At 38.2% G+C, this 262,089-nt stretch overlaps 4 protein-coding genes, 2 long non-coding RNA genes and 1 pseudogene across 10 annotated transcripts; 3 read left to right on the forward strand and 4 right to left on the reverse strand.

Moving 5' to 3' along the window:
- Nucleotides 1–14,359: 14,359 nt before the first annotated feature.
- Nucleotides 14,360–165,047, forward strand: NT5DC1 (5'-nucleotidase domain containing 1). Of its 3 annotated transcripts, none has more exons than XM_033234358.1 (12): nt 14,360–14,732; nt 21,702–21,793; nt 23,538–23,609; nt 25,971–26,077; nt 29,717–29,796; nt 31,882–31,966; nt 134,231–134,405; nt 136,205–136,302; nt 150,736–150,854; nt 151,943–152,104; nt 152,699–152,867; nt 163,294–165,047. In XM_033234358.1, the coding sequence occupies exons 1-12, from the start codon at nt 14,640–14,642 to the stop codon at nt 163,407–163,409; spliced, it is 1,368 nt and encodes a 455-aa protein (XP_033090249.1). In that variant the 5' UTR covers nt 14,360–14,639; the 3' UTR covers nt 163,410–165,047. The 3 variants fall into 3 exon arrangements, with proteins under 3 accessions (XP_033090249.1, XP_033090250.1, XP_033090251.1); XM_033234359.1 differs by having other exon boundaries at nt 31,885–31,966; XM_033234360.1 differs by lacking the exon at nt 151,943–152,104.
- COL10A1 (collagen type X alpha 1 chain) lies at nt 33,777–39,470 on the reverse strand. Its single transcript, XM_033234361.1, has 2 exons — nt 39,309–39,470; nt 33,777–35,969 (listed from the first exon to the last, which is right to left on the reverse strand). Exons 1-2 carry the CDS (start codon nt 39,460–39,462, stop codon nt 34,081–34,083), a joined length of 2,043 nt encoding a protein of 680 aa, XP_033090252.1. The 5' UTR covers nt 39,463–39,470; the 3' UTR covers nt 33,777–34,080.
- LOC117098047 lies at nt 51,592–52,190 on the reverse strand (annotated as a pseudogene).
- On the forward strand, nt 101,298–107,012 carry LOC117096963. The gene is made up of 2 exons (XR_004442741.1): nt 101,298–105,395; nt 105,735–107,012. It is a non-coding gene; the product is annotated as an uncharacterized LOC117096963 (long non-coding RNA).
- Nucleotides 165,048–169,339: 4,292 nt separating the features above from the next.
- Nucleotides 169,340–173,413, reverse strand: TSPYL4 (TSPY like 4). Its single transcript, XM_033234357.1, has 2 exons — nt 171,319–173,413; nt 169,340–169,798 (listed from the first exon to the last, which is right to left on the reverse strand). The coding sequence occupies exon 1, from the start codon at nt 173,286–173,288 to the stop codon at nt 172,044–172,046; it is 1,245 nt and encodes a 414-aa protein (XP_033090248.1). The 5' UTR covers nt 173,289–173,413; the 3' UTR covers nt 169,340–169,798; nt 171,319–172,043.
- A 30-nt stretch (nt 173,414–173,443) lies between these two features.
- LOC117096962 lies at nt 173,444–177,757 on the forward strand. 3 transcript variants are annotated; one of them, XR_004442738.1, is made up of 4 exons: nt 173,444–173,573; nt 175,625–175,683; nt 176,497–176,618; nt 177,505–177,757. It is a non-coding gene; the product is annotated as an uncharacterized LOC117096962 (long non-coding RNA). The 3 variants fall into 3 exon arrangements; XR_004442739.1 differs by having other exon boundaries at nt 173,455–173,737; nt 174,114–175,683; XR_004442740.1 differs by having other exon boundaries at nt 173,455–173,737.
- A 14,660-nt stretch (nt 177,758–192,417) lies between these two features.
- TSPYL1 (TSPY like 1) lies at nt 192,418–196,009 on the reverse strand. The gene has a single exon (XM_033234368.1). The coding sequence runs from the start codon at nt 195,580–195,582 to the stop codon at nt 194,260–194,262; it is 1,323 nt and encodes a 440-aa protein (XP_033090259.1). The 5' UTR covers nt 195,583–196,009; the 3' UTR covers nt 192,418–194,259.
- Between the last annotated feature and the right edge of the window lie 66,080 nt (nt 196,010–262,089).

The raw sequence follows: 262,089 nt of genomic DNA on the forward strand, positions 1-262,089 counted from the left end.
GCCTCTGAGTAAAAGCTTCTTTGCAGCCATTGATAACTTCACAACTGAAAAGATGGAAATGAATAAATGGGAATTCATTCATTCATTCAATGGACATTATGCACCAGGTTGTGTGCTAGGCACTGAGACACAAAAATGAACAAGACAAAGTCTCCATCTGAAATAACTTAGAGCTGGAGGAGAAGACTGACATGAAAACAGGTTATAATACAACAAAAAGTTGTAAAGATAACTTCAGGTTCCTGCAGCTAGACAAAATACTTGATGTCATTTCTGAAGGTAATGTGGGAGATATCCTGCATGGGAATGAAAATCAGGAAATCAAGGGGGAAAAAATATTTTGAGCAGAGCGCACAGCATGAATGAAAGATGCCTTGCCAAACTAACCTCTCCTCTTTATTGTACATACAGTGTTTTATTTGAGTTATCAGATTATGTGTCATCTCTTTCTCTAAACTGCAGGCCCCTCTAGACAAGGCACTACTTTGTCTATATTTTTATGGTAGTTACTATAGTGCCTAGCACACAGTGCATTCTCAATAAACATTTGCTAAACTGCACTGAGAAGTAAGAAGCCAAGAGTTTACTAGTATTTAAAAAGAAAAAAATAGAAGTTGATTCAATAAAATATTTCAACCAATGTGCTCAACGCATACCAGGTTATATTTATGCTACGATATTGATCAGCCCTGCCCTCTGCACCCTAGAGTAAGCCCAAAGCCTAGGCTGCCCCACCTACCTGGACCAGCTTTTTCTGTGTGTTCCAGCATGCTAAATAAACTTTACCGTTTTCTAGGTGAGTCATGACATGAACATGTTTGGAAAGCACTAAACTATTTATGGTAATTTCCACTGAGTTGTATTACTTTTCCTTGGGGCAGAGAACACACAGAGTAGCCCACAGATGGAACAGAAAGAGAAGATACAGAAGGAACAGGGGGTTAGAGACAGACTGGCCAACAGATGGAGACACCATTCCCAGACTAATTCCTATAGATTGGAATAAATTTTGTGGACTATACTGAAGTGAATGAGCTTTTACAAGAATGGCCACTGTAGCAGATGACACTGGTACCCTGTTTCACATCCCCTTAGCCCACTTTTGATTTCAACCACAGCTCATACATACTCATTTTCATGTAAGTACAGACTTATGGCACACTAGCAATGACCCACCTCAACAGAGCTCTGCAAGATCTTTCTCCTTTGTGCCCAGTGGCCTTCCCTGAGGCCATAGGAGCCCAAGTGCAAGCATGGCCTGAACAAGTGGATAACCCTCAATCATGACAACAGGAGCCAGAGGGTAAACACTCAGCCTCTCCTCCTTCCAGTGGACAATTTCAGGAAGGATCCTCTGTGCTTCATGGGACATGCCAGCAGAATTGAACCACTGTTGCCTACAACAGTGATCTTGATGTTGCTTTTTGGTATTGTTACTGGCTCACTCTCCATTACTTTACTCTTTATTCCTGGGATCATCTCCTAATATACCACCTGCAGCTAAGTCCTTGTCACGGGCTCTGCTTTTAGGGCAACCCATCCATGAGAAAGAGGCAGTAAAGTAACTTTTGAGAAATTATAAATTTTCTGCAAATAGTAATAAAAAAACAGACATGAGAACTCAATACCTCAGTGCACAATGGTGTAGGACAAGAACTATAAAACAAGCTAACCCTGGAAGAAGAGAAAGCCAGACCTAAGAGCATTCTCTTACCACAAAAACCTTTCCTCTGATTTCTTAAGGGCAAGGAAGTTGAAAACAAATGTCACAATCTCACCAAATAACATTTCTATTTTGTTGCACATGTACACACAAATAATTGTTCACTACAGAGTATGTGATACATGCTATGTCACTTGCAGCTAAAATATTTAGTACCTTCTTAACATCCCCGGTTCAAGGTTTCTTCTTATGTATTATCGTAGTTCAATTTCTCAAGTCTAGCTAATATTGCAGATGTGATTCTGGTGCTCAGAGCAAGCAAAGCCAGGGACTATGTCTGACAAATTCTATAATAATTTATGAATGAATGATTGATTGGTCTTTTAATATGATTAGCTCTCCTTGGATGCTTTCAGTCAGTTAAGTCATGAAAGTAAACACTTTCTGAGTTAACTGACTGAAAGTTGCCCAAGAGGTCTGAAGACGAAGAAGTTATGCACTTAAGACTGAGCCATGGGGAGCTCCACATTGACTGGATCACAGTTTATAAGGGATTCCTGAAATATGTTCATATTTGGAATACCCTTAAAGAATGAAAAATTTAACTCACCTAGATATTTGAAAAATTGGAATCGATACATGAGGCAAAAGAGGAAAGGACAGACATGAGTGTAAGAACCATTCCAGTCTTCTTACATATTATTTATACCGCTATTACCATCAAAATGCCGACCACACTCCAAAACTATCTCACACATTTCCAATAATCCCTCAGAGACACCAATCCCTAGACAGGAAAGCTTGGCTTAAATGCTTCCATTATATCTTTGCTTGTAGATTTTGCCCATGCTGCATAACATTAAGATATTGACTGAGATATCTTTGCTTCAAATTTCCTCCCACTCAGAAAGCAGCAATAGTTTTCTGAGCCCAGCCCTTAAAGGAAGATCTTCTAGAGCAGAAAAGAGAGACAATTCTTGGTTTTGTTTCCAAAAATGAACTCTAGACTCTAATAGTAAAGAAATAGTCTTGAATGCTGTATTAGTTTGCTAGGGCTGCCATAACAAAATGCCACAGATTGGGTAGCTTGAACAAAGGACATGTATTTCTTACAGTTCTGGAGGCTGGAAGTCCAAGACCAAGGTATCAGCAGGCTTGGTTTCTTCTGAGGCCTTTTTTGTCTTGTAGATGGCTGCCTTCTCGCTGTGTCCTCACATACTCTTTGATTGTGCATCCCTGCTGTATGTTTACATGTCTAATTTTCTCTTCTTATAAGGACAACAGACAGATTGAATCTGGGCCCACCTTAAAGCCTCATGTTAACTTAATCACCTCTTCAAAGGCCGTATCACCAAGTATAATTACGTTCTGAAATATTGAGGGTTAGAGCTTTAAAATATGACTTTTGGATGGACATTTTTCAGCCTATAACAAACCCCAAGGCACATCTGATTTTCCCTCTCAAGGAAAAAAATACTAATTACAAAAAGGTTTTCAAGAAGTTTGTTTCAAAAGAATATAGAGTCTCTGTCTCACAATGCCAGATTTAGCAAATAAAAATATAGAATATCAATTTAAATTTGCATTTCAGATAAATTTGAATTTCAGATAAACAAATAATGTTTTAGTATTAGGAAGTTCCACAATATTTTGGGCACTGAAATTTAATTGGGCATTTTGTATTTTGTCTGTGAATGTTAGTCTCAGATAAACAGGATGAAGAGCATGATAATGAGCCTTGTCACCGGTCCTACACTCTGTCCCACTGCAAGGTTAAATCCCTTCCACGGGAAACAACAGCACCCCCAACATGAGCTTGGGGATCCAAAAGCAGAGAAAACTAGGTCCTGATTCGCATTTGGAATTCTGAGAGAAAACAGTTTTGCAGAGTGTCCTGTGATGATATGGGATAGTGATTAGCATAGGAACAGTAGGTCACATCTAGAGACAGAGTCGGAGGTAGTGACCTCACCTTCCCGCATCATAGTACATACATCTTCTTTTTCTGTGGTTCCAAACCCAAAGGTTTCCTGTGATTGCAAGATAAGTATAGAGGTTGCCTGAGTGTGGAGAGGCAGGTCTGAAATTGTCTCATGGTTTGAGTCAAAACTAAACATGTTTTGGACAACACTGTAACTGAAGCATTTTAGAATTTATGCAGCAGTGGTGGTTACAGACAATGAGTCCAGAGGCAACCCAAAATCACCAGGGATGGTCTAGTCCAGGAAAAGCCATGTATATGGATTCCATTAACCAAGGATCAGAATCCTCTCCCCAGACCTCTCAACAGTGTGTTAGCCCTTCTGCAATTTAGAAGCCCCACACCCCCAAAAGAACAGTCAAAGTCAAAGAGAGGTATTATAAAGTGACAGTCAAAGAGACATTAAGTTTAACCTGGAACTAGCTGAGCTTACCTTGAGTTTATCCATATTGTATTTCCAGCTCGGCTGCTGGCAAATCAACACTCCCTATCAAATATCATTAAAGTTGATTATTTGAACCTTAAAGCAAAACTTAACATTTAATTAAATTTCAATTCATTGCTCTACCATTTGAGTTTTTTAATTGTAATCCTGCCACTTAATATTTATCCAAGAGGAACTCATTTCATATTTTAAACTTTTTTTAAAATCTAGACACAACTTTATAAGAAGTTTCCTACAAAAGTGAGAGGTGAAGCCAGCTGGACTTCCTGGGTCAAGTGGGGACTTGGAGATTTTTTGTATATAGCTAAAGGATTGTAAATGTACCGATCAGTACTCTGTGTCTAACTAAAGGATTGTAAATGCACCTATCAGCACTCTGTAAAAACACACCAATCAGCACTCTGCATCTAGCTAAAGGATTGCAAATGCACCAATCAGCACTCTGTAAAAATGCACCAATCAGCGCTCTGTGTCTAGCTAAAGGATTGTAAATGCACTAATCAGCACTCTGTAAAATGGACCAATTAGCGCTCTGTAAAATCAACCAATCAGCAGGATATGGGCAAGGACAAATAAGGGAATAAAAGCTGGCCACCCTAGCCAGCAGTGGCAACCCACTTGGGTTCCCTTCCATGCTGTGGAAGCTTTGTTCTTTCACTCTTCACAATAAACCTTGCTTCTGCTCAATCTTTGGGTCTGTGCCACCTTTAAGAGCTGTTACACCACGAAGGTCTGTGGCTTCATTCTTGAAGTCAGTGAGACCAAGAACCCACTGGAAGGAATCAACTCCAGACACATTTTGGCAACCACAAAGGGACTATCACCTGTCGCCAAGCAGTGAGTACCATTGGATCCCTTTCATTTGCTATTCTGTCCTATTTTTCCTTAGAATTCAGGGGCTAAACACTAGGCAATTGTTGGCCAGTTAAAAGAGACTAGCGTGGCTGTCAAACTAAAGACACAGGTGTCAGGCTTTCTGGGAAAGGACTCTCTAGCAAACCCCAACTCTTTGGAGTTGGGAGTGTTGGTTTGCCTGGAACCAGCTTCCACTTTTCCTGTACTTCTGGGCTGAGCCAAGTGTCGACAGAGAGGAAAGCCATTCAGCTCCGGGGTCCGGACAAAAAGTTGGTTGACCCTGTAGCCATGTGCGAAACTCTCAAAGTCACATCACCCAAGTGAGACTCGCCCATCTATCCTATCTATCCTGACCCTCCCCTCCTGGGTCCTAACGCTTGTCAGACAAACTTTCTCTCACCTCTTGCCTCTCTTCTCTGAGGCTAGTCCCACTTCTAAAAACCACTCCCTGTCTCTGGTGCTTTTCTAGCTTCTCCCATCAAAATGATTTCTAGTATAAACTTCAGGACTCTGTTACCTTCTTTAGGCACCTGGGCTTACGAATCAGAGACATACTTTTTGCCCAAAGCCCTATCAACGGGGGCAGGAGGGCAGGACTATCTGGAATTTTAGGATCCCTCCTCAGACTAGGAGGCCTAATAAAAGCTATTCCTGAAGCTAGGATATGCGGAGCCTCAGAAATGATATCCTTCCTATCCAAATGATGAGAAGTGAGAACAAAAGGCATCACTCTTCCAACTGTGGAGATCCCTTCCCTCCCTCAGGGTATGGCCCTCCACTTCATTTTGGGGGCATAATATCTTTATAGGACAGTGGTAAGGTCCCAATACTAACAGGAGAATGCTTAGGACTCTAACAGGTTTTTGAGAATGTGTTGGTAAGGGCCACTAAATCCGATTTTTCTCGGTCCTCTTTGTGGTCTATGAGGACAGACAAGGGTGCAGGTTTTCGAGAATGCATCGGTAAGGGCCACTAAATCTGACCTTCCTCGATCCTCCTTGTGGTGCAGGAGGAAAACCAGTGTTTCTGCTGCTGCGTCGGTGAGTGCAACTATTCCAATCAGCAGCAGGGTCCAGGGACCACTGCAGGTTCTTGAGCAAGAGGGGTTTCTGCTGCTGCGCTGGTGAGCACAACTATTCTGATCAGCAGGGTCTGGGGACCATTGCGGGTTCTTTGGCAGTAGGTGGTGGGGGGGGGAACAAACAAACCAAAACTGTGGGCGGTTTTTTCTTTCAGACGGGAAACTCTCAGGCATCAATAGGCTCATCCTTGAAACGCATCCTAAGCCATTGGGACCAATTTGACCCACAAACCCTGAAAAAGAGGTGGCTCATTTTTTTCTGCACTATGGCCTGGCCCTAATATTCTCTCTCTGATGGGGAAAAATGGCCACCTGAGGGAGGTATAAATTACAATACTATCCTGCAGCTTGACCTTTTCTGTAATAGGGAAGGCAAATGGAGTGAAATACCTTATGTCCAAGTTTTCTTTTCATTGAAGGTGAATCCACAACTATGCAAAGCTTGCAATTTACATCCCACAGGAGGTCCTCTCAGCTTACCCCCATCCTAGCCTCCCTATAGCTCCCCTTCCTGTTAATGATAAGCCTCCTCTAATCTCCCCTGCCCAGAAGGAAACAAGCAAAGAAATCTCCAAGGGACCACAAAACCGCCCAGGCTATCGGTTATGTCCCCTTCAAGCTGTAGGGGGAGGGGAATTTGGCCCAACCTGGGCACATGTCCCTTTCTCCCTCTCTGATTTAAAGCAGATCAAGGTAGACCTGGGGAAGTTTTCAGATGATCCTGATAGGTACACAGATGTCCTACAGGGTCTAGGGCAAACCTTTGATCTCACTTGGAGAGATGTCATGTTATTGTTAAATCAAATGCTGGCCTTTAGTGAAAATAATGCGGCTTTAGCTGCAGCCTGAGAGTTTGGAAATACCTGGTATCTTAGTCAAGTAAATGATAGAATGACAGCCAAAAAAAGGGACAAATTCTCTACCAGTCAGCAAACCGTCTCCAGTGTAGATCCCCACTGGGACCTTGACTCAGATCATGGGGACTGGAGTTGCAAACATCTGTTGACCTGTGTTCTAGAAGGACTAAGGAGAATTAGGAAAAATGAATTATTCAGTGATGTCCACCATAACTCAGGGAAAGGAAGAAAATCCTTCTGCCTTCCTCAAGCGGCTACAGGAGGCCTTAAGAAAATATACTACCCTGTCACCTGACCCACTTGAGGTTCAATTGATCCTAAAAAATAAGTTTATTACCCAATCAGCCACAGATATCAATAGAAAGTTCCAAAAGTGAGCCCTGGGCTCTGAACAAAATGGAGGCATTATTAAACCTGGCAACCTCAGTGTTCTATAATAGGGACCAAGAAGAACAGGCCGAAAAGGAAAAGTGAGATACGAGAAAGGCTGCAGCCTTAGTCATGGCCCTCAGACAAACAAACCTTGGTGGTTCTGAGAGAACAGAAAATGGAGCAGGCCATCACCCAGTAGGGCTTGTTACCAGTGTGGTTTGCAAGGACACCTTAAAAATATTGTCCAACAAGAAACAAGCTGCCCCCTTGCCCATGTCCACTATGCCGAGGCAATCGCTGGAAGGTGCACAGCCCCAGAGGACAAAGGTTCTCTGGGCCAGAATCCCCCAACAAGATGATCCAACAACAGGACTGAGGGTGCCCGGAGCAAGCACCAGCTCATGTCATCACCCTCACTGAGCCCCGGGTACATTTAACCATTAAGGGCCAGGAAATTGACTTCCTCCTGGATACTGATGTGGCTTTCTCAGTGTTAATCTCCTGTAAGGTCTGTTACCAGTTGAGGAATCCTGGGACGGCCTGTAACCAGGTATTTCTCCCACCTCCTCAGTTGTAATTGGGAGACTTTGCTACAGATAGTAAGTATGCTTATCTAATCCTACGTGCTCATACTGCAATATGGAAAAAAGGGAGTTCCTAACCTTTGGGGAAACTCCCACTACATATCACAAGGAAACCACGGAGTTATTGCACGCAGTGCAAAAATCCAAAGAGGTGGCAGTCTTACACTGCCGAAGCCATCAAAAGGGGAAGGAAAGGGGAGAACAGCAGCATAAGCAGCTGGCAGAGTCAGGGAAAGACCAGCAGAAAGGAAAGAGAGAAAGAGACAGAAAGTCAGAGACAGAGAAGAAGAGAGAGGAAGAGACAGAGACAAAGAGGGAGTCAGAGAGACAGAGAGAGACAGAAAGTCAAAGAGAGAGAGGAAGAGACAAAGAGGGAATAAGAAAGAGAGAAAGAGAGAGACAAAGAAGAAGTCAAAGAGAAAGAAAGAGAGATGGAAGTAGTAAAGAAAAAACAGTGTACCCTATTCCTTTAAAAGCCAGGGTAAATTTAAAACCTATAATTGATAATTGAAGCTCTTCTCTGTAACCCTATAACACTCCAATACCACCTTGCTGTCAGTGTAAACAAGGTCATAGCCCGAAAATACTGAGGCCACTGACAACCCATGGTCTTCCTATCAAAAATCCTTAACCTACCAGGTTTCCTAACAGGGGATCTAAATCTTAATTAATTATCATACAAAGATCCGACCAGACCTAGGAGGAACTCCCTTCAGGACAGGATGATAGATGGTTCCTACTAGGCAAGTAAGGGACAAAGACACAATGGGTATTCAGTAAGTGATAAGGAACTCTTCTAGAAGCAGAGTTAGGAAAATTGCCCAATAATTGGTCTGCTCAAACTTGCAAGTTGTTTGCACACAGCCAAACCTTAAAGTACTTACAGAATCAGGAAGGAGCCATCTATACCAATTCTAAGTTAATATGGACTGAAAAAGGTTTTATTACTAGCAAAGAAAAATTAAAATCCCAAACTCGCAAGGTTTTCAACAAAAGTAAAGTATGCTAAAAGTTAACAGTGTAACATGTATTATCCTAACTTCTAATCTTACAGAAATCAGACCCTATCAGTGCCCCTCAAAGCTCAAGCCCATTAGTGCAGGGCCATACAACTAATACCCCTACTTATAGGGTTAGAAATGGACACTGCTACAGGAAGTGGAATAGCAGGTTTATCTACTTCATGATCCTACTACCACACACTCTCAAAGGATTTCTCAGACAGTTTGCAAGAAATAACAAAATATATCCAGTAAAGATAGTAACTACAATCCCAAACAGCCTCTTTGGCAGCAGAGACTCTCCAAAACCGCCAAGGCCTAGACCTCCTCACTACTGAGAAAGGAGGACTTTCCAGCTTCTCAGGGGAAGAGTGTTGTTTTTACACTAACCAGTCAGGGATAATACGAGATGCCGCCCAGAATTTACAGGAAAAGGCTTCTGAAATCAGACAACGCCTTTCAAACTCTTATACCAACCTCTGGAATTAGGTGACATGACTTCTCCCCTTTCTAGGTCCCGTGACAGCCATCTTGGTATTACTCGCCTTCGGGCCCTTTATTTCTAACCTCCTTGTCAAATTTGTTTCCTCTAGGATCAAGGCCATCAAGCTACAGATGGTCTTACAAATGGAACCGCAAATGAGCTCAACTAACAACTTCTACTGAGGACCCCTATACCAATCTGCTGGTCCTTTGACTGGCCTAAAAAGTTCCCCTCTGGAGGACACTACAACTGCAGGGCCCCTTCTTCGCTCCCATCCAGCAGGAAGTAGCTAGAACAGCCATCGTCCAATTCCCAACAGCAGTTGGAGTGTCCTGTTTAGAGGGGAGATTGAGATAAGGCTTATTTGATAAGGCTTATTTCCAGATAAGGATATTTCATTTTCCCTGCATATTAAACTTCTATCACATTTACTGATAAAATGCCACGCTCTTGTATTATCAACTACAAGTTCGTCTTCTACTCAGATACCAATTAATTTCTGTTTCTTTGAGTATCATGGACTGAATTTTGTCCCCCACTCATTCATGTGTTGCAGACCTAACCCACAATGTGTCTGTATTTGACATAGGGCCTTTAAGGAAGTAATTAATGTTAAATAAGGTCATAAGGGTGGAGCCCTAATCCAACAAGATTAACGTTCTTGTAAGAGGAGGAAGAGACACCAGCGTCTGCAGGCACAGAAGGCCATGTGAGGAGCCACAAAACCACGGCTGTCTGCCTGGCATCATGCCAAGGTAGGCAGAATGAAGCGTGGCTTCATTCTTGAAGCCAGCTGGACTTCCTGGGTCAAGTGGGGACTTGGAGATTTTTTTGTGTCTAGCTAAAGGATTGTAAATGTACCAATCAGCACTCTGTGTCTAACTAAAGGATTGTAAATGCACCAATCAGTCCTCTGTAAAAACACACCAATCAGTGCTCTGTGTCTAGCTAAAGGATTGTAAATGCACCAATCAGCACTCTGTGTCTAGCTAAAGGCTTATAAATGCACCAATGCGCACTCTGTAAAAACGCACCAATCAGCACTCTGTGTCTAGCTAAGGGATTGTAAATACAACAATCAGCACTCTATAAAATGGACCAATCAGCACTCTGTAAAATGGACCAATCAGCACTCTATAAAATGGACCAATCAGCACTCTGTAAAATGGACCAATCAGCAGGACACATGCGGGGACAAATAAAGCAATAAAAGCTGGCCAACCCAGCCAGCAGCAGCAACCCACTTGGGTGCCATTCCATTCTGTGGAAGCTTTGTTCTTTCACTCTTCACAATAAATCTTGCTTCTGCTCACTCTTTGGGTCAGTGCCAACTTTAAGAGCTGTAACACTTACCGCGAAGGTCCGTGGCTTCATTCTTGAAGTCAGTGAGACCAAGAACCCACTGGAAAGAACCAACTCCGGACATAAAAGGACTTTGTCCCATTACATCCTCCCTTTCTATCATCAAAAATAAATTCACACACACAAAAACACAGTGAAATTTCTAAGTAGGCTTCTTTTTCTTGTGGTAAGAGCAGAGTAGGAAATCAAGAGAGTAGAAAATGAAGTATGTTTTATCAAGAAATGTAAAGATTTTAAGATTACTAAAAAAATGAAAAATATTCCTCATGCAGAACTACTGCCATCTAAAGGCCTCAGCACAATATTACAAATAAGTATTTGGTTCTATGTAGCTAAATGGCTAATATTTAAGTGCCATAGAGTTTTATTTTTAGAAATTTATATTTTTCCTATTTTTTTCCAATTTAGTAAATGAATTTTTTTCTTACCCCTTAAAGAAACTATATGTGCCACAGAAGATATGTAGATTGGCTTAGGTTATACAAAAAGTTGAACATACAATATTTAATTAGAAATATTTAGAAAAGCATATTTTAAACCAATGAAAAAAGAAACAGGCCATTTCCCTCCTTCCCCAAAATGTTTGGCAAATCACATTTACAATATAGATGTTAAAATACAGTATTATAAATTCACAAAAGATCAGTTAGTGAGATATTAGGGAGTCTAAAGCTTAAGCTAGCTAATTACAAGTCACACCTAAGGTTAAAACTGCTAAATTATAGTACCACCTCAATTAAAAGCAGGTTCATTGTAATAACGAAATTCAATTCTAGAAAATCAGTTGTAACATAACTTCCTATTTCTGAATATTTCTTAATTATTACATGACTCACAAGTATAAGAAAAAACAGTACATGAAATACTGAAAACAAAAAAAAACTAAAACTTCACAGCATGGTATTAATGTTACACATAAGCAAAAGCACCCAACTTTAAGAAGTCAACAAATAACATAAACCCAAGTTCATGTCCTTTACAGATCTTTCAAATGGCAAATATTTCCTACATTTATCACAACACTGATTCAACTATCCTTATTAACTGCCTTAGTTGGCTCAGCCTGCCTTAACAGAATACTACACAATGGGTGGTTTAGACAACAAAAAATTATTCTCACAGTTCTGGAGGCTGAAAGTCCAAGATCAAGGTGCTGTGAGGGTTGGTTTCTGGTGAAGCCACTCTCCTTGGCTTCAGACAGTTTTTTTTTTAGACAGGTTCTCACTCTGTCACCCAGGCTGGAGTGCGAAGGCCTGATCCCAGCCCACTGCAACCTCCTCCTCCCAGGTTCGAGCGATCCTCCCACCCCAGACCCTAGAATAGCTGGGACTATAGGTGCCTGCCACCACACCCTGCTAATTTTTGTATTTTTTGTAGAGACGGGTCTCGCTATGTTGCCCAAGCTGGTCTTGAACTCCTTACCTCAAGCGCTCTGCCTACCTTGGCATGATGCCAGGCAGACAGCCGTGGTTTTGTGGCTCCTCACATGGCCTTCTGTGCCTGCAGACGCTGGCGTCTCTTCCTCCTCTTACAAGAACGTTAATCTTGTTGGATTAGGGCTCCACCCTTATGACCTTATTTAACATTAATTACTTCCTTAAAGGCCCTATGTCAAATACAGACACATTGTGGGTTAGGTCTGCAGCACATGAATGAGTGGGGGACAAAATTCAGTCCATGATACTCAAAGAAACAGAAATTAATTGGTATCTGAGTAGAAGACGAACTTGTAGTTGATAATACAAGAGCGTGGCATTTTATCAGTAAATGTGATAGAAGTTTAATATGCAGGGAAAATGAAATATCCTTATCTGGAAATAAGCCTTATCAAACCATTAAACTGTGTGTTTGTATTTAAACTCAGGGTTATATAGGGAATGGGAGAAGAGAAGGGAACCATCCCCTGTATCTCTGGAAGAGTCAGACTGAGGTTTGAGGTAGAAAGGAAAGGTGAGTGGGGCTCAAGAAAGAGTACAAGCCTCTAGGATTGGATCATTTGCAAAATTCTCCCACAAAGTTTAAATGATGTGGACTCTCTAGCACAAGAACTGTTTGTGTAAACATGCAGAATATATATAATTTGTTATTTAGCAAATACATAAGATTGTTGATGTGCATGTAAAGACCAGATTCAGTCCCAGGACCACTTGGCTATACACCCAGGGGTCTTTTCCTCTTTAAGAGTGCCCTGGTTCCCTCTCTCCCTTCACACCCAATTTCCTGTTCACAATTCAGCACACTCAAGAGGTTTTGTAAGGACAAGTTTTGGCTAAGTCAACAAAAAACAATCCTTTTCTATTATTCCCTCTTAAAATGAATGTACTATTACATTTGTATTACTAAGGGAAGTCCCTAAAGCGCCTACTCCCACATGAAACAAGATATTCCCCAAGGAAACGTGTGCCCTTCAACGTGGCATCTACCTGGACGTTTGACTTTGGTAGCGCTGTATTGCAAGGGGCAGAGAAGAATGCCAAGGTCAATGCTACAGGGCCAACAAGCTTTTTCCAGCTCCTCCAGCAATCCAGCCTTTTCTCTTTTGGTTCACAGACATTGAAGACATGGTTGTTGGACTCATCAGTGAACAGCTCAATCTTCTTGAAGATTCTTTACTTTCCCTATTCCAGAGAGATTTGTTTGGGGCTTTTAAGTATTATAATGGAACAAGTTATAAATTTTATTCAAGTGGGTCTACTAGGTATAATAAGTGTCCTCCTACTCAATTGCACTATTGCACTAAATTAATCCTCTGGTCTATTAGCCTCAAAAGGATTATTATTTGAAAGGGTTAAATGCAGTTCTTAATTATATTTTCATTATGTCACGACTATTGATTTGTTCCATTAGACACACTGTTCCTTTAAATTTAAAACTAAAGCAATATAAACATAATAGATTTGTATTTTCTTTTTAAAATGAGGCACTATGTAATAAAGATCTCAAAGTGCTAGTCCTTCACATCAGGAAATCCGGAAGAGAATTAAATGCCCTAAGGCATACATTGTATGTAATGGATTAACTTTCTCTGCATCTAAAATGGTAGTAGTTATACAGTTTTTGAGAGAATTAAGCAAATGTCACTCAAATCATTTTGTGCTCTATAAACCTTAAACCCGGTTTACAAAAGTTTGCTTTTTCTGTAGCATACTCTATATATTTCTGTGAAGTGTCTGATGTCCTTTCATAGAAAATTCTTCATTACAATAACAAAATAGGATGATCAAGTAATAACCAATATTGGTTTCCATAACCAGTATCATCTTGCAAAATGGTTCTTCACGATGTCTGATACATTTATTTTCTAACGCACTCCAGGGTATGAAACGGTGAAAGGTCTCTCTTTCATTTTACACTTAGGAAACCAAGGAATACAAAGTTTTTGGTTTAAACCACTATCAAAGATCACGTGGGCGAAAAGACCTTCCAAATTGCAGGCTAACTGGGTCAGAGGGATATTAGAGGATGAATTTTTTCCATGATCTTACACTATTTCGCACACAGGGGTAAAAGGTCAGGCCTAACCTCAGGATCTCCTGGTTTCCGAGGCGCCCTGAAGGCGATGGAGAGTCCGGTTAATTTTGTGGTAGGAAGGGCTAAGTGCCTACAGGTCTCAGCTGTGCAGCAGCGGCACCGCTCCTGGACCCCTATTGCCTTCTGGGTTCCCAGCTTGCGGGACAGATCGAGGTCGCCGGCGCTGGGGTATCAGGAGGACGCGAGCTGACTACCTGACTCCGGACGGCGGCGCAGGACGCCGGCCGCGCGAGGGGCGGGGGCTAAGCGTATCCAGGGGCGGTGCTGCAGGGCGCGGGAGGCGGGAGAGGCTGCCGCGCCGGTGCCCTGACAGCCGCAGCCCCGCCCCGCGGCGTCCGACCCGGTCCTGTCCCGCAGCGTCCCGCCCGCCAGCTCCTTGCACCCTCCCCGGCCGAGGGGCTCCTCGGTGCTCCCCGCGCAGCCATGGCTCAGCAGTTCTCCCTGGCCGCCTGCGACGTGGTCGGATTCGACCTGGACCACACTCTGTGTCGCTACAACCTGCCCGAGAGCGCCCCGGTGAGTGGCGCGGGCTCCCCGGGGCGCGCTGCGCGCAACCTCCATGGCGGCTGGGGCTTGAGTTTCCTCCAGGCTTGGGCAGCGGCGGGCGCTGTCGGGGGCCTGCGGCGGCCGAGTCTTTCCGCAGAGCGCGGCCTCCAGCGGCGAGACGGGGCGGAAGTGTGCAGCCTCCGCTCCGCGCTAGTGCCCTGGGGACCGGCACATTCAGCTTAGCCATTAGCTAATGTTGAGAAGGGTAGGGAAGAACGAAGGAGGGGCAAACTGCGCAAGATCGTGCTGGGGAATCGGTTTCTAGGACAGAGGAGGGGCGGGGTCAGGAGCACTGGGGCTGTCCTTGAAGATCCCATGTTGTGGAACTTCTCTGCATGTCTTTCTGGACACAAGCTGATTGTGGACACAGCCACTTGATTTGGGACTTGCATTTTTCTTGGCTGCATTTTTCAATTTGCACGATCAACCATCCATCAGTGTTTAAACTGCAATCTGGGAGAGATGCGTAGTATATAGCGTAGTGTATTGGACGGAACACTAGTTGAGAAGTCATTAAGATCTTAGCCCTCATTTTACCTCCTGTCAAGAGAAGAAAATAAATATTTATTGCGCATCGACTGCGTGCTCCCTGCACTTTGAATACATTCCAGGCCTACCAACAGCTTGCAAAGTTTAGGTCCTCACTGTGCCCAGAGGGAGGGGGACATGGAGTATGCTTGCTTCCAGACCTGTACTCTCAAATTAGTTGCCCTCCCTCCACTATTCCTTTGGTTTCCCAATTCCCAAGGAAACTAATTTTGAAAAGTTACCAGATTTTTTTTAGTCCAAGATCTAAGCATCCAGACAGAAAAAGAGCTGGTTATGAGTACAGTAGTGAAAGCGAGGACTCCTCAGCCAGACTGCCTAACATAGGACACCAGCTCCACTGTTACTAGCTCTGTGACTTTGAGCAAGTTACTTAACCTGTGCTGCTTCTCAGTTTCCCCACCTGTAAAATGGAGCTAATAATTGGATTTACCTCACAAGATAGTTGCAAGGATTAAATGAGTAAGAGATGTATAATGCTTAGAATAGCACCTTGGCAAAGACAAGTGTTTGCTTTTATGGTTACCACCCAAACCATTTGGAAACCATAAACCAGTTTATGGCTAGAACTCTAGATTACTGGTGCAGACATCCAGCCTGGGCTGTGCCCCTTTATGGTGATGTCCTTGCACCCGCTAGTTCAGGTACACGTTAAAGGTCAAAAAAGAGTGGCTGCCGGAATTTATTGTGTGTTTTCTATGCCCAGATGCTAATTTTTTTTTTTAATGTCCTTTTTCTGCTGTTACACTTTCCTGCTTTCTTACCTTCAAGGTCTGGTTTCCTTAGTCACAATGAGAATTAAGAAGGCTTTTTTACTGCTTGATTCTTTGGCCACTGCTTCCCCTAGGTCTTTGATACATGTGTTCCTTCCCTCTGTGCTTTTTAAATCCTTCCTGAATCACAGTTTTGTGTGTCTCCTCTTTAGTTACCTTCATTTGGAGGGAATATTTTTAAACCACTGTCATATTAGAGCTAGTGTTGTCCATAGGTGATCATAAAATTTCAGAATATAAGATTCTGAAAGACAAGAGTTTTTTTAGCTGCAAACCTGGAGAATAGTGATGTTTAAAGCTTGAAAACGGTAACCTATTGAGTTTTGGATCATGTTTGGTGTGGAAAATCTTTTTTTAAGTCCCACAGTGTGCTGAGCACCATGCTAGAGCTGAGGATACAGAGATCAACACGCAGGCCTCCAGGCAGCCTCACGCAGTAGGCAAAAATGCTGAAGAGTTAGTCTTGGTCCCCTGCAGTGAGTAGTATGACCTGGGTCTTGCTGCACACTGCCAGTGCCTGGAGGGCCTCTTTGCTCTGCACAAAAGCTCTTCATCCCACCAGGCCTCATCTGAAACATGGTTCCCCTTAGGAAGCCTTTTTGGCCCTCTAAAGTTTGCCCTTCCACTCTAAGCCCACCTTCAGTTTTCCACAAAACCCTTCCTTCCTCAGAGCACATACCACATGATGTTAACACTTCCTGTTTACTTGTTGGACTTCCCCTAGAGCTCCATCAGTATCTGTGACAGTTTCTTGTGTGTTCTATGTGCCGAGCTTAGTGCTGGGCACATACTGGGCTCAATAAATAGACTGAATAGATAATTGGTATTTTAATAACAGAATATGATACAGCCATAATTCTAATAAGCATGCTGCTTTTATGAATGGATTTAATCCTTACAACGTCCCTGTGAGGTAGGTATTATCACCACAGCCACTGTTAAGAGAGCATCGAGCAATGAGGCACAGAAAGAAAGTGTATCCAGGGCAACCGAGCAAGATAGTCTGGCTGTGGATTTCTGCATCTTCCCACCTTGCTGTCTGTATGGTGCCCTAAAACACAGAGGGAATGCCTGGAGCTGGCAGGTGAGGAGGTAGAGAGGAGTGCTTCACCCATAGGAGTTATAATAAAGGCCACGACCTCGAGGTGAGCAACAGCACCAGGAACTGCTTGGTGCAAGCAAAAGGTAGCAAGTTTCAGGAGAAGATGGTGGAGAAGTCAGTGGGGGCTGCATCATAGAGAGCTGCGAGTGCCTTTCCTTTCAATTTTGTAGGCATTCACATGAGGCCTCGGAAAGGCATTGTAGAAGAGAGGATGACACGTGGTTTCTCCTAAGGTTGCAGACTCAGAAGTCTGATGCCAGTCAGTTAATGTAAATGTGTGAGTGGGAGAGTAGGGTCCCAAATATTGCATAGGACATGCTTATACCAAAAAAAAGTATTTGTTGTTTATTTGAAAGTCACATTTACCTAGGCATTTTTAAATTTTATCTGGCAACCTTAAGTGGGAACCAAACATAATTTGTAGGCTGCATATGGACCACAGGGTACCAATTGGCAACTGCTGTAGAGTATGTATTATTATTCGTTCTGAGAGACTGTGAGGTGGTGACAGCTAAGGCTGGGAGAGGAATGTCTTAGAGAGCCCTGTGCCATGAAGGTTTCTAGAGAGACTCAGGACAAACTGCAAGAAGCCTTCTGCGTAGACCAGGGGTTTCAGAGTACAGATGCCCCTGCTTTTCTTCACACTGCTTTTCTCTGCTTCTCTCCTTGTCCATTGGCCCCCTTCTCTCCTGTTACATAAAAATCTCCTCCACAAGGTAAGGAACACACTGTGGCTGTCCCTGTTGGCATCTCTGATGGAAAGGGCTCCTTCGTTCCAGGAGATTTCGAGTGTTTTGGAATCACATGCCCATATCGTAGACTAATCACTTGGATAACTGGAGAAACTCAGAAGTGCCTCAACCAGAGGCAAATCTAAGGTGTACAATAGCTGACTCTTAGGGGCTTGTGAAAGCCAGTTGTTAACTATTCAGGAATTGTGCAAGCAGGAAAACTGCTGTTGGTGGCTTGAAACAGGCCATGGTGGGAATATTTACACCGTGGAGATGGGTGAGCGCCACATGTCAGGACATTGTTTTTGTTTTCTGTTTGTTTTGTTTTGTTTTGTTTTTAGCAACATATGACATAATAATAGCAAATACTTAAATTGGATTTGCTGGTGTGCCAGGCTCTGCTCTAAACACTTCACATCTTTTAGCCCTCCAGCACTGGTTTCTTATAAGCAGGATCATGATGTGGACTTTTTATTGTCCATAGTACTTTGTACCACAGAGTGACTCAGTGTATTTTTTATTGTTTTTTTCCTTTTAGTGAGTAAATGAAAATCTGTAAAACACATAGGTCAGTGGTTTTCAGTGTTCTCTGTGCTTCAGAGAGGGCCCTCTCTACCCTGTACACTTGGAAACTCTGGGTAGTTTTAAGAAGCGTCACCTATGGTTCTGAATGACCATCAGGGTTGAGAACTGTTGATATATAGTGTTAACATAATGTGGGTCGATTAACAGTTGACCTGGATAAGGTCACATTACACTGGATGAAGTACCTGTGTAGTGATTTTAATAGCTTTATGACAGGGAGCAACTCAATTTGACATTTGACAAGGAGCCTTTGCTTTCTTCATGCTCATATCCTGACACTCAGACCCTGATACCGCTACTCCAGCTGTGTGCAGGTCCCTCAGTTTCTGAACCTGAGTCACCCCCCATTCCCTCTGCATTCACCCAGCGAACTGCTACATCTAAGTATCAGTGTAAATCTCACCACCCAGGAGAGATTTCCCCCACTCCTCTGACTCCATCTTCTCCCTAACAGTATGACATGTTATCAAAACCTGTCATGGGTTAATATCTGTAGAAGAAGGGTCAGATTATTCAGTGTGTCCTTTTGGACACTGTGCAGGTTGACTCAGACCTCTGTTCTGCTCAGGCTCAAGTGTACCCGACACTGGCCAAAGAACACTTCGAGGTAGAACAAGGTTGGACCATCTACCTTTTGTACACTTTTTGTTTGGTATGTACAGTTCTTTTAAAGTTAGCCAGCACTTAAAAACCAGATATTTTACTCAAAAACCTAGCATTTTTTGTTGTTGAGAAATAAAATTTGTCAGCAATCAACAGAGTATTTATTTTTTTATTTTATTTTTATTTTTTATTTTTTATTTTTTTATTTTATTTTATTTTTTTTTTGAGGCGGAGTCTCGCTCTGTCGCCCGGGCTGGAGTGCAGTGGCCGGATCTCAGCTCACTGCAAGCTCCGCCTCCCGGGTTTACGCCATTCTCCTGCCTCAGCGTCCGGAGTAGCTGGGACTACAGGCGCCCGCCACCTCGCCCGGCTAGTTTTTGTATTTTTTTTTAGTAGAGACGAGGTTTCACCGTGTCAGCCAGGATGGTCTCGATCTCCTGACCTCGTGATCCACCCGTCTCGGCCTCCCAAAGTGCTGGGATTACAGGCTTGAGCCACCGCGCCTGGCCCAACAGAGTATTTATTATTGTAATTATTGTACTTGCTTCCAGAGGCTTTCTTTGTCCTTTTTCTTTAGGTTTTTTTTTTTTTTTTTTTTTAATGGTTTTTGTGTATGTGTGTGTGGAGAAACAAGAGTGATTTCCTACATCTGATAGAGGCATCATGACTCGTTTAGATCACCTGCCTGGTCCCCATATGTATCTCACTCTGAGATTTCCCTAACCTGGGGCTTTTCTGGCCAGAATGGACCAAGGATGGATGGATAGAGTGGTCCTCATATTTATTATCTTAGTGATGTATTAAATAAGTTTAAAAAGCTTTGTCAAGTCTTAAATTATGATCTCCAACCCAATAGAAATCAGGAGTAGGGTTAATAATAATTGTCTTTGGTTATATAATTGTATGCCGATGGTATAATTTTGAACGGGACAGCTACCTGGGGCATGCAGGGGTTGATAAATTGCTTGTGAAGGAGAATTAAACTGCAGAACTTCACAATTACAGATATTTCCTTCCTCCAACTTGCCCCCATCAGCAATTCCATTAGGGTTTTAGGTCTGTGACATTAAGAATGAGTAAAACCCTAGAAGAAAACCTAGGTAATACCATTCAGGACATAGGCATGGGCAAGGACTTCATGTCTAAAACACCAAAAGCAACGGCAACAAAAACCAAAATTGACAAATGGGATCTAATTAAACTAAAGAGCTTCTGCACAGCAAAAGAAACTACCATCAGAGTGAACAGGCAACCCACAGAATGGGAGAAAATTTTTGCAATCTACTCATCAGATAAAGGGCTAATATCCAGAACCTACAAAGAACTCAAACAAATTTACAAGAAAAAAACAACCCCATCAAAAAGTGGGCAAAGGGGCCGGGCACGGTGGCTCAAGCCTGTAATCCCAGCACTTTGGGAGGCCGAGACTGGTGGATCACGAGGTCAGGAGATCGAGACCATCCTGGCTGACACGGTGAAACCCCGTCTCTACTAAAAATACAAAAAACTAGCCAGGCGAGGTGGCGGGTGCCTGTAGTCCCAGCTACTCGGGAGGCTGAGGCAGGAGAATGGTGTAAACCCGGGAGGCGGAGCTTGTAGTGAGCTGAGATCCGGCCACTGCACTCCAGCCTGGGAGACAGAGCCAGACTCCGTCTCAAACAAACAAACAAACAAGCAAACAAAAAAGTGGGCAAAGGGTATGAACAGGCATTTCTCAAAAGAAGACATTCATACAGCCAACAAACACATGAAAAAATGCTTATCATCACTGGCCACCAGAGAAATGCAAATCAAAACCACAATGAGATACCATCTCACACCAGTTAGAATGGCAATCATTCAAAAGTCAGGAAACAACAGGTGCTGGAGAGGATGTGGAGAAATAGGAACACTTTTACACTGTTGGTGGGATTGTAAACTAGTTCAACCATTATGGAAAACAGTATGGTGATTCCTCAAAGATCTAGAACTAGATGTACCATATGACCCAGCCATCCCATTACTGGGTATATACCCAAAGGATTATAAATCATGCTGCTATAAAGACACATGCACACGTATGTTTATTGCGGTACTATTCACAATAGCAAAGACTTGGAATCAACCCAAATGTCCATCAGTGACAGACTGGATTAAGAAAATGTGGCACATATACACCATGAAATACTATGCAGCCGTAAAAAAGGATGAGTTTGAGTCCTTTGTAGGGACATGGATGCAGCTGGAAACCATCATTCTCAGCAAAGTATCACAAGAACAGAAAACCAAACACCGCATGTTCTCACTCATAGGTGGGAACTGAACAATGAGATCACTTGGACTCGGGAAGGGGAACATCACACACCGGGGCCTATCATGTGGTAGGCGGGGAGGGATTGCATTGGGAGTTATACCTGATGTAAATGACGAGTTGATGAGTGCTGATGAGTTGATGTGTGCAGCACACCAATATGGCACAAGTATACATATGTAACAAACTTGCACGTTATGCACATGTACCCTAGAACTTAAAGTATAATAATAATAAAATTAAATTAAAAAAAAAAAGAATGAGTAGTGGGTGTTATATTTCATCTGTTTTTCTTCCCTTTATTTGCAGCTCATTTATAATAGCTTTGCCCAGTTCCTAGTTAAGGAGAAAGGGTACGATAAGGAATTGCTCAGTGTGACCCCAGAGGATTGGGATTTCTGGTAAGTTCTTTTTTGTTGTTGTTTTTTTTTAAGTCTGTACATCTCCTGTGGTTCTAATTGTTACTGATAAAACTGGGATGCTTTCTCTTCTATGAAGATAGAATGTGAAATGTGAAATTGAGCCAAAGGACTCATGCCTTCTATTTTAAAAGTTTTGTATTTAATGAATTAAAGGGTTTTCTGCTTTAAACACTTTAAACACTAAAAAAATTAGACTTGCCTAATTAAATGTGAAAATAAGCTAAGAGCTTATGTGACTAATTTGGATATTTTCATATAGCTTAAGTTTGTCGTAATAGTTTCAGAGGTTAATAAGAACTGTTTCTAAAATTTACATCTTTAAGAAAAAGGTTTGACTTAACTATCCTTTAAGAACTATAAGAGAAAAGGAGGAATCATCACATTTTGAGTAAGTCTAAATTAAGACCATTGGTTTTCTGTCATTTAGATCGACATTCCTAAGACTCTTACTGCGAATTCCCTTCCTGGGTTAGGACTCCCAACTTCCAAAGCTTCCTTTGTCTTCCTCATGTAGATAACAAAACAAACAAATATCCTAAGCCACTTTAAATTGTTCAGTTTAAAATCAGACCAGGCAGGCGTGGTGGCACATCTGTAATCCCAGCACTTTGGGAGGCTGAGGTGGGCAGATTGCTTGAGTCTAGGAGTTGGAGACCAGTGTGGGCAACATGACAAAACCTCAACTCTGCAAAAAATAAAAAATAATTAACCAGGTGTGGTGGCACATGCCTGTATTCCCAGCTACTGGAGAGACTGAGGTAGGAGGATTGCCTGGACCCAGGAGGTCCAGGCTGCCGTGAGCTGTTGATCATGCCACTGCATTCCAACCTGGGGTACAGAGTGAGATCCTGTCTCCAAAAATAAATAAATAAATAAAATCAAATAACAATCCTAAACCACATGAAAAATACCTACATTATGTTGATCTAGTATACATTCTTTTGATATTTTGTTAGTCTTTTTTGATGTATCATTTTTGTAAAAGGAAGAAACAGTAACATGTTACTGTATTAAATTACTGACTCTGGAAATTTTACCCTGAACAAAAGTAAATAATCCTTCTAAAGTACCCTGTCATTTTTTGTTTAATTCCCTTGGTATTTGGTAGCCATTATACCACTTTGCTTTTGTTATTCATAATAATGAATCTGTACTCACCTTTCTCCCCAAATCCCACAAGTCTTCTACAGTAAAGGAGATAAAACTTAGTATTTGACTTTCTTTTAGTGGTTTTTAATAATATGCCTTGTCCAGAGAGCAAGTTCTTGTAACCTGACCTAAAATGAGACGAATTCTAGAGTGTAGGAAAGACTGGTGAAGTGCTTAACTTGTAGAGTATAAATGTGTGTGTGTGTGTATGTGTGTGTGTGTGTGTGTGTTTTATTTAGTGAAAAACGTGTACGTTTTAACAAAGTCATGGGATGATGTTCAGGTTCTTTTTTTCTCTTTTGAGTTTTAGATTTATCTTTTGAAAAGCCTAAAGATATTATAAACTAAATATGCTGTCCTTATTTGCCTACATAACAATTTTCATTTTATACTTGCTCAGTGATAGATATTTAATTTTACGGTTCTTAGATATTCTTAATTGTGTGATTAACATACCATTCCCCTGGGTGGGAGAATATCTTTTTAGCATTATGATGTTTGGAAAATATCGGTTGTCATTTCTTAGGTTAGCTAAATATATGAATCGATTGATAATCAGACTTTCCTATTTCAGTTGCAAAGGTTTGGCATTGGATCTAGAAGATGGGAACTTCCTTAAACTTGCAGATAATGGCACTGTTCTCAGGTAATAAAACTTAGTTGTGAAGTCAAAACTTTACCTTCTCTGAGACACTTCATTACTGAGTGTCATATGACCCTTACAGTATGGGTTAAATACAAATATTTTAATTAATGACAGATTGTCTGCCTGCATGTCTTTGTATGAATTGTTTGAGCCATTTAAATATGAGTTTGTGAGCATTAGATTTAAAGGTCTAGTTCCTTTAAGTTTACCTCATTAGAAATATTTGTAGGACATACAATAGAAAGTTTACAACTTGCTACATCTCATTGACCACTCCTTCTGGCAAAAGAGCCCAGGAATTACACTGTTTTAGCTGAGTATGTAGCTGCCTAAAATGAAATTGGGGTTATTTTTGTTAAGGAAGAAAGAATGGGTATTGGGTAGGGGTTGGTGGTCTGTACCCTCCACCCTCTCTTTCTCCATTTATCCAAATTTGGCCCTGTCATGCGGGGGTCATGTTGTGTCCTAGTTCCTTTTGGAAGTTTTTCTGGACTGAAGTCTCATCAACCTCTTCCTCCTCCCACACTCCAGGCTGACTTTCTTTACTTCTCTCCTCTGTGAGTGGGCCCAGCCTCTCAACTGTTGCTAAGGGTATCTTAGCTGCTGTCACTGCTCTGTCTCTCACAGGGCACCAGGGAGGGAGCATCTGTTTTTTTTTCCAGTACTAATAATACAGGAAAGTCAACATGGCCATGAAGCTATATCATTTATTACATATACAAACAGGATCAGAATCAAAGGAGAGAACTCCCAGGCCCGTAATATATACTCTCTGTTGATGCATCATTCTTTTTGCATGATGTAAACTCCCTTCACATTTTCCCCCAGACCTTCCCCTAAGGCTCATCTAACTACAGCAGGTGTAGCCCCACCTTTGGTATTTTGTAGTTTATTTCCATGTTTATTTCTCAGGTATTGACGGATAGGGTACGTGTAAATGCAGCTTTGTCTATGACCTTTAACTTTACTGTCAGATTCTCACAGTGTTCTTGGCTATCTTCAACCACAGTTAAAAGAATGAAAAGCTTTCTACAATTTTGTTTCTTTCTCTCTTTGTTCTGTGTGTCTGTCCCTGTCCCAGTACCCCTCCTACAAGGTCTGTCTCTCTCTATCCAAGTCATGGCTAACCTTTAGTTTCTCCTGAATTTATTAGCATACCTCCTTGATGCTTTCTTTCCACTAATATAGTAGATTCCTTCTCTGATCATATTTCCCATTCAGGATCCTTTGATCTTTACATAAAGCTTTCTAAAATGTTAACTGCTTTATAAAAAGGAGCCCATTTGTGATTTTCCCCCATTTGCTTTTCTTATTTTATTTCTTTTTTCCTTCATATTATTTTATTACCACATTATAACACCAAGAGAATAATACTGTCAATCATTATAATTTCTCATAATAAACTATATTAACATTTCAACTACAGTAGTCCCTCCTTATCCTTGGAGATTATCTTCCAAAATCCCCAGTGGTTGCTTGAAATCATGGATCGTACACATCCCTGTATGTACTGTGTCTTTTCCTACGATAAAGTTTAGTAGATACAGTAAGAAAATATAAAATGTAACAGTAGAACTCAGAATGGTATGCAGTTTAAAACTTATGAATTGTTTGTTTCTGAAACTATGCCCTTAGTATTGTTCAACCCAGGTTGACCACAGGTAACTGAAACTGGGGGAGAGCAAAACTAGATAAGGGGAAACTACCATATTTCTCTATAGCATAGGATTCTCTTAGCTGGACCTAACTGATGCAAAAGCAGTATTTTGAGCACAGAAAATGCCTACTTTCTTGTCATGTTGCTCTGTTTTTCCATATTCCTCTTTGATTTCCCCATGTGGTTTTAGCCATGCTGTGTCCTTGAGTGGGCAGGTTGCTCCTCATCTTGTCTTCACAGTCCTGCGTGCTCACAGTCATCCACCTGTGGGTGCTTCTTGTGCCTCCTGTGGCCCCGGTGGACTCATGCTTTGACTCTGGTACCTACTCCTCTTTCTCTAGTGCTGCCAGAACCAGCTTCCCACTAAGTCACATGGTTGTTTTCTAATTGTTCCAGGTGTGTTCATCTTATTTGTATAGTTAAATGACAACTTCTCTAAAAAAGGGTGGTATCTTATCCAGTGATGACCTCAGAATGAGCATCTCCTAAGCACCTGCTACTTGGTGGATTAAAGCGGTGAAGTGCTACAGCTGTCCATAGAAATGCTTTACAGAATCCTAAACAGGGAGGCACCTAGTTGAAAACAGAAAAAATATATGTATTTGTTAGCTCCAGTGGCAACAGGGATCAACAGTCCCAATGACAGAGGAAGGGGCATTCAAGGGAACCATTAATGAGCAATGTGCATCCTCTCCCAAAATCAGGGCAAGCCATGGCACCAAGATGATGGCTCCAGAGGTGCTGGCAGAGGCATATGGCAAGAAAGAATGGAAGCACTTCTTGTCAGACACTGGAATGGCTTGCCGCTCAGGTATGACTCAAATGAGGCAGCTCCACCATCCACTCCCTGTTTGTTTTGTACCCTAAACCTTCGAGGTCAGGACAAAGAAGACCCCCACCTTTCCCCTGCTGGGCAGGATGCAAAAGGGAGCAGCTTCAGCTTTATAGCAATAGGATGTATTTTTTCCAAGTGTATTTGACTTCTGTTTGGCAGATGGTTCAAAATACTGTTCACAGAAGATTTTATTGGCACTCCTTTTACCTGTACTTGTTCTGGTTTAAAGATTAGCACTTAGGAATAATATGAGTCTTTTTAAATGTAGAGAAGTATGAAAGAAGGAAAAAAAGGGCCTGTGATTCCACAGCCCAGTTAAAATTTATTTACATTAAATATTAATCTGAGCACATGGTTAGAAAATTTAAATATTATAGAAATGAACAGAAGGAAGAGTAATTGTCTTCAACTCCTGTCGTATTTTTTAAAGGTATACAAAAGGGATTATGTATTTACCTTGCTCTTTTCAATTTACATCTTGGAGAGTCTGGCATCAGCACACACACGAGGTTTACTTAGTTCTTCTAAATGCTGGGATGCTCTGCAATTCAGTGCCTGTATCATGATTTATTTCATCAGGCTCCTAGCAGTGGACATTTATGTTGTGTCTGGTGTTTCACAATTACAGACAAGCCTGTGGTGATGTTTTCATGAATGTATATTTTTCACTTTCATACATATATCTAGGATAAACTCCTAGACGTATACTTGCTCTAAAGATATACAGGTTTAAAATTTTGATAAATATTGCCAAATAAGTCTTTTATTTTCAGGAACTCCAGTTGATTCTATAGTTGTGGCTTTCTTCTACATTTAAGTATAGTAATCCTCAGAGTTAAGAACAGAGTTGTAAAGTACATTCCCTATCAGTACATTTAGGAAATTTAAAGCACTGATGGATGTAGAGATGTTTAATGACAACTTGTTTGATAATCTCTTTCCAGGTTGTTGACCTAATATAAGAACAGTGTCCCTTGCCAGCTGATCTCCAGAGAGCAAATCCCTTTGAACTTATCTTCCCCAAATGGTAGATTATGCAGAAACAGCTTGATCTAGTGGAAATCACAAGGGGCTTGGTGCCAAACAGTCCTGGATCATATTGACTCTGTTATTTGATGGATAAAGTGACTCTGGTACTAAGTCACTCAGCATCAGTTTTCTCATCTCTGAGTGGAGATAATACCACCTTTGCAGAAGTGAGAACCTTTGTTAACATAAATTGTTCCCTTCCCCTCAGTCCTTCATTTGCCATTCTACCATGGCCAGTAAGACAAAGGGAGTAGGGTTGATAGTAGCTTCTTGGGGAGCAGTTTTTCTCTGTGTAAAACTTCATGATTATGGGACTTGATCTTGATTCAGAGGCTTGTTTTGTTGAACTGGGCCTACTAATCACTTCATTCGCAATGAGCTGCCTCTTCTATACAGACGTAGAGGTTGAAGCTTTCATGTGGTATAGTGTCAGAGTGTGGGTGTTGGGTGAGGCACTGCAAGCAGCCTGGCCCAGTTAACAGCTCAAGGCTGAACAAGCCCCTTTGTGTCCACACAGCGGACATTCTGCCCAAGTTCGACAGTCAAATAACCTTAGCCTCTTGCATTGTGGGTGAAAACCAATGAGCTCTTCTCATTAGGCTCCCCCTGAATTATTTGATTAGACCTCAATCCTTACTCAACATCAGTAGTTCAATTCTTGGCCTGAATTTCATCTATTAATACCCACAAAGGAAAAAGAATGGGAGGAGAAAAGCAAGGTTATGTAACTGGCAATGCTGGGATGCTTCCTGCTCCAACAGTGCTTGAGATAGCTGGCCATGAAGTTGGGTCAGTCTAGTGTCAGGCCAAGAGATACGACAAAGTGCAGATTAATGAACCTTGGGAAGCTTTGCCCACTGTCCTAAGTCTTGGGAGTCCTGGAGTGTCATATAGTCTTACTGCATAGCAAAGCAGAGGCAGAAAAGCACATGGCATATCGTCTTCCTTTTCTTCCAGATCACTGGTTCTTCACACTGGCAAAGCCATGCTAACCTTTCTTCGGAATTAAAAAGAGCCTGAGAGGTTCCCCTAACAATATAAGCTATGAAAGAGTGAAAAGCAGGAAGACTGTATCAACCAAAATATTTTTAACTGAGGGAATGGACACAAACTGGCACAGCCATTTTGTGAATTAACAAAAAGAAAACTTTGATTTTTTTTAATACATTTTAAAATAAATTTACAGGAAGAAGTAAGAGGCACAAAATAATATTCAGAGGAACAGAACCCTGGCTTCTGCATATGGTTTTCTTCTAATTTCCTTATAATACTTCTGCATTCCAAAGTAATCTATTTGATTATTGGATTATTCATTCATTCATTCATTCAGCAAACATCTATTGAGTGCTTAGAATATGCTGAACACTATGCCTAGTCAACACTAAAGAACAAGACAAGTGTGTTCCATAACCTCATATACATAGCTTACAAATGAGAGGATGGGGGGAATCAAAATCAGGCGATTATAATGATGTACTCAAGCACCTTATTATTAATGTAAAATCTGGCTTTACCTATTGGGTTTGTTTGATTCTTCTTTGTGTCAGGTATTCTCTAGGGAACTCTATGAGGTTGGGTTCCCTCAAAAGCAGAGTGGTTATTCTTGATCCCAGTAGTCAGGAGTGAAGGAATAAAAGGAACAATGGTTGCTGGACTCTACTGGGACTTCCAAGGAGAAGTGCAGAGAATACCTCCCAAAGTTGTCTGTCCATGGAACAGGAAGCAGGGCATTCATTTACTGGTTCCTGAACCTGTTCCAAGTGTGAAGTTGGCCACATGGGCTCCAGAGCCTTTGGGAGAAAGAGAATGACACAGTTGTGCCAAGGTGGGATGGTGCTGTTAGCATAGTGGTGGTTGAAATCAGACATGGGCCAGGGGAATGTGACATGGGTCATCAAAAGTGTCTGTTCAGGGACAGCAGATCCAAAAGTCATATGTGCCAGAGAAGGGCTCAAATGTAATTCGACCCTGCGGTCATACAGAATAAACCAAATCCCTCTCTTCCACGAAATCTTGGAATGTACCTGTCCTTCACTCTACAGTTTTTATAAGATAAGCACACTGTGTCTTCACGTGGCATGGTTATATTCTACTTATCACCACAGTTTTTTTTCACATTATACTGAAATTTGTCTTAAATGGCATAAAAATAGAATGCGGTACTCTAGGTGGGGACAGCCAACCAATCTGAAAAAGCACTATTGTGTGGAGCACTTCATGGTACTCCAGGGTTAGGTTAATTGATTGTTTTGAAATTCAGTGACATAGATAACATCATATGGCTTTTTCATATTCTATTTTATTTTTTGCATATAGCCTTTTTAGTTTTTACATTCTTTAAGATGACTAAAATATCTTCGAATACAATGCTTCAAGATACCATATTTTAACTTTCTTGTGGTGCTCTCGGAGCTTAAATCTTTCTTTAAAAACAGTGACAGCCAATAATGGTGCCGTTTTGAATTGAAATGGAGGCTTCTTCAGATAATTAAACCAAAATCTAGTGTCTCTTCAGCCATATTCTTGTGTATTTCACATACATGTAGCATTATGTTGTTCCTAGTTTAAAATTTTGTTCTTTTTCAGGAAAGTATTATTTTTACGACAACTACTTTGACCTGCCAGGAGCTCTTCTGTGTGCCAGGGTAGTGGACTATTTAACAAAAGTAAGTGGGGACTCATTTTTTAAAACTATGATATGTAGTCAGTCATAAATTGGAGGACCTAATTATATATTGCTTCTGAGTTGTGATTTTGCTTAGTTTCTTCTTTGTGGTTTCAGAGGTGACTGGGAAAGAAAAACATGGTGAATTTGGTTAAAATATTTTTGGAAAATTAAATAGCAGTGACCTTTTTTTTTTGTCTCAGGAAAAATAAACCTGTTCTCCAGCAGAGGGTGCAAAAGTTTAGGAAAAGAAAATAAATACAGAACTTGCATCTGGACAAAACATTTTCTTTAGCAAAATAAATAGTTTCATTAGCAAAATAAAAAGTTAAAGGTGATTAAGAAAATTCAGCATGTCTTTAAGCATTCTAAATACTATAAAAGCAGAAAAATTGGATGGAATTTAAAAATTCACCATTTTGAACATCATTTAATGAATATAAATGTTTTCTTTTGTACTGTATATCAAGATTAAATAGATCTCTGCTTATACTAGTTTATACTTAGGACTTAAGACCTATGAGCATAAAACAGATTTATATGTCAGAATCACTTTCCTTTACGCATATGTCTTTTAAAAATAACTACTTTCCGGGCCAGGTGCAGTGACTCACACCTGTAATCCCAGCACTTTGGGAGGCCAAGAAGGGTGAATCATGAGGTCAGGAGTTCAAGACCAGCCTGGCCAATACGGTGAAACCCCGTCTCTAATAAAAATACAAAAATTAGCTGGGCTTGGTGGTGTGCATCTGTGGTCCCAGCTACTAGGGAGGCTGAGGCAGGAGAATTGCTTGAACCCGGGAGGTGGAGGTTGCAGTGAGCCGAGTTCGCGCCACTGCACTCCAGCCTGGGTGACACAGTGAGACTCCGTCTCAAAAATAATAATAATTATTATTATCATTTTGATAATAGAGCACAGTAATGCTTTATTTGTGAATCAGAATTACATTTATGTGTTGTGAAAGTTTCCATTGATAAATAGTTTGGGTATGTTTATAGAACTCTTTATTAACACAAGATGGAGTCAGTTTCTCCTTTGGTAGTTACTACAAGCAAAGTTATCAGTCTTTAAATATTTTGGAGTTTGTATGATTAGATATAAATATGTAGTAGTCTGTCTTTGTTTAGATAAGTCACTGGTTAATGTTTCCAAGGAAGCAAAGGATCATAGGGTCGTTTATTTTAATGTAATGTTTATTTGCTTTCTGATTTAAAAAAATCTTAATGAAAACAATTTACATTTTGGATTTGGAACCTCATTCATCTCTTCTATTGAGACTTACAGCTCTTTCACATTGAAATTCAAGTTAAGTGTGCACTGAATTCTAAAGTAACTAGCTTTTGGGGTTTTAGAATGTCAGTCTTCTTAGTCCCATTGATGCCATAGTATATTATATAACACATTCTGATATCCCAGAAGTTATATAACACTGAATTTGCTGTGTTTAAAAAATATTCTATAATTTTTAGGCTTTATAATGAGTGGAAATTTTTATTTTATTTGGGCTATATGAGCTATATTAATATTTAGGTATATGTATGTGTATATGTAGCAGTCATTTTCGTGGAAGATTTCTTTGTAAAATCACATTTAGAAGAATGATAACTTTATTATGTTTTCTAAAATATAAGCTTCTATCAGAATACAGTAATACAGATGCTCCTTAACTTATGATGGGGTTTTTTCCTGATAAACCCATCGTTAAGTCAAAAATACTATAAATCCATTTAATACACCTAGCTTACTGAACATCATAGCTTAGCCTAGCTTATCTTAAACATACTCACAACACTTCCATTAGCCTACTGTTGGGCAAAGTCATCAAAAAAAAGCCTATTTTATAATAAAGTGTTGAAAAGCTCATGTAATTTATTGAATACTGTACTGAAAGTGGAAAACAGTGGTTGTATGGGTACTTGAAGTTAAGTTTCTACTGAATCTTTATTACTTTTGCACCATTATAAAATAAAAAAATTATAAGTCTACCCATCTGAAGTCAGGGACTGTTGTAATTGTTTGCCAGCATTTTTCACTATGCTTAAAAACTGAATTATTGCATTTGTTACATTTGGAATTGTTTTTCAGCAGAACAATGGTCAAAAAACGTTTGATTTTTGGAAGGATATAGTTGCCGCTATACAACACAATTATAAAATGTCAGCTTTTAAGGGTGAGTATCGTGAAGAGGGGCCTTCTAATACATGTTTGTTAAACTATGTTTGTCTAGTGAATTAGTTGGAAAGCAGATACTTTGCTGTGTATCTTACTTAGGATTTAATTTGAGCTTAAATATTATTATAAAGTTGGTTCTGCCTACATTTTCAGAGGTCCTTTTATTTGTGCTGATTTCATGGCTATAATTGCCCATGTTCCAAGCTATGCTGTTACACTCTCTTTTACCATGCCTGCCACGAGGGTCGTTCTGTGAGTTCCCTAGAATCGAAGTCCAGTTTTGCTTTTTCCTGGTTTGGGCATGAGGGTTGGTGACTTGTAATCATTAGTGTAATAGTTATAGACAGGTGGGCAAAATGTCTGCCGGCAGAAATTTTGTTCTTGTTGCTTAAGGAACAAAACTGGCTGACCCAGAATGAGGGCAGAGATGTCATCAATCTTGAGCCCGGAGTTTTGCCTTTCCAGTCACAACTTTGCTTGGATTATACAAGATTGCTTCTCTAAGGAATAATAGATGCCTTTACTGTTACCTCAGTGACTTGAGCCACATTGTCCTGATTCAACTAATAGGATGATGGATGCTCAAAAGTAGTATTTTTCAACTTGGAAAAAAGTTACCTTTTGATTGACATAAAAAATTGCTTGCCTTTTTAAAGTATAATTCAAGCCATCAAAACAATTTTAAATATTATAACTAAAAACATGTCAAGACAGTAAATAGTAACTGCAGAATATTTGTTCAAACAGCACATTTCTCTGTCACCTGCTTCTTTCCTTCCCAGGAGAAAATTACAACTTTGGGGTGATTGTGTCATTTTTCTGTCCCTAGTCATCAGCCCTTGACCCTGACTCAGATTGCATGTGGTTTTGTGGGTACCTCTTCACAGTCAACACTGAGTGGTTGGGTCTGTGGGAATAAAGATGCATCCCCAATATAGGGACATATCCATGACAACTGTAAAAGCCACCCACCACTTTATTGTCCTGCTTTTTTATTAACTTTGAACAATGAAAAGCCTTGAAAGAATGGTTGAGAACAGCAAATTGCTGCTTTCAGATTAATTCAGCGTAAAAATCTATTGATGTTATTTTATTGTGTCGTAAATAAGGAGTAGGTAAAACATTTAGTGCTTTAATAAGTGAGGCACAGCTTAAAAGTTTTAAACAGCAATATAAAAATACAGTACAGAGCATAAATAAATAATATATCTCCACTTCTAGTCGAATTTTGAAACCCTCAGGGTTAATTATAACTTCACTTGAATGGGAGGTACAAGGTACATGTGCTAATGTTCTGTAAATCCAGAAAACCCATTAAAGAAATCAAATTAATCACACTTGTGTTAAATAAATAAGAATAGATCAGATACCTGTTTCCGAGTTATACTGGGTTTGTAAAAAGCTTCTCTGCAATCATAGAAAAGTTTGTAAAGATTCATTGACGAAAGCACCTTGCAATTCAGATGAACTTCAATACAATATTTTGGGGCTTTTTTATGTAAGAGCTTTAAAAATATATATGCACCTGTATATTTGAATAGATATTGATGAAAGGGGCCATACAGGCCTCAGAGTAATGCACCATCAGAAATATTTCAGGGGATACAGTGTCTTTTAAATTTGAATATTCAAGTATTTAAGTTCTACGAAGTTATATGATACCTCCTGGATGTTTCCTAGAAGTTCTCTTATTCATAGTTAGAAATAGGCTTTTTTTAAAGAGGAAATGCCGAGTTTCTCAAATCAAGTTTCACATAACTTAGAGCTCTATTTCTGGTTGTTTTTTTTTTCTAATGATGGTTTTTTGTTTGTTTGTTTTTGCTGCTGCTGTTGTTTTTTAACATAGCAGGACTTCTTTGGTGATAAATATTGGAGAAAACCTTAAAGAGCCTTAAGACTGCTGACTAGAAATTCATGAGGGCCTTCACATACATTTTTACATTGCTGCTCACTTTTCAGAGGGAAGGGTTGTGGGTCTGATAGCTCAAATCTGTCTCAGAAAATAAAAATTACATTCTTTTCAGCCTACCTCCATATGCATTTTATAGGGTGGGGTAGAGTTGGAGAATGCTTTTTCTAGCACAAGATTTAGATTAGCTCTATGGGATGTACTCACATTGGAGCCACTAGGAATCCTGAGAAAGAGGAGTGGACATACTCAGAGGAGTATAGGCCATTCGACTCAGCATTGGGCAGCTGGAGCCACACCTGGTCATTTTCTGTGAGATCAATGATGGCACTCCCTGAAGCCTGATCCAGGTAGCCTTTGGTGTATTCATCATAGGTGTACATTACAGGGGTGCCATTCTTATACAGGCCTACCCAAACATGAGTCCCTTTCACATGCACGTGGTATGAAAAATAGTATATTCCTGGTATCCTACAAGTAAAGATTCCAGTCCTTGGGTCATAATGCTGTTGCCTGTTGTACAAAATCTTATCAAATGGGATGGGAGTTCCTATTGCTGGGTAAGCTTTGGAGAGAATAACAGTAAAAGCAGACACAGGCATTCCTGTTACCCCCTGGTTGGCACTAACAAGAGGCGTCCCAGAAAGACTGGGCCTTTGGCCTGCCTTTATAAAACCCTCAGGCATGACTGCTTGACCTGGTGGGCCTGGAGGCCCAGGGGGTCCTGGAAGGCCAGGCTCTCCAGAGTGGCCTCTTGGACCTGGAGGCCCTGGTGGCCCAGTGGGTCCATTGAGGCCCTTAGTTGCTATGCCAGCTGGGCCAGGAGGACCGGGATTTCCTGGATCCCCTTTAGACCCAGGGAATCCTGGAATGCCTGGTGGCCCAATAGGGCCTCTAGTACCTGGTATTCCAGGGGCACCTCTTGGGCCAGCCTCTCCATTGTGTCCGGGCATTCCCTTTGCTCCTGCTGGGCCGACAGGGCCTGGGAGACCAGGAGGTCCTCCAACTCCAGGGTCACCTTTTGGGCCTGGTAACCCTGGGTTACCCTTAGGACCATCGAGACCCGGTTCTCCTGGGTACCCTGGTTTTCCATCTGACCCAGGGGAACCCCTTTCACCCTTAGCCCCAGGGTATCCTGCAGGCCCAGCTGGCCCTGTCTCACCTTTAGGGCCTGGGAGACCATGGTTGCCCGGGATGCCTTTTGGTCCTTGGGGTCCCATATTCCCAGGGGGTCCAGTCAGACCTGGCTTCCCAGGAAGACCTGCTGGCCCTTGTTCCCCTTTGGCACCTGGACCCCCAGGAAGGCCAGCAGGTCCTCTTTGTCCCTTCAGACCCGGCAAGCCTGGTTTCCCAAAGCCAGGAGGCCCTGGGGGCCCAGCTATTCCTGGAGCCCCAGGGAGACCTTTTGTTCCTGGAATCCCTGGCTGACCCGGGGCTCCAGCAGCTCCTGGCTTTCCAATACATTCTGGCCCTCGTTCCCCAGGAGGGCCCTGGGGACCTGGTGGGCCAGTTGGTCCCATTTCCCCTGGAAAACCTCTATCACCTTTGATGCCTGGCTGTCCTGGAACCCCATTTTCACCTCTTTTTCCCACTCCAGGAGGGCCCGGTGGTCCTGTGGGACCCTGAGGGCCTGGAAGACCCCTCTCACCTGGACGACCAGGAGCACCGTATCCCATTTCCCCTTTCTGTCCATTAATACCAGGAACTCCTGGTGCACCCTTTTCTCCAGGAAAGCCCCTGGGTCCCGGGGCCCCTGTGGGTCCCTGTTGTCCAGGTTTTCCTGACACAGAAATTCCAGCTGGTCCAGGGATTCCAGGTGGTCCCGGTGGGCCCCGTGGTCCTGGTAGGCCAGCTGGTCCAATATCTCCTTTTGGTCCGTATGGTCCTCTCTCTCCTGGTTTTCCTGGGAGTCCTGGCACACCTGGCTTCCCTACAGCTGATGGTCCCGGTGGTCCTGGCAACCCTGGCTCTCCTTGGAGTCCAGGACTTCCGTACCCTGGTTTTCCTGGTGGTCCGGAAGGACCTGGGTGCCCTCGGGGTCCAGCAGGGCCTGGTGGACCAGGAATACCTTGCTCTCCTCTTACTGCTATACCTAAAAGACACACCCAACACACCCACCCATAGAAGGGGATGGTTAGTGACATTAAATATGAATTGGGACATGATATTTCAGCGTCATTTATTCCATGTAGACAGAACAGTCTGAAATGGTTTTAGATTATATGTTTTATATTGTTTTAGAAAACTGTGCTGGAGAAGATGGTTTCACAAAACCATGGCCACCATAATACTTTTATCCCATGACAGTGACTCATGAAAATGAGCTTGGATTGAAGAATTCCTCTAACATAAATGCAGTGGAGGTAAATTTAGTACATTTGTTTTGGGAAAATCATGTACAGAAAAGGCAGAAAAAGAGTAGTGCAGAATAAGTGAGAAAATGTGTAAGAACTATAAAAATTTTCCCTCCCAAAGCTACCCTATCAGACATAAAAGAGAAACAGAATTAATTCTGATTTATATCTGCCATGCCCCTGCTGAACACAGGTTAGATTTTGGTTGATTTACTTTTTGCCCTCAGAATATACTGTGAACTCTTCTACTCTCCATTATTGACTTAAAATTGAAACAAAGAACTAGAGAATTAGACATAATGGGTGAAGTACGTAAAATAGTATCAAAGTACTTACCTAAATACAAATATACATTGTTTGATTTCATAGAGCTGTAAGTTCACTTGACCTTATAAACTAAACTTAAACTAAAAATCATAGTGCCTGTGATGTGAAAAATGCTACTGGGCCACAAGTATGAGGAAAGCACAGGGTAAAGATGTTTCTGAGATTTGGAAAACATTTGGTGTATATAAATGCAGAGCAAATCATTAAAACAGATATGCTGAAATAGAAAAATAATTGTTTTAGATGTAGGTTTTTTTTGTACTACTTAGAGTTATATTTCAATTTGAAAACATAGAGCTTTCCCCATGGATTTTCAGAAAATGACATCAGGAAAAAGACTGTGAGAAAAATTAATTTATGTAAAAGATTTCCATATATTAACAAATATTTCATTGATTGTACAGTACATACATGACTATATTATGTATAAGTGGATGTTGACAAATTGCAAATAGGGAATTTTTTAATGGGTTGGAGGAATAAAATAGTGCATTTTTTAAAATGCCAACTATGTTAGATTGAGGTTTGCTTCAGAATCTGATTATAAGGGTCATGTTCACACTAAAAATAATTGTCTTAGTCTGATTGGAAATCTGTGTTACTGTTAAAGAGGAGAAACAAGTCAATGGAAATGAGTGCATTGGGCATCATCCGAGGCTAGAACTCCAGTGACAGGGCGAACTTCGTCCCTTGGAAGGTTGTCCTTAATGGGTCCTTAACTTCTCAGTGCAAGAAAGGATTTGACTTCTATTGAGTGCTTGGGGAACAGCCCCTGTTTCTAGGTTGTCATCTGAAAAACTTTTCTTCATTCAAGATTAGGGTGGCACAATCCTCAAGGTAAAATGACTACTTACTACTATTAAGTTGTTTAAATGCCACAAACTGAAATCGTGATTGGTTGTGTCAGAATGTGGCATGTGCATCTGCCCATCAGCTGTGGAATCCTCTGCAGCATAATTTAGTATGTTTTGACAGAACTCTTTTTTAACCTGTGTTGGATAGGTATGCCTAGGAATTATATGGTAACTCTTTGAATTTCTTTTATCAACTTAATGTTTTACTTGTGTACACTGTGGGCTTTTGTGTTTGTTACCGTGCATTAATGCCTACCAATGGATGATAATATAGTTGAGTGTCTATTTAAAAAGAGACTAAGGTGGATTTAGTAGTTTAAATACAGCTCCTGAACTTTTCATTTGTTAAGATAGTTTCATTTGTTCTGCAAAAATAGCCAAGGTAACGGAGTATATTAAGAGAAGATCAAAGTATTTTTAACCTTCTAAAATAGTGCATTTTCTTTTTAATTCAAGACTGTTTATTATGCTCTTATTAAGGTATTAAAAACTCTGAATTTGTGATCATAGAAACTATTGAATCCAGTGCAGTGCTGCTTGTCATAGCTTTTCAAATTGTGTTTGTTGCTTCAAGTAAAGCAGAAAGTCCCTTTGTCTTTTATTTTTTCTTTACTAGCTTTTAACTTTTAAAATTTTTGTTTATATTTTGAGACATTCAAAAGTATCTGTTGTATACCTATGCATTTATTTTCAAATGTCATTTCCTTTTGTGAAATATTTTAAATTCCATCTTTCTTCTTAAAGAGATAATTCTGTTTCATTTGCTCAAAATGGTTGTTCCCAAAAGCATAATATTTAAAGTTTATAACAAATATCCTTAGCTTTGTTTACAATATAAAATATATAACTAAAAATATTATGGAAAGGGAATTTGAAGCCTAAGTTAGTTTATATCATTCAGTAGATATTTTATAGGCAGTCGTGTCAGTTGCTATTAAATAAAATTAGTGAATATGAAGCCTAGAAGTTGCCCTTCTTTGAGAACCTTAGTGCTTTACATGTATTTTCTCAGTACCCTTCAAAGAGTAACCAAGAAAGCTAGACAGATAAGCAGCAGATTCAAGAAGAAAGTTAACTTATTGAAGGCTATATTAGTAGCTAAAAGTAGTAGAAGTAAAACTAGGAGTAACAGAAGTAGTAGTAGACATAATGGCAATGCTTAAAGCACTTTACAGGTATTAATTCATTTAAACTTCGCAGCAGCCCTTGAGATAGCTGCTCCTTATTTTACAAATGAGGAAACTAAGGCATGGGAGGACAAGTAACTTACCTCAGGTCACACAGCTTGGGCATTATAGTTAAGTCTCTGCATTTTACCACTAAACTATATTAAAAATGTATAAGTAATTATGAGAGTTGCAGTTTCATTTGCCTGCTTGACAATTCTCATAATTACAGTTGTTCATTGTAGGGGTGGGCATCGGATGTTTTTGATAAGACTCAGTTTTATGTCTGTTTGTGAGCTAGTTGAATTATTTTTGGAAGTAAATGTTTAAGTATTCAGCTAAATAAACCAGCTATCTTCTTTGTACAATTGACAGTTATTTTTAGCTTAAAATTTTTTAACTTGATTAATTTTGATTAGATCAAGATTTCTGGATTACATGCAGTTATTTGTGCAAAAACGGCATCTGAGAAAAAGATTTCTACACACAAAAGTTCTTAATTTTCTGTAGGTGTATCTTTCTACTATATTTTCAAATATATCCTTTCTACTACAATTATTGGATATTCTTATTCTACTTTTTTCACAGATCACTTTGTTGTGATAATTTGGGCTAATTCAGAAGTTTGAAAATAACACTGAAGCTAAATGCATTTTGTAAAAGAGATTATTAAGATTATAGAAAGCAGCAACCAACTTGTTAATAGAACAAAATATACAATTCAGTTTACCTTTACTCTTTATGGTGTAGGGAATGAAGAACTGTGTCTTGGTGTTGGGTAGTGGGCCTTTTATGCCTGTGGGTGTTTGGTATCGTTCAGCGTAAAACACTCCATGAACCAAGTTCAAGGATACTAGCAGCAAAAAGGGTATTTGTGGCAGCATATTCACAGATGGATGCTGAAAAACAGAAAAGAATAACTTTATACAGCATTGTTATTAACCTATTTTGTTATTCTCATGTTTCACAGATGTGTTCTTTATACAGTTATCTACTTTTTTAACCTATCCTATATATTTTTATATGTGCCATAAATAAATGAGAGATCGTTTTTTTAGTTACATGAATATATGTCTTAGTTATTTTTGGAAGCTATACTCAGGTAATCAAGTACAAATAAAATGATGTACCTAAAGCAAAAGAAACAGAAATTAGGATTGCATGTCTGTATTAAATAATCCAGGATCTTTGACATAGCCTGAAATATCTAATAGTTTCAAAATACACTGAGATTCAGATTAGGGCAAATTTTTACAATTTGGTTTTATTAGGACTATTATCTATAGACTGATGCAATAAGAACTTTCTGAGTACATTTTAGTAGAAACCTATTTTTTAAAATCACTTTAATACTTCTAATGCTTGAGAAAACTCTAGTACTTAAATTACTGAAGTTTCTTTCCAAGCAAGTTAACATGGAAGTCCGCCAGTGAGCATACACTTACCTGGGTGCTGAGAGTTCCTGGAGATGGTGCCTTGGCAGCTTTCTGAAGCCTCCTCTGCCCAGGTGAGCAGTGCAGAAGGTGCCTCTCCAGACCTTCTCAGTGGTATTTATACTGTTTTTCTCTTGCTACATGAGGTTACCCTGAGCTTAACCTCCTCCCCTCAAAGGTGGTAAGCACTAATTATGGTGGAAAGTTCTGTTGGGCAGGCACACAAGATCAGCCTGGGCCCTCCTTTTCTTTGTTTTCTTATTGAAAAATAAACCCTTTGTCTTAAATATATATTAATAGTTTTAACCAGAGACTATCTTTTTCTGTGATTTTATTTTATTAGTTATTACTCTAGTGTTTAGGCTGGTTCATGATAGAATGATGATACCCCCTTTTTATTTTTGAAAAGCACATTCTTATGTTGTTTGGTTGGTATTATATAGTATTTGGTAGTACATAAAAGTGGATAAAGAATTCCTTGAAGGGGGTACTGGATTTAAACTGTCGTCTAAATTATTGAGTTATTGCATAAAGTTATCAGTGTGTCTGTTAATGTTCATAAATTTTTGTGAAAATAGCTGACCCCAATTCTTAATTACTTTTACGCTTACGCAAAAGAAAGAAAATGGTGAAAATGTAGATATGCTGTTTTGCATATCAGAATTTTAGTGTAAGCCTTCAGAAGTTAATAAGAGAAATTTAAAATATGATAGCATATTAAATATTTCAAATTTTTCAGACAGGGAAAATTTGAATAGCAGAGTGAATTTGATAGTTGAGTTAGCAATATAATTATCCTGAAGGATTTAGATCCCTTATTCACAACACTACGCTGTATTCAGTAAATGACTTCAGATTTTCTTGCTTAAATTTGGATTTACTTTAGAGTTGCAGTAGAGTTTGCAAAAACCCCTTAATTTGATAATCTCATATTATGTTAATTTACATAAGATTGCTGTGTTTATTTCAGGAGAAAAAAATCTTCAAACTTGGCTTTCAGTTTAAAAAAAATATTATTGGTTTAACTTGCAGTTTCCTTTAGGAATTATCCCAGTTAGAAATACTTTTTCCTCAAAGGTGGAAGTAAACGTTATTGTTGTCAATTTCGGTAGTTAGAGTCTGTTTAACAATGTTAGGAAACCTTTAAAATAACTTTTTAGAATACTAAAAAATCTAATAAAGATGGGAAGTTGAGAGTCCAAATTTTTTTATCTTTTTAAATTTCTTCATTTCGAATCAAAATCAAATTGACTATACAGGTGAACTGGTTGAGGAGGACAGTTCCTTACACAGGCATAGCCACATCATTTTTCTACCTCCACAGAATTAAAATAGTATGAATTCGGGACTCATCAATAATTGAAATAATTGAAAGTTTGACCAGTGAATGAAATAAAGATTTGTCCTTTTTCTTTTCCCTTTCCCTCCCATGCAAGCAACTTTCTATGTTTTAAACAGAGCCTTGTATAGCCCTTTATGGAGATATAAATGGACAAGGCATCTCATTGCCTCTGTCCTGTCACTTTTAAGCCTTTTATTGATTGCCATATTTCAAAAAATCTACGCTGTTATATATGTCTCTGTGTAATACTCATAGGTACGTATAAGATATGTTTCTTATAGCAGTTCAGAATAACAGAATAGGAAAGTTTATATTATAATCATTCTTTCGTCATTTGGAAATTATATATGGAATAGCTTTTGTAATTATAATATGTACTCTACTACATCTGTAGGAGACTACAAAAGATAAGTGTGAGAAAACACCTGCCTTCTACTGGCTTATGGTTCATTTGGACACAATTTTGAAAAAATAGGTGAGGTAACTTTATGGATACTTTTGAATGCTAGGTTGAAGAATTTGTTTTGGAAGGAATTACTAAAAACATATGTTTTAGTATTTTGTGTGTATATATGGTGACACACATGCACACACACACTCCTATTTTCTTATGATTGAGACTGATACCCTGTTAATGATCATTCATGTGAACGTTCAGAAGACTATTTCTCAGCTCTTAATACATAGCACTATGCCCCCATGTATACCATTTGTTCATCTGTGGCTATTGCAACAATTTTCAGAGCCTTTTACTTTAACCTCTCTGGGTGTCTGGTTTTTTATCAACACAATGGAAAGTTTGGACTAGGTGGTTTCTAAGCTCCCGCAAGTTTTAAAATTAGATTATTCCTGTGCTTGAGGTATTCTGCTGTTCTCCGTGGTCAGATGGTAGACTTGGCTCCAGTTAGTACTTACTAGAGACACAAAAAAATCCATACTGGGAGGTTGTATGTCCTCTTTTAGGGATATGTAAATATATGTGGGTATTTGTCATTCTATACTCCCCTTTAGTTTTGGAAAATGCGGTGTCCTTATTGAATAAGCCTTAGACATTCAACCCTTTTTGCAAATAGTGTACTTATTTCAGCACAAGGAATCTGACTGCTGTTTGCTTTGTTAGTCACATAAGAAGCCCTGTCTTGTCCAAAACAGATTGTAGAATCAGAATATTTTCTAGCCACACCCCACCCAATTGTATATTTAAAACTATTTTTACTCTGGGTGTTTACTTGTAGCTGTTTGATGTGACTAGTCTGTGGCTTTGTGAGGGAAACCCATTCCACTCAAAACAGAGAGCCATGCTCTTTAAACTCTATAACCTGAGTGATTTTTTAAAATATCAAATATGACTGATTTTTTTCACAGCTATCAATTAGCTACTCTTAAGCTCGCCTATTCATTTGCACATCTGTGGATCGTTAATTAATTCATCTTACGTTTCTTAAGTGCTTCTTAAGTGTTAGGCATTGAAATAAATACTGGGTGAATAATATATATTCTCTACCCTTAAAGTGTTTACACAGTGGTTCTCAACCTCTTTTCCCCACTTCTGCAGTCCTGAGGGAAATGGCACAATTCCTTCAGCCTTTGAGGTTCATTTAGATGGTGGTGGTTCAAAGACTGTATTTTTTTTTTTTTTTTTCTTTTTTGAGACGGAGTCTTGCTCTGTCGCCCGAACTGGAGTGCAGTGGCCGGATCTCAGCTCACTGCAAGCTCTGCCTCCCGGGTTCACGCCATTCTCCTGCCTCAGCCTCCCGAGTAGCTGGGACTACAGGCGCCCGCCACCTTGCCCGGCTAGTTTTTTGTATTTTTTAGTAGAGACGGGGTTTCACTGTGTTAGCCAGGATGGTCTCGATCTCCTGACCTCGTGATCCGCCCGTCTCGGCCTCCCAAAGTGCTGGGATTACAGGCTTGAGCCACCGCACCCAGCCCAAAGACTGTATTTTTATAAAGCTCCTCAGGTGATCATGATGGCCTCCTAAGTTAGAATGTATAGTCTGATATCCGTGTTCTATCATCAGCTTCTTAATATTAGTTACATTGTTTTTTGTTCCTTGTGCTCATATGCTTTTTAAACTTTTTTACAGAAAACTTTAGTCTTTTATAGACGTAGTGAGGATAGTTACAATAAATGCCTAGATGCCTATCATTCAAACTGCTCTCAACTCACTGTCACTCAGTTCTCCTTTCATTCACCACTCCTCCAAATTTTGAAGTAAATCCCATATATTGTATCAATTCACCTGTGAATATTTCAGTATATTTTTCCAGAAGATAAGGAGTCTTTTTCCTTTAAAACAATGTCATCATCGTATTAAAAAATCAGCTATTTCTTAATATCAAATGCTGTAGTTCGTATACATATATAGACATGTGTACACACAAACATGTATATATACATGTCTCTATTATATATATAGAAACACATACATATCCACGTTTTTTTTATTGATTGATAAATTGTTCATTGAAATTAGGTTCATGAATTGCCATTGATTCATATATCCCTGTGGTCATGGTTTGAATATATTCCCCAAAGTTCATGTATTGGAAACTTAATCCTTAATGTAACAGTTTTGGCAAGTGGGATCTTTAAGAGTTGCTCAGGTTGTGAGGACTGTGCCCTCCTGAGTGGGTTAATGTTGTTATTGTGGGAATGGGTTAGTAGTTGTGAGTGGGCTTTATGTAGAAGCAAGCTCGGCCCCCTTTTACTGTCTTGCACACTTTTGCCCTCTTTTGCCCTTCTGCCTTCTGCCATGTGATGCTACAGCATGAAGGCTCTCTCCAGATACTGGTGCCATCCTCTTGGACTTCCTATCCTTCAGAACTGTGTGCCGAATAAAGCTCTGTTCATCATATATTACCCCGTCTGTGGCATTCTGTTATAGCATGCCACAGTAAAATGAACTAAAGTACCTGTTACGCTAGGTGTCTTGTGCCACTTTTTACTCCCTTACAGTTTATTTGTTGAAAAACCGTGTCATCTATCTCACGCAATTTCCTATTATCTAGAATTTGTTGTCACTTAGTTTGCTGCTCTGCAGATTGGTAGGCAAATCTAGAGTTTTCACCTGATTTCAGGTTTGAGATACACACATTCACTCACACACAGACACAACACACACAAATACATTTTTGTCAAGAACACTTTATAGAGAGTGGATAATATACTTCTGTCAGGAGGCCCTTAATTGCTGGTGTCTCTTTGGTGTTACCAGACATTGGTAATTGCCTAGAGTCAGTATTTTATTGTAGGTTATAAAATGGCGATATTCTGATTTTATCATTTGTATTTTATTTATTAGCTAGGATATTTTCTATAAAGAAAAACACCCCTTCATCAACTATTTGGTTACCCTGAAGTACAGTGTGTATAGAAAAATCAGGAGAAATGCCTTTACCAGCATTTAGAACAATAAGCTGCTCCTAGCATCCTCTACAGGTGTAGTGAGGGAGGTGTGTGTATTTGAGTATCATTGTAAACATTGAGTTTATAATGTATTATATGTGTTTCAGTCCATGGCACTTATTAATCTTACTATTGTTCAGAATTTTTTACCCATTTTTGGCCAGTGAGAACCTCTCCTCTTCCAGTTGGCTTGTGAGTTCTTTTGACCATGGTCCCAGTAGTTTTTTGTTGTTTTTTTAATAGCTTCTTTCCTTCTAATATTTTATACCTTTTGTGGCCCAGATCTACAATAAGACATTTCTCCACAGACTCTTGGTTTCTTTTGTGGGAAATAGAAACCACAATCTGAGTGCCTAGATGTCTGGGTCCTAGGGACACACATTGTTTCTGGGTTGGTCATTCTCTCTAGTGAACAGAGCTAAGAGATGTATGCACAGGATGTTCCTTAAATATAAGAGACATAACTTTTTACTGATGTAGCCAATGCACATTCAGGACCACAGGTGTTTACTTAATGACCTCAATCTTGTATCTGTAGCTCCTTGGTCCCATGCTAAAAACCCCGTACTCATGCCAGTAACATAGTTGTTCATTTGTTTATTCCATGATGCTCACAGTTTCTCAAAATAAAAATACTAATATTCGTACGAGAATATTGAAAAAAATGTAAGCTGTTTGATTATGTTTGCAATACTTTTGGTATTTTCACTAGAGCTGCATTACTGTACTGTGAAGTCACGTGACACAGTTGATTCAATGTGGTAATACTACCCACTCAATTCACTGTTAGGTTTGTTTCATTTTGCTTTCGATTTTTAGGAATGCTCTTTTTAAATTTCATTTGTTTCATACTTTCCTAAAGTACATATGTTTTCTGTGGTGTTCTGATAAATGTTTAACAACCAGCTTCAGGGTGAAGGAGATGTGTTCGCTGATCTCCGTGGGTAGTCCGTTTCCAGACAACTCGATCACAAAATACCTGAATATTCACCAAGAGCCAGTATAAGCCAGCTCCAGCAAACATTGTATATTTCTGAAGTCAAATTTATAAAACAAGGAATATTCAGAGAAGGGTAGCCTCTGTTACTGACCTATCCACTCTGTGTTTCACCTTCCTTCTATATGTACCTATTTTTTTAAAAATTGGTTTGCTTTATCCTTTTTATTAAAAAAGTATCATTCATTTATATCCCTCCCAACTTCTTAAGTGAATGGCATCACCATGTACATACTTTATTTTGTAAATGACTCAGTTTTTCTTGACCTGACCTGAAGTTTTATTGTATGTAACAGTTTATATTGGAGATCATTGCATAACATTGTGTAAAGATGGTCTGCATTCGTTTTTACAGCTTCATAGTACTCCATTGTATAGATTCACCATAGTTTTTTCAACCATTGCCCTATAGACGGACATCTGTGTTATTTCCTGTCTTTTGCTAATACAAATACTTTTTTTTAACTATTAAATTCAGGGGTACAAGTGCAGGTTTGTTACACAGGTAAACTTGTGTCATGGGGTTTTATTGTAGAGTTTATTTCATCACCCAGGTATTAACCATAGTATCCATTAGTTATTTTTCCTGATCCTCTTCCTCCTTCTACCCTCCACCCTCTGAAAGACCCCAGTGTGTGTTGTTCCCCTCTGTGTGTCCATAGCTTCTTATCATTGAGTTCCTACTTATAAGTGAGAACATGCAGTATTTGGTTTTCTGTTCCTGTGTTAGTTTGCTAAGGATAATGACCTCCAGCACCATCTATGTCCCTGCAAAGGACATTATCTTATTCTTTTTTATGGCTGCGTGGTATTCCATGGTGTATATGTACCACATTTTCTTTATCCAGTCTATCATTGACGGATATTTAGGTTGATTCCATGCCTTTAACACAAATACTTTATAGTGAATAACTTTGTGTGTGGGTGTGTGGGTGTATAGATAGCCTGAGTATCTTTCGGAGAGAGTCATAGAATGGGGATTCATGGCCCTGTTTTCCCTCAGCATCACCGACAGGATATGTTGTTTAGATTTTGTTGAGCTTTTTAATTTTTGTCCACCTTAGAAGTGAAAATTGAAATCTCAGTCTAGTTGTAATTTTCATTCTTCTTACTAAAAGCATGGTTGAGTATCTTTTCATATAGCTTAGACCATTTCTCTAGCCTACTTTTCCTGTACATGTTCTGTAACTTAAACCTCTGTTCTGTGATACAGTTTTCACATGTTTTCCCCAGTTTATTTGTGTTTTTAATTTGCTTATGAGGTTTTTTTTTCGTGCAAAACTGTCTTTTAAGGTACATATGTCTTTATTCAGAATATTATTGTTCTTTCATAGACTCAGCGGTAAGGGGCATGAAAGGTCATCCACATCAATCGTTTTATTCTTCAGGCAAGGAAACTAGTTTATTATGCACATCCCCTGGCCTAATGTTTAACTGACTTACATTTCTGATGTGACAAGCTGTTGGCGAGAGAGCCCACTGAGGGAAAACACCAGCAACTGAGCTGACGTGTTCACCCCCTTGTCTGGCAGGATACTGACTTTCCTGTTCTTCTAATCCTTCATCCTTTTAGAGTAGAAATGGGAAAAGTGCCAAGAAGTTTAGTCAGGGCACCTTCCACCACCACCTTGCTGTACCTCATTCCTCTTGAAAAAATTTTAAAAGAATATTCTTAGGTGCTATTATAGAGCCCAGAAGCTAAAAACGATCTATTTGTGTAAATAGTCTAATGTGGTTTAGTGGTTAGATACCTGCTGAGGGTTTGAAAAGAGAAATTCATGCATAAAAACAGGTGTTTATGAAAAACCCCTGAAACGTCAGGTCAGGTCAAGAAAAACTGAGAGTCATTTACAAAGTTTTAACAAGGGCTTTATATTCTATTTTCCGTTTTACACAAATTGCTACATTACTTGAAGAGCTCATAGTTTTCTGTGCCAAGTGCTTAATGACATCATCTGCTTTCCATAGTAACGCAGCTGAGTTAAAAATATAGAATGTCTTGGCCCCTTGACCTAAGATCTTCAAGGATCTTGGCCACCAATGGGTTCTCAACCATTCACACATGTTCCTACTCTATTTACAACTTCGGCTTTCACATGCAGTTTCTGCTAAGTTGGAAGGAGAAATAAAATAGATAATTAGAGTGTTAATTAGAGAAGTCACAGGGTAACAATTTTTATTTAGATCTCTTTCTTCCTTTGTTTACTATCATACTTGAGAACAACTCCACAGTCACCATTTATAGTGTACAAAGTAAAGTACTTGTAGGGTACATGAGTACCTGTAGAATATTAAGTACCCATTGGGCACTTGAGTACCTGTAGGGTCTGTGTGGCAACACAGACCACCAGGAAACCCATCGCCAAAATGGATACTTATGCAGCTATTTAACTTAATTATATTAACAATGAAAATACAAAATACATCCCAGTAATGCTGGGCCCTTATCTGTTTAGCCATTGATCAAATAATTGTGTTACCTCACCCAAAAAACCTCTCCCCTAACAGTGCAAAGATGCTAAGTGAGTCTTCCTGCTGTCCCTGGTTCCTGCCTCTTGCCCACCAGTAATGCTGACCAGATCGCCTGGCCTTTTTGCACCCTGGTTTCCTCTTTGCCTACTTTCTTTCATAGTTTAGAAGTAATTGCTATTTAGGAAAAATGTAACAAATAGAAAATAAAATGTATATACTATAGAGATATAATAACCGTGAATAGTGGTTTTTTTCCCCCAGTGATCTTATTAGTACTGAAATTCTTACTATCTTTAATAAATTTTGAGTCAAAAATAAGTCTTGCCACTTATGATGCCAGTTAGGCGGAAGTTTAGACATGCTGTCATCTTCCCCTGCTTTCTCTTAATTTTATGTTAGGAACTTTGGAAAGTTAAATGACACATATGTCAAGTGACAAAACAGTGCCTGGGAATGCTCCACAGTTGTGATTGGTGATGATGACCATACTGGTGTCCAAGAAGTAAATATCTCTGATATTAGACAGCCTTCTTAAATGATTGTCAGACTTTTTCTGGCCCTCTGTGTGTACCAGTAGCCAGGCTGAATTCTAGGAATCTGGAGCAGGAGCTACTTCCTGCTGTAGATTCACGGAGATAAACGCCAGACCCCAAAGCCTCTTACGGCCTCTGGCTTCTTCAGTGTCTGTGTGGATCTATCTTCCAAATCATGAAATGGTGTTTTCTCATACTTTATACTCTTTCCTGAATGTAACTCAAGGACTATGGGTTATTATTGAAATTCCACTCTATACAATTAGTGCCTGTTGTAAGGCCTAGACCTTATAAATGTTGCTGAATGAAGGAACTAAGAGTGTCAGGACACCAGATTTCTATGTTTATTGAGGTGGATGGTTTGCCTCGTGCTTGTGAATGCCCAATGATAGGGCCATTTGCATGGTGCTGGTTTGGACCTGAGTCTTTCCAAACCTTTCCTTACCTTAAAATAATAACTCGGAATTCTTGTAGAGGTCCTAGTATCAACAACTTCTTCCCAAAGTAGTTTTCACAAAAGAAAATAACTGTGATTGTTGTTCTAATAAGTGTGTACCTTAAATTGTTCTACTGGCTACTAAGTTAGAATTTCAGAGATTTTTCAAAGACAGTTTTTTCTGAAAATAGGCATGGTAGGAAGATATAGATGTAAGAGGGTAGGTTCAGGTTGGGCCTGAGATGGAAAGAAAAAGGAGAAGAGCCCAGAATCTTGGGAATTTAGAGAGATTTCTTTAAATATCTAAGAAACCTGAACTATGCAGTTTCAGAGCAACAAATAACTTTTTAGACATAGCTATGCTTCACTTTCCCATTGTCTTTTACTCGTCTATATCCCATTTACTTATTGATACTTTGATTTATTCAACTCTTCAATGTATTAAAAATATATTATATTCCAGGAAATAAATGGGCTCACAGACTGCTGATACCATTTATTAATTCTTTCCCTGCTCATCCTACCTGCTAGCATCTTCTCTCTTGAGTGGAAATACATATATGACCCTGAAAGGGGGAAGATGTTGTTATTTGGGTTGTGAGTATTAGATAGATATTTTAGAACACTCAAGTTTATAAAATGAAAATTTGAGAATTGCATCAGTATCATTAAAATACAAATATTAGAGCTGAAAGAGATACTAATCCGAGTAAGTACTAGAAAATGATATTTCAATTTTTTTCTGTAGCATCCATTAACCCCCCCTTTTTATTTAACAACTCTATGTGAGTTCTCCAGATAATATTGGTAGAGCCCTCAGTTCTGCTTATTACTCAGCAAAGTTATGCTTGGACAGAATAAACTTTTTTCTCATTAAAATCTTAGGTAGTATTCCATTTCATTACTTGATGAACAATATAACTTCTATTACCAAAAGCATTTTGCACAAGCTATATTTAATATTTACTCGAGGACTCATTGGACTTTAATTCAATTAAAAAACTTCTTTTCCCCTGATATATATGCTACTGGCAGTACTGTAAACTGTGGATCAACATACCCATCCCTGGCCATAGTTTCACAAATATTCAGGTTTAAAAAAATGTTTCCAGCTTTATTGAGTTATAAATGATAAAAGCATATATATTTATAGTATACAATATATTTTCAGAGATATATATATGTGTGTGTGTGCATATATGTACACACACACACACACATTGCTAAGTGGTTACCATAATCAACCTAATTAACATATCCATCACATTGATGAGAACACTTAAGACCTACTCTTTTAGCAAATTTTAAGTATATGATACAGTATCTCTAACTATAGTCACCATGCTGTACATTAGATTTCATGAACTTATTCATCCTACGTAACTGAAACCTTGTGCCCCTTGACCACCATCTCCCTGTAACCCTCCACTCTGCAGCCCTTGGCAACCACCATTCTACTCCCTGCTTCTATGAATTTTGACTTTTTTAGATTACACGTATGAGTGAGATCATGCAGTATTTGTCCTTCTGTGTCTGGTGTATTTCACTTAGCATATTATCTTCTAGGTTCATCCATGTTGTCAAAAATAGCAGAATTTTCTTCTTCTTTTAAGGCTGGATAATATTATGTGTTTGTGTATATGTATGTAATATGCACACTTTTTTTAAAGGACAAGGCGGCTGACACCTGTCATCTTCCAGACACTGTGTTACATGCTTTATAATCATGATTCTTCTAATTCTAAAAACCATTCTTAGGTAGATGGTTATAGCTATTTCTTAAGTTTTGTGGGTTTTTTTTTTTTTTTTAAAGAAGAAAATGAAGCTTATTAAAGTTGAATGATTCATCCAAGGTCATTTAGCTGGTAGGTGGCAGAACTGGGGTTTGAAACCAAGTTTTTCTTCCACACCACGTAACACTTACTATAAATTGCTTTTATTATTTCAGTCAAATTTCATTTGTGAAATCTCAGATGTGACCTACTGTTCTGATATGGCAGTATCTATCTTTCATATTAATAAACAACAGAGAAAACCCATGTGCTGTTATCATGAGTTTGGAAAACAAAGTATTATCACAGATAACAATAAGCATTCTTGTCCTTAGTTCCAACAGTTCGGAATCTGTTACTCAGAACAAGAAGCCCTCAGATTCAGATACGAAACAGAATATTTAGTCACAAACACAAAGATCTGAAACCCCAATTCTGAGACATTTCTGTACAAGAAGCATCCAGCCTGTGTTTGTCAGTGATGGATAGCATATAAACTAAGAAGACCTAAAGAGGTCGTAGTGTTGACAAAATTCAACCCGTTGGTGGAATCCACGCAAACACAGGAAACGAAGCTGGGCCTTTCCACACCACTGTGAGTCCTTGCAGTGACTTCATTTTAAGTCAACGTCTTTTTGTGCCGCACATATTCACCAATGTTTGCTTGAAGAAATACCACAAATTGGTGGGGTCTCCTTTTGTGCAGTCTTGCACAGATGTTGCCGCCACGCCAAAACCCAAAGGGATGTCTACCACCACCACTTCCTGGCCAGAAGTATTTTTCGTGATTTGACGCAGACCAGATTTCAACATATCGTTCCCATTTGGAAAGGACTGCTCTGCTCCAGGTTTTATCCACACTTTATACTTGGCATAGGGTGCAAGGTAATCCAGAGCTGTGATGTGCAACTGAAACTTGTGGGTCTTGGTGAATTTTCTGAAGCAGGTCCCAGGGAAATCAGATATCAGCGCCAGCTTCAGAATCTTCTCACTCACATAGTACACCTGGTCTTTGTGCAGCCGAGAACAGTAGGTGCCATTGAGCCTCTCAGCTAGCAGCTAGAAATTCTCCCTAATGCATTTCACAGTCTTCTCAAATATTACATGGGTCTCCTCTTCAGTCAAAGGCTGCGTTTTCTCAATGGGTTGGAACACTGGATCCTCATGCCTCAGTAGTGGGAAACAGAAGTCCCACATTTTCTTTATCCCTTCAGCCATCAACAGACAAATGCAATTATTTACTGAACCAAGACATCTTTTATAAAATGAATGTGTGCAATACTTAGATGTTTATATGGAAAACCAGATATCTTTTAGAGTTGTGAGAATCTATTAGAAAATGTCCAGCTCGGCCAGACACAGTGGCTCATGCCTGTAATCCTAGCATTTTGGGAGGCCGAGAGAGGTGAATCACAAGGTCAGGAGTTCGAGACCAGCCTGACCAACATGGTGAAAAAACCCCATCTCTGCTAAAATTACAAAATTACCCAGGCGTGGTGGTGTGCACTTGTAATCCAAGCTACTCAGGAGGCTGAGGCAGGAGAATCGCTTGAACCTGGGAGGCAGAGGTTGCCTTGAGCCGAGATGACACCACTGCACTCCAGCCTGGGTGACAGAGTAAGACTCTGCTCAAAAAAAAAATAAATAAAAATAAGTAAATAAATAAAATGGCCAGCTCAATAGCTGACATTTTAAGGTCTTATGTGCTAGATCTAATTCTAACAACTTTGCATATATGATTTCATTTACTTCTCATAGCAGCCCCATGAAGTAGGTACTATTATTATTCTCATCTTTAGAGATAAAGAATTTGAGGCGTAGAGGTGAAGCATCTTAGCCAAGATCACCATGGTAAAGTGACTGTTTTCTATGGATGTATTTCTTGAGGATTTGTGAGAAACAGTGTCATTCCGAGAATAGCACTACTTAACTAGGAACTACTGTGTTGGCTATTCCTTGTTAAGATTTGTGTGAAAGCGTAATCCCACTACATCTGCTTTCCAAACCATCTCAAATTGGTGAACACTGTTTTTAATTCTTTACAATTGAAAGAGCTATGTTGTTTCAGTTCTAAAATGGGCTAGTTCAGAATTTGCTAATTAAAAAAGAAGCTAATTGAAAAGCAAATAGTGCGAATGTCAATATATTTGTTTTTATTTTGAAGACGTGTCAAACATGCTTATTTTTTAGGACATCATGGCCTGTTATAATGATTAAAAGGCAGAGTGGTGTAACTAAAAACTTCTCAATGTTTTGGGAGACTTTTGAATTATTACTAATATATGAATTCTTACTAATGGGGTACATGTAGAACTTCATTTTGTAGTATTTATATTTGTATAGAATCATATATTTAGCATGAGATAAATATGGCAGGGGAATGCCCTTGATTACAACTATGATATTGAGAGAGTAAGAATAGATAGTGAATATTTTTTCAGTCCTGCTTTTGGTTTGATTTCCCCATAAATCTTGATTTCTCACATTGGTAAGTGTTAGTTTATAATTGCATTATTAGTTTTATGACCAGTAGGATTTGTATAATTGCAGCAGAGTAAAACTTTTAAAGATTAATTTAGTAAATGATATTTTGATCATACATGACTTAGAAATGACAAAATAATGCAACTACAAAAAAAGATGTATTCTTATGATTTATAGCACAGCTATTAAAAATACAGAAAAAAGGATAAAGAGTTATTTGGCAAAAATTCTAATAGAAGAATATTGGGGGGAAATGTTAAGAGTTTTGGAGCCTGTGGGAAGTAACTGACCTTACCAAAGTGTGGGGTTTTGGGGGGGAAATAAGTCTCTCAGTCTACTAGTAACAATTTGTGGGTAATTAACTTAAAGAATAAATTCTGTGTTATTTGGTACAAATGATGATTAAACTCTTGTGTAGAATTTGGATAATACAATTATTGTATTTTGAATAATACAGTCTAAAGCTGACTCCAAAGCAGTATTAAGAATAATTGTATTTGAAATCCACCTATTTGTATGCTTTTTTTAACTTTCAGTGTTGATAACACAAAATTCTTGTGCAATTTAATATACATTGTATACTGCAGTGTAATGATATTGAAGTGCTTTCAAAATGCATTTTACTTGTGGTGTTAATAAGTTTATCAGAATTTTTAAGAACATTTTATAAGACAGTAAAGAGCACTTCCAGTTTTTAAAATTTGTTTGTTTTACTTTATGGCACTTTACGATCTAGTTTTTTGATTTACAAATTATACATGTGGGTCATGTTATGAGCTATGGTTCTTTAGATCTTTCTTGTCATGGGAGGAAAGAGAGAAATAGGAATTAGACAGTTTTTTGCTTAAAAGGCATTATAAATATTAATATTAAGACATCTTCTTCAAGGTGAGGGCCATTTGTATAAAAGTTGTGTCTTTGAGACCTAGTACAGCACTTGAGTCTTCTGCCCCTCATTTTAAAAATAACATTCCATGGTTATCATGATAGTTAGGTCCGATTCAGCTTTGTCTTCAGATTGGACTTGTGTTTATTGAGAGTCTTCCCTGTGTCAGGTGTTTTGCTTTTCTTATTTTATCCAGAAGAGACTTATGTGATAGACATTACCACTGTATTTTGTAAGGAAACTGAAGCCCAAGAGGTTAAGGAATTCCACAGGTTCATAAAGCCAGTAGGTGGCACAGCGGAGAGTTGAATGCTGCCCTCCTATGGACACCAGTTTCAAAGGCTACTTTGGCATTTTTCCACCAGTGCATGCTCTCAGGTATTTGAAAGTATTCCTCTTTTGTTTAATTTCCTTTCATTGTTACCTAAAGCCATCAACTTATGCTTATGTTCCATCCCTTATAAACTAGCTGAAATGCTGTGGCAGCAGTTACACGTCACTTAGTTAATATACTTTCTCAGAGTGGGAGCACCTCCTTTGCTCTTCTGGGCACATCATGCCTCTCCTTTTTGCCTTACATTGCTGGTTTCCACAATTTTCAAGAACAAGTACCCATTTTTTTCAATATTTAAAATTGGGAAAACTTTGATATGTGTATAGTATTTAGCATTCTTTTATGCTAAAGGTGAGGAATATTAATTTAATGAACACATGTATGTGTATCTGCTACCCAGCAAAAGAAACTTAACATTACCATTCTTTTTGAAACCCCTATGCCATCTCCCCGACGGCGTTCCCCATGTTCCCTCATGTAGTTAATTATACTGAGTCTCTTATTCCCTCTGTCCTTCTAGAAAGTATACCACTCTACATCCCACCCACAATAATGTTTTTCTTGCATGTTTTTAAATTCTGTATTTAAAAGGAATTATACTGTGTGTATCTGCTTGTGCAACATACTTTTTTGATGTAACATTGTGTTTTTGAGATTTGTCCATACTGTGGGGCTGTTTATTCATTTTTCACTGCTCTGTAGTTTACAATGGTATAAGTTTATCAGAATTTTTTTTATCTGTAGTGGATATTTAGCTATCCAAAATAATACTGCTCTGAACATTCTTATACATGTTTCCTGGCTACATGCAAAATAATCTTTCTAGGAAGTATACCTAGGAGTGGAATATTAAGTATATATATTTTTCTGCTTTGCTGCTAATTCCAAATTATTTTCTAAATTGTTTCATGTTTTTACCAGCAGGGCATAAGGGTACACCCACTTGGTATCATCTAAACTTCAAGGTTTGCCAACCAGTAGTTGTAAAATGCTGTCTCATTTTATTATATTTGTATGATACTGATTCTAATGATGGTGAGCATATTTTTATATGTTGATTGTATTTTTTTGTGTTTACTTCTCTCTCAAATACCTGTTTGTATCTTTGCCCACTTTTTACCAGTTTTTTTTTTTTTTGGTGGTGGTGTTTTTTTTAGTATTCTTACATATTTTGGATATTGATTTTCATTAGTTATATGTGTTGCAGATATTTTCTTTCAGTTTGTGACATGTTCACTCTCTAGGGCTTTTTATGTGTTATCTGCAGCTATCATCTATCTAAGAAAGACTCCATTGTTTAAAATAACTCATTGAGATTCAGTAAATTACTTGTATTGTTCTTTTCCCAACTTTCCAGTGGGACTCCAAGTCGTTGTATATTCGAGAAAAACTTGGCACCCTTGTGAATGACGGTAGAGAATCTTTCATTAATTTCTTTTGATGACCTTCCTTTCTCTAGTGGAATTAGGTGACCATTCTTTTTATAGAATTTCTAATTATCGGTTTACTTGCAAAGGTTCTGTGCAAATCATTAACAGAAGTTTATATTCAACATTTGAATTCAAGAAAAGTTTACTTTGTTTCTTATGTGATAAAAACTAGTACCACATTTTCTTTCTTTTTTTTTTTTCCAACAGGAGAATGTTTCCAGTTGAGGATTATGATAATCATTTAATTACTGAAAATCCTTATATAGAGTCTTATTTCAGTAAATGATTTTCTGCCAAACACACACACACACACACACACACACACACACACACACACAGTAGATGTGAGATGTTTCTAGTCTAGAAAATATATAGGAATTCCTATTTCAGGAAAATTTTGATGAAGTTCCTTAGATGAAAACTCAAAAACAGATTTGTTACTTCTCAGTTTCATTTAATAGCTGATTTGTGCGTGATAACAAATGTAATTGTTATTAGGATCTTACTCCTTTGATATTTACAAAACCACTTTTTTGTAGGAACTAAATGGATACTCTTTCTAAAATGTTAAACTAATTTAGTATAGTTCACAGTTGTTCCATTTTATTTTTGAGAATTTGTGTGGGACCAAATTTAGTAATGTAATTGTAAAAGACAAAACACCATAAACTATTTGATTAAATTCTATTTTTTGCTTTTTTTTTTTAACTTAAAAACGTTGTTACTTGGCATATGCTTAGGAAAAGATAGTAGAGATTTCAAGTTGGAAAAAAAAATTAATAACATAAAAACAAAAACCACCTATACTCAAACTTGAAAGCACCTCTTTCAGGTTTCATATTTTACATTTAATTGTTTTATATATCATCAATGCTGCTTCTACTCTTAAATTCGTGTTTCACTCCTAAAACATGTTAAATGAGTTTATAATTTACTTCTGATTATTTGGTTGAAATGTGTTAGCATCTGAAAATAAACATATACAGGAAAATAAGATACTTGATTTATAGTATGTGGTAAAAACTGTGTTTTTTCCTTAGAGTCAGGAATGTCTTCAGCGAGCTGGGCATCTTGACAGAATGATAGCTTGAAGGGGTCGATGGCAGTGGCTGAGATAAACAGGAAGCAGTGAAATACATTAATAGTGTTCTTCCAACCTTGAAAAGTAGAATTTGGCACTGCTTTTCTTGTTTCTTTTTGTTTCTTATGAACTGTCTGCTTCAGACTGAAGATGTAAAGTTCTGTATTTATCAGTTCTAAAAGTTATTTTCGTGTTCTAATGCCTTCTTTACATCTCTCCCAGTTTCTTCACATATATGTCTGTCTGAATACATGGAAATCAAGCAAAGTCCAAAACAAAATCCAAAGATCTGGATTAGCTATTCTCTATGTTTCATGGTGGGAAAATTTGATGGATAAAATTGTAGACATTATGGTTTGTGTCTTATTTGGAAGAAGACTGGTTCTGTCCTTTTGCTGTTACTAGGAGATTCCTGGAGATAGGATTTTGTTATTCTGAATAATATTTAGAAATAATATTAAAATAAAAGAATTTTAAGAAACATAGATCATATTAAAAGGGATAGTACTACACTTTCTCACCTCTTTTGTTTTTGTTTTTGAGATAGTCTTGCTCTGTCGCGAGACTGGAGTGCAGTGGTGCGATTTCAACTCACTGCAACCTCCGACTCCCAGGTTCAAGTGATTCTGCCTCAACCTCTCAAGTAGCTGGGATTATAGGCACGTGCCACCACACCCAGCTGATTTTTTTTTTTGTATTTTTGGTTTTCACCATGTTGACCAGGATGGTCTTGATTTCTTGACCTTGTGATCCGCCCACCTGGGCCTCCCAAAGTGCTGGGATTACAGGTTTGAGCCATCGGGCCCAGCCTTTCCCACCTCTTTAATTGTTTTTGTTCAGGTTGAATCAGTTCTATTACTTAAAATTTTTTTTTAATCCTATGAAAACTTCCAAGTCACACTGTCCTTGTTAGCTATAGTTAAGAAATGAGAGTGTGCCATTTTTTATTGCTGTTAATTTAATATTTTGTTGCATTACTTTTTTTTTTTTTTTTTGCATTTTGGGTGTTTGATATATAATTTCAAAGAGAAGTGATTGTTTTATGGATAAACCTAGGAAGTAAGTTATTCAGTCAGCAAAATTAGCTATAGTAATTCATTTTATTATAATCAAATCAAGAAAAATTAGGACTGTCATTTATTGCAACATTGTCACATTTGTAGTAGTGTTTGGTTGTGTTGTGTTTTCTCTGTTAGATTTTAATCTATATCGATTAGCAAAATATTTGTAATGCTTTATAATAAAGAACAGATGTGAGTAGAATGCCTTAAACCTTTTTATGACTTGAGAAAAAACTTACAGGCCGGGCGCGGTGGCTCAAGCCTGTAATCCCAGCACTTTGGGAGGCCGAGACGGGCGGATCACGAGGTCAGGAGATCGAGACCATCCTGGCTAACACGGTGAAACCCCATCTCTACTAAAAATACAAAAACTAGCCGGGCGAGGTGGCGGGCGCCTGTAGTCCCAGCTACTCGGGAGGCTGAGGCAGGAGAATGGCGTAAACCCGGGAGGCGGAGCTTGCAGTGAGCTGAGATCCGGCCACTGCACTCCAGCCTGGGCGACAGAGTGAGACTCCGCCTCAAAAAAAAAAAAAAAAAAAAAAAAACTTACAAAGATTAGGAGCTTTTCATTTTTCACACTCATTGCCAAATAAATACAATCATTTGTATTTTTGTAATGAGGATATTCAGAGTTCATGTATTGGTGGTGTCGGGTATTCTGCAGTCAGATATTTGGATATCCTAGGAATTTATGTAATTGGAATCCTTTTTATAACAGATAGTATGAAAACAAACATATTCTTCTTACAACGTTAACGTGTGAAAGGAGGCCAGGCGCGATGGCTCCCACCCATATCCCAGCACTTTGGGAGGCCAAGGCGGGCAGATCACGAGGTCAGGAGATCAAGACCATCCTGGTCAACATGGTGAAACCTCGTCTCTACTAAAATACAAAAAAATTAGCTGGGCATGGTGGTGCATGCCTGTAGTCCCAGCTACTTGGGAGACTGAAGCAGGGGAATCTCTTGAACCCAGGAGGCAGAGGTTGCAGTGAGCTGAGATTGTGCCACTGCACACCAGCCTGACAGCAGAGCGAGACTCTGTCTCAAAAAAAAAAAAAAAAAGTGTAAAAGGAGAACACCAACTTTCATTCGCATATACTGAGTTGCTAACTCTATTAAATTTGTTTCTCCTGGTTTTCTATATTACTTTAAATATATGACTCTTAAGTTTAGAATTCAAATATTTAGGTGTATTTAAATTAACCTTAAGTTTTAATGAATTAGTAAATGGACTCTTAGAGTTTGTTTGTAATCCACACCAGACTTTGGGACAACTGTTTGTTAGACTTCACACCAGTAACATACTCCCTAAGGGGACTGGGTGTGCTAGCAGGAAGTAAACCAGGAGTGGTGAGCCCATGGTATTTGTCCCTGACAACTCTGAGTTAGTTCACCACGTCCCAGCCACAAATATGCATGATAGGAGAATGAGAGTTCTGTTTGGCACATAGTTCAAAAACAGACATTTTCAAACAAGGGATCTTAGGTTGATGGCATTGAAAGTTACTAATTTGTTCTAAAATGTACCAGTTACCAGCAGTGAAGAAGTGAACTGAGGGAAAAGGGCTCAATTAGAGAATGTATTATGTGCCAGTTATGGATTTGATTCGTACATCAGATTGATGCATGAGAAATGGAATGCCTCTTAAATATAACATATGAGCAAAGTTACAGGACATAAGAACTTCTAGTTTCTGTCTTGAAGCATTATAATAGATTGAAAGCTTCTTTAAGCTCTCCTTCTCACTCTGCAGTGAGAAGTTGGACAGTTGTCCTCAACAGAGGACAATTGACAACTGCTTACTGTTAAATGTCCCCAAAAGAATTTGTTTAGAAAGGTGAGATATGATAAAAAGAATGGGCAACAAAGTGTTTCCCTTATCATAAATTTTGTCAGATCATAAGATCTGAGTTCAGTAACTCTACACTATGAAATGCTGAAAATAATCAACATTAAATTGATGCTAAGAAGAAATGCTGATTTTCAAAATGCAAAATTTTTCTGTTCTTTATTACCTCTTATTAAGAAGATTGGCCACATCCTTACTTCAGGGTACATCTACAAGTTTCATACTTATTTAAGAGTTTAAAATGGGTCCTGTATTATTTCATTAGAAGTCCTGTCCTGCTGTTGTCATCTTACTGATTATTCTTGAGATTGTTTTCTTTTCATCTCTTACCTAATATTTGTTTATTTACCAAAGTTACATAATCTCCTCTTAACATTTTAGAGTTTTCTTTAAAGTATCTCCAGTGATCTGAAAATCAAATTTGTATCTTCTGTCCTATAAAGTAAAAAATAGTTTGTTTCATTTTTTGAATTTATTGTTCATCTCCAGATACTTACCAATTCATTTTTTTTTTTTTTTTTTTTTAGTTTTTACTTACCATTTTATTTTTAATGGTAATTTAGCTCAAAATTGTAAACAAATGAAACTAAATTTTTGATACTTTCTGAACTTCTTTTAACATTTATGTGATGGTATTTGAGAGCAGCAAACACTCGTTTTGTCTTTGGTGACTATTTCAATTTGGTATGCAGTCTAATGTTTGTACAGAGCACTGTGCCAGGCAGAAATCTTCCCTTACTTACTTCTGGAGAACACCACAGAAGTAAAAGTATGTCCTCCTCGTTTTCCTATCACAGTTAGCATGTGCACAGTTACCAGCCATATGTCCCATAGCCTGACTTGTTGATGATGGTTACAGTTAATACTGATGAAAAAAAGACTTTCATGCTTTGTGTGCTGGGTGTGGTGGGCAGTTTAAGGCAGGGAGAGTCCCTGGGGATATGATAAAGGAATATAGATAACCTGAGATTTAAGTCCAGTATGTGGTTAAAAGGGACTCAAGCAAATAAAAAGTTATCTAGGCTGCAGAACAATGGTGGCTATGTACTTTTTGAGTAGATGACCTGTGATTTTTAGACAGCTTGCTAAATAGACTTTATCATACTTTGACCTCCCAACTTCAGATAAAAGGGGTAAGAACGAATTTCTCAGAAGCTCCATGACAATAAGTAAATAACTGGAGTCGCTTTACTCAAAATGGGTGAAAGAAATCCCTTTGGATTAAAGCCAGAGAAATTCTTAACTGGCCACTTGAAACTTTCTCCTTAAAAAAAGTAAGTATGTGCCAGGGGAAGAGAAGGTTAAATAAATTATTGTTAAATGAATTAAATAGGAATAAATCTAGAGGAAATACTTTATCTGTATCTTATAGTTTCCTATAGTTATGATATAACTTATGTTTCTTAAACTTAAGTATGCTATAAATCTTTTTGATCTACATTGTTTAAGTTCATGGTGTTCAAACTGAATAGAAAGTTCAGAAATAGACCCAAAAAGAGTGAGAAATTTAATGTATGAAAAAGATAGCATTTCAGATCAATGGAAGACAGATTATTCAATAAGTAGTGTTTGGCCTATGAATAGCCATCTAAAAAAATACAGTTATGCCCTACCTCACATCTAATACCTAAATAAATTCCACAGAGATCAAAGGTCTATGGATTAAAAAATAAATTATAAAACTGCTAGTAGAAAATGTAGGGGGATTTTTTTATATATATATTTTTAATCATGTAGTCAGAAAGCCTTTGAAGTACGACCTCAAACCCAGAACTATAAAAGAAAAGATGTATGAATCTGACAACATTTTAAAAAAAAACCCTACATATAGAGAAAAATACAAGTAAAGTTAAAGATAAATGACAAACTGGGACCAGACATAGTGGCTCACACCTGTAATCCTAGCACTTTGGGAGGCATGGTGGGCAGATCACCTTGAGGTCAGGAGTTTGAGATCAGCCTGGCCAACATGGTAAAATCCCGACTCTACTAAAAATACAAAAATTAACTGGGCGTGGTGGCATATGCTTGTAATCCCAGCTACTTGGGAGTCTGAGGCAGGGAAATTGCTTGAATCCGGGAGGCAGAGGTTGCAATGAACTGAGATCCTGCCACTGCACTCCAACCTGGGCAACAGAGCGAGACTCCATCTCAAAAAAGAAAAAAAAAAAAAGATAAATGACAAACTGGGAGAAACATTTCCAGCTCATGTAATGGAGCTAATAGTCTTAATATACAAAAAGTTATAAAAAGTTTATTTTAAAAAGTATTTAAAGCAAAACAATAACCCAGTTGAATAATGGATAAAGAATTATAAATGACCTTAAACCTATGCAAAGATGTGGCTTTATTTGTAATGAGAGATTGCAAATAGAAACTGTTATAATACTTTAATATCAACTTTAAAAATGTTAAATGCACAGTCGCCCAACAATTATATCTCTAAGAATTTATATTACAGATACAGTTGCATATGTGCAAATGATGTATATACAGGGTTATTGATTATACCATTATTTGTAATAGCAGAAGAAGGAACTGCTCAAATATTCATTCATAAGAACTAGTTACGTTAGCAGTCATTAAAAAGGTGGAGGCAGGCAGGGGAATCACTTGAACCCGGGAGGTGGAGGTTGTAGGGAGCCGAGATTGTGCCGCTGCACTCCAGCCTGGCGACAGAGTGAGACTTCGTCTCAAAAAAAAAAAAAAAAAAAAGGTGTAGGCACCTTGTTATGGACTATGAAAGACATCCAGAATACATTTAGTAGAAAAAAAAAAAAGTATATAGAATAGAGTAGATGGTGTACAGCATTTGCGTAAAATACATAATTGATACGTATGTAACACAGAATATCTCATATTCCTTGTATAAGAATAAACAAACTAGTAAGAGTGCTTGCATCTCAAGAGGCAAATTGAGTAAGTTGGGGACAGGGATGGGAGGGAGACTTATTTTTCTTAAGTCTATATGCCAGCCTTTACGTTTTGAATGTTGCACCAAGCATAATCTATTCCAAAATACATTGTATTTTTAAAAATCCTTACAAAAAGATAAAAAGCAAAATAGAAAATATTGTAGCATTTGTTTTCATTGCAGTTTACCATACATGCCATCCAAAGATTGTCTACTTTTTGGAGCATTTGAATACAGTGATAGACAACTGTGATCCTAAAATTATAGTTAATTTATATTCCTTTGCTGGTACTACTCAGTCTTGCAGTGCATTAGGATCATCATTGTGAATATTGATTTTCATTGTATTCGTGTGGATGTGTTAATTAATAGAGGTATTACTATGATAACAGTTTATTTTTTTAGAGCATCAGTTTTCTTTTTTGGTTAGGAAATGACTGAAAGTTGGATGCTTTGTATAACAAAGTCATTAATAACTAAAATGGTTTTTTGAGAAAATTTTTGTTTTTCTCTATAGGAGATAAGTAGTCAAACAAAATACTGTTTGTTATTCAGATAATATGTGAGCATACTGACTTTTTAAACCCATATTTTGAGTGAGTTACAGGTAGTCATTTCTATAAGTCAAAAGTAAAGCGTAACAGGGAAAATAAGGATCTAGCCAAAGAAATGTTTTCAAAATATATATATTACATGATATCAATTTGTAAGTTACAGCTTATTCTAAAAAGTCAGTCTTTTGTTTTTAATCTCTAGAAATATACTAAACATCTAAGTGATGAGAATTGACCATTCTTTTTAGACTTTCCTAGATGTTTGGATTCTTAGCCCATTCCATGTGTTTTTTACATTTTCTTTCTTTACTATAAGACAGGTGCATAATCCATGGATAAATTCAAGTGGACAGTAAGTCAACAAAGTTCTCAAAATATATTTTGCCTGGCAGGACATTTTGGAGTAATTATACATTTGGTTCAGAATTTGAAGGTGTGGGTGATATTATTAGCTGTTTGACACAATTTAAGTTACTTGGTGACTTCTAAAATTTTAAATCAGGAATTTTTAAAATAATTAATAGCTTAAGTATATGTTTGCATCGCTGCAAAATTTCAGAATATTATAAGCCATTTCTATATACTAACTTATTCTTCCAGTACGTATGACAGGAAATCAAATAGACAGTGTGTCTTTACCAGACTGACTCTGCATTTTTAGGATTATGATCTTCTAAATTATTTCCCTGCCAGTACTAAGAGAACACTAACCTATTCAAAGGCTACTTTAGTAGGATAAATAACTTGAGTCTGAGACAGAGCTTTCAAAACAGAATGGTATTTGAATAGTGAAGTACATAACACTTTTAACAAAGGTGAACCAAAGGATGACTGTTGAAAGGGTATCTAGACTTTATTGGAGAAACTGTTTTTCCAAAAGAGCCCAAATGCCTGGTGGAGACCCTGAATTAAAAAGGCAATATTTGAAGTTAGTGTTGAGACACCAAATCAGTTTAGAGATTAGGGTAGAACTTTTGAATCTGGAATCTCCATGTAAAATAAGTGGTGAAAGAGTTATGAAATCAGACAGCTTGAAGATTCAAATAGGAATCTTTTTAGCGAGTCTCCTTTCTTTAAAGGTGAGGACGTTGAGATAAGGAATTTGATTTGCACAAAGAACCAGCATTAGGACTTACGGCTTTTTATCTAAAGCATAGTGTTCCCTCACTCACAGGTAGGTAAGGTTGAAAGTGTTGCTGCATTCATGTACCTTTATTGCCTATGATATTTCCCTTTGACATCTGCCCCGCAAAGTACTGTTGAGAAGCTGAGAGAAGGCTTGTGGGCCGTAAGTGTTGAAGCTTAGAGAATAGGAGCTAGATCAGGTTGTTTTGTAGGCCCGGATAAAAAGTCAAGTCTTTGACAAGGGCAGTGAGAGGCCAAGTCTAGAAGGATTTTTATGAGTGACCTAATTAGATGTGTGTTTTTACTATGGCTCTAATATGGAGAGCATACTGAGGGAGCCCATGGCCACTGAGAGATCAGTTAAGAAAATGTTTTTTTTAATTTTTAATTTTTTGTTATTATTTTTTGAGACGAAGTCTCATTCTCACGAGACCAGGAAGGAAGGCAGTGGCACTATCTTGGCTCACTGCAGCCTCCACCTCGTGGGCTCAAGCAGTTCTCCTACCTCAACCTCCCAAGTAGCTGGGACTACAGGTGCCCACCACCATTTGTATTTTAATAGAGATGGGATTTCACCACGTTGGCCAGGCTGGTCTTGAACGTGTGACCTCAAGTGATTCACCTGCCTCGGCCTCCCAAAGTGCTGGGATTACAGGCATGAGCCACTGCACCTGGCCTTGAAAATGGTGTTTTAGATTAGAATGGGGCAGTGGAAATTGAAGTCCCTGGGCAAGAGTGAGTTTTAGGTACGTTACCTAACTTTTAGAGACTGGAGCATTAGTCTTCGGTATTTTTGTAAGCTAGTTTTTATTTGATGTTGTTTGCTGTTATTGCTGTCTGTCATATAAGGTTGTAATCTAATAAAATATCTGAAGGTAAGGAAGCTGGAGAACCTTGGAGTCTTATATATCTAGTGAATATCAAATGTGGATTTGAGAATGTCACATCAAATTTTGTGTAATAAATACGGTGTTCATATTTAACCATTACATAGGTTGATTTTCGGTACTATGATTGACATTCAGATTTTATAAGTAAAGCATGGCAGATTGTATATTTTATGATTTTTTGATAGGTGAGTGAATAAGATGACATTAACAACTCTTTGTGGCATTTAACATGTTATGTCATCGATCGAAATCTTGACATCTCTGAGTTTTTCTCTTTTTGTGAATTTGCTCAGGGATTAGAATTTGCAGCTCCTAGTTGCGATTTGTATCACCTGCTTAGCCCTCTCTTTGCTTCTGGGCCACTATCCAGCCCATATTCCTGCCAACCTCAGTGCCTGCACCATCACTTATAAAATCCCATCTTCCAAACCCCCACATTTTAAGGACTCTGAGATCAGAATATGTGGGCCTGTGATGAGCGTATCAACCATCTTTGATAACATTCATACATGCAAGTGCATTTTTACTATACATATTTTTCTTGACTGATTTTTTCTCAAAATTGCACAGGAAGAAAGATTCTTTATGTTTTCAACTCATATTGTTTTTGGTTTCTACCCTCTAAGTGATTGTATCGTTAAAAGGCATTTATAGACTAAAATTTTATCTATCCTTTTATTTATTTACTTGAGATACGTTGAGCACTTACATGCTGTTCCTTGTTTAAATTTGTTAATATAAGACTAGTAAGTAATGTATATATGTGATCTATTGGTATGCTTTTAAAATTCACAGTGTTATCTAGAGAATGTAGTACATGCAAATAATGACAAATGTGATATTGGATTTAGGGTTACATTTATAGATAATATGTTAGAAACCATTATTTTATATTTCTCTTTCCCACTTATAATGAGAATTAAATATGTTCATTTTAGCTTGTCTATAATAAATACCACTTAGTCTACCACAGCAAATAAACTTTTTTTAAAAAAAGCAGCAACAACAAAATACTTCAATATACTCTTTTCTTGGTTTATTGAGATATTAACTGATAGTTTTGTCTCATCAAATATTCTTTTGTTCTGGAACACTGATGCATTTATTTTGGCTTCTGAAGTTTTATAAGAACATGTTATTTGGGGAGTATTGATGCCAACTTTATTGAAAACCCTCATTTTACTTAGCTAATTCTGTTGACTAAGATGCAGGATTCTAGTAACCTGGTTGAATCTGCTACACTCTTCCTTACAAAGGAGAAGGTGAAATGGAAATTTTGGAGGAGGTGGAGTGAGGTTTGTATGTCACAATCTATTTTAACAGAATGCAGTGCCTTCATTTTCATTATACTTTCAGTGTAGTTGACTTCTTAAACTAGTTTGAAGATTTGGAATTTAAATGAGAATATAGGATTGGAAAATTCAGGAGCTATCTATTTAATTTTTTTCATTTAATAATGATTAAAGTTTTAACACCTTAAAGGTGCACACAACAGTTGATTCTTCAACGCATTGTACCATTTAACTCCCATTCCTTTCTTCCTGGCCTCTGCTTTTCACCATGAGGTAGATTTCCTTGCCTCTTGTTTCAAAAATAAGAAAAAAAAAAAAAATTAGAAAACAACGTTTGAACTCCTGTGTCCTCTGGCTTTAAACTCATCTATTATGGTGATTATCTCCCCTACCATGCCAGAGAATGAGGCAGCATGCTCTCTCCAAGGCAGTCTGACTCCTGTGTAATGATTTATTCCTCTCTATCTCACATGGGACTTTTATCCTCTGTCCTTCTTTACCAGGTCTTTATTTAACCCCTTAACATAATGAAGACTTTGAATGCTATAAAACAAAAAGAGAACCCTTCTTCAGCCCAACTGTTTCTTCTCTTCTCCTCTTTTCCTCCATCTTTTTACAACCATACTTCTTGGTTAGAATGTTCCATACTTTTCTGTTTCCTTTTATAACTCTAATACAGTTCTTGGCACCATTCATTGTTCTTGCTGAGGTCAACCAGAAACTCCAAATTACTAAATCCAGTGATGTATTTTTGTAGTCATATTGTCTCTGAGTTCTTGATTGTGCTCTATGATGTCACCAGAGAAGAGGAAAAGTAAGTTTAAATAATTTATAATCCTTCTCCATACTGCCTGTCTTATTTTTACAGTATAATAAAATACAGAGGAATGATTGCTTTATACTTTACCACTAGATGGCTGAACTACATTGTTTTTGGAAAAGAAGTAAAATCTTAATCACTTGAGGTAGGCTAAAGTATAACATTTAATAAAATCCCTGATATATTAGTATAAAAATGTATACACAAATATATGTATATACATACATATTCACACATACTACAAATATACAACATAATTTTTGAGTAGGGTTAATTCGTATTAAGAATTTTTTTAAATCATAAACATATAACCTTGTCTGAGTTTAGCTCTATTTATAAGATATGTTATATAAGACACATAAAAGATCATAGTGTTTTCACATCATGTTCTTACACAGACTATCCATAAACATCAGCTCTAAAAGTTTCACAAACATCTTGAGGGCGAATTTAGCTCTATTTTAGATCTATTATCTGTTGTCAGATGATACATTCAGTTATCTTTAAGCATCGTGTTTTATAGAGTCTCTATTCCACTAGAGTTCAAAATAATAGAAGATAATATGCCATTTATTCATTTAAATTTTTAGTTGTAAACATTTTATTCTAATTTTTAAGTCTCCATAAGTCAAGGATTGGTCATAAGTACCTCTATTAGGTATTTAGTTAGGCTTCAGGAATATGGTTACCTCTATTAGGTACCTAGTTAGGCTTCAGAAATATAAAAGTTACATATGAAATTGCCATTGTTGTCAGAAACAGTCAAATATTGGCAGTTTCATGTGATTCAGTGTTAATAACTTTCTTACTAGTTTAGTCATACTCATTTTTATGTTTTATGCAATGATATGAATAGTCCTGTGGGACTAAGTTTTGATAAACTAAAGTTTTGACCTTGAAGTATTGTTTTCCTTACCTTCTCTGTGGATTTTATTGAAGATACATGTGCAGAAATGCAATTTGGCAAAATAAGCATCAAAAGGAAAAGTAAGTCTTACTACATGGCGAAAGATTTTTTCAAGTACCATTGCAGTATAAAGCTGTATGTATTGCATTTGGAAAATGCATGGTTCGTCTTTGAAAACAGAATGTACAATACATGCCTAAAGGGAATTATTTTTTTTTTTTTGAGATGGAGTCTGATGATGGGCTAATTGCAGTGATTGACCAAAGAGATGTTAAAACATGGCTCTCAAATCAGCATTGATGTGTAGTGTACTTTTTCCCCCTCAGAATAGCAGTTAAGAGTCTATTGATTTTACTTTTGGCTGTTTAGTTGTAGTGTTAACACTTAATTAAAATGTGTGAGATTTTAAAATAGTTGGTAAATATGTTCAATATTTTAACAAAACAGCAACATGTCTGGAGTAGTGTTTTGTCTAGATTAAAAGATGCTGACACTGAGGCCTGGATTTCTTTCTGTTCCTATATCCTAACACTGTCCATGATCACCCAGTTTCCCCTCAGAAGGAGACATGGTTATGACTTGTTTCTTAACTGGCCTCTGACAACAGATTCACCCAAACACATTATACTCATTGCTATAGGTGATAATGTTCCTGCTCTGGAATTTTTGTGTTGACCTTATTTTAAGTCTTCCAACAAATGCTGATGAAAAAAAAAATACACAAAACTTTGTATTTGCTTTTTTAAAAAATGCTAGAACAGTGAGGTGGTGTTTAAAACAGTTTGAAAGTACACTGTTCATGGTGTTTATTTGGTAAACTTTTACAGGTTAATTTAATTATGAAAGGGAGCGGTTCTCCCTGAGAAATATTGGGGTGGTTTTGATGATGGAATTAAATACTGTCTCATTCATTCTATTTTATTTCACTCATCAAACTAAAAACAAAGCACCGTTTGATTTGTTTATGCCTCAGGATTAATAACTCTTAGCAGAGGCATCTTGTTACATTCTTTGACTTGCCTATGATGCCTTGTAGGTGAGTAAAAATAATGAATTGTTTTAATATCGTTTTTCTTCATAAGATAAAAATTAAAAAATCATTTAGGATTAAAAAAAAACATAAATAACCATATACAACCACATTGTTCTTTCTGTTTTACTTGTACTCCGTTTGCTGATTTGAAATGAGGCTGTTATAACAGAATAGAACTTTAGTTTGACAGGGAGTATACAGACTTTATATTAGGCTGGTGCAAAAATAATTGCGGTTTTTGCCATTAATAGCAAAATATGTGGCTGAGTATGATGTGGCATTGAAATATTTCTACATTTGGATTAGTTAAGGTTACAAATAGTTTGCATGGGTTTAGTGCTTATAAGCATTTTTAGACAACTGTCGTGATGGTTACATGTTATATAGTTTCCTAATGTCTCCGAACTGCTCCAGATGTCTGGGATAATCTGAGAAAAATAATAATCTTTCTTATTATTAATGACCAATTCATTTAGCACTTTATAGTAGTGGTTTTTATTTTTTGGTTTTCGTCACTCGCCAACACAAACATCTCGTTTGGAATTCAGTGGCCACTTTCTGGGTGCCTTAGAGGACCATTGTGAATTAACATGGCCTAAAATTGTATTTTAAGAATATCATGTAATACGTACTGAATCCAGTTTAAGAAGTTTGACTAAAGCAAACAATCTAAACAATTTAAAATGACTTTGAATCTATCCAAAATCACATGTGTATTTGCCTATCAGTATTCGGCACGTCAATGAAATGACATATGAGTGAGGTTACTCCATTACAACATAGGTTGTAAAAGCAAAAGATTAGAACCAAGGCTGGTATCCATGTAAAGGGCACTGGGTGAATAAACAACACTGCATCTACACAAAGAAATAATGTACTTTTCCTTAAAAAAAAAAAAAAAAAAAAAGAGGGAGGAAGTTCTGTGTGTACTGAAATGGAAACATTTCCAGGGTGTATGTTTTTTAAAGAAGAGATACAGAGCTTATACATTTTATGCTATCTTTTATATAAATGAAAGTGGAGGGGAGGGGCGGAGCAAGATGGCCGAATAGGAACAGCTCCAGTCTCCAACTCCCAGCGTGAGTAACACAGAAGACCGGTGATTTCTGCATTTTCAACTGAGGTACTGGGGTCATCTCTCTAGGGAGTGCCGGACAATCGGTGCTGGTCAGCTGCTGCAGCCTGACCAGCGTGAGCTGAAGCAGGGCGAGGCATCGCCTCACCTGGAAGCGCAAGGGGGAAGGAAATCCGTTTTCCTAGCCAGGGGAACTGAGACACATAACACCTGGAAAATCGCGTAACTCCCACCCCAATACTGCGCTTTAAGGAAACAGGCACACCAGGAGAATATATCCCACACCTGGCCGGGAGGGTCCCACGCCCACGGAGCCTCCCTCACTGCTAACACAGCCGTCTGCGGCGATCTATCCGCAAGGCAGCAGCGAGGCTGGGGGAGGGGCGCCCACCATTGCTGAGGCTTAAGTAGGTAAACAAAGCCGCTGGGAAGCTCGAACTGGGTGGAGCTCACAGCAGCTCAAGGAAACCTGCCTGTCTCTGTAGACTCCACCTCTGGGGACAGCCCACAGCTGAGGTCCAATAGGGAAAGCAGCGGGGGCGGTGCAGAGGCGAACGACTCTGTCTGACAGCTTTGGGGAGAGCCGTGGATCTCCCAACGCGGAGGTTGAGATCCGAGAACGGACAGACTGCCTGCTCAGGTGGGTCCCTGACCCCTGAGTAGCCTAGCTGGGAGACATCCCCCACTAGGGGCAGTCTGACACCCCACACCTCACAGGGTGGAGTCATCCCTGAGAGGAAACTTCCAAAGGAAGAATCAGACAGGTACACTCGCTGCTCAGCAATATTCTATCTTTGGCAACCTCTGCTGCTGATACCCAGGCAAACAGGGTCTGGAGTGGACCTCAAGCAATCTCCAACAGACCAACAGACAGTCCTTCTGACTGTCAGACGGAAAACTATCAAACAGGAAGGACACCTATACCAAAACCCCATCAGTACGTCACCATCATCAAAGACCAGAGACAGATAAAACCACAAAGATGGGGAAAAAGCAGGGCAGAAAAGCTGGAAATTCAAAAAATAAGAGCGCATCTCCCCCTGCAAAGGAGCGCAGCCCATCGCCAGCAACGGATCAAAGCTGGTCAGAGAATGACTTTGACGAGATGAGAGAAGAAGGCTTCAGTCCATCAAACTTCTCAGAGCTAAAGGAGGAATTACGTACCCAGCGCAAAGAAACTAAAAATCTTGAAAAAAAAGTGGAAGAATTGACAGCTAGACTAATTAATGCAGAGAAGATCATAAACGAAATGACAGAGATGAAAACCATGACACGAGAAATACGTGACAAATGCACAAGCTTCAGTAACCGACTCGATCAACTGGAAGAAAGAGTATCAGCGATTGAGGATCAAATGAATGAAATGAAGCGAGAAGAGAAACCAAAAGAAAAAAGAAGAAAAAGAAATGAACAAAGCCTGCAAGAAGTATGGGATTATGTAAAAAGACCAAATCTACGTCTGATTGGGGTGCCTGAAAGTGAGGGGGAAAATGGAACCAAGTTGGAAAACACTCTTCAGGATATCATCCAGGAGAACTTCCCCAACCTAGTAGGGCAGGCCAACATTCAAATTCAGGAAATACAGAGAACGCCACAAAGATACTCCTCCAGAAGAGCAACTCCAAGACACATAATTGCCAGATTCACCAAAGTTGAAATGAAGGAAAAAATCTTAAGGGCAGCCAGAGAGAAAGGTCGGGTTACCCACAAAGGGAAGCCCATCAGACTAACAGCAGATCTCTCGGCAGAAACTCTACAAGCCAGAAGAGAGTGGGGGCCAATATTCAACGTTCTTAAAGAAAAGAATTTTCAACCCAGAATTTCATATCCAGCCAAACTAAGTTTCATCAGTGAAGGAGAAATAAAATCCTTTACAGATAAGCAAATGCTTAGAGATTTTGTCACCACCAGGCCTGCCTTACAAGAGACCCTGAAGGAAGCCCTAAACATGGAAAGGAACAACCGGTACCAGCCATTGCAAAAACATGCCAAAATGTAAAGACCATCGAGGCTAGGAAGAAACTGCATCAACTAATGAGCAAAATAACCAGTTAATATCATAATGACAGGATCAAGTTCACACATAACAATATTAACCTTAAATGTAAATGGACTAAATGCTCCAATTAAAAGACACAGACTGGCAAACTGGATCAAGAGTCAAGACCCATCAGTCTGCTGTATTCAGGAGACCCATCTCACATGCAGAGACATATATAGGCTCAAAATAAAGGGATGGAGAAAGATCTACCAAGCAAATGGAGAACAAAAAAAAGCAGGGGTTGCAATCCTAGTCTCTGATAAAACAGACTTTAAACCATCAAAGATCAAAAGAGACAAAGAAGGCCATTACATAATGGTAAAGGGATCAATTCAACAGGAAGAGCTAACTCTCCTAAATATATATGCACCGAATACAGGAGCACCCAGATTCATAAAGCAAGTCCTTAGAGACCTACAAAGAGACTTAGACTCCCATACAATAATAATGGGAGATTTCAACACTCCACTGTCAACATTAGACAGATCAACGAGACAGAAAGTTAACAAGGATATCCAGGAATTGAACTCATCTCTGCACCAAGCGGACCTAATAGACATCTATAGAACTCTCCACCCCAAATCAACAGAATATACATTCTTCTCAGCACCACATCGCACTTATTCCAAAATTGACCACATAATTGGAAGTAAAGCACTCCTCAGCAAATGTACAAGAACAGAAATTATAACAAACTGTCTCTCAGACCACAGTGCAATCAAACTAGAACTCAGGACTAAGAAACTCAATCAAAACTGCTCATCTACATGGAAACTGAATAACCTGCTCCTGAATGACTACTGGGTACATAACGAAATGAAAGCAGAAATAAAGATGTTCTTTGAAACCAATGAGAACAAAGATACAACATACCAGAATCTCTGGGACACATTTAAAGCAGTGTGTAGAGGGAAATTTATAGCACTAAATGCCCACAAGAGAAAGCAGGAAAGATCTAAAATTGACACTTTAACATCACAATTAAAAGAACTAGAGAGGCAAGAGCAAACACATTCAAAAGCTAGCAGAAGGCAAGAAATAACTAAGATCAGAGCAGAACTGAAGGAGATAGAGTCACAAAAAACCCTCCAAAAAATCAATGAATCCAGGAGTTGGTTTTTTGAAAAGATCAACAAAATTGACAGACCGCTAGCAAGACTAATAAAGAAGAAAAGAGAGAGGAATCAAATAGACGCAATAAAAAATGATAAAGGGGATATCACCACCGACCCCACAGAAATACAAACAACCATCAGAGAATACTATAAATGCCTCTACGCAAATCGACTAGAAAATCTAGAAGAAATGGATAATTTCCTGGACACTTACACTCTCCCAAGACTGAACCAGGAAGAAGTTGAATCCCTGAATAGACCAATAACAGGCTCTGAAATTGAGGCAACAATTAATAGCCTACCCACGAAAAAAAGTCCAGGACCAGATGGATTCACAGCTGAATTCTACCAGAGGTACAAGGAGGAGCTGGTACCATTCCTTCTGAAACTATTCCAATCAATAGAAAAAGAGGGAATCCTCCCTAACTCATTTTATGAGGCCAACATCATCCTGATACCAAAGCCTGGCAGAGACACAACAAAAAAAGAGAATTTTAGACCAATATCCTGATGAACATCGATGCAAAAATTCTCAATAAAATACTGGCAAACCGGATTCAGCAGCACATCAAAAAGCTTATCCACCATGATCAAGTGGGCTTCATCCCTGGGATGCAAGGCTGGTTCAACATTCGCAAATCAATAAATGTAATCCAGCATATAAACAGAACCAAAGACAAGAACCACATGATTATCTCAATAGATGCAGAAAAGGCTTTTGACAAAATTCAACAGCCCTTTATGCTAAAAACGCTCAATAAATTCGGTATTGATGGAACGTACCTCAAAATAATAAGAGCTATTTACGACAAACCCACAGCTAATATCATACTGAATGGGCAAAAACTGGAAAAATTCCCTTTGAAAACTGGCACAAGACAGGGATGCCCTCTCTCACCACTCCTATTCAACATCGTGTTGGAAGTTCTGGCTAGGGCAATCAGGCAAGAGAAAGAAATCAAGGGTATCCAGTTAGGAAAAGAAGAAGTCAAATTGTCCCTGTTTGCAGATGACATGATTGTATATTTAGAAAAACCCATCGTCTCAGCCCAAAATCTCCTTAAGCTGATAAGCAACTTCAGCAAAGTCTCAGGATACAAAATTAATGTGCAAAAATCACAAGCATTCTTATACACCAGTAACAGACAAGCAGAGAGCCAAGTCAGGAATGAACTTCCATTCACAATTGCTTCAAAGAGAATAAAATACCTAGGAATCCAGCTTACAAGGGATGTAAAGGACCTCTTCAAGGAGAACTACAAACCACTGCTCAGTGAAATCAAAGAGGACACAAACAAATGGAAGAACATACCATGCTCATGGATAGGAAGAATCAATATCGTGAAAATGGCCATACTGCCCAAGGTGATTTATAGATTCAATGCCATCCCCATCAAGCTACCAATGACTTTCTTCACAGAATTGGAAAAAACGGCTTTAAAGTTCATATGGAACCAAAAAAGAGCCCGCATTGCCAAGACAATCCTAGGTCAAAAGGACAAAGCTGGAGGCGTCACGCTACCTGACTTCAAACTATACTACAAGGCTACAGTAACCAAAACAGCATGGTACTGGTACCACAACAGAGAAATAGACCAGTGGAACAGAACAGAGTCCTCAGAAATAATACCACACATCTACAGCCATCTGATCTTTGACAAACCTGACAAAAACAAGAAATGGGGAAAGGATTCCCTATTTAATAAATGGTGCTGGGAAAATTGGCTAGCCACAAGTAGAAAGCTGAAACTGGATCCTTTCCTTACCCCTTATACGAAAATTAATTCAAGATGGATTAGAGACTTAAATGTTAGACCTAATACCATAAAAACCCTAGAAGAAAATCTAGGTAGTACCATTCAGGACATAGGCATGGGCAAGGACTTCATGTCTAAAACACCAAAAGCAACGGCAGCAAAAGCAAAAATTGACACATGGGATCTCATTAAACTAAAGAGCTTTTGCACAGCAAAAGAAACTACCATCAGAGTGAACAGGCAACCTACAGAATGGGAGAAAATTTTTGCAACCTACTCATCTGACAAAGGGCTAATATCCAGAATCTACAAAGAACTCAAACAAATATACAAGAAAAAAACAAACAACCCCATCAAAAAGTGGGGAAAGGATATGAACAGACATTTCTCAAAAGAAGACATCCATACAGCCAACAGACACATGAAAAAATGCTCGTCATCACTCGCCATCCGAGAAATGCAAATCAAAACCACAATGAGATACCATCTCACACCAGTTAGAATGGCAATCATTAAGAAGTCAGGAAACAATAGATGTTGGAGAGGATGTGGAGAAATAGGAACACTTTTACACTGTTGGTGGGATTGTAAACTAGTTCAACCATTATGGAAAACAGTATGGCGATTCCTCAAGGATCTAGAACTAGATGTACCATATGACCCAGCCATCCCACTACTGGGTATATACCCAAGGATTATAAATTACTCTACTACAAAGACACATGCACACGTATGTTTATTGCGGCACTATTCACAATAGCAAAGACTTGGAATCAACCCAAATGTCCATCTGTGACAGACTGGATTAAGAAAATGTGGCACATATACACCATGGAATACTATGCAGCCATCAAAAAGGATGAGTTTGCATCCTTTGTAGGGACATGGATGCAGCTGGAAACCATCATTCTTAGCAAACTATCACAAGAAGAGAAAACCAAACACCGCATGTTCTCACTCATAGGTGGGAACTGAACAATGAGATCACTTGGACTCGGGAAGGGGAACATCACACACTGGGGCCTATCATGGGGAGGGGGGAGGAGGGAGGGATTGCATTGGGGAGTTATACATGATATAAACGTTATGCACATGTACCCTAGAACTTAAAGTATAATAAAAAATTAAAAAAAAAGAAAAAAAAAAAAAAAAAAAAAAAAAAAAATAAATGAAAGTGGAGGGGGACAGGTAAGTGTTTATACAAAGAAACAATGGGAGAATATACAAGAGACAAATGTATACAGTTGCCTAAAGGCATTTAAGGTTGGGAATGGGCTAGAAAAAAATTATATTGACTTGAATCAAGTTCAAGAGTAGCTTTTATGTCCTGTAATGAAATATTATGATAGTGACAAATATACTTTCCTAATCATGCCATCACTTAAAAATTTTGAAGTTATGTAAAAGTCAATAATGTGTATTTTCTTTGAAAGCATAGCCTCAGTCTCCTGTTCTCCATCATCTTTTTATTTTGGGGAGGAATATGTAAAATATTTGCCATTATCCCCTGTTTTCTTGTGTTTGCTCTTCACTTTCTGTAGTTATTTTCTCCTCTGCACCCATTTCTCTAATTTTCTGGCAAAACTAATGAGCTTTGTTTTTAGAGTTTAAAAAAATTTTTTTTAGATTGTAGGTCTCATTCAATTAATTGTGTTTCATTAGTTAGTTTGTTGGTTTAATACTATGTGGGCACTTTGGGGTTGAAAAAAAAATGTGTTCCATTATCTTTTCTTTCACTTAGCTTATTGTAGTCTGCCTCATAAGGGATTACCATGCTGTGTTAGTGCAAAGTAAAAAGGAATGTGTCTTAAAGAAGATGTGGGCAAAGTAAGGGAAAAGGAGGCTGATTACATGTGCTATTTGCAGACATATGAAAGAGGGCAAAAGGGAGTCTTCCTGGAGGCAATGGTAATTTAGAGTTGCCTTGAAAGATGACTTTGGTCATGTAGAGATAGGGGAGAGAAGTCAGATGGAATGACACTGCAGATATTCTTATTGTACTTTCATAATATTTGCTTTTAAATTTCAGCATATCTTGAATAAGAAGTACACTTAAGAGTAATATCCAAGATATCTATGGATATGAAGAAAGTAGAGATCAGATAGCAATAACTTTGTGCTTCATGTCCTCTCCCCAGGCCACCCCACGGCCACATTACAACACAACTCTTGCCACAACCCCTTTTGTTCTCCTCAGGAGCCCAGCATGTGTAAGTAGCCCCTGGTGCATTGACCAGCCACTCACTCCCAGGCAAGAGGGCCAGATGCATTTTCCTCATCACAGCTTATTTTTTTTGGATTTTTTTTTTTCTCTTTGCCTAAGCGTGTTCACTTCATAGCACTGCTTCCCTTCCACCAAATAGACATGGAGGGGAGGAGACCAGGTCTTAGGCTGCAATTACATGGATTATTTAGGTATAAGCATATGGAAAACAAAGCAAAACTAACCTTTGGGAATATGTGTATCGCAGATATTTGCTCCTTTTCCCTCTACCTCATGTTTTCATTATTAATTTGGTTTTAAAATGAGGATTCCCCCCATATCTCTTGAGTTAACTAGAGTGCTCTGAGTTTCTGTAAAAATGTCAGATTGTGTGGCACCAGTCAGTTGTTAGCGTAACTTGGTTAGTGGAACCCTAGACAAGTAACTGTACGGACGTCCACCTTATTACAGTCCTTTGTCCACTGCTGTCTTGGAAGCTCAGGCAGTGGGAAAAGAGCTATGGGGACAGGTTCAAAGAGTTGAAACTATGTTGAAAACACTGCCTGCCAAAATTCAGTGAAGTCTTAAAACTAAATAGTTTTTTAACTTCAAAAAATATTAACATGAATTGTTGAAGAGATTTGAGTCCAATGGGGATCAAGTGTATGTGAAATTGCATTTTTTAAAGGTATTCTTTTCCGGTAGACCATAACAAAAAATTACATGAAACCACAAGAGAGGGTGTCTCCCTGCCTTCCCTGAATTTGGGCTCGTTTTTTAACAAAACAGAATAAAAAGAGTTGAACTAAATTAGAATGTTGAAATGGTGAGAGTGGGTGGAAAGATGAAAGGCACTTCACTTCAAACAGACTCTAATGGGGAAATCAAAAACTGATAATAAGACCACCCAGCTGACCTGACTCACCTATTCAGGATCCTTCTGAAAGCCTCTCATCCCTTATATTGTACGTCTTTTAGGCTAGTAATAATATCATTAAAGTACAGAAACAAAATGTCTCACACGTGTTACAGTAACCATCCAGAAAAATGAACAGCATATTTTCCAAGTATTATCTTTTAGTACTTCTCTTTGCTGTTTTTTTCCTCTCGTCATTTGACATTTCTACTTTTTAAAAAGAAAAAGCATCACATATTGACAGCTTGAGCTCTCAAAAAGTGAGTTTCTCTGAACTGCAAGAACTTTCTAGTTTTAACAGCTATTAATATAATGAGTTCAAATTACTACAGTTTTTATTACAATTAAATCTGCAATTGACAATACTTGTCATTGTTGGGAGATGTTTAGTATTACAAGTGAGTGCAGATTTGGGAATAGTGTGCTACCTCAGTGAAGATACATGGCATTTCAAACAATAGCTTTCTTGTTAGCCCTGTACATGTACATGGACGCTTTCCTCCTTCTTTTTAAATCGCCTACTCAAGCTTCTCTTCAAATCCAGAAAAAAAAAAAAAAGGGATTGAGTTTATAAATAATTTGCTTTTTATTTAACCTTTGCTTAGTGAAGACAAGAAGATAAAAACAGCAATCTTATGAGACACAGAACAAAGTATCATTTTCTTTAAATATATTTTATCTCTTCAGATAAATTATTTAAATAGTCACAGCCAGTATTTATGCCCTGTTTTTCATCTCATAACATTATTGGTTACATAAACCTATTGTCACACGTTTGAATTTCTCCTACCTGTATTTGCTGAAAGATTCCCTATATGCTTGTTGTTGGCTGCTCTTTAAAAGTCACTACTTTGTCATCCTTGTGTGTTCTTCTGTCAGAGCTTCATGGATGCTGTCAGTGGTGATTCCAGGAGGGGTAAAAACAGTCCACTACTTCTCAAGCTTTTTGGGGGTTGTTTTTGAACTTCATACGTTTATACAAAGCTCTGCTGAATCATATGCTGGCTACCGAATGATGGTCTGCCTTCTGATTCATTTCCAGGAAAGAATATCTGTTGTTTTCCAGCAGTCAGTGACTTTTTTGAGACGCAGATGGGGATTGGGGAATTTCATTTGTTTGATCCCATGGGTAAATGCAAGAATGGAATGACACCTAGGCATGAATGCTTGCATTAGAATAGCTCAAATACAAGTTCTTCAGTAGTTTTAATTAATAAATCTAAATGATATGTACATTTTTAAGGGAAAATTACTTCCTACCTACCTACTAACTAGCAATGTTATGGAATTCCACAGAAGGATGCCTTCTTATGCCATTGCTCTGGGATCGGTGTTTTTATTTTATTTTATTTTTTAAGTATACAATTATGTGACTTTTTGGTAGTTTCCATCTTTATGTCCATGTGTACTTCACTTATATGTGAGAACATGCAATATTTGGTTTTTTGTTTCTGAGTTGTTTCACTTAAGATCATGGCCTCCAGCTCTATCCATGTTGTTGCAAATTTCACTACCATTTATAGCCGTGTAGTATTCCACAGTGTATATATACCACATTTTTTATTCCAGTCCATTTTTATTCTGCTTTACTCCTTTTAAAAATCAACTTCACTGTATGTTTATTCTTATCAAAAACCAGAGAAGCATAACTTTCTTTTTCCATAAAGAGAAAAAAGACACTTTCAAGTCATTAATTCAATTTTTTAATTCACATGCTTTGTCATAATTGACAATTTACACATGTATGATTATTGATTTTCTACCCATTCCTTTATTCTTTATTGCCTCCGAGTTAAAATGTACCATGCATTGTAGAATGTCTTAAATGTTGCATACTTTTTTCACCATTATAACTGTCTGTCACGTATTCTGGATGTCACGTGAATAATTTGCCAACTTGCTGAATCTATATGATGTAGCTATAGCCTATAATTTTCTTTATGCTCCCTGCAGCACACACAGCATTGCTGTCATCTTTTTCCCCTTTTTTGTTAGATTCAAGGAGTATATGTACAGGTTTGTTAATGTGGATATGTTGTATAATTGTAAGGTTTGGGTTTCTAGTGAACCCCTTACCAAAATGGTTGACACTGTACCAAATAGGTAACTTTTCAACGTGTGCTTTCCCCCAGCCCCCACCTTTTGGAGTCCCCAGTATCTATTATTTCCACCTTTATGTCCATGTGTACTTCACTTATATGTGAGAACATGCAATATTTAGTTTTTTGTTTCTGAGTTATTTCACTTAAGATCATGGCCTCCAGCTCTATCCATGTTGTTGCAAAGGACCCAATTTCATTACTTTTTATGGCCATGTAGTATTCCACAGTGTATATATACCACATTTTTTTTATTCCAGTCAACTTTTGTTGGACACTTAGGTCAATTCCATGTCTTTGCTATTGTGAATAGTGCTCAGTAAACAGATAAGTACAGGTATCTTTTTGATAAAATGATTTATTTTCCTTTGTGTATATACATAGTGGCGGAGTTGCTGGATCAAAGGGTAGTTTTACTTTTAGTTACTTGAAAATTGCCCATACTGTTTTCCAAAGGTGTTGAACTAATTTACATTTCCACCAACAATGTATATGCATTTCCTTTTCTCCACATCCTCTCCAACATCTGTTATCTATTGGCTTGTTCATAGCATCTATTCTGGCTTGTATGGCATCTCACTGTGATTTTAATTTGCATTTCTCTGATGATTAGTGATGTTGAGCATTTTCCATATGTTTGTTGGTCACTTGTATGTCTTATTTTGAGAAGTGTCTATTTATATCCCTTTGTCTACTTTTTAATTGGATTTTTGGTTTTTTTCCTTTATGGTTTGTTTAACTTATTTGCAGATTCTGGATATTAGTCTTTTGTCAGATGCATAGTTTGCAGATATTTTCTCCCGTTCTGTAGATTGTCTGTTTGCTCTGTGATTATTTCTTTTCCTGTGCAGAAACTGTTTAGTTTAATTAAGTCCCATTTGTCTACTTCTGGTTTTGTTGCATGTGTTGTTGAAGTCTTAGTCATAAATTCTTTGCCTAGGACAATGTCCAGAAGAGTTTCCCCTAGATTTTCTTCTAGTATAATATTTATAGTTTGAGGTCTTACATTTAAGCCTTTAATCTATCTTCAGTTAATTTTTATATGTGGTAAGAAACAGGGGTCCAGTTTTATTCTTTTGTATATGGATAGCCAGCTTTCCCAGCACTGTTTATTGAGTAGGGTATCCTTTCCCCATTGTTTATTTTTGTTGACTTTGTTGAAGATCAGGTGTATGGCTTTATTTCTGGGTTCTCTATTCTCCTCCATTGAACTATGTGTCCATTTTTGTACCAGTACCATGCTGTTTTGGTTACACTTGACTTGTAGTGTAGTTTGAAGTCAGGTTATGTAATGCTTGCAGCTTTGTTCTTTTTGCTTAGGATTGCTTTGGCTAGTTAGGCTTTTTTTGGTTCCACATGAATTTTGTAATTGTTTTTTCTAATTCTGTGAAATATAACATTGGTAATGTAATAGGAAATTGCATTGACTTTCTAGATTGCTTTGGGCAGTATAGTCATTTTAATGACATTGATTCTCCTGTCCATGAGCATGAGATGTTTTTCCATTTGTTTATGTCATCTACAGTTTCAGTGTTTTATAATTCTCCTTTGTAGAGGACTTTCACTTTCTTAGATGTATTCCTAGATAGTTAGTTTATGTTTTTGTATGGCTATTGTAAATGGGATTGAGTTTTTTATTTGGTTTTCTGCTTGACCATTGTTGGTGTATAGAAATGCAGCCAATTATGGTGTGTTAATTTTGTGTCCTGAAACTTTAGCAAAGTTATTGATCAGGTCCAGGAGTCTTTCAGAGGAATCTTTTAGGTTTTCTAAGTATAAGATTATGTCCTCAGTGAACAGAGATAATTTGACTTCCACTTTTCAGATTTGGATGCCTTTAATTTTTTCCTGCTGCCTGATTGCTCTGGCTAGGACTTCCATTAACAGTGTTGAATAGGAGTGGTGAAAGTTGGCATCCTTGTCTTGGTCCAGTTCTCAAAGGAAATACTTTCAATTCTTCCCTGTAAGTATGATGTTGGCTGTGGGTTTGTTAAATATGGTTCTTAGTATTTTCATTTATGTTCTTTTAATGTCTAGTTTATTTAGAATTTTTATCATGAAGAGATGTTGGATTTTATTGCGTGTTTTTTCTGCATATTGGGATGATCATGTGATTTTTGTTTTTAATTCTGTTTATGTGGTGAATCACATTTATTAATTTGCATATGTTGAACCATCCTTGTGTTCCCAGAATAAAACCCACTTGATCATGATTAATTATCTTTTTGATGTGCTGTTGGATTCAGTTTGTTAGTATTTTTTTGAGGACTTTTGCATCTACGTTCATCGTGGAAATTGGTCCATAGTTTTCTTTTTTGTGTGTTATCCTTCTCAGATCTTGTTATCAGGATATTAATTTCATAGAATGTGTTTAGGAGGAATTCCTCCTCCTCACTTTAAAAAAATATATATTTTTAGTAATATTGATACCAAATTTGGTAGAATTTGGCTGTGAATTCCTCTGGTCCTGGGTTTTTTGTGGTTGTTGTTTGTTTGCTTTGGTTGGTAGATCTTTTATTACTTTTATTACGGCATGCATGTACCACAGAGATGGTATAGTACCACACTCTTGCTCTTCCCCTAGCAGAAGACTGCTGTTGCTTAGCACTCTGTGGTTTGCTTCTGTTGGGGCTGGAGGCAGGGTATAGTTCTCTGTTCTGGCTCAGTCTCAGCCTTAGGGAAGCCATGTACACCTGGGTCTTGGGGATTTTTTCTGCATTAATGGTTCTCCTCCCTGTGTCAGTTGAATGCTGCCTTTACTTGCAACTGACATTAGCAGAAGTTTTCTGCCCCTCTTACAGCAGTAGGAATTCTCAAAAAAATAATGAAAGATATCAAACGCAGTACCATCTACTTGGTATTTGGTATAGGATCTTAGGCCCAAAGCAGTCTTGTGCCAATAATACAGGTTTTCTTCCACCTTTCTCCCAGCCACATATTGTCCTTTATGGTGCCCTATGGGACTTGCTACCCTTCCTCCAGCTGCTTAAGCCTTTTGTTTCATTAGCATGAAGAGTCTGAGGAGCAGGTAGCACCGAAGCACTGTGGGCTAGGAGGATTTGTTGTTCCCGCTGGACGGACAGATACGTCCAAAGTCTATTTTCTTCTTGCCTGGCTGACTGTCCTGTGATCTTCTCACTTCTCCAAGTACAGCATCTAGTCCAAGTTATGAAAGGGGCCCTTTTCTTGCCCCATGTAATTTTAGAAAGTTTATAAGAGCTTTAGATAGAATTTTAATATAGTTCTTTATCTTACTGAATTGAATACTAGGGCACATATGTGCTACAAAATGTCCAGAGAACTACAACTAAAATTTGAAGTTTCAATTTATAGTATAGTTTCTGTTATAATATGTGGACTGGTTTCAGTATAAATACTCACTAGTGTCTCATAGAGTGAATTGATGCATAAGACTATAAAAACTAAGTCTTTTGTTACATGAGCTTTTCATTTCCAACAAATTCTCAATACAAATAATTAAGTTTAGTCTCATAGATTATGTTTCTTTGCTATATCCCTTGACTGTTTAAAACATTCATGACATACTTTTCAATTAACTGTGTTTTTATTCATGGGCGTTATAGACTTTAAATAAAAAACTTGATAGAATATATCCAAAGGCAGGCACCACTGTAAAATCTAGACTTTATTATTTTTGTGATTGAAACTCACCACTCTAAATTAGAAATGGCTTCCATCTGTTTCATTGTAAAATGGGTAAAACTATATGCATGAGCTTTCTTCTCTTTAATGATATAAATTTTCTACTTAAATGTGAGCCACAGTCCTAAATGTAAAATATACTTTAAGTAAATAAAATTACATGATAAAATGTATTTAGAAGCAAAATATTAACAGTTGCATTCAAGCCCTGTGTTTTCCAGTGCTCTTATACTTTTTAATTAAATGAATTTATCTAAAAATTCATGGAAATAAAAGATAATGTGACAAAATACCATCAGCTCTCTTAGTTTGTTACTAAATAATCTAAGTTATTAAATAATACTCTAAAATGTTTTCTGACATTCTAAAGCATAACCATGTGAAAGGGCATTAAAGCATCCCATTTGTTTATTTTCTACTGATAAACTTTAGATTATAGCTCTGAAATGCCTACCGGAAGGGCAGGGAGGTTGGAAAGAAAATGGACTTTTGGTGTACTTTTGCTAAAATACACTTAACTCCTTAGAGATTGGAGGTTAGTTTCATAGTCAGTATAAAAATACCACTACCTTTCACTGCAGCATCAAGGAGTTTACTCAGTGGGATTGTTTTACCCTATATATCTAGCTTTCGTAAATTTTACATAGAGGAAGGTGTGTGTGTGTGTGTGTGTGTGTGTGTGTGTGTGTGTACAAGTGGGTCTGGGTCTAAATTTATGTGATCTAAGTGAAAGTTAATTTGCTTGAAACCCCTCATGTTTTAACAAGCTGAGGATCATACCTAGGGGACGTTTCTCCCATCCAAGTACTAACCAGGCCCAACCCTGCTTCACTTCTGTGATCAGGTGAGATTGGGCTCTTGCAGGGCGGTATGGCTATAGACTCTAGGATACCTTTCTGAACTCTTTAACATGAAGTCAGCCTTTCTTGATTCATAAAGGGGATAGAAAGAATCTGTAAACATCTCTATGTTTTATGGTCAGGTATAAGAATCCTAAATTGAGTGGTCAAAACCTGGACCAGTTTCTTCAAAGAGATTACTGCAACGAAGCAGAAAACTAACCTACTTCCAGTCATTTGTTGTTAAAGCAGTCATAACTAGTGTGAGCTGGTATGTGAAAGCCAAATTACCAAGTGTTCCCACCTTTTACTCTGAAGAATGAACTTTTCAAACAGCACGAAGAACTATAGTTTTGGTAAAGGCAGTTTGACCGAATAGTCCAAAATGTTATTGTACTTCTGGAAATACACAGCAGCTTCCCTGTAATAATAAAACCTCTTGATTGATGCCCCCCAAAATGTGAGCATCTCAGAAGGGGAGGGAAACTCATGGATTAATTGACTTTGGTGAGAAGCAGGAAAAGCCCCCAACTCCCAATAAATTTGCTATTTCAGTGTTTGCCTTATAAAAATCTTCTTGCTGTAAGCAAAATTTATTTTACTTGATATGCATTTTCAGCCCTTTAATTTTTCTTTCCTTATGAGTCTGAAGGCACAAAGACAGTGAACAATAGAAAGAAAAGATTATTGTATCCATCTTCATAGTTATACAAATAATTTCTTGACCCTAAAATAGTCAAAGTAAATTTGTAAAATTATATATGTTCATGCTGTTTTTTCTTCTTATTTATTTAACATAAGTAGAGATATTTAGCTTCAGGAAGTGTCATTGTAAGGGTAGGGATACCAATTTATTTGTTTCTTTTTATAGCATAATTCTAGCTTAAAAATATTAAATAACATATAGTAGATATTCTTCCAGTGTATTTCTTTCACTATTAATGTGAAAATACTCCTTATCTTATTAATATTACATTAAAATGAAAAATTCTGAAAACTGCATCGTGGCAGGAGGATTTACATTCTTACTCTGATCAGACGTTAATACTTTCTTCAGAGAATTGCAGTTTTAGCATTCATTCCTTTTCATACATCTGACAAAGGACTAATATCTAGAATCTACAAGGAATTCAAATAAATCAGCAGGAAAAAAACAATCCTATCAAAAAGTGGGCTAAGGACCTGAATAGACAATTCTCTAAAGAAGGTATACAAATGCCTGACAAACATATGACAAAATGCTCAGTGTCACTAATGATCCGGGAAATTCAAATCAAAACCACAAAGACCTTTTTAAAAATTAATCTACTGAAATTAAATTGTTTTCATCATTCCCAGTGTTATCAAAAAGAATAACGGGTTTTGAGCAAGCATTTGGCACTTTGATGACAGGAATCTAAATCAGCTTCAGTGATGAACTCAATAAATTATAAGATTCTGGTTTGATTGAGACACACTCCTATCTTTGATGTCCTGGTTTGGCTCAGGCATACTGAGGATAACTTAGAGTAATCTTATTTCTTTTGGAAAGGCACAAGAATATACATATTGCTACCAAGATTCTTGATGTCATGAAAATCACTGTCATCCTAAAGGATTTGTTAGCCAGTGATCCCTCTGAAGCAAGTTCACATTTATTAGAATTTCAGAACAGTGTAGATAATGTGGATAATTTTAATTCTAGCAGCATAAAATACCAAGAAGCTTATTATTACAATTAAATCTTTTTTAATCTCAAAATACCATGATGTTCTATATAACTGTGTTGAATTTATAATGATCTAATCGAGAGGAATTTATCCCCAAAAGATAAATGTTTACATTTTTTATTTTAAATTATTAAGGGCATATATTATTTTAATTATAGAGATAGTATATAAGTGAAAGATTCATTTTACTTTAAATGTTTTCTTAAAAGTGTGTTATGTCTCATTTGTCAACGTTTAGAGGATGCAAGAGAACCAACTCTGAAAATCATAAAAGGAAAAAATGAAACAATTATCTTACTTCTCCTTTACAAATTCTAATGCAAGGTAACTAATTGATGCAGCACAGTTTCTCTTTATAGAAGAATTCCAGCTTTTAAAAAGTGAAAATGGAATGATAGAATTGATATGTCACACTTTATAATCCCTAATGAAATAATGGACGTAGGCAGTGATCATCCATGGCTGCTAAAACTGCTAAAACTTAGGTGAAACTTAATGAGTGAAGAAGGCTGGTAACACCTGAACTTACTGATCAATCTTATCACAAAGAAACGTTCAGCCATTTTGTGCCTCATGATGTGATGCCGTAAGAAATACATTCTGTCTTGCCAAAACATCAAACCCAGATTGTATTAAACCTCTGTAATTACCAATTCGTAGGAACTAGAGTACCAAGTTAGTTGACACTGTAGAAAGGCAATAAGCAGAATCCAAAATGAGGGAAGTTCTGTCGGGGAAATGACCCAATTTCATCAGTGAATAAAGGGAAAGAAAAAAGAATGAAGGAGAACTATAGGTTAAAGGACATTTAAGTGATGTATCAACCAAATGCAATTTGTGAGTCCTGTATTTTCAGTCAACCAAACCAACTTTTAAGAAACTATTTGGGAGATGCTGGTGACGTTTTCAACACTAACTGGTATATGATGATAGTAAAGAATTATTGGCCGGGCGCGGTGGCTCAAGCCTGTAATCCCAGCACTTTGGGAGGCCGAGACGGGCGGATCACGAGGTCAGGAGATCGAGACCATCCTGGCTAACACGGTGAAACCCCGTCTCTACTAAAAAAATACAAAAAACTAGCCGGGCGAGATGGCTGGCGCCTGTAGTCCCAGCTACTCCGGAGGCTGAGGCAGGAGAATGGCGTGAACCCGGGAGGCGGAGCTTGCAGTGAGCTGAGATCCGGCCACTGCACTCCAGCCTGGGCGACAGAGCGAGACTCCGTCTCAAAAAAAAAGAATTATTGTTATATTTTTTGGGTGTCATGTAGCTTAATAAGAATTCTTATTTAGATATACAGACTTAAAGTATTTTGGGATGAAATTCTATGGTGTCTTGAATTTACTTTAAGACAACCTAGCCGGGCACGGTGGCTCAAGCCTGTAATCCCAGCACTTTGGGAGACTGAGGTGGGCAGATCATGAGGTCAGGAGATCGAGACCATCCTGGCTAACATGGTGAAACCCGGTCTCTACTAAAAATACAAAAAAAAATTAACCAGGCATGGTGACGAGCGCCTGTAGTCCCAGCTACTTGGGAGGCTGAGGCAGGAGAACGGCATGAACCCAGGAGGTGGAGCTTGCAATGAACCAAGATTGTGCCACTGCACTCCAGCCTGGGCGACAGTGGGAGACTCCATCTCAAAAAAAAAAAAAAAAAAAAAAAAAAAGACCACCTAACAGAGGTACAAGAGAGATACACAGATGAAAAGATTAATAATTATTGAAGTTGAGTGATGAGTATAACAGTTTGTTATACTGACCTCTTTACTGTTACATGTGTCTGAAAATTTCCATAAGAATGAAAAACTAAACTTAGAAATATCAGATAAATAAATATAGTAAACATTAGATAAATTACTATAATAAGAATACAATGTAATATGGATACAAAAGCGTCTTACAGAAATATTAGCAAATTCAGAATATATAAAAAGTTGCAAAATTAACATTGGAATATCAGTTTAATTTATGATTATTTCAGTGGATGCAGAAAAACCCAATTAATAAAACCCAGCATCTATTCATAATAAAAATAGTAGGAAACTAGAAATAGAAAAGAACTTCTTTCATCCCATTATAGGATATCTCCAAAGCTTCACGCTCTTGGCTAAAGTATTCTCTTTGACCCTGAGAATAAGACAAGGAGGCTTATTGTCACCACTTTTTTCCATTACATAAAAATCAGTTGTATATCCAGATCCCAACATAATCAATTGGAAACTAAATGTTAAAGAAATGCCATTTTCAGTAGTATTACAAAATACAAGTACCTAGGGATAAATTAACAAAATCTATTGCAAGCTTTCTGTGCAAAAATAAAGTGTACAATATTGAGAGAAATAACTGAAGACCTAAATAAATAGGAGCTATATTATGTTCCTGGTGGAAGACAATATTTTAAAGATGCCACATCTTCAAATTAATTATATAAATTCAGTGCAATTCCAGCCAAAATGTTATTTTATGTCATCCATTTTTCTATTTCAATAGGTTTTTGGGAAACAGTTGATATTGGTTATGTGAATGAGTTCTTTAATGGTGGTTTCTGAGATTTTGGTGCACCCATCACCCGAGCAGTGTACACTATACCCAGTGTATAGTCTTTTATCCCTAACCTGCTCCCACCCTTTCCTCCGAGTCCCCAAAGTCCGGTGTATTATTTTTATGCCTTTGTGTCTTCATAGCTTAGATGCCACTTATGAGTGAGAATATACAATGTTTAGTTTTCCATTCCTGAGTTACTTCACATGGAATAATGGTCTCCAATTTCATCCAAGTTGCTGCAAATGCCACTATTTCATTTCCTTTTTATTTTTTATTTTTTTAATATACTTTAAGTTCTAGGGTACATGTGCATAACGTGCAGGTTTGTTACATATGTATACTTGTGCCATGTTGGTGTGGTGCACCCATCAACTCGTCAGCACCCATCAACTCGTCATTTACATCAGGTGTAACTCCCAGTGCAATCCCTTCCCGCTCCCCCGTCCCCATGATAGGCCCCGGTGTGTGATGTTCCCCTTCCCGAGTCCAAGTGATCTCATTGTTCTGTTCCCACCTAGGAGTGAGAACATGCGGTGTTTGGTTTTCTGTTCTTGCGATAGTTTGCTGAGAATGATGGTTTCCAGCTGCATCCATGTCCCTACAAAGGACACAAACTCATCCTTTTTTATGGCTGCATAGTGTTCCATGGTGTATATGTGCCACATTTTCTTAATCCAGTCTGTCACTGATGGACATTTGGGTTGATTCCAAGTCTTTGCTATTGTGAATAGTGCCGCAATGAACATACGTGTGCATGTGTCTTTATAGCAGCATGATTTATAATCCTTTGGGTATATACCCAGTAATGGGATGGTGGGGTCATATGGTACTTCTAGTTCTAGATCCTTGAGGAATCGCCATACTGTTTTCCATAATGGTTGAACTAGTTTACAATCCCACCAACAGTGTAAAAGTGTTCCTATTTCTCCACATCCTCTCCAGCACCTGTTGTTTCCTGACTTTTTAATGATTGCCATTCTAACTCGTGTGCTATGGTATCTCATTGTGGTTTTGATTTGCATTTCTCTGATGGCCAGTGCTGACGAGCATTTTTGCATGTGTCTGTTGGCTGTATGGATGTCTTCTTTTGAGAAATGTCTGTTCATATCCTTTGCCCACTTTTTGATGGGGTTGTTTGTTTTTTTCTTGTAAATTTGTTTGAGTTCTTTCTAGGTTCTGGATATTAGCCCTTTGTCAGATGAGTAGATTGCACAAATTTTCTCCCATTCTGTAGGTTGCCTGTTCACTCTGATGGTAGTTTCTTTTGCTGTGCAGAAGCTCTTTAGTTTAATTAGATCCCATTTGTCAATTTTGGCTTTTGTTGCCATTGCTTTTGGTGTTTTAGACATGAAGTCCTTGACCATGCCTATGTCCTAAATGGTATTACCTAGGTTTTCTTCTAGGGTTTTTATGGTATTAGATCTAACATTTAAGTCTCTAATCCATCTTGAATTAATTTTCATATAAGGCAAAGGATCCAGTTTCAGCTTTCTACTTATGGCTAGCCAATTTTCCCAGCACCATTTATTACATAGGGAATCCTGTCCCCATTTCTTGTTTTTCTCAGGTTTGTCAAAGATCAGATGGCTGTAGATGTGTGGTATTATTTCTGAAGACTCTGTTCTGTTCCATTGGTCTATATCTCTGTTTTGGTACCAGTATCATGCTGTTTTGGTTACTGTAGCCTTGTAGTATAGTTTGAAGTCAGGTAGCATGATGCCTCCAGCTTTGTTCTTTTGACTTAGGATTGTCTTGACAATGTGAGCTCTATTTTGGTTCCATATGAACTTTAAAGCAGTGTTTTCTAATCCTGTGAAGAAAGTCATTGGTAGCTTGATGGGGATGGCATTGAATCTATCAATTACCTTGGGCAGTATGGCCATTTTCACGATATTGATTCTTCCTATCCATGAACATGATATGTTCTTCCATTTGTTTGTGTCCTCTTTTATTTCACTGAGCAATGGTTTGTAGTTCTCCTTGAAGAGGTCCTTTACATCCCTTGTATGTTGGATTCCTAGGTATTTTATTCTCTTTGAAGCAACTGTGAATGGAAGTTCATTCCTGATTTGGCTCTCTGTTTGACTGTTACTGGTGTATAAGAATGCTTGTGATTTTTGCACATTAATTTTGTATCCTGAGACTTTGCTGAAGTTGCTTATCAGTTTAAGGGGATTTGGGGCTGAGATGATGGGGTTTTCTAAATATACAATCATGTCATCTGCAAACAGGGACAATTTGACTTCTTCTTTTCCTAACTGAATACCCTTTATTTCTTTCTCTTGCTTGATTGCCCTAACCAGAACTTCCAACACTATGTTGAATAGGAGTGGTGAGAGAGGGCATCCCTGTCTTGTGCCAGTTTTCAAAGGGAATGCTTCCAGTTTTTGCCCATTCAGTATGATATTGGCTATGGGTTTGTTATAAATAGCTCTTCTTCTTTTGAGATACATTCGATCAATACCGAATTTATTGAGAGTTTTTAGCATGAAGGGCTGCTGAATTTTGTCAAAGGCCTTTTCTGCATCTATTGAGATAATCATGTGGTTTTTGTCTTTGGTTCTGTTTATATGCTGGATTACGTTTATTGATTTGCGAATGTTGAACCAGCCTTGCATCCCAGGGATGAAGCCCACTTGGTCATGGTGGATAAGCTTTTTGATGTGCTGCTGGATCCGGTTTGCCAGTATTTTATTGAGGATTTTTGCATCGATGTTCATCAGGGATATTGGTCTAAAATTCTCTTTTTTTGCTGTGTCTCTGCCAGGCTTTGGTATCAGGATGATGTTGGCCTCATAAAATGAGTTAGGGAGGATTCCCTCTTTTTCTATTGATTGGAATAGTTTCAGAAGGAATGGTACCAGCTCCTCCTTGTACCTCCGGTAGAATTCGGCTGTGAATCCGTCTGGTCCTGGACCTTTTTTGTTTGGTAGGCTATTAATTATTGCCTCAATTTCAGAGCCTGCTATTGGTCTATTCAGGGATTCAACTTCTTCCTGGTTTAGTCTTGGGAGAGTGTAAGTGTCCAGGAAATTATCCATTTCTTCTACATTTTCTAGTTGATTTGCGTAGAGGTGTTTATAGTATTCTCTGATGGTAGTTTGTATTTCTGTGGGGTCGGTGGTGATAACCCCTTTATCATTTTTTATTGCATCTATTTGGTTTTTCTTTCTTTTCTTCTTTATTAGTCTTGCTAGCGGTCTATCAATTTTGTTGATCTTTTCAAAAAACCAACTCCTGGATTCATTGATTTTTTGGAGGGTTTTTTGTGTCTCTCTCTCCTTCAGTTCTGCTCTGATCTTAGTTATTTCTTGCCTTCTGCTAGCTTTTGAATGTGTTTGCTCTTGCTTCTCTAGTTCTTTTAATTGTGATGTTAGAGTGTCAATGTTAGATCTTTCCTGCTTTCTCTTGTGGGCATTTAGTGCTATAAATTTCCCTCTACACACTGCTTTAAATGTGTCCCAGAGATTCTGGTATGTTGTATCTTTGTTCTCATTGGTTTCAAAGAACATCTTTATTTCTGCCTTCATTTCGTTATGTACCCAGTAGTCATTCAGTAGCAGGTTATTCAGTTTCCATGTAGTTGAACGGTTTTGATTGAGTTTCTTAGTCCTGGTTCTAGTTTGATTGCACTGTGGTCTGAGAGACAGTTTGTTATAATTTCTGTTCTTGTACATTAGCTGAGGAGTGCTTTACTTCCAATCATGTGGTCAATTTTGGAATAAGTGTGATGTGGTGCTGAGAAGAATGTTGATTTGGGGTGGGGAGTTCTGTAGATGTCTATTAGGTCCGCTTGGTGCAGAGATGAGTTCAATTCCTAGATATCCTTGTTAACTTTCTGTCTAATGTTGACAGTGGGGTGTTGAAGTCTCCCATTATTATTGTATGGGAGTCTAAGTCCCTTTGTAAGTCTCTAAGGGCTTGCTTTATGAATCTGGGTGCTCCTGTATTGGGTGCATATATATTTAGGAGAGTTAGCTCTTCCTGTTGAATTGATCCCTGTATCATTATGTAATGGCCTTCTTTGTCTCTTTTGATCTTTGATGGTCTAAAGTCTGTTTTATTAGAGACTAGTATTGCAACCCCTGCTTTTTTTTGTTCTCCATTTGCTTGGTAGATCTTCCTCCATCCCTTTATTTTGAGCCTATGTGTGTCTCTGCATGTGAGATGGGTCTCCTGTATACAGCAAACTGATGGACCTTGACTCTTTATCCAATTTGCCAGTCTGTGTCTTTTAATTGGACCATTTAGTCCATTTACATTTAAGGTTAATATTGTTATGTGTGAACTTGATCCTGCCATTATGATATTAACTGGTTATTTTGCTCATTAGTTGATGTAGTTTCTTCCTAGCATCGATGGTCTTTACATTTTGGCATGTTTTTGCAATGGCTGGTACCGGTTGTTCCTTTCCATGTTTAGGGCTTCCTTCAGGGTCTCTTGTAAGGCAGGCCTGGTGGTGACAAAATCTCTAAGCATTTGCTTATCTGTAAAGGATTTTATTTCTCCTTCACTGATGAAACTTAGTTTGGCTGGATATGAAATTCTGGGTTGAAAATTATTTCTTTAAGTATGTTGAATATTGGCCCCCACTCTCTTTTGGCTTGTAGAGTTTCTGCCGAGAGATCTGCTGTTATTCTGATGGGCTTCCCTTTGTGGGTAACCCGACCTTTCTCTCTGGCTGCCGTTAACAATTTTTCCTTCATTTCAACTTTGGTGAATCTGACAATTATGTGTCTTGGAGTTGCTCTTCTCGAGGAATATCTTTGTGGCATTCTCTGTATTTCCTGAATTTGAATGTTGGCCTGCCTTACTAGGTTGCGGAAGTTCTCCTGGATGATATCCTGAAGAGTGTTTTCCAACTTGGTTCCATTTTCCCCCTCACTTTCAGGCACCCCAATCAGACGTAGATTTGATCTTTTCACATAATCCCATACTTCTTGAAGGCTTTGTTCATTTCTTTTTCCTCTTTTTTCTTTAGACTTCTCTTCTCGCTTCATTTCATTCATTTGATCCTCAATCGCTGATACTCTTTCTTCCAGTTGATCGAGTCGGTTACTGAAGCTTGTGCATTTGTCACATATTTCTCATGTCATTATTTTTATCTCTGTCAGTTCGTTTATGGCCTTCTCTGCATTGATTATTCTAGTTATCCATTCTTCCATTCTTTTTTTAAGATTTTTAGTTTCTTTGCGCTGGGTACGTAACTCCTCCTTTATCTCTGAGAAGTTTGATGGACTGAAGCCTTCTTCTCTCAACTCGTTAACGTCATTCTCTGTCCAGCTTTGATCCGTTGCTGTCAATGAGCTGTGTTCCTTTGGAGGGGGAGATGCGCTCTTATTTCTTGAATTTCCAGCTTTTCTGCCCTGCTTTTTCCCCATCTTTGTGGTTTTATCTGCCTCTGGTCTTTGATGATGGTGACGTACTGATGGGGTTTTGGTGTGAGTGTCCTTTCTGTTTGGTAGTTTTCCTTCTAAGAGTCAGGACCCTTAGCTGTAGGTCTGTTGGAGATTGCTTGAGGTCCACTCTAGACCCTGTTTGCCTGGGTATCAGCAGCAGAGGCTGCAGAAGATAGAATAATGTTGAACAGCGAGTGTGCCTGTCTGATTCTTGCTTTGGAAGCTTCGTCTCAAGGGTGTACCCCGCTGTGTGAGGTGTGGGGTGTCGGACTGCCCCTAGTGGGGGATGTCTCCCAGTTAGGCTACTCAGGGGTCAGGGACCCACTTGAGCCGGCGGTCTGTCCATTCTCAGATCTCAGCCTCCATGCTGGGAGATCCACTGCTCTCTTCAAAGCTGTCAGACAGGATCGTTTGCGTCTGCAGAGGTTTCTGCTGCTTTTTTTGTTTGTTTGTTTAGCTGTGCCCTGTCCCCAGAGGTGGAATCTACAGAGACAGGCAGGCCTCCTTGAGCTGCTGTGGGCCCAGTTGGAGCTTCCCAGCGGCTTTGTTTACCTACTTAAGCCTCAGCAATGGCGGGCGCCCCTCCCCTAGCCTCGCTGCTGCCTTGCCCTTAGATCGCAGACTGCTGTGCTAGGGATGAGGGAGGCTCCGCGGCGTGGGACCCTCCTGGCCAGGTGTGGGATATAATCTCCTGGTGTGCCGTTTGCTAAAACCCTTGGTAAAGCGCAGTATTGGGGTGGGAGTTACCCGATTTTCCAGGTGTTGTGTGTCTCAGTTCCCCTGGCTAGGAAAAGGGATTCCCTTCTCCCTTGGGCTTCCCAGGTGAGGCGATGCCTCGCCCTGCTTCAGTTCTAGCTGGTCGGGCTGCAGTAGCTGACCAGCACCGATTAGCCGGCACTCCCTAGTGAGATGAACCCGGTACCTCAGTTTAAAATGCAGAAATCACCCGTCTTCTGTGTCGCTGGTGCTGGGAGCTGGAGACTGGAGCTGTTCTTATTTGGCCATCTTGCTCTGCCTATTTCATTTCTTTTTATGGCTGAGTAGTATTCCATGGGGTGGGGGTGTGTGTGTATGTGTGTGTGTGTGTGTGTGTGTGTCTGTGTGTATCACATTTTCTTTTTCTTTATCCACTCTTTGATTGATGGATATTTGGGCTGGTTCCACATTTTAGCAGTTGCGAATTGTGCTGCTATAAACGTGTGTGTATCTTTTTTGTATAATGACTTTATTTTCCTCTGGGCAGATCAGGAGCAGGATTGCTGGATCAAATGGTAGAATCTACTTTTAATTTTTTAAGGAATCTTCACACTGTTTTCCATAGTGGTTGTGCTAGTTTACATACCCACCAACAGTGGAAATGTGTTCCCTTTTCACTACATCCATGCCAACATCTATAATTTTTTTATTTTTTGATTATGACCATTCTTGCAGGAGTAAGGTGGTATCACATTATAGTTTTGGTTTGCACTTCCCTGATCACTAGTGATGTTGGGCATTTTCTTATATGTTTGTTGACCATTTGTATATCTTCTTTTTAGAATTGTCTTTTCATGCCTTAGCCTACATTTTGATGTGATTGTTTGTTTGGTTTTTTCTTGCTGATGTGTTTGAGTTCCTTGTAGATTCTAGATATTCCTCCTTTGTTGTATATACAGATTGTAAAGATTTTTTCCTCACTCTGTGGGTTGTCTGTTTACTCTGCTGATTATATTTTTTGCTGTATATAAGCTTTTTACTTTAATTAAGTCCCATCTATTTATCTTTGTTTTTGTTGCATTTGCTTTTGAGTTCTTGATCATGAAGTCTTTGCCTAAGTCAGTGTCTAGAAGAGTTTTTCCAATGTGCTCTTCTAGAATTTTTATGATTTGGGGTCTTAGATTTAAGTCTTTCATCTATTTTAAGTTGATTTTTATATAAGGTGAGAGATGAGAATCCATTTCATTCTTCTACATGTGGCTTGTCAGTTGTCCCAGCACCATTTGTTGAATAGGGTATCCTTTCTCCACTTTATGTTTTTGTTTGCTTTGTTGAAGATCAGTAGGCTGTAAGTATTTTGCTTTATTTCTGGGTTCTCTATTCTGTTCCATTGGTCTGTGTGCCCGTTTTTATACCAGTACCATGCTGTTTTGGTGACTATGGCCTTATAGTATAGTTCAAAGTTGGGTAATGTGATGCCTCCAGATTTGCTCTTAGTCTTGCTTTGGCTATGCAGACTCTTTTTTGGTGCCATATGAATTTTAGGACTGTTTTTTCTAGTTCTGTGAAGAATGGTGGTCGTATTTGGATGGGAACTGCATTGAATTTGTAGATTGCTTTTGGCAGTGTGGTGATTTTTTAAACATGGATATTTTATTTTGTGGGATTTTTATAATATCCCATGTTATATGGAGCATGGGATGTGTTTCTGTTTGTGTCATCTGTGATTTCCTTCAGCAATGTTTTCTAATTTTTCTTGTAGAGGTCTTTCACCTCCTTGGTTAAATATACTCCAAAGTATTTTATTTTATTTTATTTTATTATTATTTTTTGCAGTAAAAGGGGTTGAGTTCTTGATTTATTCTCATCTTGGTCACTGTTAGTACATAGCAGGGCTACTCATTTTTGTACGTTAATTTTGTATCCTGAAACTTTGCTGAATTAATTTACCAGTTCTAGGAGCTTTTTTGAGGAGCCTTTAGGGTTTCCTAGGTATGTGATCATGTCATCAGCAGAAGCAACAATTTGACTTCCTCTTTGCCGATTTGGATACCCTTTATTCTTTGTCTTATCTGATTGCTCTGGCTAGGACTTCCAGTATTATATTGAATAGAAGTGGTGAAAGTGGGCATCTTTGTCTTTTTTCAGTTCTCAGGAAGATTTTTTTCAACTTTTCCCTGTTCAGTATAATGTTGACTGTGGGTTTGTCGTAGATGGTTTTTATTACTTTAAGATATGTCCCTTCTATGCTAATTTTGCTGAGGGCTTTAATCATAAAGAGATGCTGGATCTCATCAGCCGCCTTTTCTGCATCTATTGAGATGATCGTGTGATTTTTGTTTTTAATTCTGTTTTTGTGGTGTATCACGTTTATTGACTTGCATATGTTAAACTGTCCCTGCATCCCTTATGTGAAACCCACTTGATCATGGTGGATTATCTTTTTGACATGCTGTTGAATTCAGTTAGCTAATATTTTGTCGAGAATTTTGCATTTATGTTCATCAGGGATATTAGTCTGTAGTTTTCTTTATTTGTTATGTCCTTTCCCGGTTTTGGTATTAGGGTGATACTGGCTTCATAGAATGATTTAGAGAAGATTCCATCTTTTGAAATAGTATCAATAGGATTGGTACCAATTCTTTGAATGTCTGATAGCATTCAGCTATGAATCCATCTGATACTGGCCTTTTTTTCTTGGTAACTTTTTAATTACCATTTCAGTCTCACTGCTTGTTATTGGTCTGTTCAGTTTCTGTTTCTTCCTGGTTTAAACTAGGAGGGTTGTATATTTCCAGGAATTTATCCATCTCCTCTAGATTTTCTAGTTTATGCAACATAGAGGTGTTCATAGTAGCCTTGGATGATCTTTTGTATTTATGTGGTATCAGTTGTAATATATTCTGTTCCATTTCTAATGGAGCTTATTTGGTTCTTCTCTCTTCTTTTCTTGGTTATTCTCACTAATGGTCTATCAATCTAATTTATCTTTTCAAAAAACCAGCTTTTTGTTATATTATGTTTTGTAATTCTTTTGTTACAATTTTTAGCTCTGCTCTGATCTTGATTATTTCTTTTCTTCTGCTGGGTTTAGGTTTGGTTTGTTCTTATTTCTGTAGCTCCTTGAGTGTGACCTTAGACTGTCTATTTGTGCTCTTTCAGACTTTTTGATGCTATGAACTTCCCTCTTAGCACTGCCTTTGCTGTATTCTGTGGGTTTTAATAGGTTGTGTCACTATTATCATTCAGTTCAAAGAATTTTTGAATTTCCATCTTGAGTTCATTGTTGACCCAAAGATCATTCAGGAGCAAGTTATTTAATTCCCATGTATTTGCGTGGTTTTGAGCCTTCCTTTTGGAGTTGATTTCCAATTTTATTCCACTGTGGTCTAAGAGAGTACTTGATATAATTTCAATTTTCTTAAATTTGTTAAGACTTGTTTTGTGGCCTATCATATGGTCTGTCTTGGAGAATGTTCCATGTGCTGATGAAAAGAATGTCTGTTCTGCAGTTGTTGGGTAGAATGTTCTGAAAATATGAAAAATATTAAGTCCATTTGTTCTAGGGTATAGTTTAAGTCCATTGTTTCTTTGTTGTCTTTCTGTCTTGATGGCCTGTCTAGTACCATCAGTGGAGTATTGAAGTCCCCCACTATTACTGTGTTGCTGTTGATCTCATTTTTCTTAAGTCTAGTAGTAGCTGTTTTATAAATTTGGGAGCTCTACTGTTGGGTGCATGTATATTTAAGATTGTGATGTTTTTTCTGTTGGACTAGTCCTTTTATCCTTATATAATGTCCCACTTTGTCTTTTGTAACTGTCGTTGCTTTAAATTTTCTTTTGTCTTATGTAAGAATAGCTACGTCTGCTTGCTTTTGGTTTCCATTTGCGTGGAATATTTTTTTCTACCCCTTTACCTTTAGTTTATGAGAGTTTTTATGTGTCAGGTGAGTCTCTGGAAGACAACAGATACTTGGTTGATGAATTCTTAGCCATTCTGTCATTCTGTATCTTTTAAGTGAAGCATTTAGGCCATTTACATTCAACATTAGTATTGAGATGTAATGTTCTATTCTATTGGTCCTGCAAGTTGTTTCCTGAAAACCTTGGATTTTTTTTTTTTCATTGTATTGCTGTTTTATAGGTCCTGTGAGATTTATGCTTTAAGGAGGTTCTATTTTGGTGTATTTCAAGGATTTGTTTCAAGATTTAGAGCTACTTTTAGTAGTTCTTGTAGTTCTGGCTTGGTAATGGCAAATTCTCTCCGCATTTGTTTGTCTAAAAAAGACTGTGTCTTCCCTTCATTTATGAAGCTTAGCTGCACTGGATACAAAATTCTTATATGATAATTATTTTGTTTAAGGAGAACAAAGGTAGGACCCCACTGCTGTCTAGCTAGTAGGGTTTCTGCTGAGAAATCTACTGTTAATCTGATAGGTTTTCCTTTATAAGTTACCTGATACTTTTGTCTCATAGCTCTTAAGGTTTTTTGTTTTTTTTTTTTTTCATCTTGACTTTAGATAACCTGAAGACTGTGTGCCTAGGCAGTGATCTTTTTGCAGAGAATTTCCCAGGTGTTCTTTGAGCTTCTTGTATTTGAATGCCTAGATCTCTAGCAAGGCTGGGAAGCTGTCCTTGATTATTTCCTCAAACAAGTTTTCCAGACTTTTAGATTTCTCTTCTTCCTCAGGAACACCAGTTGTTCTTAAGTTTGGTCATTTAACATAATCCCAAACATTCTGGAAGCTTTGGGGTTCATTTTTTAAAGTTCTTTTTTTCTTTGTCTTTGTTGGATTGGGTTAATTTGAAAGCCTTGTCTTTGAGCTCTGACGTTTTCTTCTACTTGTTCAGTTTTATTGCTGAGAGTTTCCAGTGCATTTTGCATTTCTCTATGTGTGTCCTTGATTTCCAGAAGTTGTGATTGCTTTTTTTATTTATGCCATGTATTTCACTGGAGATTTTTCATTCATATCCTGTATAATTTTTTTTTATTTCTTTAAGTTGGACTTCACCTTTCTCTGGTGCCTCCTTGATTGACTTAATAGTCGACCTTCTAAATTCTTTTTCTGGCAATTCAGAGATTTAGTCTTAGTTTGGATCCATTGCTGGTGAACTAGTGTGATCTTTTGGGGGTGTTAAAGAACCATGTTTATCATATGACCAGAATTGTTTTTCTGGTTCCTTCTCATTTGGGTAGACTATGTCAGATGGTAGATCTGGGACTCAAGGGCTAGTGTTCAGATTCTTTTGTGCTCCCTGGATGTGGTGCTCTCCCCTTTCCCCTAGAAAGGGCTCCCTGAGAGTCAAACTGCAGTGATGCCATTTCTCTTCCAAATCTAGCCAGCCAGCAGCGCTACTGGGCTTCGATCTAGTACTGGGAAGTGTCTGCATAGAGTCCTGTGATGTGATCTGTCTTCAGGTCTCTTAGCTGTGGCTACCAGCACCTGCTCCAGGAAAGGTAGCAAGAGAGTGAAGTGGACTCTGTGAGGGTCCTTGGTTGCATTTTTGTTAAGTCCAACCAAAATTCTGGTATCCTGGAAATTTTCTACTTTTTTTTTTTTTTTTACCCGATTAACAATTACATGAATGTTTATAATGTTTCAACTAAAGTATAGATTTATGTTTTTTGTCTTTTCTATGTGTGTATATGTTTTATAATTTTTAAGATTATGTGTAACTTCTGATTTAAGGAGAGAAGACCTATTTCATACCTGATACTCTGTTTTTTTACTTTGTTCTATTTATTTATAATTAAGCTTCACTACCATTTTGCAGAATGGAGTCTAAGTTTATAATTGGAATAGATAAATAAAACATTAACATTGGCCCCACATTAGAACCTCACTGTATTTAAAACAGATTTTATAAATTCTAGAAGTTGTGTCCTTGTATATTCACAGTTATAGAAAAGTTTTTATCAGTTTTCTCATTACAGTTGATTTTTTAATAATTATTTTAATCATGTTGAAATGAGATGTTTAGTAGTAATACCTTTCCTACTTGAATTTATTCTTTTTTTATTTGACCACTCTTGAGAAATTTAGGTACAAATTCTCATAAAAGTTTTACTTCTATTTATTAACTGGTACTTTTTTTATCTTGTAAACCTTTAGAATTGTATAATTGATTGTGCCTGTGTATATTTTTTCCCTCAATTTGAGTGCTAGTAAGCTCACAACCCAATTTGAGACTTACATATAGTTCCAGTATTGCAGTATGTTTACATTTATTTTTTGTCTTCCTAGTCTTGACATTTTATTCTGATTTTCTTTGGCTTGGGATACTTACGCTTTATATACCTCTTTCTCATTTCTAACTATTTTGCAAGCAATTTAGAACCTTTTTATATTTAGGAGGAGATGACACACATGAACATACAAATGAACAAGTATTGGATGACATTGAGTTGTGCTTGAGACTATTGGCTCTCTATAGTTCTTTTGTATGAAATAAAGTTCAAAAGTTTAAACCAGTTATGCAGACTGTTTTTCTATTTTAAAAAGGCCCTTGCCTGTCAAATGAGAGTAAATATTTATAGTTGGCCATGGTGAAATGTTCTGAGGATGAAAAAAAATGATTTTAATAGAACTGCATCCTTAATGGAAGATGGATACAAAAATCCATTCATACATAGAAACTAGAAAAGAATGAAGTAATGGTAGACAGCAGTTACCTAGTTACAGCTAAATGCTTAATACCATCACTTCAGGGGAAGCACATAATTCTCTTATTGTATACCATGCTATATGTATGTTTTTGCCTTTTAAGATTTTTAACTGATTTCAATAAAGAAGTGAAATGTTTGTTGTCCTTTTACTGTTTTGCAGGTAGTGGCACAATAATGATATAATGGAAAGTACACTGGCTCAGTTTAAATGTGGGCAGATTATTTCATCTCTCTGAATCACTGTCAATACTTTTTTCAGCTTCATGGGAATAGCAGTATCTATCACAGAGCTTATAATGGATATTACTTAAGATGTGATATCTGTATCATACCTGTTACATAGTGGCTGGTCAACATATGTTCATTTTCTCCTCTTCTCATCACCACAGTTCTCAACCTTAGAAAGTCAGCACTCCCTGAGCCAAAATACATAGTATTTTTTTAATTATCTATGTATTTTTCTTTTATCTATATATGAATACTGTCTTTTTCCTTAAAAAATAAGATTGTTACCATATGATAAAAGGAAGTAATTGTTTGTATTTCTTATTTTGAAAGAGCAAAATAAGTTGTGTTGTTAGTAGACTTAGAAACAGGGTAAATGTGGATAGTTACTTGGATGAGGGATGAGAGGTGAGGAAGACAGTAGATAGGTTACAGAAGTTAGCAGCAGTGGTATCTGAAGAAAACAAAACAAGCATGTTCCCACCCCCCATCACATTAGTTGCCCTTTTTTACACAGCTAAAATTAAATTGAGAGGGAAAAAGATGACAGTGGTCGTGGGGGTAAACACCCCATGCAGAAAGCCTCTACTTTTACACAACTCTGCTTTATTGGATCGTCAATAAAATCAAACAGGAAAGACTTCAGACCTGCAAAGCTGCCAAAAATGTAGTGGTCTCTGGATTCTTGACAACTGAACTGTGAGAGTCATGTGGTATGTAAAACGTCTGGAAAGAATCGTTCTGCTGAGGGGCAAGCGACAGGTCTGCTGGATTTCAGTAATCCAAGAAGGTGCCAGAAACAAGTTCTCGGTTTCATTGGGATGGGTTCTGTGTGGTGCTTCTACATGGCTCTCAGTAGTAGTTACCCCTGTTTATAAAGATGAATACAAGGAAATCCTGGTATTCCAGAACTGGAAAAGACTTGAGAAATTAACTCCAGCTCTTTATTTTAAATGAAGAAACTGAGGCTCAGAGGCCTCAAGTGACTTCCCCAAAGTTGCATAATGAGTTAGTGTTAGAACTACAGCCAACACCCGAGTCTCTGAACTCCTGAGTTAAATGCAAATATCTGTGAAAACCATTTTTTTAATGTAGTGTAGGATTCTCCTCATGTAACCTTATTCAGCTCTGGAAGTTGATATCCTAAATAAAGAAAGAGAAATAAACAACTCCTACCCTTCCTTTGTAGTTTAGCAAGAATTTGTACCTCTGACCCAAACTCCAAGGACAAGTTGCTTCAAGATGCAAAACAAGGAAGAGCGTCTGAGGTCTTTAAAAAAATGTTAACCATAGTAAACAAATAAACAAAAGAAACCCTACTGTACTTACTGTGTGATGGCCCCCTTTTCTCTCTGGAAGGGGAAGTAGAGGAGATTCAAGGGAAAGAAGAGGAGGGAAAAATGTTTTACAGTGTAAGGGGTTTCTACTTAGTAAGTGCTTCATAAATATTTACTGATAGATGAAATAGCCTTCAACCATCACTGTCTAACTCAAAATAGTTTTTTATGTAATAAATTATACCTTAAAATAGCCACACTTTTTCTCCTCAAGGTATGTGATACCACCAATTTTATATGAAATGTAGTGCAATAGGAAAATACAGTCTGTCTAAACTAACTGTAAAGAAAATCCATTGCTAAAAAGAGTCAATAACATTGTCTAACATTTCTGTGTAATAATGTAGTTTATATAAGTTTCTAGGATTACTATCTAATGAGGTGTTTCTCCTAATACCTCAGTCCTTAAAGTGTTTATATTGATGTGCAGTATTTATATGTTTGTATTCCCCAAACCTTAAGGCTGCCTGGTTCTCATTGCTCATTAATGTCCCCACCAACAAGGGAACAGGAGGCATTATCAGTGATAAATCAAATCAGTTTTGCTGCTTCCTGAAAGCTACATTGATTGCCATGTGTTTTTGGATGGAACAAAGATGAGGTAGAATTTATGAGCAAACGTGAGGATGAGGATGCAGGCTTATGAAACTCACCCAGTTAATCTCCGGTTAGCCCATTACTTAAGTAAAAATTGGTAATCATTAATATCATGGTAAGGATTTGTCGTGTGGACTTAGGTGGTTAGAGAGAGTGGTAGTTTGTGTGATGTTTAAGAAATGATGTGAGATCAGACTTAACTGTGTGATTTTGGCAAGTTAATTAACCTTTATAAGTCTCTGTTTGCTCTTAAAATTGGAATAACTTGTATTATGAGTGAGATAATACATGTGTTATGTTAAGCACAGTGCCTAATACATAGTGAGGAGGTCTCAATTAATATCAGCAGATAATATTACTGATGAAAAGGCATTATTTCCATTTTGGGTATACTCGAATGTTCTTTTAAGATGTCATTTCTACTTTAAAGGGTTATACACAATTCCCTCCATTATTTTAAAAAGAGAAAATTAGTACTAGGGTTTAACTATATACAGATGAAAGACTTGAAATAGACATTTCATGTTGCTCAAATTGGATTCTATGTTTCTGTTAAGTAGATATTGTTTTTAAAAAGCAAAACTTCCTATTTTCTTTTGCTATAAAGTCAAAAATGAAATCTTAAAGTACATTAAGGAATGTTTACTTGTATATTATAAAAAGTCAATATGAAGTTCAAAACTTTGTAACTGAATTTTGAGGTTTTGCCTTACATCTGTATAGAGAGTGTAAAACTACAACTAACCAGAATCTACCTGGTCTGAATACTAATATTTTGTCTTTATTTCTGTGTGAACATTTCCTCTATTTCCTCTATTAGGAATTCCTCCTGGTATTAAGCTGAAACCTGCTTCTTTGGCCTCCTACTATTGGAAGGTGTGTCTTTTCTTTTTTTTTTTTTTTTTTTTTTTTTTTTTTTTTTTTTTTTTTGAGGCGGAGTCTCGCTCTGTCGCCCAGGCTGGAGTGCAGTGGCGCAATCTCGGCTCACTGCAAGCTCCGCCTCCCGGGTTCACGCCATTCTCCTGCCTCAGCCTCCCAAGTAGCTGGGACTACAGGCGCCCGCCACCTCGCCCGGCTAGTTTTTTGTATTTTTAGTAGAGACGGGGTTTCACCATGTTAGCCAGGATGGTCTCGATCTCCTGACCTCGTGATCCGCCCGTCTCGGCCTCCCAAAGTGCTGAGATTACAGGCTTGAGCCACCGCGCCCGGCCGAAGGTGTGTCTTTTCTAGGCTCAACTTGCCCTGCTTCTTCACATTGCGTCTTCAACAGACCCCAGTTGTCCTGAGTGGTCTCTGGTTGGCCTTGACCTTAAAGTCAAAAGCAAGGATTGTTGCTAAGAAGCTATTTGTGTGAGATATCCTCAGTTTCTCAGAGTATTGTTGGGATCACTTTTCCTTTTTATATGAATGCAACATTACTAAAGCTGTACAGAATAGCTCCGTGCCTTACAGACTCTCATTTATTACCTGAGAATATGCTTATAAACCTTTGGCCTTTCTTGACTATTCAGTTTGTTATTAGCAACTGTTTGTGTAATGGCGTTTTAGTTTATTTGTGTTTTACTCTTAGTTCTGCCAGTTTTTCAACTGTTTATTTTTTAAAATCTTGACCCATAATATCCAGTAATAAATAAGAAGTAGAGGTATTGTGCTTTCCTTATAGGAGTGTTGTGATAACAAAACCTATAAATAAAAAATTATGATGTTTTACTTTTAAACAAAAGGCAGGAAGAGCCCATGTGTTAAACAGCTGTGGTGAAAGCAAACACTGACTTTTTAAAAATGAAAACTCGATTTCAAATCTGGAACTTGCAACTTGCTTGCTGTGTGATCTTGGCTAAATCTCTCTGTTTCTCTAACTTTAAGATACTTTGTGAAATGGAGAAGATATTTCCTACTTCATGGATTGAGAAAATAAAATAATATATGCAAGCAGTGTTTCATAAACTGAAAGTCACTAATATAAAGATAATATATCTCGTCTCTGTGCTAAGGGACCACATGAGCAAATGGTTATCTTTGTGTAAGCATTTAAATCAAGAGTATTTTCCAAGTTTGCTTTAATTTTAACTCTGCTGTAATAAACCTTGAATCTTTCATCTTTATTGTTGGACTTAAACATATAATTATACTGTTAAAAAAAAAAAAAAAAGAAGAAGAAGAAGAGTTGGGCCAGGCACAATGGCTCATGCCTATAATCCCAGCACTTTGGGAGACCGAAACAGGCAGATCAGTTGAGCCCAGTTATTCAAAAGCAGCCTGAGCAGCATGGCAAAAAATACAAAAAATACAGAAATTAGTCAGATGTGGTAGCATGTATCTGTGGTCCCAGCTACTAGGTTGGCTAAGGTGGGAGGACCACCTAAGCCCAGGATCCATGATCACTGCACTGTATTCCAACCTGGGCAACAGAGTGAAACCCTGTCTCAAAAAAAAAAAAAAAAAAAAAAAGAATATTTGGTCAGCAATAAATAAAGTAAAAGCAATTAGGAACTCCAGGTAAAGTAAGAAATTGTAGAATGAGGTCATGGTCCAATCAGAATGCACAAAAAATATGACATGATTTTGAGCAATTATGAAAATTAAGGCCGGGCGCGGTGGCTCAAGCCTGTAATCCCAGCACTTTGGGAGGCCGAGACGGGTGGATCACGAGGTCAGGAGATCGAGACCATCCTGGCTAACACGGTGAAACCCCGTCTCTACTAAAAAATACAAAAAAATTAGCCGGGCGAGGTGGCGGGCGCCTGTAGTCCCAGCTACTCGGGAGGCTGAGGCAGGAGAATGGCGTGAACCCGGGAGGCGGAGCTTGCAGTGAGCTAAGATCTGGCCACAGCACTCCAGCCTGGGCGGCAGAGCGAGACTCCGTCTCAAAAAAAAAAAAAAAGAAAATTAAGAAGAGGAAATCTATTTGACCTTTATTCTAGTAACATGTTCTTTCAAATGACGGAGTTTATAAAAATGGAACTCTAAAAATAGAAATGTAATTCTACCACATTACTTGTTTTCACAACAAATGATGTTTATATTCTATTTATATTCATAACAACGTAAACAGATTATTTACCTTTAATTTTTAGGAACAACTTAGAGACAAAGCATAGAAAGAGTAGTTGACAATTTGGGGTACAAACAGCAGTCAGAGGCTAAGATATAGAAGGGGATTGGAGAATTGGTGGGAAGGGGAGAATCACTGATAGCCTATTTTATGTTGCGTGGAGTTAAAAATTGATCGAACAACAGCTAGAACCTGAAGTATATTGTTTAAAGTTAGCAGTGGCCAGTAAAAGAATAAAACTATAACAACTGGGAGGAGGGGGTAAGAATAATAAAGGATAATGTGAATTAAGTCCTTATTTCTTAATGGGAGGTCAGTAGATGTTGTTTATGGCTTTTGAACTAAGAACTACAAGTATAATTATATTATTTAGAGTTTTGAATGTAGATTATCAGAAGAGTTAGAAACAAATGACTAAAGGTAGTGGCTTTGGGAAGCAGTGCTGAAGTGGGGCAGGTATGGGGCTGGAACCTATTCTTTTCCATTATAAGACACTCTATACTGTTGTAATATTTTTATGGTTTACATTATTAGTTTGATACAAGCATAGTTTTCTAACTACTGATAACCAAAAGTCATAGATGGATACTGTGGCATATTTGCTGCCATCTCCAAATCTGGAAGATATACAGTGATTATTCAAACCTAAAGTTACCTCACCTTCCTGCCATCCATACTCTGCCGCTGTCTCTATATTCTGCTTTGACTTCTAGGTAGCATGAATTGTTTTTGCTTGCCAGTCTAGGATCAGCCTGTGTCACATTATATTTTATGTCATCTCATTCTTAGTTCTCTTGTTCACTGAAATGTCAATCTGGTTAATTTCTTTAAAATAAAACATACTGAAGTTACAGGCATATGATGGTAAGAGAAACAATGTATCTACTGCTTAGAAAATAACTTGCATTATACCAATACTTTATATCACGATTTCACTATTAAAATTATGCAGAGGAGAATATTAATTGACTCGAACACTGGAAATTTTTTGGAAACCCTGTTTTCTGTATTTCTCTATTAAGTTTACCTTAACTTTTTTATTTAAATTAACATGTTTTTATTCAAGAGGTCATAGTAGTTTACCAGCTTAGCTTGGTCATGGCAAAATTGTGACCAAATCATTACTAAAATATTCATTTTTAAGAATAGTTCAATGCGGGGATTCCAATGATAATGCATATATTCTGCTTTATATATGATTGTATTTGAAACGATTACTTACATATCATTTCTCTGCTCCCTCCCTCAAATGTACATAATCAGGAGTTAGAAAGATGACTGGCTGTCAGAACAGCTTTTAAATTTTTGGTTGGAAAAGGTGCATCTTTAGAATATGGTAGATTCTCTTGTTAGCTAAATATATTCACTGATTAAGATTGAAGTATAGGCAGATTTAGATCAACAATAGCAACTAGTAGCAATTAAGCAAATTTGATGGTGAGATTGTGGGTGGGGATTGAAGGCCAAAGAGATGCTATTTTCTAGCATTAACTTTAGAAGAGACCAAAAAGCTGTTTTAAGCCACAGGTTGGAAGGGGGAAGGTGGAGATGGAGAGACATTCCTGCCTCTAACCATATTTGGTAATGAACATTTTGGTCAGTTATTCATTCATTCTTCCACCCATCTGTCTAGTGTTTGTTTGAGTACCTACTGTAACACTTATTGGTGGGTGTTGTCAGGATGTTAAGGGGCTAAACTTGGCATTCTGTTATCCCTGACATTCTGTTATTTCCTGACATCATGCTATCTACAAGAGTGAGATTGTATTTCAAAAGGACAGTCGTCCTTTCCTTATTAATCATATACTCCATAAGCATCTAACTTCCTTGATGGCTTCAACCTCAAATCACCCAGCAATGACTTTCAGGAATTCCATTTTTTAACTAATAGATTATTTATATTTTCCATATCGCATTTGTTATTTCCTAAAAGTACATTTAAATCCTTAAGTGTTTTTGAATTTTTGTGTCACTCTAACAACAACAAAATATATGCAATGGGAAAGAGTTCGGTTAATCAAAATTTAAGCCAGTTTACATAATAGCATTTAAATCTTTTCTAAATTTTTCCCCAGACTATAAATCAACCCATTATTAGTGATTAGTTTGATCTAGGGGAAAAAAAAGTTTTCTCCTTTCCATTTGGTTTTTAATAGCACAAAGAAATTATATCAATTAGAAAAATACTCAAACTATTTGGATGTTATTTTGTCAGATTATATATAGTACATAGAAAGTTGAGGTCAGGGGAATAGGAGGAGTAGTTTCATTACACCAAACAAAATAGTGTTTCCTTCTGTCTGCTATGACACTTTATGAGCATTTCACCAGCATTGCTGACTTTTTCTGGGTCGTGTTTGCTGCTTCTTAACTCTGCAGTATTGGGAGTGCTGGCTCACTCCACCTTTTCCTCTTCTACTTATGCGGCCTTGTGTATGCTGTTTTTAACACCCACATAGTGCTTACCATGAGCCAGGCACCATTCTTCATTAGACAGGGAAAGGAGATACTTCCTTTTCCACTCCTCTTCTACTCTGGTATTGGAGATATCCTCAAATGAAGTAGCCATGTTTTCTCCAGAGTTCTATCTAGTTGCATCTGACCAGCTCTTTTTCCTTTCGTTTCTGGCAGAACTAGTGTCCGGGGGCTCCTCACTCTTCTACAGCTGTGTGTGTCCATCAGAGCCATAGCCTCAGAGCCAGAGGGTCATGGGAAGCAGGATCTCCTGTCCACCCCCACCTCCTTTCTCCATTTGTAGTGGGCCAGCTGCCCTCCTCACCTCTGCTGTCTTCTGCTGTCTACCCAGGGTCTGAAGAGGCATAAGTCTTCATGGGCATCTGGCCACGGATCTGCTTTGCCTGTTTAATGATGTTGATGTCAGCTTTGTCCTGAACCACATACCACCCATAGTTTGTAGACACCATTCCCTTATTGGGGGCCAACTGAGACTTATAACTGAACTTTTTACAAAATCCACAAAAAGTCCTTGATTCTCTGCTAGGTCTCTGATTATCATCTTATCTGATTCCTCAACATTCTTGACCTTCACTACCTTCTACCACTGCCACCCAAGTTTTAAGAAGAAACAGCCAGGTACAGTGGTTATTAATAATCATTTAAGTTGCTGCAGTACAGATAGAAGACAGTATAATACAGTAATGAAGGCACCCAAGTGTCAGAGTTAGTCTGTTACAGATTCAAATACCAGCTCTACTTTTTGATTGTTTAGCATTGGCCAATTAACACAATTACTTTTAAGTTCCACATATGAAAATAAACCTGATAATGGTATTTATCTCATAGGATATTATGCAGATTCAGTGAGATAATGTATAAAGAACTTAGCACAAAGACTGATGGATTGAAAGCACTAGGTAAACATTTCTTCTTTATTTTTGCTACCATTGAGAAGCAGTTTACATGTACCAGATGTGGCAGTGCATTGACTACTTTATATGCACATATCTACTTCATTAGGAGCTCCACAAATAGCTTCACCCCAGATAGTGCTGCCGCCAGAGTTCTCTGAATTTTGTCATAGAGGGCAGTGGCAATTGATGGCCCCAGGGCACCTAGCTTTACTCAGAAAAATGTCCTTCATCAACTTGTTAGTGCCAAGAGTGAGCAAGCTTTTTCTAAATCTTCCAAGAGAGATCCTGGTAAATAAAAGGGTTCTTTCTCCTGTCAAAGTGCTGGGTGGTCACCACATCAACAAACAGGGATTCAGTCACTCACTTCCTCTCCAAATTGAGGTCCCTGAGTAGTGAATGACAGTTTCTGGGTAACAGCCATCTACTTGGTAAAGTTCATCCACTCAAAGCCACCTAACTGTTCCACACAACTTGTTCCTGAAACAGGAAGCAGTCAATGTGGCCAATAAATGATGGCTTATATGGAAATAGGCCTTTCCTTTTCAGGACCATTATATGTAACTGTGCGCCAATAAATGATGGCTTATATGGAGATAGGCCTTTCCTTTTCAGGACCATTATATGTAACTGTGCTCATGCCCTGCTTGACTCAAGCAGCTTGTTTAAAGAGCATGCCTTCTTCTATTTGTCCCATACATAAGCACTACAGGTGGCTGGGTATAGTGACTCATGCTTATAATCCCAGCAGTTTGGGAGGCTGAGGCAATAGGATCACTTGAGGCCACGAGTTCGAGACCAGCCAGGACAACATAATGAGACCTCATCCCTAGAAAAAAAAATTAAAAATTAGCCAGATCTGGTGGTGTACACCTGCAGTCCTACCTACTTGGGAGGCTGAGGCAGGATTGCTTGAGCCCAGGAGTTCTAAGTTACTTATGAGTTACGATCACGCCACTGCACTCCAGCCTGGGCAACAAGGGAATATCCTATCTCTAAACGATATATATATATATTTTAAAAGTACCACAAGAGTCTCTTACCTGATTGGAGAGCCATGTTTCTTAACCAAAGCAGGGACTTTTTCTTCTGATAGGCTAACTCATGAGATCACAGAATGAGACAGAGTCTTCCATGGTGATTCCTCATAGCCACCAATAGAAAAGTAATTCAGTGAGAATGTGAACAGTGTAAATTAGATTAAGAATCTTGTAGTATTTACTCCTTTAGCTACCTTAGCACTGTTGTCATCTTGAACTGGGTAATTCTTTGTTGGAGGAGCTGTTCTGTAGCAGCACCCTCCATCCACCAGGAATCTCTCCAGGCATTGCCAAATGTCCCTGGGGGTGAGGGGAGCTAAATCACCCTCAGTCAACAGCCATAATATATAAAAATATCTTTCTATGAAAGACAGAATCTCCAGTTGTTTCTTCTAGATAGACAAGAGAGTTTGTCAGTTACTCCTATTAAATTTTCCCTCCTGAAAGGACTATCTTCTGGAAGTGACTTTTTCTTTTTCTTATAGGTTGTTAATCTGGTCTTTGCTGCTGTGTTCTTAATCCAGAAGACATTAGATAGTCAAAGGACAGGGAACTATCATAAGACTGAGTTTTATTCCAACACTGCTATTATTAGCCTTGGCACTGAGCAGGTCCTTTAAGTACTCTAAACCTTAGTTTATCTATCTGTCATCAAGGTTGTGGAAAGAGAAATATGTATGTACAAAAGCATCTTTAAAAAACAGAGCAGTCACCTAGCACTCAGATCTTGGTTTCTAACACCATTCTTTAGTATTAGAAGCCAGGGCTCCTTGGAGAAATCTCTGACTTTAGGCCTGGGGCAGGAAATATACAAGATGACCTAGAGCATCTTGTAGTGCCAGAAAGTAAATAAATGCTTTTAAAAAATTATAATGATGGGGATATGTAAAAGGGACACAGGAATTAAAGGATAGAGTTCCCAATGGCTAATGCTGGAACAATTTGAGAACAAAATAAATAAAGTAGTATGGGATTATAACCCAGAGTATAAAATAACCATCAATGAGTCTGCTATAAATAAGTGATTAACAAGTAAATAAATGGGGAGAAGAGACTAATCTACCACTCAAAAGATTCCCAAATAATTTATGCGCACATTTTACCTTCAAGAAGGCAGAGCATGAATTTTTACTCCTTAAGGGTAGCCTGTGCATTGTACTTCTTACAAAGAGTACAGTATGGAAAGAGGGGGGAAAGAGTAACTTTGCAGTGGGGCAGCCTGACAAATACTGTCCCGGCCAAATCCTCCAGATCAACATCAGCAGTGACCCTTGATTGGATATACCCTTAATATAACATGAGAATGGCACTTTATCTCCATGGTCTTCCACCCAACAACACATAACCTAGTCTAATGAAGAAAAAGTCGGACAAATCCCAGTTGAAGGACATTCTACAAAATATCTAACTAGTACTCCATAAAACTGTCAAAGTTACCAAAAACAGGGGAGGTCTGAAACTATGTCATAGTCAAGAGTAACCTAAGGAGACATAACCAGTAAACATAATATGGTATCCTGGATGGGATCCTAGCATAGAAAAGGGACATTAGGTAAAAATTAAGGAAATCTAAATGAAGTGAGGACTTTAGTTAGTAATAGTGTATCAGTATTGCTTCACCAGTTGTGACAAATGTACCTAATATAAAGGAAATCTAAATGAAGTGAGGACTTTAGTTAATAATAATGTATCGGTATTGCTTCACCAGTTGCGACAAATGTACCGTAATATTGAAAGATATTAAAAGGGAAACTGAATGTGAGGTGTATGGGAACTCTGGACTATCTTTGTAATTTTTCTGTCCATCTAAAACTATACTAAAATTAAAAATTTATTTTAAAAAGCATAGCTAAATAAAGGTAAGACACTATTATAAGTAATGATTATTTTATCCAGAAGGATATTGTCAAGCTCTGGTGTATAATTCCCTTAGTTTTAAAAGTCTGTTCGTGAAGTCATTCCCCAGCTTCCCTCTCTGAGTGATGTTTAATGTCCTTATGGATCGTACTTCATCTCTTCTCCCACTAGCTTGGAGCAGTTTTAGGTTTCCAACTAAAGAAGCTGAAGGATATCATGTAACAGTTCTTCACCTTCTTGGCATAAATCCTGTGGCAGATCGTGTTTACTTTTTCTTATGAGGAAATCCACATATGCTCCCTTCATCTTCTCCCATCCACTCAGAAATACAGCTGCCTTTACAACTTACCAGTGCTTTTTTCTAACCAAGGTCTGAAAGGTTGTTTAGTTTCTTTGTTCTCAAGGGGAATGGAAAAAAGCAGGAAGGTACTGTGGTGGCACCCCACAGCACCAACTTGCCCAGTAGGAATGAAGCACCAACTTGCCCAGGAGGTACTGCAACTAGATGTGTACAGAATAAGAAGGTAAGATGAGAGGATCCTTCAGAATGTATCACCACATGTAAAATCTTGGAGGGACAACACATAAGCAGATAGAAAAGTTTAATATAGGTAACTACAATTAGTTACCTCTATGATACTCTTGCCTTTTTGGCTGTAGCCATTATAACTAACTGTATAATTGGAAGTCATTCCAACCACCTTTATTTCAGTGAACAGTATTGTTTATTCATTCTGGGCATGTAGCACTGTATAAAGTATGTATTTGAACATAGTTTGTTATAGAAATTAAATTTAGAATCACTCCAGTATATAGAGTAGTGTTCTGTAATCCATTGGTGAAGAAAAATTGACCAATCAAATTTCCTTAATGGGACCAGTGATTTATGGGACTGCCTCAGTAATGCTTTTCAGTTCTGAGAACTTCAGTGAGGTGAGCATTTGCCAGAGTCAGGTTTACTGATGATATTAAAAGTATTGGTTAATATAAAGATAATAGCGCAAACAACATGTGCTTACTATTATTTAGGCTTGTTTGACATCCCATCTCACCCATGAAGTTGGGAAGGTAATATATGGCCACTTCTGATAGGTGAGGTCATGGGCAAGGACATGAAGCTGAAAGAAACACAGGTGTACAGCCTAAGCCACTTGATTCTGGGCAGAGTATTTCCCCTTCTAGTCTGCACTGAAGCCTTGGCATGGTTTCATGATTATAATTATTACCTGTACTTTTTTAAATGCTCTATTTCCGGACCAAATCATGTTTGCTTATTATTTGGATCCAAATGCCACACTTGCAGATTTATGCACCTACAGCTGATAATTTTAGGAACCATGGACTAAAGTTAATTTACACCTGGAGGAGTGCTGACCAATAGAACTTCCTGGAGGGATGAAATAGTCTATATCCAGGCTGTCCAATGTGGTAGCCACTAACCACATGTGGCTATTGAGCACTTGGAGTGTGGCAGGGAGTTGCAGGAACTGACTTAAATTTTACTTAATTTAACTTTAAGTAGCCACCTGTGGCCCATACCTGCTAGAGCACCAGTCTAGACAGTGTAGGAATCCTCCATGTGATGCAGGCTCCCCTGCTACCTTAGCTCTGGGCCTTGCTTGCACACACTTGGCTATTCTTTTCGAGAAAACATTTCTGTAGTACCTTTTTTTCTTATGCTTAGCATGGTTGGAATATATAGATCACTAGCAGAACAAAGTTCCTTCTCAGTTTTGGCACACTTAAATCTAAAGCTGTAAGTTCTTAGACTCATCACTAAAAAATAAAATTCACTGAGTTTTGTTCACCATACTTTTTTTTAGGGGAAATGAGGAAACAACGATCCCATATGTTCTTGATTCCACCTTTAAGAGTTTGAACCTTTAGAAAATTATTATTGGCAATAGGTTTATGTCTTTAATTCTAAAAACAAAGGCTATTTTCTTTTACAGATGCAAATCTATTAATTTGATGCCTACAAAGTTCAGTGACACTTGCAGTTCAGATTGAGTGATATTTACAGAGTCATATGAAAATCCAGTCACATGATGTTTGTTAGGTTAAGAATGGCGTTCCGAGATTATAATCAGGAAAGGGGGAACTGCAGTGTATAATTTCATAAATGCATTGCAGATAAACATTAAAATATTAAGACAATGACAGCTATTTTTATTACTGTTGTTAACTTGAGCAAGTAAATTCAGAAGCTCTATGGAAGGAATCAGAAAAAGTGACAGTTCTTAATTATCTCACATTTCCTTAACTAGAAAATCTTAAGGAGTGAGGAAAGTACAAAGGCGACAAATATTACTAGGGGTAATACAGTAATGCAAAAAGGGAAGGAGGAGCTGTCTCATAAGAAACTTTTTCTTCTCCAAACGTGGTTTTTCACTTCTTAATACAAGTGCTTTTTAAATTTAATTTTAATTTAATTTAATTTAAGACACAACTTTTTCCCACAGATTGTGATATTAAAAAAAACTTTTTATGGTAGGTTGCAGGAAATAGTGAAGTTAATGTAAAATGTCACTTAATGCAAATTTGAACAAACCAAATTACCAACTGGTTGCTTTTCTATACTAAACAGTTTTACAGTGTTGTATTGAATTCGCATTTAATGTGAGTTTCTGATTTAACACTTGTTTTTATTCTATTTCTTGGATTCATTTTCATGGTCATGAAACTATTATGTCAGTTCTTTATTATTACTTTACTATACATTGTTATTAAATGTGAACATATTTTTAGGTAATAGAGCTCTGCAGTCCCCCAGAAGCTCTTTTCATGCTCCCTTCTAGCCAACGTCCCTTTCCTGGAGAGACACCTAACACCACAGATTAATTTTGTCTCATTTTTTATTTTATATACATAATTATACAGTATATATTTTCCTGCGTCTAGTGTCCCTTCCTCAACATTGTGCTCCTGTAATGTGTCCCTGTGCTGAATGTCACAGTAATTCATTAGTTTTCATTGCTGTACAATATGCCAGTATATTAATATAACTACACCACATTTTATTTATTCATCCTACCCTTGGTAGACATGGGTTAATTTAATTGGGGACTGCTACAAATAATGCCTCATGAACATCATTTCCATGTGATTTTCATGCCTATTTACATGTTACTCTTAGATCTACACCTAGAATTAGAATTGCCACATTATAGAATGTATCTGTGAGTTCAGTTTTAGTAGGAACTGCCAAATAATTTTTCACAGTACTTGCACGGTGTGAGTTCCAGATACTTTATATTCTCAATATCCCTACCAGTACTCGATGTTGTCAGAAATATTTTTTGCCACTTGATATCTATAATCATTATCATAATTTGCCTTTTAGAGAACACCAGTAGTTTTAGACCACAGATGTCCTGACACACACACGGTGATCATCAAATATACCTATTCCCAGCTCTCCATAGACCTGCTGGAAAAAAACCCTTGAAGACAGCGGCCTCTGACCCAGCTCACTTTGGGCTGTATAATTTGGAATTTGGTCCTGCAGTGAAACACTTGGGTAAGGGAGAGGAGGCGATGCACTGCTGTGAGCCTGAGGCTTTTGGTGGGGTAAGAAATACTTCAGGAGTTAATACTACCGAGTTTGCCAAGTGCTCTCAGAGTGTGTTTGTTGAATTTTTATAGTAAAGTAATTCTTCATAAATAGTCCTTAGTTTACTCAGTTGAATACAACAAATTGCTTTTTGGTAATTACTTCATTCTGAGCCTTGAATGTGGAAATGTAAAACGGATGAGAGATAATGACTAAGAAAGATTCAAAGAGATGCCCTACCTAATTAGTAATCAGGGAAATGCAAGGTAAAACAATGATGAGATGTCCACTTTCACTTAGTGTATTAGCAAAAATTAAGAATCTGACAGTATGACCTGATGAGAGCGTGGGGTAAGTGTACACACATATATGCTGCTAACAATGTTAAAAACTATTGTCCCCAACAATTCTGAAAGCAAATTCGTGTGAATATTAAGATTAGAAATGCAGATATGCAGTAAGCCAGCCGTTTCACATTTATAAGCCCTAAAGAAGTACTCACATGGGTACATGGACTCATATACAATGTTGTTTGCTCCAGAATTTATAATGAAAAAAATCACCAAAGGACTGTTGTATTCATATGCTAGATTGCAATGTTGTGGTTAAAAAGAATGAAGTGTTTCTAGAAAAGTAAGCTGTATGAGAGAAAAAACTTTGTCCATGTTTTCAACAAGTCAAACAATGAATAGTATGTAGTAGGTGCTCAGTAATTATTTGTTATAATTACATGGCTAGATTTAAGTACATGGCTAGATTTTGAAGTCATTCTGTTGGGTGAAGAAAGCAAATTCCACAAAATGTGTACTAGAAAATACACATATATGTGTGTAAATCCATAACACCTTATTGGAAAGATACACACCAAAATGTGAACTACATATGTGTGTATGCAAGTCCCTAGAAATTTATCTTCAAAGTATACAGTGCAGAAGTGTCCAAGGAAAGAATACAGTCATGGGTTCTTAGTTTCTCTTTCTGGTTAGGCCAGTAAAGCCCCTTCCTCATCCCTCTTTTCTGCTTATCATTACAGACAGAAACTAAAAGCTATGTCTTCGGGCTGCTAAAAGCCTAAAACAAAACAAAATAGAACAACAACAACAAAACAAGCCAGGTTGGACAAGCTTGGTATGACACTAAAATGACAACAATGATACCCATTAGGGTTTAGGGATCAGTAATTGAGAGTACTATTTAGAGAAGACTTCAGACTTTTTTTTTTTATGTTTCAAAATTTAGAACATATATTTGGAAATTTGTAAGTGTTCACATATATTACTTGAGTTATTACAAGATAACTTTAAAATAACATTTAACCTTAGAAAGATAATTTCCATGTTATCTGGTAGGTTGACACTTACTGAGTCAGGAGCTTCTCCCTGTGGAGCCCCACAGTCTCTACACAGATATACAGAGCATCTGATCTTGCAAGACCTAGTCCTCCCAAAGGAAATTCCTTAAATGTGTGGAATAAATTGGGGGGGGGAAGGCTGTTCAGATATTTTACATATTTCTTTAAGAATAAACCAACTGTTTGTGTAGTTTCTGTCTTTATTCTGAATTTGTATTAAAAGTGTACATTTTAAATTTTTCACTAATTGTATTTAAATCTTTACAACAAGGCTGTAACATGTCTTAATAAAGGGGATAAAACAAGAAGATTAGTAGATATGGCAGTAAGGATTGTGTAATGAAAAAAATCAAAGAGACCAAGATTTTCATTCTATCCTGCTGTTTTCCTCATTACGTCATGATGATAGGCAAGTCTGCCTCTCTAGGCCTCATTTTCATATCTGCACAATGAGGAGATTAGGTTTTGTGGTCCCCACGGTTTCAGTAGCTACCCCAAGTTTCTCTGCTCAGTCCTCTGAGAATGATCTAATAGACCATTGGGCCATCTTGCCCAGTGTTTTGTCCTGGAAGTAACAAAAAGTAGAACCACCCTGCCTTCCGCTCAGTAGGACTTCTAGGGTTTTTTCATAGCATATGTTTCAAAATATGTTTTGAAGGTGAGTAGCATTTTGATAAGGGAAATCTTGAATTTTGGACCCATGCAGGGCAATTCTGTGATGCAGTGTGTCCCATAGCATTTCATGGTTAATCGACTGCCTCTACTCAAGCCAGAGGAACTTGATAAAGTAAAAATAGCTCTCACACAAAATGTTTACTATGTGTAAAGCATTGTGCTAAATGTTTCACATATATCATTGCATATAATTCACATAATTACCTAATGGGGTGAGTGTTATGACTATGATCATTTTATAGATAAGCCAACAGTCTGAATGACTAAAGCACTTACCCAAGGAGATTGCACAACTAAGACTTGACTCAAGACTGTCTGATTTGGGTCCGTACCACCCAGGAACACTGGAGACCATATCGTGTAATATACTTTATCTGTGTGTCTACTCTGGTACAGAACTTTGTCCTCTGAAGCTTTTCAGTAGAAATGGAATAGCAACTCTCCTTACATCAACAGCAACAGCTGTTTCTTAATGAACTCACCTGCAAATTATGAATTTCTTTCTGCCATCCCTGCTACCCTGCTCCATAATGATTTAATTTGCTGGCATGAGACATTTAGGTTAAGTTCCTTTTGATGTTTTAAATTGATTTTTTATCTGGAGGGCAAAACATTTTCTTTGCCATAGTTTTTAGATAAACTGTTAATTGGTCAAAGTCTAGTGCAGTTTTCTCTTTACTCACATTTTTCTTCAATGAATACGCATAGGGCATTTAGTGTTTATTGCTAACATTTGCCAAATAATTGTGTGCAAAATATTTGTCTCATTTGAATTGGATTTTGAATGTTTTCTTCTTATTTATTAATTCTAGAGTTTAGAGTTCTCTAGATTTATATTGACATATTTCCTTTTAAAAATAAATAGTCCAATCACTTATGTCATATGCTTTCTTAACAAACTTTTTCCTAGGTCAAAAGAAAGAATATAATTTTTATTAGAAAATAGTTTCATTATTACAATATTGTTTTATTCAGATCCTCTGGGAGCTGATATCTCTGCATTAATAACTATGCCTATTCCCTGCCTACAGCAGATTTCTTCCACTTTATTCTGAAAGATTGAAGGTATGCACTCAATAAATGGATCATGTATCTTAAGAAATCATGGAAAAAAAATATTTCTGTACCTACATTTCCTTTTAAGATCAATAGAGTCTATAGCTATACAAGTAAATGTTTTCTTTTTTATTGTGGACTTAATGTATTCTAAAGAGAGAAAGCAAAAAAAAAATCCTTTAAAATATTTAATTAGATAGATGGTAGATACATATATATATATATATATTATATAGGTAAAGACTAAGTTTATAACCTTATTTTTTATATTTTTTTCATGTTAGCCGGGTAAAGAGTTACTTAATTTTTGGTTTAAAAAGTCTGTCTTTATGTTTGAAAAGTATATGTGATTCTTATTTTATTATGATTATACATTTGCTAATTCTAAAAAATAACCAAAATACATAAACTTGTTGCATTAATTAGATTGGAAGGAGGCAGTGTGAAAGAGGCAAAAATAAGAACAGAGAAGGAAAAAGAGGAATTGAAATGGTTAAAAGTCCTGCTTAGAGTAGAATATTCTGGGAACCCAGCCATACCCAGCCATTACTCAACTATGAACCCCTCATGCCCAGGTTCCCACTGTATTTCTACCTGAGTCTCTGCCCACTCCTTACAGAGGCTATGAAGAGCTGCCTCCAGGCTTTCTTTACTCTGAGCCTCATTACTGATCAGTGTGGAATGAGTACTGGGTTCCCATCACAGATTATTTTCATTACTTATATTGATTTGGGAGTTGAATTTAGCATAGTGTATACATACTGAAATGCTGTCTTGGCATTCTGTTAGGCTACCTACTACAGAAGAAAAACCAGGTTAGAAGAAACAGTGAAAGTTCTATTCCAGGTCTTTTGTTTGTTTAATAATTGAGCACTTCAGTCCTCAGTGTGGGGCAGATTTCCTTAAGACATTGATAGTTAATGACCCCTAATGTCTAGCTTATTATTTCTTTGTTCCTGTTATTTTTTCTGATCTCTTTGTGCCTCAGAGCTAGAGAAGTCAACTGTAACTTTTTTCAAAGGAATAAGCATTGCCAAATTTCTGAGTCTGCTTTGCCCCGAGGCATCCCATTTTAGTTTTCCTAATTTTTTCCAGCTTCTCTCTTCTGAAGGAGGTAGAAGATTTCAAGTAAGGATAATGTCAGCGGACTGACTTCTGTTGAAAACAAAACCCTCCCAAAATGGTTTTGTGCTTCACAAATACATTTTAAAACGGTTTGAAATGAAACCTTCAGTGTATCTCTTTGAAGCTAGCCCCTAAAAGCTGTCCCAGGTTTTACCTGGAGGCATCTTTATTTTTCTGTACCAAGGAAAACATTCCTATTTCTTGCACAGTTAATTTGTAAGACTGTACTTAGGCAATAGTGCCTTTATTCATTCATCTCAAGCTACAAGCTCTTTAGTTCTTTCTGATGATATCATCATGTCATCATGTGCATTTTTTGGATCTTTCAACTTCCTTTGACATTCATGAGGGAAAATATTACCAGTGGTAGCTTTCAGCCCTAGACTTGTAGTGTCTTTCTGTGACCCCTGCAATTGCTCTTTTAATAAGCAGACCAAGTGAGCCTGAAAACATCTTATTCAGAGACTAAAAATAAAGTGTGCTAAAATCATAAAAGCAATAGCAAAGGCACATGTAGATAGGTTTTAAAGAGATCGCAGAGTGAAGAGAGCCATCATCTGGCTCAGAATATACTAATAGAGAACCCAGGCCAGAGAATAATTGAGGGGTAGTTACATCATGGTGGGGATCCACTGTGATTAAAAGATACATAAAGGTATTTATGTTTTCTTTCATTAGTTTGATCACAAATGATTTTTTAATATTCACTCTGCTCAGAGACTGCATAGCCTTTAAACAAAGTCTCTTAAATTGATGATTTTCTTATTCTTTTGGTACTTTCTAATAATAGTGTGTTATATATAACTAATTATAACTAATTGTATTTTTATTATGTTACTGTCCTGTAGTTATTAAATACTACATATCAGGACTCAGCAAACCTTTTCTTAAAGGGCTGGGTAGTAAATATTATAGGCTTTGGGCACCAAAAGCCAAAATCAAGGCTATTATGTTGATACTTATATTACCATTTTAAGATGTAAGCACCTTTCTTAGCTTGTGGGCTGTGGTTTGCCAACCTCTGGTCTTTATGGTCACCTGGTAAGTCTTGCTTGGTAGCTTTTTCCCACACACACTTACTTCTGTAGTTAGAAATCCTCTGGTATTTGCCTGATATTAAGTATAAGCATGAATGTTAAGATGGTTCTTTTCTTAAAAGATCTCGGAGTCTCAGAAGAAATAAAAATACATAAATATGGTTATTACAAGTGTTGATTATAGTGTAACATGATGAATGCCATCATTGATGTGCAGAGTGGGTATTGGGGAGGGCTCCTCATAGAAGGTAACTTTGTGACAAGCCTCCAAGGTTCACCAGGCGGCAGAGGGAGGGCAGTGTATTCCAGGAAGGGAGATAATATTTATGCCTTAACCTCAGATGTTTATTTGGAGTTTGTTTTCCCATCTCAGTGGAAGGTCTGAGTTTTCAGATAATAGCAGAGACAATATCAGTTCAGCGACTACAAAGAACTTCTACAGAAATCCTGAGGAAAAGCAGAATTGAATTTTATAATTATTATCCAATAATTATATAGCTAAACAGGCATACCATTTAAAGCTTTTGATTTCTGCTTCGGAACGCAAGTTATTTTTCTTTAACAGATAATGGTCACCAAATAAGTTAGATCTCAAACATATAGATTTAGACACATAAATGATGAGGTTTAGTGGACTAGGATTCTTGAGGACTCTATTCCATACCCAAGTTTGTTACTAACTGTAATTTTGAGTAAAATATGTGGTGGCTACTTAATCATCTTTAATATGACAAGGTTGAAGGATGTGATTTCTAAGGCTCCTTTCAGTTCTAGATATAATTAGAATGCATATTGATGGATACTTTTTTCCTCTGCAGAAATCTAATTTGGTGTTTCAATTTTCTTTTCTGGCTTTTGAGTTCAGTGCCATGCTTAAAAGGTTTTCCACATTGCAAGATTTTAAGTAAACTTATGTGTAAGGTTCAAAAAGAAGCTGATTTGTCTAAATTTATCCAAATTCTGAGCTCTCACTTATTACAATTCTGATTAAAACCCAAACCCCTGAACTGTAATACTACATCATAATGTACCATGAGAAAGAAAAAAGAGTAAGGATTTGTGGTGACCCTGTAGTTACCATAGAGTCCCCAAATGCCTTGTAACTGGAGGGGCAGTATTGCACAAGCTCTGAAAGCAGACTGGCTGCATTCAAATTCCGATTCTGCCACATGGTAGCTGTGTGACTTTGGGCAAGTTCCTTAGCCTCTCTGTATCTCAGATTTTTCAGTTGCAAAATGAGAATCATATAGGAGGAATCATATAGGACCTGTCCATGGGGTTGTTATGAGGATTAATTCCATTAATAGTTATAAAGGTCTTGGAACTGTGTTTGGCAAAAATAAGCCCTCAGAGTATGTCAGTTATTATAAGGATGATTATTATAAATAATCTATTTTAAAATGTGTTATTAAATTAAAACCATGGAAATGTTTTAAAATAAATGTTAATGCCATAGGAAATTCCTCAGATACAATGCTGAACAGAAACACAGGTAAAAAAACTATATATGGTATCCTTAAAATTCCCACAGAGTTAGATATGAACAGAAAATATACTGGCAGGAATCACATAGAAATATTAGTATGTTTGGTAGCTAGTCTGCAAAGATAGCTTCCTAATGAATCATGCCTCCCGGAAGTCACACTTTTCTGTTTTCTTCTTGAAAATGAGCTGGACCTCTATCATCAGGAAAATTCAGCAGAAGTGCTGCTGTAAAATTCCTAAGACTAGGTCATAAGGAGTCTTGCAGCTTTTGCTTGTCTTAAAACACTTGCTCTGAGGGAAACCCACTGCCACTTAACGAAGTCCAGCTACCCTGAGACCCAAATGCAGTGAGAAAGCTCAAGCTAGCTACGTGGAGAGATGCTTGTTTCACCAGCTCTCACCGTTCCAGCCCGCCCAGCCCAGGTGCCAGACAGTGAGTGAAGAAAGCCTTCGATGATTCCATACCCCCAGGCACAACTCCAAGTGAGAAATGCCTGGCTGAGTTCAGTCAACCCTCAGAATCAGGAGATGATAATACACTGTTATTTTAAGCCATCATGTTTGAGGTGGTTTGTTGTGCAGCAGTAAAAAACCCAATACAATGAATTTTCTGTAGCAAAAGTGTATCATATACAAGAAAAGCAATAATTTAATCTATTTAAATACTTCTTTTTTCCATATAGGTTCAACAGTAAGAGTTGATTATATTTTATGTATGTTTTTATATTATATAGTTGGTTATTCTTAATTAAGCTACAAATTAATTTTACTAGAACACCCATTCATTAGCCATGCTAAATAAGTATAAATTTATTGGACTTAGAATATTTACATGTAAAAAATATAGAGTCCAGGAAGTATATTTATTCCTGGACAAATTGTGTACAAATTCTGTACTACCTATTACAGAGAATTTCCTTTTGCTAAGACATTTTTATAAGATTTTTCTCAACTAGAACAAAGGGAGGGATATTGGAATGTTTGCTTTGTTGTACTGTACAAGTCTACGAGAATCTAAGTCTGTGGTTCTTCATGTCCCTAGCCTCAGGAATCTAATTAAAGGTAGAGCCTACACCTGCTGTGATCCCCCAACGCACACAACACACTGATGAACAAAATGTTGCAAAGAATATTGGGGTTTCATTCACGCACCGAGGCCCATGTTTGGATTTTAGGATAAGAACCCAGGCTTAGGGCATTATTACTCCTCAAGCAGTGTTACAGAGTATTACACATAGACTATCCTATATGTTTATGTTTATTATATCGAAGAAATTGTTTCATTATTCTAATGCTGTTTCATCAATTCTATTTCAGATTTTATATTAAAAAGTTAATAACTTTGTCAAAACAATTATCTGAGTTAAAATCTCACCGAGTTGAAACTTTAGTATGTTCTTTTTTTCCTTTTTCTTTTGTTACCGTGGAGTAACTAACCAGGTGATATTTTATGAAGACATATAGAAGATACAACTGATGTGATACAGATATAGGTGGAAAGTATAGTGAAAAACAGAGTAATGCCTCATTAAAATAGCTGCTTAACTCCTCTGTCTATGCAAGGTATAGATGTGGCACAGACCTAGGAGGCTAGAGAGGGCTTTCCTATTTATATAATACACTGTGTGGACATTGAACAAGTAATCCTTTGTGATTATAATCTTTATGTGTGTTCTGAAATGAATTGCTTCTAAGTGAAATATAGCTCTGCATACTTTTGACTTTATTATTAAGAAAAGATATTTATGAAGAAACTGAGGATATTTGAACTAAATTAATTAAGGAAACAGTGCACTCTTGTGATAAAATTTGATCTTTAAAATGCATATTCCTTTGAATACCAATCTAGTTTTTTAAGAAAAATCCAAAGTTTTTGAGTTGAGATTTAAAGGGTAGCAGGGAGGCAGGGGAACAAACATCCCAGGATAATCATTTTTTACTGCTGTAATCACTCCATGTTTCAGCAATTATTATTTTCATTTTCTAAGTGTTTCATATTTGAACTAGATGAGAAGTGATAAGTATGTAGAATTTACTTTAAATACTTGTTAATTTTGGTTTTCTTTAAACTGTTTAAAACATTTATGCTGACATAAGCTCTTCATGTATTTACATTTTGTAAATTTATATGCAATAGAAACCTTTGAGTTATTTTTTGGAGGTGAAGAAAAACAATTTAGAGCCTGTTTACTTTTATTTCAGCTGTTTCTAAAAGGATTTGTAAATATTTTATCTTGAATTGCATAGAGATAATCATTAAAATTGGAACTTTATTCCAAAGCATCTTGTTTAGGTTATCTATTGCTCCATAGGATACCACTACACAAAAGAGTATTATGTCACTTACGGATTCTGGGCTTAGTTGGGTACTTTTCATGTGGGGTCTCTCCTGTGGTTGCAATCAGAGGTCAGATGTCAGCGGGGACAGTAGTCATCTGAAGGCATGACTGGGCTGGATGTCCAAGGGGCTCACTATATGTCTTGCAGTTGAAGCTTTTAGCTCAGCACTCAGCTGGGGCTGGCAGTTGGAGCACCTACAACACAAATTCTTCATATAACCTATTCCTCACGGCATCTCAGGTAGCCTCAGATTGGTTGCACATCTTGACATGGCACATGGCTTCCAACAGATAAGGAGTTGAAGCTGCCAGGCCATTTAAGGGCTACACCTGGAACTAACACAGGGTCATTTGCACCACATTCTATTGGTCAAAGCGGTAAAATAACCTGCCCAGATATAAAAGAATGGAACGATTAACTCCAACTCTAGACATGTGAGGTGGGAGATATTGTTGTGTCCATCTTGGAAACTCAGTCCACCTCACATCTTTTACGTTTTATGTTCAATAAATTTAATAGCTGTTCTATGTGTAGATCACATGTAGGAGAACATGAAAATGCCCCTTCAATTATAATGAGCTACTGAAAACTAATGCTACTTTGAGAAGTGCGGTAACAGGCACAGGATCCTGGCTATTTCACCTCTAGTGATAGGCTCCCTGCAAAAGGATCAGAAAGAGTTGTGTCTAGGTAAGTAGAAGGTGTGGAAGGGAATTCTTATTGGGGATTTTGTGCCAAGCACTATGAGATGGATACTTTATCCACACTACTTTTTTTGTTTTTTAAGAGATGGGATATCTCTGTGTTGCCTAGGCTAGGCTCAAGTGATCCTCCGCCTCAGCTTCCCAAGTAGCTGGGACTATAGGTGCACATCACTGTGCCTGGCTTTCTTCTCTGTCATTTAATGAGATTTTATAGGTGAAGAAATTAAGAATTAAAATTAAAATTTTTAAGTAAATTTCTCAAAAATCCTGATATTGTAAGGGGCAAACCTGGGATTCAAACTTAAGCCATTTGACTTCAAAGTGTGTGCTTTTTCTACTTTACATACAAAAGTATTGCTCTCAAGGCTGAGAAATGAAAGTGAATGTGAAATAGTACAGTGAAAAACATAAAACAGTTCATCATTAAGTCTTTACCCTCACATAGGTCCTTCTTATAAAGGAAATAAAAATAAATTTTATTTTACTTAAAAGATTTTTACTTAAAATGTTTTTAAACATAGACACAGACTTGAGCATTTTTATCAGATAACGTTAAATATGCGTAATCTGGTTTTGTACTTCTAGTCGAAATAGTGAGATCCATGTTCTGCTAGGAGAAAAAGACTTTCAGAAAGCTGTCTGGTTTTGTAAGGGTATTCTACTGAAGTAATTCTCAAAGTATGGTTCTTGGACTGTCAGTTGACCTGAGAAATTGTTAGAAATGCACAATTTCAGGCCCCACCCCAGACCTACTGAATCAGAAACTCTAGGAGTATTTTTGAAAGCATTCTGGATAATTCTAATTTACCTTCATTGTGAGACCCACTACTCTGCCAAAAGTCTGTTTTGGAAAGATCATATTCAAAATGCAAAGACATTTCAGAGGAGGAGAAACACTGTGGAAATGGGTGTTCATTGTGGCTAAAGAGTTACCTGGCTGGACATCACCATGCAGGCATAGACTCAAGCAACCCTAAGATTAAAATGGTCCTTCGAAGCTGCCTATTTCAAAGGTTTGCAAATGTCTGATTGGCCAGGTGTAACTTTCTGGGGCTCCACCAGAGATCTCTAGGGTGGGGCATAGGAATTGTTAACATCATCATTCTCCTCTGGACACACTTTCTTGTGAAAAGTGTCATGCAGAATAGAACCCAGTTATCAAAGTTCAGTCTGAGAATGATTAAAAGAGTGGAAATTATTGCTTTCCTGGTTCTGAACATTGTACTGATATTAATGTAGCTCTATAATCTAATCACCTAAGTGGATAACACAGAGCACATGAAGATAAGATGCCTAGGGCTGCCACACATGCTTCTTACCCAGCTTTCTGGGTACATAGTAGTAACTAAATAAATTGCAAAACGTGGTCTCCAAACTTTTTATTATACTTTGTCTATATTGTGGAGCCTAAGTAAGCTCTATATTTTGAAGTTGCTGACAAACAACACTTCCTCCATTGCTATGCCTGTATGGCTGAGCTTTCAACCTGGTAAGATTACATCTCTCTCTATGAAATTTTACCTCACTGAGTCACCTTGTCGACCTTACAGCCTGTCCACATGTTATTGTATGTGATTCTGTCATCAGATCCATCTGCTGACCTTCCCAGCTGTCAGCGTCCTCATTAAAGGATTTGTTATATTTTGAATAAAACCAGGCAGACCTTCAAAAACCTCTCTCTCCGCATTTACGTTGTCTGTCCAGTAACCATGTCAGAAAGAGGAAACTAGGTTCTTTTAGAATGATTCATTCCGATATCATAGGAGAAAAAATAGGTTGTGAACTCTGATGCCAACAGGGGAGTTGACTAGGCCAAGTGTAGACAATATGGTATGGTGGGATTGTGGGTAAACTATTAGAATACATATGTAATACTGTCCAAGGACATTAACATCCAAAAATTTTAAAATACCGCTGACCCAAAATCATATTTATAGACTGTATTTAGCCCAGACAGTTTGATGGCTTTGGAGAGATAAAGGAGTCTGTTTGGCTTGTCTATACTCATTTAAACTCTTTGAATAATTTTTCTTTCAAAGAATTTCATAAAATACCCTTTTTCCAGGAATCCTCCTGTCATAGGAGAAATGAAATCCATTATTCTGTATTCACAATACTTAATTAAATCTAGAATACCATGCTTAATTGGTATAGGATAAGAGTAAACATTTTAAAGATCATCAACCACAATAACATTTGAGATAATTGGCAACAGTTATGATTTGTTGATTACCTAATATGTACAAGGCTATGTGTTAGGTAATAACGATACTACAAAACTCAGAAGTCCCTGCCCTCTGAGAGCCTGTGATTTCCAGTGAAGCAGGCAAAATACACAGAAAATAATAGTAAGAATTCTAGTTTTCATATTTTAGGGCAACAATTCTTAATCCTGGTAGCACATTAGGACGACCTGGGAAGCTTTAAAAAAAAATTAAAAATACCAATGTTGTGGCCCTACCCCAAACCAATTAAATCAGAATTTTTGGAGTAGGGCCAGGATATGCAAATTAAATTACAGAGCTGGAAATCAGATGCTATTAAAATGTAAATTTTATATATTTTTTTCATATATTCTGTACTTCATTTCCCAGTTTTTATTTGAGAGACTTTCCAAGCATTATATTTAGCGTATAGATTTTCACTTTAAACAATCTATTTTAGATTTCTTTATTTTATTATAAAATTAGATATAAACCTTATATTTTATTATATAAACAGCAAATATTTTAATAAATTTTAATTTTATTTTTTGCCACCTATAAATAAACAAAATAAATTTATCTCTTTTATCCTCCAACAAATATTTCAGCGTCTTTTAGCAAAGAAAAAACTTTCTTTTTTACAGAAAATTAATTATATCATTTCTACAGCAAGTACATTTAAACAGTTCATCGCTAAACATTTTAGCTGTTCACTAGCATGCGCTTATATAACTTGTAAAGATTATAAATATTTAAATCTCTTCTAAATTGTACTATGCAATGGAAACAACAACAGACCTTATTTGGAGGCTGACCATGGAAGTGTTAACATCCTGGCATCTCTAGTCCCCTCGGACAGCAGCTTTGAAAATTCTGGCCAAAAATCATGCAAACAGTAGTGATACAGTTAGCAAGAAAAAGCTTATTCAGTGATGATAGAAATAGTGATGTGGCACAATTGTCTGTAAAACTGAAAGAAATGATTTTTAATATTCAGGTTGCACTATATTTTTTTACCACGAGAGGTCCCTAAATCCTCTTGGTGTATTCAGGCCGTTTGATATGCATATCAGACTGTTGCAACACTTTGGTATTATTTCTGTCACTCTACATTAACCAATTTTCTAACATAGAAGGCTAAACTTTTATTCTTTAGCATCAGCTTTTTAAAAGAATTTCCTTTAAATCTTCTCTGGACCTAGAAAATACCAGCATCAAAGGATCTAAGAGTGGTGAAAAAACCAGGAAAATAAGTTACATAAAGTGGCAGTGAAATAGAATTCCTTTAGAGGTTAAGTGAAAACACAGGCTTCTTTGTGAGTTAAGAACAAACAATACCACTCCTTTCCATCTTAGGTCTAAATTCCATTTTGTTCAATCAGTGTTAATTAGTATCATAATTAAACATGACTTTTTTCATAGGCTGCCTTAATCGTACATGAATAATATTATTTTTGTCACTTCAGTTTGGCTCTGTGGTACTAATCAAACTCTTGCCTTGAATGTAAGGAAACATAAATGTTCCTGTGTCTGCTCCTGTACTAATTTAGGTATTCATATGTTGAATACTTGCTCCATGCCAAGCAGAAAGATATATTTCTTGCCTTTAGAAGTTTATCGTTTCTTTGGGGATATAATTTAATAGACAGTTATAATCCATTGTAGCATGTTTAACATAACTCTTCATTTGATTTAATACCTTGACTTATTTCAATAAAAAGATGTTTCTATTTGTATAATTATGTCTCCTATTCCTTTAATAATTGGAGGTTACAAGGGGGCAAAAATATTTTCTCCATGGCAGCCAGTGATCTTTTGTAGTAAGAGCAACTCATAATCTCCCACTGGGTATGTGTTTGTACAGGGCTTGTCTTTTTTAGTTTGTTCATTTCAGTCTGGCTTATGAACAAAACAAGGACATCTCCATTATGACTTCAGAGAATAATTTTATCTGATTAAATTATTATATTTGTACTCTTTTCAATCAGACATTACTAATTAAGAGATACTAATGAAATTAACCTAGGTAAGAAATTTAAAATATTGTATTTAAATGCATATGTCTTATATGTTTATTCCTTTGGAAATGTTAACAGTAGCTTTTTAATAATAATTTATATTTTGATCACTAGATGGCACTAAGCACATATAGCTAAGAAAAAATAACTTTTTCTCAAGTTTTCTGAAAACAAGTCTATGTTTTCAGTGTTACACACTATAAATTTTTTTTATTATGTAACCCATAAAATTCTTCTTGCTACAAAAGCTTTGTTTTACTAAGTGAAATAATCTCACATCTGACTCCCTTAGGTATAGTAAGTTCCAAGAGAGACACAGCCTCTGAAATTAGCAGTCATCCACTCATCACAATTTTCTATTCTTGGCCATTTGCATTTATTATTACCATCTGTTTCTTAAACTGGCCTTTTCTTACTAGTACTTCCTCTTCCCTGGAAAACAGAGAATATATTTTAATTTTTTAAAGGGGTATTATATAGCCTCTGGTATGTTACAAAGAGATCCTAGAGATTCACACACAAAAGTTCCTGTAGGGCAAAATATAAAAAGAGCAAAAACTTTGTTTTTGTTTTTGGTCTTCTAAATATTCTCATATTGCAACATATTCTTTGTTTTGTTATTTTTGGTCCGGTTATGATATTCATGAAATATATTTTCTGAATCATGATGCTTTAGGTTGCAAATAATAAATATCCTTAATGTTTAAGCTATTATTAAATTGAGTTATTTTGTACAACTGGAAGTTGTCCAGAAGTTGAATGGTACTTCCAGTGGTGGTTAGAGTTAGTCAGTGACTTAATCAGAAATCCAGTGGTGGCCAGGCACAGTGGCTCATGCCTGTGATCACACCACTTTTAGAGGCCTGCGGTGGGAGGATCACTTGAGCCCAGGAGTTCAAGGCTGCAGTAAGTCATGATTGTGCCACAGTGCACTCCAGTCTGGGCAACAGAGCGAGACCCTGTCTCAAAAATGGAAACAAAAGCAGAAACCCAGTGATGTCATCAGGGACCCAGGTTTGTTTCCTTTCATATGTCCACTCCGCTATCTCTGATATATCAGACTTGTGCTTTGTGTTGATGATAACCACTGCAGTTCTACATAGAATTTATAATCATGGTAAAGTCTAGTAGTAGAAGTGGGGATATTTCCCCCTTTATAGGTTTCTTTTTATCAGTGGTATATATTACTTCAGGATCCTGCAGCAAAGTTCTCCTCAGGTCTCATTGGCCATGCCTGGATCCCCAGCACTTCCTAAACAATTCAATGACAGAAGGGAATAAATGTGATGGGTGTAGACCGATAGAGACCCTTGCCCTTGCTAGCATCACAGACCCCCTCAGAGGAAGATGAAACCTGAAACAATATCAGAGCACTCCCCAGCAAAGAGGGAGACGGATGTGGGGAGGCAGACCACAATATTTGCTACCGTTTTTGTTTTTATTTGTTCGTTTTGTTTCACTCAAAGACTCTTCTTCCTGGCCGGGCGCTGGCTCACGCCTGCAATCCCAGCACTTTGGGAGCGCAAGGCAGGCAGATTGTGAGGTCACGAGATCAAGACCATCCTGGCAAACATGGTGAAACCCCGTCTCTACTAAAAATACAGAAGTTAGCTGGGCATGGTGGCGCCTGTAGTCCCAACTACTCAGGAGGCTGAGGCAGGAGAATCGCTTGAACCTGGGAGGCGGAGGTTGCAGTTAGCCAGAGATCACACCACTGCACTATAGCTTGGTGACAGAGTGAGACTCTATCTCAAAAAAAAAAAAAAAAAAAAAAACTCTTCTTCCTGATGTCCTGATGTTCTTGAAGTATAACTTTCAAGTATTTCAAGTGTATCACACTGGACAGAGTCACAGATGTATCCCGTATCTAGCTACTGCAGACTCTTATCATTCAGTACAAGCTGTTTAAGCTATTTTTTTTTGTATTGTCTATGCATGTATCCTTTTCGTAACAATTAGAGAAAGTAAAATCTTAGATTATTTTTATCTGCTTATTAGTTCTATCATGCTCTGAGAGCAATATTTCTAAAAGGTGTTATGAATCTAGTAGCATTTCAACTAAATCTGCAATTGCCTGCTGAGTACCCACAACTTGAAAAGCACTGGGTCAAGCACTATGGGTAAGTCTGGCCCAGACATCTGGAAACACTGCCACCATCTGCCCTGGAGCTCAGCCAGACCCGTGGACACTCGAAAGGGGCAGAGTAAGCAGTCCCACTTCAGTGATGGGAGTCATTCAGTGTTCCCTGTCAACTACAGTGCCTTTTGGCCTGTTCTGGCCTATTTTACACCAATTTTTCCATTTGATATCTCAGCACTTCTCAAAGGCTATAGAATGGCTCCCCTACTATAGGTTCCATCTGAAATAGGAAACTGTGACTCTGAGGAACTCATCCCCCTTCTTGGCTATTCATGCCAAAGACGTGATCCTGGTGCAGTATCTGAATGTTGATTTGTTTCTTATCTGTATTCAGCAAATATTCGTTGAATAATTAAAAGAATATTTGTAACCAATTGATATTTCACATGTAAGGTTTTCTCTTACAGCATTTGAAAATGTTGATCATATTGTGTTTCTTGTGTTACCTGTTTTAACAGTTTATCAGTTCTTGTCAAATAGCCAGCGAATATTATCAACTAACATTTTCAAACAATAATTTGTTTTTGAGTAAAGAACTATTCTTAAAAAGCAAATAGTATTGGCATAATTGCTAGGCTAGTCAAACTTTGTTCTTATCCTTTTAGTTTTATCTATAGATTTGAAAGAGATTAACTTGTTAGAGAATACATTTAGTTAAAAAATCTTTAAAAAGGAAAACCTCAATGATACTTTTATTTTTCAGAAAACTGTGGAATATATTTTCCAGAAATAAAAAGAGATCCAGGCAGATATTTACACAGTTGTCCTGAATCTGTGAAAAAGTGGCTTCGACAGCTAAAGAATGCTGGGAAAATTCTTCTGTTAATTACCAGTTCTCACAGTGATTACTGTAGACTTCTCTGTGAATATATCCTTGGGTGAGTGATGAGTCATTCAGTTTTCATTGTCTTATGAAATACAGATAGCAAATTAGACCAGGGCTTTTTTAGAAGTATCAGCCATGACCATATCATTATTTTAAGCAATGCTGAGTGACAAGTTTTTTTTTCTCATGACATACCTCCATATCTGTTGACAGCAGCCCAACCAAGTACATTTTAGCAAAGCAATGTTACTGGGGACCAGTATGCTCATAGCTCACCGAATGTCCAGGTTTTAGGTTTTCTAGAAGGTGGTAAACTGTATATCCTTCAGTTTTCCATGAATTTGGCTTCTCATCTTTGGATGATGACTGAGGGACACTGAGTTGTAGGTTATACTCCTCCACAGATACCTGGAGTACAGCCACTTTTTAGTCATTTCAGTTTGGAGCCATGTACTTTACTGTTTAACACAGCCATAATGGGATTGAATTCATGAAAATGAAGGCAGTGTAATTGCATAGACTTTAAAGTAAGACAGACTTGACTTCAAGCCCCACTCTGCAGTTTACTATATTACTTGGAGTAGATTTTATAACCTCTTTAAGCTTCAATTTTGTCATCATAAAAATGGTACAGTAATGCCTTGTGGGTATGAGGGGTTATTCAAATAGCATAATACAGGTAGAGAATTAGATAGGAATAGTTGATAGACTTCAGTGTGTAAATACTTATTCTTGTGGGCAATACCAGGAAATGCCTATGGTCAAAGCAAGATTCCACAGTGAGCTATTAGGTCTCCCCTAATGTTTCTTCAAATTCCATCAAATACCAAATTGCCATGAGTATGGAGCAAGTTTGGGCCTTAAAACCTACCTTCACCAGCTTTTTTAGCATCATGATTTCCATGTTCCTTAGCATGTGTGGCTTTAGTTTGTTCTACGATACGCTTACAATCTGTGAGTAGAATTTCTGCTTTTTGAATAATATATAGGCTGATATATAATAATGCATCCTTTGGGTGAATTAAGGCTAAAGTCCTGGATGTCTTGGAAGGTGCCGCTCATGGAGACATTTGCTATCCTAGTAGTGGACCCATGCTTTAAAATGGACAATTGAGATTTTAATTCCTCTTTTATTAGCATAGATACCTATAGTCTTTCTTCATCTCAATTTCTATTTATTGCTGTTTGATTCATAAAAGTAGTCTGGAATGTTGCATAAATATTGTTTCCCCCATTGTAATAGTGAGTCCTTCAGGAGAAGGGCTACCTTTCCTTTGCCATCAGAAATAATCCTTAATATAATGATAAGTACAGATTTAAAATCATTAATTATTGTCATATAAAAGTTACCACATTATAAGACTACACTGATTGTCAGATAAAGTATCTTCTTCACATTTGAAGCACTCTCTGAAAGATGACCGTAACTTGCTATAATGCTGCTTTCTGTGGGACCCATGTAACACACAAAATTGTTAACTCTTCAAGCTAACAAAGCCAGCCAGTTGCAGGCCTCCAAATTTGAAGATAGATTTTCCAAATATTTCCAACTGTTAGGAACTATTGACTTCACTGCCAAAGCCAGCTTGGTACCTAGAGTCTATGTACTGCTTTCTTTTTTTCCTGATTATGTTTATACTTCAAAGAGTTGTCAGGAAGACTAGTACTCAACCACCTTCTATTTCCAATGGAATGTTCACCTTAAAGTGTGAGAAAAATATGAAGCATATAAAAGTTAATCAAAAGATAAATGATGCTGTTGTAAAATAGGTAAGCAAAGATCAAGTTCTGTTTTATATGGACCTATTCTAGTTCTTAAAATAAATTTATGAAAAATTGTGTTGCTTTTAGGAATGATTTTACAGACCTTTTTGACATTGTGATTACAAATGCACTGAAGCCTGGTTTCTTCTCCCACTTACCAAGTCAGAGACCTTTCCGGACGCTCGGTAAGTTACATTTGGTTTCTTTCTTCTCCTGTATACAGTTGACTAACAATCTTGTGCAGAACACTGTTGTTACATGCAATGCCATGTCTTCTTTCCTCTCATGGGGAAGAAAAAAGATAATAAACCTATGTTTGTATTAAATTTTACACTACCACTTTATATCACAATTATTTCTTTGCATGTCAGCCTTTCCCTGACTTTAAAAATGAAGGGCATGAACTTCACTTTGTTTTTAGGACCTAAATAAATGCCTCGATAAATGTTTGAAGGATGGATTACTTGTGATAAATCAGTTGAGTTATTTTCTAGAACAAAAGCACCTGCGGAACACATGAGGATCATAACAAATGAAACATTCCTGTCTCTGGGGAAAGGGAAGGCCTTCCTGAAAGGGTATTTAGAATTGTCATTCATGTAGAAGAGACTGATAGGGAGAGAGGTGGAATGAAAGGGATTTGCGGGTGAAAAAGAATGATAATAGAGTGAGGTACTCATATTAGGTGCTCTTGAAAGCTTCTTAAATAAATACATAAATGAATAAAAAGCAAAACCTGATCAGGAGTAGAGAAGTTATAGTTTTTGGGGAGTGAAAGACAGTGAGTTTAGTTTTGATATCTGTTGTATCTTTTATTTCTATTTAAGTAGTTTCAAGTAAGCTCAATGATATATTAACATTTGAGGACCATTCAGAAGTTCTCTTAGGAGAGGACCATCTAAAATAAATCCAGGATGGTTAGAAATTGAAACAGTTAATGGTTGTAAATGCACATAAATGTAAAAAAGATTATTAAGAAATAAAATTTATAGATCTACCTAGAAATCTACCTGTCTTTTAAAGAGAATGATAAAATTAACATACATACATATTATATGCATAGTATATATAAGCATCTACCATAATATATGATTTATAATTTTACTTTTGATTAATATGCTTGGCATTATATAACAACTTGGGCCAGGTTGGACTGATATTTAATATACATTTCTCTTTACTTTCCCATGGCCACACACTACCCTGTTCTGAAATAAAATTTAAAATTTCTCAAAAAAGTGTTCAGGTGAATCAGACACATTTAATACATTTATTTAATGTGGTAATACAGTATTAATTACTTTGAACTTATTTTTGCTATTCAAAAGCCTGATTCAATTCTAGGCATTTGATAGTAGCTCAGTACTCAGTGTTGGGCTTATGAACAGTGAAATCTAAGTGAGGCTCATTGTAGCACGTGTCAAGCACCAAGCCTTTTTCTGTGCACCAGACAGATATGTGAACATGTGAGCACGTCAGCAAGTGCAAGGGATGCTTATGGATTTTAGTACGTGTCATGAAGGTAATAACCACCTTATGAGGTACAGTATATGGGGCAGGCTTCCTTAGAGTGGCTGGCCAGGGAAGCTCTGTCCAAAAAGGTTAGGTAAGGTGACTTGCAAGGTGAGCCCTGAGGGACAAGTGATGAGAAGAGCAGAGGAAGACTGTTCCTGGCACTCTTCATTCATTGGATCAGATGAATGCCAGGGCCCCAGTAGGAGATTAGTTTTTCACATTCTAGTAACAAAGAAGAGACCTGCCATTCTGGCACATGGTCATGGGGTGGGAGGGGGTGAAGTTAGGGAGGCAGGCACCCTCATAAGCAGTGGAAAGGGGTTTGAATTTTATTCCACAAGTAACCTGAAGCTGTTCCGTTGTTTGAGGCAGAAGAGTGATACAAGAGACTGCTTTGGCTGCTGGGTGGGGAATGGTTTGGGTGTGGGGAAGGATGGAAAGAAGAAGACCTGGCAACTGCAGTGTCCCTAGTAAGATACTGTGGTGGTTTGGTCCAGAGCGACAGTATTGGAGATGGAGAGAGGTAGATACATTTAAGATACATTATGGAGTTGGAAAACACAGGGCTCCATGATACTTAAAGAAACAGCAGATGAAAAGAAAGGAGTAATAAAAAAATAACTTCCAGGTGGTTGATTTTTCTTTTTCCTGAAATGAGCAAGTGAGTAGATGGTGGTACCATTTATAGACTTGGGGAAAAATACAGAGGATAAAGTTATATGGAGCAGGGGTTACATCTATTAAGAACTCGTTTTTCAACATGTTAATTTTGAGATGCTTATGAGTTACGTAACTCATTATCAATTAGGAAATTGTATAAATATGCCTGGAGTCCAAGGGAACAAGTCTAGGTGAAGATATATATTGGGAGTAATCAGCTCATAGATAGGTATTTGAAGCCAGGGGCTTATATGAAACCAAATATAGAGAGAATGTAGATAGGCAAAAGGCCTAGACCAAGCCCTGACATTCTCTAATATTAAGGATAGAGAAGAAAGATTGCAGTGTGGCAGCACATAGATTATAGTATGGAAAATAGTAGAATATGTGTGCAGAAGCCAGAGGAAAGAGGAAAGGGTAGCCAGCTAGTCCAAATGCTACAAAAAAAAAAACACTGAAATGAAGAAAGCGAAATCTTCACTGGGGTGGGCAAGATGGAGATCACTAGTGCCTCAGTGAACAGTTGCCATAGAGTGGTGGGATAGAAACTAAATTGCAGTATCTTGAGTAGTTCATTGGAGGTATGGAACCAGGGCATATGTACAGCTCTTTCTAGAATTTTAGCTCTGAATGCGGTCAAAGAATTGAGGTTTTAGCTGGAAGACAATGTAGGATTAAGGGCATATTTTATTTTTTTAAGATAGAAGATACTGGAATATGCGTATGTGGTGATGAGAATGATCTAGTACAGTGGTTTTCAAGGGAGGCAGTTTTGCCCTTCATTGCAAATTTGGCAATGTCTGGAGACATTTTTGGTTGTCACAACTTGGCAGGGGGGTAGAGGCTAGGTGTGCTACTAAGCAGCCTACAACACACAGGACAGCACCTCCCAATGACAAAGAATTATCTAGCCCCAAATCTCAGTAGTGCCAGGGCTAAGAAACTCTAGTCTAGTAGAAAGAAATAGGTTGATGTTGTTCTCATATATTGGTTTAAAGTCTTATATAATAAAATCCTTGATATTAAGGAATTATCTGTTATCAAGGATTCTGATAGTATTCTTATAATTAAACCAGAAAAAAATCTAAATGTTTTTCCCCACTTTACAAACTTACATTTAAATACGTAAGTAAGTACCCAATAAAATTTGCTTTTATTTTTTTTTTGTGGGGTTTGCATATTTTGTTCTAAGAAAATCTATACCCCTTGTATACCCATAGTAGTATTTATGCCATTCCATAAGATTTTTATTAAAATTTCACACAAAGATACAAATAATGGGAAACTGCACATTAAAAATATACCAAGTTTTTTTTAACATATTGGAAAGTATAAATGCATTAACTATGTTGACAATTTACAGCATTTTATGTAGTTTTTCTCTATGTAATTGAGAGTATCCTGAGATAAAAGGGTGGAGTGTTTAAAAAATGATTACTTTAGAAGTAACTATCTTAAGACTTCTGTGCAGTATTTTCTGTTAGTTGTACAGTACAACTGGATTTGAGGGCTGACATAATGATGTTTATCCGAACTACATCTTTAAATATTATACTCATCGAAAGACTTGAAAGTCTTTTTGACCAAATTTATGGTATGGAAATATTAGGAATCTAAACTTTAAAAATAAGCATATCCTGATAATAAATATACCATTTTAAAAAATTGTTTTACATTTTGGGTTGTATAAAAACTTAGTTTTTTAATTTCTACTTTCTCTAATTTGTATTTCATTTATTTTTTAATTGACAAGTAAAAATTATATACTTATGTTGTACAATATGGTATTTTGATATGTATATACATTGTAGAATGGCTAAATGATACTATTTAAATAAGTATTACCTCACATTATCATTTTTTTGTGTGTGGTAAGAACATTTAAAATCTATTCTCTTAGTAAATTTTAAATATACAATGTATTATTTTTAACTCTACGTTATATACAATATATTTCTTGGATTTATGGATTTATTCCTCCTAACTGAAATTTTGTGTCCTTTGACCAACATCTCCCAAAACCCCTACCCCTAGCCTCAGATAACCACCATTTTACTTTCTGATTCCGTGAGTTTGACTTTTTTACATTCCAAATGTAAGTGAGATCATATGGTACTTGTCTTTCTGTACCTGGCTTATTTTGCTTAACATTGTATCCTCCAGGTTCATCCATGTTGTCACAAATGACAGGATTTCTTTCTTTTTAAGGTCAAATAGTATTCCATTATGTATATATACGATATTTTCTTTATCCTTTAATCTGCTAATGGACATTTAGGTTGATTTCATATCTTGACTATTGTGAATAATGCTGTGATGAACATGGGAGTGCAGATATCTCAACATACCAATTTCATATATTTTGCGTGTGTATACTCAGTACTGGGGTTGCTGGATCATATGGTAGTTCTATTTTTAATTATTTTGAGGAACTGCCACACTTTTTCCCATAATGGCTAAACTAATTTACAGTCCCACCAAAAATGTACAAGGATTCCCTTTTCTCCACATGCTCTTTAACACTTATCTTTTGTCTTTTTGATAATAGCCATTCTAATAAGTATGAGGTGATAGCTCATTGTGGTTTTACTTTGTATTTCCCCAATGATTAGTTTTGAGCACATTGAGCACTTTTTCATATTGCTGCTAGATATTTGTATAGCTTTTTAAGAAATATCTGTTCAGGTCCTTTGCCCATTTTTTAAATTGGATTATTTGTTTCCTTACTGTTGAGTTGAGTTCTTTTTATGTTTTGGATATTAACCCCTTATCAGAAGTATGCTTTGCAAATATTTTCTACCATTCTACAGATTGTTTTCACTTTGTTGAGTGTTTTCTTTGTGGTTGCATAGCTTTTTAGTATTATGTAATCTCATTTGTCTATTTTTGCTTTTGTTGTCTGTGCATTTGGGGGTATAGCCAGAAAGTCTTATAAAAATTTCATTTTAACTAGCAGTCTACTGTGTTTCATTCTCCTCTGTGGTTTTAGAGGTGAAAAATCTGGATTGATGAAGCAGGACCCAAAGTCCTACCAGTCTCTATAATGAAGACTGTGAAGTGCCTAGCAATCTCAGCATATATAGGATTTCATGCTTTTTGTACAGATATTTAGAAAAGTTTACCTCATTTTGGCCGGGCGCAGTGGCTTACGCCTGTAATCTCAGCACTTTGGAAGGCCGAGGTGGATGGATCACCTGAGGTCGGGAGTTCGAGACCAGCCTGACCAACATGGAGAAACCCCATCTCTACTAAAAGCACAAAATTAGCCAGGCATGGTGGCACATGCCTGTAATCCCAGCTACTAGGGAGGCTGAGGCAGGAGAATCGCTTGAACCTGGGAGGCGGAGATTGCGGTGAGCCAAGATCACAGCATTGCACTCCAGCCTGGGCAACAAGAGTGAAACTCTGACTCAAAAAAAAAAAGAGAGAAGAAAAATTTACCTCATTTTTATCACATCCAGGAGGGCTAGATGTCTAAGGTTCTTTCCAGCCTTTGTTTTCTGGGCCTCTGATTTAAAATATTTCAGTGGAAGAATATTTTTTAGAATTAAACCAAAATACTTTATTCTATTTAGAATGCAAAAAAGATTGCCAGAACTATTACTAATTACAAGATTGTACTGCACATATTTTAAAATCCCTACTTCATTACATTCTGTGTGTTTATTCTGCTGCTGATTCTGATTCTTCAGCTACCTCTAACTGCTTTACCTCTGTTTCTACTACCTTTCCCTTTTAATGTTGATATTCCCTAACATTCTATATTTGGCTCTCCTTTCTTCTGTTGTCCTTCAGCTCTCCACCACTGGGAAGGTTTTAACTATCATCTATATACTGATAGTTCACATTTCCTTATCTCTGGGCTTCACATTTCTCTGACCTTCAGAAGCCTATTTCTATCTGTCTTCTAAAATCTTCACATCCCATGGCCCCAGAGTCGCAGGAAACTTGATATGCTTGCAACAGCTCATTAAATCCCCATCCCATTCCCCTCTTCCCGTATTCCATAATTACATTTTAGCTACTTTTCCAAGCACAGACCTTAACTAAGCTAGTAAGCAAAAACCACAATTACTTTTGCACTAACGTAAAAAAAATCAGTCATCCTCATTTCTTCCCTCCCTTTTAAGTTGTCCTTCCATTTGCTCAGGTTTGTCCTCACTACATTCCCACCACTGCCCGTATCATCCCTTGTGTGAAATGGCACAATATTTAAGTCATTGCTCCAAATGGTTAAAGTAGAGTTAATACAACTGAGCTTGCTGGGATGGAAGGCACAGTGAGCCAGTCACGAAACACAGCATGGCCTTAGCGAGTGGCACAGGTTTGACATCAGCGGTTGTCATGGTAACAGGGGCGAAGATGCTGATACCAGGGTCAGTCAGGACTGAGCTCCTCCCACCAGCCTGATTCCTGCCAGTGCTTAAGGATGTATGGAGGGGAGAAGCGGCTTCCAAGCAAAATCTTCTTCCTCTCTTTTCTCTATCACGTGCACTGCGTCACCAGATCCTCGCCAGTGCTGAGAGCGGGGATACGGGGAATCTCTGTCTTGCAATATTAAATTATTATTGGAGAGGGAACGTGTCTGCCTTGTTCACTGCAATGTCGCCAATGCTGCTTAGCTCAGTTCCTGCCCCTGCCCGCCATTGGGAGAATCATGATCCAACTCTCTCTCTTCCCTCTCTTTTCTCTTCTCTCTCTCTCTTTTTTTTTTTTTTTTTTGAGGCGGAGTCTCGCTCTGTTGCCCGGACTGGAGTGCAGTGGCCGGATCTCAGCTCACTGCAAGCTCCGCCTCCCGGGTTTACGCCATTCTCCTGCCTCAGCCTCCCGAGTAGCTGGGACTACAGGCGCCCGCCATCTCGCCCGGCTAGTTTTTGTATTTTTAGTAGAGACGGGGTTTCACCGTGTTAGCCAGGATGGTCTCGATCTCCTGACCTCGTGATCCGCCCGTCTCGGCCTCGCAAAGTGCTGGGATTACAGGCTTGACCTCTCTCTCTCTCTCTCGGCCTTAGCTGTCACCAGTACACTGACTCTGACTCCCAATTCTTTCCCTGAGACCTGTTTTCCTGAGTCTCATACACAGTTCCTCGTCCACACTAGGCAGCTCCACTCAGTGTTCTGAAATCAAGCTTGAGATTCTCCTTCCACCTAGAAACCACAAACAACCAAATATGCTGGTCACTTTGTGTGTCTTCCTTACCTAACCATCTATTAAAATTCTCCAGCTGATAACCTCCGTTGTCTTTACCCTTTTACCTCCAGTATGCTATGCATTAAATCCTGCTTAATATGCCTGGGAAATCTCTCATCTCTGTCCTCCTTTCCCTTTCCACTAGACTATCTAACCCCTCCCTAACCTCTCTTCAGACACTTTTCATTAGCACAGAGTTCTATTTTTGAGTTCTTTAAAATTTCCCACATCTTTTTTATTAATTACTTAGGCACAAATATATTTAATCACATGCACACAGTATCTCATTGGCTTCCATTCCATGTAGCATCCTAAGGCTAATTGTACAATATGGTTCCTAAATTACCTTTCCATCCTCCTTAACTTATCTCCATAAAAGTATTCTTTACTCCTACTGAAATGATTGCCTTTTATTCTTATATCAAGTTTTTGTTCTCGCTATTCTGTCAACATCAGTGTTTCTCAGACTTTAATGTACACATGAATCACCTAGAGATCTTGTTAAAATGGAGATTCTGATTCAGAGGCCCTGGTGAAACCTTACATTCTGCATTTCTGAATAACTTGTCTGGTGAAGCAGATGCTACTGGTTGGAAGACCACACTTTGAGTGGCATAGATATGTGTAGAATGCCTTCTCTCTTTCCTCTCTGGTGACTTCCTACCTCTTATTTAAGGTCAAACATACAAATCACATTTCCTTTGCAATACCTTCCTTCTGCAGCTCCAGTCAGAGCTGTTTCTTTCTCTGTATTGTTTAGTGTTTTCACTTGGTTACAGTTGGGAAATTGTCTGATGAACTTTGTCACTGGATATTAGTGCTGAGGGGTGCAGCTGTGTGCAGGAATCTTTCTGCCTTTAGCACAATTCCAGCAACATTAAAAGCTCCCAGAATGAAAGAGGCTGAATCCATCAGCGAACTAGTCAACTCCATCTCTACTAAAAATACAAAAACTTAGCTGGACATGGTGGCAGGTGCCTGTAATTCCAGCTGCTCGGGAGGCTGAGGCAGGAAAATCGCTCAAACCCAGGAGGCAGAGATTGCAGTGAGCTGAGATGGCACCATTGCACTCCAGCCTGGGCAATAAGAGCGAAGCTCCATCTCAAAGGAAAAAAACAAGAACTATGAATGAATGGTAAACACCTCCCCCAAACCAAAGTAGATAAGGGTAAGAATCACACTTTTTCTTTAATAGTATAATTTTCCTGTTATAGCCCCCAACACAGGCATTTTACTAGACCTTCTACTTGAAAAATGTCTTACCTGTCCATGCCAAGAAACAGAGAATGTATGTATGAAAATGTACAACTGGAGAAAAAAAAGTCTAGCCCAGAATTGAGGAAGGGATTTATAAAAGTAAAAATGAACTGTTCAGTCAACTTTACATATATACAGAAAGGAATCCTAGAAATAAAAATTGTAAATATATTTTAATCATAATTCATTATTTAGTAACCTCTAACAAGTCAGAGATTGCCACCAGAATATAAGCATCCTTAGAGAAGAGACCCTAAGTATGCTTAGGGCAGAGGCTTGGGCCGTCTCATTCACTGCTATACCCCGACTGACTAAAACAGTCTGTGAAATATAGTAAAAATGAAGAATGAGACGAGAAATAAAATGAATTGTATTTCTTTTTTTTTTTTTTTTTTGAGACTCGCTCTGTCACCCAGGCTGGAATGCAGTGGCCGGATCTCAGCTAACTGCAACCTCCGCCTCCCGGGTTCACGCCATTCTCCTGCCTCAGCCTCCCAGGTAGCTGGGACTACAGGCACCGCCACCTCGCCCGGCTAGTTTTTTGTAGTTTTTAGAAAAGACGGGGTTTCACCGTGTTAGCCAGGATGGTCTCGATCTCCTGACCTCGTGATCCGCCCGTCTCGGCCTCCCATAGTGCTGGGATTACAGGCTTGAGCCACCGTGCCCGGCCGAAAATGAATTGTATTTCTAGCTCAGATTCTGTTTGACTCCACCAGGCTGTGCAGATCCACTCATGTTTATAACTTTTTACTTGTAACAGAAAAACAATGGCAACAACCCACATGTCTATCTATAGAGGACTATTATTAATAAATAATAGAACATGTATAAAATAGAATGAAATGCACATATTTTAAAAGGAGGTAGATTACACTGTGCTAGCTATAAAATAGTTTAAAAATAGCAAGTTGCAAAGCCTCATGCAGATTATTCTAATATTAGCATTTAAAAGCATTTTAAAATTATTAGTATTATATTAGTTTACTAGAGCTACCATAACAAAATGCCACAAACTAGATAGCTTGAACAATGTATTTTATTTCTTTGCAGTTCTGCAGGCTGTGAAGTCTGAAGCCAGGTTGTAGCAGGATTGGTTTCTTCTAAGGCCTCTCTCTTCTTGGTTTGTAGATGGTTGTTTTCTGCCTGTGTCTTCACATAGTCTTTCTTCTGTGTCTATCTGTGTCCTAATCTCATCTTCTTATAAGGAGACCGTATTGGATTAGGTCCACCCTGAGAGTCTCATTTTAATTTAATCCAGCCTTTAAAGGCTCCATCTCTAAATAGTCACATTCTGATATACTAGGGGTTATTATTTTAACTTATGATTTGGGGAGGAACATAATTCAGGCCATAGCAGGTATATATATATATATATACTGAAACTCATCAAATTTTTTTATATTCAATTTATATATATTCAATTTATTGTATGTTGATTAGGTCTCAACAAATGTGTAAAAACATGGAGAAAAGGAATATGCTCATATTCATATTTGCTTTTATGTGCATAAAAGAGTGATTGCCTTTTGCAGAAAAGGTGAGTGCATACCAGCTAGAGTTCAAAAATAAGACTTTTTAAAAAATATGTAAATATATTACTGATTCAGAAAAAATCTCATAAATACATATTTTTAAACATTAGTAAAGTAATGACACCAAGCGCTTTGGGAGTTTAGGAGAGGCAGCAGTCACTGTGAGTTGAGGTTAGAGATTCTGGCCTACAAAACTTATCACAGGTTCTGCTCTCTGTGGTAAGTTTCGCTGAGCTTTATTCAAGACTGTCAGTCTAGCCTTGACTGTATCACTGTCCCATAGCTACTTTGTAACTGTTACACTGTCAAAAACTTTACTGTTTTTTAAACTCATCTTGTCCGTATGTTCTTACAATAAGAAAATAAAAAGATTTACTTCACTGTAGTAAAACATAGCTATATTTAGGAATAAATTACAGTTTCCAAGACAGCTTTAGTTTTATTTATTTGCCTAAATTGATTGCTCCTCCATCTCTTTATCCAACTTCATTTGTTTCTTAACTTCATTAGGTCAGTTTTTTGGTAGTTTGTAGGCTAAAAGAAAGGGTTTGAGCTTTGTTCTCCTATGAGTTTTCTCCTTTATAGTTATTTTATAACCCAAACATCTATTAGTGATTAAGTTAAAGGATTTGAGGAATGATTTGTATATCTTGTAGAGCTTTGGTATAGAAAATTGTCCTAATAATATATTTTTATAGAAAAATGTTTTCAATTAATACATTTTACCTAACTGTTGAGACTGCTTTAAATTAAAGCTGGGACAGTGGAATTTTAGGAAAATAATACAGGTTTGCTTTTTTACGAGATAAAACTTTTTATCAGTGAATTCGGGAGAGACATTGTGAAAATAATAAATTATAAAATTCAGTTCAAAGGGCATTCTAAAGCCCTCCTTCTTTCCTTCATTCATTGCTGAACTGTTTTCAGTATAAATGGAAGATTGTAACAGCACTAAATTTGGGCCTTATATAAAGATGTCATAGGGAGTTAGCTGAGGCTCCATCCTAAGTGAGAATTGTTAGTTTGCGGGTGTCCTCAGGGATAACAGATAAAGGTTTATTCTGTGCTATAGTTGTTTCCTGTTTGTGGCAATACCATGGGACACATTTAGGTCCAGGAATCCAAATTCGGAAATGCTCTCTGGGAGTATCATCTTACTTTGTCTTCTAGCCCTAATTTGAAATCCTCTGGAATAAGGAGGCAAAGTGCATTCTTGTCCGGGCTCTTATTATAACATTTCAGTGACTTTGGGCAGATTCCTTAACTTTTTCAGATATCAATTTATTCACCTGTAAATTGAAGGGATTATAGCTAAGACTTCTTAAACACTTACTTTGTGGCAGACACTTTTCCATGTGCTCTATTTTTATCTGCATTAATTTATTTATACAACCACTCTGTGAGGTAAGCATTGTTTTTAGCCCCATTTTAGAACTGTGGAAGCAAATTATCATCACCATCTATCCCCTTTGTCTTCTTTATATTTTCTATACCTTCTAACTTTTTTGTGTGTGTGTGTGTGTGACAGAATCTCGTTCTGTCACCCAGGCTGAAGTCCAGTGGTGCTATCTCGGCTCACTGCAATCTCCGCCTTCTGGGTTCAAGCAATTCTTCTGCTTCAGCCTCCCGAGTAGCTGGGACTACAGGCACGTGCCACCATGCCCGGCTAATTTTTTGTATTTTTAGTAGGGACAGGGTTTCACCATTCTGGCCAGGCTGGTCTTGAACTCTTGACCTCATGATCCACCTGCCTCAGCCTCCCAAAGTGCTGGGATTACAGGCGTGAGCCACCATGCCTGGCCCTTCTAACATATTTTTAATTAAACTTTTTAAAATCAGTATCCTCATTGTACTCTTTGCAGGACACTGTTTTATGGGTTGGGGTGGGGGTTGTTTTTAGACAGGGTCTACCTCTGTCATCCAGCGGGGAGTGTGGTGATGTGATCTCGGCTCACTGAAACCTCTTTCTCCGGGCTCAAGCTATCCTCCCACCTCAACCTCCCAAGTAGCTGGGACTACAGGTGTGCAACCCCTTACCCAGTGAATTTGTGTATTTTTTGAAGAGACTGTGGTTTCACCATGCTGACCAGGTTGGTCTTGAACTCCTGGACTCAAGCAGTCTGCCTGCCTCAGAATCCCAAAGTGTTGGGATTACAGGTGTGAGCTACCATGCCCAGCGTACATTTTAAAATATTATGTAAAAATAGAGATTTATGTAACTATTTTCAATTGACCTTATAAAGAAGTACAGTGCCCTATCTAAATAATGTAAAAAATGTTTATTTGGGTTTATAAACACAGTGCTTGAAACTTCCCTGAGCTTGTTCATCTGCACTGTACAGCTTCCACCTCAGTTCTGTGGCTTTCACAGTCCGAACAGGCTCTCTACTGCAGGAATTAATACTTCTCTGAGTCTTGCAGCTTCCTAGCTGTGAAGGCTCTGCCAAAACCCTCAGCCTCAGCTGCCCTTGTAGATTAATTATTCGTTAAGGCAGCCTCCAGTATAGGGGCTGGAAACAGGGAGGGGAGGTAATGTTTGTATATAGTGAATTTTTTGTTTTGACTTGATTTGGGGTTTTTTGCTTCCTATTAGATTACTGAGTCTCAACATTTAAGAAATTATGATACTATGGATTTTTAAAATTTTTTTCATAAGTAGTAGAAAGATTCTCTTCCCATTATCCTTGCAAAGTAGGCATCTACATATCAACTGTGAGTCTTTTCAGAAATATTGCTGTAAATTATTCATTTTCCAATTGCCATCAAATCCACATTACTTGCATAGTAAGACATTTCAGTAAATAAGCAGACATCAGAAGTGATCACTTTTTACTGTGTTTCTCCAGGAATATGCTGAATCTTCTTAGACCCTTTTATTGTTAGGCTAGTACATGATTTTGGCTTCCTATCTATTCTTTCTTTAAAGAATAGTGGGATTTTCATTTAATTTTGCAGAAGAATTTTAAAATGGCTGCTGAAATGGCAGCAAGATAAGCATAAATATTTATTGAACATAAGCTGCTAGTTGCTATGATTTGGCTTTAATTATCTATAAATGTAGTTTTAAAATTGTGTTTAAAATATCTGAGGTTATGCAGAAATGCACCTTAATATTGTGATATATTTGACTCATTTTGTAGTAGAATTAATAAATTATATTTCATTTCAGTTATAATGACCAATCTTTAATTTGTAAATCTTAAATTCTCTAGTACCAGATTCAAGATGTTTTATGTTATAAACTAGGCAGAGATTTAATGTTGTTGTCTGTGACTTTTACATATAGTTTCTTTAGGGAAAATTCGATTTTAGTTAAAGGTACTACTATTGCCAGAGATATATTTTTAATGACTAACTTACCCATCTTTGCCTCCTTTCTAAACCCTTTGTTTTCTCCCTGTCCTACTCCAGGGCTGATTTACAACAAAGTCAATGAAGCTTAAGCTTTAAGACCCACTCATTTATCTCTTCCAAATCCTATCAGGGACCATGGTAATTTTGTATTAATTCTGTATGTGTTCTCTTAAAGAGGACCCTTCTAATTATATAAGCTTCTGTATACACAACCTCTGTATCCAACATAGGATTGTATCTTATAAGATTCTTCTTAGTGGCACATCAGAGAGGACCAAAAAAGTGGGGGGAATAAACCTGTTTAAAATCAGAAATCATACAATTGATGTGAGAAAAAGGAGGTTATTTTTTTCATACAGTTTGCAAAGCTGTATCAACAGCTACCAAAGTCTCTGCTGATATATCATGTATTTCATAAAACCTTACTCAGTCTTCCTTTATCATCGTGCTGGTAGGCGGATTCTCTTCAGCTTTTCAGCTCGTGTACAAGTAATAGAATAGTGGGCAAAATTCAGAGAGGCAAAGACTCTTTCACCAGCCCTGCTTTAACAGGAGTGGGAAGGTAATGTGCTGGGAGAGGACAACTTGGAATGGTCCACAAACTTGGGCTTTGGCATCAGATAGTCCTTTCATTCTCCATCCACCCCAAGCTGGTACTAGGGTAAAGCATTTGAGGCATCAAGGGTGCAAAATTTACATCTGAATATGATAGACTACTAATTAAAAACTTATCTCCCTCACCCTCAATTCTAAAAAATTAACACCTAATGACTTTCACTGTGTTGTTTATTTGGTAAACCATTTTGTAGTAGTAGGGGCCTGATGTCAAGCAGATGTCTATCTAATCACCGAATAAATCACTTGCCAGCGTTGAGATCCTGGGCAAAATAACTTCCCGGAACCTTATTTTCCCCAATTAAGAAGGCCATAGGATTGAAAAGTATATACCTTTAAGGGCCTTATAATATGTAGGTACCACTGAATGTCAGCTCCTTTCCCCACAAGGTTCTTGTTTGTACATGTCCTGCAGCCATGCCCTAAGTGTGGTCTGCCCAACTGGCTACTCTCACTTGATTAAAAAGTATATGATTGTCAAACTGCATTTTCAGAGAATGATGAGGAGCAGGAGGCGCTGCCATCTCTGGATAAACCTGGCTGGTACTCCCAAGGGAACGCTGTCCACCTCTATGAACTTCTGAAGAAAATGACTGGCAAACCTGAACCCAAGGTATTTCCAGTTGAGGAGAAGCCCTCAGTGCCCACTTGTAGACATAAGCAGTTGTGAACTGCCAAATCTCTCCTAATTCTTCTGCTTAAATAAGCCTTTCCTTTGTCAGTGTAGACAGGCTGTCTATCTGTGATAGAGAAGAGCAAGGATTCCAGGCAGGGCACCACAAATTTAGGGGGTGTGTGAGTGTGTAGGATGCCTGTGGAATGTTAATCTTGATAATAATCCATCCAAAAAGTTTTCATATATAAAACAAACAACTGAAATTATGCTACAGACTAGCTTAAAGATACACTTGTTTTTGACAGCATGATCACGTTGTTGATGTTGGACACTGGTGCATTTCTAACAGCAGAATCCTTTCTTCTAAGAAAATATTTACCAGAATTTCTGTGAGCTGAGAGATCATGGGGGTAACAGAGCCCTGCTCCATTGGCTGTCACCATGCCACAGTCCTCTGGGGACTCCTGAGGGTTAATGGATGGAGCAGTCTGACTTGCAGATGCTGATTCTCATATCCCTTAACTCTGTTTTCACATCTGAAAATTGAGAGGTATGGACTCAATCAATGGAGTTTGCCTCAGACTACCTAGGGAACTTCCAGCTTCAACATGCCTAGCCCCACTCTCACAGATTCTGTTTCAACCGATCTGAGGTTGGGCCCAGAAACTCTTGAAAAGTGGTTGTGATTTGCACTTTTAATAATCTCTAATCCACAAGTTGTCTCTAATACCTCACCAGCTCTTCAACTGCAGGGGCCATTTTATTAATAATTGTAAACATCTATATAAACATATAGGTTCACGTCTTTAGAAAAATTGAATAAAATCACTTATTTCACCTTATGCTCTCTTCCACCTGTGAATGTGTTATATAACTTCTTAAGACAAATCTGGCACCCTGTAAATCAAATGAGACAAGTTGATGGTCACCTGTGAGGTTATTCAAAGACGTTTAAGCTGTTTATGCAGTTTTTGATTGTCATACTCTGATGCCTGTTGAGAAATTTTCTTCTTCTTTATATGAAACAAATGCCACTCTCTTTCACAATTCTGTGCCTCAAACAGCATCTGCTGTCTGTCTTACAGGTTGTTTATTTTGGTGACAGCATGCATTCAGACATTTTCCCAGCTCGTCACTATAGTAATTGGGAGACAGTCCTCATCCTGGAAGAACTCAGAGGGGATGAAGGTGTGAGGAGTCAGAGGCCTGAGGAGTCAGAGCCTCTAGAGAAGAAAGGAAAATATGAGGTTAGAGTTCCCTGCATCTCTTTCCTTGAAAGAAAAATATTTATGTTTGAAAGCTAAAGTATCTTTATACTACTTGACTCCAAAATTGTCCTGATCAGGCTGAATGCCATCATGTTAAAAAAAAAAAAAGACTAATAATTTGCAACTTTGTACTAATTTGATTGACTTCATGTTCTATTTATACTGAAAGCAATAAATAATAATGCCGTCCTCATTCCTTTCTAAAAAATAAATGCTAAATAAGAAAATTAGACCAAGTTGTTTTTTAACTACCCTTTAGACATCATCATCATTGTAATAGAATTACAGAGTTATTTTTATTGTAGGGAAAAAAATCCTCTTTCTAGGTTGCTCTGTTTGGGCTAGTTTTCAGATAATAACTAATTGACCATATAAAAAGCTAGTTTCTGTTTAAAATAAAGGATACTTCCTAATAAGGAGGAAATATTATTCCTATTCCAAAAACTTAATGTGTGCCCAAAGCCTATTTGTAGATTCCTACAGGGTTTCAAAGTATTTACTTCATAGACAAAAAAGTTATGAGATTGAACATTAGTTAATCACCATTTTAATTATTCTGTTCTCTTGTTTCAGGGACCAAAAGCAAAGCCTTTAAATACTTCATCTAAAAAATGGGGTTCTTTTTTTATTGATTCAGTTTGGGGACTGGAAAATACAGAAGACTCCTTGGTTTATACATGGTCTTGTAAGAGAATCAGTACTTACAGCACTATTGCAATTCCAAGTATTGAAGCAATTGCAGGTAAGGGGGAGCATACCTATAAAGCTTCACCTGTTACTAGACAGTAATGACCAGTACTAGAATTCTTGTCTTTAAGAAAAAGAAATCTTCCCACAACATTGATTTATCTTTGGGGAAAACATCTTCTAGATATGGAACCTAGGTCATTAGGACCAGCACTTCCGTGGGAGGCAACTACAAAAGCTCGACAATTTATTTTTTTTTAATTCAGCTTGGAGGCATATTATAAATTTAGGGAAGTTACCAGGACAAGCTGCTGAGGAGGCCCAGTAAGGTGAACCTGGCATTTGAGGCTACTTTTCCCCCTGGGTGTTTGCTGATTCTGGAGAGGGCACCACAGAGGGTGAGTGGGCCTTTCAGTAACTTCATGAATCTACAGGAATAGGAACAGAGGAGAGGGCCTGCCTGAGGAGGGGTGGGTCTGGTGAACTCCCTCAATCTATGTTGAGGCCCTGAAGTGCTTTACTTTAGAATAAGGATGAATTGAGAAGAAATCTCCATTTTCACAGGAACTAAAACTCAGCTTGAAATCAGCTGAATACCTAAAATTGGATTGAGGAGATTCCAAATTAGTAGTGCCCCAATATATTAGTAGAAACAAATATAGATTCTCTTTTGAGGGGGATAACATCATTCTAGGACTCAAATTATTTCTAAAAACAATTCATATAAAATTCAGCACATAATGAAAAATAGCCAGGCACATAAAGATATGAGACCACACTAACAGAAATAACCTTGCTTATTATAGTCAAATACAGAAATGGAAGGAATGAGAAATTTGGTAGAGACAAAAACTATGGTATAAACTGTGATATAAAAAGAATGCAGATTGTAGAATTTAAATATTTAAAAAATGAAATTAAGAACTTAACAGGTTGATTTAATAGCAAATTAGACAGATGAAAAGTCAGTGCACTGGAAATTAGGTCAAAAGAACATATTTGGAATGAAACAGTAAGAGAAAAATCATAAAAGGTACAGAAGAGAGACTGAGACATAAAAGATATAGTGAGAAGGAGTAAGGTTTCTATATGGCCAGCCTTCTGTATTCTCGGGTTTCACATTTTCAGATTCAACCAGCTGTGGATAAAAATTATTCAGAGGAAAAAAATAAAACATAATACAACAATTTAAAATGTTACAAATTTTTAAAAATACAGTATAACTATTTACATAGCATTTACATCGTATTCGATATTATAAGTAATCTAGTGATGAATTAAATTATACAGGAAGATGTATGTAGGTTTAATGCAAATATTATGCCATTTTTTGACTTGAGCATGTGCAGGTTTTGGTATCACAGGGGTGCCCTGCAGGTACTGAGGGGCATCTGTGATTGGAGTCCCAGGAGATGAGAGAATAAGGGAGACGAGAGAAAAGTGATGGGAAAAAAATAAGCCAAAGGTTTAAGAAGCCCAAAGAAATGAAACAAAATGAATAAAAAGAAATTCAGAGTTAACTGCTAAATGCCAAAGATAATTAAATATTAAAAGCAATCAAGAGCATAAATATAGATTAAATAACAGATTGACATCTGACTTATCAGAAACAGAGAAGAGTCAAAGACAATAGAATGATGGCTTTAAATTGCTGAAAGAAAATCATGTGAATCTTGACGGAATTCTATACCCAGTAAACTTTTTAAAGAATAAAAGTAAAATATTGGCTGGGCTTGGTGGTTTATGCCTGTAATCCCAGCACTTTGGGAGGCTGAGGCGGGCAGGTGAATCGATACATCTGAGGTCAGGAGTTGGAGACCAGTCTGGCCAACATGGTGAAACCCCGTCTCTACTAAAAATACAGAAATTAGCCAGGTGTGGTGGTGGGTGCCTGTATTCCCAGCTACTCGGGAGGTTGAGGCAGGAGAATTGCTTGAACCTGGGAGGCAGAAGTTGCAATGAGCTGAGATCATACCACTGCACTCCAGCCTAGGTAACAGAGCAAGACTCTGTCTCAAAAAAAACAAAAAAAAGTAAAATATTTTTAGACAGAATAATAAAGAAAATGTATATCCAGAAACCTGCACTAGAGGAAATAAAGATTATTGTTCTCCAGGTACAATTAAAAATAATTCATGTTGGAAGACTGGAAATGCAAGAAGAATGTATGTGATATAAGTATATGGTATAAGTGTATGAATTAAAAATGAATGCTTAGTGTTTAAAACAATAAAAATTAAAGTCCCATGGGATTTGCATAAATAGAGAATTAAAATGCCTGACAACAATGGCATATATATGCCAGAGTGGGGCAGCAAACATTAACATGTTCTAACATGCTAGAATTAAACAATTAAGGATAAGACTATGTTCAATATTGATGTCGGAAAAGCATGTTGTAATCTCTAAAATAACTGTCAAAAGAATTGTGATGATATACATATACCAAGCTAATATGTAAAATAATTTAAGAATCTAAAAGAAAACAAAGGGGATGAGAGAATATTAAGAATCAGCAAGACAAATGGAAAGCATTTAGTAAAATGTTTAATTTAAACCTGAAGTAATTACATTAAATATATGTGACCAAATACTCCAATTAATAGCTGATTTTTAAAAAATAACAATACCCAGCTGGGCACTGTGGCTCACACCTGTAATCCTTGCACTTAGTAGAGATGGGGTTTTACCATGTTAGCCAGGATGGTCTCCATCTCCTGACCTGGTGATCTGCCTGCCTCGGTCTCCCAAAGTGCAAGGTTGTTTATAAAAGATATATCTGAGGGAGGCGGAGCAAGATGGCCGAATAGGAACAGCTCCAGTCTCCAACTCCATGCGTGAGAGACACAGAAGACCGGTGATTTCTGCATTTTCAACTGAGGTACTGGGGTCATCTCACTGGGGAGTGCAGGACAATTGGTGCTGGTCAGCTGCTGCAGCCCGACCAGCGAGAGCTGAAGCAGGGCGGGGAATTGCCTCACCTGGGAAGCGCAAGGGGGAAGGGAATCCCTTTTCCTAGCCAGGGGAACTGAGACACACAACACCTGGAAAATCGGGTAAGTCCCACCCCAATACTGCGCTTTAAGCAAACGGGCACACCAGGAGATTATACCCACACCTGGCCGGGAGGGTCCCACGGCCACGGAGCCTCCCTTATTGCTAGCACAGCAGTCTGCGATCTAACCGAAACGGCAGCAGCGAGGCTGGGGGAGGGGCGCCCGCCGTTGCTGAGGCTTAAGTAGGTAAACAAAGCCGCTGGGAAGCTCCAACTGAGTGGAGCTCACAGCAGCTCAAGGAAACCTGCCTGTCTCTGTAGACTCCACCTCTGGGGACAGGGCACAGCTAAACAACAAAAGGGGAAGCAGCAGAGGCCTGTGCAGACGTGAACGACTCTGTCTGACAGCTTTGAAGAGAGCAGTGGATCTCCCAACACGGAGGTTGAAATCTGAGAACGGACAGACTGCCTGCTCAAGTGGGTCCCTGACCCCTGAGTAGCCTAACTGGGAGACATCGCCCACTAAGGGCAGTCTGACACCCCACACCTCACAGGGTGGAGTACACCCCTGAGAGGAAGCTTCCAAAGTAAGAATCAGACAGGTACACTTGCTGTTCAGCAATATTCTATCTTCTGCAACCTCTGCTGCTGATACCCAGGCAAACAGGGTCTGGAGTGGACCTCAAGAAATCTCCAACAGACCTACAGCTGAGGGTCCTGACTATTAGAAGGAAAACTATCAAACAGGAAGAACACCTATCCCAAAACCCCATCAGTACGTCACCATCATCAAAGACCAGAGACAGATAAAACCACAAAGATGGGGAAGAAGCAGGGCAGAAAAGCTGGAAATTCAAGAAATAAGAGCACATCTCCCCCTGCAAAGGAGCACAGCTCATCGCCAGCAACGGATAAAAGCTGGTCAGAGAATGACTTTGACGACATGAGAGAAGAAGGCTTCAGTCCATCAAACTTCTCAGAGCTAAAGGAGGAATTACGTACCCAGCGCAAAGAAACTAAAAATCTTGAAAAAAGAGTGGAAGAATTGATAGCTAGAATAATTAATGCAGAGAAGGTCATAAATGAAATGACAGAGATGAAAACCATGACACGAGAAATACGTAACAAATCCACAAGCTTCAGTAACCAACTCGATCAACTGGAAGAAAGAGTATCAGCGATTGAGGATCAAATGAATGAAATGAAGCGAGAAGAGAAACCAAAAGGAAAAAGAAGAAAAAGAAATGAACAAAGCCTGCAAGAAGTATGGGATTACGTAAAAAGACCAAATCTACCTCTGATTGGGGTGCCTCAAAGTGAGGGGGAAAATGGAACCAAGCTGGAAAACACTCTTCAGGATATCATCCAGGAGAACTTCCCCAACCTAGTAGGGCAGGCCAACATTCAAATTCAGGAAATACAGAGAACACCACAAAGATACTCCTCGAGAAGAGCAACTCCAAGACACATAATTGTCAGATTCACCAAAGTTGAAATGAAGGAAAAAATCTTAAGGGCAGCCAGAGAGAAAGGTCGAGTTACCCACAAAGGGAAGCCCATCAGACTAACAGCAGACCTCTCGGCAGAAACTCTACAAGCCAGAAGAGAGTGGGGGCCAATATTCAACGTTCTTAAAGAAAAGAATTTTCAACCCAGAATTTCATATCCAGCCAAACTAAGTTTCATAAGTGAAGGAGAAATAAAATCCTTTCCAGATAAGCAAATGCTTAGAGATTTTGTCACCACCAGGCCTGCCTTACAAGAGACCCTGAAGGAAGCCCTAAACATGGAAAGGAACAACCGGTACCAGCCATTGCAAAAACAAGCAAAAATGTAAAGACCATCGAGGCTAGGAAGAAACTGCATCAACTAACGAGCAAAATAACCAGTTAATATCATAATGGCAGGATCAAGTTCACACATAACAATATTAACCTTAAATGTAAATGGACTAAATGCTCCAATTAAAAGACACAGACTGGCAAACTGGATAAAGAGTCAAGACCCATCAGTCTGCTGTATTCAGGAGACCCATCTCACATGCAGAGACATACATAGGCTCAAAATAAAGAGATGGAGGAAGATCTACCAAGCAAATGGACAACAAAAAAAAAGCAGGGGTTGCAATCCTAGTCTCTGATAAAAATAGACTTTAAACCATCAAAGATCAAAAGAGACAAAGAAGGCCATTACATAATGGTAAAGGGATCAATTCAACAGGAAGAGCTAACTCTCCTAAATATATATGCACCCAATACAGGAGCACCCAGATTCATAAAGCAAGTCCTTAGAGACCTACAAAGAGACTTAGACTCCCATACAATAATAATGGGAGACTTCAACACTCCACTGTCAACATTAGACAGATCAACGAGACAGAAAGTTAACAAGGATATCCAAGAATTGAACTCATCTCTGCACCAAGCGGACCTAATAGACATCTATAGAACTCTCCACCCCAAATCAACAGAATATACATTCTTCTCAGCACCACATCGCACTTATTCCAAAATTGACCACATAATTGGAAGTAAAGCACTCCTCAGCAAATGTAAAAGAACAGAAATTATAACAAACTGTCTCTCAGACCACAGTGCAATCAAACTAGAACTCAGGACTAAGAAACTCAATCAAATCCGCTCAACTACATGGAAACTGAACAACCTGCTCCTGAATTACTACTGGGTAATTAACAAAATGAAGGCAGAAATAAAGATGTTCTTTGAAACCAATGAGAACAAAGATACAACATACCAGAATCTCTGGGACACATTTAAAGCAGTGTGTAGAGGGAAATTTAGAGCACTAAATGCCCACAAGAGAAAGCTGGAAAGATCTAAAATTGACACTCTAACATCACAATTAAAAGAACTGGAGAAGCAAGAGCAAACACATTCAAAAGCTAGCAGAAGGCAAGAAATAACGAAGATCAGAGCAGAACTGAAGGAGATAGAGACACAAAAAACCCTCCAAAAACTCAATGAATCCAGGAGTTGGTTTTTTGAAAAGATCAACAAAATTGACAGACCGCTAGCAAGACTAATAAAGAAGAAAAGAGAGAAGAATCAAATAGACGCAATAAAAAATGATAAAGGGGATATCACCACGGACCCCACAGAAATACAAACTACCATCAGAGAATACTATAAACACCTCTACGCAAATCAACTAGAAAATCTAGAAGAAATGGATAATTTCCTGGACACTTACACTCTCCCAAGACTAAACCAGGAAGAAGTTGAATCCCTGAATAGACCAATAGCAGGCTCTGAAATTGAGGCAATAATTAATAGCCTACCAACCAAAAAAAGTCCAGGACCAGACGGATTCACAGCTGAATTCTACCAGAGGTACAAGGAGGAGCTGGTACCATTCCTTCTGAAACTATTCCAATCAATAGAAAAAGAGGGAATCCTCCCTAACTCATTTTATGAGGCCAACATCATGCTGATACCAAAGCCTGGCAGAGACACAACAAAAAAAGAAAATTTTAGACCAATATCCCTGATGAACATCAATGCAAAAATCCTCAATAAAATACTGGCAAACCGGTTTCAGCAGCACATCAAAAAGCTTATCCACCATGATCAAGTGGGCTTCATCCCTGGGATGCAAGGCTGGTTCAGCATTCGCAAATCAATAAACGTAATCCAGCATATAAACAGAACCAAAGACAAGAACCACATGATTATCTCAATAGATGCAGAAAAGTCTTTTGACAAAATTCAACAGCCCTTCATGCTAAAAATGCTCAATAAATTCGGTATTGATGGAACGTACCTCAAAATAATAAGAGCTATTTATGACAAACCCACAGCCAATATCATACTGAATGGGCAAAAACTGGAAAAATTCCCTTTGAAAACTGGCACAAGACAGGGATGCCCTCTCTCACCACTCCTATTCAACATAGTGTTGGAAGTTCTGGCTAGGGCAATCAGGCAAGAGAAAGAAATAAAGGGTGTCCAGTTAGGAAAAGAAGAAGTCAAATTGTCCCTGTTTGCAGATGACATGATTGTATATTTAGAAAACCCCATTGTCTCAGCCCAAAATCTCCTTAAGCTGATAAGCAACTTCAGCAAAGTCTCAGGATACAAAATTAATGTGCAAAAATCACAAGCATTCTTATACACCAGTAACAGACAAACAGAGAGCCAAATCACGAATGAACTTCCATTCACAATTGCTCCAAAGAGAATAAAATACCTAGGAATCCAGCTGACAAGGGATGTAAAGGACCTCTTCAAGGAGAACTACAAACCACTGCTCAGTGAAATAAAAGAGGACACTAACAAATGGAAGAACACACCATGCTCATGGATAGGAAGAATTAATATCATGAAAATGGCCATACTGCCCAAGGTTATTTATAGATTCCATGCCATCCCCATCAAGCTACCAATGAGTTTCTTCACAGAATTGGAAAAAACGACTTTAAAGTTCATATGGAACCAAAAAAGAGCCCGCATTGCCAAGACAATCCTAAGTCAAAAGGACAAAGCTGGAGGCATCACGCTACCTGACTTCAAACTATACTACAAGGCTATAGTAACCAAAACAGCATGGTACTGGTACCACAACAGAGATATAGACCAATGGAACAGAACAGAGTCCTCAGAAATAATACCACACATCTACAGCCATCTGATCTTTGACAAACCTGAGAGAAACAAGAAATGAGGAAAGGATTCCCTATTTAATAAATGGTGCTGGGAAAATCGGCTAGCCATAAGTAGAAAGCTGAAACTGGATCCTTTCCTTACTCCTTATACGAAAATTAATTCAAGATGGATTAGAGACTTAAATGTTAGACCTAATACCATAAAAACCCTAGAAGAAAACCTAGGTAGTACCATTCAGGACATAGGCATGGGCAAGGACTTCATGTCTAAAACACCAAAAGCAACGGCAACAAAAGCCAAAATTGACAAATGGGATATGATTAAACTAAAGAGCTTCTGCACAGCAAAAGAAACTACCATCAGAGTGAACAGGCAACCTACAGAATGGGAGAAAATTTGTGCAATCTACTCATCTGACAAAGGGCTACTATCCAGAATCTACAAAGAACTCAAACAAATTTACAAGAAAAAAACAAACAACCCCATCAAAAAGTGGGCAAAGGATATGAACAGACATTTCTCAAAAGAAGACATTCATACAGCCAACAGACATATGAAAAAATGCTCATCATCACTGGCCATCAGAGAAATGCAAATCAAAACCACAATGAGATACCATCTCACACCAGTTAGAATGGCAATCATTAAAAAGTCAGGAAGCAACAGATGCTGGAGAGGATGTGGAGAAATAGGAACACTTTTACACTGTTGGTGGGATTGTAAACTAGTTCAACCATTATGGAAAACAGTATGGCGATTCCTCAAGGATCTAGAACTAGATGTACCATATGACCCAGCCATCCCACTACTGGTTATATACCCAAAGGATTATAAATTACTCTACTACAAAGACACATGCACACGTATGTTTATTGCGGCACTATTCACAATAGCAAAGACTTGGAATCAACCCAAATGTCCATCTGTGACAGACTGGATTAAGAAAATGTGGCACATATACACCATGGAATATTATGCAGCCATAAAAAAGGATGAGTTTGCGTCCTTTGTAGGACATGGATGCAGCTGGAAACCATCATTCTCAGCAAACTATCACAAGAACAGAAAACCAAACACCGCATGTTCTCACTCATAGGTGGGAACTGAACAATGAGATCACTTGGATTCGGGAAGGGGAACATCACACACCGGGGCCTATCATCGGGGGGGGGGGGGAGGGATTGCATTGGGAGTTATACCTGATATAAATGACGAATTGATGGGTGCTGACGAGTTGATGGGTGCAGCACACCAACATGGCACAAGTATACATATGTAACAAACCTGCACGTTATGCACATGTACCCTAGAACTTAAAGTATAATAAAAATAAATAAATAAAATAAATAAAAATAAATAAAATAAAATAACATATATATCTAAGACATAAGGATTCAGAAAGTTTAAATATCAAAAGATGGACGAAATAATACCATGCTAACAGTAACCAAAAGAGAGAGTAACTGCATTAATATGAAACACAGTAGATACTAAGGGGAAAAATGATTAGCATGAGAGAGATCACTTCATAAATACAAACTCTTAGTTCTCAGAAATATATAACTGCCACTCTAAGATACAAAGTCCCCTGTCCTCTCTCAGGTCAGAACTTAATCTCTCCATTTTCACAATACCAAGAAAATGCCTAAAAAAGAAAACATCCACTCTCCTTTATACAGGCATATGCTTTCCACTTGGATTCTTAGTTTCCAAGTTTCCTTCAGCATTTGACAAAGGGTTTGAGGAGAAAACCAGCAGAGTCCAGTTCTCTAACCCTTCCTTTACAGTGGTCCTAGCCCCTCAATTTTTGTCTCTGCAGCCCTGCAAGACTGCCAAAATCTCTACTGGTTTTTCTGCTGCTTATAGTAACCCCTACCACCAGCCAGAATCCCAGCACCAGAGGAGAAAAGCTGAAGCTTAGTGCTAGCTCCTCTCTCCGCTGGTTCCTCCTTCCCAGGAATTGTGTCTTAAGTCTTGGTTGCCTCTTTAGCTCTCTGGTGACTTCAGTCTCATGTTTATATTTTATCCAGATTTTCTAGTTGAAGTTAGAAGTCTAGTTAATTTTTTTGAACTTCAGATTCTTCTTCCTTCAATTGAAGAAAGTTGCCATGTTGTATGTATTAAAATTCTTATTTAGCTAAGCATTTGAAGATTATTCTCAGTAACCCTCTTCCTGGGACTATGAAGAAGATTATTAGGTCTCATTCACCAGTTACATGATCCTCTGAGGAGGGCCTGGGAGATTTTTTTTTTAATGTTTATTCAGATAAGCCTTCATATTTTTGTATTAACTTCTGTGCAGAGTATTAAAATTAAACTCACTAGTTAGAGCTCTGGGGATGATTTGAGATATCTCTAAATGTGATTTGACTTAAACATTATTATAAATTGTATAGGGAAAGATATCTAACTCTTCATCCTAAGTGACCTTTGATAGACCTTTTCTGTAATATGGGAGAAAGAATAAAATTAAATTGTTTTAAATGAGATAGGAAGTGAAAAATAACCTAGTACATCCCTTTTGCCTCTTAAAACCTTATATTCAAGTAATGTTTCTGTATTTGTGGATATTCTGTTAGACATGGTTATCTCGTTCACATTTAAATGCCTAGAAGCCTTTTTTATAGCTGTTGTAAAAGTTTGTATTTATTAGCCATATATATATGTTACAATGGTGATTGGTTTATACACATTTTTAGCCTTATAATAATAGCTAACAGAGACCTACTGAAGGAGCAAAAGAAATGTTAAAATTTTACAGGTTTCAAAAATAAGTTTTACTATCAGTGAATATCAAGTTTTGATTTGTTTATGAAAGGCATTCAGAGGCCTGTGCAATAATTAAATTTTTTTTTCCTCCCCAGAATTACCTCTGGACTACAAATTTACAAGATTCTCTTCAAGCAATTCAAAAACAGCTGGCTACTATCCAAATCCTCCACTGGTCTTAACAAGCGATGAGACACTGATATCCAAATAAGTTGTCTTTATTGGAAAATGAAGTGAAGACCCATATATGCAGTAAAAAAAATTTTTTCAAAAAATACTGTAAAAGACTTTAAGGAACGAGTTTTATTGATCAAGAAGTTGATATTTGCCCATAGGTCTCCTTTCTATAAATCATCTTGATGTTTAACAACTCTTATTATATTAAAATCTCAGTATCCTAAAACTTAGAACCTTATTATTTTCTATACAATAGTTTTGTGATTAGAATTCACCTGGGGACACACACTCCCACACACATATGCCTAGTTCAGTGGTTCTCAAAGTGTGATCCATAGACTAATAGCAGAGCATTACCTGAGAACTTGATAATGCACATTGCAGGCCCCACCCAAAACCTGTTGAATCAGCAGCTCTGAGAGTGGGGCCTACCAATCTGTGGTTTAACAAGCCCATCAGGTGATTCTAATTTACACTACAGTTTGAGACCCACCGACCTAGAACATATTCTCCAGAGACTTGGCTTAATTGGTCTGGCTAAATATAGCTGAGCATTGTTACCTTTTATATGCCCTAGGAAAGTGCAGCCAGAATTGAAAACCAACTGATCTATACCAGTTCTTTCAATTAATAGTCAAGAACACTGAGTCCAGTGAGATTAAGTGATTTTTCCAGGCTATGAGGTTTTATGCTATTCCTGTGTTCTCTAAAACAAGAAAATAAAAAGATATGATTTCTTCTCTGTTCATACAGCAAGCAGAGATGGTCTAGAAGTCAGTCATCTCAACCTCCATTGTTACCCACTAGTTTTTTTTTCTAATAATGTTAAAGGCTATTTAATTTATTGAATCAACTTTAAGCATTACATTCTCAGTAGGGGATGAAAAATGGTTACTGGGGTGGAAAAAAATACTAGATGGGGTGAAAAAATATATGGATAGGATGACTTCCAAAATCATCCTATCCAACAAAATCTTATTCCTCAGTATTAATTTCTCTCATTGGGAAGAAATTTGTAGTTGAAACTATTTAATTTAATTTGAATTTAATTTCTGTAATTGGGAAGGAAGGTAATAATGAACAAAAAGTTTGAGAAAAAAAATGCTTTAAGGGGTTTTACAGGCATACTCCAGTCCAGGACTGTAGTGTTCTGTGTGCTATGTATAGTCACATTAGTAGCTATTTGTTGCAAGATACTTGAAGCCAAATGTTTGCAGTATAGGTTCCTGGCTACTCTTTATGCTGTGATTTCACTCTGTCTATCATGGGCAGTATTAGAAAACATACTGGTTTTCACTATCTGGTTTTCAAACACTATCATTATTTTACCTGGATTGTAGTGGAGAATTGAGCATATCAATGCATGCATTGGAAAGAAAAAAATCTTGTTAAAATTTGGAAATGTTCAGCTAAATCCCAGATATACTGTGGGATGAGTTATCTCAGGATAGGTAAAAAAAAAAAAAATTACTAAAATTTTTCCCTCACAGTCAGTACCTTTCTTTGATATTTAACAATAAGTATATAGTGATATACTTGAAGTTTATGTCCAGAATGTCATTGGAATATTACAATGAGCATAAATAAGCTTAGGACTAAATGAAAGATGCTATCTCATGTATGCTTTAAATAGAAAATTGATTTCTTTTAAAAATAAAGCTATTTTTCCTTATCCATGTTTATTCTGTAAATGGCAAATAATACATCTTTAAATACTTATAAACTACTGTTAATATGAAAAATGAGAACTCCAAAATAAGAAATAATTGCACTTTTTGGGCCACTGAGTAGTGGCGGGGGTTCAGGAGGCAGAATTCGGTTGTCAGAAGTTCTAGGCGCCCCTTTAGCATTCTACCTAAAGACCCTGAACAAGTTACCACCAAATTTGGCTTCAGTTTTTTCCATCTTATAAAAAGAGAGGCTTAGTTTATTTCTAAGTTTCCTTCCTTTCTAGCAGTCAGTATTTCTTCTAATGAATGTATTTTTCTATAATTAGCAAGACTATAATTTGTTTTTTTAAATTTATATTTCATTGTTTCTAAAAAGTGCCAGTGTTTCTGATTGGATATGAAGATTAAAAATAATCATCCAAATGTGGCACCAAAAAAATTAAAAAGAAAATATTAAAGTAGTTATATGAAACAAAAAAATTGTATAAATGGGCAGAAGACATGTAATATTTGCATACAGGCAAACATTCATAATCTAAAGGACATCTAAAAATAGATTTAAGGGAGCAGAGGTTTTCTTTGCTGGCCACTGTTTATTGCATCAGCAGAGGAAAGATCTGAATGGCTCAGTGGCCAAATGTTTTGTCAGAATCTGGTATTTGGAATACCGAGGTAGTAAAAACTGCAACTGAACCATGAATTGCAATCTAAAATCAACTTCTGAGTTTGTTAAACTCTGAACTGAAATCAAGTATTATTTCCCCACCAATGTTCATATCCAAAAATAACTTTAAATACACACATACACACACTTTTAGTGAACTGGTTTGAATGAAAATAAATGTATATAATTATTCTATATAACAAATCAGCATAAAGTGGAAAATCAAACTGCCTCTCTAGGTATAATAACCTTGACTGAATGGTAGAAATACATGGATAGCTTTTTATAATATTCAGTGTTGGAGTAACAGTCCCTTACATCTTTTCAGGCTCTTAAGCACAAGAAGACTATCCTAACAGTTGGTTCCCAGATTGGTGCAAGACTGGAATACACTTGACTGCTTTTGTTAAAGCCATGACAGCATACCAAGTAATTCACCCAGTATGGTCTTATGGCCATCCTTGAAAATCCCTGGGCATGGTCCAGTTCACATAGAATGAATTCAAAAAGGTGTCTCTTGTTGGTCTCTAGAACTATCCTCAGAAATAATAGTAAAATAGTGGTCATGAGTGCTGACTCCTCGCTAGGCTACTTCATGTACATTGTCTTGTTTACTCTCTACAGCAACCATATGAGATGTATATAATTATTAAATTGTACAGATGAGAAAACTGAAATTCAGAGAGATTAAATACAATGCTTGCTCTACGTTACACTGTTACTAAGAGAGCAATACATGAACCCAGGTTTGATCCTCAAAATCACACTTTTAATTACGTGATACATAATGTCTTTCAATGTTGAATCTAGACTGGGGCAAATTCTCAGCCCAAAACCACACTTCAATTTAGCAATAATGCCATTCTAGGACATGGGAGGGATTAAAAGTGAAGACACAGTCTCTATCCTTAAGTAATTCATAATTTAGCCAAATATATTAAATATCTGTAATATAAAACTTACTTAGGAGAGTAAAATAGAGATCCAAGAATCATAGGAGTCCTAAAGCATATAATGAATTTGCTCTTCTTGGAAGCCACACACACCAAGGTCATCAGTAAGCAGGCCTACTCTTTCTTCGTATTCTGGGTTCATGTTCACCTTGACTGCTTGGTAAATTTCCCTCAGTCGCTGAAGTAACCAAAATGGAGAATGAGTGATGAAAACTCACCTTTGAGTAAACTTAGTGGGAAATGGGATATCTGGGCCTATAGAGAAGTTGGGTCATTACTTAGAATGACAACTAGAAAAGTACATAGACTGCTTGATAATTAGTTTCTTGAACCACATACCTGTTCACAGACTTTTCAAAAAACAAGTTGGTTTTACTTTTTTTGGTACCTTGGTCATGTTACTTCCTTGGTAAAGATCAAAGTTTAATAAAGCTTAACAAAGTTTAATAAAGAAAAGGAATAAACTACTATCTAAATGTGTTAAAAGCAATCACCAAGTTTAATCAATTTAAAAATACTCTCTTAATTTAACGGAAATGTCAGCAGGTCTTCACGATGCTTAGCAGCTAAATTCCGTGAGTATAACATTTAATGTCTTTTTGGTACATTAAATGTTCAATGCCTTTGATGAAGGGAACAAACTGTTAATTTCATACATGTGCAGCAAACATCAAGATTACGTAAATTCAAATGTGTTCATCTGTAACTGTATGGAATCCTGTATTAAATCAAGGGATAAAATGTACTCCTCTCAAAGGCTGTTCATGAATGATTAAGCATAACTTTCAACTGAGGCCTGAATACTTGTGTCAGTAGGGTTTAACATGTGTATGCCGAATTTACTACCATAGCTGTGATAGTGTGGAAGGTATGCTAGCTTGAAATCAGAAAACTCAGCAGTGAGACTTGCATCTTAGGCAGTTTACTTCCACTTTCTGGACCTCTGTTTGCTCAGCTATTTAAATGGAAAGAATAAAATTTGTGTTACAAGGTTTATCAAAGTAATATGAGACTGCACTTCGAAGTGCCTGACACATCTCAGATCTTTTGAGGAGATTGTGAAGCCAGGGAATATGTCGCTGAAACAAGATCAAATATCCAGGCCTTAAATTGTGATTCTGTAGGACAGGAACTCACAAATTAAAAATACAGGTAAGGGTTTTAGTTTTTGTTTGTTAATGACGAAAACTTTTAAGGACGCTTGAGTTAGCTGGAGACAAAGCAGCAGCACCAGGAGTAATGGGGAGAAGGGACTGATAAGAAGGTCAGAGAAGCCTTTTATAAGTGTCTGGCTTGTGCTGAATGCCCAGAAATGGAAGCCCAAGGAAATGTTGTGTGAGGACCAGGAAATTATGCAGTGTCACCACTACTCACGGAGATTATCGCCTGAGAAGACTAAAATGATAATACTTCTTAGGTGACCAGAGGATGGGAGAACCTCTTAACAGGTTTGGAGGTCCACATAAAGAATAATTGGGGTCTAGAATTATGGAAGAAAAACAAAGCAATACAAAGAAATGGAGCAGGGCTATAGCAGTGAACCAATTGGTTGGTAAGTGAAACCTGTAAGATGCCTAATTGAGTAACTTAATGACTAATTTTATTAGACTAAACAGAACAGAAACCATGCTAATCTGTAACAAATAGGTGGCGCCAGCCTATTAGAGTGAATGCTATTGGTTAGACTAAAGCAGATAATAAGCCAAGTGTAGGAAAAATGACATTTTCTGATTACATCCAGAACAGGCACAGAAAACATATAATAAAGCTTGAAACAGGTGGTTGACAATGCAGAAATCAGTCACTGAACTGAAAAGATAAGATGAACATTGTTAGAGGAATTTAGGATTAAGATGGATGTAGAGCTTGCAAAAGAAAACCTAGCTCTCTAATAAAGTTCTCCAGCCCTAGAAAAAAATACCTCAGCAAGAAATTGCAAGTAACAATTGCACCAGGAGTCAGCATCTATTTAACTGTATGTTTAATTAAGTTTCTAACTCAAATGAGAAATTTTGGGCCATTGTCAAATTTTTGCTTAGATGGCTACAAATACTTGGCAATTCATTTTCACAGATTTTGCAGCATCCATAAAGCCCTCCTTACTGCAGAGAATGCAGAGGTATTTATCCAATAAAACTTCATGTAATTGCTGCTATACAGCAAAACTATCATTACTGGTAATTAAAGTTGTGATACCTGATATCATTTGTCTCTAGACATTTCATTTCATGTTTTCTTGGTATTCTTTTTAAAGCCACACACTGGTGTAAGAAAAGAATGTAAGTAGCACTCAGAATACACAATAATTAATTCTCCCAAAAGTCTATCTTAAGCTTATTGAGAGTTAGACCTCGAAAGGCAGGCACAGTTAATATAAATGTAATGAACAAGGATGCTGCATAGACAAGTTTTCCACTGAAAACAGTATTTTAAGTGATACTATATGGTGCTTCAATTACCACCAAAAACTGCACTGGTTATATAGAAACAATAATGCTCATGAGTATGCAGTTGTAGTTGGGCTTCTATTTACCATTTTTCAAGTGAAAAATCTTAGGAGGTTTGGTGGCTGTTGCTTTTTTCTTTTTTTTTTTTTTTTAACTTTCAGGATGATAGTTACTGTTATCATTTGATAACTTTAATGATTTCCCAACCTTAAATTAACCTAGACAACACAGAATTTTTTATTTATTTTTATTTTTTGATGAAAACAAGAAATACAGTAGTGACACATTATTTTTCCTTCAAGCACATGGGAGAAGACAAAAGTACTAATAATCATCACTGAGTTTGACAAAGAAATTCTACTAGTACTTACACTGCTTAGGAACATAAATGTCAAGTACATTACTAGGGCAAGAAATATCAAGTAAGACAACAGAGTCATATTTTTCTTTTTGAGGTTATTTTCACAAGACATAGCAACAATTTGTAAAGTATTCAGACTACTGAAAGATCACATTCAAATTATATTTCTAAGAATAGAGCCATATATGAACAGAGAGAAGAACAAGCTAATACATTAATGAATATTCACTGAAGTCTTCATACTGCACAGGACACAAATTTGGTATTTTTGCACATGTTGTCAATTATAAGCAAAAAGCAGGCCTGTAAACATCAATTTTGTCATAGGCTGAAATGGAGAAAGGAAATAGATTTTACTCAAAAACAGTGACATAAGGAGCATATACCATTAACCTTCCACACATATAAAGGTCACTCCTAGGATAATCAAGAGGAAATACCCAGACTTACAGTTTTGTTTACAAAAATCTACTGGTGAATTCAAGGACTTAGGAAAAATTGAAGGAAAATCTTCCTCCAAGCATACGATTTAAATCCCAGCTCCTCTTCCCTGGGGAGCACCTCAGGGGCCTACCCTCCCACCCCTGACCCTGCAGGGTCTTTCCTGTGGGCCTTTCCAAACCCACTCCACAGCAGGCTCATTTCTGCTCTGGACTTAGCTCAGTTTCCCAACTTAGACTAACCTCTCCACTGTGTGTGTTCAGACCTCCTCAATCCTAAGGGAGCTTAGGGCAAAGCCTTCAAAACTGAAGGGGAAAAATTCCCCTTATCCCCTACAAGGAGGCTGGAGATGTTCCACAATGCAGGCTGCAGCCTGCTTCTTCATTTGTTAGGAGCAGGGAAGGAAATGCAGAAGCTGAGAAATGAGGGCCAAGAAAGCCAGGCAGTAGGATGGAGACACATGGGACATCAGGGCAGGAACAAAATAGTACAAAGGAGAAGAATGACCTACAAAATGCTACCCTGGGGTCATTTCCAAGCAGTCCAAGGCCTAAAAAAGAATTTCCATCTTTAGAAAAGTGGAGTGAAGCTAAGTTTTGGTTGCCTTCACTCACATCCTGTTCAGGACCTGTCCTGAACCCATCACTGTGAGGCCCTTCTCTCTCTTTCCAGCTTCTCAAACTAAAAGCTCAAGAAATACACAGGTTTTGGTAGAATGGATGGGGTAAAAGATAAAGATGTCAAAACCTGCCTAAAAGAACACTGCCTATAACTAAACAATTAACCTATAGGTCTCCCTTTGAAATTTTCAGACCTTGCTAAAGGAAGTGGGGTGGAGGAATAAGGGCAATAAGAGATCTGGAACCCATTTAATCATACCTTTCCTCTCTGAACACAATCAAGGAAAGAGCAAATTAAACAAAAAGCCTGCTTTGCTAGTTTTGTTTTCTGTTCATAAGCTTAAACTGCTTCACAGTGAAAGGGAAGAAAAGAAGGGATGGGAGGGAGAGGGGAAAGGGGCGGGAGAGAAAGAGACACGGAGACAGAGGCATAAGAAGTCTCACATTCCAGAAATATCTCTTCCTCAATGCCCCAACTCTGGCAACTTTGTCATGTTCAGAGTGGGAGCAGGCAGGGAAAAGAGGAAATGCCTAAAGAAGTTGCTCAGATTAAGGATGGTTTGTTGGCTAGGAATCAGAAAGACTAAGCTGGAAGGGACTGCGTTCCAGCCTTGCTTTGGGCACTGTCACATATGACTGCCCATCCTGGTGGTAGGGAGTTCCTGTGAGCTCCCTGGGAGCTACATCTACAGACAGTTCCTGAAGGCAGACAATGGTGGCCTAAGCAAAGTTCAACCAGAAGGTGAGAGCAAGTAGGGATGGGCTATAGCACAGGCTTCATACTTACCAGTAGCTGGTCATGATGTAGAGTAACCAAAGGTACAGGAACACCAATGTGATATCATAGAACACTTTTCATCTATTACCTCATTCATGCCTAGCAGTCACCCACCAGCCACCAGCTTGTTCTACCAGATAACCAGTAGGGTGGATGGCACAAGCCCAGGAAGGCAGCTGGGATCCAGTTGGTGGTAGTCTGGAATGTCCAATTTGGGTTGACAGCTGGGTTAAGATATCAGTTTTGTCTTGCAGTGGTAATACCTAAAGAGCTTACCATAAGTACATGGGTATCAGGTACACAGCCAGCATAAAGTATGAAGCCCAGTCAGTTATTTGTGAAGATGTATCAAGATTCTTTGTGGTACAGAACCACTTAAACTGGGAGAAGACCAGGGTCACAGACAGGGTCCAAGCCATGCAAAGAAAGGCAGTATGGTAAGTATGGTACAGTACATCTATAGTATCATATGTTTGGCATAGAAGCCGCAGAAGGCCATGCACTTGAAACATGTTAACACAATGCAGAAAAGCATGAAGGTCCAGAGGAAGAATGGCATAGGCAGGTAAGCCAATAATCTTGCAACTGATTACTGAAGATTTAGAAGAACCAAAGGAAAAGATAATCCGCAGTATGAAGAGAAAGCAGACAGAAGACTGCATGCTGTTGGCCAAGCATAGGTCCAAGAGGAGGTGGCAAGGAAACTTGTGCAGAAGCTTCTCACAGGACAGAGATTAGCCAGACTGGAACCTGAAGGATCTGGCGCTCTCCACTGGCTGCCTTGGTGGGCCTCGAATTCCTCTACGGGGCCCTTCACCCATCAGGTAGTATTGTAGGGGATTGGGCCACAGTTCTCCTTTGATAATCTCTGCAATTCTGTCGAATTCTAGAAGGCTGTGGTCTGAAAACCAGTTGAAGAAACTAGGGATAGTGTTCCCTTCCCGGTTCCTGTGGATATGAGCCTGGGGATCTTGGCCTCGGTGCCAGCGGATTGGCGTGGAAAGAGACACCACCCGCCCAGAGGATCTGCGCTCATATTCCTTGACGAGCCCCTCATTTCGGAAGTAGGGGTTGCCCTGAAAGATGAACTTGAATTTGCAGCCTGCTCTGGGGTGTTTAAGCTCTTCCACCTCCAAATTGATCATGTACCTCAGCATGTCTTCATCTTGGCCACTGATCATAGGTGACAGCTGGGGGTGGTTTCGAAAGGCAGTGACCCAGAAACCTGGGATATTTTGGATAATGAAACTTCTGCGCTGCATGTGGAGCCTTCGCATGCGGCCAAACTTGCGCTCAAGCTGAAGGAAGGCCCTGTCAGCCTGGGCATTTACGTTTGACAACTCTTGATCGATGGCCTCCAGTGAGTCCATGCAGTTATTGATCTTCGGGGCCCTGGGCCGTGTCTCCTCTTTCACCCCTCCTGCCACTTTTTTTTCCTTCTGCACTACCTTCTTTTCCTCCATCACCGCCCCTGCTTCTCCCTCCTTTTCCACCGCTGCTGACATGGCGCACTTTTTAGTCGTCACTTCCTTGGCCTTCTTCCCGGCTATCATCTGAGACCCCAACCCCCCTGCGCCACAGGCTTCTAGAGCCTTCTGCCCAGCAGGGCCACGGGGCTCTCCAAGCTGACAGCCATTTTTCTGGCTGTTATCAGCAGCCTCGGAGGCAGAGGCTGCTTCCAGACCTTTCGTAGAAAGTGGAGCATCCTCCTGCCCGGCTTTGGTCGCCACACAGCCGCGACTCCCGGCAACTGGGACGCGGAGCGCGGGGCCACAGTCAACAGGATCCCGGGATGCACCTCCCTCAGCTGCGGTCTCCAGGCTGCCCCCACCTGTGTTCGCCATCACCTGTGTCGCCTCGGTTTCTTCATGGAGCCCTTGGCACTGGTCTAGGTCCGGATCTCCTGGGGCATGGTCGGGAGCAGCCAGGCCGCCGGTTTGGGCGAGAGGGAGCTTGTTGCCCCCATCCAGACCGCTCATTTTGGTAGAAGTCAGACTGGCGGTAGAAGGAGAGCTCCTTGTCCTCCGCAGCTGCCGCACTCTGCCCGAAACGTCTAGCGCCACCCTTCTTTTACTCTCGGTGGTGCTACCATGGCAACCGGTGATGTCACGGCGGTAGCGTCCTAACATCGCGCGAGAACTCTGCGCCGGTGACTACGCTTATCAATCCGTCGTATTCCTTTGTCTTCTTGTCACAAAAAGAATTTCATCGATCTGGAAGGGGAGTTTTACTTACGTAAATGGATGTAGACCAGACTCAAACATGTGAGAACTGTGTTAATGTGGATTTATAAGCCTCTGAATGAATTTCTAAGGCACCTAAGCTATTTCTTAAAATAAGGTTAGTTTCTGTCTATTCAAGTCAGTTCATAGGGCTTCTCGTGAGTAGGAAAGTGGATTCACAAACTCACAGGCCTTCCTTCTTTAAGGTATGGATTCTTGGCTATTACCAAAGAATTTAGATGAGCAGAGTTTGATTTGTAAAGAGAAGTGTTACTATGTTTAGTGTTATTTTTAAAATTAAGGAGCAGCTGAAAGGCAAACTTCTCTCATCCTAACAAGACATAATAAAGGAATATTTCAGTTTGTCTTACAGATTTTAAGGTTTATATAATTTGACCAACATCTACAAAGCAAGTGGACAATATTTCCTCTTCACTTTTAACTAATAAAGAGTAGCAAAATGTTTTTCCTTACGTAGAGGTAACTGGCACAGGAGCACAAATTGAGGCTTTTAAGCGTTACTGAAAGAAATACCTCAGGGGATTTTAATTTCTAAACTGACGCATATGTTCTTTTCCTCAGGTTACAATCTTAATCTAAAAGCGATTCCTGCTTCATAATGCCTGTAGACATGAAGCTAACAAATCTTTGCCAAAATGTGTTCATGTGGTAATTCACTGCAGCACAGGAGCAATAATCAGCTGTGTGCAGGGGCATCTATGCTATTGTCTCTGAAAATATGTACTTTAAAAGTAAGGTTAGTTATTGTCTCTTCAAGTCAGTTAGCCCTTACAATTCATTTGATAGTGATTACCAGTACAATATGTTAGTTTGTTGGAGAATAATGGTGTTAATCCTTGGAAAAATGCAAGACCAAAGGGAAATTTAAATTTTGCATATTTATGTTTAATGTCTTACATTTATATTCGAATAAACGGTTATGATTATAACTCTTTGTCAAAGAAACTCCATTTTGAGCACCCTAGATTATGATCACTTTCAAATACAGACTCAGAAGTACAGATTTAGAAAAAAAGGATTTAGAGGAATGCAGCATATAAACCAAGACTTCTAGCGAGGGAAGGAGTGTAGCTGTGGTTCAACTAAGATAAGGTACTGATGAAAGGTCACTGGCAGATAATACAGAGAAACAGCCAGCCTTGCAGGGTTTTTTGTATGCCTAGTCAGCCTACCAAGGACAATGTGTCCAGAATGACCTCTTTACTGCCTGCCAACTAATCAGTTATCCCATAAGAAATAGCAAACAAGATTCACACAACAGAGAGCAATTATTTTTCTCTCCCTCTTTCCTCTTTGTCTTAATAAACGCTCTTTTTTTATTTGTGTGGTGAAATCAATCTATTGAGGTATCATCTTTGTAAACAAGTAAACAGTGTGTTATAATTGACTTTGTGACTTTGAATTGACACTGCTCTGTTTCTTTTCCAAAGAATCTTTGCAGTGTTGAAAGAGTAACTCTTTTCCATTATAACCTGAGCCAAGTTGAAGAGAAGCAGGGAATACTGAATGAAAGTTACTTTTCCATGCAGGAGGAAAAAAGTTTGCTATTATATAAATTTATAGAAAAGTATAAAATTACATGTGAACTTATTTTTCTTTCTGTGTGTGCCAAAATTTTTTAAAGATTTATATCTCTACTACTCAAAGCATTCCCATCTCTAGCTTTTATTAGCTCTGTCACCTGAATCATTTTTCACTCATAACCACCTGGCCATTCTTTAACACTCAGTTCATGTAGATTGTACTAGGCAGTTTAAATACGTTAGATTTTATAAACAAAGACCCAGTGAGCACAGAGAAGTTAACATGCCCGTGGTCACATATATATTAATTGGCAAACTGCCTCCTCCCACTTTAATTACTTTACCTCCTTCCTTAATTACTTGCCATTTTGACAGTCTTCTGATTTCTGTATAGCCCTTATGACTTTTACCATCCAACTTAGTACAGTTATGTTTCACTTAATGACAGGGATTTTGTCATTATGGGAACATCATATAGTACATCTATCAAACCTAACTGCAATAGCCTACTACACATCTAAGCTAAATAGTATATCATATTGCTCCTAGGCTACAAACCTGAACAACACGTTGCTGAACTGAATACTGTAGGCACTTGTAACATAATGGTAAGTATTTTTGTATCTTAACATAAGAACAATACAGTAAAAATAGAGTATTATAATTTTATGGTCCCACACTTGTATATGCAGTTCATCTTTGACCAAAATGTTATGCAGCAAATGACCGTAGTTATTTATCCTCTACTTTTTAACTTTATTGGTTGTTTCATTAAGGTCAATTTTATCCCAGCTAGATAATGATGACTGCATAGCAGCTTCTGTAGCATCTACGATAGTATAGCCCAGTTACTGTCTCATAGAATGTTTTAATGAATCTTGATATTTAAGTGAAAATTTAAATTTAAATACAAATTTTGATTTTACCAAAATGAATAGTGTGACTATCCTTGTGTTTTATTTTGAGGTGTGTGGATATATAATAGTAGCTATGAGTTATATTTTACATTTTGCATATTAGAGTAATATATATTTTGTACATAGTAAAGTCTGTTCTACTGGAAATTGGCAGTAAACCTTACTACACAGAAAAACCTACGTCAGTGACTTATGATTCTATGGAAAAATAACAATAGAAAATGCCATGAAAATCTATGAGGTAGTTTTTATTTACAAGGAGGAAAGATATTTAATGGAAGTTCAAACATAAATTAATACAGTCAAACAGGAATGACTTTACTAAAGTATACAGTAAAGATTGGAAAATTTGTGAAATATCCCCTATTGTTACATCTTTGGCCAGCAGTTTCTTTTTCAGAATGATATAGTTTCTGGTTCATTATAGCTTACGTTTATTTAGTGTTTTCTATATACCATATACTTTTCTGTGCTTAAATGTGTATCTCATTTAATTTTTACAAGGACCCTGTGAGGTGATATTATGACCTCCACTTCACTATGCCTCAGAAGGAATTGAGGCAATGAGAAATAAAGTGGTTTATCGAAGATTACACAGCAAGTTGTGGAGCCACAATTTGAATGAGGTAATCTGACTAGAGAGCCTGTGCACTCATTCACCATACTATTCTGCAACCTTACACAACCTCTAACATGAAAAACCACCTTCTTAGAAATAAGACCACATGACCATCCCAATTTAATGTTGAACTTTCTTCTTTATCTTCTTTTCCTTCACCTGTCTTTGTCCATTCAGGCTGCTGTAACAAAATACCATAGAGTGGGTGGCTTGTAAACAGTAATTTACTTCTCACAGTTCTGAAGGCTGGGAATTCCAAATCAAGGCACCAGCAGATTTGGTGTCTGGTGAGGGCCTGCATCCTGGTTCTTAGACTATAGTTTGTTGGGTTTTGTGTTTTGTTTTGTTTTGTTTTGCTGTGTCCTCACATGGAAAAAGGAGTGAGGGATCTCTTGGGTTTCTTTTATAATGGCACTAATCTCATAGGGCTCTAACCAGAGGTCTCTTTTATAGGGCACTGATTGCCTCCCAGAGGACCCTATCTCCAAATACTCTCACATTGGGGATTAGGTTTCAATATATTAATTTGGGGAGGACAAAGACATTCAGTCTATAGCCTGCCCCCATCCATAAAATTAGTGACAATTGTTGAGGAAGTGCCCAGTTACTAAAGAGAAACAAGAATTCATGATTCTCTGTTTCAATACCTTAATAGTTCTCAACTCATCAGGTATAACATTTATTTTTTACTTTTATTTTTATTTTATTTTATTTTTAGATGGAGTCTCACTCTGTCATGGCCAGACTCGAGTGCAGTGGCAAGATCTTGGCTCACTGCAACATCCACCTCCTGGTTTCAAGCAGTTCTCCTACCTCAGTCTCCCAAGTAGCTAGGATTACAGGCGCCTACCACCATGCCTGGATAATGTTTTCTTTTTTTTTTTTTTTTTCAGTGGAGACAGGATTTCACCATATTGGCCAGGCTGGCCTCGAACTCCCAACCTCAGGTGATCCGCCTTGGCCTCCCAAAGAGCTGGAATTACAGGTGTGAGCCACCGGGCCTGGCCAGATATAACATTTCTTTTTATAACATGTTTTCCTTTCTTGAAATTCATATTGTATATCAACATGCACATTTTTTAAAGTCATTATAATAATTTAGCTGTAATTTAAAGGAAAAATAAAAGGAAAGTAATTTTTAAAATATCTATTTTAAAATATAAATGCTTTGACATGCCAACACTTTATGGCATGATAAATTAGTTAGATGGTTATACCTGTAGACTCACTAGTGTATGAAACTACTGATGCAACTTGATATAGGTATAAGTTACTAAAGACATAAGCAGCAATGCTTTTCTGAGATAGATTTTCTGAAATTTTGAGCAGGTTTATGATAAAGTTCTGGAGGAAAAGGACAATTTCCTCAATTCATATTTATATCTCTTTGATTATAAGACACACTTTTTTTCCCCACATTTCTTTTTATTTAACTTTTAAGTTCAGGGGTATATGTGCAGGATATATAGGTAAACATGTCATTGGGGTTTGTTGTACAGATTATTTCATCACCCAGATATTAAACCTAGTACCTATGAGTTATTTTTCGTTATCTTCTCCCTCTCCCAACCCTCCACCCTTAGATAAACCCCAGTGTGTGTTGTTCATCCATGTGTTCTCATCATTTAGCCCCCACCTGTAAGAGAATATGTGATACTTGGTTTCCTGTTCCAGGTTTAGTTTGCTAAGGATAATGGTCTACAGCTCCATCCATGTTCCTGCAAAGGACATGATCTCATTCTTTTGTATGGCTGCATAGTATTCTGTGGTGTATATGTACCACATTTTCTTTAGCCTATCATTGATGGTCATTTAGGTTGATTCCATGGCTTTGCTATGTGAATAACAGTGCAGTGAATATAGACATGCATGTGTCTTTATGATAGAATGACTTATATTCCTTTGAGTAAATACCTATTAATAGGATTGCTTGGCCAAACAATATATCTGTTTTGAGGTCTCTGAAGAATCACCACACTGTCTTCCACAATGAATGAACTAATTTGTACTCCCACCAACAGTGTATAAGCATTCCTTTTTTTCCACAACCTCACCAGCATCTGTTATTTTTTTACTTTTTAATAATAGTCATTCTGACTGGTATGAGATAGTATCTCATTGTGGTTTTACTTTGCATTTCTCTAATATTCAGTGATGTTGAGGTTTTTTTTTCATATGAATATTGGCTGCATGTATGTCTTTTTAAGAAGTGTCTGTCCATGTCCTTTGCCCACTTTTTAATAGAGTTGTTTTTTCTTGTGAATTTAAGTTCTTTATAGATGCTGGATATTAGACTTTTGTCACATGCATAGTTTGAAAACATTTTCTCCCATTCTGTAGATTGTCTTTTCACTCTGTTGATGGTTTTCTTTGCTGGGCAGAAGCTCTTTCATTTAATTAGATACCATTTGTCAATTTTTGCTTTTGTTGCAATTGTTTTTGGTGTCTCTGTCATGAAATCTTTGTCCATTCCTATGTCCAGAATGGTATTGCCTAGGTTGTCTTCCAGGGTTTTTATAGTTTTGGGTTTTACATTTAAGTCTTTAATTCATCTTGATTTAATTTTTGTATATGGTATAAGGAAGGGGTCCAGTTTCAATCTTTTGCATATGATTAGCCAATTATCCCAGTACCATCTACTGAATAGGGAATCCTTTCCTCATTGTTTGTTTTTGTCAGGTTTGTTGAAGATCAGATACCTGTAGGTATGCAGTCTTTTATTTCTGAGTTCTGTATTATGTTCCATTGGTCTATGTGTCTGTGTTTGTATCAGTCCCATGCTGTTTTGGTTACTGTAGCCCTGTATTATTGTTTGAAGTTGGGTAGTGTGATACCTCGAGATTTGTTCTTTTTGTTTAGGATTTCCTTGGGTATTTGGGCTCTTTTGACTTCCATTTGAGTTTTAAAATAGTTTCTTGTAGTTCTGTGAAGAATGCCAATGGTAGTTTAATAGGAATAGCATTGAATCTATAAACTGCTTTGGGCAGTAGGGCCATTATAACAATATTGATTCTTCCTACTCATGAGTGTGTAATGTTTTTCCTTTATTTCATCTCTGATTTCTTTGAGCAGTGTTTTGTCATTCTCCTTGTAGAGAACTTGAACCTCCGTGGTTAGGTGTATTCCTAGGTGTTTATTTATTTATTTATTTATTTAGAGATGGAGTCTCGCTCTGGTGCCCAGGCTGGAGTGCAGTGGCGCAATATCGGCTCACTGCAAGCTCTGCCTCCCGGGTTCACGCCATTCTCCTGCCTCAGCCTCCCAAAGTACTTTATTTTTTTTTTGTGGCTATTGTGAATGGGATTGCCCTCCTGATTTGGCCCTCAGCTTGACTGTTTTTGGTGTGTAGGAATGCTAGTGATATTTACACATTGATTTTGTATCCTGAGACTTTGCTTATGTTATCAGCTTAAGGAGCTTTTGGGTTGAGACTATGGGGTTTTCTAGATGCAGGATCATGTAGTCTGCAAAGCAGGATCATTTGACTTCCTCTCTTCCTATTTGGATGCACTTTATTTCTTTCTCTTGCCTGATTGCCCTGGCCAGGACTTCCAATACTGTGTTGAATAGGAGTGGAGAGAGTGGGCATCCTTGTGTTGTGCTGCTTTTCCGGAAGAATGTGTCCAGCTTTTGCCTATTCATTATGATGTTGGCTGTGGGTTTGTCATAGATGGCTCTTGTTATTTTGAGGTATGTTCCTTCAATACCTACTTTATTGAGAGTTTTTAACATGAAAGGAGTGTTGAATTTTATTGAAGCCTTTTCTGCATCTATTGATATAATCATGTGGTTTTTGTCTTTAGTTCTGTTTATGTGATGAATCACATCATTGATTTGTGTTTGTTAAACCAATCTTACATCCCAAGGATAAAGCCGTTTTGATCATGGTGGATAAGCTTTTTGATGTGCTGCTGGATTTGGTTTGCTAGTAGTTTGTGGAGAACTTTTGCATTGATGTTCAGCAAAGATATTGACCTGAAATTTTCTTTTTTTGTTGTATCTCTGCCAGGTTTTGGTATCAGGATGATGTTGGCCTCATAGAATAAGTTAGGGAGGATTCCCTCCTTTTAATTTTTTTTTTGGAATAGTTTCAGTAGGAATGATACTAGTTCTTCTTTGTACATCTGGTAGAATTCAGCTGTAAATCTCTCTGGTTCTGGGGTTTTTTGTTTTTTGGGTTTTTTTGGTTGGTAGGCTTTTTATTACTGATTAAATTTCAGAACTCACTATTGGTCTGTTCTTGTATTCGATTTCTTCCTAGTTAAGTCTTAGGAGGTTGTATGTATCCAGGAATTTATCCATTTCTTCTAGATTTTCTACTTTATAAGCATAGAGGTGTTCATAATATTCTCTGATGGTTGTTTGTATTTCTGTAGGGTCAGTGGTAATATCCTCCTTGTCACTTCTGATTGTGTTTATTTGAATCTTCTATCTTTTTGTCTTTATTAGTCTAGCTAATGGTCTGTTTTATTAATGTTCTCAGAAAACCAGCTCCTGGATTTGTTGATCTTTGAAATGTTTTTGGGTCTAAATCTCCTTCAGTTCAGCCCTGATTTTGGTTATTTCTTGTCTTTTGCATGCTTATGATTTGTTTGCTCCTGGTTCTCTGTTTCTTTTAGTTGTGATATTAGGTTTTTAACTTAAAATCTTTCTAACTTTTTGATGTGGGAATTTAGTGCTATGAATTTCCTTCTTAACACTGCCTTAGCTGTGTCCCAGAGATTCTGGTATGTTGTATCTTTATTCTGATTAGTTTCAAAGAACTTCTTGATTTCTGCCTTAATTTCATTATTTACTCAAAAGTCATTCAGGAGCAGGTTTTTCAATTTCCATGTAATCGTATGGTTTTGAGTGAATTTATTTGTCTTGATTTCTAATTTGATTTTGCTGTGGTTCAAGAGATTTTTTGTTATGACTCTGTGCCCACCAAGGCTTTGTCTACAATGGTAGTCATCAGGGGGAGGAGAGTAAACAGCACTCCCACATGCTTGGGGGACAATGAAAGCAAAATCTGCCCATATAGACGTACTAGCAAAGCAATGTGGGGAGTTGCTGTGAGCCCAGGGGAAGCTGCAGTATGAGGAGAGAGCATGCAGGCTGGCACATGGCTGTAGTGGCCACCCCACTGGAGCTCTCTGCTGGTTAAGCATGGTCCGCCAGCACAGAAGGTATGGTGTGGGCCCCCAGGGAACCCAAGACCACCCTGCAAGCAGGAGTGGCCAGGCTGGGGCCCCAGGAGAGGTCAGCAAATCAAGGGGTGCTCAGGTCAGACCTGCCCTGTCTGACAGGCAAGACCACTCTGCAGAGTTCAGATCTGACAGTTCCTCTAGGGTTAACATTTCCTATGGGAGCAAGTCGAGCCTAGAGGGGATAACCAAACCCTCTGGGTTCTGCATCAGCCGACTTGCTGCCCCTAACCCGTCTCTAAATAGCTCTCTCTGCCAACTTGAGTGTCCATGGTGGTCGAGGGGTTCCCTTCTGCCAGGGTTCCAGAGGCTGCGTGACAGTAGGTTGCTCCTTGCCAGTTCAACTCACCCATTCCCCTGGAGCCAGTGGAAGTCAGGAATGAGTCCTGGTATGCAGTAGCCCCATGCAGGGTTCCCACCTTTCTCCCCTTTTAACCCAGTTTCTTCTTCCACATTTTAACATCTCTGAAATGACTATCCATGATATAATCAATGGCATCTTACAACTGCTACCAGCAGAACAGCAGTCATGGCATACTAGTCATCCAGGGGGTGTGAACTTGGCTATTAGCCTTGCCGAAATGATTGGACAACTGCAACCTCTTGACGTTTCAATCAGTAAACTCTTTAAGAGCCATTTGAGGAAGGAAAATCAGTCTTATTTGTTCCCTGAAAATATTCTATTGATACCTTCTGGTAAGATCAAGAAAGTGCCAGCACCAAAACTTGCAGAATGAGTACTGGAGGCTTAGGGGGAAAATATCCCAGAAGCATACTGTTATTAGTACTAGAACATTCTACTAAGATATGTTGTCATCATCAAAATTATTCAAGAATTTTGAATAGAAATTGATTACTATTATAAATGGGAAAATAATTAGAATAGTGAAACTAGTTTATTTCACTCATAATTTACTTTGTATATATACCTATGAGTGACATATTTTTAAAACTACATTTTTAAAATCAAAAGGTCTTTCAATATGTATGCAATAAAAATCCTAAGAATTAGAAAGCTTTGTGTCACAGTTTAATTGAAAGTTCTTTTCTTTCTTTTTCTTTCTCTTTCTTCGTGTTTACTAATGGCTTATCTTACATTGAATACTTTTAGAGCAGATGAAATAAATCACTTGTAAAAATACAGCACATATCTAAAAAGTGCAAATTTTTTGTTTTCATATGTGAAATATTCATGTGCCACATAATGATGTTTCAGCAAATGATGGACCACATATCCAACAGTGAAATTACGATGGAGCTGAAAATTTCCTATTGCTTAGTGTCATCATAGCCTAAGTAATGTTGTAGCCCTCATAACATCATAGTATAACCCATTACTCGTGTATTGGTAGTAATGCCGTTATAAACAAACCTACTACACTGCTAATCATATAAAAGTATACCACATACAATTAGGTACAGTACATAATACTTGATAAAACATAAATGACTATGTTACTGGCTTATGTATTTACTATATGTTATTGTAGAGTATATTCTTTCTACTTATTAAAAAGAAAACTTAACTGTAAAATAGCCTTAGGCAGATCCTTCAGGCGGTATTCCAGAATAAGGCATTTTTATCACAGAAAATGACAACTCTGTGTGTTATTGCCTCTGAAGACCTTCTATTGGGACAAGATGTTGAGGTAGAAGACAGTGATATTGATAATCCTGAGTCTGGGTGTGCCTAGGCTAATGTGTGTGTTTTTGTCTTCATTTTAAACAAAAAAGATTAAAAATTTTAAAAAAAGAAAAATTAGAAAAAGCTTATAAAGATATAATTATTGTACAGCTGTACAATATTTGTGTTCTAAGCTAAATGGTATTATAAAAGAGTTAAAAAGTTTTAAAAAGTTAAAACATTATAAAGTAAAAATTTACAGTAAGCTAAGGTTAATTTATTATTGGAGAAAGAAAATTTTTTTAATAAATTTAGTGTCCCAAAGTGTACAATGTTTATAAAATGTACAGTAGCATATGAGTCCATTTTCACACTGCTATAAAGAACTACCTGAGACTGGGTAATTTATAAAGAAAAGAGGTTTAATTGACTGACAGTTCCGCATGCTTGGGGAGCCCTCAGGAAAGTTACTATCATGACAGAAGGTGAAGGGGAAGCAAGGCACATCTTACCATGACAAAGCATGAGAGAGAGAATGAGAGAGAGAGAGCAAGCCACACACTTTTAAACCCCCAGATCTCATGAGAACTCACTATCAAAAGAACTGTAAGGGGGAAGTCTGCCCCCATGATTCAGTCACCTCCCACCAGGCCCCTCTGACACATGAGGATTACAATTTGAGATGAGATTTGGGTGGGGATATAGAGCCAAACCGTATCAAGTAGTGTACACTAATGTCCTGGACCTTCACATGCGCTTACCACTTACTCACTGACTCACCCAGATGAACTTCCAGTCCTGCAGGCTGCATTCATGGTAAGTGTCCTATACAGGTATACCATTTTAAAATCTTTTATGCTATCTTTTTACAGTAGTTTTTCTATGTTTAGATATGTTTAGTTACACAAATACTTGCCATTGTGTTCCTATTGCTTATAGAATTCAGTACAGTAACATGCTGCACAGGCTTGTAGCCTAGGAGCAATAGGCCACACCATAGAGCCTACATGTGTAGTAGGGTATAGCATTTAGGTTTGTGTAAGTATACTGTATGATGTTCACACAATGACGAAATTGCCTAATGACACATTTCTCAGAATGTATCCTCATTGTTAAGTGAAACATGACTGAACTGCTATGTTCTAGACTTAAAAAATAATGAATTTTTCATCTACATGAATGTTTTGAGCTGGAAAATTATTTTATATAGGGTACTATTCCTCACATTCACGATGTCTAGCATCCCTAATGCCCTTAATGAATACCAGCTGCAGCCCTATTCATCGTAATAACCAAAATTACTCCTGAAAATTTCCCAAATACCCCCTAGAGGGAGGTATGCATATACATTGAGAATCAAGTTTTCTAAATGCCTGTAGCTCTGATATTCCCATTCCTGGTCACTAGAGGGAGGAAGTAGTCTTTAGGATGATAATATGATTCTGTTTTGTCTGCCTTCAAGTTTAAGCTGATATAGATCAGCTTGGCAAAAGTAGATCATATTTCAGTAAAATAACTGTGGCATAGTTTCTCAACATACATTTGGTACTCTGTGTATTATTACAATGGAATCACAATCTCTATTTAGGCTATCACTGTTACAAAATTAATGTTTTCTCAGGCTAATTATCTAGTTGTGATCACTGCCTGTGATAATACTTTGAAAAAAAAGAAAAGAAAAAAAAAAAAAACTCATATGCTCCTGCTTTCACCAGTCTTAAGAGAAACCAGAGACAAAGGCCCTGACCTGAATGACCCCACACCTTTGTATGCTGGTTAAAGATGCACCCTTTGAAATCAAACAGATCTGACTTCAAGTCCCAGTTCTGTTACTTACTAGCTGTTTAATTTGGGCAAGTCACTTCACCTCTCTAAGCCACAATTTACTCCTATACAAAATGAATATAATAAAACAACTTAACAGAATTTTGAAGGTGAAATGAGGTATCTATGAAGTGTTTTTCACAGTATGCTTTCAGTAAATAGAAGCTGACTTGCTCATTTTTATTATTTTTATGCTAAGAATTACATTAAATAAACAATATTGTCGGCAGTATAAAATCAATGTCAAATTCTGTTATGAAACTGTAATTGTATAAAAGTTCAGAAACAAAAGTCATCCATGTAAAATAAGTGAAAGGTTTGTGGAAGAAAAGAAGAGTTGAATTGGACCAAGTAGGATAGCATTTGAATAATCTGAGGAAGTCATGAAACACTGGCACATAGTAATAATGTTTGTCCACTATGTCACAGTTAATTCCTAATGATTCTAGGCATATGGTATTTTGGGCTAATAGGGAAAACAATCCTTTTGCTCTAACTAAAGTGCTTTACTACATTCTTCCACATATCACTTTAAAGACTTTATAAAATATCTTAAGAAAAAACTAGCTGCATCAAATACATACTTTTAATAGCTGACTTTAAGCAGACTTGGTTGTTCAAAGTCACATTTTCTGTGAGGAACATACAGTCTGTATTTCAAACCAAGTTTGACCTGAAAATCTTTGCTTATAATAGATTAACACATTAAGTTCATCAATATTGGATCAAGAGTGGAACACAGGCACTCTCTGAAATCACATTCCAATTGAACATCTACCATGCTAAGAAATGTAAGATACAGAGATGAAGAAGGCACAATCTTCTGCTATGATAGAGCTATACTTTAGTAAAGAACAGCTAAATACAAATAAATAGAGAGTAAAAATTTTCTGGGAAAAGAAAACAATTCTGGAAAAAACAGGGTCCTGAAATATAAGGTGATTACACCTTGTAAACATTCTATTTCTGGGAGCTGTAAGGCCTTAAATAAACAAGCCCACTCTTGCCTAATATACTTAGTGCTCAATGCTTGCCTTGAAATTACATTTCCCTCATTGTTGATGAAATTGGAGAGGAGTTATCAAAACTGACCCAAGAGAAGTTTGGCCATTAAATAAAATAGTTAACAACAAGAACATGTTGTACCATGCACCTGTTTTTAAAGTCATCTGAACACAACTCTTAATTGTATTGTCCAAAGTTAAGTTGGAGTTTGGTGAAGAAGATGATAATTAAGTACTACGTGCCTCTTATAAGTAATCGCTCTATTGACTAAACCTCAATAAATATACACTATTTATTTATTAGTGATATCAATAGTTCTTTACATCGCAGCAGCCAAACTCCAGAGGAATATTAAAATATTTGAACTGCTTTGGTCCATTCTATTTCTCTGAGGGAAAGTAAAACTAAGCAATTTAATTCAGGCAGTAGATGTCAAAAATTACATTTTTAAAGACAGGATAGTTATCTGATAGGATTTGGAGACCTTCTATTTTTTAACATAAACATATCCCTTTTAAAAGCTACTTGTGAATTAATTAGGAATAACTTTCAACTAAGACCAAGCTATTCAAACTTAATTAAGATTTTAGATATATTTTTATGGCAAATTCAGTTACAGGCTGCTTTATTATGGTGCGAGGTGTCTTAGCTGGAAATGAGAAACCCTAATTGAATGCAGCCCATGTTACTTTTGTCTTGGATAATACACTTCTCTTTCCTGATCCCCTATTTCCCTATCCATTAAATGGAAGTAGTGACACTGAAACTACAAAATGAGAGCATATATGGAAATTACTGATATATCTAATAATTTGTTGAGATCATGAAGACAGAGATATGTACTTGATGCAGAATTAGATATCCAAAGCCCAAATTGTGACCCCACAGGGTAGGGAACTTGTGATTAATAATATAGGTAAATGTCTTGTTTTGCTTTGTTTTTATAATGGAAACAATTCAGGAAATTGAATCAACAGAAGATGAAGCAGAAGCAGCAACTGAGTTTAGGGCAATGGTTCCCAAATGATTGATAGCAAGCATTAGAATCACTTGACATATTGGTTAAAACCTGGTTTCTAGGCCTCACCTTCAGAGTTCTGTTTCAGTAGGTCATGGGTGGGGTTCGAAAACCTGCATTTCTAACAAGATCCAGGTGGTGCATATACTGCTGGTCTGGAGAACACTTTGTGATCCACAGCTTTAGGGTAATGGAAAGGAGCAGTTGGAGCTGAAGAAGTCAGAGAAAAGCATCTTGTAAGCATCTAAATGGTCATAAATGGAAAGGGAAGCTCAGAGAGATTCTTGAGAGGGCCCCAGGGAATGTCAATCCTATTTACAGGACAACATGTCCTTAGCAGACTTCACTTCAATGACCAGAGGATGACAGACCTCAGTTTGTAAACTAAGAGAATCTTGAGAAAGGTCAATTTTGGCCTGGAATTGAAAGGGAAATAAGTTTTTAAAAAGTAATTTCATTAGAATTATAAATAAAATCATGCAACAGTAAGAACTTACAAATAAGATCTTGCAAGTAGAGTCAGTGATTTTTACCACAGAGGAAGAGAAGCCGAAAGACTGGAGATGGGCAAATGAAGTTCCATTTTTTAAACTCTCAATGGTATTTTAAAATCTATTTATTGAGGTATAATTTACTTACACTAAAATACATAAATCTTAAAATGTATAATTGGTCAAGTTTTGAAAAGTGGATACATCTGTGTTATCACCCAACTCAAGATATAGAGCACTATTACCCCTGCAAATGTGCTCAAAATTTACCATTACTCCCCTCAACCTTGAGGCTACCATTCCTGGGATTTCTATCGTCACAGAAAAGTTCTCTATGCTAGTGAACTTCATATGCATGGAATCATATAATATATACTCCTTTGACATCTTTCACTTAACATGTCTCTGGGATTCATCCATATTGATGATCAGTAGGTTGTTCCTCTTTATTGTCGAGTGGTGTTCCATTGTATGAATACACCATAATTTGTTCATTCACTTGCTTGTTGGTGAACATTTGGGCTGTTGCTAGTTTGGGGCTGTTATGAATAAAACTGCTATGACCATTCTTGTGCTACATGTAAATTATACTTTAATAAAACAACAAATACCAATTATCTATTAAAACATCTTTGGACACTTTAAAAGAGCAAATAGTGATCAACAGAAGTAAAGCATATCACTAATAAATCATTTCCTTTTCTGACAAGGGAATTTCAAAGATGACACCTGCTGTTATGAATTTTAAAGAGTTCTTTTGTTGAATTCAGGTTAATTCCATTCTGCAAGACCACAGGGGGAAAACTATGAAGTAGATATCCTGAAACTCCACGCTATACCAGGCTCTTTGCAATAGCTGGATGCTTATAAGGTGGCAAATTTGAGTCAATCTGACAAAACTAGGAAGGCAGTATGTATTCCCTAACTTAAGGAGTTCAAGAAAAGGTAATCCATGATTCTCAAACCCAGCTGCACCTTAGGCTGTAATTTAATTGGTTTGGGTACAGTCTGGGCATCAGTATTTTTTGAAAGTTCAAAGCTATATATAAAATGATCAGCCAGGTGTGAGAACCATGAAGTTACATGACTATTTGTCTGAAAGTAAATTAAATGAGAAATTAAAATTGAGAGGAAGATAAATGGAAATTTTAATTGATTGCATATTATATGCTAGACATGATGCTTGCTGTTTGTCTAACCTCTTTATTATATTAATACTTGAAATCTCTTAGCACAGTGTCGGGCACAAAGTCAGCTCTCAGATGTTTCTGTTGTTATCCTCTCTGTAACCTTATAATACAGTCTCCAAATGCATCCTAAAACATTAGCTTATACTGCAAGTTTTATTAACCCTACATTATGGATAAGGAAACCAAGACTCAGAGTAGTTTATTTTGGCAAACGCCATACATGGTAATCATAAAACCGGGATTTAATCCTAATTTATAGCTAGTATGCCTTCTCTGCCCATCAGGTCATATATAAGACATGTAGGTGTTCACAGAAATTAGTAGCTTACCTGAATGACCCTTTCCTTTTTAATTAAACCGTTTCCTTTTACCTGTTCTCAAAGAAATTACCTTAAATACAAATCCTAAAAAAAGTGAAGCCAAAAAGTAGACATCCACATTTTTCCTAATGTGGCTTGATAGAAACTCTTCTATAGGTCTTGACAACCTCTGAGGTCAGAGGGAATGGATTAAGATGGCCCTTCAGAGCTCAAAGCACTTAACATGAAGTACTGCTTCCAAGTAAAACACCTCCCATAATAATAAATGCAGAGAGAGCATACCTGTCACTTCTATATAGTCTAGGACTTTAATTATATAATAATGTTGAAGGAAAGGAAGTCAGTCCTGAGGGGGATGGTCAACTCCTCTCAGCCAGGCTGGTCCTCTCTGAGTTTGCTTGTTGATGTTTTGAATGTGTATATTTGCTGGAGAAAAAGAGGAAACATTCAAGGAATGGTACCCCCCTCAATGAGTCTGAGTTCCTTAAGGGCAAAGACAACCTTTACTATCCCATTCAATCCTTACTTATGCTAGTATTCAATAAACAACTACTGCAAGATTACAATTACAGACCACTAATTTTCAAAAAGTATGCTTCTTCAAGTAGTACGCATTAATTGAACTGACTTAATGCAGAGCTAGACTCAGATATTTTCCTTTTCTGTCGCTAGCCAACTGTTAAAATACAACTGAAAATATTTTCTGAACATCATGTACATTTGTAAACTAAAAATAGAGCATTTGGTCAGGCACGGTGGCTCACGCCTGTAATCCCAGCACTTTGGGAGGCCAAGGCAGGCGCATCACCTGAGGTCGGGAGTTTGAGACCAGCCTGACCAACATGGAGAAACCCCATCTCCACTAAAAACACAAAATTAGCCAGGCGTAGTGGCGCATGCCTATAATCCCAGTTACTGGGGAGGCTGAGGCAGGATAATCCCTTGAACCCAGGAAGTGGAGGTTGCGGTGAGCCGGAAGGTCGCCTTGTGCCGAGAACATGCCATTGCACTCCAGCCTGGGCAACAAGAGCAAAACTTTGTCTCAAAAAAAAAAAGAGCATTTAACTTTAGAAAATATGAATATATGGGTCTTAAATTTTACTAAACATTAAACCAATATAACTGTGTCAATTTGGCATCCAAATCTACCCTACCTATATCAAGAAAGTGTTGCACAGTACATTGTGCAAAATATTCAATGCATCTGAAGAACTCAAGAACAGTTCATTAAAGAAATTTTACTCACCTTTTTACCCATTGGCCTTGAATTTTAGCAAGATAACCCTTATCTTAGTCACAAGAAGTTTAAGGAGGAGAAAGTATTAACATGTTTAATTTTTAGATATTTTATAATGCTTTCAGTTATTCCTCAGGAAGTCAAGAGTCATGCTGTCCTATGTAATTTTAGATTTACTAGTAGCCACATTAAACAATGGCAAAATGAGGATAATTAATTTTTCAATATATTTTAACAATGTCAAAAATATTTCAACATGCAATCAATATGAAAAAAATTTAGATATTTTAACATTTTTCTTTCCATAGTAAGTCTTCAAAATCCAGTGTGAATTTTATATTTATAGATCTCAATTCAAACTAATCACATTTCAAGTGCTCAGTAGCCACTGGTGGCTAAAGGTACTGTATTGGACAACACACATCTAGAGTCTAATCCCCTTCTATCTCCAGTATAATCAACTTAAAATGTACCAAGTATATAAAAGACGACCCAAAATTAAGTAGTGCTCTGTTAAAATGCAAGTGAAAGATTAAATGTTAAAAGTGTTTGGACCTTTTCTAATGACTAAAAGGGGAAACTGTTATTTAGGAATGGCTTTGCAAATCTTTTTGACATTTTTCCATTTGCTCATTAAGTCTTTCTGAGCACTAGGTTATTTTGTTCTTTTTCCCCATCTGAGTTATTTTGTCATTCAATATTTATCTGCTGACAACTATGTGCAAAACATTATGCTAGATGGGCCAGGCATGGTGGCTCACGCCTGTAATCCCAGCACTTTGGGAGCCTGAGGCGGGAGGATCACGAGGTCAGGAGATGGAGACCATCCTGGCTAACATGGTGAAACCCCATCTCTACTAAAAATACAAAAAATTAGCAAGGCATGGTGGCACGCGCCTGTCATCCCAGCTACTCCCAGCTACTCGTCCCAGCTGGAGAACTACTTTAACTCGGGAGGCGGAAGTTGCAGTGAGCCAAGATCCTGCCACTGCACTCCAGCCTGGGCAAGAGTGAGACTCCATCTCAAAAAAAAAACATTATGCTAGATGCAATGAACCATGTAAAATACACTGCATCTCCACTTTCACAAAGTTTCCAAACTGCTAAGAGAGGAAAAGAGTAAACATGTGAAAAACATAAAAATATAATCTCTGTATTTTACTGTATCACTCTGTTGATTCTTTATCAGTCCTTCCCCAGTTCCCCAATGAAGGGAATGGACTTTATCTTCTTACTCTTTTTCTCTATTTGTGGAATTCACTGTAATGAATAATTATGTGTTACTGTCTAGAACAGAGGTCCCTGCAAAGTACACTAAGTGCATAAAGAAACATTTATCTCCTCTACGGGGAATATAAAGACTAAAAGGCAGAGGAATTACCAAGGGCAGGCCTTGAAGGATCTGATAGAAGAGTGGTGAGGAAGTGTGAAGAAAAACCGGAAGTTTTCACAGATGAGAAAGTATGAAAATAGAGGAATACATCACATATGATAGGTACTCCCTTCATACAAGTTAATAAAAAGAAGAGCCTGAATAACCTGAGAATATAATTTATGGAGATAGAAATGGAGGATTTGAGCAACTGAAGGGGAGGTGGTGCTGCATAAGCTATATGGAAAAAAGTGATTGAGTAAGCAGTTGCAACTGCTGACATTTTAAAGCAAACTACTTTGGAAGATACCAAACGTACCATGCCCTGTTTTCTTCTCTTTGGGATAAGGTCTATTGCGTCCATTTAAGGACTTTAAAGATTCCATAATTTTTAATTAACATGAATTTAAGGACTTTAATGATTTCAGTCCATTAAGGTCTTTAATGGATTATAGGACTTTAATGATTCCATACTTTTTAATTAACATAAACAATTTCATTCAAGCATAACATTTATGGGTAAGGTGAAAAATAAGAAATCTAGCAGAACAACATGCTTTTATTTTACCATCATGCATAAAAAGGAAGACAAATATGCCAATGGTACACTTCCAATTTGTCAGAGCAATTTCAAAGTATTTAAGCAATTTAGGAAAAAAGACACATCACTTACTAGGTTGTTACCAGGGAAAATTATCATGTAAGACAATCAATTAAACCACACTTTTGTAGATTATTTTTCCATGAAGGCAATTTGACAAGCCTAACAAAGACCAAGTTGTTCAAACTATGTTTCTAGGAATATAGTTTAACAGAAACAAGAACAAGTTGAAAACTGTTATGAATATTCATATGTCTCTATATTGTACAGGAAAGTAAAGACTATTGTTCTTCCAAATGTTCCCAATTGAAATCAAAAGAATGTCTGCACAGCTCAATTTTCACAGTACGTTTAGAAACAGAAAAAAAATAAGATTTTACTAAATCCTAATGAAATAACAATCTTCCACATAAATCAGGTCACAAAACAAGAAAGCAAGCATTCAAACTTGCGTTGTGTTTCTTTAAAGAACCCTTGTCTAGGCAACATATTTAACACTTTAATCCCTTCAATTCTCCTTTAGCAATCCTGAAAAGAATTTCTCCATTCATCACCATTGAGGAGTAAGTACTCCTACCTCGAAGGCTCTTAAGGTCAGCACAGTCTTCATTCTAGGCCCAATTTTTACCTGGCCCATGCCTCTAGCCTTTTGTTCAGTTTCCCCTGCTTAGGGCACCCATCACAATCTCTTTAGTTCTTCCACCCATTATAAACTAGCTCTCACCTTTCATCCCATCTAGATGTGTCTCCCTTTAAATATTCTAGGAGCTGATAAAAGGGCTAGGAAGTAGGAAGTTGGGAAGAAAGGGGTGGGCGCATAAGATCTCTAGCACTCTATTTTACAGGACAATTTGTCTCTGAAAATGACAAAGCCAAAATGAAATTAAAAGCTTGCTTTTACAAATGTTTCTGAGCTAATAATACTTTTTTAAGAGAAAGGATTGGGAGGCTGAGGAGGGCAGATCACGAGGTCAGGGGTTCGAGACCAGCCTGGCCAGCATGGTGAAACCCCCCCATCTCTCCTAAAAATACAAAAATTAGCCCAGCATGGCAGTGCGCACTCGTAGTCCCAACTACTCCGGAGGCTGAGGCAGGAGACTCGCTTGAACCCGGGAATTGAAGGTTGCAGTGAGCCGAGATGGCGCCACTGCACTTCAACCTGAGCGACAGAACAAGACTGTCTCAAAAAAAAAAAAAAGAGGAAAAGAGGGAGAGACGGACCTTGGCAGGAGCCAATGCAGGGCAAGTAGCAATAGAAAGTGACTAGAGGTGAAGGATGAGCAATAAAGTAGCATAAATCACACAGAACAAGCGGCTCACTGCTTTTCTCCTCTGAGTTCGTTAACGTCCAGTAACTGTCCACAGGGCATGTGCCCTTACTTCTGGATGCAGAGCTGAGTAGGTGGAATAGGCTCCCAAAGCTAGAAATCCAGGTGATGGCAACCAGTTCAGAGGCCCTGGGAATAAACAGGGTCCAAGCAGTGCAGATAAAGGCAGTACAATCTACAGTATCATTTGCTTGGCTTACAAGTAGCGTGAAGGATGGCCTCGTAGCATGTGATATTCCAGAACAGCATGAAGGTTATATGCAAGTGTAGAAGCATACCCACCACCGTCTCAATCTTGAGGTGGAGAGAACTGAATATCCAAAGGAAAGAGGGTGCAGAAAAGTCAGCAAAAACAAAACATAGTAGAAGGCATACCCATTGCTGATGCCCAAGCACAAGTCCAGCAGAAGGTGGTAGGAGACCTTGTGCAGGAGTACTCCCAAGGGCAAATGTTAACCAGACTGGAACCCAAAGGGCCTCGGGATCTCTACTGGCTCCCTTAGTGGGCGACGTCTGGCTCTACGGACTCCTTCACGCAACAGGTAGTATTGCAGTGGATTTGGCCACAGATCCTCTTTAATAATCTCAGCAATTTTGTCGGACTCTGGAAGGCTGTGGTCTGAAAACCAGGTGAAGAAGCTGCAGATGAGGTCTTGGTTTCTGCGAATGAAGGACTGGGGTTCATGCCCCCTGCGCCATATAATTGGAGTAGAAAGAGACACCACTCGGCCGGAGGATCTCACCTCATACTCCTTGACAATCAGCTTGTTTCTGAAGTAGGGGTTTCTTCTAAAGAAGAACTTGAACTTGCAGCCGGTTCTAGGGTGTCTGAGTTCCTTCACCTCTAAATTGGTTATGTACCTTAACATCTCTGCATCTTGGCCCCTAATCATGGCGGACAACTGGGGATGGTTTCGAAAAGCTGTCATCCAGAAGCCCGGGATATTCTGAATGATGTAGTTCCTCCGCTCCAGGTAGTGTCGACGCATCCGCCCAAACTTGTGCTCCAGCTGTTGGAAGGCCCTGTCGGCCTGAGCATTCACAGTGTCCAGTTCCAGCTGGATGGCCTCCAGAGGGTCCATGCGGAGAGCCTCATGCAGAGGCCAGGGCCCTTCCTCCTCCCTCGCCTCCTCCTCCACTCTATCTTCCTCCGCCACTTCTATTTCTTCACCTTCCGGCAGCTGCTCCTCTACCTCCATCTGCTCCTCCACTACCTCCTTCTCCGCCAGGCCTTCCTTCACCACCACCTCAGCGCTCTCCCCCTCAGCCACGGCTGCTGAGACAGTGGCGCACTTTCCTGTCTTCACCTCCTCGGTGTCGTTCTCGGCCCCCGCCCCCGCCGGCAGCTCAGACGCAGATCTCTCGGCGCCACAGATTTCTAGGGCCTTCTCTCCACCCTGAACGCCCTTTTTCAAGCTGCGGTCCACTGCCACCACCACAGAAGCGGCTACAAGGCCCTCAGCGGGAGGCTGGCCCTCTTCCTGCCCGGCTTTGATCGCCACATGACCGCGACCCCCAATAACTCGGATCTGGGGAGTACTGCCACGGCCCGCGGGATCCTGAGGTACGCCCCCCTCCTCTGAAGGCTGTGGAGGCGGGAGCGCGATGGTCTCCGAGCCTCCCTCACCCGGCTCCGCCATCACCTGTGTCGCCTCGCTTTGGTCGCGGAGCTTCAGGCACTGGTGTGCGTCCGGGTCGCTCGGGACGTGGTCAGAAATAATGAAGCTGTGGGTTTGGAGGGGAGGGGTCCTCTCGACCCCATCCACGCCGCTCATGTTGGTAACAGTCGGACCAACCGCAGGTGAACGCCCGTTTTCCTCAGAGAAGCCGAACTCGGAGCTAACCGCCGCTCGCACCGCCCACCCTCCAGTCTCGCTAACATCTTCGCGGCGGTGTCGTCAGGGATGCAGATCTCACGGTATCGCGAGAACTTGCTGGGCCCGGGATTGGTTCCGCCGCTCCCTGACAGCCAACCGGATTCTCTGGGCTTTACTTATGTGAATTTACCCATAGCAACAGTAATTTTAACTACGTAAATAAATGTAGATTGTGCTGAGTCTGAAAGCACTGACGACCCACCTTGAGATGCATCTGGAGACTGCCCCCAGCATGTAGGGGCAGTTGTAAAATCACAGCCATAACAGTGCCTGCTCTCCAGTGTCTGAAAACAAATGTTTTTCTGGTCTTCACTTTTTTGAGGCTATTAATCTTAAAAAGAAGTCTTTTGCTCCTAGTTACGTGGAGTAACTAATATTTCCCCCCTTCTTAGTAAAAGTGACATAAAAATGTCAAGTCTAGCCTCTACGATTACTGGGGGAAAAAAAGCTACTCAGCTTCTTACCACTAAAGCGATGCATATTATTCATTGCTAATTTTTTATGTATAATCTGCATCAAATACGAGTTTATGCTGCATAATATCTGTAGAAATTAAGCCAGGATCAGTTTGCTAAATGTTGTTTCATGCCTCCTCACTGCAAGAAAGAGGAAATAATAACTATTTCCAGCCCCATGAACTTAATTTGTTATATTTAGTTATGTAAGATAGGAATGTTTGGCTCTAATGAAGCATCTGTCTTTAGCAATCAGCTAAAAGTTCTTTAGAGGGGAATGTCGATGTCTCCGGTTGAAGTGTTCCAGTTTTTTGACTTGTGAGTTAAACTGGTGCTATCTTAGAGAGTTACAAGGCCTCAGAGAAATATCAGTAGGGGGAGCCACATACCACCATTTTGTGAGGAAAGGCTAGTTAAAATGGACAACAAAGATGGCCTTGAAGTTGAAAACAAACTTGCAAAGGGCAACATGCAGCTGGTTGACTCAAGGTGTAAAAGAGGCAAACGTTATTTTCTACTTAATTTGCTTTGTGTGGTAGTAAGCTGATGGCCCTCAAAGATGTACCAGTCTTAGTTATGTGGCTAAAGGGACTTCGCAGATATGATTAAGTTAAAGGTTTGGAGATGAGAAGATGATTCTGGATTACACAGATGGGCCCTATGGAATTACATTTCTTTTTTTTTTTTTTTTTGAGACGGAGTCTCGCTCTGTCGCCCAGGCTGGAGTGCAGTGGCCGGATCTCAGCTCACTGCAAGCTCCGCCTCCCGGGTTTACGCCATTCTCTCGCCTCAGCCTCCCGAGTAGCTGGGACTACAGGCGCCCGCCATCTCGCCCGGCTAATTTTTTGTATTTTTTTAGTAGAGACGGGGTTTCACAGTGTTAGCCAGGATGGTCTCGATCTCCTGACCTCGTGATCCGCCCGTCTCGGCCTCCCAAAGTGCTGGGATTACAGGCTTGAGCCACCGCGCCCGGCCTGGAATTACATTTCTTATAAGAAGGAGGCAGGAGGGTCAGAGAAGATGAGAGGACGAAAGCACAGAGAGAGGGAAAGAATGGTGGAGAATAGGAGGGGGAGGGAGGAAAGGGAAATCGCTATGTTGCTGGCTTTGAAGATGGAGGAAGGAGCCAGGATCGTAGGAATAAAGGCAGCCTCTAGAAGCTTGAAAGGTAAGGAAATAGATTCTATCCTAGAGCCTCCAAAGGAATGACAACACCTTGAGGTTATTACCTCTAACCTCCAGCACTATAAGATAATAAATCTGTGTATTTTAAGCTATTAAATTTGTGGTAATTTGTTACAGAAGCAATATTAAATGAATACACCTTGCATTAAGGTTTGGTTGCATCTGTGGGTGCCTCAAATTGTTTCTAATTTGCCCCTTCTACCTTGCTCATTGCTTCCCATGAGTTCCTGCCCAACAGCTGTGATGTATTACAGCTTGAAGCTGTCTTTCAGTATCAAGACCAGAAATATACCTAGGCAATACACAGAAAGACAAAATGAAAGCCTAAACATACCACAAACGATATCTGAGGAGACTGTAAACTGCAAGAGGACAAGATCATGGTTTTGTTTCCCTCTGTTTATCGAGTGCCTAGCACACTACCTTGCACAGTATCCCATAGATTATTAAAATGTTAAATAAAGGAGCAAATGAGCAGAAAACAGTTTCTCTTGCTTACAACTTGCTGCTTGCAGAAGAGAAGTAAGGGACATATGGATCGTCACCTGCTCTCCTTCCTATCTGCCACTGGCAAACCAGAGGGCGGCTCTCCTGTATGTAGTAACAGATTCTTACTCAGGAGAATAAATTTCTATATATGCTCCAAAGGCTCTAAAAGGATAAGAAAATCACAGAGAAAACAATTTTATTTTACAAATAATTTGTCTGTAGTCACACTGTGTGACAAACAAACTCTGAAAAGACCAGCATATTTAGGTGAGTTTACATATCAAAACCTTGGACTACCAATACTGTATTTCCAATTCTCTCCTTTCTGGAAAAGTCAAGGTAATCATTTCAGGCCTTACTTCTTTTCTGTCTACAGAAATATAGAATGCTTTCTTCTCTACAAGTGATGGAGCCTGTTATGCATGGCTGAAATTACTTTTGATATAAATAAAAAGGAATAATGGAACTTTTCACAAAGCCTGTTTCTAATTGCCGTGAAATCATCTTCTATATTGAACGGGTATAATTTCATTCTGCCTAAAGTGGAAACTTTTATTATTCCAATAAGCCTTATAGTTTTTTCAGCAGAAAAGAGTGTCAGGCTTGGACCAATCCTGGAATGTATATGACTTTGTCAAAGAAGCCATTATGTAATTAGTGTAATTAACACTCTTACCAATAATGCTAGGAAAACTCTAATTAGGATCATGTAAGTATAATCAGGACTCTGCTGAATGTAATTTCCCCCAAATAGCATTGAGACTCTTTAAAAACTCTTCCTTCTCTTCTTGTCAGAACATTTGTAAAGCTGTGATAGGGAATATTTGAATATCCAGAGAACGTGAGATAAAATTAGAAGTAATATATCTCATGTTCTCTATATACTAGAAGAAAACCACATTAGAGAAGTGATTATGATTAAAACTATTCCTTGTAGGTAATGGAAAGCTCAGGTTACGATTGCTTTTGGACAAGTGCTCAGGATAAGGGTCAGTAAAGGGCAACAATTTTAGAGGGAAAGCAAATATGCATACTTTATGTCCTATTTTTTTTAAAGAAAGAATCTTTGCTTGGAAGGAGGAACTCTCTAGGAATGTCAGCATGCACCAAGGCTCACGTGCTCAGGGAGTTATTCTGCCATACAGGCAAAGCTGTGGTTGTTATTCAACACAGAAGATTGTACTTATTATAGTAGGACTATTACTTGTGGATTTTTTGTTTACCTTTTTGTATCTAAAAGGCTTAAAAAGGATATCTGCTTCTTTTACATGACACAGGTTATCCTGCTATCTGAGAATTCTCTTTCTAGGTAGATATTACACATTCTCTAAGGCTTACCAAAAACCTGTCTTACTTTAGAATGTGCTAGGCATTTTACATGCATTAAATTATCAAATTTCATAAAAGAGGAAACAGTAACACTGAGAGGCTAACTAACAAGTCATACATTCAGTAACTGATAAATTCTCCCTTCTCCTGGGTGCCTCTTTCCTAAGTACCCTATGCTGTTTGATCTTCCTCACCTGAATTCCTGCAACTCTTTTATGAGCTGCACCATGCAATTTAGCACTTAATTATGATTTTCCTCTTAGTGACTAGTTGATTCGCATGTGTCAGTCTCATCATCCCAGCATTCCAGCATCATCTCATGGGATGAGAGCACAGTTGCAGCTTCTTTTGCCTTTATTCAGCATAGCATGGGGCTCAGATTTGGGTAGATTCTTTTTTTTTTTTTTTTTTTTTTTTTGAGATGGAGTCTTGCTCTGTCGCCCAGGCTGGAATGCAGTGGCACGATCTTGGCTCACTGCAACCTCCACCTCCCAGTTTCAAGCAATGCTCCTGCCTCAGCTTCCCATGTAGCTGGGACTACAGATGCTGGCCACCACACATGGCTAAATTTTGTATTTTTAGTAGAGATGGGGTTTCACCATGTTGATCAGGCTGGTCTCAAATTTCTGACCTCAGGTGATCCGCCTGCCTCAGCCTCCCAAAGTGCTGGGATTACAGATGTGAGCCACCACACTCGGATAGATTTGGGTAGATTCTTAACAATATTTGTTGATTTGAATAAAATAAACCTTAAATTATCTTACAAAAACTAACAGTGTATCTGTACCGGCATTGTATTTTATTTGCAGAGGAAATATATTTTGACTATGCTTCATATACACCTTTTTGCACTTTAAAATATAGGATAAATTGGTCCATGACAGAGCATTTCTGTGGCAATTGACAAGAAACTTCACTATCCCCAAAGATAGTTGAATCTTTTCTAATACGGTTCTATGGGAAAACATCTGCAAAAAGCCCTGAGGTTTTTCTCTATAATATCAAGGGATCATAGATTCTTTGGGAATGATTTCTCGGGTAGCAAGGAGTTTAGCAGAAGTTCAGACATTTTTGTTTTGCAGAAAGGTAGATTTTACCATTATAATTAATGATAGCTTTCACTTATTTACTGCTCCTGATGTACCAGCCACTTTTATAAACAACATCCAGTGTGTCACATCTTTTAGTTGTCATAAGTACACCATGAGGTAATGCATTTATGACCTTCATTTTACTCAATAGGAGACCGAGGCAAAGAGAGACTGTCACTTGGCCAAAATGGTACAGAAAGTAATAGATCCATCATTCAAACCCAGAAAGTTTGTCTCAAAAGCCTGTACGCTCTGAACAAGTGTGAACTCACTTTTTAAAAAATTATTATTATACTTTAAGTTCTAGGGTACATGTGCTCAGTGTGCAGGTTTGTTACATATGTATACATGTGCCATGTTGGTGTGCTGCAACTGTTAACTCATAGACTTGTCATTTACATTAGGTGTATCTCCTAATGCTATCCCTACCCCTCCCCCCACCCTATGACAGGCCCTGGTGTGTGATGTTCCCCGCCCTGTGTCCAAGTGATCTCATTGTTCAATTCCCACCTATGAGTGAGAATATGCGGTATTTGGTTTTCTGTCCTTGTGATAGTTTGCTGAGAATGATGGTTTCCAGCTTCATCCATGTCCCTACAAAGGAAATGAACTCATCCTTCTTTATGACTGCGTAGTATTCCATGGTGTATATATGCCACATTTTCTTAATCCAGTCTATCATTGATGGACATTTGGATTGGTTCCAAGTCTTTGCTATTGTGAATACTGCTGCAATAAACATACGTGTGCATGTGTCTTTATAGCAGCATGATTTACAATCCTTTGGGTATATACCCAGTAATGGGATGTCTGGGTCAAATGGTCCTTCTAGCTCTAGATCCTTGAGGAATTGCCACACTGTCTTCCACAATAGGTGAACTTGTTTACAGTCCCACCAACAGTGTAAAAGTGTTCCTATTTCTCCATATCCTCTCCAGCACCTGTTGTTTCCTGACTTTTTTTTTTTTTTTTTTTTTTGAGACGGAGTCTTGCTCTGTCACCCGGGCTGGAGTGCAGTGGCCGGATCTGAGCTCACTGCAAGCTCCGCCTCCCAGGTTTATGCCATTCTCCTGGCTCTGCCTCCCGAGTAGCTGGGACTACAGGCGCCCGCCACCTCGCCCGGCTAGTTTTTTGTATTTTTTTAGTAGAGACGGGGTTTCACTGTGTTAGCCAGGATGGTCTCGATCTCCTGACCTCGTGATCCGCCCATCTCGGCCTCCCAAAGTGCTGGGATTACAGGCTTGAGCCACCGCACCCAGCTGTTTCCTGACTTTTTAATGATCACCATTCTAACTGGTGTGAGATGCTATCTCATTGTGGTTTTGATTTGCATTTATCTGATGGCCAGTGATGATGAGCATTTTCTCATGTGTCTGTTGGCTGCATAAATGTCTTCTTTTGAGAAGTGTCTGTTCATATCCCTCACCCACTTTTTGATGGGGTTGTTTGATTTTTTCTTGTAAATTTGTTTAAGTTCTTTGTAGATTCTGGATATTAGCCCATTGTCAGATGGGTAGATTATAAAAGTTTTCTCACATTTCATAGGTTGCCTGTTCACTCTGATGGTAGTTTCTTTTGCTGTGCAGAAGCTCTTTAGTTTAATTAGATCCCATTTGTCAATTTTGGCTTTTGTGGCCATTGCTTTTGGTATTTTAATCATGAAGTCCTTACCCATGCCTATGTCCTGAATGGTATTGCCTAGGTTTTCTTCTAGGGTTTTTATGGTTTTAGGTCTAACATTTAAGTCTTTAATGCATCTTGAATTAATTTTTGTATAAGTTGTAAGGAAGGGATCTAGTTCAGCTTTCTACGTATGGCTAGCCAGTTTTCCCAGCACCATTTATTAAATAGGGTATCCTTTCCCCATTTCTTGTTTTTGTCAGGCTTGTCAAAGATCAGATGGTTGAAGATGATTGGTATTATTCCTGAGGGCTCTGTTCTGTTCCATTGGTCTATATCTCTGTTTTGGTACCAGTACCATGCTGTTTTGGTTACTGTACCCTTGTAGTATAGTTTAAAGTCAGGTAGCGTGATGCCTCCAGCTTTGTTCTTTTGGCTTAGGACTGTCTTGGCAATGCAGGCTCTTTTTTGGTTCCATATGAACTTTAGAGTAGTTTTTTCCAATTCTGTGAAGAAAGTCATTGGTACTTTGATGGGGATGGCATTGAATCTATAAATAACCTTGGGCAGTATGGCCATTTTCACGATATTGATTCTTCCTATCCATGAGCATGGAATGTTCTTCCATTTGTTTGTGTCCTCTTTTATTTCACTGAGCAGTGGTTTGTAGTTCTCCTTGAAGAGGTCCTTCACATCCTTTGTAAGTTGGATCCCTAGGTATTTTATTCTCTTTGAAGCAATTGTGAATGGGAGGTGAACTCACTTTCTTAAAATGAGTAACGATCCTTGATATTAAATTGATACACAATTTTCTTCTTTCTTCCCTCTTTCCCCTATCCACAAGCATATTAATATAATATTTGTAAGGAAAGTACCCAAATATTTTCTTTATTTTCAGAGGAGAGGCAGTTATTAATGATCCCCAAATTCAGTATTATCTTAACTCTATCAGACTGAATGCCATCTTTTTGTAACAGATACCTTCTAAAAGAGTCTTTACTTTCCTGAAATGAAATTAATAGACGATATAACCCGCCTACACATGTAAATAGAAAAACATCAATATAATGACATCATAAAAGAGAAATAAAAGCAATTTATAATAGTGCCTATTTTGATATGTAAGGACATTAACATTGCCTACACTGTAAGAAATATCAAAGTCACTAGAAAGTTATACTCATTGATATAATCACCATGGATGGAGTATGGGTATGTTCTACTTGTGATTCAAATACCTTGGTGATGAGGTTTTCTGAAATGGTGACCCAATCTTTGTTAAGTTCTGTAAAAGAAAAAGGAAAAGCTCCCCTTGGCACATGTTAATGTATTTCTTCCATTATAGGAGATACATTTCACATTTCTTAAATCAGGATATGTCTTACAAGCACAGTCAGCCATGTGTCAGTCATTACATCATTGCCATCATCACTGCCTGAGCATGTGTGAACCCGGTTATTGTTACCAATTTCATTTCTGGACAAACTAAAGACCATCTGAAGAAAGAATATGCACTGTTTGTTGTCTTAAAACTTTCCATTAATCTCCTTGGAAGACTCAAAAGAGTACTGACATCAAAACTCACATAATTTGTGGCTTGAATGAAAACTCTTCTAGACAGAAGAGTTGAGCACTGTTTTAGGAAATATTGCATCATTAAAACACTTGATAGCAGAGAGGATAGTATTGTTTGGAAAAAAATATGGAATTTGACAACTCTGAGCCAAACTTTCAGTAAATTTTCTGAATATGAAGAAGTTTTAAGAATACCTTAACAGTTTATTTTGCTTTTCTCTTTCCTTCCATATATTTCCAAGTATGATATTTTATTTCTGTCTAAGCCTAAAAGAGTTCTTTTTTAAAACATAAAATAATTATGTATAAGAATGCATCATGTCACAGTTTAATTGGCAGTGTTTTTTCTCCTTGTCTTCCTTTCTTGGTGATACTTAAATAATACTATGTTTTACAATTGATGTCTCAAATTAGATGAAATACCATAATTTCCTTCCTGGAAAGCTTATTGCACATTAAATCAGTGTAAACATATTTAGTGTTTATATGTAAAATGATGTTAAATTCCAGGCCCAGATAAATATAAATAGGTTTTCCCTCTGGGAAGGAGGACATTTTTTGTTGAGGGAGGCTTCCCTTGGATAGCATGATATCTGGCATCAATGACCCCACCTAATAAAACGAGAAACTCTCATTTTTTGTGATTACTAAAATTCGCGTCTACAAACTGCCAAGAGATCCTTAAGGAAGGTACAGCTCCTGCTGAGATTGTCACTTTTAAATACATGCTAGGCATGTCATTCCTATTGATGCTCACTAGAGGGAGCAACTGGTCTTTAAGAAAGTGATGTATCTAGTCTGTGATGGAAGAACTATGGAATGATCTTTCACTATAAATTATATACTTTTTAATTTAAATTGAATCACAAACTTTTATTCCCACTAAGTTGTAATTGTTACAATGTATTTTTCTCAGACAGGTTTAGGTTTATTATGATGGCTCCAATACTCAAATTGTGTTTACGTATCTCATAGGAGCCTGCCTACAAGGTCGCTACCCAGTCATAAATCGGATTTCAAGTTCCAGCTCTCCCACTCACTAGCTGTTTGACTGGAGCTAGTCACTTCATCTTTCTGAGCCACAATTTCCTCATAGGTAAAAATGGAGATTATAATACATACTTCACAAGCCTATTATGACAATGAAATAAGATGTGTATAAAGTGTTTAGTACTATAAGCTTTCAATGAACAGAAGATGGTAGTATTATTTATGCCATGCTAAAACTTAGGCATATGAAAATTAGACTATTGTGCAAGGTATAATCTGGCACTAAATTTTCAATTTCCTGTACACAGCTAACTATGTAGAATTTCAGAGAAGAATATAATCCCTGTGGATTAGAGTGATCAGTGGTAGAAATGAGCCTTGATTTATATTCTGCTGTGGGTGAGCATTGAATAGCTTGAGAAAGAAGTGGGGCGTGAGGACATAGTATCCACACTTGTCCACTGCTCCAGCTATTTCAACGTGCATTCAAGACATGCACTGTCCAATACTATAGCCACTAGCCATATATGTCTATTTTGATTTAAATTAATTAAAATTAAGTAAAGTAAAGAATTCAGTTTATTAGTCACACTAATTACATTTCAAGTACTTATTAGCAGCATCTGGCTAGTGGCTGCTATACTGGATCTCATGCAACATTTCATCATGGCAAAAAGTTTGTTGGACAACATTATTCTAGACATATAGTATCTTCAAGCGGTGGAAAAAGGTGTAGTTGCTGGAACTAAAATGCCATACCACAGAGGTAGCAGGCACGCACTTTATAAGAGTCTGAAGGGGAAAAAATGCTTTTTGAAATTCATGCTAGCAGCATTTTTTGAACAAAAATTTTGTGTGTTTATAATTGGGAGTAAATAAGTAGAAGTACTTATCCACTGGCTCACATAACATAAAAAGGCTAATCCAAATATTATGTTCCTTCACTATAAAACTTACATATTTAAAATAAGTTACAAAAGCATCTGAGAGAGAGAGGAATGAAGCTAAATGGGTCAAATTCAGGAAGTGTTAGTTGAAAAATATGTGTAATTAAATTAGTTATTTAAATAGTCAATAAAGTGTGTGCTTGGTGGGACAAACCCCTACTGTATTTTTAGCAAGGTAAAATGGCAAAGGTATAATAATATAAAAGAAAATTTAAAAATAATGTACATGAAACAATGAAAATGCTTGCATAGATTTTCAAAAGTCACTATGAATCATAGTGATTTGTTTGTTACTATACCAAAAATTGACAGTCAAGCCATTTAATAAACATGACTGTTATATGTGAAAGCATCTCAGTATCCTAAGATTAAGCAATTTCATACAAAAGAAATATTTCTGTGTATTTTTTAGGTAGTATGATATTTAGATCTGCAGCTAAAACTCTTTAAACATTTTGTTAGTTGCCATTCATTTAAAACTCCAGAGCTCATGTATCATCTTACAAAAATACCAGAAATGTCTTTTTTAAATGGAAATATAGTCCTAGGGTCAAAGAACCTTTTCAGAACCACTAGACCTTCATGATAAAAAAATAAATAAAAAATAAAGAAAACCAGGTCTCTTGTTTTAAGACAAAATTTCATCAAGGTCATTTACGGCTTTCCACATACAAATTAATTCAATATGAAAAGTTCGTATTACGGTATCCAACTTAATACTTTGGTTGTCATAACACTTCATCCGTTAGCTGAGAACTCTGCCTTGTGAATTCTTTGGCTCTAAGACTATATCATAACTTCACTTGGTTTGTAAGCAAGCCATTCTATGCGCATCTGTTTTAAAAATGTGAAAGGCTGATTTGAAAAATACCATCATTCATTCATCATCATAAATAGAAATATTTATATTTATTGAGTATTTACTATGTAAAAGATACTGTGTTAAATGCTTTTCATATATTAATTGCCTCACCCCTCCATGACATAGGTAGTATTCACCCTGTTGTGAAGATTAAGAAATCCCAGAGATATCAGGTGACTTGCCTAAAGTTACATGACTAATAAGTAATGGAATAGGGATATAAACCCAGTTTATTGGCTTCAAAGCTCTTTCTACTATGCCATGTTGCTTTTTCTGATTTCTTGAAATCTTTGATAGTAACCAGGAAACTCAAGGGTTACTGCCACCTATTTTCTAATAACTTCATTTTCTTGGATCTGTATCATTAGTGCCTAGCACCTAGAAGATTCTTAGGCAGTGTTGGCTGCATTGATTGAATGATTCCACACAGATGGCTAGCTTAAACAGCCATGGAAACTTTAATTATAATGTGTTAATCTAAACAGGACATATGATTTTTAGGAGATAAGTGCCCTCAGGGGGGGCATTTACTAAATGTAGGGCAGATTTAAAAAATAATATATCCTGCTACTGCTGATATTTCTAAATTAACAGTATTTCTAGATTCTCATACTTGGGGTTCAGAGATTTCGCTTGTTGATTAATTCAAGGATATAAGAACTCTAGCAAATAAATATTTTATTAATTTGTACTGTTCTACACTCAGGAGCAATTATTGAAAATTAAGATTTGTTATCAGGAAATACATGAAGTCCTATTTGGGAATAATTCCTTAAAACTCATCCTGAGAAGAGACAGTCTGTGTCCTTCCCACTTAGTATATCATCTACCCATTTGTGGTCTCTCATAATTGGAAATATTTCCCTAATTCCAAAAGCCGAAAGGAATCCTCTTAACTGCTAACTTCTCTCCCAAAGGGAGAAACTTTTTCCAGTCAGCCTCAGTGAAATCGTTGATTGAATGCTGATCCTAGAACTTCATTATGAATGTAAAAAAGTAAACAAAGCACCCATCTAAGTTTGCTCAATTTTCTAGCCACCACTGTGCTCTGCAACATCATCTGTAGCACAGAAGATTGGAGACATAGACCTGAGACCAGACCACTTCGTCTGTTCTTTCCAAACTCTCTAAATTCAAAACATTTGTTGGTGTTTATTATATGCAGGACACAAGAGTTGTGTGATGACATACAAAAATCTGAAGGACATGGACTTTGTTCATTAGGTACCACAGTGTTGTGGAGAAGATAGACACAGAAACAGATAATACCAGATGAAACAATTATAATACCAGATGATACCAATAATCATAATACTAGGAGAGTGTTGTCCCAGCAAGAGAGATGTGGACAAAGGGCTTTGGCTGCACAGAATAGGAAATATGTATTCCTATAATTGGTAAGAGAGCTGGGTAAGAATTCAGAGGTGATAATTTTGAGATGAGTCCTAATAAGAAAAATAAAATTGTAATGAGTGAGTGGGTGAAAATTCCAGGTTGACTAAAATACCCTGAAGAAAGACTCAAATACAAGTGGAAGTCCAGCCAGCATAGGGATATGGCTGAAAGATAGGGAGATTAGTTGGGGGTAATGGTTAGGTAAAATGGAATCTGATAGTTAAAGTCTTCTTCTTATACATTATTATATGTTTATGATATATTAAATATAATTATATATAAATATTTGTTAATCCTATGGGTATTAGAGGATAATGGAGGCTTTTAAACAGGGGATTGACATGGACTGTGTCAGAAAATAATATTAATTGCCATATGGAAAATGATATGAAGGTTATATGATTAAAGGCTGGGATATCAGTTGTGAAGTATTATAAAAATGCAGGCAAGGGTAAATGAGGATATCTTTAGGAATGTGGTAAGTGACAACAGAATTTTTCAGATAAATTGTAGAACCAATTGAAAAACTAGATATGAAAGTAGGCAAGAAGTTAAAGAAGACTGATTTGTTTAGTTTGGGTGACAAGGATGGGTGGAAATGTGATTGAGTTATGGAATACAGGAAGAAGATTGGGTTATAGTGGGAGGGGAGAGATCAACAGTTCAGCTACAGACAAGGAGAGTTTCATGTGACTCTAGGGAGATGTTGGGTATTTGTAGATCAGATAGATTTGGGTATTTGTAGAGCAGGAGAGGAGTGGGGTTTACAGTTAGACTTGGAAATCTTTAGTGTTTAGGTGGTAGTTGACATCATCAGAATGAATGAGAACACCAGGAAGACATGCAGAGGAAGAAGAAAGGAAGGCCAAAAGTAGAACTCTGAGGAACACTGACATGAAAGAAACAGGTGAGGTGGCACAAGTAGAGGAAACTGAGAAATAGCCATTAGAGGTAGGGAAAGAACCAGAAGAGTGTTGTTTCAGTATACAAGGGAAGAATGGACTTCAGGAAGCTAAGGTTCAAGAGACGCAGTCATATTGAGTGAGATGAAGACTGGGAAGAAAAGTTTCTGAATTGGGCAGCAGCTATACAGCATGGATGTCTTTAGTGAGAGCAATTTCAGAAGAGTGGCAAGACAGAAAAACTGCAGAGTTGAAAAATGATTGATAAATGAATATATAGATAGTGTGTGAGGCCAGTTCTTTTGGAAAGACCAGGTGACAAGTTCAGGGAGATGCAGGGTTAAGGGAAGAATGTTTGTAGGGAGCAGCATTGTTGGGAGCAGAGTAAGGATCCAGTTATTACACTGGGAGTGTTGAGGAAGCAAACAAACAAAAAAAAAGAAGACAAATGGAATGTCAGTAAGTAGAAGAAAGGTGGAATAAATTATGGCATGTTTATACAACTGAATATTACATAACCTTTAAAAGGAATACATTGGATCCAAAGTAGTGACCTGGAAAAGCATCCATGTTCATTAGAAAGATGTAAAAGAACATTGCAGACCAATAAGTATATGCTGATTATATTTTAATAAAGTTAACTGACACCCATGTAGCTATATAAATGCAGGAAATGTTAAGAAAGGCTGTGTACCCAGTTGCCAACAGTGGTGATCTCCAGGGGATGAGGATGGGAAGGGGACTTTACCTTATTGCTTCTTACAATTTTAAAGAGAGGTGGTGACATCAGGAATGACTTTTACACTTTGGATTTAAAATATTTTTCAGGCAAACTAAAGAAAACCCTGTCGTACAATGATGAGATAATTTAACTTTATATAATTAACTACAGAGTTCAAAGAAGAAAATAACATAAATGAAAACATTTGCTTTAATAACTTTCTGGGCTTGTATTTAAAGGCTGAAGCAAAAACATTTGCTCAGATGTGATATTGAGTTCAAGGTGAATTAAAGGTTTTTCTTTTTTTCTTTTCTTTTCTTTATCTTTTTTTTTTTTTTGAGATGGAATCTCGCTCTGTCGTCAGGCTGGAGTGCAGTGGCATGATCTCAGCTCACTACAAGCTCTGCCTCCCGGGTTCAAGCTATTCTCCTGCCTCAAACTCCGGAGTAATTGGGACTACAGGCGTGCACCACCACGCCCAGCTAATTTTTGTGCTTTTGGTAGAGACAGGGTTTCACCATGAAGGTTTGTTTTTCTTAATTCTGGAAGATGAGGCCAATATTTGTTTGAAGAGTGATTTAAAATAGCTGAAATTCAGAAAAAAACTTAATTTACTGGGTTGTACTTCCTTATTATGAAGTATTGGTTGCTTTTTAAATGAGCTAGAGGCCAGGCACGGTAGCTCACATCAATAATCTCAACACTTTCGGATACCACAGCAACAAGATTGCTTGAGCTCAGGCGTTGAAGATCAGCCTAGGAAACATAGTGAGACTTTGACTGTACTAACAAAAAAAAATTAGTTAGGCATGATGGTGTCTGGAGGCTGAGCTGGGAGGATCACCTGAGCCAGGGAGATTAAGGCTGCAGTGAGCTATGATCACGCCACTGCACTCCAGCCTGGGTAACAGAATGAGACCTTGCCTCAAAAAGAAATAAAAAGAGCTAGGAGTGACCTTGGTGATCTATCTGGTAATATTTCTTTTGTCTAAAGTATGTTTGTAAAAAATATATACTAGTTAGTAACTAATAGTTAATAAATGGCTATTTTTAGAAAAATTTATTATTTTATTGTCTATTTTTGAGACAGGTTCTCACTCTGTGACCCGGGCTAGAGTGCAGTGGCATAATCACAGTTCACTGCAGCCTCGACCTCCTGGGCTCAAGCAATCCTCCCACCTCAGCTTCCCAAGTAGCTAGGACTACAGGCATGTGCCACCATTCCAGTTAATTTTTTAATTTTTTGTAGAGATGAGGTCTTGCTATGCTGCCCAGGCTGGTCTTGAACTCCTGGGCTCAAGGGATCCTTTAGGCTCAGCCTCCCAAAGTGTTGGGATTACAGGAGTGAACCACTGTGCCTGGCCAAAAATGATTTGATATGGAACACTCAGAAGCAGGGTGCTGGAATTAGCAAAAAACAGTTTTCAAGTTAAAAGTAGTTTAGTAATCAGAATTGTATTGACAGTAACAGATTCGTTGTAAAATAGAAATGTTCCTAAATTCATACATTAGTTTAAGTAAGTTAAATAATCTGTAAACCAACTTTCTTAGATTGAATTCTGAGGTCAAGGCAGTTTAACAGAAGGGTCAGGGAAGATAGGAAAGCTATAAACAGGGTTCTTGAAGCTTGTGGGCACAAGAACGCGTGGAATGAAGGATAGATAGGGGAGGTATTTGTAAAGGGAAGTGAGAAGATGTCAGGAAAGTCCTGCAAGTGGGTACCTGAATCGTGGCATTACCAGTGGTTTAGCATATGAGAACCTCAGCCCAGAGTTTCACCATCTAGTCTCTGGTCCCATCCCGAAGCCAGAAAGAACATAAGGAAAAAGAGGAGATGTGAATAACAAGTCTTCCCGCCAATTTCCTCCCACCCCATCTGTATTACCAATTACCAGTGGAAAGCAAAATGATATATGCAGAACACACCATCTCAAAGCCCTAAAGGGGGTTAAATGAGTAGACTGCTCACAACTCCTTACTGAGCACTTCCTATAGTAAGTATGATAAGTGATGAGGATTTAAGGGTAAAAGACACTGTTCATGCCCTTGAGAGACTGCTCACAGTGGGGTGGAGGGTGATTTGGAAATAAATCACACACATTGTGAAAACAGGAATATTAGGTATATTCTACCAAGTACAAGCTGAACGCAGAACAAAAGACCTACTGATTGCTGTGGCAGTGGGAGGAGCTTCCTAGAAGGAGAATGTACACTTGAACTGGGACTTGAAGGCAGAAGAAAGGTGGGAGCAGAGAGGATGGGAGGAGATAGGTTCAGGGAACAGCCTAGGCAAAGGTATGGAGGGGTGTGGGGAGAGAGGGGGAGAGTAGATGAGGAAAGAAGGCTTGAATGTGGCTTGGCTTATATTTGAAGGACTTTCAGACTCATACTTTCAGGCTTATATTTGAAGGACTTTCAGTGGAGTATTATGTTCTGCTGTGATCATCCTATTAAACCCTGACTACATCTATTGATTTTTTTCCTATTTAAAATTTCCTATTTAAAATATTTCATCCCAAATATTTTTTAATTTCAAGGTCTTTATGTAAGATGAGATGTGATCCAACAACTATACTAGCCCACATGTGCAATGACAAGGCAGAAATCACAATACAGAAAATAAAATAAAACAGCCTTAATTTAAATATGTAAAGTGCAGCTGTCTAGATTTTCAGAAAGCAATAATTTATCTCCTGGAAACTGACTGATACGTTTTTTGACACTGTTAGTTTCAGTTATTTTTCAAGGCATCACTAAACCCTCGAAGAGAACAGTCTTAATTTATAGTTTAAGTAGGTTTATTTAAGGGGAAAAAGAAAATTGCAAGGTGTTGTTTTACTTCCATTCCAAAAATAGGTATAACATTATCATAGACACCTCTATGAAAGTAGAACTTCATTAATTGGGACTCCACTGAGGAAAATTTTTCCATAATCTCATGAGTTTTGCCTTTGCTTAGCAAACCATCATTTTATGGTTATCATAAACCAATAATAAACTAGACATATTGTAATTATATTTACAATATGAAAGATGGCACTTTTCATTCAACCTCATCAATCTTGGAAACCTGTTTTTTCATTAAATCAATATTTCTGAAATACCTAAAATGTGCTTGGCATTCTACGTACCGGGGATATATAGTTGTCTCTTGGTATCCAGGGGGTTTGGTTCCAGTACCCCTTCAGATACCAAAATCCATGGATGCTGAAGTCCTTGATAGAAAATGATGTAGTATTTGTGTATAATATACACACATCCTCCCCTATACCTCCCCTATACGTCAAATCATCTCTACATTATTCATCATATCTAATACAATGTAAATGCTATGTAAACAATGTTATACTGTATTCTTTTTTAATTTGTATTATTTTTTACTGTTGCATATTTTCTTGAAATATTTTCAATTCATGGTTGGTTAAATCCACAGATGCAGAACCCTTGGATATGAAGGGTGGACTGTAGGGTTGAACAAGACATGCTAAATCTCTGCCTATTAGGAGTTTATATTTTGATGTGGGGAGAAAGATAATAAATATGAAAACATGTAAAAAAATAATTTGAAGGACCCAAGAAATGCTCTAAAGAAAGTAATTTAAAAGTGTGACTGGGGCTAAGGTGGTGGGAGGGGCTTTTGTGTGGAGGTGATATTTAAGTTAGAGCTGAGTGGTGAGAAGGTGTCAGATGTAAAGATCCACTAGGAATAGCGTTATAAACAGAATGAACAAAGGAGCAAAGACCCTGAGACAGGTTTAGTTAACAAAAAAGAAGAGTAGTGTGGCTGAGTAGCGAACATCCTTATTTTGGAAATGAGGTCAGAAAGATGAAAGTGGGGGCCGGGCGCGGTGGCTCAAGCCTGTAATCCCAGCACTTTGGGAGGCCGAGATGGGCGGATCACGAGGTCAGGAGATCGAGACCATCCTGGCTAACACGGTGAAACCCCGTCTCTACTAAAAGATACAAAAAACTAGCTGGGCGAGGTGGCGGGCGCCTGTAGTCCCAGCTACTCGGGAGGCTGAGACAGGAGAATGGTGTAAACCCGGGAGGCGGAGCTTGCAGTGAGCTGAGATCCGGCCACTGCACTCCAGCCCGGGCGACAGAGCGAGACTCCGTCTCAAAAAAAAAAAAAAAAGAAAGATGAAGGTGGTCAGATCATGTGAGGCTTTAAAAGCTAAAAGGAAGCTGGATTTTATTATAGTTACAATGAGGATCTGTTTGGATTTTTGGAAGGGTGAGGGTAGGGTGAGTTTTTGGTAGGGCGAGAATCTGAATTTTTGGTAGGGTGGATTCGACGTAATTGAATTCATGCTTTGGAAAAATAATTTGTGCTGTTTTGTGGGGATTAGGTAGGGAGGAAGAGTTGAGGCAGGAAAACTGCTGAAGTAGTCGCTGCAGTAGTCCAGGAAAAGTGGCTTGAACTAGGGTTGTAGCTGTAGACACTCTGAGAAGTGGTAAGATTCAGGATATGATTTGGATAGGCAAAGTATAGCAGAGCTGTTGGTGCTCTGTCCATATCCCTTTGCATGTACTGTTGCAATGTGTGCTGAAGGCTTCCTACTGCCAGGCCAGAATGCTAGGGAATTGATACCCTAGGAGCCGTCCTTAGCCAAAGTCAACTCTAGGAGCCATCCTTAGCCAAAGTCAGATGGGAGTTGGAGGAGGAACATTCCAGCTTCCTCTCCTCTTGGCGGGAGAACAACTCCAATACATGTTCTACACCATCTCTCAAAGGTCCCAGCTGGCCCCCGTCAGTAACCTGCTCATCCTCCCACTTTGTACTTGGTTCCCTTCCTTCCTTTCTCCTTTTCCTACCTCCACATGAGTGCCTCCCAGGATCACCTCCTAAAGAAGCAACTTACACTCCAATTCCTGACCCAACATCAGCTTCTAGGGAAATGCAATCTGAAACACTAATTTTAGTGAATTCTAAGTAATTAATTAGCAGGGGCTATAATAAGGACCTATAATAGGTAATGGTTTGGGATTATTTGATTTGTTAGACATACTACAAGAAGACAAAACTGCATTTCCACTTCAAATTCATTCTTTTATCTACTTCCAAGGTTCTGCTTATGAATCTCCTGAGGATAAATTATCTTGACCATTTTCAGCAAATTCACTTTTGTCAAACCAGGAAAAAGTGATTTGTAGAAAGAGGTGGCATTTCTCTAGCATCTCTTTGCCATGTTAGGCAATGTCTGCCACGACAATAGAGCTCTCTGGAATTTAGTTGTGACCTATGATCACTAGGCTCTAAATAAAATCTTGTTAAACTATTGTTACCAGGATTTGGGTTAAAGGTTCAGACATAATGACTAACCATCATGGTTTGCCTGGGGCTAGTGTTTTCCTGGCTTGCAAAATTCAGTGTTAAAACTGGCCAGTATCAAGCAAACCAGGATTGTTGGTCACCCTGTCAGAGTTTAGGCCCTGGGGTAAGAAATATTTGAGTTCTAATTCTTGAATTGTCATTTATTGACTTGGTGATTATAGTCAAATGGATTAACATTTATATGTCCTCACTGCTTGTCTGTAGAGTTAATGCTAGTACCAAATCTATAAATCTATTGTGAAGATTAAATGAGGCTATCCATATGTGGTAGGCAGAATAATGCCCTCCCCCCAGCAAAGATGTCCATGTTCTAGTCTTTGTAACCTGTGAATATGCTGTTACAGAGCAAGGGAGAATTAAGGTTGCAGGTGGAATTAAGGTTTCTCATCCGCTGACCTTGAGATAGGGATATTGTCCTAGATTAGTCAAGCGGGCCCAATGTAATCACAAGCGTTCTTGAAAGTGAAAAAGGGAGGCAGAAGAGATCAGAGTGACACAATGTGTGAAGATGTCAACCAGCCACTGTTAGTTTTGAAGACAGAGGAAGGAACCACTAGCCAAGCAATATGGGCAGCATCTAGAAGCTGGAAAGGTCAAGAAAATGGATTATCCCCCTAGAGGTTCCAGAAAGGAATGTAGCCCCTCTGATACCTTCAGTTTAACCCCATGAAACACATTTTAGACTTCTCATTTCCAGAACTGTAAGATAATAAATTTGTGCCCTTTAAAGTCACTAAATGTGTGATAATGTTTTACAGAGGCTATAGAAAACTCAACATATAAAGCATTAACACATTATCTGACATACAGTGTTCATGTAATACTGTCAGTTAACTCAGCTCCAGTGTTGAAACTCACAGGAAGCCTTTGTCTTTTCTGCGTTCTGATAGGTGGGACATGAAAAAAGGAGCCATCCTCTCCTATGCAAGTCATTCATTAACACACTTCTTAATAATTAACTCCTAAATAAAAAATTGTTTTGGATACCTCAGGCTAGATATATTATCTTGTTCTTTTGAACCGGTAGGCATTGTGTGCATATCTATTACCATACTTGTTTTACTTTGTTTCTAGCTATTTGTGAGTTTACTTATCTCTCTTAGTTTATAAACAAGTTGAACATGGAAACAATTTTTACTCACTTTTCTATTCTCAGGATGTTATCAATTTGCATAAAGTAGCCAATGTACATTAAATATTGTTAAGTAATAAGTATGGGAAAAGAGAAAGTGAAGGCAAGCAGTTTTCTGATGTGACCTAGAAACTGCACAGTTTTGTCCACTCTCATGCCACTGGCAAAACTTGGTTTGCAAGAGAAACAGAGGGAAATTTGTCTCTAGTTAACATGGTTTTGTGCTTACCTAAAATTCTGGGGAAAAAAAGGGAGAACTGAATGTTGAAGAACAATGAGCAGTCTCTCTGTCAAATGGTTTTAAGAATAATTTGAACCAATTAGAAGTTATCTATAGTTAATTATGAGTTTAGAAAGTTATAAGGGAAGAAAGTGCCCCAAAGGTATGGTGAACTAGAAATGTAAGTAAATTCTCATCCTGAAAGGCTTCTTGAATTTTACATATATATATATATATATATATAGTATCATAATAGATATGCACACAATGCCTACAGGTTCAAATATATATATTATATATATAATTCAAGATATTTTTATATATATTATATATGTGTGTATATGTATGTATGTAGGTATAAGTATAGGTATAGATTATATATTATATATAAATATATAGGTATAGGTATAGATTATATATTATATATAATATATATGTATGTGTATGTATGTAGGTAGGTATAAGTATAGGTATAGATAAAGAGATAGAGATAGATGATGGACATTCCTCTGCACTCAACTTGTACCACATAGAATCTCTAATGTTTGAACAATACTATTCACAGCTTTTTATTTTGTCACCTAAGAGGCCAAGATGACTTTTTAGGACACATCTTTAACAGTTATTAATGTTGAAATAGTTAATTCTACAGTGTACTGTGAATTGAAACTGAGAAAGTAAAATCAATATGGTCCAAAAGAATGTTACCTAACACATTTTACTGTTTTCTGACGTTGCTGGTGTTTTGGCAGTGACTGGCTGTGGGCAAGGATAACATGCAACATTAGATGGAAACATAGTTGTGGAATTTTAATAAACTGTTGGTCTGCCAATAATTTGCTTTTATTCAAACCATTTTTAAATCTGGCAGTTATTAATAAATCTCAGTCCAGAAAAAAGTGTCAACTTTTCTTAGGAAGATGTGTATAGGAGTAAGAGAATAAAGAAAAGACAGGCCTTCACATCTTCCAGAAAGAGATTTTATTTTGCCCCAACCTACTGAATTTGTACTTTCAGAGTCTGTCATAGTTCTTTAGGACCCAAAGTCACGATGAGAGGAATAATAGGAACTAACAGAGTCATGTCCAAATAGTAAGTTTCAAATAGTACATTTTAGGTGATAGTTACTATTTCTTGGAATACTAAATAGTTCTGATGAGTACAATACTCATTTCCTTCCATATTTGAGTATTTTTTCATACAAATGCAAAAATGAAAGAAGAAAAGCCTTGCTTCAAATGGACAAGTTCCTTAAATTTCTGAATATATCATTTTATCCTGCTTGTTGATAAAATTCCACAGTATTGAAGAGCTGGGAATTTTTAGAATTCACAGGGACCATGCATAATATTTGGTAATGGCTTGATGTGCTTCATGACATATGTTATCTTTCTCCTTCTACTCAAGCTCTACTTTGCATAACTATTTTCCTGACTTCTGCCTCAGGCAATCAAGTCTAATGGGGACATTTTTGGCCTTTTGCTAAGTTACCAGTGCTGGTGTCAAAGAACTATTGTCCTTCCCCCCTTTCTTTCACCCTTTGAATCTGAGTCCAAAATAAATGAATGGTAACAAGTTCTCTTCACTGCTTTTTAGTGTAAAGTTTCAGTTCAGGGAAAGTTCTGTTCAAGAATGAATTCCAGCAGTGTTCCCAATGCCAGCAGGCAGCATAAAGGTCTTGGAGTGTGGAAGTAAGCCAGAATAAATTCTTCTCAATTTGAGTGAAGTCATTTATACATGATAACATATGATTATGATTCTTAATGCAAACTTCATGGCCATCTTAAGAGCTTAAATGATCAGTATTTATAGACAGCAAACTTAGGGGTGAAATCATCTTACTGTGTTTTTTATCCCAATAAGATATTATTCATATACAAAACATGGAAGAAGGTCCTAAGAGATAGAGAATTCTTTGGTTGTAGCACAGTGGGTGGACTTCTGAGGTGGTCAGCCTGAAAGATTCTAGAGTGGTTCTATGGGCAGAGTAGTGAGAGAGGGAAGGAGGAAGAGACAGACAGAGCCAGAGAGAGAGCCAGAAAGCACACAAACATAGGCATTTATGCACATGCAAGAGTACAACCTCCCTCAGGGCTTCTCCTTCAGAGGTGAAGGGCAGTTCTGAGGACCCATCTGGAGAGACCGTTTTGTTTCTCTTCCTCCTTGGAGATGACGGGGACTTCCTGGAAGCCTTGGCCTTACCCATGTGCAACTAGGCTGTGTGATCCTCCCTAGAGCAGGGAGGTTATGTCTGCTCAGAGTCGTTCTCCTTGGGTATGTTTCTGTATTCTCTCTTCTATTAGATGTGTATATGTCTTAAGAGGGAAAAACCATTTTATCTTTTATTGATTCTTCCTACATTCAGTCTTCATCTTCCAATGCCTCCTCCACACTACAGCCAGAGTGATCTGCTGAGTAGTATCTGATTATGTCACATCCTTACTGAAACTGCCTCAATGGCTGAGCAGTACTCTTAGGATAAAAATCAGCATTTTTTAAAATACTTTAAGTTCTGGGGTACATGTGCAGAATGTGTAGGTTTGTTACATAGGTATACACGTGCTATGGTGGTTTGTTGCACCCATCAACCCATCATCTGCATTAGGTATTTCTCCTAATGCTCTCCCTCCCCTAGCTCCCCAAACCCCCGCAGGCCCGAGTGTGTGATGTTCCCCTCCCTGTGTCCATGTGTTCTCATTGTTGAACTCCCACTTATGAGTGAGAACATGCAGTGTTTGGTTTTCTCTTCCTGTGTTAGTTTGCAGAGAATGATGGTTTCCAGCTTCATCCATGTCCCTGCAAAGGACATGAAGTCATCCTTTTTTATGGCTGCATAGTATTCCATGATGTATATGTGCCACATTTTCTTAATCTAGTCTATCATTGAAGGGCATTTGAGTTGGTTCCAAGTCTTTGCTATTGAGAATAGTGCTGCAATAAACATATGTGTCCATGTGTCTTTATAGTAGAATGATTTATAATCCTTTGGGTATATACCCAGTAATGGGATTGCTGGGTCAAATGGTATTTCTGGTTCTAGATCCTTGAGGAATCACCACACTGTCTACAACAATGATAGAACTAATTTACACTCCCACCAACAGTGTAAAACATTCCTATTTCTCCACATCCTCTCCAGCATTTGTTGTTTACTGACTTTTTAATGATCGCCATTCTAACTGGCATGGTTTTGATTCGCATTTCTCTAATGACCAGTGATGATGAGCTTTTTTTCATGTTTGTTGGCTGCATAAATGTCTTCTTTTGAGAAGTGTCTGTTCATATCCTTTGCCCACTTTTTGATGGGGTTGTTTTTTTCTTTTTTTTTTTTTTTTTTTTTTTTTGAGACGGAGTCTCGCTCTGTCACCCAGGCTGGAGTGCAGTGGCCGGATCTCAGCTCACTGCAAGCTCCGCCTCCCGGGTTCACGCCATTCTCCTGCCTCAGCCTCCCAAGTAGCTGGGACTACAGGCGCCTGCCAACGCGCCCGGCTAGTTTTTTGTATTTTTTAGTAGAGACGAGGTTTCACCATGTTAGCCAGGATGGTCTCGATCTCCTGACCTCGTGATCCGCCCGCCTCGGCCTCCCAAAGTGCTGGGATTACAGGCTTGAGCCACCGCGCCCGGCCGGGGTTGTTTTTTTCTTGTAAATTTGTTTAATTTAAATTCCTTGTAGATTCTGGATATTAGCCCTTTGTCAGACGGATAGATTGCAAAAATTTTCTGTCATTCTGTAGGTTGCCTGTTCACTCTGATGATAGTTTCCTTGGCTGTGCATAGTTTAATTTTTAGTTTAATTAGATCCCATTTGTCTATTTTGACTTTTGTTACAGTTGCTTTTGGTGTTTTAGTCATGAAGTCTTTGCCCATGCCTATGTCCTGAATGATATTGCCTTGGTTTTCTTCTAGGGTTTTTATGGTTTTAGGTCTTACATTTAAGTCTTTAATCCATCTTGAGTTAATTTTTGTATAAGGTGTAATGAAGGGGTCCAGTTGCAGTTTTCTGCATATGGCTAGCCAGTTTTCCCAATACCATTTGTTAGATAGGGAATCCCTTCCCCATTTCTTGTTTTTGTCAGGTTTGTCAAAGATCAGATGAATGTAGATGTGTGGCATTATTTCTGAGGCCTCTGTTTTGTTTTGGTACCTGTACCATGCAAAATCAGCATTCTTTTATCTCATCCAGTGTGCTCTCTCTTTCTCTTCTCTGGCCACAGTTACATTTTTCTTTTCTGCCTTTAGTACAAATTCCTTCCTGCCTTGGCTTCTTTTTATGCTATGTGCTTTGCCTGAATTTCTCTTTACCTGCACCCTTCCCCTCAACTTTACCCTCTTTATCTGGCTACCTCCTTCTCGTCATTCTCTTTTCAACGCAAAAGTCACTTCCTTCAGGAAGACTTCTTGAATCTTTACACAAAGTTAGGCCACTTCTACCCCCTTACACACTCTTGTTGCACTCTGCCATCCCCATTTGCCGCACTTAATACAATTGTAGATATTTAATAACCTTTCCCCTTGTCAGATTATAAGCTCAATGATGACACTAAATATGTCTGTTAATTACTGTATGTCAAGTACCTAGTGCAGTTAAGGAAAAGACATCTACAGCATCTGGCATGTTGTAGATGATCGATATATATTTCTTTTTTTTTTTTTTTTTTTTTGCCAATGAGAAATAAACTTGTTTATTCCATGCTTTCAGGGTTCGATGAACTCTTGGAAAGCATTTTCTTCATCCTGCTGGTTGTGTAAGTGTTTTCCCTGCAATAAGTTGTCAAGATGCTTAAAGAAGTGGTAGTTGGTTGGCGAGAGGTCAGATGAATATGGCAGATGAGGTAAAACTTCATAGCCAAGGTGAGAGGCTGGAATTTGGAAGGTGGGTGTAAGCTGAAGCCTGTCCCCCAGTGGCTGACATACAGTGGTGACACTCTCTTGAGCATCCCCGCCGCTGGGCAGCACGCCGATGGCCTTGCCTGTCCCGGAGAGGTGCTCCAGGAACTTCCGCAAGGAGCCCTTGGGGGCCCGGGAGTCGTCCGCGTCCATGGCGAGGAAGCCGAGGGGAGCCGATAGTACGGGTGCGCAGCAGGCAATAGGGACGATATATATTTCTTGAATGAATAAATGAAGCAAACAAATGACCAACAGGATAGCTGAATGGCCATCCACTCCCCCTTCCCCCAACAACTCAGGGCAGGAAAGCAAGAGACAGGTGACCATAGGGGTAAGGGGGGGCTGGTCAAGGAAGGGGGCTGGTAAGCCCTGTTCTTAAAAGTAGTTACAATTCAGAAGGGTCACAGATAAAATAGCAAAAACCATATCCTGAAGAATGCAGACTTTGGATCAGAATGGTGAGCCAGTCCTACAATGATTGCCTAGGGACAGAAACAGCCAAATATCCTGCAATAAGAAACAGTGGGGGCCCTGCGCGATGGCTCAGGCCTGTAATCCGGACACTTTGGGAGGCCGACGTGGGCGAATCACGAGGTCAGGAGATCGAGACCATCCTGGCTAAAATGATGAAACCCCGTCTCTACTAAAAATACGAAATATTAGCCAGACGTGGTGGCGAGCACCTGCAGTCCCAACTACTCAGGAGGCTGAGGCAGGAGAATGATGTGAACCCAGGAGGTGGAGCTTGCAGTGAACCCAGGTTGCGCCACTGCACTCCAGCCTGGGTGACAGAGCAAGACTCCGTTTCAAAAGAAAACAAAAGAAAAAAAAAAGTGGGTCAGAGGAGGTGAAAGGAAGGTCTCCTTAGTAGTTCCAGATATGAAGTGTCAAAGACTGGGGAAGCTTCTTTGAGCGCCACTCACATTTTCATGAGCAAAATATTCATTTAAAGGGACCAGTCTAGGTTGCAAAGTATTTAGCCCACTTTTCAAATACATCTCCATATCTGAAATTTTTCGTCACATGAATTCGAAATTCAGATTTTTTTGGATTTTAGACAGGAGATAGAGTGCCAACCCAGAATACTTTTACCATGAATAAACTACCATCCCCAGTGGGTTCTGAGGCAGCATTTGTTATGAAACACATTAGTAGCCATGCAGTGAAACGTGAATATTTACAGTGTGTGGGATACGTAAACTATCAATAGCCTCACATCATTTCAGGTCAGGTTTTGCTGCCAAATGAGACACCAGAATGCTTTTTGCTTAGAAGAGGTTTTGGGGTTTGGAAATTCTGGTTGGGGGATTGTGGCACTGGTACAAAGCATTGTGTGCTTCTGGTGCCCTGTTAATTCTTGTTTGACTGATTCCCAGCACAGGGGAGGAGCTGCCCTGGTTGACTGACTCAGGGGTTCCTCAATTATTCAGGGAAATCCCCAGAGTCCCCTCAGCCCTCATCTGCCTAGAATGAAACTCTGCCACCCCTTGCCTTTTTCTTAGGCTACTGTGAAATGGTTGTCATTCTGCTATCTTTATTAAGTATTTGCTGTGTTCAGAGTTCAGTTGGGAAATAGAGAGATAAGCAGAAGCTGGGTTGTTTAGGTTTATCCTCCTTTAGGTAATCCATCTCTATCCTAGATATCTCACTTGAGCTCCATGTCTTATTTCCAGCTGCCTAGTACACAGATCCACTTAACAGTCAAAATCAAAACTGGTCATCTCCTTCAACCTAGAATCAAACAAAAACAAAATCTGCTGCTTATCCTATAATCCTTGTCACTATTCACGAAATGGCCCAAACTGGAATCAAACTTTCCTTTTTTTTCCTTTTTGCATATAACCTGCACTGAATCCTGTTGGGTCTCCCATATAAGTGTCCTTCCTCCTCTCCCATCCCAACAGCATCTTAGCTGGATTGATCTCCCAAGGCTCCTCCCTGCCCCATATTTATTACTGTCTTGTCTATCCATTTCTTTCTTGAAGACCTTAGTTATTTTTCAGTAATAAAGATTTTAAAACATATTGTTGCTTTAAAAGTCCTCACTATTAAAAAAAGGTTAGTTTCCTGAAAAATAAAAAAAGGCTGAGGAACTGTTCCAGATTGAGGGAGACAAAAGAAACAAGAAAGTGAAATGCAATACATGATCCTGGATTAGGTCCTATACAAGAAAAGCAATTGACTTAGTATACAGGTCACTATTAACGCAATTGATAAAATTGGAATAGATAAAATTATTATATCAGTGTTAAATGTCCTGAGTTTGATAATTATACTATGGCTATAGAGTATCCTTTTTTTTTGAGATGGAGTTTTGCTCCTGTTGCCCAGGCTGGAGTGCAATGGTGCAACCTCGGCTCACTGCAATCTCTGCCTCCCAGGTTCAAGTGATTCTCCTGCCTCAGCCTCCTGAGTAGCTGGGATTACAGTGTAGCATGTTTCACCACGCCCATTTAATTTTTGTATTTTTAGTAGAGATGGGGTTTCACTATGTTGGTGAGGCTGGTCTTGAACTCCTGACCTCAGGTGATCCACCCACTTCAGTCTCCCAAAGTGCTGGGATTACAAGTGTGAGCCACTGTGCCCAGCATAGAGTATCTTTATTTCTGTAAAGTACACACTGAATTATTAAGAGATAAAGGGATTCATGTTTGAACCCATTCTCAACTAGTTCAGAAAAAAATGTATGTATATACATGTGAGTATGTGTATGTGTGTATAGATACACATACACATCCATATATTTATATAAATAATATATGCATATATATGTAAAAAGAGAATGATAAATATGGCAAGAGAGTAATAATTGGTAAATCTGGGTAAAAAGTACACAGAAGTTATTTGTACTATTCTTGCAACCTTTCTATAAGAAAGGTTTAAAATTATTTCGACATAGAAACTTTTAAAAACTCAACTTTTAGATATTGAACTTATATCTGTTATCCAAACAACAAACTTTATTATAACATACATACACACACAGGTGCATACACATACAATTTCATAAACTCCCCACTGCCCATATAAAGAAATTTTAAGCTCATAAACATTACGCTCAGGGAGTTTCTACAATCAGGTCTCATCCTAATTTCCTGCCTCACTTTTTCCTTTCTCTAAGGCACTCCTTACTCTATATATGCTGAAATGATTATGTTTGTTTCTCGTTCTGTGTTTTTGTTCTTGTTGTTCACTCTACAAGGTAACCCCTCCCAGCTTTTCCATTGGTGACCTCCTGTGCCTGCTTTGAGACCAAGCTCAAATGTTGCTTCTATAGTACCCTTCTCTACAGCACTAGGCGGATACAACTCTTCCCTCTTTTTGTGAACTGAATGTTGTGTTCCCCCAAAATTTGTATGTTGAAGTCATAACCCTCAATGTGATACTCTTTAGAGATGGGGCCTTTGGGAGGAATTAGGGTTAGATTAAGTTATGGGGCAGGACCCTAATGATGGGATTTGTGCCCTAAGTGCTCTCTTTGTCTTGGGAAGATACAGCAAGAAGTCTGCTATCTACAAGACAGAAGGGGAGCCCTCCCCAGGAGCCAAATCGACTAGCACCTTGATCTTGGACTTCCCAGCATCCAGAACTTTGAGAAAATAAAAAATACATTTCTGTTTTTTAAATCTATTCAGTCTATGTTAGTTAGGGCAGCATGAGCAGATTAATATACCTCCTCTGTGTATTCATATAATTTACACAGAGGTAAAATATAGCAGTTAGAACTTTATCTTATATTGGGTTGTTGATGAACCTTTCTCTCACACAGGCATGTGAGTCCTGAAGACAGCAGCTATGTGTTTCATCTTTCTGTCCCTAACACACTGCCTGACCCATGGAGACCTTAATTCCAGGCTTGCTGAATGAATGTGGCATAATCTGAACCTGACCACTCCAATCATTCATTAACCTTACTGTTGGGTGTGGATTGATCATTACTTTGTTTGAATTTGTGACAAGATAATTTCAGCAGTTGACAGATAGCTAGTTTCTAGTCAAGCAGAAGCATTGTATATGCTCCTATTTGCCTGTTCCTATATCTTCAGTGATGGATTCAGTGACCTCAAGAGAATATCCTAATAAGAATTTTGAATGCATTTGGTTGAAAACATTCTGAAAAGAAACTTTTCTTCATACATTTTATATGGATATGAACTAGACAATAATGTATGCTTATAATAATTGGGAAGTTTTTAAAAATGAGATGCTGTTACTATAAATTATGATTAATTCTTTCTCTAGAGGTAGTATGAAGTTAAACAATGGTAGGAATCTTGGTCTCTGTTTGTTATCTTTACTCCAGCTCATCTTTCATTACAAATATTTTTCTTATGCAGTCCCCTCTCTACCCTCTCAAGCAGAGGCATTTCAGCAGATATTTTATTGAAAACAAAGCAAAACACTGTGCAGCCCATGCTGCACAATGAAAGAAGTGTGTACAATATCATTCCAAAGGGTAATACATGTTTCCAGTTAAAAATTGGAGGGTTATGTAAATATGAACTGTTTAGTCAAGTTCAGGTAAAATTAGGAGAAATTACTGGAAAAGTGTGAACAGTGAATATATTCCTTAGTTCCAAGTCATTCAATAGCAATCTCTATCAACTCAGAGATTGCTTTTGCTTGTTTTTTTTGTTTGTTTTTTATTTCATTCTGTACAAGGCCTTGACCATTCAGTGACAATTTATGGTAACTGCAGAATCTACCATCACCATCCTGTGTTCTTTGGATAACCAGCTGGCCTGATTTTGAATGTCCTGAACCACATATTACTATAGCTCTGTGTTAACTATGTCATGGAGTGGATTTATTTCTCCTGTTGGCTATCAGACAACCTGGCTGCTTCCACTTACTATTTATTCAACTAACACTGCCTGTTATATTGTATGTTGTAAGAGTTGGAGGCAAGTTGTTTCCTGGTAATCATTAGACTCAGAAATTCTGGGAGTGTTTTTGTTTTGGTTTTAAGCTTGGCTTCAATCTTGTAAGAGATTTGTAAATCTCATAAATGTATAAGGTAACATAGAACCTGATGTGACCTTGTTTACCCTTATATATTTTGATATGAGCTGTTTAGACAAAAATATTTGTTGATAAATATGAATGGAAACATCAGGAATATTGAACATGGAGACTAAATGTCAAAGTATTACGATGATGGCCTGGCATAATAGATAGAATGAGGGCTTTTTAATGAGAAAGATCAGGGTCCACATTCTTGTTTTGCGACTTACTAGCTATATTTTTAAAGCAATTTACATAAACTCTTGAGCCTCAAGTATACCTTCCATAAAAGGGTGATAATAACACCCGTCTTTTTGTTGCATTTTTTGTTTGTTTGTTTTTGTTTTTGTTTTTTTGAGATAGAGTCTCGTTCTGTCACCCAGGCTGGAGTGCAGTGGCGCAACCTCACTGCAAGCTCTGCCTCCCGGGTTCACGCCATTCTCCTGCCTCAGCCTCCCGAGTAGCTGAGACAACAGGCGCTCACCACCATGCCCAGCTAATTTTTTGTAGTTTTACTAGAGATGGGGTTTCACCATATTAGCCAGGGTGGTCTCAATCTCCTGACCTCATGATTCGCCCACCTCAGCCTCCCAAAGTGCTGGGATTACGGGCATAAGCTACCGCACCTGGCCTTGTTGCATTCTTTTGAAAATGAATAAAAAAGGTATATAAATTATGAGTTACAGTGCCTTGAGCATAATAGATACTCATAATAGATATTCTAATAAATAGTGGCTCTTATGGTTAATATTTTTTAAATCAAGAGGACAAATAAGATCAATTAAATTTTCTAATTGATTATTACTTTTACTAAATGTTATTTTGTTTAGAACAGCCATTAGTAAATTGAACTTATTAATATTATCTCATGATGTTTTTATGAAGAGTAAATTAAATAAAATTAAAATCATCTGTTGTACCAGATGACACACAGTAAGCACGCAATGTGCTCATTTTATTCCCTCTTCCTCAACCTGGATACACACAAGTCTACTTTTTAGGTGGATTTCTTCCAAGATGGTCTAGAAAATAATTTTTTTAAACTTAGTCGTTATATATTTGGAATACACATACATACATACACACACACACACACCACTCTAAAATGAAAAAGGTCAATTACCTATTATCTATTTGTCTAGCATGGGTTCTATTATTGCTCCTTTACATGTTTAACTATGATGGTATTAACTTTTGTTCATACATGGATGAGGATAGTATTTATATATTAGTAGATATATCTGTTTTTAGATATACATGAATTATTCATCTTTGCTTATATTAACCCAAATATAAAAATAACACAATAGTTATTGTCTGTTTGTGCTGCTATAACAAAATATCTGAGACTAGGTAATTTATAAAGAGCAGATACTTATTTTACAGTTCTGAAGGCTGGGAAGTCCAAGATCAAGGCACTAGCAGGTTGATTATCCAGTGAAGATGTGGCCTTGAACTGCAAGATGGTTCAAGATGGTGCCTTGAACACCGTGTTCTCCTGAAGGGAGGAATGCTGTGTCTTCATATGGCAGGAGGCAGGACAAAAAGGGAGCAAACTCCCTCTATCAAGCCCTTTTAAAAGGGCACCTAATGCAAATCATGAGGGTAAAGTCCTCATGACTCAATCACTTCTCAAAGCCCTCATCTTTCAGTACTGTTGTATTGAGGATTAAGTTTCCATATAAATTTTGGAAAGAAAAAAAAAAGAAGCATTTAAACCATAGCATGCATGCACATAATGAACATTCAAAATTTTGCCAACTATTAGAGTTTATTGAATATTTATTGTGGCCAGGTTTTCTGATAGGCATCTCACATATATAATCTTATTTAATCCCTACAAATTCTTACATGAAAGTACTGTTTTACAGTTGAGGAAGCCAGAGCTCAAAGTCTGGGTCCTATGACTTGTAGGTAACTTTGGAACCCTACATTCTTTATTTGTTCCACCTATTTCTCATCTCTTTTACTTAGTCCTTTTTTTATCAGTCTCTACATGTGGAAGGGTGTGACTGTGATCCTCTCCTTTTCTCTGTGTATGCTCCCTCCTTAGGTTGTTAAACCTCATCAATTGGTTTTTAAATATACTGATAAATTATGTGTAGGCAAAATAATTTGTTTTCATTCAATTGCTGGTTGTATCTTTTGCTTATCCAGCCATTCACGATAATCTCCATCCAGATGCCTAACAGATTTTCAACTCTTACTATGTCCTTCTTGACATCTTCTCCCATAACCACTCACTGTGCTCCTACTCCAGTTTTCCTCATCTTGATCCATGGCTCCACCATTCATTCAGTTCAGGACAAAAACCTTAGAGTTATCCTTCATTTCCCTCTTTTTCCTTTTTTTTTTTTTTCTATGTTCAGTCTACCAACAACTCCTTTTGGCTCTGCCTTCAAAATATATCCCAAATCTGCACACTTTTCAGCATATTTATCATGTCCACTCTAGTATATGCCACCATCAGATCTCACCTGGACTAGAGCAAGACTCATATCCCTGGTTCCACTGATCCTCCTCATAGTCTCCTCTCTGCATACAGACAGAGCAAGCTTTCTAAACATAAAATCGGAACATGTAATTTTCTTTTTCAAACGCCCTATCTAATGGTTTCCCATTACACTTAAAATAAATCAGAATGTCTTGTATGGCCACAAGGTCTCTGGGCCCTGTCTTGCCTGTGCGTCCAGCCTCAACTCGTTTCCTAATATCTGGCTAGGTGTGCTCTGACCATTCTGCTTTCTTGCTTTGTTTCCCATGTTCCATGTTACTCCTCATCTCAGCTCTTCACACATGCTGCACTTCTGTCTGAAATGCACTTCCTCAGACTTTTATATAGCTTGCTCTCACATCATTCATATTTTGCTCAAATGCCACCTCCTCAAACGCTGTCTTTGACCAACATATCTAAAACAGCACCCACAGCTCTGCCCAAGGTCCTAGGAAGACCTTGTCCTTCTTTAGTATTCTTTACGTCATTCGTCACTATGCAAAATTATATCTTTTAATATACATGTTCGTTTTCAGATTGCCTGTCTCTCCCACCAGAATATAAGCATCCTGAGGACAGGAAGATGAACCATCTAGTTCACTTCTGTATCTCTAGTGCTGAAAACAATCAGTGAAATATAGTAGAAATAAAGAATAACACAAGGAAAGAAAGAAAGTGAGTTGCTTCCAGTTCTAATTCTGTTTGATTCCACCAGGCTATGCTGACTCTTCATTGTGTGTAACGTTTTGTTTGTAACAACAAAAAATTGGCAACAAACTACATGTCTTCAATAGAGGACTATTAATAAATCATGAAGCCTACATATAATAGAATAAAATGCACCGATAACAACGAATGAAGAGGATCAAAATGTACTAGGTCTAAAATAAAGTGAAAAGGCCTGTTGCAGAACGTTGTGCTCCAACCATCTGCTTTCCTGCTCTGGGCCTTTGCACTTGCTATTCCTTGTGGATGGAATGCTCTTCTCCAGATCTTTCAGGTCTCTCTCAAATAGCACCTCCCAGAGAATGTTCCAACCCCCTGTTTAAAGTATCTTCTACCCCTTTCATTCACTAATTTCTTGCCTTGCTCTATTCTTCTGCATGATCACCATCCAAAATTACATTCACTCATATGTAAATGTAAGGCAGGGACTTGACAGTCTTATTTGCCACTGCATTCCCAGGGCCTACAACAGTGCCTGGAGTAAGGTTGAGAACAACAATGAGAAGTGAAAAGAGAGAGATATATCTGGTTTTCCAATCAGGTTCTTTTGGATAAGAGAGTAAATTACCACCATGTGCTACCCCTCATCTTTAAAAACTCAGTGTTAGGACCTTTGTGTTTTTAGGCTGATAGGGACCTTAGAGGTCATCTAGTCCAAGCCATGATTTTGCAAAAGAGTAGATTGAGAAGGGTGTTAGGTGATATGTGAAGGTCCAGTGAATATGGAAGTCAGTGGTGACAGGATGACTTTTTATGCTTTTTGAGCTTTGAGTTATGTAATGTGCTACTTAATTTAAAAATAACCTCCACAAATATATTTTGAAAAATATCAGTGAGATGGTAGCCAGTTAAATAATTCAGGCACAAGCACTCAGGGGTTTGGAGGAAGATAAGTTACTTTTGAGTCACTGTGGATACAGTCATTAATCAGAGCAGGCTTCCTGAAGGAGGACATCAGCTGGCCCTTGAAGAACAGAAGGAATTTAACGGTGAGGAAGGATAAGGAGCATTTCAGGAAAGCATTGCAGCAGTTAACAGTTGGTGGGAGAGGTCCAGGTATAGGAGGGAGACCTTGAAGGAGAAACCTATAAGGGCTTAACAAGAAATTAATTGTTGGCCGGGCGCGGTGGCTCAAGCCTGTAATCCCAGCACTTTGGGAGGCTGAGACGGGCGGATCACGAGGTCAGGAGATCGAGACCATCCTGGCTAATATGGTGAAACCCTGTCTCTACTAAAAAATACAAAAAACTAGCCGGGCGTCGAGGTGGGCGCCTGTAGTCCCAGCTACTCGGGAGGCTGAGGCAGGAGAATGGTGTAAAACCCAGGAGGCGGATCTTGCAGTGAGCTGAGATCCGGCCACTGCACTCCAGCCTGGGCGGCAGAGCAAGACTCCGTCTCAGAAAAAAAAAAAAAAGAAGAAAAAAAAAGAAATTAATTGTTACCCATAATATAGTTAGCTCTGGAAATAGGAACTGGAACATCAGTCTATAATCCTTAGGGCCTATAATGGAAAGACTTACTTTCTTAAAAAGTATTGTTTTAAAGATATTATTTTCTCTATAGACAGATAATGTAAGTGAAACAGTAATTACACATCGTTATGGATTGCGTTGCATAATATATATATATATTTATATTTTTATTTCTATATATAAATATGTAGACCCTGGGAATGTAGCAGGAAATAAGACTGCCAAGTCCCTGCCTTACATTTACATATGAGTTAATGCAATTTGGGATGGCGATTACTACTATGCAGAAAAATGGAGCACGGCAAGAGATTAATGAGTGAGGGGTGTAAATGTATATATATATATGTATATATATATCCTCTCTAGTCCCTCAGAATGTGATCTTAGTTGGTGGTAAAGTCATTGCAGATATAATTACTTAAGATGAAGTCACACTGGAGAGGTGGGCCCCTAATCCAATGTGACTGGTATCCTTATAAGAAGATCCCATGTAAAGACAGAGCTAAACAGGAAGAACGCCATGTAAAGATGAAGGCTGCTATTGGAGTTATGCTCCTTAAGCCAAGGAATGCCTGGGTCTATCAGAAGCTGAAAGAGGCAAGGAAGGAACCCCCCCTGTAGGCTTCAGAGGGAGTATGGCCCTGCCAATAGCTTGAATTCTAACTTTTAGCTTCCAGAACTGCGAGACAATAAATTTCTGTTATTTTAAGCCATGCAGTTTATGGTATTTTATTACGGCACCTTAGGAAACTAATGCAGAAACTCTGCTTTTACAACCCAATGTTGAAATGAAGCCAAACAGAAGAAAACCATCACTTGCTTTGTAACTGGGTTTATGGAACGTTTGGTAAATTTGATTAGAACTTTGTATATGTTTTTGTTGATTTAGTAATAATGATTGGTTACATAATACCTATAAATGCAAGCATCATTAAATTCTATGTACATAAGTCCTTTGTAAATTAATTGCAAGCATAGCTGGAGTAACTCAAGCCACAAACTGAGTGAATCACCAGTAGAATCACACATAGATCTTTTGTTTTCATTTTTGTATCTTAAAAGCTCAGTCTTCAACAGGCATTCTTTTTCTCTGATTTTAGAGAAAGCATTCATTCCTATGTATATTTAATTTTAATCACATGATTAACAATCATTGGGTGAATCTGTTCATATAAGAATAAAGAACAGATTTTTAACTTTTTTGGTTTTAAGTTCATGAACATGCCTATCATATAGTCATTTATTATGCCTATTTAAGTGTAACAAGAGATTTAGGACTCACTGTGCCAATAATCTTGCTAACTTATGTCCTGAATCAGAAAGAAAATTCATAGAGAAATGAATTATATGTAAACTTAAACCACCTAGGCAGATAGCTGTTCTCTGTTGTTTACAGAGAGAAAATCAACTTACATCAGGTTTACATTTTACTAATCTTTGTTTTCTTTTTTTTTTTTTTTTTTTTTTTTTTTTTTTTTTTTTTTTTGAGACGGAGTCTTGCTCTGCCACCCAGGCTGGAGTGCAGTGGCCGGATCTCAGCTCACTGCAAGCTCCGCCTCCTGGGTTTACGCCATTCTCCTGCCTCAGCCTCCCGAGTAGCTGGGACTACAGGCGCCCGCCTCGTCGCCCGGCTAGTTTTTTGTATTTTTAAGTAGAGACAGGGTTTCACCGTATTAGCCAGGATGGTCTCGATCTCCTGACCTCGTGATCCGCCCGTCTCGGCCTCCCAAAGTGCTGGGATTACAGGCTTGAGCCACCGCGCCCGGCCAATCTTTGTTTTCAAAGCTCTCAGCCACTGCCTTGATGGTTTCCTTTCCCCTATTTTTTTTTTTTTTTTCTGTCAGTGCTGTCTCTTAAACCAATATCTAATGTTTTGTCTTTTTCTTTTCTGGTCCATGTGCTTTCACAATAAGGATAAGAGATTTTGCTTTGTTATCATATGGCAGGACTATAAATAGAGAAAATCATATTTTTAAAAATCATTTCTAGTATGGTTTGCAACATGTTCAAATTGATTGCTCCCCATTCCTTTACTCAGTCTCAAACTTAATTCTTAATTAACTCAGTTTTTCTTTTTTCTTCTACTTGAGGGTCATGGGAACAAGTTTGAGGTTAGTCACATCATATGGGTTTTAACCTTTATAGTTATCTTGTAACCCAAACAAACATTAGTCATTCTGATAAAGAGTTAGAAGAATAGTTTGGACATCTCATAGGACTTTGGCTCAGATAAATTATTCCATTAATACATTTTCTCAAGAAAATGCCTTCATTTTTGCTTTCCTGACTTCTGGTCTCCTGTAAGTTTTCTAAGTTTCATCTGACTCTAAAATGCTTTAAAATAATGCTCTGGACTAAATATATTTGAGGAAATTGTCAGATTTGCTTTATTCATCAGATAGTGTTATTTTGAGGGAAATTATTACGTATTAAATTATGTCAAAGATTTATTTTATAGTTTCTTTTACATTTTTCCTTAGCCATTGCTTACTTATTCATGATATAAGTGGAGACCAGTAGATAACCCATTATGTGAACATTCTGGAAAGGTATTCAAGGAGTTGGCTGGAGCTACAAGCAAAGTGAGTTTCTTTAGCCTTTTAACTTATCCATGCCCTCAGGGATGCTAAATAAAAGCTCCATTTGGCAGCATTTGCTTCTGATGTATGGCACCAGCAAGAGTTACATTCAGGTACAGGAATCTGTGTCTGGAGGTGGGCTCTGGACCCATTGTTTTACCTTCTGTCTTCCAGCCCCATAGTGAAATTCTTGTAGGAGGAAGTTGAGTGGGGAGAGATGGGGGAAGTCCTGGGCCTGATTCACCTCCTAACTCTTTGGGTTGTTTGGGCAGCTTCCTCCAGTTCTCTAGAAGTCAGTTTCCTCATCAGTACAATGAGGGAATAGCCACTACCACTTACTGAACATTATGTGCCAGGCACGGCTCCAAGTACTTTGCATGTAAAATTTGTTAAATCTTCAAAACTCTGTGAGGGTGAAAAGTCAACACACACGTACTCTCTCGATTCTCTCTATCCTGCTTTTCCCTCCTATTGTCTCATCACCTTCTGAGAGAGAGAGATATATATATGCATTATATTTTTGTTGTTTTGTCAGTCTCCTTGCTCTAGAATGTAAATGTCATAAGGGCAGGAATTTCCATTTGTTTCCTTTACTAGTATACCTCTAAAACAGAGCCTGGCAAGCAATAATTATAAAATCAATGCTGAATGAATGAAGTACAGAGATTAAGTAATTTATTAATGTTCACCAAGATAGTAATGGGGCAGAGGTGGGAACTGGTCCCAGGTTGTTTATCTCCAGATCCCATACTCTAAAGCACCATGTTATACTGACTAAAATTAGGCAACCAATGGCTTTCAAGCCATGGTTCATCATGCTGGTTTCACATCAGAATTATATGTGGTGTTTTAAAAGCTACAAATGCGGGGCGGGCGCAGTGGCTCATGCCTGTAATCCCAGCACTTTGGGAGGCTGAGGTGGGCAGATCACGAGGTCAGGAGTTCGAGACCAGCCTGACCAACATGGTGAAACCCCATCTCTACTAAAAATACAAAAATTAGGCATGGTGGTGCATGTCTGTAATCCCAGCTACTCAGGAACCTGAGGCAGTAGAATTGCTTGCACCCAGGAGGCAGAGGTTGCAGTGAGCAAAGATCGTGCCACTGCACTCCAGCCTGGGTGACAGAATGAGATTCCATCTGAAACAAAAAACGAAAACCAACTACAAATGCCTGCTGCTCTCTACTCTTCCCCATTACCTACTCTGAAGGAATTTAGTGAGTTTGGACTCACAACATTTTGTCCTAAAATTCCCAAGTGAACTTAGTTTGCACCTAAACTGAGATAAAGTTAAAAAACATAGCTTAAGTTTATCTCAATAACACCCTTAATTTTATAAATCTTTAAAATGTATTCTAAAAGGAGTTCAGATTGAACCTTTTGTTTAAAGGGGCAGATGGAAGACAGTAGGAGCAGAGTTTCCTTCTGACATTGATTCATGGTTGGGTTTATGGTTGAGTTCATGGATCTTTCTGTAATGATTTTCCAGCTGATTCTAAATGTTAAATAGGATTGGCCTGTGACTGAGATCTACAGACCTTACTATAGACTGGCAGTAAACTCATAATAATCTATATGATTTAAAATCAATTGTTTAACCACAGTGTAATTTCAAGAGTATACTTCCCTTTCAGACATTGGTGTTTAACAGGTGGATAGTCTAAACCTACCCTGGGACTGGACCTTGGGAACTAGTTCCAGTTTTCAATTAATGAAGCACATTATACTAGATGAATAAGATTTAAATAATTTTGTCAAAGCATTATCCCCTCAAGTCATGAAATAATCTTTACTAGGGCAATAATGGGACTTGGTGCAGAATGACCTGAAATGACAGCTAGCCCAGAAACATTGGTATTTGGTTGTGTTGTAGATTACTTCCTTATCCTGAAACTAATTACAGAAAGGAAGATATTTAACAAATGCCTTGGAAATTGATTAAGCTTATTCTTCTTTTTCCTTATTTCTTCTTCTTCTACTACTGCTACTACTACTACTACTACTGCTACTACTACTACTACTACTAATACTACTACTGCTATTATTATTACTGCTACTACTACTACTTTTAATGTGCTGTGCAGGTACCTTAACTCAAATTCTGTGAGCTTATGTTAGCATGGATTATCCAAGAAACAGATGCTGATTCAGCATTAAATGTGCAAGAAATTTATTAGAATAAATGCCTGTGAGAAAAAAATGTGAAGGGATCCCAGAGAGGCTAGAAGAGCTCTTAATGCAAGTCTGACCCTGAGGAAAAGATAGAAGGAGAAAGGGAAGAATGGTGTAAGCATTTCAGACTGCTGTTCAGTTCCATGAAAACCTAGCAAGGCTGTTGGGGAATCCTCAAGCCAAAGCCAACGATTAGAGGAGTCCTTTGTCTCATGGGATTGGGCCTGCCTTTGTATTTCTGTTGTATACAGTCATTGGTCAGGAGCAGCCTGTGGGAAAATGTGGACCTCAGTGGATTTCAGAGTAGAGCAGCTGGGGCTTTCAGTCAGTTCTACTCCCTGCAGTCAAAATCTAGGAGGCATATTGTTATAACCAATATCCTCATATTTAGACATTATGTTCTAGAGATTCCGGGAAGTTACTCTTGGCTATGTGTCCAAGATGTGTCCTTTCCAGAATAATTTCTCTTTACACATTCTTTAACCTGGTTATTATTAGTCTTGTGCTGATAATACCCATGTGGATAATTTTTAGTAAGGATGCTAAGTAATTTCAAAACATAAAATCCACACTGCTAGTCTCCAAATCTTCTACATAAAGTTTAATGCTAAACAAAAGGGGTGTGTGTGTGTGTTTGTGTGTGTGTGTGTTTGTATCATGTATATGTACACACACATGCACACATACACTGGGTGTTGAGTAACATAAATTTACTCAACTGGTTATTATAGACCATGAAAGGAATTGTATTGCCATATCTAAATAAAGTGTACAGTTGTTTGGGTTTGTGTACTCTGTGCTTATGAGTGTTGTGAGTTTCTCACTTGGACTTTTACCTCAATATAGGTCCTTTTTGATTTCTACCTCTTGAAATAATAGTTGTTCACTCAAAGCTCAGAGGTGGTAGAAACTGGTAGCAGATATCAGGAAAACAAGAATAATTGTCATTTACTATTATTGGGCAATTTGGTTTTTTATTATTTCCTTGGAAATTATACACCATCAGAACAACTACTTGAGGGTTTTTTAAACCTCAAATAGTATAATCAAACCAAGTTTTATTCATTGTTTTTCTCTAATCAAACAAGGGGTGGACAAATATATATTGAGCACTTGCTGTATGCCATGCTGAGGCATTTGACATTCATGATTTCCTTTTTTGTAGCATTATAATTATTATGCTTCACAATAAGCCAGTGGGCTAGGTGTCATTATGTACATTTGAAATGTGGGGGCCAGGCGTGGTGGCTCAAGCCTGTAATCCCAACACTTTGGGAGGCTGAGGCGGACAGATCATGAGATCAGGAGATCGAGACCATCCTGGCTAACACGGTGAAACCCCATCTCTACTAAAAATACCAAAAATGAACTGGGCATGGTGGTGGGTGCCTGTAGTCCCAGCTACTCGGGAGGCTGAGGCAGGAGAATGGCGTGGAGCTTGCAGTGAGCCGAGGCCGGGAGGCCGAGCTTGCAGTGAGCCGAGATTGTGCCACTGCACTCCAGCCTGGGTGACAGAGTGAGACTCTGTCCCAAAAAAGAAAAGAAAAAAAGAAAGGTGGAGAAGGAGACTGAAAAAGCAAAACTAAAACTAACTTGCCCCATGGCTCTCAACTAGTAAGTGGCAAAACTAGGAACTTTACAACTATCTGACTGATACCAAAGCTCCAGTTTGTGTTTCTCAGCTATATGTGTCTTTTAAAAAATGAAGGAAATTAAATTTCAGCATCAAATTACCTGGCTAATTTAGAAATGAAGGGTTAAGAGTAAATAGAAAATGAGAAATTTAAAAATATTTTTTGGAAGGAAATAACCAAAGAGTAAAATGAATTAAATCATCTTCTTCTCTACTTGCTTTAATCATGCTAACATATCCTACAAAGCACATAGCAGGAATGTCTGAGAAAACTGTGTACATAGTGATTTAAAGATAACTAAAATAGAGGACAGAATACCCAAAATGCTCTTTTTCTGTTTAGGATGAAACCATTGAAAAAACTGCTTCAGTACTGTCTTCTAGAAATTGAGGGGAATAGGCTAGGTCATCCCTAAACTCCCTTCACTTCTAAGGTTCTTTATTCTTTAATTTTTCTAAGCACTTTGACATAGTACTATCCATTTATTCTCAAGATGTTCATTGAAAAATACATATTATAGGGGATAGATGAATAAACATGGCTAATTACTTAGAGGATTTCTCACAGATTAGTTAACATATATCCTTGTATTAGTCGGAGTAAATAGGTTATGCTGTAGTAACAAACAAACCCTTAATGCTCAGTGATATAAGACAACCAAAGCGTATTTTTAGCTAATTATACATATTCACTGTAAGCAGGGGAACTCTGTTTTTGTAGTTATTCAGGTACCCATGCTAACAAGCAGCCAAGCTATTCAAGTTTACCAGTTCTTGTACTATAGGGAATGAGGAAATACGGTGAATCTAACACTTACCCTTAAAGCCTCTGCTTACATTCCATTGAACAAAGCAAATCACATAGTCACGTCTCATATGGAAAGAAGAGGCAGGGAAGTACAACTTAGAAGAGGTCTGAAGTGAACGTATTTGTTGAAAAACCCTAATGGATGTCATAAAACTAATACAATGTGAGATGAGAATCTGGTCATATTCTGGTCTTACTTAAAATCCTATACTATAGTGCCTTACAATGGCCCTTGGGGTAAATATGATCTTTGACATGGCCCTTGAGGCTCTGTTTATCTGACACTCACCTTCAAAACTTCAGCTTTTGGCAGGGCGCGGTGGCTCAAGCTTGTAATCCCAGCACTTTGGGAGGCCGAGACGGGCGGATCACGAGGTCAAGAGATCGAGACCATCCTGGTGAACATGGTGAAACCCCGTCTCTACTAAAAAATACAAAAAAACTAGCTGGGCGAGGTGGCGGGCGCCTGTAGTTCCAGCTACTCGGGAGGCTGAGGCAGGAGAATGGAGTAAACCCGGGAGGCGGAGCTTGCAGTGAGCTGAGATCCAGTCACTGCACTCCAGCCTGGGCGACAGAGCGAGACTCCCTCTCAAAAAAAAAAACTTCAGCTTTTGATTCTTCCCTTTTCGCTTTTTATTATTATTATTTTATTATTATTATACTTTAAGTTCTAGGGTACATGTGCATAACGTGCAGGTTTGTTACATATGTATACTTGTGCCATGTTGGTGTGCTGCACCTATCAACTCGTCAGCACCCATCAACTCGTCACCACAATCACGTTGGTCAACTCATCCAACATGTTGTTTTCATAAATATGTTTTTCTCCCTCCTGTTTACACATCTTTGTACTTCTATTCAGTCTACCCACTATTCCATAAGCTGAATCCTACCCCCACCCTTACAACTCAGTTTAAACATGACTTACTCTTGGTAAATGTCCCTGACTTTCTAGGAAAAGATCCCCTGTTATGTGTTCTCATAGCACCTGATGCATTTTCTCAGATATAAACTGTGTCTGTTTAACTCACCACCCACAGCACAATACCCAGCACATAATCAAATACTCAAATATTTGTTGGCCAAATATGGGTTTTGGATTAGTGCCCAAAGATTACATTACCAGATTTCACAGAAATAGACAGCTTTACCAGCAGAGCTGTTAGGAAAGGGACCGATACCAGGATTGCTTACATAAGAGGATGCATAGCCAGATGCCTCTTAGGTATATATTTTATTGCAAAGGTTACTCTCAACATCAGAATGTGTTCCCACTTAGTTCTACTTGTGGGACTTTCTGAATCTTGTTTTCTATTTTTGTAAAAGTGAGATTTCCTAGCAAGAATATGTCAATTTTTTTATCCTCCTTCAAGAGTCTAGGATGTATTTCTAGATAAATAACTTATTAGATACTAGATAAGTCAGAAAATATAAACTATGCTTTGGGGAGAATAAAACAAACAAAGGAGAGAACAGTGCAGGTTGGGGCAGGTGAAGGGGTCCTCCTTCGGGGAAGGAGGTGTATTAGTTTGCTTGCACTGCCATAACAAAATACCATAGACTGAATGAATTAAATAGCAAAAATTTATTTTCTCACATCTGAAAGCTGCAAGTCAAGATCAAGGTACCAGCAGTACTGGTTTCCTCTCCTTTGCTTGAGAGAGCCACTCTATTGCTGCCTCTTCACATGGCCTTTTCTCTGTGCATTCACATCCCTGGTGTCCCTTTCCTGTGTTCCAATTTTCTGTTCTTATAAGGACACCAGTGATATTGGATTAGAGTCTACCCTAATGACCTAATGTTAACTTAATTACCACTTTAGAGGCCTATATCCAACTATACTGAAACATTCTAAGGTACTAGGGCTTAGCATTTCTTTTTTTTTTTTTTTTTTTGAGACGGAGTCTCGCTCTGTCACCCAGGCTGGAGTGCAGTGGCCAGATCTCAGCTCACTGCAAGCTCCGCCTCCCGGTTCATGCCATTCTCCTGCCTCAGCCTCCCGAGTAGCTGGGACTACAGGCGCCGCCACCTCGCCCGGCTAGTTTTTTGTATTTTTAGTAGAGACGGGGTTTCACCGTGTTAGCCAGGATGGTCTCGATCTCCTGACCTCGTGATCCGCCCGTCTCGGCCTCCCAAAGTGCTGGGATTACAGGCTTGAGCCACAGCGCCCGGCCCAGCATTTCAATATATGCATTTTAAGGAATACACAACTAAGCTCATAACAGAAGGCAAGGAAGGAGTGTGCAAAGGCGATGGAGAGGTGGAGATAGGCTGCACATGTCGGCAGGCTGGTTTGTGCTATGTGAGATTGCTGAATGGGTCACTGAAACATGACTTCCTTAGAAAAGCAGTTCTGCAACTCTCCTGTCTCTGTTCCATCCTCCTGGTATTGCTCCCCAGGTCACACTTTCAAATCCATATTTTTAAAATAATCTATTTATTTATTTATTTACTTATTTATTTATTTTAGAGACAAGGTCTCACCCTGTTGCCCGGGCTGGAGTGCAGTCATGCAAGCATAGCTCACTGCAGTCTTGAACTCCTGCACTCAAGTGATCCTCCTCTTGAGTAGCTGGGACTAAAGGTGTGTGCTACATGGGTGTGATTCTCCTTGTGAGTAGCTGGAACTAAAGGTGTGTGATTCTCCTCCTGAGTAGCTGTGACTAAACCTGTGTGCCACCATTTGTAGCTAATTTTTCATTTTTTTTTTTAGGGATGGGGGTCTTGCTGTCTTAGCCAGGCTGGTCTGAAACTCCTGGCCTCATGCAATCCTCTTGCCTCAGCCTCCCAAAGCACCAAGATTACAAGCATGAGCTACTGCACCCAGCCCACAAAACCTTTTTATATTTACAGTTCCTGTCCAGGCACAGTGGCTCACGCCTGTAATCCCAGCACTTTGGGAGGCCGAGACAGGTGGATCACAAGGTCAGGCACTGGAGACCAGCCCAGCAAACATAGTGAAACCCCGTCTCTACTAAAAATACAAAAAATTAGCTGGGCGTGGTGGTGGGCGCCTGTAATCCCAGCTACTCAGGAGGCTGAGGCAGGAGAATCGCTTGAACCCGGGAGGTGGAGGTTGCAGTGAGCCGTGATCGCACCACTGCACTCCAGCCCAGGTGACAGTGCAAGACTCCATCTCAAATAAATAAAAAAAAAACAAACAAATATTTACAGTTCCTTAAGTAGTGTCTGCCTTCTCCCCTATACTGTGTCATAAGGGCAGGAAGTTTGTCTTTTTTGTTCACTACTGTACGTGTAGTACCTGACAATCAATGTGCCACAATTTTTTCACATGATAGAAAAAGTGGAATATGATGTTAAATAAAAGAAATGAAGTCCTGGATGTTCCCAAGGGTCTATAGGCCTCAGCCAGACTCCCAGAGGGAGCAGAGCCTCTGCCATAGAGTCTTTAGACAAACCTTTCCTTCCTCACCATCCCCAAAATTACTACTGCCCTTCCACCCCAATTAAATAAGATTTACCTTTGGGGCCTGTTGAATAAACCTGGAGTGATTTTTTAGGTTTCTGATTGCCTTCTTCCTAAAACACATCATTTCATTGACGCTTGAAGTAAATACAAGATAAAGTATTTCTTTCCTCGACCAGTGATAAAAGATTTAAATGCAAACCTGTGATTGAAGCTGAGATTTCAATTTGTTGAAATGTAATCAGCCCTTATGCACATACAAATGACTCTCAACCAAGATTTCCTCCTGTTTAAATATGGAGAGAAGAGAGAGAAGAGGCAGGGGAGAAGAGACTGCAGAAAGATGTTTCAGAAGGCTAACTTCCCTGATTTGACACCGCACTCCATGTAGTACAAGTTGGAGTGTTAGTGTAGAGGGCATTTTTTTGCTTCCTGGCTGTGGGAAGTCCTCCCCTAACCACCTGCAGAAAATAATTTATCCATGCAGGGAGCAGAAGAGTATTTTGCACTTTACTGGTCTGTGATTATGGAATCCCAGATTTACAACAATTGTTTGAAGTCTGGTTTTGTTAATGTTGTTCTTTAAGATGTCAGTGAAAACATTTCCCTCCCAGTTCCCTTGTAAAGTGAAAATTACACATCAGTTGTAAGCCAGCTTTTAAACAGATTTCTTTAAACTATATATTTTTTTCAGTTGTAGCAATGTCATGTCATTTACCGTGTAAGAAATCCTAAACTGAGAAATATAAGAGTTGAACATCTTTCACTGTGTTTCTTCAGGACTGTACTTAATCTTACTAGATTCTTCTACTGTTAAGCTAATAATTAATTTGGATTTCTATTTTTTATTGAGTAGTGAGATTCACATTTGACTTGCCAGAAAAATAAAAAACATTTCAATGGCAGCAATGCAGATAATAATTATTTCTTGGACATTAGTTTAACAGCCAGGTGCTATAGTGTGCTTTGTCTACAAATGTGCTTTTAAATGTTCTTATCCAAAAGTGTGTCCAGGAAAAGCCTTTATATTATTATGATCTATTTTACTCATTTTAGTTCTAAGGGTAATGGAATTTCATGTCATTTCATTTGTTATGAACAACACAAAGATTTTCGAATATTCTGAAGAAAGTTTTGAAATTTAAATCTAACATAAAAATAAGAAACATGTTTAATAGCACAGCATTTCAGGTATAAAATATATACTGAGAGAAAAAATTAAGTTGGCAATAAGTTATAGTTAATTTTGTACATGGTTTCTATAAGGGAAAAACAGGTCCTTAGCTTGATCGTGTGCATCTTTCATGATACGTTTCTTCCCATTCCCTCTTCCTTTATCTTCTCTCCACCTCTAACTACCATCCTTCTTCAGCCAGGATACGTTTTTAATGACTGATTTATCCAGCTCTTGTCTTTTTTTCTGGGCCGCATAGTCAAACCTGCCCCACACAGTCAAACTACAACTCATTAACACCCCTCAGAGGCAAAGCAAGAGGACAAAAGAGAAAAGGAAGTGCCCACCTGTGGGATCTGAATTCAGCAGCTAGTAGGTCCCCCTCTTACCCCTCACCCCAGGTTCCAAAGGGGTTTTCTTCGTATTAACATGTGGGAAACACAAGTCCTAAAGCTATGTCCGCTAGTAGGCTTTCCTGCTAATTTCACCAGCATTTTATTAGACTTCACTTCTATCTTACTTCGTCAGCTTGCCATTGGCAGGTGGGCAGATTTTCCCCAGTTTTTGGCCTGACTCCAAGATAGATGCAACAGCAGGCAAGACCCAGGGATGCAAAGGTATTTTGACTATTTTTCCCAGTTTGCTTTAATAGCTTAGGACAAGTAACCTGCTGGGAGGCAGCAGTTTAGATTATTGACAAGAATGTGAGTTTGGAACTCAAATAGTCACAGGTGAAATCCCAACTCCAACCCCCCCTCCCCCACCCCCCGCCTTGTAGCTGTTTGAATTGACTCCATGAGTTTTAGATCTTCATCAACACAAAAAAACAGGGAAAGCACAATTGCCTTAGAATAGGATAGTTGCAGCTTATGTAGCTTTGGAACCTACATGAGATTCTGAGGATTGTATGCAGGGGTATATGTAAAATACAAAGAGAGCTGGCTTTGTTAAACAGCAGTGGTAGAACAACCCAGGTGACCCAGAAGTTCATTATCCCCTCTCATTGGTAGCTCAACGATCCTGAGTTAGCTTAAGGAAAGAACAGGCTTGCATTTCAACTACTTGTTTCCATTGCCTCGATGTTCACTGCACTTCTCTGTTCCCTATAATGAGTACAATCTTATAGGGGGAGAGTTTCACCCTTTTGGGGATGCATGCAGTTCATTTCTGCCTGTGTGCACTCTCCTATGTCTGTGCTTTTAAGTTTTCTCTCAATTTGTCCCATTTTATATTTGTACTATGAGGCACTAATAAGGAGTGCTAATGACTCATTTGCATGACAATTGGAGATGAGCTAGAGACACACCACTCTGGGGTTATGTGTGTTTTTGGAAGCAGCAGAGTTTAACTGGTTCACCCAGGGTGGAAATAATCCTTCTAGGAAAGGCTGGAACCACGTGGCTACTAGCCCCGAATCATGTTTGGTGGCATCATAGGAGTCCTTCTGACATCAAAGCCTCCAAACCCACAAGTCACTGGGAAAAGTTGGATTTTCCGCCAAAGAAAAACCCTGGCGAGTGAGACTCATGGTTGCCTAAACTTTGTAAGTCCCAAGACCTCACTTTCAGATGTTTCTTCCCCATGTCTGGGGTGAAACCATGCTTGATTTTTGAAAAATGTCCACCACAAGTTGTGATGTGCACTCCAGGGTGAGTACTGCATAATAATACTAATCTCCAAGGTCCCATCAGCTCTTTAGTTCCTGAGGTAGGTATCATTGTAAACACATGGGCTCTTTCCCTTTTGGATTACATTGTATAAAATGATTTGTTTTTATCTTCTATCTTGCCTTCATCCCCAGATTTCTTGTAACTTTCACCATTTGTTGTAAAATCTAATGTCCTGTGTTGCAACTGGAGTAGTAGGTAGGTGTTCTCCTGCCAAGTTAAGATGTTTATAAAACGTCTGTTTGCCACATTAATGCATTGCTGTGGAATTCTCTTCTGCCCTCCACGTAAGGACCATCTCTGCCTTCTCAAATACATAACTCATGTATAGTTTGCTATCTGACTTACAGCAAGCATTCAGATATTTTCCTGGCCTATCACTGTAGTAACCAGAAGACAGGCCTCATCCTAGAGGAGCTCAGAGGGGAGGAGGCCGGGAGTCCTGAGGAGTCATAGCCTTTAGAGATGAAAGAAAAATCTGAGGCAAGGGTTCTTTTCAGCTTTTTCTTTAACTCCCCCACCCCCACAAAAAAAACTCTGAAATATCTTAGGAGCTGCTTATGCCAAGAGTGATGAAATTTTTTGGCAGTTACTGTGATCTTTGTGCCAGTTCACCTCCTTAGGGTATCTTGCTGATAAGATTTAAATGATGCCAACATAACGCTGTTGGACCATCTGTCTCTTTTCACTGTTTTGTGCATTTATTCCATGTTGCAGCACCACTGGCGTCTTCTGAATGGATACTGAGGCAGCCAAATCCTGACTCACTACAGTCCTACACCATGTCTCTTTTGCTTGGCCAAGGAAACTGTTAGGTTCTCTCTTCATCTGTCAAATGTAAGGATATTAGGCACTCCCTGAAACTTAACTGCTGAGGTACAAAGCATGAATTTAGGTGAAGACTTAATGGAAAGAAAGGCAAAATGTATCAAAATCTCTAAATGGGCAAAATAGTGCGTAAGGGCAAAATGAAGCAGAAAAATTACTAGAGAGATGAGAATGTAAAATATTTTTCTTACTTCATTCTAGTAGAACAATCTATAAAGAGGGAATGCCTAAGTTAAAAATATAACTGTAAGTCGACTCTTCAAAATGATTAGGCAGGCAGGCAGATTTTCATGATGCTTCACATTTATTAACCTTCACTCATTAGGCTGTTGTTGGGGTCATTTGTATGATCTTCAAATATTCAGGCCCTCTATAGAAGCCTTCTAACTCAAGGGGAAATAGATGGCTTTCTCCTAGAGGGAAATTAAGGGGTCTAAAGATATTTACAGTGCATACAGTAAAAAGGGAAAAACAGGAAAAAGTCGAGGATTGGAATCTCCAGCTTATAGAGCTCCATTCTCCTCCAGAACAAACCCTGTTTTCTTCAGTTACTTAGTTACACAGCACATCAGAGAGACTAAGCTATTGACCCTTGGGGTACAGAAAAGAAGTGAGCCAAAGACTTTACAAGATTATTTCCTAGCAGAAAATTAAAATAAAATCTCATTGATTTCTCCATCTCTTCCATCATAAGGTGAACAGTAAGTAAAGGAAAAGGAGAGTTGAAGGCACAGGGTTAGGATAAACTTCTGAGCTCCTAGATATGACCTGGATAATCATAACTTTAACCCTCAACTGCCTTTCCACCACCTATGATGTTGGGATTTCAGAAAAGGTGGAATTGGAGGAGGATGGATTTTCTTGTCAAGATCTTGGGCAAATGATATGCTGAAAGAACCACACAGCTGGAGTCCAGGGGTTGTTAGATAGAAGTCACTGGTATTACAGGATATTTGGAGGTCAAAACTTTAAAGTATTATCCATAATACTTGAATCCAAACTGCTCTTGGTAAATATTTCTGTTTGTTATCGGTGGGCCCATTATTTTATGCTTTCTACCTCACTGGCCATTCTATATAGTTTCTAGAAAATGTTTTATGATATATTTTACCTGCCTAATTTTGAGGGCAGTTGAAACCATTATGTGTGTTACTACAGAAACTGTGTTCTCACAAGTAAATTTAGAGACATAGTATTTTCACTACTTTTAGTGTAAATTCAGGTCTGTTACTTAACATGGAGCTTCCGCCACAGAGGCCAGAGGAGCACATCAAAGCCAAAAGCACAGCAAGTCATCTGAGTTCAGATTCTTTCCTGCTTCCCTGCAGAGGGGTCAAGAATATAAACATCCTCAATTGCTACAGCAGGAGGGAACATTAGTCCATCAACAGAACCAAACAGGAAGCACCAAATGGGCATTTCTTCTGTTTATTTTGTCATTATTAAGAAAGACGTAGTTTACAAAGACATAGTTTAGTTCCTTCAACCAAATTTGTCAATGAAACAGAAAACATACAAGGTACAGTCATTTTGGTTAGGGGGAAGTCTGATTGTAAAAGGATTCAATGCTGTTTTTTTCTGTTTATTTCACTTACTACAATTTATACAATAAGTTCTTAGGGTGTTGGAATTTAAAACTAATTAAAATTGGCTGCACTCTTTTGAGATTGACATTATGAGTCACTTAGATTTTAATCAAATTTCTCATACATTTCCTTTCTGGACCAAGAAGACTGTGCACATATTGAGCAGAAAAATTTTGCTTCCCTTCAGTCTGTGATAGGGTGTGAAGAGTTTCAGATACAGCCAGGAAATACCTCAAATGGCACTGTAGAGACTGACCAAAATTTAAAATCTTGGTATATCCATTCCATTACATCAAAGAAAGTTCTAGCACTTCACTGCCAGTATCAGCAGATAATGAAAAATGACACACATTGTAATGATTCAAGCAAGCCCAGTAAAGGAGCAAGAAGGAATGTAATATCTATTTTTGTGAAAGTTTCCAGAAATAAATCAACAAACCACTTTATTCTTCTTATAATTACTTGGAATCTCTTAATTCCAGAAGACTATTTGGCCTGCTGGTTAAAAGGAAGTGAGTGTTCCCTTTCAGCCTGCTTCACTATTTTTCTCATCCAGTCACTGGTATGGGATACCAAGGATGGGATAGGGCGAGTAGTTCACCCCTAGTACAGGCAATAAGGGCTGCTTTGTGTGTAGAAAATTGAAAAGGAATAAAATAAAATAATAATAAAAGCCAGTTCTGCTTTTTATTATCACTATGCCTGGCAGTTCCAAGCAACATCAACAATACTACTCTTCTTTGAAAAATAAAAAAGCTTTTGTTGGTCTAAGTTCTAAACAACTGCTACTGCAGTTGCTGAAATTTAACAAAACAAATGTAAGCTGAGTATTACCACTTTTTTTATTATTACTTATTATTTAATAAACATTGCATTCTATGTGGAAGTAATTCTAACTCTCAAATGCACATGGACTCAGCTATACTGGTTTATTTCAAGAATAAGCAGTCAAGTTCTGTTTCATTTTTATAATCACTCTGCTATAATTGTTTATTTTTAGTCTATGTTTAAATACAGGCTTACATAGTACCATAGGGACTGGAGATGTGACCTGAGCCTGAAGCAAGCTCAAATAACTCACAATCATTACAAGCTTTGGAGAATTTTATCAAATATGATAGAAATTTATGATGAATTTTCTGGTGAAGTTATTTTAGTGGAAATTTTTCAACAGCAGAAATATTTGTTTTATTTATTTATTTATTTATTTATTATACTTTAAGTTATAGGGTACATGTGCATAACGTGCAGGTTTGTTACATATGTATACTTATGCCATGTTGGTGTGCTGCACCCATCAACTCGTCAGCACCCATCAATTCATCATTTATATCATGTATAACTCCCCAATGCAATCCCTCCCTCCTCCCCGCTCCCCATGATAGGCCCCAGTGTGTGATGTTCCCCTTCCCGAGTCCAAGTGATCTCATTGTTCAGTTCCCACCTATGAGTAAGAACATGCGGTGTTTGGTTTTCTGTTCTTGTGATAGTTTGCTAAGAATGATGGTTTCCAGCTGCATCCATGTCCCTACAAAGGACGCAAACTCATCCTTTTTGATGGCTGCATAGTATTCCATGGTGTATATGTGCCACATTTTCTTAATCCAGTCTGTCACAGATGGACATTTGGGTTGATTCCAAGTCTTTGCTATTGTGAATAGTGCCACAATAAACATATGTGTGCATGTGTCTTTGTAGTAGAATAATTTATAATCCTTTGGGTATATACCCAGTAGTGGGATGGCTGGGTCATATGGTACATGTAGTTCTAGATCCTTGAGGAACTGCCATACTGTTTTCCATAATGGTTGAACTAGTTTACAATCCCACCAACAGTGTAAAAGTGTTCCTATTTCTCCACATCCTCTCCAACACCTGTTGTTTCCTGACTTCTTAATGATTGCCATTCTAACTGGTGTGAGATGGTATCTCATTGTGGTTTTGATTTGCATTTCTCTGATGGCCAGTGCTGACGAGCATTTTTTCATGTGTCTGTTGGCTGTATGAATGTCTTCTTTTGAGAAATGTCTGTTCATATCCTTTGTGCACTTTTTGATGGGGTTGTTTGTTTTTTTCTTGTATATTTGTTTGAGTTCTTTGTAGATTCTGGATATTAGCCCTTTGTCATCAACAGCAGAAATATTTGAAAACAGCTGGAAATGATCCCAAGGGAAAAAGGATATGGGCAGTACTATAATTTCTGGAATGTATTGTGAAGTCAGATTTGTATGAATCTGATACATTTATTCTTAAAGATTTCATCACTATTTGCATATCTGTTATTTCACCTGAAAGAAACTTTTTGAGGCCGGGCGCGGTGGCTCAAGCCTGTAATCCCAGCACTTTGGGAGGCCGAGACGGGCGGATCACGAGGTCAGCAGATCCAGACCATCCTGGCTAACACGGTGAAATCCTGTCTCTACTAAAAAATACAAAAATCTAGCTGGGCGAGGTGTCGGGCACCTGTAGTCCCAGCTACTTGGGAAGCTGAGGCAGGAGAATGGCTTAAACCCAGGAGGCGGAGCTTGCAGTGAGCTGAGATCCGGCCACTGCACTCCAGCCTGGGCGACAGAGCGAGACTCCGTCTCAAAAAAAAAAAAAGAAAAAGAAAAAGAAACTTTTTGAAATTAAAATAAAAAATGTTCTTCAATCAACTATGAGTGAAGATAAGTCAACACATCTGACCATATTGATTTTACTGACCATGACTATATAAAGATTAATTTGACAAAGCATTAACAAATTTGCAAAAGTTAATGCTCAAAGTCAGAAAACATAAAGTGATTATTCTTCACTGAGGCAAACCAGTATATAGGTATAAATATTTTTCTTTTCTTTGTGACGGAGTCTTGCTCTGTCCCCCAGGCTGGAGTGCAATGACGTGATCTCAGATCACTATTACTATAACCTCCACCTTCCAGATTCAAGTGATTGTCCTGCCTCAGCCTCCCGAGTAGCTGGGATTACAGGCGCCTGTATTTTCAGTAAAGATGGGGTTTCATCACATTGGCCAGGCTGGCCTCGAACTCCTGACCTTAGGTGATTCACCCACCTCGGCCTCCCAAAGTGCTGGGATTACAGGCATGAGCCACTGCACCCGGCCCATACTAATGTACTTAAAAAGTATTAAACCTTAACTTTTTGCATTTTCAACTAAAATATGCACTTTATCAATTTATTATTAGCATGATTATATATTCAAAATTGAATAAATGAAAACTTTCACTCTCTGCATTTCTTTTCTGGACATAATAATTATTTGTTTCATTTCAAAATTATTACTGAAAATACTTTTATCATACAGAGGAAGGGGTATTAAAAATGATCCCTTTCAGGCATCAAGTACACTAGCTATGCCACTGCATGCATCTATTCATTTTAACTCAAAACAAAATGCATTCTTTTTTTTTTTTTTTGAGACGGAGTCTCACTCTGTCGCCCAGGCTGGAGTGCAGTGGTGCGACCTCGGCTCACTGCAAGCTCCGCCTCCCAGGTTCACGCCATTCTCCTGCCTCAGCCTCCCGAGTAGCTGGGACTACAGGTGCCTGCCACCACACCCGGCTAATTTTTTTGTATTTTTTTAGTAGAGATGGGTTTTCACCATGTTAGCCAGGATGGTCTCGATCTCCTGACCTTGTGATCTGCCCGCCTCGGCCTCCCAAAGTGCTGAGATTATAGGCGTGAGCCACCACGCCCAGCCAACAAAATGCATTCTTAATCATTTTAGTATTACATATGTTTTTGACAATTATGCCAAAAAGCAATTTTTAATAAGGCAAACTCTTAATAATCAAGAATAGAAAGAACTACCCTTAAATACAATTCTCAACTACCACCGATTTTGGTAATAACTGTATTTCTAGTAAATATATTTGATGTTTTGATTATTTTATTATAAGCTTAGTAGGATAAGAAAAATACAAAAAATACAACTGCATAAATCTCAACATGATGAAATAGAAATTATGAAAATCTCCTTATGAATCAAAAAAGCTGAATCACTCATTTTAAACATTCCAGTCTAGCAAATACCCTGATTATATGCCTTTTCAGAAAACAGAAAACCAAAGATGTTCTCCAACTTAGCTTATAAAGTCAACACAACTTTGATATGAGAACATGAACATTAAATAATGAGGAAAAAATTGCAGGCAACCTCAATCATGAACAGATATGCTTAAATTCTTAATATTAGATAACCATACAACATGTGTATATGAAATGACACAAGTTGAGTTTGTTGCAATTATGCAATGTTAGTTTAGTTTAACATTAGAAAACTGAGAATTTATGACATTAACAGAATAAAGGAAAAAAGTATATGATCATTGTACTAGATGCAGAAAAGCAGTTGGTTAAAGTAAGCATCTATTTATGATTAAAATATATCTTTGGGCAAACGAAGAATAGAAGAGAGCTTCTTTAATCAAATACAGGGTATCTACAAAACACCAATAATAAACACCATGGAAATACTGAAAGCTTTCTTGCTATGATCAGGAATAAGATAATAGTTTTATTAGTTCATTCTCTTGCTGCCATGATGAAATACCCAAGACTGGGTAATTTATAAAGGAAAGAGGTTTAATTGACTCACAGTTCTGCAGGGCTGGGGAGGCCTCATGAAACTTACAATTATGGTGGAGGGGAAAGCAAACATATTCTTCTTCACATGGCGACAGCAAGGAGAAGTGCACTGCGAAGTGGGGAAAAGCCCCTTATAAAACCATCAGATCTCATGAGAACTCACTCACTATCATGAGAACAGCATGGGGGAAATGCCCCCATGATCTAATCACCTCCCACGAGGTAACCCCCCAATATGTGGGGATTACACTTCGGATTACAATTCAAGATGAGGTTCTGGGTGGGGACCCAGAACCATATCAATAGTTATCAACATTTCTAGGCTACCTACTACTGAAAGTCCTAATCATTGTGGTAAGGAAGAAGAATTGAAAAGAACAAGTAGGCTGGGCACAGTGGCTCATGCCTGTACTCCCAGCACTTTGGGAGGCAGAGGCAGGCAGATCACGAAGTCAGGAAATCGAGACCACCCTGGCCAACATGGTGAAACCCCGTCTCTACTAAAAATACAAAAATTAGCTGAGCGTGGTGGCACGTTCCTGTTGTCCCAGCTACTTGGGAGGCCGAGGCAGTAGAATTGCTTGAACCTGGGAGTCGGAGGTTGCAGTGAGCCAAGGTCGCATCACTGCACTCCAGCCTGGCAACAGAGTTAGACTCCATCTAAAAGTAAAAGAACAAGTAAAACTGTCATTATTTGCTATGACTGTATATGTAAAAAAACTCAAAGACTCTACCAATAGTTCTTAGAATTGAGTTTAATAAGATTGTATCCCAGCAACCTTGTTAAACTCAATCCTAATCTCGACTTGTAGATTTTAAAAATTTCGTTTCTATGATAAGCAACAACAGAAAATAAAACTGAAAATAATCATAATAGGATCAAAAATATTTAAAACCTAAAAATAAATATTTTAGCAGTTGTAAAAGAAACATAAAACATTCCCAAGAGACATTAAAGAACACAAATCAATGAATACCTATACTACATTTATATATTGAAAGACTCAGCATTTTTAAAGTGTTAATTTTCCTGAAACTGAGCTTTAGATCCAAAGAAATTCAAATCAAAATCCCAGGTGGGGTGTGCGTGTGTGTGTGTGTGTGTGTGAGACAGAGAGAGACACACACACAGGGAGAAAAGGAGTTTGAAACTCAATTCTTTAAAATATGAACAAAAATTAAGAGAAACAGGTATAGACAAGACACTCTTGAATAGGAGGGAAAAGGTAAGAGGAGTTGCTCCACTGGATATTAATACTTATGTCTGTGATAATTAGGATAGTATAGTATTGGAGTAAGAATAGACAAAAAATCATTGGAACAAATTGGAGTTTAGAAAAAGACACATATTTGAACTAAATTAAGTGTTTATATTTTTTTTTATTATTATTATTTATTTATTTATTTTTTATTATACTTTAAGTTCTAGGGTACATGTGCAGAAGGTGCAGGTTTGTTACATATGTATACTTGTGCCATGTTGGTGTGCTGCACCCATCAACTCGTCAGCACCCATCAATTCGTCATTTATATCAGGTATAACTCCCAATGCAATCCCTCCCCCCTCCCACCCCCATGATAGGCCCCAATGGGTGATGTTCCCCTTCCCGAGTCCAAGTGATCTCATTGTTCAGTTCCCACCTATGAGTGAGAACATGCGGTGTTTGGTTTCCTGTTCTTGTGATAGTTTGCTAAGAATGATGGTTTCCAGCTGCATCCATGTCCCTACAAAGGACGCAAACTCATCCTTTTTTATGGCTGCATAATATTCCATGGTGTATATGTGCCACATTTTCTTAATCCAGTCTGTCACAGATGGACATTTGGGTTGATTCCAAGTCTTTGCTATTGTGAATAGTGCCGCAATAAACATACGTGTGCATGTGTCTTTATAGCAGCATGATTTATAATCCTTTGGGTATATAACCAGTAGTGGGATGGCTGGGTCATATGGTATATCTAGTTCTAGATCCTTGAGGAATCGCCATACTGTTTTCCATAATGGTTGAACTAGTTTACAATCCCACCAACAGTGTAAAAGTGTTCCTATTTCTCCACATCCTCTCCAACACCTATTGTTTCCTGACTTTTTAATGATTGCCATTCTAACTGGTGTGAGATGGTATCTCATTGTGGTTTTGATTTGCATTTCTCTGATGGCCAGTGATGATGAGCATTTTTGCATGTGTCTGTTGGCTATATGAATGTCTTCTTTTGAGAAATGTCTGTTCATATCCATTGCCGACTTTTTGATGGGGTTGTTTGTTTTTTTCTTGTAAATTTGTTTGAGTTCTTTGTAGATTCTGGATAGTAGCCCTTTGTCAGATGAGTAGATTGCAAAAATTTTCTCCCATTCTGTAGGTTGCCTGTTCACTCTGATGGTAGTTTCTTTTGCTGTGCAGAAGCTCTTTAGTTTAATGAGATCCCATTTGTCAATTTTGGCTTTTGCTGCCGTTGCTTTTGGTGTTTTAGACATGAAGTCCTTGCCCATGCCTATGTCCTGAATGGTACTACCTAGGTTTTCTTCTAGGTTTTTTTTTTTTTTTTTTTTTTTTGAGACGGAGTCTGGCTCTGTCTCCCAGGCTGGAGTGCAGTGGCCGGATCTCAGCTCACTGCAAGCTCCGCCTCCCGGGTTTACACCATTCTCCTGCCTCAGCCTCCAGAGTAGCTGGGACTACAGGCGCCCGCCACCTCGCCCGGCTAGCTTTTTGTATTTTTAGTAGAGACGGGGTTTCACCGTGTTAGCCAGGATGGTCTCGATCTCCTGACCTTGTGATCCGCCCGTCTCGGCCTCCCAAAGTGCTGGGATTACAGGCTTGAGCCACCGCGCCCGGCCTCTTCTAGGTTTTTATGGTATTAGGTCTAACATTTAAGTCTCTAATCCATCTTGAATTAATTTTTGTATACGGAGTAAGGAAAGGATCCAGTTTCAGCTTTCTACTTATGGCTAGCCAATTTTCCCAGCACCATTTATTAAATAGGGAATCCTTTCCCCATTTCTTGTTTCTCTCAGGTTTGTCAAAGGTCAGATGGCTGTAGATGTGTGGTATTATTTCTGAGGACTCTGTTCTGTTCCATTGGTCTATATCTCTGTTTTGGTACCAGTACCATGCTGTTTTGGTTACTATAGCCTTGTAGTATAGTTTGAAGTCAGGTAGCGTGATGCCTCCAGCTTTGTTCTTATGACTTAGGATTGTCTTGGCAATGCAGGCTCTTTTTTGGTTCCATATGAACTTTAAAGCCGTTTTTTCCAATTCTGTGAAGAAACTCATTGGCAGCTTGATGGGGATGGCATTGAATCTATAAATAACCTTGGGCAGTATGGCCATTTTCATGATATTGATTCTTCCTATCCATGAGCATGGTATGTTCTTCCATTTGTTAGTGTCCTCTTTTATTTCACTGAGCAGTGGTTTGTAGTTCTCCTTGAAGAGGTCCTTTACATCCCTTGTAAGTTGGATTCCTAGGTATTTTATTCTCTTTGAAGCATTGTGAATGGAAGTTCATTCCTGATTTGGCTCTCTGTTTGTCTGTTACTGGTGTATAAGAATGCTTGTGATTTTTGCACATTAATTTTGTATCCTGAGACTTTGCTGAAGTTGCTTATCAGCTTAAGGAGATTTTGGGCTGAGACGATGGGGTTTTCTAAATATACAATCATGTCATCTGCAAAGAGGGACAATTTGACTTCTTCTTTTCCTAACTGGATACACTTTATTTCTTTCTCTTGCCTGATTGCCCTAGCCAGAACTTCCAACACTGTATTGAATAGGAGTGGTGAGAGAGGGCATCCCTGTCTTGTGCCAGTTTTCAAAGGGAATGCTTCCAGTTTTTGCCCATTCAGTATGATATTGGCTGTGGGTTTGTCATAAATAGCTCTTATTATTTTGAGGTACGTTCCCTCAATACCGAATTTATTGAGCGTTTTTAGCATGAAGGGCTGTTGAATTCTGTCAAAAGCCTTTTCTGCATCTATTGAGATAATCATGTGGTTCTTGTCTTTGGTTCTGCTTATATGCTGGATTACGTTTATTGATTTGCGAATGTTGAACCAGCCTTGCATCCCAGGGATGAAGCCCACTTGATCATGGTGGATAAGCTTTTTGATGTGCTGCTGAATCCGGTTTGCCAGTATTTTATTGAGGGTTTTTGCATCGATGTTCATCAGGGATATTGGTCTAAAATTCTCTTTTTTTGTTGTGTCTCTGCCAGGCTTTGGTATCAGGATGATGTTGGCCTCATAAAATGAGTTAGGGAGGATTCCCTCTTTTTCTATTGATTGGAATAGTTTCAGAAGGAATGGTACCAGCTCCTCCTTGTGCCTCTGGTAGAATTCAGCTGTGAGTCCATCTGGTCCTAGGCTTTTTTTGGTTGGTAGGCTATTAATTATTGCCTCAATTTCAGAGCCTGCTATTGGTCTATTCAGGGATTCAACTTCTTCCTGCTTTAGTCTTGGAAGAGTGTAAGTGTCCAGGAAATTATCCATTTCTTCTAGATTTTCTAGTTGGTTTGTGTAGAGGTGTTTATAGTATTCTCTGATGGTAGTTTGTATTTCTATAGGGTCCGTGTTGATATCCCCTTTATCATTTTTTATTGCGTCTATTTGATTCTTATCTCTTTTCTTCTTTATTAGTCTTGCTAGCGGTCTGTCAATTTTGTTGATTTTTTCAAAAAACCAACTCCTGGATTCATTGATTTTTTGGAGGGTTTTTTGTGTCTCTATCTCCTTCAGTTCTGCTCTGATCTTCGTTATTTCTTGCCTTCTGCTAGCTTTTGAATGTGTTTGCTCTTGCTTCTCCAGTTCTTTTAATTGTGATGTAGAGTGTCAATTTTAGATCTTTCCAGCTTTCTCTTGTGGGCATTTAGTGCTATAAATTTCCCTCTACACACTGCTTTAAATGTGTCCCAGAGATTCTGGTATGTTGTATCTTTGTTCTCATTGGTTTCAAAGAACATCTTTATGTCTGCCTTCATTTCGTTATGTACCCAGTAGTCATTCAGGAGCACGTTGTTCAGTTTCCATGTAGTTGAGCGGTTTTGATTGAGTTTCTTAGTCCTGAGTTCTAGTTTGATTGCACTGTGGTCTGAGAGACAGTTTGTTATAATTTCTGTTCTTTTACATTTGCTAAGGAGTGCTTTACTTCCAATTATGTGGTCAATTTTGGAATAAGTGCGATGTGGTGCTGAGAAGAATGTATATTCTGTCGGTTTGGGGTGGAGAGTTCTATACATGTCTATTAGGTCCGCTTGGTGCAGAGATGAGTTCAATTCCTGGATATCCTTGTTAACTTTCTGTCTCGTTGATCTGTCTAATGTTGACAGTGGAGTGTTGAAGTCTCCCATTATTATTGTATGGGAGTCTAAGTCTCTTTGTAGGTCTCTAAGAACTTGCTTTATGAATCTGGGTGCTCCTGTATTGGGTGCATATATATTTAGGATAGTTAGCTCTTCCTGTTGAATTGATCTTTTTACCATTATGTAATGGCCTTCTTTGTCTCTTTTGATCTTTGATGGTTTAAAGTCTATTTTATCAGAGACTAGGATTGCAACCCCTGCTTTTTTTTGTTCTCCATTTGCTTGGTAGATCTTCCTCCATCCCTTTATTTTGAGCCTATGTATGTCTCTGCATGTGAGATGGGTCTCCTGAATACAGCAGACTGATGGGTCTTGACTCTTTATCCTGTTTGCCCGTCTGTGTCTTTTATTTTTTTTTATTTTTATTTTTTTTTGAGACAGAGTCTCGCTCTGTCGCCCAAGCTGGAGTCCAGTGGCCAGATCTCGGCTCACTGCAAGCTCCGCCTCCCGGGTTCACGCCATTCTCCTGCCTCAGCCTCCTGAGTAGGTGGGACTACAGGCGCCCGCCACCTCGCCCGGCTAGTTTTTTTTGTATTTTTTAGTAGAGATGGGGTTTCACCGTATTAGCCAGGATGGTCTCAATCTCCTGACCTTGTGATCTGCCCGCCTTGGCCTCCCAAAGTGCTGGGATTACAGGCTTGAGCCACCGCGCCCGGCCCCAGTCTGTGTCTTTTAATTGGAGCATTTAGTCCATTAACATTTAAGGTTAATATTATTATGTGTGAACTTGATCCTGCCATTATGATATTAACTGGTTATTTTGCTCGTTAGTTGGTGCAGTTTCTTCCTAGCATTGATGGTCTTTACATTTTGGCATGTTTTTGCAATGGCTGGTACTGGTTGTTCCGGAATTTCCATGTTTAGGGCTTCCTTCAGGGTCTCTTGTAAGGCAGGCCTGGTGGTGACAAAATCTCTAAGCATTTGCTTATCTGTAAAGGATTTTATTTCTCCTTCACTGATGAAACTTAGTTTGGCTGGATATGAAATTCTGGGTTTAAAATTCTTTTCTTAAGAATGTTGAATATTGGCCCCCACTCTCTTCTGGCTTGTAGAGTTTCTGCTGAGAGGTCTGCTGTTAGTCTGATGGGCTTCCCTTTGTGGGTAACCCGACCTTTCTCTCTGGCTGCCCTTAAGATTTTTTCCTTCATTTCAACTTTGGTGAATCTGGCAATTATGTGTCTTGGAGTTGCTCTTCTCGAGGAGTATCTTTGTGGTGTTCTCTGTATTTCCTGAATTTGAATGTTGGCCTGCCCTACTAGGTTGGGGAAGTTCTCCTGGATGATATCCTGAAGAGTGTTTTCCAACTTGGTTCCATTTTCCCCCTCACTTTCAGGCACCCCAATCAGACGTAGATTTTGTCGTTTTACATAATTCCATACTTCTTGCAGGCTTTGTTCATTTCTTTTTCTTCTTTTTTCTTTTGGTTTCTCTTCTCACTTCATTTCATTCATTTGATCCTCAATCACTGATACTCTTTCTTCCAGTTGATCGAGTTGGTTACTGAAGCTTGTGGATTTGTCACGTATTTCTCGTGTCATGGTTTTCATCTCTGTCATTTCAGTTATGACCTTGTCTGCATTAATTATTCTAGCTATCAATTCTTCCACTCTTTTTTCAAGATTTTTAGTTTCTTTGTGCTGGGTACGTAATTCCTCCTTTCGCTCTGAGAAGTTTGATGGACTGAAGCCTTCTTCTCTCATTTCGTCAAAGTCATTCTCTGACCAGCTTTGATCCATTGCTGGTGATGAGCTGTGCTCCTCTGCAGGGGGAAATGCGCTCCTATTTTTTGAATTTCCAGCTTTTCTGCCCTGCTTCTTCCCCATCTTTGTGGTTTTTATCTGCCTCTGGTCTTTGATGATGGTGACGTACTGATGGGGTTTTGGTATAGGTGTTCTACCTGTTTGATAGTTTTCCTTCTAATAGTCAGGACCCTCAGCTGTAGGTCTGTTGGAGATTGCTTGAGGTCCACTCCAGACCCTGTTTGCCTGGGTATCAGCAGCAGAGGTTGCAGAAGATAGAATATTGCTGAACAGCGAGTGTACCTGTCTGATTCTTACTTTGGAAGCTTCCTCTCAGGGGTGTACTCCACCCTGTGAGGTGTGGGGTGTCAGACTGCCCCTAGTGGGGGATGTCTCCCAGTTAGGCTACTCAGAGGTCAGGGACCCACTTGAGCAGGCTGTCTGTCCGTTCTCAGATCTCAACCTCCGTGTTGGGAGATCCACTGCTCTCTTCAAAGCTGTCAGACAGAGTCGTTCGCGTCTGCACAGGCCTCTGCTGCTTCCCCTTTTGTTGTTTAGCTGTGCCCTGTCCCCAGAGGTGGAGTCTACAAAGACAGGCAGGTTTCCTTGAGCTGCTGTGAGCTCCACCCAGTTCGAGCTTCCCAGCGGCTTTGTTTACCTACTTAAGCCTCAGCAATGGCGGGCGCCCCTCCCCCAGCCTCGCTGCTGCCTTGCGGTTAGATCGCAGACTGCTCTGCTAGCAATAAGGGAGGCTCCGTGGCCGTGGGACCCTCCTGGCCAGGTGTGGGTATAATCTCCTGGTGTGCCCATTTGCTTAAAGTGCAGTATTGGGGTGGGAATTACCCGATTTTCCAGGTGTTGTGTGTCTCAGTTCCCCTGGCTAGGAAAAGGGATTCCCTTCCCCCTTGCGCTTCCCAGGTGAGGCAATGCCTCGCCCTGCTTCAGCTCTCGCTGGTCGGGCTGTAGCAGCTGAGCAGCACCGATTCTCTGGCACTCCCCAGTGAGATGACCCCAGTACCTCAGTTGAAAATGCAGAAATCACCGGTCTTCTGTGTCGCTCGCGCTGGGAGTTGGAGACTGGAGCTGTTCCTAATCGGCCATCTTGCTCCGCCCCTCCCAAGTGTTTATATATTAAGTAGGATACAAAGAAAGGTACTTACAATAAAGGAAAAGACTGATACTTAGAGTGAGTTAAAATTAAGAGCCTCAATTTATGAAAAGACACCTTTAATTGGTAAAAAGTCAAGCTACATGGTACAATGTATTACACATGTAAATCTCGTGCCCAATATAAAGTACATCTACAAATTAAATCAATATGTAAGAAAATCTAATGAACAATGGACAAAAGACTTCACCAGGCATTTCACACACACAAAAAGATACCCCAATTGCCAACAAGTATAAGAAAAGGTCTTTGATTTCTTCAACAAGTATAAGAAAAGGTCAAAGAAATCAAATTTCTTTGTTTCAGGGAAATGCAAATTAAAACCACGGTTATATACCACCAGACTTCTTTTAGAATAGCTAAAATTAAGAATACTGATAATCCCAACTGTGGGAGAAAATGTAGAGCAACAGGAATTCTCATTCACTGCTAACGTGAAAATTGGTAAATGTAGTTCCTCACGATAAAATTTTCAATGAAAAGAGAAGAGAATTTACATATATTCACATAAATTCATGCATCCCAGTGGAAAGCACTGACCTATTTTGTGTCTTGTCTTAGTCCATTTTCTGCTGCTATAACAGAGTACTAGAGACTGGGTGATTTATAAAGAAAAGAGATTTATTTGGCTTATGGTTCCGGAGGCTGGAAAGTCCAAGACTGAGGGACCATATTTGGTGAAGGCATTCTTGTTGTATCATAACATGATGGAAGGCGTCACATGATGAGATAATGTGAGAGAGAGTGAGAGCATGAGACAGATAGAAAAAGGGTGCCGAACTCCTGAGATAACTCACTTCTGTGATATGACAATCCATGAAGAAACTGTCCCCATGCCTTAATCACTTTGTAGAGTCCCCATCTCCCAATACCGTTATGTTGGCAATTAATTTTCAACATGAGTTTTGGGGGGGATTTTCAAACCATAGCATGTCTCAACTGATCTTTATGGTATGTACAGATCTAGTTTACAGATGAGAAAAGTGAGGCTTCAGAAAGAGAAAGATTTGTAATAAATCCATGAATCTACTAAGTAGAAGAGCCACCACCTAAACAAGCTCTCTCTCATTCTCAACCACATATACTTTCACCATGTTTATAAAAGCATCCTTTAAAAACATATCCTGTTTTTCCTTATACATTTATAAATTTCCCTTTATATTTACGAAGGTCACTTTAATTACATTACTTGATGCCTTTTGCTCCCTACTCAGAAGTAAAACAATGCAGTTTACAAAATACTGCAATCCTTGAGTCCAGAAGGTCGAGGCTACAGTGAGCCATGATTGCACCACTCCACTCCAGCCTGGGTGACAGAGCAAGAACCCCTCTCAAAAACAAACAATCCTCCAAAATTCTGCAATATGTGAAAGAAGTTTGACTCTTTGCTATAGTCTCTATCCTAGCTGCTTTATTTTAATGTATTGTACTTAGTGAACATTGTTGTACTAATCTATTTACACATTTGTTTCCCACCATTAGATTATAATATTCTTGAGGACAAGTTCTTTGTGTCTCTGTGTCTTCAGCATATCACACAATTGTCTACTGAATGACTAGATGAGATGTTATTCTCAAGGCTTTTACTCAGAGTAGGCAAGTCCCCATTTCAACCCTTTTAAAGAAAGCTTGAAAGCACTCTGCTACCTTCTAGCAGAGTTAAAGTCAAATTATATTCTGAAAGATAAAGGATTCTACCTCATTTTTCCATTTGAAGTGATTCACAAATAATTCTACTTCCTGTTGGTCTCTTAATTCACATAAAGCCCACACTTCACAAACTATATCCAGAGAATAAGGCTCTCTTTGCCAAAAATATTGCATTCAAAACTTTTCTCCCATTCTGCAGGTTGTGTGCTCACTCTTAATAGTTTCCTTTGCTGTGCAGAAACTCTTTAATTAGATCCCATTTTTTGTTTTGTTTTGCTTTTGTTTTTTGGGTTTTTGTTTTGTTTTTTTTGTTTGTTTGTTTGTTTAGTTTTTTTTTTTTTTAACCTTTGTTGCTATTGCTTTTGGCATCTTCGTCATGAAATCTTTGCCCATTCCTCTGTCCAGAATGGTATTACCTAGGTTATCTCCCAGAGTTTTTATAGCTTTGGGTTTTCCATTTAAGTCTTTACTCCATCTTGAGAAACTTAAACAAATTTACAAGAAAAAAAAACCATTAAAAAGTTGGCAAAGGGTATGAACAAACTTTCCAAAAGACATGAGTGCAGCCAACAATGATGAAAAAAAGCTCAACATCAGTGATCATTAGAGAAATGCAAATCAAAACCACAGTGAAATACCATCTCATACCAGTCAGAATGGCTATTAAAAAGTCAGAATATAACAGATGCTGACAAAGTTGTGGAGAAGGAATCTCCCACTGTTGGTGGAAGTGTAAATTAGTTCAACCATTGTGGAAGACAGTGTGGTGAGTCCTCAAAGTCCTAAAGACAGAAATACCATTTGACCCAACAATCTCATTACTGGGTATATACTCAAAGGAATATAAATCACTCTGTTATAAAGACACATGCACATGTATGTTCACTGCAGCACTATTCACAATAGCAAAGACATGGAATCAACCTAAATGCCTATCAATGATAGACTTGATAAAGAAAATGTGGTACATATACACCATGGAATACTATGCAGCCATAAAAAGGGACAAGATCAAGTCCTTTGCAGGGACATGGATGGAGCTAGAGGCCATTATCCTTAGCAAACTAACACAGAAAGAGAAAACCGAATACCACATTGTCTCACTTGTAAGTGGGAGCTAAATGATGAAAGCACATGGACACAAAGAGGGGAACAACACACATTGGGGTCTATGCAAGGGTGGAGGGTGGGAAGAGAGAG

Source organism: Trachypithecus francoisi, unplaced genomic scaffold (assembly GCF_009764315.1).
Source record: "Trachypithecus francoisi isolate TF-2019V2 unplaced genomic scaffold, Tfra_2.0 Lachesis_group15, whole genome shotgun sequence".
NCBI lineage: Eukaryota > Metazoa > Chordata > Mammalia > Primates > Cercopithecidae > Trachypithecus > Trachypithecus francoisi.

What these genes read in the sequence shown, in the direction of transcription:
- NT5DC1 (XM_033234358.1), top strand. Translation starts at nt 14,640, where the DNA reads ATGGCTCAGCAGTTCTCCCTGGCCGCCTGCGACGTGGTCGGATTCGAC. An exon ending in CCAGAGGATTGGGATTTCTG is followed by an intron (nt 21,794 to 23,537) that starts GTAAGTTCTTTT and finishes TTCCTATTTCAG; the next exon opens with TTGCAAAGGTTTGGCATTGG. An exon ending in TGGAATGGCTTGCCGCTCAG is followed by an intron (nt 26,078 to 29,716) that starts GTATGACTCAAA and finishes GTTCTTTTTCAG; the next exon opens with GAAAGTATTATTTTTACGAC.
- COL10A1 (XM_033234361.1), bottom strand. Translation starts at nt 39,462, where the DNA reads ATGCTGCCACAAATACCCTTTTTGCTGCTAGTATCCTTGAACTTGGTT. An exon ending in CTACACCATAAAGAGTAAAG is followed by an intron (nt 35,970 to 39,308) that starts GTAAACTGAATT and finishes TGTGTCTTTTAG; the next exon opens with GTATAGCAGTAAGAGGAGAG.
- TSPYL4 (XM_033234357.1), bottom strand. Translation starts at nt 173,288, where the DNA reads ATGAGCGGTCTGGATGGGGGCAACAAGCTCCCTCTCGCCCAAACCGGC.
- TSPYL1 (XM_033234368.1), bottom strand. Translation starts at nt 195,582, where the DNA reads ATGAGCGGCGTGGATGGGGTCGAGAGGACCCCTCCCCTCCAAACCCAC.